Genomic DNA, 214,140 nt, shown 5'->3' with positions numbered 1-214,140 from the left:
ATACAGGATTGGTTAACTAGATCTTCACTTCCATTTAAAGTGAGAGTGCTTATAAATTTCACCACGCATGCTCAAAGGGAGTGTTTTGTTAGCAGGGGTCCCTCTAGCCTATGGGTGGGTATTTTTGTATGCCAATAGTATACTAGGATGCTGATAATATGTTAATACAGAAAGTCTAATTACTTTTCAGTGTAGTGCTTAAACATATAGCTATTCTTGCACCAAGATAAGTTGTGAGGGTTACTCCTTCCCATTCCGTTCACCTGTCTTGCAGGCCTGTTTCTCAAACACGGATTGTTGACTGCTAGGGATGTGTTTTTCTCTAATTCTTCCTGTCTCAGTGTTATGCAAGCTCTAGATGTTATTCTGCATGTTTCTTTGTTCTCTCTTATGTGATTTTCCTCAAAAATTTACTCATTTCAATAAATAACTGCCATCAAAAGTACCTAAAATATTTCCTGATGTCAATCACACGTAGGGGCCTAGAGGGGCCTGTCAGGTGTGCACGCTGTGTTCGCGTACCCTACCCATGCAGACACACAAGGAGAGATTTTGGGGGGAAATGAGCTGTATTTGACAGCAGCACTGGGAGGAGCTCGGGAGGGCGGGAACGTCATGGTGAGCAGAGCCTCGTCCTGCGGGTGCAAGGGAGGGAGGTACAGGCCGTGATCAGCAGGTAACTGCTGAAGGGGTCTGGTGGGCCGGCTGTGTGGTGAGCTGCGCTTTGCCCTGGGCTTGAGAGGAGCGAATGGTGGGGTGGGAGGCTCACACCCTTGAGGACTGTGGGCAGCCTCAGCCAGAGTGGGGTCGTGGTCTCCCTCAGAATGGGGGATGAAGATGGCAGGTGTGAGGGCGGCTTTGCAGAGGGAGTCTGTGTGGAGTTTGGTGTTGCTGGTAGCCTTGGGAGTGTGGATTTGGTGGCATGGGGAGTGGGAGAGGCTCACCTTAAAGCTGCTGATGTCTGACCTAGTCTCTAATTTGCTCTGAGTGCTTCATGCACATCAGGTGCAAAAGAGCCTGTAGAAGTGCCCTTGGGATTTGGAACCTTATTTTGGAGAACAGACTGCTGTGCTGTGTTTCTGTTTGGTGTGCCAGGCAGGTTAGGCCTGAAAACATAAAGACTTCATCAGCCTCGGTACAAGGGGCTCTCAGAGCTAGGGACCTGCCAGGGTGCAGCTATGGCCACGTTCTCATCCTGAAGCAGTAGATACCTTTGCTATGCTTCCATTTGCTGAGAGAGCAAAAGTACTCATGAGCCAAGTAAGAGGTTGTTCTCTTTTGTAGTCTGGTGAGAAGAGACTGTTTGAGGCAGGGAGAGCTTGGCCCTGAAGTGATGAGCTTCCAAGAGCTGTGAGGCCAGTGTGGATGACTGGAGCTTGTGGTGGCAACTGTGCTCATGAATGAAGTGTGAGGTCAGGTGAGAGGTGGGACTTATCATAGAGTTGTAGCCTGGAGAGATGGGGCTGTGTTGGTGAAGGGGCTGTGAGAGCTGCACCTCAGACTGTTTTTTGCCTTTGCTGAGCCTTAGTATGAAGGCTACATATGAGATAGTAGTGTGTGGTGGTGCTTATGAGCTGTCTTGAGCATCTGAAGCTGGTGCTCAAGCAGACGCTTACTCTAAGGAGAAGGCACGTGGTAGTATTCCTAGGGCTGTGCTGAGGATGGTGCCAGCAAAGACTTGAAAACTCTACAGTGTTGTTGTGTCATGGGGTGAAAATGAGCAACCACAGAACAAAACTATATAAGGCATATTGGTCATTAAGACTAATTGATGAGAGGTTGTGAGTCAAGAAGTAAGAGATGAGGCAATTGGTCACCAGTGCAGAAGAAACATCTTCACAACACACAAGAGAAGGCCAGAAGAATAGTTGAAGGGTTTTTTGGTAGAGAGTTATTGTTCGAGAGGAGGTAGGGAGTTGTGATATGGGCCAGCCAGTGAGGTGGCCTCATTCATACCAAAGTTACTGATCCCAGCTGAAAGATAGCGTGGTGACTTGTGAGTGCTTAGGATTCTCGCGATCAGCAGATCTAGTATTGACTGCAGTTGTGCACAATGGTGCTGTGTTTCCAACAACCATGTTAAGCTAGCATGGCTTATAAGATGAGCCTAGAAGTTGTCCCTGTGGTGGTGTTCTCCCCTACACTCCAGATGTAGATGTGCCTCTTTTCCTGCCAAGACTCAGATTTGTCTTGTCCTCTTCTATGCTGCTTTGTTCTTGAAAGTAAAAGCTTGTCATCAAGATGCCATGATGTGCAGCAATATCAGTGAATGCAATAGAGTGGCAGTGGACAGAAGTAGTTGTGAAAGGCATAGTGCATGGGTCACATAGTGAGACTACTACAAAAAATGGGGCTGTGGAAAAAATGAAATTATTTCTGAAAAGGCTTTGTTGAGCATGCTTGTAGCTAGAGTTGATAACTGAAAGCTGATACTTAACTGACTCATTAAAAATTCTCATTGCACATACTAAAAAAACCCAAACAAAAGATTTTTACAGATCATTGAGAGAATATGTGAATGAAAATAGAACGAGTGAGGCTGAAGAGAATGCTTTTACCCATATTCCTCAAACTGATGTTAAAATAAATTTTATAGTTTATAAAATTATATATCTAAACAGAATCATTACAGTAAATCTTATGTATAGTCTGAAATAAGTCCAAACTGTGAAAAATGTCTTAGATGCTACTTTAAAATAAAATCCATAAATTTGTTAGTAAGTATATGTGTGGTAAAAAAGATCAAGAAAGAGGAGTGATATTGTAGAAATTAAAGTATCTGAAACAAGATACAGCCTTCATTTTGACCAGGACAAGGGATTAGTGTCATACTTGAACTGGATAGTGTACATACCAACAGGGAGCAGGTGCACCTTCTCGCTTGACTGAGCTGCTCTTCTCGCCACTTGATAATACTTCAAGTTTCAAGGGGGCTGAAAGCATGTGTGCTGATGGCAATGCCGTATTTTAAAATTCTCTGATGAACTCTACCTTTTGTGTGTGTGTGTTTGTGTGTTAGTAGAGAAGGCAGTGGAACGGGGGCTAGCAGTGCTTGACAGAATATATAATGGTCTTATGCTTGAAGGTTTACTTATTCTCTGTTATGTGGCTTAGAATCCAGTAAAACCTCTAAGCCTCATGGCACAGAACACAGTGAACCTGGCACTGTGCAAGTACACAAAATTGAGCACTGGAAATAAAAACTTATTTGTTTTTATTGTTTGTTTTTTAAGTCCTTCAACTTGTGTGACGTTACTTCACTGTAGCTTCTTCAAATTCCTTCTGTTTGATTTAATGCTGTAGTTCATTTACCATTACTACAAACCAAAATAGGTTTCTGAGTCTGTTTTTTTTATATTGTATTATATCAATGCAGGCATCTTTTCTTCCATCAGTGTACTTTTGTGTTTACTTGGCCTTATTTAACCGGCAGCACAGCTTTGGTTTCTTAAATGCTATTAAGAGTTAATTTTCATTCTGTGAATAAGACTTTCCACTGTGTCATACGTAGCCAAAAAACAAGAACGAATTTGGAACCTGTTAGTCTGCATGATAGCTAACAAATATTTTAAAAGGAGTTCACCAAATTGGTTTGGACATTATTTATCGTTAGTTTAATAGGGAACATCATCATGTGTCCTTTATGTCTTTGCTCCTTGTACTGTTTCCTTATCCTAAAATGTTATTTTGTGTTAAGCTCTTCAGTCATGCTGATCTCTGCAGAGAGCTTGGCTTTAGTGCTGCATGTCATTCCTTTTCACTGAGAGAAACATAATTTTCCCTTTAAACCTTATTCAGTATCAATACTTCATGCTGTTGTATCAGTTGCTCAACACTTACATGAAAAATAGGGGCAAGGCATAGTTTTATGAACCTCATAAAAATTTCAGTTTGAGTTTAACTTGGTTTAAGTCAGCTCAGTTCTAACTTTGGGTCAGCGTAGGGCAGAGAATAGTTTTCAGGACTGCTAAATAAAAACAAATAGAGATAGAAATACAGAATTAATCTATAGAAGTATTTAGAGTGGTTGTTCTTTTAAAATATTTCCAACAACTGCTTAATAATGTTTATGGAGATTCTTTTCTATTCTGTTCCTCACTTTGTTTTCTTCAGTAACACCAGAATTTTAAAAATGGGGTCTTAGGGCAGAAGAAGTGATTAATTTATCTGAAATACAGAGAGTGTAGGTCAGTAACATCTTCTTTTATGAGGGCTCTAAAAATGATTAGGACCCTTCAAGGTCAATTTATTTCTAAAACTTTTTTTTTTTTTAATAAAAACACCACACAGTAATTAAAAGCTGTTATGTATGCAAATTATGGTTCTGTATGAGCTGATAAGAATGAAAACAATGTAAACTTACACAATAGACATGTGTGAACATTTCCACAACAAAAATGAGTGCAAACTGCTTTATTCTCCTGAAAGTTTATTCCTGATGGTTTTGATCAGAGTAAAAAGAGGTTTCCCCAGTATATACGAGTCAAATAATGAACTGACTGCCTGATCATGTTAGAACATCCAAACTACTGTTTTCTGCCTATTTTTCCTAAATTATTAGAGATACTTCTAGTCTTCTTTACATGGAAAAACTGCAACCAAGGCATAAACTTGAAAGGAACAGGTTTAGAGATTTTTCCAGGATGGACTGAGGAAACTAGATGGAGAGAAAACAAAACTTTTTATTAAATTCTGACACCCTGAATATAATGGCAAAGCTGCTGGTAGGTTTGGCATTTGAAAAATTAATGTTCAGAGATAGTAAAAAAGGCAAATGACAGTAGTAATAGGAAGGAGAGACAACCAAGCCATCATGACACTTGATGAACAGTGGGCTGTTTTGGTGTTCATATTATAGAATGGTATGGGTTGGAAGGGACCTTAAAGATCATCTAGATCCAACCCCACTGCATGGGCAGGGACACCTCCTACTGGATGGTCAAAGGCCCATCCAACCTGGCCTGGAATACTTCTGAGAAGGAGGCATCCACAGCTTCCCTGGGCAACCTGTTCCAGTCTCTCACCACCCTCCCACTAAAGAATTTCAGAAATTGATATAGTGTAGAAGTTTGAACAGGAACAAAGTAAGGAAAAGTGTCTGTGCACAGAAAAATGTGAATATTTTGGTATCTAGGAGAATATGCTAATCAAGGAAAAATTATAGAAATATTTAAAGTTCTGACTGGCATGAGGAACAGTGAATAGATAACAGTTGAGCTTATCTCAAGAAAATTGGGTGCAGAATAGATTATCAAGCAGGAGACTTAGAAAGGGACTGCTTCATACAATGTAAAAACTAGATATCCTTACTTTAGGATTATTTGAATGCCAAGAGTATGCCTATGTTAAAAATTAATAGAGATTCATGGATGAGAGGTCTGTCAAGCGGTATTAACCACTCTGATAGAGAAAAAACCTCTAGCTCAGAAGGTCCCTAAGCAGGAGAGTGCCAGGATTTGCAAGGAAACCTGCCTCAGCTTTCCCTGTTTTCCAAAGGGTTTGCTGTTGGCACAGAAAGATCAATATAGGAAGCGTCAGTCTTTCAATCATTCTTGTTATTATCCTTCAGTTAGTCCAGCTCAGTATACCTGTTCTTATGAGTTCAATGAAGACTAGGTTTTTGATCATTTGATACAGTTAGAGGGTAATATTAATGGTAAAGGTGAATCTCTTCTGGCTCAGAAGACTGATTCAAAGCCATTTACATTATTTAAACCTAGCATATGGACTGCATAAAGAATCCTGAATGTTAAGGGCTGTCTAGAAGCACAGGAGAGGTGATTTTTTATTATAGTGAATGATTGAGCCTCATCTCTAACCAAGAAAACAGCCCTTAAAGCCATACCAGGGAGTACAGAATTTCCCTTTTGTTTCCAAGTGAGAAAAAAAAGACTTGTTTCTTCCATGTGAAACGAAAGAGTTGACTAATGTAATTTCCTCCATTCAGGAAGTGCACTGATAAACTGGAGTGAGTTCAGGGAAGGCTCACCAGGATGGCTTGATCTGAAACACTTTCCTTGTAAGGAAATGTCATGACCTGGATAGGGCAACCCAGGGAGATTCAGATTGGACCCCCGGTGCTTTCTAAACTCCTTCTCGGAGAGGAGCCTGGGTGCTGCTGGATCCACCTTAAGTCTCAGACCTGGCCCTCCTAGGGAGAGTGACTAAAATGTTATGGTCTGAGGAAATGCTTGACCATCATATACCCCTTGATTGGATTATGGTGAAACAACACTCAAGGTCTGTATTTGAGCATTAGCTTTAATTAAAACTGCAGAAGGAATAACTCATAAAAGCTGTTACTTCTCAGGCTGCACAATCACAAAACTCACAAACATGGATGTTGAATATCTACAACCTGAGAAAAATTGCAATAAGCCTTGAGTTACTTAATGATTTTAGTAAGGAAGAGAGAATAGGAGAAAAAAAATTAGAGAGATAGATAACAGAAAATCACCAATCTTGGATTCAGCGTTGGGCCAGCCAACAGAGGAGGGTTGGTGTCAGTGAAGCTCCCAAAGCCCACTATCACAGCTCCTAGTTGTTTTGCAGGCCTGTTTTGCTTAGACAATTGTTTCACAAGGATGAGTAAGTGCTTGAGACATATCACTATTGAGCAAAAGGAGTGGACCTCCCCTGCCTCGCTCCTGCATCCTCATCTCTCTTGTCGTTATCTCTATCATTGTCTCCATACACAGACTGGAGGCCATATGCAGGCCATTACTTCCATATGTCAGGCAGTCCTTTTGCTTTGTTCAAGGGGCTTACAATGGTGTCAACATCACTTCTCACAATAGGTCCTGAGAGCAGGTACCTCACAGAAGAGGTGAGGGAGCTGGACTTGTTCAGACTGGGGAAGAGCTTTGGAAGTCCTAACAGCAGGCTGGCAGGAAAGCTATCTAGACAGTGGGAGTCAGTGCCGGTTAGTGGTAGGAGAGACAGCAGACATAAATTGAAATAGGAGGATCTAACTGGATATATGGAAGAAAAAAGCTATAAGGATGATTAAGTAGTGGAGCAGATGGCTCACAAAGGCTTTGATAACCTTGAGCAACCTGCTCTGGATTCAGTGTGACCCTACTTTGAGTAGGAGGTTGGACAAGAAAGGCACCAAGAGTCGCATCCATCCGGAGTCAGTGATTAGTGCCCCTCACAAGGCAACTGTGTTTAGGTAGAAGAAAACATTTTGGAGAATGCAGAAGCAGTCATTATTGTCAGCAGTTGCTCCAGGGGCAGTACTAGTAGGGCAGTAACACTAAGCAGTGTCACAGAGAAGATGAATGGCATGAAATTATGGCTGCTGACTTGGAAGTTTTATCACTCAGGCCTTTTCGGTCAGTAGTGGCATAGCAGCAGTTACAGCTGTAGTTTTGGCTTCACTGAGGAGCAAATTTTACTTTGTTCTATTTCTATCCTTTCTTAATTGTATGATCTCTAACTATGTGGATCATGTATCATTTGGTTGTCAGTCAATATGGATACAACCAGATACTCTCTTTCCCTGTATCTTGAGACAGAAAAATTTAAACGTTTAGTCAAAAGACACTGAGTACATGCAAACTATGCAGAGCCAGACCAGTGCATGTACACAATGAGGAGCAATCTCAGAGTCTTTATTTAGCATTGAAAGTTTTGGTGTGTTTTAGAAGACCCAGGGAAATGCTAGGGATTCAAGCTACTACTAAGACTTAATTTTCCCTGTCCCTGGTGATTGAGACAGCAGAAATGGATACATGGTATAGTAAGTAACACTTTTTCTTCTGTGTCATTGACAAGGATTTAGTTTAACATATTCTTCTCGTTTCATTTGTTTTCTGCAAGTGAGATGCTTTTCTCTTTGGTTTATAGCAGAATAATCATTGCAGGAGTTCGGGGAAAAACAGAGAGGGTGATTATAAAAGAAATAGTGATGCTGAAACTCACCATTTTTTAATAGGCAATTCAAATATATACAGAAATTTATTAAAAAATTAATAATTACAGAACGCTGCAATCCTAGATGTAAAAATCCAGTTTAAATGGCATTACTCTTTCTTGGCAATTGGCTTTTCGTGGGCGTTTTCCCCTGTCACCCACCAGAGGGCTCTCATTGCGTAGCTCTCCAAAATCGTTTCCAGGTCTGATGCCGTCAACTGGAGGTTTGCCAGAGATCTCAGTAGAAGCCAAATCTTCAAGTCCTTACTTGGAGAAATTTCTTATCTCCAAAAAAGTTTTAGCGTAGCAAGAACTTCAGGAGTTGGTTTGTAATACATGAGTGATTTTTGTAGTTAACTATCTATCAACTTTAAAGTAAATCCAGTTTTTCTAAATTAAAATGGGTTGTTCCAAATCTTCATCTTTTTCTGTCAAGCTCTGTCACTATGGGTGCCATCACTGCTTTCCAAGGCTTTCAAACCTGTTACTCATGGCCATCATAAAAAATTTCATTTCTGTAGATATGCACAACTAACACCTAAATTTTGCTATTTCTTGAATATTATATATTCAATAATTAGTCATTTTATATTATTGCATGACTAATTAAAACATTTTTTTTCTGTATTTGCAACCATAGCATCTCCATTCTGAACTCTGAACTTTGTAATTCAAAAATAAGTCGAAAATCATAGTAAATGTAGTCAAGTTGATCTTTTCACCATCATCTTCCAGTCTCTGTTGGTTTCTTATTTGTGGCATGGCAACAAGTAGGAAGAGTTTATATAACCCTGTCTCTCTTATGTGCTGACAAACCTCGGTGTCTGTTCTGATTTGTTTATTGCAGCAATCATTTTGTTTTATGATTGCAGTGCTCAGTTAATTTGCTAGATTCTGCCCCCTTTTAGACACAGCCTATTAAAATATGTAATATCCATCATAAACCAGTCTACAGAGCCTTCTTTCATGTCTTAAAATATCTTTTACAACTAATTTGTTGCTTAATACCTAAAGTGCCATATGACCAGTTAATGGTCATGAAAATTATTATTTCTGAATTTTCTACATCTTATTTATATTTCCCTTTTATAGGAACAGTTATTGCATATTTGTATCAGTGTCATTCTCATTTATCTTCTTACTTCATGTATTTCACATTGTGTTTTCATGGGATTAAAAAGTCTTATATAGTGAAACTGGGGGTTCTTGCTGCTCAGCACACAAGTAATACAGTACATGCTAGTAATTTAATGTTTTATCTAATAAGAAAATGCAAAACAAGTTCTACTGCTTTGGATTATTAAATCTTGAGATCATTTCTAACATTGGCTAAAAAGTGATGCAGATGGTATTTTTTGGTGCAAAATACTAGAAATGTTCAGATTTTGTGTAAAACGGTGCAAGGTAGGTATTCACTTAATTATGTACTTGTGTTTATTTTGTGTGTACATTTACTTTTATATTAAAAATAAACTTTTCCAATCCTGTTTCTTCACTGTGTGATCATTTGCTCTCAGTTCTCAGTTGCTAAAGAAAGAAGGCTCATGGAAAATTCTGCTCTATTTAAGGTCTTTGCTATAATGCACTCATTGTCTCCAAATTTTGACTGGAGGAAAGAGGCAGTGCTCAAACAAATTGGGTCATACCTGTTTGTAGAGGTGAAGAACATCAAGACATTTCACTATTCACATTTTCAGTCACCCAGAAGAAAAGTTCCTCACTGTGAGGACAGTCAAGCAGTGGAGCAGGTTGCCTTCAGAGGTTACAGCCTCCCTCCTTTGAGGCATTCAAGACTAGACTTGCTACAGCTACACAAGTATTTTGGTAGCATACCATACCAGTAAGTACTCTTAAGCTAAAGTCTTTCAGTTGCAGATGTTGCTAAAATTGGCCCCTCCCTTACCTAGTTTCTTTAGGGCTTTTTCACAGTTTGTTTGTGATACTATGTATCAGTTCAACTTCACCGTGTTTGGGCATAGTCTCCCCTGTGTGGTCTCTATAATACTACTGGTCAACTACCAAGCATGTAGCTTTTACTTTTTCTACATTAACTTACACTTGTTAATCTTTCAGAAATCAGTTTTATTTTTACCATGCTTTTAAATAGCATTTTTTTCCTAGCATTTTATAGATTAAAAAAACCAAACAAACAAACAAACAAAAAACCACCAAAAAACATTTTGCAATATATGACCCATTTGTATTATGATTGTTGTTACATGTACCATTATCTTTGCTCAGGCACACTTTCACACTGATCATCTTTGAAGCCTTAGCTATTGCAGTTTATATTAAGCAGGTTTTCTTCCATTTGGGTTTTAGTTTTGCTGACTTGACATTATTTAAACACAGAACACATTATGCCAATATGTTGACAATATGAGCACTTTCTTTAAATGCACCTGATATCCATAGGATAGACTTTAAAATAAATCTAAAGCATTAATATTGTTGTTACTAGTTATTTTCTCCTTTACAAGGGCTGGATATACATATATACACACACTGGTTTTAGAGAGTCTCCATGTGACTGCTGTTGAAATTGGGCTTGTTTCTATATATAAAGCAGGTCTGCTAGCATGGCCTTGGTACACCCTCTAGTATGAGAGAGAGCAGGTCTGAATGATACGAATGACTGATAAACAGGTTTTGAAATATAAGCAGTTACAAGTTAGGCGAGGAATTGCTAAGCAACTTCAAAACTTGTTTCAGTCCTACTTCTTCCATTCTAGTTTTTAATTTTCAGAAAAATTAGTGTTTTTACAAGTACTTAGAACACTGCCTTAACACGGGGAGATTGCTCAGCTGGCTTGCTGCAAAACTGTTACATGACCTCTGGGTAAACATCATTAAATAGTAGTTGCAGCTTGGCTTTACTCAGCTACGAAACGTTGTGAACAGTTTGCTGTTGACTTGAAAATGATTGAAGGAAATAATTATATGTCCATTTTTCTAGGGTGATTTAGATTGTCCAGGAAAAAGGTGATATGGTGAAATCAAACATAATCTTACACTTGCAGGAACAAATACTGCAGGGTTAAGGCTACCAAGTGGTATACAGTGTTTTCAAAAACTCTGTGAGAGAGGTAATGATAGGGTCATGCACAGGGCTTAAAAAAGATGGAGCTCAACAGAAAGAAATACAAAATAGCAATAGTGTAGCTGTGTTACTACTTTATATGGTATTGATGGTATAACTATGCCATTATGTTAGCTTCTAGCATCCAAGCATTCTACTAATTGATGTCAGTGAGCAGGAATGGCTCCAGAAAAAAAACCCTCAAGACAAGCAAAAAACCCACCCCACTGCCAAACCACATTACTTTCTAGTGAAAAAAAAAAAAAATTAAAGTGAAAGCTTTTCGATCCATCTTTGTTATTCAGGAGAACAGTTGAGGATAGAGCTACCTTTCTACACAGAAATGAGACTTCTGATATGATAAGGGTATTTAACAGATAAAAACATATTGTAATCAAAGACTGAAGCCTGAAGCCTGACAAATTGAGAAAAACAAGGCACATGGAAAAAAAATAATGTAAATACAGTTACATATGCAACTGTTAGTCTAGGTATGTGGTAGAATTTTTATAATTTCATATATTTCAGTCTAGATCATTATTTTTTTTTCAAAAAAAAGAGGTACAAGTCTCTAATAAATAAGGAGTTTGTCAGAAATGACTGAATGTCATTTTGCGGTCTAGATTGTGAAAGAAGTCAAGCAAAACAGTTGTGACAGGCTTTCTAACATCAGGAAGGGAAGAAGCTTCCAAGACATGACCCTCAGCTCTCCCTTGAAGGAGAACAGAATCTTCTCTGGAAGTAGTTTAGTGTGCTCAGATGGAAAATGTCTCCTCTCAGACCAGAAGATGTCCAGAGATGTCTTCCAACTTCAACCATTCTATGAGAAGCCTCAAGAAGGTGAGGATTAGTCTGAAGAAGAGGAGGCTGAGAGGAGTCCTTATCACTCTCTACAGCTACCTGAAAGGAGGTTGTAGTTAGGCAGGTTTTGGCCTCTTCTCCTAAGTTATCTGCAACAGGATGAGAGGAAATGGGCTCAAGTTTTGCCAGAGGAGGTTCAGATTGGATATTAGGAAATATTTTCTTTACTGAAGAGTGGTCAAGCATTGGAAAAGGCTACCCAGGGAAGCAGTGGCGTTGCCATCCCTGGAGGAGTTAAAAAAATGTGTCGATGTGGCACTTCAGGACATGGTTTTGTTGCCATGGTGGTGCTGGGTTAACAGTGGGACTTGATCTTAGAGGTCTTCTCCAACTATAATGATTCTATGATTCAACGTTATCAGGCTGGAACAGGGAGAGAAAAGCAAATGAGAAGCATGAAGCTACAGTAAAGGTAAGCTTCTTGCACCAAAAATAAGATCCTAGCCCAAGTCTTAGTGATAACAATTAAGAAAAGACTTTTTGAGAAACCTGGTGGACTCTGAAACATATGTAACAACTAAAAGCTGGGAGATTTTCAGGAGAATAGGATGGAAAGACTTACCTGCAAAGGTACAGTAGACAGTGAGTAGATATGTTTTCAAACCTTTTAATTTAAACTGTTTCACCTAATAGAGCTGAGCTACTTCTATTTAAAGAGTTACTATGTTAAAGCTTCTATAAAGTCTACTTTTAGATATGAGAAATCTTAATTTTCAAAATTCCGGGATAACATACAGGTAGCTTCACTTCAAGTACTTGGCCATCATGCAGTCAGGAGCAGAGATCATGGCCTTGAAAACACTATGGCAATAATAAAGCCTCATAAAAAATGTGCTAAAAAAAAAGGAGGGCAAGTATTTCCTCTTGTCAGCTGATTTTTTTCATTTAATTTAACTATCTTTACCATTGGAAAAAGGTGTAATTGAATGTGTAGGTAGCTGACTTAATCACTAGTGGTCTGTCCAGCAACCACTGCAGGAGAAGAAACTAAGGAATCTACACACAATGAGAGCTAGAAAGGGAAAAGAAAGCAAAACAAGGAAGAACCTCAACCATATTTAAAAAAAAAAAAAAAAAAGTACTACATAACTGCAGCATAAAATACCATTGTGGACTCTCTTATAATCCAGATGAGAAGGTAGTGAAATCTCAGCTTCTCAATGACTTTTCCAGTCTCTGTGTCACAAAGTTTTGTCATCTTTGTTATTGTTCAAGTTACACTTTAACACTAAATACAGTACAGCCTAGGATCCACAAAGGCCTTTCCGGCAAGCTCTGTTATTCTGATATATTTATTTCTTGATCATCTGTTCCCTGAGGATGACAGGAAGTGTTGGTAGTATTTTCTGTTTAGAGTGAAATCCTGGCTTGATAGAAGTCTAATACTCCTAGCTCACAGCAGCTACAGAGTTGCTGTAGAAGCCATGTGTAAAATTTTGGCCCAGCTGAAGTTTATAGCAAGGGATACACTGACCTCAGCAAAGTCAAAGTTTCACTCTAAATAAAATAACTTACCAACACTTCTTGTGACAGAAGCATTTTACTTGCACTATCTAGTTCACTTTTGCTCATTCTTTCCGTTGGGAGTCTAGAGTGAAGTTACATAGTAGTGATCTTCCATATGCAACAGGAGAGAGAAGGACACTGTGCTAAGAAACCAAATTTGAAAGCAGAGGCCAAGGTAATTATTGGAACTACTATCAGTCCTGTAGGAAAAAGTTTGTTTGGGGAAAAGGAGTAAGAAAATAAATTTTAAAAATTCATTTCTTGATAAGGGTCATTGAAGATGATTTAGTTTTGATTAGTTAATGATAATTATTTAGTTAATTATTTCAGGTTTTAAGTTAACAACATTGACTTTGTTTAGAGGGTTAGTTAACTAGAAATTAAATCGGTGAAACTATTTTTTGAGAGGTATTTGTTGTAGTAAACTTTATTCTATTTTCGTTTTTCCCATGCTGCGGTGTCCTTGTTCTTAATATAAATAAATATAAATAAATATAAATAAATATAAATAAATATAAATATAGGTTTTCAGTAAATCATTGCTGAAGACACTTCTCAACTGTCCCAAAGCTATGAAGACATTTTAAAAAATATGTTAACTTCAGAGCAAAGAAGGTAAATACTACTGAAAAATGGAAGGTGGAATTATGGCTTGATTATATATTTCTTGGGCATCAAAAGGTTACCTCTTGGCTACATCAGAAAGCTAAGCTCAAATTCTTACTTCTCTCTGAGATACAGAGTCTTTGTTTAATGTCCATGCTCACTTCCTCCTGTGGAATTAACCATATAACGATATTTAACTGTTATCTCAATTTATTGTTAAATGGAAAAATTTACAGGACTCTAAAATTTATGACTGTCTAAAAAAGAACTGCCTTGCATGGTCATATTTGCAAAAAGAGATTAAGTGCATCTGATTTCATCAAGTTTGGCTTGTCATTTTTAAACAATGAGACGAAAAGGAAACCAGACCAATCCATTTGGCAAATCTATATCAAAGGATACCATAGTATCTTAATTTTATCTTCTATTTCTTTCATTGTATCTTATTTCCTGGCTGTCTTACCAATAAAAAGTTAAAACAGAGTAGAAATGAATCACTAAATTCTTTTGATGTTTTATTTTTTATACATTTTAGCTCTATATTAGATACTATATGATATTTAAATAACCTGGATTAAAAAAAATAATAATAATAAACTGTGGAAGTAATAAAAAAAAATTAAGAACAAAGTGCACATAGGTGAGCAGTGTTGGCCTTCCATGGACTAAATATCAAAGGATCTTTCCTGTCTCCTTCCCCTTTTCCTTGTCTGGGTTTCCTTGCCTTTATAACTTCTTGCTAAGATACAAACAGTCCCTATGCAAAAACGTTAAGGATTGGTGAGTTGGGTGGGACAGTGTGTTTAACTCAAGAGAATGACAATGGCATGGACTGAGAAATGTTTAAAACTTCAGAACCAACTCATTACATGAAGAAATATATAGGAAGGCAGGGATATGAGCAGTTACAAATACCTGTCTGTACTCCCTCAGGCCATATAGAATATAAGTGGATAACTCTTTTCTACAAATTTGAAAAATTAATCTTTATTATTCTGATAAAATCACAGACATGGAAGTCATCCACTAGAAATACTACCTAAAATTTTATAATCTGAGAGTGCTAGTTAAGCATTATGTTTAAAAAGGATATGCACAACTTTATTGTAGGTCAAGGTAAGTTTGTATTAATAAAAGTTGAGGACAGTTGTTCTGAATGTAAATTAAAGGGGTTTACATGGATGTAACTGAAAATTCTTATTGAATCACATCTGCTATAGGCAGTGCTTGTGGAATATTTATTTCAGTCCTCTGTACATAGAATTCCACTAATTAATTCAAAATTCAAACTCATGTTGATTTAAGCCAGTCCAGTTTACTTTGTGAACAATTTACATAATTTTTAAAATGCATTATAGAAGTGCAGGTCATTTTCATAATTAATTTTCAACCATAAGAAGAATATACATATTTCTAGGTACATAAGGTTGCCTTATCTATATGTAAAAGCCATACTGGTCCTACTAAACAAGTTTGAAATACTTGTGTTGGATGTCCCCAGATTCTATAAAACCTTTAATCAAGCACAGTTTCAGTACAAAATCTTAGCTGTCAAGTCAAAGTTAGGAGTGTCCTCACTCTAAAATTAGGGAAGAGAGACAGTTGCAGAGAACAGTTAATCCCAAAACTGGATTTCCCAATGAATATTACACCTTTAATTTAGATATCTCAGGTGCTCCATGCGATATGACTTGCATTCAGCTTTCACCAAACTTGCTGTTTGATTTCATCTGCAGACAGGAACATAACTCAGTTCCAGGATTACCTTGACCTAAACTAACCAATACTGCTTCAAGCTGGATTTAAACTCATGTTTAATTGCTTTTGATTTATTAACTCTGTGGTCTTTGCCCTGCAGAAACACACCAGATGAAGTGACTATGTGAAATCCTTTGTTTCCCCATAACTGCCAAAGTGTGCTTGGACATAGCTTCTTCCTCAGTGCACTGGGAACATTCCTCCAGCAGTATCACAGGCAGCCATGGGACACACTCAGATGTCCCACTAATTTCTGTAGCAAAGCTCAGTACCAGGGAGGACTCTGAAGAATGCTTGCCAGCTTTGTTGTTTGGAAGTAGGTTAGTCTAATTTAGTCCTGGCTGCAAGAAAAGTGTCTTCCCCCTCATGCACAAGCAGGACCTAAGTTTGTATTCTGCTCTGAATACAGCGTGATAACATCTGAGCTATGCAGTTACCTTCAGTAAAATTTCTATTTTTAACCTAAGGTCATCTTCCTACCATAAGTTTTATGATGAAGTACATTCTTTGCTTTCTATCTGTCTATGTCAGATAGCGCTGCTCTAATAGATATAGAGTGTATCTGTTGATGTAGACATTAACTCTAAATGCATTTGAATAATTTTGCATGTGAAAATACAGTCTCACTAAATAGTTGCAGGATGCCACTTGAAGTTGTTAGAATGTTGTTGGTTCCAGCACAATTAGTGAATAACTAATTGGCACCATTGAGTACTCAGTTAAAATGACCAACAGGATATATCTGGATTTGACTTACCAGGAAAGGGGAGAAACCAGAGCAGTTCCTAGTTACTCCAGGTTTCATCAAAATGGCACGTTTGTGCTAAACCATTTGGCCTTGCTCCAAAATTAAATTCATCCATCATGTCCAAACCAATGTTACTCTTGATACAGAGCTAAATTTGTCTTAAGAACCTTGTATTTATTTAAATGCTGGCCTTCCTAGAAGTTAGTGTTTGATTTTGCATTTCGAGTAAACAGGAAATTTTATTTGAATTGCAGTGCGTAAAGATACAAATAGTCATGCAAGCACAGTCTGATAGACTGTGCCTTTCAACTGTCATTTTTCATTAGTCCACAAATTCCTCAGCTCCCAAAAATACATATATACACAGGATGATGTAGGATGTTGACCTCAATAAGCATAGGTCAGTAGGCTGTTTTAGAGGGCATGTTAGAAGATACTTTTTGCATGTACTTCTGTCTCACTTCTAGCTGCAGTCTTTCAATGCTATAGAATTTAGAATTCTTTTACATCTGACTTCATGACTAGATAGCTCCAGGCAGACACTAAGCTTACATAAATCTGTGAAATCACTGATTTAAAAGGATAACTTTGGTTAAATCCTGAGAATATTTATTCCTAGATGTGGATTCAGAGATACAGATTAAATATGCACTTAATTTGGCTTCCCAGATTATTGTGCTTATTTATTCAGCAATAAATATGAATAAAATACTTGTTATTTTATTATTTCATTTTTTTATGTTACTTGACAGGATTGAAATTGAGCATTAAAATAACATAACGGTAAAGAGCTCTGCATGAACTCAGCATCCTGGATGTGTTAATGTAATTGCAGCTACTATGTTGATAGAACTGATGGTTGTATATATCAGTTAGTCTTGCACAAGCAAATTTATAGCAGTTGCTTTCTAAAAATTTGAAACTTGACCTAAAAGTGAATTATTTATCATTATAGTACTCTGTTTATAAATAAAATATGGGTAAACTAGCTGGATAGAAAGGACACGAGCAGGAGACACTGGCTAACACTAAGACTTGTAAATTCTTAGATGTATTTGTTACAATTGAAAATGGATTCTTAACTGATATTTATTGGACTATTTATGCTTTAAACCCAAGCATTGCATATTCAGCCTTTTGATCTAGAATAAAGTAGGCTGTTTAGCCTGAAGGGTTTATACAGCCTGGTCTATTTGTAGGATCTTTGACTTTTCTCATTACTTTCCTTTGCTCTTTGCTATTCTTTTCCTAATATTTGCATTATGTAAATTTTAACATATTTCACGGTTTTATAGATGTTTTAGACTACATATAGAATTTTGGCATAGTCATACAGAAGTATTGGGCAAACTGCCTAAAACCTAGCTTTCATCTTTTCATTATGTGTAATGACTTCTAAAGACATATTGGTACTTCAGTCTAAATCAAGACAGACATAGTTTGACTTGGTTTTCTCGTCCCTAATCAGCTGTTTGACCATATACTTTTTTCTTGTATACTACAAAAGCCACCAAACAACAACACATATTTCCTGTGTGACAGGTAGGATGGATTCCATATGAAAGAAAGAAAGAACAAAGAAAAATAGTGGTAAATGTTCAGAATTTTTTCATCGTGTCTTTTTTATGTGGTTCATGAAACAATAGAGGCAAGTTGTTTGTAGTATAGCAATACAGTTATGCACGTGCATTTATCTAACCCTAAGAAGACAATGTAAGGTATGCCTTATAATACATTTAGGAACGTGTACATTTTTACACCATTAATCTTAGCATTGTTTCTCTAAGCCTGGCCTGGACCGATATTTTACTTAGTTCTAGAAATCCAGCACTATTTCAGGTTTCAGTAACTTAACTGGAGTGTTGTACCAACACTTTAATGATTAGTATATGCAGAGAAATGTGTTTTTCTGGGATGGTAATCAATTCTATACAAATCATATCATACAGCTGTTGGCATGTTTGCAACTGGTAAATAGAAGCAATATATCAAGACATTGATTTATTTACTTTGAAATGTACATATTTTGGATTAAATTACATTATTCAAAATATGGAACATGTTAGGACCAGAGAGCACTAAACATTGCAAGTGATACAACTTCACATTGTTTTTTTGAAGTTGGGATTATCAGTCACATTGGAAATGAAGGTAAAGTGCTGACTTGTTTTTGTTGTTGCTGTACCATTATATTTATTAATGTTTGGTTATTTTAGGTCATATTATAAAGTGTCAAAGAGTGGAGAAAACGCCTGAGCCAAGACAACTAGTACCACAGATTCATCGCAGTAAGTATTCTTTCTGCATCTTTTTGACAGTTATTTTTGGCCACTTTGCTGAAAAACTGAGTGCTTCCTAAGTATCCAGAAAAAGAAGTAGCAGCTGGGTTTTTTTTCCTCTTTTTCTCTCCTATAGAAGAAATGAAGTGATATCCTGCTTTTCTGTTGGTTTTGCTACTTAGGAGTGCTTAGTGTGAGTGCACATGCATATAAATAATTCCTCTTCGATGTAATTTTTGCCAGAGTTCCCTCGTTTTAGTGACATTTTTTCCCCACTTACATCAATGTTAAAATTTCCATTAACTTCCCCTAAGCTGACGTTCAATCTGTTTTGTCTAAGTTCATTATAGTTCAGCTTAATGTATGTAAAAGCATTTGTATTTTAATTGCTTCAGTGGAATGCAGTTGTCATGACCAGCAAATCTTGCAAAGGGCAGAAAGGATCATCTGGCAAGGAACAATCCAATGTAATGGCTTATACAACGAAACAGAAATGCTGAGCTCTACATTCAGTGAAAAATCACACGGTAAGGGGGGTTTCAAAGTTATCTCCTTTTAAAAAAATGTTTTCAAGTAGAATATTGCAGCTTTTAAGGAGTTTTGTCAAAGTTTGCAGCTTCATTCCAGTTTATGCGTTGACATGAGCAACACAAGTATTAAAAACGCGGGTCTAACAAAGTGGAGACAAATCTGTTAGTGCCACACAGAGTGAATTATGCTACTTGGCTGGTCTAGATATCTAATTGTGCCCTCCCATTCCTCCCCCCCCCCTTCCACCCCCCTCCCTGGGCCAAAAAAAAAAAAAAGGTTGAAAGTGAGAAGAATATTCTGGAAAATAAGTCTTCCCCTTTGTACCCCAAGTCCCCTGCAGCTTGCCTGCATCTTCAGTTGTAGTAAAACGTGTTCAGTGGAGCAGCTCACCCTTGGCACAAGTGATGGAACATGCTCTGAGCATCTGTGCTAAGTATGGTTTCAAACTTAGATTTCTCTTTTCTGCTTCTTGGTGTATTTGCCTTGGCTCTCTCCTGGATCAAGGTCTATTTCTGTCTTCTGTGTGTCGGTAAGAGTTTTAGCTAACCTCTGAGATAGCTGGAAACCTGTATTAATTCAAAGATAGCACAGGTTATCACCCATTTGCTGTGGGTACTTCAGCTCATATCATCAGTTTATCCAGTACTTCCTGGATACAGCAGAGATGGGATGATGTACAGACAATGTTTTCTCTGGAGGGCAGCAGTAACTGCAGGATGAAGAAGAGTGCAGGTGGTTGGAATTTCTAAGCTCCTTATGATAACAGAGATGTTTTGCCATTTGTGGCTTTGTTTCTTATATTGTAGGAGGCAGAGTGAAAAGCCATTTTTTTGGCTCATGATAGAAGTTTGTAAACAGCAGGTTTTCTTTGTTCCAAATTTTCATGTCACTAGACATTCAAGAATGTATTTGTTAATGTGAACAGTTTTGTCCATAAATATATATGGTGGCAGTCTCTAATGCTGAGGTCCTCAACTACTATAAATAGGTGTAAATCCTTTGATTTATGTGAACTGGCGTAATCCTGTTAAGTTAAAGATCTGGTCCAAAATACAGGAAGCGTATTTGTTAGTCAGGGAAAGCTGTAGTATTCTCTACTTAACGCTTTCACATGGGTGTGGAGAGTTTTGAAGTTGACATGGTTCAAATAAAGCTGTTTTGATTTTCTATTTGGAGTGTCACTATCTCAAACAACATCCTTTGTTTAGGGGTTATGTTTCATTATTAACTTAGTGGGAAACGAAGACCCAGTTTGCATTTGAATTTTTGAGCAATGCAGAAACTTATCTAAAGGTTGAACTGATTGTATGAGCAAAGTGTTATGCAATTAAAATGTTTAGCTATGTTATATTCACTGACATTAATAAGATCATGTATATTCATGTAACACAGTCAAATCCAGATATTCAGGGCATGTAAGTACAACAAAAAGATTTTTAAAATTTTGCAGCTTGAGAGAGCAATGAGAAATGTGGTTCTTTTCAAATAAAAAATGATATTGCCTTTCTCTAGCAGCAGAGCTTTTACAAAGGGTCTTTCAGCTGACGATCTCACATCTCTGCTTGAAACACTCAACAAGGGCTCAACACTGAAGCCTTTATCAAATGAACAGTCTGAAGGGAAAGGGAGCACTCTGATAATTTGTCAGTTGCAGGACTGAGCTCTTGCGCCTCGCCCTGCCAGGCAGGGCAGCTTTCCTTTCTATAATTTACAGAATGAGCAAGCAATAAGTGTGACTTGCTTAAAGTTACACCACAAGTCTGAGGCAGAGTTGTGGAATAAGCCAACCTAGCAGACACGTACATAAGCTGCAATTTCATCTTTCTCTCATGATTCTAAGTTGAGAAGAGTAACAACTGTTTTGAAATTTAAACCAGAAAGGTAATCATGTCTTTCCATGTGAGTTATTGGTTACCCTGGCTAGTTATCTTGGTTGAAATAAGGGAAACACTTTTTGAAATCTGTTGGGGGAGGGGATGTGGCAGGAAATCAAAAATGCTAACACTTTTATTTTCTAACCTGAAGACCAGCTGAGCTAAATAGAAGTTAAGCTAATAAATATGCATATAACAGTCACCACCTTTCTTTTTATCCCTGTCAGAATGATTCTACTAAAGAAAGATAAAATATGTCTTGAATATATATAAATGAGACATGTTTGATTAAAGCCCTACTCTCTCTGTCATCTGTGTATCTATTTCTAGTCATTTGACTTTTCTCCATCCTTCTATCTGGTTTACATTTTTAAAATGCTATACAGAAAACTGCCTCAAGCACACTTGGAGAACCTGAGAAAAGTGCAGTTTCGCACTTTCAGCTGAGAGGCAGTGGCAGTGCTCAATCTCACCACTTCATCACAGACAGATAATATTGCAGTGCAAGAACATTCAGGTTTGTAAATTATAGATTTTAAAAGGCAAAACAAATGTCAGTTATCTGCTGTGCTTTGCAGCATCTGTGCCATAAATAGGCACATTCTCTTGGTTACTTGGTAGCTGATTTTTACATTTATGATAAAGTATATAAAATTAATGATGTGTTCTTACACTTGAGTGATAAAAGCCACTGTGCTAATGTACATAATTGGATCTTTACAACTAGAAACCAGATACTCTTTAATTCATGCATTCATGCTCTGGCAGTTTAATTTATGGAACTGCGTTTGGGTTTTTTTGGGGGGGGGAGATGGGTAGGGAGAGAAAAAAAAAGTTCTTACATTGTTACTGGACCCAGGATGTAAAAGTATGATTATGTAAAATCTGTGTCTGGGTGGCTGTTTGTCCTTTCTTGCAGAGTATTCTGTGCTGAGTGGGAGGGTCACACTGTGTAAGACTAATAAGGACAGAGCTGCATCCCCCTCTACCACTCTTTGGAGACTCACTCCAGCAACTCCTCGGCACTACAGCAGCTCTGTGCAGGCGTTTTCAGTGCTTCTGGGTGACATACTTTAAAAAAAAAATAATTAAAGGTAAGCAACTCATTATTTGTAGTCAAAACATGTCACATGTGCAGACACACTACAATGTTCTTGGTTTATGGTGGTTTTGTGTTGTTTTTTTTTTCAAAATTGCCAGCTAAGTTTATTACTGATTTTGCCAATATTTACGATGTCCTATGTAAACATGATGTACACAGTGAGCTTTTAATGTACTATAACCAGTCTATGCTATAGCATTCTGTTAATGATTGTGTAAATACATTGTGTTTGTTTGTGGGTGACTACACGTATATGTTGGTATGCTCATAGAAACAGTCCTAGTCATTTCCAGTAATTTACAAAACTGATTAAACTATTGCAAATTGCCACAACGCTGTGCAAGCTTATGAATTGCCTGGATCTATTGACATCTAAAAATCTGTTGGTGTCGTTCATTCTCGTTAGCTGGTGTATCGAGTGGCCTACATCCAGTGAGTAGAAACATTCTTGTGAGCAGCGGCACGGGTGGGACGCGCAGTGAAGGCTCCCCAGGACGGGGGAACCCGCGGGGTTCAGCAGCCCCCGGGCAAACCCGGGGATGCCGAGCCGGAGCCGCACGTCCCCGCCGGGCCCCCGCCAGCACTGCCCTTGCTGTCCCGAAGCCCACCACGCTTCTCCCGGCCCCCTCACCTGCCGGCCCCCGGCAGCGCCCGGCGGCAGAGGGCTCCCGCCCTGAGGGCTCCCTCTCTCCGCCCTCCCCTCCCTCGCTCCGCGGCCGCGGCTCCAGAGCCGGCTCCCGGCCCCGCTCCGCCCCGGGGCTGCGGATGAAGTGGCGGCGGGCGCCTGCCCCTGCCTCGGCTCGATTCGCCTGGGCCAGCCGCTCCCCGCAGGCAGGTTCCGGAGAGGCTGGGCGGCGGGGAGAGGGGCGACGGGGGGGAGCTCGGGAGCTGGGGGTCCGGGGCCGAGCCGCGGGGAGAGCGGGGCTCGGGCGGCGCGGCTGGGGGGCTGCCCGCGCCAGCACCTCGCTGCTCCCCGCCCAGCCCCACCGACCGAGCTGCCCGCTCGCCCTACCCCCTGCTAACCCGCCTGGTGTTTTGAACCCTCCCTCCAGCAAACCCCAACTCAATCCAAGAGAAATCAAACTCCCAGTACTGCCGTGTTACAGCCCGAGCTGCTGGGGGCTCGGGGCGCTCCCGCCCCGCAGGCTCTGCTGGTGCGAGGGAGCGGAGCTTCCCGACACAGGCGTCGGGAGAGGAGCCGAGCCCGGAGGTGCGGTGGCAGCGAGAGGGGTGGGGGGTGCTAGGGATTTAATTGGCAAGAGCCCTTCAGAAAATGAGACCTCTGGAGCGACAGCTCTAGTGATTTACTGGTGCCTGCTTGTAAAGCAGGTGCAGGAAATTAAATGATAATGTTATTTGAACGTGAATTTATTTTGCTGCTGTTGGGGAGGCTGGAAAAGTTAATGATGGTGTAGTTGCTGTCAGTATATGTGACTGACAGAATAGCACTGATGATGAATAAGGTGCCTTGTGAAAATAATTATAAAAATTGTATCTAAGGTATGTGATTACTTTTTCTTACAGAAAATGTGGTAAGAAAAATATTTGTCATTTTCTGTGTTCCATTAAATTCATGTGTATCTCTATGTTGCATCAGCTTAGAGGAAAAGCTCATACTGTTTTTTAGAGGATGAAAGATATGTTGTTGAAACCAGGCTGCATTTTTGTGAGATTTAAACTGTAAATACAGGCTGCTCTAGGCACTTGCATATTTTGCAAGGTACAGAAATACTATATTTTGGTTTCTTTTGCACTTCAACAATTGCATCTTGTCCTTGTTTGATTTGAAGACTACTTCAGCAGTCACTGGCTGTGTTGTGACACCAGTTTAGCTAAGGTATTTAAAATTGAGAACTTAGGAAAAAAATAAAAGAAAAATAGTAATTAGTAATGGAATTAGTATTTAGTGTTCTTACAGCTAATATCTCTACTTTAGTATTTCTGAGGTATTTCTTCTGAGTTTAATGCAGAACTAAAGGAGTGTATTTGTCATTTATTTCTAAATTTACGTAAGTCTCTGTAACTCATAACAGATAAATGATGCACTTTGTGTGTGACAAGAGACTTCCTCATTTCTTTACAGTTAAGAAATTCTTGTTTGTGGTTTTTGATGAGGTGACTGGAAAAGAATAAGAAAAGATTGTTCTGAATATGATTATTTTCTGTTTCAGATTTGTAGCTGATTGTTCACATGTGTCCAGGGGGAGATGAAGTACATTGGATCCTGCATAGCTTGGCTTTGTATGGCAGTCTTCCTCCTTCTTCCTGTTTCTTCTTCTGTGGCTGTCAGTGACCAGACAGGTACTCCCATTTTTCTTGCCAATTTCACACCAAAGTGAATATTGATTTGTATTGAATAAATTTGGACTAATAATGACAGTACATGGAAAATAAGCAGTATGAGCAGATAACAATACTTTTTTTTTTAAATAACTTTTTTTTTTAAAAAAGGCTAAAGTTGAAACAATTCCAAAGCATCCTTACTGTTTCCTCTGCTTGGAAGATTCATGTTTGTGAGCAGTTGAAGTTCATAGAAGTTTTGTTTTGTTTTTTTTCAACTTACTGCACAAAACAAGATTCTAAATCAGAACCTGCAAAAGTTTTGTGAACAAAATAATGTGACTTTATTAGAACAGATCTGTGATCACATTGACCTAAACAACCTAAGATCCATATTAATCTAAACCAAATGCCTAGACCATATACATTTCACACTTGCAGAGTCAAACAAAACGTTGTGCCTAAGAAGACAGGGGAAAGGAATATAATTATATTGTTTAGCTTAAGAGCTGTTAGCTTGTCTTCTGAAAAGCTTCTCATAGTTCTGTTTTCTTCTCTCTTTTATTGTCCATGTGTTACCTACCTCTCTCACTTAAACTCTACATTGACTCTCCAGGGAGATAAATTCTGTCTTAGAGGCTATCGAGTGTGCTTGTAGAATAAGGAATTGCAAGTTTTCTAGAATTACTCAGCCTCAGCACATACCTCAACTTTCTAGAATTTTCCTACAGTGATTAGCAAGGAGATAATGCTTGCTGTTATTTAAATAAGTATAAAAAGAGGATTTTTTCATTATATTTTATAGAAAATGAAACTTATTTTTAGTAATGCTCTTTTTCTGGAAACCTGATGAAAGATACTAGAAGCTCTACATATACAACAACTCTGAATCTCTGTAACACATTTTAAAGTTGGGCCCAAGAAACTTAAAAGTCAATTACTAGGATAATAATCCTTTTACTACTCCTGGAAACAATAAATAGCAATATTTAATAAATAGTTAAGTGTAATAAGTGGACTCTAACGTAAGAATAATGTGTTGTGAAGAATCTGAATTGAAGTCAAAGACTCTTTTGCCCTATTTTTAGGTCAACAAGGCTAAGTGCTCTACTGATGAATTATTCTTAACCCCTGTGAGAGAGTAAGCCTTCATCACAGCTGTGCAGTCATTATCTACAGCTGTCTGAAAAAAGCAAAATAAGTCATCTTCACTGTCATTGCTAGCTCATGGATTGTAGAAGGGAAGTTTTAAAAGTTCTAAGAGGGTGTGAATGCAGCAGATTCCCTAATAATATAAATGAATAAATGTAAGTTTGATAAATTTTAAACAACATGCCAGGAAGCATTGTCTACTTTTTTTTTTTTTCCCCTTAATGAAAAAAGTCTTAGTAAAAGGTGAACCAGTCATAGAAGATTATGGATACACTGAACTGCTAATAAACAGTGTATCTGAACTGTATATTGTGGTAGAGATTTGTGGCTAGTCAGCCAGCAGGGAAGTTACAGTTTTCCTTAGCCCAGTTGCCACAAATGGATCAAATACGTGTTAAATTGACCCACTGGGAGGAAGAGTAAAGATTGAACCTCTCCAGAGACTAAGTGACGGTGTGCAATTGGGAGAGGCTTCTGCAGTTTGAGGTGATACAGGCAGATGGTGAGGAATAACAAGTAGATATCTGCCAGTTTGAGCAGCTCTGCCAACAGCAGGGAATAGGCTCAGAGTGAAGCCTCAAGTTGATAACAGGAAAGAGACCCTTCTAGATACTGAAAGAATGGTAACTGTCCAAAAAAGAAATACAAATTTTAGATCAGAAAGCAGGAACTGAGAAAGAATGGACCCTGTGATAGTGCAGTGGTAAGAGATGCAGGTGTATTTACAAGCCTGTTGTTAAGCTGCCCCACTCAGCTGAACCAAGAACTCTGTTTAATTTGTCTCATTCTAGTTTGATAACTTGTATGCAGATGACCTGTTACAAATCAGAAATGTGCTTGCTTAAAAAAGAGATGAGTATTTAACAGTTTGTTTGGTTTGGTGTGTGTTGTCCCTCTCCCCCCCTTTCATTAACTGGTTCTTTCCTGGGCCTTTTTTCTCTTCCATGAACCAGTTCTGTTTGGATCAGCATCAGTCCTTCAGGATCTGCCTAGGCAATTCTTTTGGTTTTCTTCCTTCAACAACATATGCTTAGCATTTATTTCTCATTGTGCTAATATGAAAGCTCTCCCAAAAATGCTCATTTAGATAGGATCTTGGATTATTGCACTTAGATCCTGAAACTTCTCACCTGATCTGGGTCTAAAAGAATGGCCTTCAAATGCAGACAAAAGTGAAAATTTAAGTGTGCAAGGGAGAAAATACACTTGTATGCATGTGTATGTGGAGAGCTTTCTGAGCTGGCATTCTGAATATACTTTGGGACTTATTCATTGTGTTCATAGCGTAATAAATCATTACCAGTATTGGAAAAAAAAAATGTCAAAGGCTGACAGAGTGTGCTGGATCTTCTTAGGGCAGTCCTCCTTTGGCTCTGTATGTGCACCAGACTCACATCAAGTATTTATTTCAGTTCTTACTTGTATAGAAGTTTTGACGTGCTACTCATTCCTCAGAAGGAAGCACTCACTTCTAATGACAGAACATAGCAAATCTGAGGGAGAAGGTTCAGGAGTTCTCTGCAATCATGTTTTTGATCTGACTTCAATAATATTTTTTTCATGTGGTCAACTTACATTTTTTCCTTCTTGGGAACATTTGGGTTTGGAACGTGAACTTGAGCTCTTTCTGTAGTGACACATTAAGTTCTAATTTGGTCATTTCTGAATGCTTCATATTAAGAATATTAGTACTTCATCTCTTTCCCAGATCATTGCTGCTTATTCAGCTTTCTTTTACAGTTACTGTTTTTTAAAGTCACTTGCTAACCCATGAAAAATGTCATATAAACAAAGTCCTAGGGCTGTCAGTCATGGTGAATTTCCTTTGCCTTTTGACATGGAATGTGTTGTGAAAAGTAGTGGCTTTAGATCACAATTTTAGATAGGCAGTTTAAACCAAATACAGTGAGGGGTTTCAAGTATTTAGATCAGTTCAGCTCTTTGGTATTTATGTTTTAGTACAGCTTGATGCTTCTCAAAATCAAGATAATGGGTCTATAATAACTCTCATATACAATTTATTAATATTTTTAATTCTGAATATTTAAGATTGGATCCACAAGTTATTGTTAGCATTGCGGTGTTTAAGCAACCATGCCACCCTTGAATTCCTTGTCTTGTAGTTGAATACTGTCTTGAGCAGTGAATTAAGGAGCTTTAGGTACCTATAAAAATGTGATTCATGAAAGCCTGCATACTGTGGAAAGCCACCAGCTAGTAAGTAAGTAGTACATAACAGAGGCCTCAGCAAAAGAGAATGCTCTCAGCTTTACATGTTTTAGTAGTGTGAAGCCTGTAAACTACATCAGCCCGTTTTTAACTGAAACGTAGAGAAAGGAAAAAGTATCAGCTTCTGTGGCCGAGATACTCACCTGTGATATGAAGTCATGTTTTCACTACGTACTCTTCTTTACAGGAGAATCCAGTTCTCCAGGGTCTAGCATGAGCATCCTAGCACGTAAGCTCTGTTGCTATCTATTTCTTATTCCAGCCTGCCGCAACTGTCTTATTTTTAAACCATCTCAATAGTCACCAGACTTGGAGTTGATTTCTTTCCTATATCAACAAAATTGTAGATTCAGTCTCCTTCATTCCTCTTCCCACCCTTGTCTTAATGAACATGTATATGGTAATGTAATATGATCTGGCTTACTGAGTGAAAAACGAAAAAAAAAATTAATCACATCGGATTTTCTGGTACCTCTATACACGAGACTACAGGTATGTAGGAAATCTGAATTTGTGACTGTGTTTGAAAGCAGTCCGGCAGGGCCTGCTTTTCTTCAGTACAAATAACCTTGACTCATTGGAGGTAATTGCTGACACGTTGCACATGTCACACGCTCTGAAGAGGTTCCCTATGCTGATGTATTTATGAAGCCTGATCCAGTAAGAGCATGAGACAAATCCTAGCTAATACGTGTTTCTGCCTGAAGCTGGAGTCCGACATAGGATGTGGGTATATGTTAGGTGGGACTTTTCTGGTTGGCCTTGTTCATTTGGCCAGTCATGCTTACTGGTGGTCTTCCAACATGCATGTCGGTGATGTTAGATGACAACCAAAAACTTCACGTGAACATAAAGTTTAATTATAAAGTAGCAGATAGGTACTTGTGAAGTGAATCTAGTCATTACAAGTCATGCTTGATCTGGAGGAGCGAACAGCGCTTACTGAAAGCTACAGTTCCCAGTCAGGAAGTGCACACAACAGATATCTGTAAGAGTAAGACTGAAGCATGCACCAGAATCCTGTCTGTCCTCGTTTGCACGGAAAGGAAAACTGGGCATGGGGCCTAGATGGAAGCTGCAGTGTGCTTCAACAGGTGTCCTGATCGTTCCAGGAATTCAAAACATGTCATTGCTTGTTGCAGCATTTAAGTCTAGACGCTATGCCTTTATTTATTTATTTATTTATTTCCCATAGTGCTATTAGAAAACAAAAAAACCTCTTACTAGCATCTTGTTGAAGAGATAGAATATCAGTGATCTGTGATATAACTGCTTGTTTTTTGAAATAATTATGTTGCTTTTGTAGTAATAAGCTCCCGTGCAGAGCTCATTCATGGCTAAAGATTAAGGCCTGTGGTCTGTCCTATGGATAGGTGATGTCATTAATTTATAGATATGTTAACTTCAACTTTCACATCACCCATTTGACATAAATTGTGGACTTCAAACCAAACAGACCCAGTTTTATCACTTGCAGCACAATCAAGTGTATGAATATAAGCTGGTTCTTTTTCCTGCTTCCTTAGTTTTATAGTAATGTACTTTAACAGGGCGTGTGGGTGCATGGTTTCCATGCCTGAATTAGCAGTAAGGGTTTATTGTCTTCTTTTTCTTTGCTGAATTTCTTCATGTAGATCTAATTCAACTACCTGCAGGCTGAAAGGAAATGTAAAGATCTGACAGTGGTACTAAAAATTTTGGAAGAGGCTAACTTTTTTGACTGTAAAAACTGTAACTGTAAAAATAATTTTCATTGATCTATAGCAATGGAAGTTGACAGTCTTGGTATGGAGAAGTTTCTGTTTTAATCTTTAAGAGTTTTCCCCTAACTCAGGTAACATCGGGCTAAAGACGTGCATTAGCAACATGAGATAGAACAAAATTGATAGTAACCCTTTCAGTTCTTCCAGGGGTATGGAATACCTTCAAGTAAGTAACATGTATATGGCCTGTCTATGCTGTGACTGTTATGCCACTGATAAAAATAGGTCCAGAGTCCAGTCTGTGGCATGTGAAGAATCATTGCTATAATATGGATAACACAGAAATTAAGGCTCAAGACTTTATTTGGTCTTGTAAAAAAGTGGCTGGGGGAATAAGCTGAAACTCACTATTTTTTTGCTACTCATCCCTCATATAAGTTAATGCTGAAAAAAAACCAAACAAGCCCCAGTTGTTTCCCAGGTTCTCTAAAGATTACTACAGCAGTTCAAGGTAAAACCAGCAGTAAGTGATAAGCAGCAATAAGGCTGCTCTTTTAGTAAGTACTGTAAAGTAATTAAATAAAAAAAGGGGAATCTGCCCCATAGACTTCATGTGTATGTTAAAAAAACCTTGGTTAGAAAACATGTAGATTTAAGAAAAACAATTTGTTAACACAGCTTTAGCCATAGCAGGCTTCCTTTATGGCAACATACTTCTTACAGCTATACTTGTGTAAACCTACCATAACCACATTCCTTGTTCTAGAGTGGCTATAGATAAAAGTCTATTGTTTAGTAATCTCTATAAGTGATTAAAGCTTGACATTTGTAGGGCATCTAAGGTGGGCCTGTTTCTGTCCCATAGTTTGTGTGTGTATATCAAACAGTGTATTGAAATTGCTTTGTTAGTATGTGATTACAGTGAATGCTTTTCACACTACATAAACATCCCTGCAAACCAAAAATGATGAAAGATTTCATTTCAGTTTCTGAGACTTTAACATGAATATTCTGCACAGTTGTCTTTTCTGGGGAAAGGGTATTTACAGTGGGTGTTGCTCTTGTTTTTAATGCATATTTTTCATCTCATTTGTCATGAAACTTTATTTGTCTAGGTAAATGCATGTTTCTGTATATATATGATGGAAAGAGTACGTTCTCAAAGAGCTTTACAAATAAATTGAGTGATGTTACTTGTAGTTGCAGATTGCAACTTAGACATAAAGGGCATACAGCTTGGAAAAAAAAAAAAATAGTCTTCCACCAAGCCTGTGCTTTAAACAATTGACATATCTTTCATTAACTGGGTTGTCAGGAGGTGTCTTTATATCTGCATTAGATAACTTAGTTTCACTTTTCTGGCTATATCCAATTAGCAGTTCTTAATCCAGATCAAATACTGTAACATATTTAGTAGAATTTAAGACTTTTGAAGGATAATCTTTCTGCATTACTGGAGGATGAATGATGAATTTCACATGCTTTAAGATTACAAATATAGCTATTTGTCTAAATATAGATGAGTTCCAGGTAGGATGTTCCTCCTTATGTTTTTTGTTGAACTGACACTTGAGAAAACCCCTCAACTTCACTGTTCAGCAGCTTCACACATAATTTGGCCATCTTTTTACTTTTTAATCATGTCAGCTCACCATGGAGCTCTGTCCTTGATAAACACATGGACCAAATCCTGCACCTTCCATCTGATAGTTTTATTAGGGCTTAGTAGGGCTATTTGCAAATTCTGTTAAAGAAAGAGCCCTGTTGTTGACCCATGCACGAAAGTGACATTTCTCAATTTCTCTGTTACTTCTGAGCTTCCTCAAGTGTGTATTACTCTGGATGTGAAAGAAAAAAAAAAAAAAGAAAAAAAAAAAAGAAAAAAAAAAAAAGAGAAAGGACTAAAGGACTTAATGGAAGTAAGATACTACATATTTATCATACAGTGTTTGATCTTAGTGTTGTTCGATTTAACCTTAGAATTTACCATGTTCCAGATTTTAGAACATTCTGCTTGTTTACTTGAATGCTTTGGTATTAAGTATTTGGTATTAAGCAGCTCCTGTAAAGCTGCTTAATTTTTATTAATATTCATTAATGGTGGAAAAGATTTTTCCAATAATATAGCCAAAAATAAATTTTAAAAGCCACCTTAGAACAAATATTATTGCTTTATAAAGTATTCTAGATTGAAAGACGTTGGAAAGAATTTTCTATTTTTCCTCTGTTTGTATTGCTGTATAGTTCATGTAAGCTTTGATCATGAACAGCCAAATTAAAATGTGATAAAATTTGTGCAGTATGAAATATCATTGCTGTTATTTAAATTCTGTGATTTGCTTTATTGCTGCATTTCATATCCTGAAGAAACAAATAAATATTCCTGTTAATATTACTATTACTGTCCCTGTCATGGTGGCTTGTTCTGATTCAGTTTTGTTTGATGAAGTTTTATGATAGATATTAAATTCTATTCTCTTGAAGGTGCCGTTTGTCCTTTAATGAAAACAGTTGTCCATCACCACAAGCAAATTGACAGAGACAGTCTTGGTGTTTCAGGTAAATGACTGCTTTAATATGGATATCTAAATTAATTGGCTGGTAGTGGACTTAATCATATTCTGATTGCAGCTGGCTTTAAGACTGAAAGGACAGTGCAGAATGCCACCCCTATGCTCCAGATGCTGTTCTTATTAGGAAGATGATGTTAAAATCAGAATGTGTGTTGTTCTTGGAAAAGTATTGGTTCAAGTTCTTCAGCCATGCTCGTTTCTGTTGTTTTTCCCAAACATCCTTCGTTCTTATCAGTTCAGATGATAAAAGGAAATAACAAATGCATTTTTCAGATTGTAAAGTCATCTGCTGAGTGAGTTTTTCACTGATCGTTTCCCTGTCAGCAAAATGAATCTTGGAAGTTTCTTTGACTTAAAGTGCTGGTTTTCAAAATACCTTGTATGTCTGTACTCTAGAAAGTCACCAAGCATGCTAGAAGTCAGTATTTACCTCCCTTTGTAAAATGCCATTAAATAAACTTAATTATTGTATCATATTTCACAGGGTTTGATCTGGCAGAAAGATTTTCTTTGAGGCAATCATCTTGTGGAGGGGAAAAAATCTGTTTTAAACTGGGAAGTGCACCTCTGGTCAGAGACACGAAGTAAGTAAGATATTATTTTCATCCTAAATCTTTAAAAGATGGAGCTCAGACCAAATGCTACTAATGAACTGAAACACTGAGCAGAGTTTCCAAAGACAGCCACAGAAAGCCAAATATGAATGTTTTCAGGCATTTTCATCTATAACATTTTGTTGTTTTTTTTCCATTAAGTATTTTGATTCAGGTGGTTTTTTTTAATTCTGGAATCTGGACAGATTTAGGTAGAAAGTTAACTGTGACTATATTTTTCCCAAATCATTATTCTAATACTGAGAACTCTACTGGGGATATATACACACATATATATATATAAATATTTCTAAAACAAAGGAAACAAAGCTTTCATAGTATGACAAGAAGTGTTGTACTAATCTTCCTTCAGCAAAACTGGTTCTCCTGTGTCTTGTTACTGCTGGCAGGATTAAAAAGAGAGACAGATTCAGCATTTCCTTAAGCACTATATTTTCATGATGTTTGTGGGTTTTTTTTCCAGTGTAATTTGCATCTTGCTGTTCAGCAGCAACAGAATGATGTGTATTCAGCATAGAGGTGAAATTAGGCATCATCCTATTCTGACACAGAGTAGGAGGAAAGGCAGAGATGGCATGAAAAATCAGAAGGAAGGTGAAAGAGACTGAGGCACAATGGGATTGGATATATTGAAGTTTGCATGGGGACAAGGAAGTGGGAAGACACAGTCAGGAATGTAGTTTCAAGTTCCCCATGCTCAGGAGAGAGAGAGAATCATCTCAGGGCTTCTTGGTTTAGATGTTCTCAGAGTCATGGGACTGTGTTTTCTGTACATCACGTTCCTGTGATGACAAGGGAAGCAACTGTATTCCCATGTCTTCAGGTTGAGTATTTTCTGTTGCAAGAGGTCTGCAAGGGCCTTCAGATTTGCCCTTTGGTCCTGGGCAGGGCAAAGAGGGGCTGTGGGTAGTGTGAGGCCAGGAGAGATGGAGAAGAGAGGTGTTGGAGGCACCCAGGCAGTAAACGAAGTGATCTGTAAGGAGAGGAGAATGGTTAAAGAATGAGGACCTAAATATTCTGTATTACCAGATAGAATTTAAGTGTTTCTGAGGTATAATACAGCAAATGCTAAAGTTTTAGGCTTGTGTAATTCTGCAAAGTTAAAGAAAGTAATAACTCTTGGTTTGAAATACCTTGAACATTTGCTATTGAAGGAATAATTACTAGAAAAATTACTTGACGCAGAGAGGGCTCTTTTTATTACAGCCTTCCCTCTGGTATCATGATTGTCATTAGAAGAGGAATACGTAAATTTAGGTACCAGCCATACATATCTTTAGTAAAAATATTTTCAGAGTTTGACAGAAAGTTGCTTGTTGTTTTTTTAAAAAAAAAAATTACTGGGTTTACAGATTTTTCTTTTTTTTTTTTTTTTCAATGGATGGGATTATGAGGGACATGTGAGATTATAGAAGAGTAGTGCAATAACAAAAAATGGGGGGGGGGGGAAATTTTCCTTTGGAATAAGAAGCTAGGTAGTGCTTTGCATGCAGTGAAATGCATATTACAAACTTACTTAATTTATTCTGGAAATGTAAGAAAATTAATGGCAAAATGGAGTGGAGGAACTAGAAATTGGAAAGAGGTGAATTATTTGAAATTCATGTTACTTGGAGGGAAAATTAATGATTCAAAAAGGTTGATTTCTAAGAATTTGGTAGTTTTGAAAGGAGTCTGACAGGTGAGTATGAGGTTGAAAAATTTCAAGCTTTTTTCCTAGCTTTTATTATTAGGCCTGAATACTAATGTCTGTGCTTTATTTTCTCCTTTTACAAGCAGCTTATTAGTGAAGGCAGTGAAAATGGCAAATTCATGTCGTGTCTGATAGCTGTGGCTTACCAAAGCCTTAACTCTTAGTGGTTAAAAGGAAAATAGAAACACAGAACACTTTTTAAAAAAATTATTTTACTTCTTTCTGCAGTGGCAGAGAAACCTGACAGATTTTTTTTCTCCATCTTTTATCTGTTCAGAGTTTTGGAGGGAGGATGATTCTGAGACTAAAATTCCTATTTTTTTTTTTTCTTCATTTTCAGCTTAACTTAGGTAGGGAATAAAGAATTTTAGGAAAGGATAAACCCAGAAGGCAAGTGGTTTGGCTTAAATGGTCTCTTGCTTTGCACGTTCCTCTCCCTTGCCGTTGTTTTCTGTGTATCCTCGTTAAAGTAAAGAGAAAAATCTTTCCAGTTGCCCCGAAAAATAAGCATTATCTAATGGATGAAAACTTTAGCTGGATGAAGCAATTGAGATTACTTTTTACATTAGAGTTTTAATATATTAGTAAAGTTAGACTAAAAATTAATATTATGTCATTGATGTTAACGTACAAGACAAACTTTTTTGTCAAATTGCTGTGGAAGATAAATAGTACCTCATACTATCTCCCTAAACAAAAGAAGGGTTAAAAGTATTTTCAAGAACATTCAAGCACGGCAGATTTTTCATTAAAACCTATTTGTTCATGGCAGTAGCCTTGCTCCTGCTTTTTTAACCTTCTTGTCAGAGAAATGCATGTCATAATTAAACAAAAAAAAAAAGTTTAGTCAATATGTTGAATATATAATAGCTTTCTGGTTTTGAGATAACACTTCAGACAAGATTTTTTAAAAAGTTATTTGTTTGAAGTACTTCTGATAGTGTTCTGAACTTCTGAGTTGTTTTTTGAAAATAAGGGCAGAGGGCAGTCAGGAGCATAAAGTCAAGTTTTGACATGGTAGGGTTTCAATGAAGCATGGTCAGGAACTCAGATCTCTGTCATCATAACCTTATAATATAGTTTATCTCAGTTATCCATGTATGATATCTTGTAACATTATTTAAATCTCCTTCTCTTACATTATGTCAGATTGTGTGGTTCCAGACCTTTTGCACTGTGAGATGCACAGAGGTTTTTAGGATCATTCTGCCTCAGAAATGTTAGTAGACGTGGTGTGCAAGAAGCAGCAGAACAGTGTTTGTTATCCATCCTGCAGGAAACTTGGAGTATCTGATTAAGCTGACTAGCAAGTATCAAGTAACTTGGCACATCTCCTCATGCATTTCATTCATTTGGTCGTAGTGTGGGTAATAGAAAGCTATGCTGTGCCATTTTTCTTGCGTGATGCCATTTTGGTTTCTTTCAATGGACCTGGAGTAGTGTTGCACCTATTTATATGTTGTAAATAATTTACAATGCAGTGTCAGGTTTGGAAATCGATTAGATCTATTTATGTTGGATTTTAGTTATGTGTCTATCTCTTTTTGTGAGGGAGTTTTGTACATATTTTGTCTTGTGATAGGAGATGGATAGCTTTTCTTATGCTCCATGTAAATTACTTACAAATATTAATTTAGTTCTAATAATATCATCAGGATTAAGCAGTGATTTTTAATTTAAAATATGGCAAATTGCTCATTACAACTTTTATATGGTCAATAATAGAAATTATTCCTGAGTAAAGTAGAGCCATTGAATCCTAAGGAAATTCACAGTATAATACTGTTATGCACACAATTTAATTATATAGTCATAATAATAGTAATTGTGTAATGTGTTAATTTTATTTCAATAAATACATTATGGAGTCACACTTTAACACATACTTCCTATGCAGTGTATTCCAGTTTGGCATAGAGCTTGCTGACAAAAGCAGCATATGGCTCTGCACTGATAGCAACTCTTCTACATCTGGCAGCACTGTTCAGAACTTCTGGACATGAGACTAATCTTTAGTTGCCTTAGAGCAAATAGCAGTATGCTGAAATAATTTCACTGTCCATCTCTAAAGATGCCTCAATGTCAGTTGTTTCTCATTCTCACTTTTCTGGCTTGCTGGATGGCTGCTTTTCTTCTCCGTTGAAAGTGACAATAAAGGAAATTCTAAGTTGATGTCTGCTGAATTTCAGAATATTTTGAAATGGATGTTTGTGATTATCAAATCTGAATGGCACTGTCATGGCTTTCTTATTCTGCAGTTTGTTTGGCTTGACAAACCTTATTAATTTACTGAATAGATTATCATAACTGGTTGTTAAATGATCTCACAGTTACATCAGTTGGAATTACTCTCACGACTTTTTTAGGAGTTCTTCCCCTTTCCATGATAAAGATACTGCAAAAGAGCTTGGATTTTGACTGTATTTGGACTACTGAGCTCCATCTGCAATGCTGTCACACACTACTGCCAGAGAGCTGTGGCTGTGGCTTGGGCCATATTTCAGAGAAAGTGTTTCACCTCCTTGTGATGTCTAGTTACTGGATGCAGAAATACTGTTCCCACTTCTGTTGGTATATTCCAAGCTTGAGGATTCTTTCTGCTGAGAACAGAAACTGATAATTAAAGAATACTTCTGTGGGGGTTTGTTTGTTTTTAATGCTAAACTTTTTAATAGTAAAAAATGCATAAGGAATTGCATTTCTGAGAGCACAGCTGGCATCAAGGAAGGCAGTTTCTGTGCTCAGCCTTTTTATAGCTAGCACTTTGCCCTCCAAAGAGTGATCTTTGCAACCGTTTACTTTACTGTATGTTCTCTGGTTGTATCTGCTGAGACTTCTTTCTTCATCGAAATAATAGATACCAGGATTCTTGCATATGACTTCAGCTGTCAGTGGATGTCCACATGTGCATGACTTCTATAAGCTTTGCACGTGGCATGTGTTTTGGGCAGCAGAGCCAGGTTCAGCAGTCTTCTTGAAAAATACTATTGAGATATGTATCAAGAAGTCATATACCTATTTCTTAAATAAAATGCAGAATGGATAAATATGAACTTCACCAGTTTCCCAAAGATTTAATAAAAAAAATTTTAAACACCTGCTGAAAATGGCAATGAGGTGTCACTCCTCTTTGGTGGCAGTAGTTAGAGTTACACTAACCAGCTTTTATCTGTGCTTACACAAAGTCCTGCTAGCCTTTGGTCTATTAAAATATTAGTTATGTAATAAACCACCTCTCCCTTCCTACATTGCGTATTTATTTGAGGTCATTTGAGCTGTTGGAGCCAACAGCGCTAAGACTGAAATGTCTGGTATTTTGGTTACAGGGTATTTTCAAGAAAAGGGCCTTGTCTCTGGAATTTGCTTCCTGAGTGTGGGAGCCTGAGTTTAGTACAAATCCTGATGCTTTCTTCAGGTCTTTTAAAGTAGTGGATCAGAAGCTGCAGTGATACAGTCTTCCTTTTTCTGATCCTTGTTGAAAGGTAATGGAATTGTGTAGTCGTTGTTTATTTCCAGACACTTGAAAATTTACTGCATTGTATAAATAAAAAAATGAGGATAATGCAGAAAATACTGTTAAAAGAACAAACTGGACCTATACCTACCATGTAAATATACATTATTTAATTTCGTAACTAAGAAGAAAACCAGGGCCTCTTACAATGAAAAATGATAGGATAGTGTTTCTTTTAAAGAATGAAAACATTTTAATGTCTTCTTCTGCATATTTGGTCTTGTTTCTACCTCACAATTTACAAGAAATACACCAAGATCTTTTTCTAAAATTTTAAATTAAGACATTAATTTTAATTGCTATATTGAGCTTGAATTATCCTATAGGTTAACATACAGTTGACTATGCAGGAAGAATGTGAAAGCAAAAGTAATACATTTAGGTGGCAGAGAGGAAGAGTATATATAAAACTGTATAGTACTTACATTGTAAGCCAACTGTGGGAGAGCAGAAAAAGCGTTTTAATTATGCCATTGACTGTAGCAAATCAGAATTCTTTAATCTCTGGTGTGTTCCCCAGACAGCAGAGCACGTGTGGCATCATCACACTAGCTGAACTGGTAAGACAATATTGGATGACGCAGACTGTTTCTTTTCCTTTTTCACCAGCAGTGTTGCTGTTGTCGTTGAGCACTCGTGGAAGCAGAGAAGGAGCTTCTGGGAGATGTGTGTTTTAAGGACACCTGCAGGGAGTGCTGGACTAGATGGTCCCTTCCAAGCCCATACATTCTATGGTTCTTCTGTGGTTCTAGAACAGTGGTCCACAACGAGTGTGTTGTAGGAGACCAGCAGTGTTTGTGTGGACACTCCGTGTGCCTCACTTTTCAGAGCAAAATTTCAGACAGGCAATAAGCAAATCACAGAACTGGGTGAAGAGATAGTAAAGACAGTTTACTTTCCTTACTTAAAAAGCTCTCCTTAATTTGAAAAGATTGTTTTTCAGTTCAGAGTAATGTTCTTTCTCCTGCTGCCATTGTTTAAAGGATAAATCTGTCCTGCCAAGATTATTATTTGGAAGAAAATAAGATCAGGAGTTAACTTTCACAGCACTTCTCTCCAGCTTTCAGCCTCATCTTGCTTCTTTCACATTGGCATCAGCCTCTCCAGTCAGCAAGGCTGGCAGCTGATCCCTGTAGGTTTGTGATCTCCAGCAATCACAGCAGGGAAGGAGCAAGAACATGCTTCTGGAGCAGGGAGCAACCTGCTGTTAGGTTAGGCAAACCCTGAAATTGCACCTCAGTTTAATGGTTTAACCAGCCTTGTGGAAAACAGTTCTGTTGTTCTGATTAAAACAATAGCATCAGCAGTAGCCAGTCAATTTCACTTTTGCTATATACACCTATATAGAATTCCTTTATCTTTTCATCTGAGCATCACCAAAACAATTTTTCCATTTTCTTATTGGATAAGATAGCAAAACTTAGAACATACACCATCACAGATGGTGCAATTGCTAGACAAATTTATTGTGTTATTAGATTTTTAAATTCAGCACAAGTGATTTACCTGGATGCTTTCCTATGGCCCTTTTTAAAAAAAACAGGGCACAGATTCTACAATAGGTTGTTCAATTTACTGGTATGTTAGCTAAAGAGAGCTTTAAGTGATGTTGGACTGTGGGGAATTTTCACAAGGCTTGTCACGTCTTTTACTCCATGCCAAACATGCTGACTTTTAAAATCTTTGTAATGTTGTCTTGGTTTTTCTTGGCTGTCTTTTCTGAAGGGAAAAGTTTCCCAAAAGTGAGTACAATATAGTACCATAAATCAACAAGGAGGCTGCAAATGTAAGTCTGTAACAAAACCCGTGTTTGATAAGAACACTAATCAGAATAGTCTTAGAACAAAAATAGAATTGCAAAATTATACAGATTAACTTTCTAAGAAATCCAAAGTAAATATGGGTACATACAGCAAATGCTGTATGCAGCCACACAGAATTCAATTAAGTGTACTGGATATAATGCATGCAGCTGGGGAAGAACTGTAGCCCCATATGTGATAGTATAAAATTAGGGATTGAAAGATCTTTTATCAGTTTTAATGACTGGGCTGGGAGTACTCAAGTATCTTTGTAAAATGCATATACTTTTTCAAACTGAAATGGTGGTCCCATGTGCTTCAGAAGTCATTTGTCATCAGAATGAAAAAAAAAACCAAAACACAACAAAAAAACCCACAACCAAAACCAACAACAAATAAATAACTGTAATCATTGAGTGTTGGTTTTTTTTTCCTGGCTTTTTATGATTTAATATTTTGTGAAATGTACTGTGCATTAGCTATGCTGTCAGGCATTCCTTCTCTTATCTTTTTGTAGGTACAGCTTTAGTTGTTTGTGCCAATACATCTGTGTCTACACTGAGGCTTTCTTATTTAAAGCTGTCATAGAGATATCACTCTCTTCCCCGACCTAGTTTTTAGTTTTTCTATCTAAAAATAGTCCATGGGCTCTCTTACATTGAAACAGCCTGGTGCTTTTTTCATTACACTGATTTTCATTTATTTTCAGCTACTTGTGAAAGATTTTCAGCCTCTAGCAATGTTAATGTTGAAGACCTTGATAAACATAATTTTATCTCTTTTACTCAGTTTTCTCTGTGAACTCTACTGAAAATTTATTAAGAAATGTGTCTGTGTTCATAATCTGTGGTGAGCAATGCTGATTACTCAAATACTGTTAAATATGTATCTCATATATAAGCAGTGGCTATTTTATGGCTAAGGAATGTGAGGTTTGCTTTAGACCACTCCTGAGGAGTAACAACACAGCATGATCAGCGTGCTGTGACTCCACACACCTTCTTTTTTTACCTTGCTAGATCTGTCTCTGAGCAGTTCAGAATGCTGTGTGACTGCCAGTTTAATCTATAAAACGAAACAAAAAATATATTAGTATTCACCAGGATTCCATGCAATAACAGGAACTCTGCCCAGACCTGGGGGAAGTGCACTTCCAGATCCAGTTCTTTAGCTCAGGACCTTCCTTGCTGAATGTGCTTACTTATAAGTACAGCACATGCAATTGCAGCATAAAATTATTGCTGTTGCTCAGGATTGACATCCAGCAGCTGACTTGTACAGGATTCGTGGGTAATGCTCACTCAGTTTTTAGGTAAAGATGTAATTTGGAAACAAAGTATTTGGGGAGGGGAGACTTCTAGTGCAGTAGGTTGCTGTGTTTTTTTTCTAAAAATATCTCCTGTGATGTTAAGTCACTGAGAACTGACAATGTTTAACATAGGATATTTCTTATATGAACTATGGACAATATGTGATAAAGACAGTAACTCCTAAGAATAATCATACAGACAGAGACATTGGAAGACAATGTACCACAACAGGACCAAACATAGAACGTAAGTTGCAGCAGTAGTTCAGCAAATGATGATTTGAATGTCCGAATGAAACATGTCAGAAATGCCATCAGAGGTTTGTGTTTACTCAAAAAGAAACATAGACTTTGAAACAATTTCTTTATTTTTTTAGATTACTTTCCTTTTTTCAGGACTTCCTTTAAATTTAGGAAGTGATAAATGATTGTATTACTGTTAGTATGTGGAGACAGATATGCTATGCTACCAGGAAATTACATAAACTTAAGATTGGTTTGTTGTGGAAGTGTTGGGAGCACTGAAAAAACACTTCGTGATTCAAGAATAGCTGATATGATTTCATTGAAAGGAAAGTCATGACTCATTAATTGGTTAGAGTTCTTGGAAGATTGAAGAGTCGTAACACAGCCTTGCTTCATTGCTCTTAAGGACCAGTTAGCACTACTACTATGAATCCATATTATGCCCAAGATTACATTTTTTACAGCATTCTAAAATTTGTTATCACAAGTAAATGTAATCTCTTTAAACAGTTTACAATGGATTGATTCTGTTCTCACACACAAGTAAAAGTGTTCTCCTATCTAACTGGCTCTAGGTGGTCCTGCCTGAGCAGGGAGAGTTGGACCAGATGATCTCCTGAAGTCCCTTTCAACCTCAGTCATTCTGTGATTCTGAGATATTATAGACTACACTGTTAATGGATTTTCTTATTTAAGAATATAGATTCCCATAATATGGGTACTTAATGGTATAGACAACCAAGTAATTTATTGTATAAGAGTGAATTCATCAAAATGCTGATTTTGTCAGAGGACAGTGAGGGGAAAAAAGGATTTACTTTTTAAAACTTCCAAATTATTCCTTGTTTCTCCTTGCATGCTTAAATGTTACCATTTTATACAATGCAAAATATTCTTTAATATCATAAACCTTCCACACTTCATCTACTAGCTTGAGGTTTGCAGTAGGTAATATGGTGCTCTTGGATTTTTCATTACCAGTTCAGATTTCAATCTCAGCCTTACTGTTGAAAAATGAAATACTTTTTCAATCTAGTTCTGTTACTTTTGCATAGAAGTAACACAGATTTTTCAACCTCAAATTAAGTTATAGTTGATGCCTTCTTTTCATGCTAAGGTTTTGTACTGCATTTATACTCTCTGGAGCATTTGCTGGTTTGAGTAAAGTTTGTAAATAATCAACATATCAAGCTTCCATGTTTGGAAATAAGGCATTTGGCCAGCTTCCTCAGCCTGAGGACTCCCAATAATGTCCAGTGTTCTTTCACTGGGTTTGGTGGGTTCTTTAGGTGTGAAGCTTGGGAAAAATCTAAATAAAATGTTCATTGACTTATCCAAAGTTACCACTGCTGGAAGTCTCCTTTCAACACCTCTGTCTTGGGCCTAACGCAAGACCCTCATGTCTCTTTACATGCTTTCTTTTTTTTTGCCCATTTGCCTGCTGCATCAGATAGTAGCAGGGTTAGCCAGTTGAAGGTCCTTGGCCCATCCTGTTAAACATAGTTATGACTCAGCAGATAGCGATGGAATGTTCATTTTTTTTGAGCTTAATATATTTTAACCACATTTGTACCATAATTTACAAAAAAAATCTTGTTACAGAAAGTGTGAGAGATGCTAGCTAAGCTCAATGTACTCTTTTCTTTTTTTAACTTGACTTTAATTAGAAAACTCATTTCTAAATCCTGAGACTTCAGAGAAGTGATAATCTCCAGTTTCTGAAAATGCTATTAAGTCTATGTGATGCAATTTTTTAAAATGATTTATTTTCCATGTTCATTCAGTTAGAATCCATGAATGTTAGCAGTTTTTACAAACTATAAAAGAGCACATTATTTATCTAATTATCCTTCAAATTTTAAGCAGAGCATCAGGCTTAAATATTCATATACTAGTCATGCTGTGTGTAGGGGGTGTTAAAGCAAAAGCATGTTCTGTCTTTGTAGCTTTACTCTTGCAGCTGGCAGAACTGCTTATTTAAGGTCAGACCCTGATATCATTAACCTTCTTTCCTACTCCAGTCTCTTCTGTTAGTAACAGAATCTTCACCATTTTATACCTTCTTTTTTTGATGGAGATCAGCTGGATCCAAGATGAGTAGATATATCCATCTATAACAGTGTTGTAGGCTCTAGTACCTCTGGTGTTGCCTGTACTTTTTATTTTTTTCAACCACTTCTTAGCATGGCCTGCATGTGACTTCAGCCTAGAGTGACTTTGTTTGTAGGCAGTCCTGCATGCTGAGGAGCAGGAAGCTAGTTATCCAGGCAATTATTTGAGGACGTTAGGAAAAAAGCATCCCTTATTTTGGTTCAGCTGCGTGCCATACAGCAGCCCTTCTAGCTCTCCCTTTCCATTGCCAGTCATGATATTATGTTCACTAGGGCCACTCAGCATTTTCCTAAGGATGCTGGCCTGTGAGATGATTTGCCTTTTACCATCAGCCAAGGCTCTCTAGAACCTGGCAGAATGAACCAGGGAAGGAAGGGAGGAGCCTGTTCCAAGTGTAATCAACAGTTCACTTTGCTAGCATTTGTTCCATTGATTCCTTGTAAAAAGCTACCAAGAGTTTGGGATGGGGTTAGGGGAGACTAAACAGGAAGAAATGGAAGGTTCTAAGGAAACAACACACTTGGGCTGAGTAGCACAATGTCACGCAGAAATACACAAGGCAGCTCTTACAAGACCAGCGTGAGAAGTAGGAGGTTGCAAGTCTCTCAGTCTGCAGCTCTGCTGTAGCTGACTAGCCCTCCAGTGTACCAAGCTAAGAGAAACATTGTTTCTGGAATCAACTAGCATCTGTACATACCTGTACAAATGTCTGTACAGTGCTGGGAAATGTGCTGTGAAAATCTCCAAGGAGACATGGATGCTTAGATTTCTTCATCCCCCAGAGAAGATTGTATGGGTATATAGGCCAAGAAAAAAGAAACATCATTCTTGATTTCCTCCCTCCTTTCCAAAATATGAAGTTCATTGTCTGTCTTCAGAATGAATGATCATGACCTTCAATAGACAAGTCCTCTACTGTACTCTGCATTTTCTTTGCTTTTCTGGACAACAAAAACCAGTGAGTTCTGCAAATAATTAACACCGTACCATAGGTATTGCTTCTCTTTAGGAAGCATGTAAAAATGCATGCAGAGTGATTTTTGCTACCCATTGAAGTTTCAGAGGTTACAGTAACTATTTTTTTCTTTCTTCAGAGGATTTCTTGATCAGCTGAATAACTGTGTTCCACTGTAGATAGTCATATTTAGCACAAGAATTTAATATCTCATTGACTTCAGAGACTGTCAACTAACAGAGTTCTCTAATAACTAAACCCATTGTTTTTGGCCTGCTTCTGGGAGCCAGCAACATTAGGAAGTCTCTACATGTTTCTCAGTCAGTAAGGGATGCCAACACATGGAAAAGCAACCTGGTTTGAGCAGCATGAGGCAAAGGGACACCAGAAAGTGTCATGCAATTGCATGATCAAGAGAAAGCAGAAGCAGAGGGAATGTTTTTCCTCTTTGAGAACAAACTAAGAGTTCCACATTTTTCTCTTCTGTGTTCCCCAACTCTCAGACACAGAGGGCAGTGTGTTGGCTTGTTTGGTCATCTTCTCCTAAGTAAAAAAACACAACAGTTTGAATGCAAGACCTGTATTTAGTGTAAGACTGGAGTGAATCATGTAGAATTACTTCAGTCTTTCTGAATCACAGGTAACCATCCACTAGGTATTGAGCTCAAAAGTGTCTGGAGGAACATCTCAGTACTTGCATACTGCAAAAGCCACCCAAATCTTTCTAGCACCCTATACATTTCCTTTATCTGCTTTGTACATAAAAAAGCAGCTTACAGAAGTATATCCATTGCCTGGATCCACGCCATTGTTTTGTATTTTCTTGGGTCTATACTAGTGCAGGTGTGGGAGAATCCTTTGGAGAGTGAGATTACTTTGATTCAAGTTTTAGCTACATGAAGAAGTCATGCTCTGGCTTTCTTCTCTTCCCTAACCCATCTTCCTTCACAATGTTCTCTGGTGGTGTGGCTCTACAAGGAAAGATGCTATTGACTGATTAGAGCAGCTTAATTTACTGTGCAGTATTACAGGTAAGGTGTGATATTTTGGAAGGGGAAGCATGCTGTTTGAGCATAGTATTCTATAATGTGATACTCTTGCTAGTTTCTGAACCTGTTTTGTCATCTTTTTACATTTAAAAATATATTCATTATTAAAAAGGGGAGAGAAAGAGTGAACGACTGTGTGCCTAAATCACACATCTTGCTTTTGGTAGCCTTTGGTCTTTGCTAGGGTTATTCTTGTTTTCAGAATTCACTGGTTGCTCCGAGACCTATTTGGTTTGTAAAACAAATGCCTGAGTTGAGTAAGACAAGTGTATAACTGTATCAGAAGTGCTGAAAGTTGCCTTCCACAGGAAAAGAATCCAAAAGCGTAAATGTTGACCTCAGTTTTCTCAAAACTTTATCAGGCTGCAGAATTCTGTTTAGGAAATTGAGAAGAAAAACTGTGGCATTTCCCATGTCTGTTATAATATGTTATTACTTCTAAGTCTATTGTTCTTATTGCTGCTGACTGAGTTTTTTTTCAGAAAAGTTAAAATGCATATAAATTGGCCAAACTTCCGAAGGAGATATAGGGTTTTTTTAGCCTAACCTCTCTAATATCAATGGAAGACTGGCCTTTGACTTCATTAGAGCTAGGACTTCACCAGTAATTCTTGTAAATAAGAATACAGAATACTGCTGGAAACCGTAGCGGAGAAGTGCTCTGCAGGTGTAACAGTTTTGGTCTTTCTATTTCTCTTTAAAAACAATCTTTTTAAACTGCCCTTTAAAATTTTGATAGCGATAACACTGACTTTCACCATAAAAAAAATTCTCAACCACCTCTATATTAAAAGTAACAGTTAATCTATACCTGTTCAGTAAATGAAAGCAGAGACATCCTGCCGTATATGAAATATTAGGTAAATCCCTTTTCTCAGTGTTAAAATAATTTGCAGCTTTGCTTTCAGCAGTACATTTTCTGAGTGGTTTGAGCTCTCCCTAAGTAATTAATAACTCTTAAGCTGTCTGAATAGTTTCCCTTGAGTTGCATCATATAATGTGTCATATGAAAACAACTTGAGGCCTAATGTAACATGAAACTGTAATAGTGCATCTTTATGTGATTTGAGGAAGATGGATGGGAAGGAAATTATTTCTTATTCTGAGTATCAAACAGCTGTTCTTAACTTTTATTTGAAAAGAATTTAAAATACCCTTTCTAGGCAGAGATTGGTAAATTATTCTAGTTAGTTATTTACCCTTCTCACATTGTACCAGCCAAGTCAGGCAAAAACTGAGAATCAAAAAGAAAGTAATCTGATGTAGAAATACTGAAAATAATGTGAAGATTTTTTGTATTTGGTCACCTGAGCTTTACTTTTTTATTGACAATGGACCTCCATTTAAATCCCTTGCTAAACATGAAAAGGTTAAGATTTCAGTGTCTCACACAACATAGTACTAAATAAACCATTACCCACTATAGCAAAGTTGTTTAACTTAGCTTCTTGAGCTCTGGTCACCAAATTATTGTAACATTGTCATGTTACATGTGACATATACCAGGTAATGGTATATGTCAGCTGGAAAAGATATGTCTTGCCATAAACTCTAAACATCTCTCACTTCACCCTCAGGAAATGCAAGTTGGCTCATCTTTCTCTTCTTGGAAGATATTCAGCAAGCTGGAGGCTTCATTGATACTTGTAAATACGGAAGTTTATAATATACTGTAGTGTATTCTCATTCGATATGGAACAATTAGAGTTCATAAGATTTAAAAATAGATGCTGCTTTTCCATTAGTGCTTTTTTTAAAAATAAAAGCAAAAGGTAAATAAAGGATTGCCTTACTAAATTTGATATGGGTAACTCAATGCTGATTTATAAAGATAGAACTTAAACTGTTTATAGGACAGTGAATGCACAGTTAATTAATTCATAATTACTTCTTTTAGCATGGTAGCACTAGGAGAACCAGCTGGTATCTGCATTTCAGAATTTTTCAGAACTTCTGCAGAACAAATGAATAAGCAAAAAATTTGCCAAAAATCAGTCTATACTTGATCATTACGAACAGTCTAAGTTATGCACAAATATAGTTGTAAAGCTCATGCAAAAATTTCTGTAACTGCTCTTCTAGTAACCTCATAATGTAAAGTCTGTGCTGTGCTTGCGCCACAGCACCTGCTTTTAGGAAAAATTATGGCTACATTTAATTCATTAAAATGAGAAGGATGCAACAGAAGCCTTTGCAAGTCTGAGTATAGATATGCTTTGATAGAGTGGCACATAGTTGTTGCAGGAACGTCAGTGTGTATTATGAATGTTGTGGGTGCATCTGCTTGATGCTTCGACCTGTGGACCATTAAGAGATGCCTGGATGCCTGAATTTTTACTGTATATATGTACACACTAAAACCTTGGATTGGTAGGGATTTTCCTGCTTGTTATCTTTGGTCTTCCCAATCTGCCAGCTGAGTCCTCTGAAACTTAAAGCACACCTCCCAGTCCAGCAGGCTAGGGTGGTGTAAAATCAAGCATCTGTATCCAGTTCATGTGCTTCAATTCCTGCTATTGTTTTCAGGAGTTTCCACCAAGGATGTGCTTTACTTTGCAAACACCGTGCTCCATTCATTAACTTTCAGTTTTTATTGTGTACTACTGACAATATGGACAGAAGGAGAAAAACTGCCTAAATTTCACAAGATACAGTTTAGTCAGACTTTGGGTGCCTGAGTCTCACAGAATGATTCATTGCCTAGCCTCAAGCACCACCTAATCCTTGGTGGCACCTAAAGTGAATCATTTTGGATAACAGATTTCCTCTGGCATCTGGGCAAAGTTCCTGGGAAGCTTAGAAGCACCATGGCTTAAGCAGCCAGGCATGTGACTCCCACTCAAGTTTCATTGTGACTCTAAGCTGTGTGTAGGGGTGCCTGAATGCTGCCTATGTCTCTTGAGGTGCCCAAGCCATTGACTGTGCCTGAATCACACGTAATAAGTTCAGAAAGCATTGAATGCAACACAAACAGCAGCAGTCTTGAGACATCCAGAACTTTTCTGGGCAACCTGTTCCAATGTCTCATCACCCTCACAGTAAAGAATTTCTTCCTAATGTCTAATCTAAAGCTGTCCTCTTTCAGTTTAATACCATTACCCTTCACCCTATCACTACATGGCCTTCTAAAAAGTCCCTCTCCAGCATTCCCATAGGCCCCCTTATACTGGGAGAGGAAAACCTTAGATTCATGGTTTTTGCTTCCAAGTCTGTGTATTTTGGTTAAGACACTTTTGTCAAAAAAAAACCCCACATAAGCATCCTGTGGTTCAGAGACCAAATGCCAAGGATGTCCTCATTAGCTTGTCTGTTTAAACTTTTATGTTCTTTATTGTTGTCTTTAGGCATGAATTTAGACATGTAGCAATTGCTACCCATTTCTCTAGGGATTTTTAAGACCTGTCATCTCTCTTACTGCTTTTGGCTTAAACACCATGATGCACTACCACAAGTTAATGTTCTCTGTATTTGTCCTTTACATCTGTAGACTTTGAAGTGAGCCTGGTACACATTTTCTTCCCATTTATTCTCTCTCATTTTCCTATTGTTCTTTCCCTGTGCAACATGGAAAGGCTGGCAAAGTACTTGTTGAGTTGCAGACACGTGGAACAACTTGCTTTTGTATTTCTCATTAATATTTACTGCTGCTTCTTTACTGTTTTCACCCTTTACACGATGTTGCATTAGTTTGCCAGTTAGTTTTTAAACGCTGGTAGATGCAATCAGGCAAAATGATTTATTAAACATTCAACAAACCTTTTAATTTCAAATTCAGTATTCTGCAAAATCTGAGGGTTTATGTTCCTGTACCTGTTCCACCTTTTTTTTCCCCTCACCAAATGTCATTATTTATTTATTGTTTAAAACTGTTTCTGATGAGTTTTTATCCAAGTTTTACAGAGTAGAAGGGACCATGGTAGTAATACTTGAATTTTACTTTAGTATTTTACTCATTGTCTATACCTAAGTCACTTCAGTGCTAGATGCATACTTTTCATTCTATTATTTCCACTTGAAGCCAACCAAGGAGCATGAGTGTAGGGAAAATCCTAGTTTTCTGAGTATTTTATGCTTTCAATTTTTCCATTTTAGCATTCATCATCTGGCTGGAAGGGTTGAGTCTTAAGTGTTGACTTTAAAGCATCTGTTAATGTCTTGTTGGTCACCAAGGAATGTTCATATAGTTACACAATAAAAACTTCTATCAGAATAAAGATTCTGCTTCTGTTACGTCTTTGCTGTACAGTAATTGTATACCAAATTTGTGCTGTTTGTTGGCCAGACACTGAAACAAGTTTCCCAGAGGATTGTGGGATAATTTCAATTCTTGGAGACTCAAAACTCAGCTGGACAGGGCTTACAGTAACCTGATGTAATTTTTCGGGTGGCCCTGCTCTGAGCAAGGGGTTAGATTCATGGGCTTCCAGAGGTACCTGCCTACCTAAATTATTTTGTAAATCTTAAATGAGTTTATCCTTGGTCCAATTCTAGTTAGATTTTACCTCTTTGATTAACTTCATTGAAATCAGTGCAGTGCCCTTAGGAATTAATTTGTCTTTGTCTGCTTTTCTCAGTCCTCCCAATGCAGTTTTCTCTGTCATTTCAAAGGTAAGAGAAGCTAGAATGAACTCCTACCCTTTTTCTTAATGCTGCCCCATGCCTTAACTCTTGCCCTGTTTCCCACATGGTTTGCTAAACAGTTAAGGAAGATAATTTTATATCATCTGCATTCACACACAACCTATTTTTTGGGAAGAAAATTCTGAAATAAACACTTTAAAATTTAGAATATTAATATTGTAATTTGTTTAGGAAGTTCTTAGACTATCAAGGAGTTTTACAGTAAAATGCAATGATGGGGAGGGGGAAGGTGGGTAGAAGTGTTCCATATTTACTAGAATACCTACCTGTTTGTTTTGCAGACTTACCATACCAATCATGGTTTCCCATCCTTTCAGTTGGTGAAGGTTTCTGACAATTTTCCTTCCACAGTTGTCTGCCCTTTGTCCATTAATGTAAACTCCCATGTCTCCCCATATGGAATGTAGCTGGGAAAGTTAATTGATTTTGGAGAGGTAATGAGATGCTCCCACAGCCAGATAAACTCTCTAGTTTATATCTGTAAACCTGAGATGCCATCTCCTTAGCATGTTGAGATAGTTTACAGTTCTGAAGGGACACACTCATGTATTATTGATGTCTAATGAAGGTATTTTTTTTATAAATCATAAGCATTATTTATGCTATATTTAAAATACAGAGTAGTATGAAATGTAGATTGAAGTCCTGCAAAGCCTGTTTCCTTTTCCCGTGCCTTTTGACATTGAAACATCTATAGCTGTACAACAGACCATATGGGTCCACTAACAACGTGGGACAGCAGCCAATTTGGTCCTGGGATAAAACAGGAATCAGCTGTGGGAAATAAGCCAAAGAAGTGTGATTCCCACACAAGGGACTTAAATAGGTGTACATCCATAAATAAGCTCTCTGGCAGGATTTAGAACAGGCTTCTCTACACAGAAGGCATTTTTCTTGAGATCCTAAGTTAACTGAAGTGCACAGATTTCCAGGAATGTTGTGGGATTATTTTTTAATCAGCGGATGTTTTCCTCCCCACCCCACACTTTGTTTTGGTTTTAGTACATTACTGTGTAATTACATTCCCATTTGTTCTTTTTTGGAACTAAACCATTTACTTCATGTGATGGTGGGAAGAAAAAAAAGAGGAATTTTTTCACCTGCATAAGGCCTGCAGGTTTCCTCTGCTCCGATCCAGAGGTGGCTTTTTGCAATGTGGTTACTTGGGCGATCCTGACAGTTTTCAGGAAGCAGCAATATTAACAATTTAGCCACTTGTGTGTTGTGTAGTGTTTGCATCTGTGGTTTTCATTTGTGTCACCTCTGTCTTAGAAATAATTGGAAATGCAGAGGCTTCAGAAGAAAAATCTGATTGCACTATCCTAATTTGCTTAGTGCAGAATTTGTGTATATTTGATGATAACCAAAGTCTGTAGAGTCGAGTTACAGACTCGTTTTTTTCTGAAATACAAACTTTTAAATTATAAATGGTGTTATACTGCATCCTGTGATATAAGTAGCAAGTCAGACTTCTTTTTAGAGGTGTCAACATAGTTTAGGTAAGAAGGGAATATCAAAATCAAACAACAGCAAATCATTAATTCAGAAATGCCTTATTTATTTTTGTTCAAGCCTGCTAAAGTCCAGCTGTTCCGATACTCAAGATGTTTGAGTCATTGCTAGTGGAGGTCACTGGATCAAACTTCCTGATAAAAGCAGGACCAACTTGAAAGTTTGCTCAGGTTATTATGAGCCCTGTCCAGCTCTGTTTTTGGAAGTCTTAAGGATGCAGATTATTCTACAAATCCTCTGGGAAATTTATTCCAGTATCCCAAACAAAAAACTGGAAAAATAAATGTTTTAAAATATGTTCATAAGGGGCATTCATTTTGCAGAGTTAAGTACCCTATTTATAGTAATCACAGATTTTGAAAAAGAACAAAAAATTCATTAGCAAAATCTTCAGCCATTTACTCTTATAAATAGACTGAATTGTACTTTTGAGAAGAGGCATTTCTGAACATTGAAGCCCATGAATTTGTATGAGTGAGCATTTGGTTCCTTGTTTTCAAAAGATATTGGTTTTGCTCAGTCCTTTTAAGCAGTGTTTGTGTGTATAAGAATAACAAGAAATCTTTTTTCCTTTTTTCCTCCCTCCTAAGGCAAGTATTTCCAAATGGGCTTCCTGAAGAATACTCTTTAGTTGCTACGTTCCGTGTACGGCGAAATACCAAGAAAGAGCGTTGGTATATATGGCAAGTTTTAAATCAGTATGACACACCTGAGGTTAGAGTCATCTTTGATTTGTTTTTTTTTTTAATGAGGTTTCTTTTTTTTGCCCATTTAATATGGCTGATCAAACTTAGCAGATGTCTCACTGCTGGATTTAGCTGCAGTTGATAAGGAATAGACAGAGCGCTCTGAAATAATTGCTGATTTATTATAGGAATTAAAGAAATTTATGAAAATATATTAAGACTGCAAACTAGGATAAGAAGGCATGTTATGATTTATTCCTGATACGTATTTACAAAGTTACATGGAAGAATGCTTTGTAACAATTATTTCCCAATCTGTGTAGTCGAAGTATTTTTATTATGTATAGTTTATATGTATTTAATTCTTATATTTCTAAATAACCACTTATTTTAAATAACTACTTCTTTTATTTTTCCTTGCTTTCAGATCTCTGTCCTTCTGGATGGTACAAAGAAGGCTGTGGAATATATGACCAAATCTGCTCAGGGAAACATACTGCACTACACTTTTAAGAGTCGAGAAATTTATCCATTGTTTGATCGGCAGTGGCATAAGCTTGGTATTAGCGTGCAGTCGGGGGTCATTTCCCTCTATGTGGATTGTAATTTAATTGAAAGAAAACAGACTGATGAAAAATTCACCATTGACTTGCAGGGAAGGACTCTGATTGCTTCTCGTGCTGCAGATGATAAGCCTGTAGATGTGAGTAGTATGAAAGGAAAACCATATAATTTGAAATAGTGTTTTAGCCATGTTTTGCTGACACCATCCTAGAGATTTGTACAGATGAAGGGTTCAAAACTGGTTATTAATTTTAAGTGTGTATTCTTAATTTGAAGTCTTTAAGTATTTTTTTTCTGAACACTATTCTTGCAGTAGCATCTGCTAAGGCAAACCTTCTGTTGCCAAAGTAGCTACGAAAGTCTCAGTCCTGGTGTCAGTAGTCTGTTTTTCTGTACTTGCTTTGGAGTAAGAGCCACCTAGTTACTGTAGACATTTTGTTACCACATTTAGATAGAAACTCCAGAGGTAATTTTTTTCTTTAACTCTTTTTTTTATATTCATTTATAAGTTGGTATCAGACATCAGTCACAGTTTGTGCCTCTTTGATAAAGGGGAGACACAAAAGAAAAAGAAAAAAAAAAAAAGGATTACCTCTCCGCCAAGATTGTATCATATTCCAGGATGATTCAGCTATGCAGAAATAGGGGCACATCGTTCACAGTTGTTGCTCCCTCTTCCAAATGGAAGGGATTAGGAAGTGGCTGGAGATGTGCTTCCTGCAGTCTTTGGTGCAAGAATGACCCAAGGCAATTCTATAATATTCTGGGCTGTATTCTGTCCCCGAGGTGCTCTCCTCTGTTTCCTTGTGCAGAAGGCTCACAGCAAGTAACGTGAAAGCTTCAGTTTGTTTTAAGTATGTTGGCATGCAGTTAACCAAATTTAAAACACCTGATTTGGCGTTTATAGTGACCATATGAAAGTTTCAGCTATATTATGTACAGTCTATAGTTTCAGATGAAAATAGGAGATTGTAACTGCAAGCTAGCATTGTGGGAGAAATCAGTCCTGTGAGGCGCTAAACACTTTGGCCTGGATGCAGAGGTCTTTTTTTATAGGGGCCAAGCTTGTGCTTCATTTTGTTTTCTAAGACTGGGTTTTATGTGAAATGTGCTTTAGAGTATGTACCATCTCATCATTTCCAAGTAGCACACAGGAGAAAGGAGCAGATTCTTTTTTATCTTGTGTTGGTTGTATGGCACAGGCTGGATAATTCTGAGCAGAAGGTGTCCATCAGGATATCTGTGTTTGCAGGAAAACATTATGGGCAGAATGTTGATCAAGGCAGCAGAGCGGATCCTGTACCAAGAGTCACTCTTCTCAATATCAAGTGCAAGGGAGAGAATAAGAGGATACAAAATAGATGCTGGAAGAGGGCAAGGGCAAGGTTAGCTAATTAAGATTAGACACTGTTCATTTCACCAGTCCACCCAAAATCTCTGAAACAGGAGCTTTATGTACAGAATTTATGATTTTTGCTCTTCAGGCGATTTAGTGGCAAGGTCTGGGCAAAGATCTGCCCAAAGTGATAGAAGATGTATGTGAAAGAGCTTATCTAACCTTTACTGTAGTTCACTGCAGGAGAAAATTGCATTTCTGAAAAGGTCTACAGAGGATGTCTAGAGAGCTAAAATGCCTATGTTGCATAGCAAGAGCAGTACAGAGGCATGCAACTTACATGAAGAAAAGTTAAATTGAAAATGTGACTTATATCAAAGTAATAGTCAGTATAATTTATTCCTTAAGTGAGTAGCTCTGTAGTTGTTTTGAATTTTTCTCTTTTTCTAGCATTTCAGAAACATGCAGTCCTTCAGAAAAAAAGTTGATTATGCCAAGATAAGAAAAGTAATGCAATAATACATGGTGTTTTACATCTTATATTAATCTCTTTTGTATTTCTTGATAGATTGAACTTCACCGCATAGCAGTTTTTTGTAATCCAAAACTTGCAATGGAAGATACGTGTTGTGAAGTATCTGCAGACCTGGTAAGTTATTTGTTAAAATGCAAATGTTAATACAAAAGAAATTGCTTTATTTTTTCTTACTAAAGAGTTGTAAAGACATTTCAATAGAAATGATAGATTAATTACCTCTTCAAAATTAATCCTGTATCTGGAGTCATGGTATGTTGTTTCTTGTTGCCTATCCAAATGGCACAGTTGTACTTCAGAAAAAGACACTAGGTGCTGCTGGTGTTTTTTAAATGCATTTCTTAGCATTGATTAATATCTAATTAACAACTGAGGAAGGCTCAGAGAGTAGGAAAAAAATCACTGCGATGACCTCATGAGGACTCAAATAACAGAGGCCATTTCAGTAACAGTTGCACCTAGTGAAGCATTACAGATCATAAACAAAGCCTGTGAAAGAGTCTGTGTGACAGTAGAAGGGAAGAAAAATAGGAAAGTGTTGAGGGTGGTTCCCTTATTTCAATAGGCTAGCATGGAGGAGTGGGTGTTTCATAATTGGTAAACACTTTTTTCTTTATTAGGCACATGTTGAGATGTATGTCGTCGTGGTTTGGGCCTAACAGGACAACAAAGAACCAGCCCCGTGGCCACACACACACGCGCGCGCGCGCGCGCACTTTGGGATGAGGATAAAAGCTCCTGGGTTGAGACAAAGGACAAGGAGGGTTCTTCACTGATTAAGGTCCCAGGCGAAACAGACTCAACTTGGGGAAAAAATAATAATTTAATTTCACACTAATCAAACACACACAGGACACAAATAACACAAAGAGCAGGGCTTGCATATGTTACCCCACCCCTCCCTTCTTCCCAGGCCCAAATCACTTAGTTCCCAGTTTCTCTCCCTCCTTCCCCCCAGCGGCACAGGGGGACAGGGGATGGGGTTTAGAGTCAGTTCTCAGGCTGGTGGTTCCTGCTGCTCCTTCCTCCTCAGGAAGAAGGATTCCTTACAGTCCTTTCCTGCTTCCCCACGGGGTCCCTCCCATGAGAGAGAGTCCTCCACAAACCTCTCCTTCATGAGTCCTTCCCAGGAGGTCCGGAGCTGCTCCAGCCAGGGTCTTCCAAAGCTGCACAATCGAAGTCCACTGGCAGCAAATCCTCTGGCCACAAAATCCAAGTCCACTGGCCAAGTTCACCCTTCCTGGCACCTTCAGGGAATGTTCCACCACATTCCTCCAGGAGTGCAAGGGGACAGCTGCCATCTCGCCATGGGTTGCAGGGAAACTTCTGCTAGGGCACCTTCTTCCCCTTCCTCCTCACCAACCACCAGCACCGCTCTGATTCTCCAGCACCGCTCTTTCTTTATGAACTGGTCGCTCTGCTCAGGTCTCATTTCAGTTCTTTCGTATGTTAATCGCTGAGGTACATCTATTGTCCCTCTAATGGCTCCTTAGGTGATTCGGGAGCAGAGGGAGCTTCTCAGCTTCTTACAGAGGCCACTTCTGGGGCTCTTACCCCACTACCAAAAAATGCTGTCAAACCAAACCAGCCCATATGTCAATTGTTTAACACAAGGGAAAATGTTGTTTTAGTTCAGAGGGTGCACTTTTCCCTTTTTTTCGATAGACAGAAAGAGTGTAAAGTTGAAGATGCTAGAACTATAGAAATGCTTAAGTTGTGGATGTGTTTGTTTTGCTGAATCAAGTCCATTTGGAGAAAAAAAACCAAACAACAAAAGCAAACAGACAAAAAAAATAACTCTGAAAGAAATATATGTTAAAATATTGGTCTGCTAGTCATGAATAGTCTGTAGAGCACGCTCCTCTGAGATAGCAGGCAATACCATCACCGCCCAGCCTGCAGTCAGCAAAAAAACAAACAAACAACAGCATGCAGGACTAGTTGATTACATTTACGAAGAGATGGGGGGAATGGAGGGATAAAGCTACTCAAGAACAGAAGAACCAAAGACTTTGTGGGAAGTGACAACTGATAGGTAGTCAGAAGAATGGAAGATGCAGAATTTAAAATATCAAGGGAAATCTTAATTTTAAATAATAGTTTATTGTTCAAATTTATTTTAAAATCTATTCCTGACAATACTGCAGGCTTCCTCTTCAATGTGTAAGCTCATCAATAAGTAAAATGAATGCATTTTTTTCCTGTAAATTCCACTTTGTGCATAAAAAACCAGTTTATTTAGCAGTTATGACACAGTAGCAATTAATTAAAAACAAATCAAACCCTAAGTATATATGAACACAAAACCATCAAGGTTAGGATTTATTAATAACATCTTAAGCATTCATTCAGGTATATACCTATCACACCATCAGTTCATTTATGTCTTATGTTGAAGATGTAAAAAATGGTGGACTACTTGTTAATGACTTTCATATTGAAACTAACATTACATTTTGCTGATTTACTTTTTCATACTTCCTTACCATTTTTAAGGGCTACATTTTCAGTAATTTAAGGGAAGGGATTTATCCTTGGATACAAATTTCTAAACTAAGCTTTAAATCCTGTGGGAATTTCTTTGACAGAAGGGTCACAGGAGACCTGATTACATCTTAATGAGAGCTTTTGAAATTTATCACGTTCTGTTGATTGTTCTGCAGCACATCTTCGGGTTGGCTCAGCTCTTATGAGTCACAGACAGGTGAATATCGACTTCAGGGCTTTTGGTTTGTTTCCAAACTCTGCATGCACAAAGTATTTAATTACAAAAAAAAGATAGAATTTTTCCTCACACTGACATTTTGCATTTCAGGGCAGGGGATGGAATACTGGATGAGAATGAGAAATACCCTTTCCCATGAGCATTTTCTGCTCCTCTGCTTCAAATTTCATTATATTTTATTCCTCTGTTTGGTTTCTTTTGGAAGAAAAAAGTTTGACAGATCAGTTTTAACTGACATTGATTTTAGTACAGGATCACAATGTTTAGACTTCATTTTACTACAGCTTTTTCCTCTGTTTGGGAATTGTTGTGGCTTGTCTGTAATATGGTCTGTACAGGAGTACTAAAACAGAAAACAACTTAAAAATAGTGCTTGGATGGTAATTATCTATTAACTGAAGAGAACTAAAGATCAGAAAATCTTCTTTTTAATTTTAGTGCTCACATGAGGAAAGGTTACTTGCTACAACTTCATCACCGGTGACTGTTCATAACAGCAAAATATATACGCTTCCAGGAACGCAGCAGGAATCTAGAGAGAGATGCTACTGCTTTCCAAATAAAGTATGAGGTTTTCCTATTGCTTTTTAGTGCATCAAGCTGTTCAATCTTGCTAGGTACTAAAAAAAAAAATTAAAAAAAAAAATAAAAATTGGTTGGTTGATTTTTTTTGAGTTTTGAAAAATATCTTACTGGTTTTTAGTCTTGTAATGTACTTACATTGTATTTCACAGTAAAGAAACAGTACTTTTTAGATTTATTTTAAAGGTAGAGTTGCAGAGGTCCGTAAGATTTAGTTGTTTGAATACACACCAGAAAAAAAAAGATCCATGGTAAAAATGAGAATTATATATAGGCATTATATTTAGTGTAAATATTTTTACTTGCAAATTAATTATTTTCTATGTAAGAGTTTTGTTTTGGTTTTTTTTAAATCCTTCTCTTGGGTGTTCTGAGTCAATTGCTATGTTAGGATTTTGGTGATATAGACAAGGAAACCAAATCAAATACATATTTTAGATCTGCTTCTTTGTTGATTTTTTTATTTCTTTTAAACTCAGGGAGAAGCAGGATTACCAGGAGTAGCTGGTTTGCCAGGCCAAAAAGGCAATAAAGGTGAAAAGGTAAAATACCAGTTGAATTCTGTCTTCCAAATCTTTATGTTGGCTTATCTTTCTTAAATAGAAACATTATTAATTTTGTTTTTCCTTAAAGGAATCTCCCTGTACACAGCTTAAATCCTTTATCCTTCAGTCTCTGGTTCTGCACATGGGCCTCCTACCAGGCAGCATACAGCTCTCTCACTTCTGGATCCCCTCATCAACTCCCCGGAGAACAGCCTGTCTGCTTGGGAGCAGAGTTCTGAGAGAGTTTATATACACATTTGGTTGAAATTAAGTGAATTCCTTGCGAGTGTCTTTGCTTTGCAACTCCTTCCTTGAAATATATATTTCAATTCTGATACTAGCTTTATCATTTTCGTAGGTGGAGAAAGAAGTTTAAGCATGTTTGTTTCTATAGCCCAGCTGAACCTAGAGGGATTACTGGAAATTTCCAAATGTATTAATGATTTTTTGCTAATCCTTGATCTGAGTATATAGAATAATTATTTGTGTAAGAGTTAGCCTAAGTTACCAACACAGGGAGTTTCTTAGCGTTTATTTGGGAAGCTGCTTTTGTGGTCCTGACTTGACCCATTTATACTCTTAGTGCTACTAAGATGAGAAAGGAGACTCAGAAGTCTTATTTTCTTACCATTCCATCTCACAGCCAATCAGCAATATTTCGCATGTTAAACGTAGTACCTCTGAGTAAAGCATGTGGGTGCCCTTTATCACCTCTAGTTCTGTTCTGTTCATTCTACAAAAAGACCTTCATTGCATTGATTAAAAATACATCCAACAGTCAATGGACTGCTCCAGCTTTGGTACATCACTGACAGCAATTTGCATGAGGCCATGTCTGACAAGGTTGCTAATGACAGAAGTCCAAAATGTTTGTTTTAGAGAGCATCTTCTGTGATGTCAAACTGAAAATTTTTAAGCTTGAGATTAATGAAAAAATAAATCTTACAAGATCTATACAAATACATTATTTTTTTTTAGTGGCCTACTCCCTCTAAGTGCAAATTTGATCATTCATCATCAGCCACTGTGATACTTCACTGAATACTTAGAGTCTGAGAAGAATTATGTGCATCCAGCAGTTATGCCTAATGATTTTTATTTTTTTTTAATTGACATTTGTGATTAAATATAATTCACCAGTACTTCCTACTTCCTAGCTTTGGGGGTTTTGAAAGAGATTTTTGTGTTTGTTTGTGGGTAGAGGGCACGTAACTCCTGTGATTAAAGGATAGTCTCACTGTTGATCATCGGGAGCAAACAAATACTGCCTTTAGTAGTGCCTACCATGATGGACTTGAACTTCATGTTCTCTGAGGCTTTGGTAACATTTTTTGTTTGCCTCTGCATTTGTGCAAGTTTTCAGTAACACTGAATGATGGCCTTGCCATCAGAGATGGAGAGGCAGCAAGATCCCAAACCATTCCAGACAAGCAGGATACGTGATTTATTTCCAGATTATGTAAAGGAGAGTAACTTTGCTGGCCAATCACAAAACAAAGGGTATTTCTCTACATTGTCTGATGCTTCATTCTTCTGCTTATGTTTCCCACTTTGCTTGTGCTCAGCTCCTTATTATTTTGCTTTTAAATCTTACTATTAGCATCCAACTAACTATATGTAAACATTCTTGCCATGGCAGCAAACAAATGAAAATAAATTAGTTATGTTTTTTGCCTCTTTCCTAGGAAATTCCTGTACTTGTTAATGTCATCCCTTATTCAGCACAGCATTGCTTGTCCTTTTATTTTACATTGTGTCATTCCAAGTTACCGTCCACCATAATTAAATGTATGACTGAATTTTCATGTTGTTTTTTTGCTACGAGACTGGTAAGAAAGTCTCTACAGACACAAGTTGGTGTTAGGCTATATTTGAGCCCCCCAAATTGCACTTCAGTCTAACATGCTTGTTTCCTAAGATCAGACTCTGTTTTGCCTGTTCAGGAATATCTAAGCTATCAAAAGTACAAAGCATTATACCTGATATATGATACTGTTTTTAGGCATTTTGAATTGAATTAACATCTTTCCAACTTCATTCCTGTACACTTCACACTACTCTTGGCAGTCCTGTACTCTTGGCTCATCTTAGTAACTCTGAATAGGTCCAGAGTGTATTGTGGACCCAAGTTACTGAAGTGCCATATTTTCTCTGGAACAAGCATTCATGCAAATATTGATGCATCTCTGGCAAGCTGTCCATCTGAATGTACAGGAGCATCATTGATCAAAATTATTCCATTTGTGTGAATGACCTTCCTATTTGTATTCCTGGCCTTCCATTATGGGTTTGTGACAAAGCATTATAAAGACAAGTCTTATTCAACAATAGAAGTATTATCTCGGTTGGCTTTGTGGAGGTGCTATTGGGGCAGAGAAGCTGCTCAATTTCAGGTCTCTCTCCCCTTCTGAATAACCAGATTGTTCAGTTTGATACCATCTACCCCTTACTGTGTAGAAGAAACTGTCTCAAGTGTAGTAGTCCCTGTTCCATTTGTTTCCTGTGCAAGTCTGGATCAGGGATGCTTGCTTTCCAGGATTTAATTCACTGAGTGATCCAGCTTCTGCAGTGGAGGCTAGCCTCCTGTTCTGTAATGTCTGAATAATTAAGACTCAGAAAGTCACCAGGACCAAATTTGTTTGCTGCTCGGTGACCTCTGCCCTGGCAACAAACTTTTTAGGCTACCTGATAGCTTTTTCCTGTTGAATGAAAACTGAGAGGCAGTAGCAGTCAGGTGTATAATTTAGATTATGCCTGAATAATATCCTCGGTTGCTTTCATGATATCTTGATTCTCAGCACAGTATATTTCACATGTTTCAAGTGGTCACAAGTCAGGTGGAACTCTCCTGTGATTTAACATGTTTTTATATACATTCTATAGAGCTAGGTTTCCTCTTCTGCTGGGCTGTGTGAGATATTAACCATATTTTCTGTTTCAGAAGCAGTTTCTACTGCTTGAGCTTTATATAGACCTACTCAGACTCTTACAAACATGTTCGCTGGTAGCATGTCTTTTGATCACATTATGAAGGTCCTGTTTTGTCCTTAATACATAGAAATTCTTCAGAAAGAATATGGATCTTAGTAATTGAAATGGTTATGAATATACTGAATATATAAAAAAAAAATTATCAGAGTGTCACTGTTTGACTTGGGCAGGACAAAGAGGCTAAAAAAAAAAGTAATTTTATGATATCTTTCTTATTTTCATATATTTTAAGTAAACTTAGTTCCCGTAAAAGATTTTAAATTGAAATCCAAAAATAATTAATTCTTTTGGTATATTAATAACCCATTCCAAGCTGTGTTAATAGGTCATTGTTTAATGCTGTAAGTATAGTGGGGAGCAAAAAGCCAGAGGCAGAGTGCTTTCAAACATCAAAGTGGCTGTTGATGCACACCATGGAGAAATGTTTTGCTATTCAAGTGAACTTCATTAATTTCAATTTTACTTAAGGAATAAGACTTTTAAGAGCCAATTTCAGGATTGCTAGAAATAGCTTCACAATGTATATTGTTACACTAGGAAATATTTGTAATAGAATGATAAGAAATAAGAGCTCATGGAGAACAAATGAGGTATCTGTCTGCTCTTCTTTCTGCCTATTTTCCTCGCTGGTCTTCCTTTCCTCCTCTGTTATTTCTCTTATAACCCAGGTAGACTTGATTCCACCTAAGGCATATCTATTGAGCTATGCAGCCTTGAGACTGGTTCTCTTGAAGTCCGATTTTTGTTGCAGATTATTATAGGCTCAGATAGGGGCCTAGAAGCTGGAATGCATGGAAAAAAAAGAAAAAAAGAAAAAATCCTGGGCGAAATACTGGTGACTGTTAGTGATTACATAGTCAGGAGTTGCCAGTGTACTTAGTAGACTAAAATTTTATAATGAGCAGAAGAGGACACTCCACTTCTCAGCAACACCCAGCTCAGGCTTTGTCTAAGCCCCTGCACTGCAGCAGTGTGAAGGCTTCCATTGGAAATAACAGGGATAAGACTTCCTGGGCTGTGTACTCCTTGCTTTTTCCCCAGTCCCAGTGAAACCCTGGAGTTATGCTGCCTTTGAGATAAGTTTTCTTTCTGACCCTTAGCAGATTCTCTGGATTTGAATTTATTGTATTGATCAAGTAGCAGTTGTTAATGAGTTGTTTGGGCTTTTTTCCCCAGGTCTAAATGCTTCTGTCACCATTTTAGAATAATGATAACGGTTTACCTGTCTGTATGTCTAATTTCTAAATTTTAGCTTACATAATTTTTGTACCTGGGCTGCCTGTGACATTAATCATACATATGACAGGTCTAATATGAAGGATGCATTCTGTACATTTAATCTTTCACTTTCCACTTTATCACTTTTGGAAACCCTGTCAGTATCTTGTCTGCTGGGAACAACTCAGTTCAGAATGTGCTGGTATTTATTGTTGATAATAATGCACATTTCTCTTACCTGGACATTTCTGATGCTATTGACACACATAATTACACAGAGATTGAAATGGAGAAAGCTAATTTATTTAATCATATCCTGAAAAAACAAAGCTGATTTTGATTAAGGAATATTTTGACAGCTTACTCATTTTGTCTGAAGTAATATTTCCCCGTTCTAGACAAGAGCAATGTTGGAATGTAGAACTCTAGCAGTGTTTGCTCTAGGAAATGTTAATGTCAGTCTTTTTATTTGTTGAGTGCATTTGCTTTATTTTAGTATTAAAATCATCAGTTGTACCTGGTTAGTACAGAATCCTGCAGAGAACATTTTCTTTCTATAAAAATTCCTTGTAGACTTTGGTTTTTTAGATTAAATATTAATGTATCAAGTTAAACCCACTCCATGTCACAATGTAAAGATATTTTAAATAAATATGCAATTTAAGAGACAAGATAATGTGTTTAAATAAAAATCCTAAAAGAAAGTTTTTCAGGGATATATGAGAACGGGCTGTAATTTGTTAAATTAAATTTAATCACCACATTTAGTTTTAGGCTATCTGTGCTCTATACAAGTCTTCAATAGTAATGTGTGGTATAGGAATCAAGCTACTGTGTTTTGTGTCTGCTACTAGCAGATCATTTCTAGTTCTGCAACAGGTGTATCAAATAAAGGCAGCATGGCTCAAAGAGGTAAAGGTCAAGTGCTTTTGCAACTCTCTGAATCATTAATGGAAAAAAAATACAAGTGTAGTACTGCAGGTGGTCTCAGATGTACAAAACTGTTTCCACTTCAGAAAGAAGGTTCATTGCTATCATTGGAAAGAGGCATGTTTACTGTCTGCCATCTCTCTTTATTTCTATAGAAAGTTGACAGAAGCATTTTTATTTTTAATTTTAATTTCAGCCTGCTGAATTTCCACCCTGTGTGCTTAGAAGTTTTGCATTGTGAAGCGTTGTGGAAAATACAGTGGCCTTCCTATTGTTTGCAAGAGATCATCTTCTGAAAAAAGTGCTATGGCTTAAATATTTTTTTCAATAAGTATATTGTGCTCAGTTATAAAGTATTTTCACTGATACCCTTAGTAGAAAATCCAAACAGCAGACTTGAGGCTCACAGTACTTACTACCTTGGAATCTTGTTACACTGAATATACCTAGTAAACTATAAATGCCAGCATTCTGCAGCTTATGCGATTGTTCTTCTAGCAGCATATATTTCTGTTTGCATTGGTAGCTCTAAGAAAATGTTGATCTTTATTCTAATTCTTACTAATTTAGTTACATAAACTTAAAAAGCTAAATTGCAGTGTGTGTTGGAAGTTAGAATACTCTTGATAAGGTGTAAAAGAGATGAGGTAGATGTAGACTTGATGGCCAGGAATCCTGTTTTTTCTTCTCATGGTATACTTTTGCCATCTGCTACGTAAGAAAGAGAAGAGAATGCTTGTTTGCTTTTAGAAAGAACTTTGAGTTCTGCAGAAGCAAAGGAAAATGCCAGTTATGCAAAAAATATTGAAAATAGGCAAAACCCCTTTTAAAAATGCATGTGCCCATTTTTTTTTCTTTTTTATTATGTTATGATGCCTGTGTGAATAATATTATAGGTTGTACAACACACAGTATCTAATTATTAAAGTCACTGAATAAAAGCATGGAAAAGTAGAATCTTTCACGCTGTGGTTATTAAAATCACAATTACAAGATAGAAGCATGACTTCATAATCTAATTTGTAGTAGAAAATAACTGTCTTCAAGGTGGGAAGTCTGTCTGGGGTTAGTGGAGCAGAAGTGTAAACATACCTTGGTTAAATGGCTGGGAAGCTGTGTATGCTAAAGGCTTCCTGGCATGTAGCAGGCTGTGTAATTTTAGACTATGCAGTATATAAAAATACACTGCTGAATGTGGTTCTGGTTTATTAAAATACTGGCAGATGGCATAAGGGAACAGAGCGTGAATAGATAAGAGAGTCACTCGGTGGGTGATTAGATAAGGTAACCAGAGGCTAGTCCTCCTTCTTCTTCTCTCTTAATGCCAGTGGGTTCATACTATTCACATGCCTAGGATTTTAGTCTACTTTTGGGATGGAGCTAACTGAGGACCATTCTATTATCTGGATGAAAAAGACATAGGAAATGGCTCATACGCTCCTCCAGAACATCATTGCTTCTGAGCAGTGATTTAAACTTATGGCTGGAATGGTGCTCTGCACCCACAAGTTACTAATTTTGATTGACTTGTTTTGCTCACCTGTTATTAACAAAGGAGTTTTGAGCAAGGCTGCACACAGGCAGTTATTTTATTATGATTTCTGTGAATAGTTGTGAAAAAAATTTAATGGAGGATAAGGTTTCCCTGAGGGGGTAAAACAGAGAGGGCGAGAGAAACTGAGTTTTAATAATGTATTTTTAAAATATTGTGGGCACATGAATTTTAGACCAAAGAAACTTATGTTACATGTTGAGCTTTCTCAGTGTAGAACACAACACGGTAAAAGTTGATACACTTGGCTTCATTCTGCTGTTGCAGTGAATTCCCTTAAAATCAGGAGAGCTGCTTTCTATGGACATGTCCATGTCTTTGTCAGATGAGGGTCTTAGTTCACATTAAAGGTGGTTTAAAATGTATTTATTTTGTTATATGTAAAACATCCTCTTCCACAGTGGTTACATTACTAAGCATTACAAAAACAGGGTAGAATATGTTTTTTTGGTTGAATCAGATACAACCTGAGTAGCTGTTAGCCTGAGAAGTCTTTAAAACTTCTAACAGAATAATTTGTTTTGTAGGGTGAAATGGGTGCAAAAGGACATGATGGTGTTGCTGGTCTTCCTGGCGAAAAGGTATGTTCCTGTTTATTGACACGTAATTCAACTCCTGGGAAGTGCTCATTATGTCAGTGGCTTGTCTGTAGTTATGTACAATTATTGGGAGGATAGAACAAACACATGAACTTCTCTTTATGTGCACTGCCAAGTTTTTGTAACACTGAAAAAGCCTCTTAGGGCAGTAGTATTCTCTGCAGTTGCACTTGTTTGCATTTGTTTTTTTCTAGAAGGGTGGCTGCGCAGAGCCAAAGGAAGCCACTTGTTCCTCTGAGCAGCTTGTGGGCTGCAAGCCTAGGCAAGAGCTGTTATGGTCTTAACAGGCCACTTGATAAAGCTTTGAGATGAACACCACTGACCTCTAACCGAAGACTTGGAAATAAATAGCTGTGGCTAAGAAAGCCTGTCAGCCTGCTTGGGTATTCAACAGGATAAGTTTCACTTCATTTTGGGATTTTAGTGTGTGAATTAAGGCAGTTGTACAGGTTTACAGAGTTAAGAGCAAGTTACCTGTATTAGAGAAAGTCCACTAGTCTAAAATCCAGTATATTCAATATAGAAGACAGCCCTCTCATAACACTGAGGAAAACAGCGTGTTGCTGGACTTTCTAATCATTTGCAGCTTTCTTTTGTTCCACAGTACCAGTTGAAAGAAATGGTGGAATTTCTGCATATACATGGAAGGCAGTTAATATACAAATTAATTAAAATCCCCAGATATATGTGTTAGTGCACTGAACTGTTTTTTTTGTTTGTTTTTTTTTTCTTTCACTGGTGTCTTTAGCATTATGATTTGAGTAATTTAGATCCTTTTTCATCATGTACTTCAAGTTTCTGTTCTTTCAGTACCATAAACAAATATGCCTTTTAAAAGCAGCTGTTGCTGCTTTTCAAATATCAAGAATTTCACTGCTGTGATTTATTGGTTGGCATGCTGCTTTCACATGTATGCAACATTTTAGTAATGGCAGGGGGTTTGCTTTATTCAGCAATTGTCAAGATACTTAAACACTGAAATAACTATATTTTCACTCCACTGTCAGGGTTAAGATCTAATTAACAGGATATAGAATCACAGAACTTATCTTTCATTTTTCTTAACTGTTTCTGTCTGAAATTGTGATTCTGTTAATAATGGGAGGTAGAAGTATCTCACCAAAGAGATGAGTTAAAATAATAATATTTGCTGCTGATGCTAAGTTATATATGATAGAAAAATGGAGAGCAGACTGCAAAGATGTTCGAAGGCTTTTGCAGTATTGAGGGACTGTATCATAAAGTGTCGTGTAAAACTCTGACAAAGTCATAGAAAAGAGATGCAGATGAAGACGAAAATTAAACCAAACCATGTGTTTCATGTAAGACTAGCTACTAGTGTTCATTAAAGTGATCCTGGCATTACACATCAATTAAAACATCCATTTACTGTTAAGTACTAGTCAAATAAAGAAATGACATTTAGGAATATTTAGGAAGACAACAGTGTATGAAGCAAAAGCATCTTAAATTCACTTATTAATGAAACTATTATGTGCTGGATCTTGTAATGCTGTATACATTTTTAGTTCCCACATCTCAAAATATATCTAAGATTAATGGATAATGTTCAGAAGAGGTGTTAAGAGTGATCGAGAACATTTGGTATCTTCCAATTGAGGTGTGACAATGTAGAGTTCCATTTGAAAAAAGACACAACTGAGAGGAATATGTCATATTCTGTGCTCTGTAAAATCATGAGTGAACCAGAAAAAAAAAATAATAGGGGCTTATTTACTTATTTAGCTATTTGTTTCAGTGTGAGAACTAGAGCATCAAACCTATCTGGTAGCAAGTTCAAAAGGGATAGAAACAGGTCATTATTCGTACTCTATGATTAAAGATGGAAAGCTCTACCACAGGATTTAAATGATCTGGAAAATGCTTAGAAAGTTGATGGATTAAAAATCCATGGAGGTGTCAGGCATAGACACTGCTGCTTTTCTCTGAGTTCTTGAGGTCCAAGACACTGAAGTCTGGGAAACCCACTGGAGAAGTCCCTATGGTTGCCCTTTTTACTTGTCTGTAGGCATCTGTTGCTGCCACAGTTGTAGTCATATACTTGACTAGAGAAACATTTTACTTGATCCAGCTAGACAGTTTTTACTTTACTGTGCTCCCAGATGTGAATTAATGGAAAGAGCTATTGTAAAATGTTGTAAATTGAATGAGATTGATCTCGAATGAAGCTGTGTTTTCCCTTGGCTCTTTCTGTAGCTCCTTCTCTGATGTTATCTTTATTTAAAACTACCCTACATTGCTTTTCCAGTACAAGTTATTATTACAGTTTCCATGGTTAACACTGTTTGGGTTTTTTTTGCTTAGCGCCTTGCAGATTCTCTCTCAAGCCAAATCCCAAAGCTCCTGTTAGTTTATGTAAGGCTCAACAGTGAGATCGTATTTAAGATCAAGACCCTGCTTTTCCTCAACATTATAATTCTTCTAATTCAGACTACATAAAAACCATGCTGTTGTTGTATATCAAAATTAACTACCACAGAATCTGAAACTAGCAAAACCAAAAGCTGTTTTAAAAGAAGAAAAAGCAAACAAAGTATTCTGAACATGAATAGATAGATGAAAAAACTGACATCCAGCCACCAAGCTTCTGCTAGCCTGAGTTTTCATGTCTGTGCGTAGTACAGTGCTTTGTGAAGTTATTAGGTCCTTCCTGGAGGTTGAATCACTGTGTTTTCTTCATGTTTTGAATGGTGTTACCATGCTCTGTCTCTCAGTTGATACATCAAGAACTCAAAAATATAAGAGGAGAGTGTTCTGTGCTAGTGTTAGTTTGTAGCTCTAAAAAAGAAGAGGGCAATTGTCCTCCCTTAGAAGAAAAGTTGTGTCATTTGTAGAGTATCAGAATTCAGGGGAAGTTCAGAGTGCACATTAGGAAAAGATTCTTCACTGAAAGGATAATTGATCACTGGAACAAGGTTACCAGCAAGGTGGTCAGAGTTCAAGGAGCATCTGGATGACACTCTTAGTTGTATGGTTCAGTTTTAGGTAGTCCTGTGAGGAGCAGGGAGTGGGACTCAATGATTATTACGGGTCCCTTCCAACTCGAGGTATTCTATGATTCCATGATATGGAATACATTGCCATGATCCCTTTCCTGCAGTCAGGGTTTATTTGTAGCTCAGCCTTCTGGGGAAAATTATCCAAGGTATCTATCAAATCAAGATACAGGAAGAACTGGAATGTTGTGGTAAAGCAAACGCACTGTTACTCCTCTGAGGCCTTATGCCTACGCTGGCTTAAGGGTGTTCAACAAAGTCTGAGGACAGCAGAAACACATGTTAAAGAAAGCAGTGTATTAGCCTACTTTGGTGATTAACAAGTGAATTTTTCTCTGGATACTCTTCTGAAGCCATTCAATATAACTGGATTGTGGCCAGAGTGCTGGCTGTATGGTCTGAGAATAAGCATGCTGAAATTAAATCTGTCCCTGAAGTGGCAGTCTGAGGTGACTAGAGTTCCCTAAGGTGTAGGATGACAGTCACCTATCTGCTGCAAATCAGGCTTCACAAGTTCAACAACCCTGATGTGGCAGTTAGACTGACCTCATTATGACAAAAACTGATTGCTCTGCCACGAAGAATGGTCTTCATTCATCACTGCCATGTGCAGGGTCACACCACTGGTGTGATGTGAACAATGTTGATACATTACTGGAAAGTATTCCTGCAGAACAAGTTTAAGTATTTTCCTAGTGTTCCTGTCATACTGAAGTGCTGAGAGGACTCTCTTGTTGGTGAGACTGTTGGTGAGACCCTTAGGCTTCTTCTTCACTGTGGTTAGAGTGTCTTATTGCTTGCATAAAGGTTGTATTTGCGCATTTCCTTTGCATAGCATCTACTAGGGAATTGATACAGATAAGGATGGTCAACTTCACTGCTATGCATTTTGTGTCAGGAGAGACTCTTCCGGCCCAGGAAACAATTAGACTTCGCACTAACTAGGTCACGTGTTGAGTCCTCCTTTTGTAGTATACTTCTAAATAATCAGAATAATCTGACTATTTAAGGAGGTATAGACTTTGCACCATGACCAGAAGATCAAATATTCCAGCCTCAAAATGTGTTCTTGGTGAGGCGGGGGGGGAACCAAACCAAACCAGAAAACAAATCAAACCAACCAAAACAAACAAACAAAAACAAACCAAACAAAAAAGCCCCAATCAAAAAAACCCACAACCAACAAAAAAAACCCAGACAAAACACCAAAAAACCCCCAACAAATCAAACAACAACAACAAACCAACCCACAAGCCACCAGCTCTTTTTCTTTCATTTACAAGAAGTTCTTTCTGTTCCTTTCCTTTCCTGAGCTTTTTAAACTCAAAAAGAGGGAGGGTTTGATTTGCCACTATACTGTTGAGGTTTTTCTCTTTCCTGCCCTTCATGTGTCTCTCATCCATATAACTTCTTTCCTCCTCCTTGCTTCTGGGTCTATAATACCATCAGGATGAAGCTCCATATTTAAAGTTTTTTTTGATGTCTTATACTCCTGATATCCCAATGTACTCCTGTGTTCACAGGGAGGAAGTATTTCTGGTCCGTGATGTCTTGACAATCAGGATGAACTTCTCAACTGTCTTGGCATATTACGTTTTAGGGTATAGACAGTCTCTGGTACTCAAAGTTTAGCATGAGTGTTCCTACACCTGAAGGAAAGGTTGCTACCATGGCATATACTTTGATACAACATAATAAGCCTCTTGGGGACTATGTGTGTATTATTGGTTCTAGTGAGTAATTGGCTCAGTTCTTGGCTATTCCCTATTTGTCTTTTTTCTTTTTTGTATAGCAAAAATACTTTTTTCTTCCTCCTTCGTCACTGCATTCTTAAAAATAAAATAAATCTAGTCAGAATTTAGAAGGATCAGAAGACTTACTAATCTAAATTTTGTTTTCGCCTGTTCTTCTTTATCAATACTTTCATAATAGTTACTTTCTTATGGTCAGTGATACACAATACGTAGTGGCGGTGAAGATACATCTATGTTTCTGAAACTACACTTTGCCAAATACTCATGAAACCATTATATTTCAATATTTGACTTTCAAATGGTTTAGCTTTACTGTTGTAGTTTTTTGTACTATTTTTTGCAGTCCAAATTAAGACATCCTAAAATATTAAATATATTGAGTAAGCTTTTTAAAATAGGTGGGTTTGCACAGTAATCCTGAAGAAGTAGTGAAATATCCAATATGCTGTGCGTTTGCTACTGCACATGGGTGCTCCGTTGTGTATTAGTAAAATAAACAGTTTAGACAGAGTGAAAGGAGAAATAAATGCTTATGTGAATAAAAATAATGTTTGTCACTACACAACTTAGATTTACATTCAGACTAGAGAAAAAAATTGAATGTACATTTCAAGAGCTCTACCAGCTGCACAAGTGCTGTTTGTACTTCAAGAGTCATGAAAGTGAGATTGGGTTTACATGAGGCTTTGCAGAAGGTATCTGTAAAAAGATTGGTCATTTTTTGTTCAGTTGTGACAATGGCCCAACAAAGTGTATATGTGAAGTCATAAATTTTGTGAGATATAAGATAACAGGACTAGAATATATAATGCTTTTTGTGGTGGTATTTTTCTCATGTAACTGTATGAGATGGCTAACCAAAACTTAAGTGTTCTCAAGTCCATTATCAGTGTGCTGCCTTCAGTTTTAACTGTCTCTGAAGCCAACACTGATTATTTTATTTTTGCTAAATTCAATTACCCTTTTGAAATAGAGTTCTCCTTATATTTGGTAAAGGTAAGGAAATGATTGGTAAAAGGATTCCCAAACTGTGATATTGATATCAGTTGTGGTATGCATGCTGCATTAAAATGGCACGTTAACACTTCCTGAACAGCTTTCTTTGCATTTCCTGGTGGGAAGTGCTACCCTTTTCCTTAGTAGTACCTGAGAAAATGCATTTGAAAACTGCTGCATTATAAGATTTTATTTTTAAGAAGAAATTTAATTCAAAAGCTCAATATAAAACATGGCTTAGGAATACCCAGTGCTTTGTTTTTTTGTTTTCATATATATATATATATATATATATATATATATATATATATATATATATATATATATATAAAAATGTAAAACTTTTGAAAAAAAATTAACAACTAGATGCTGGTATAGCATGTGACTTCAAAATACTTTCAGAGATGCCTTTAATACCCATCTCCATACTGAGTTAATCCAGGGTCAGGTCTTCAGGTCTTTATGTCATAAAACCCACAACTGGAAACTTGTTAAATGGACATCCAGATCAAATCTTGTCATCATGAAGATCCTTGTGACTATTGACCTGGTTTCCCCATTGCTCCAGCTAAACCATGGAAACTGTCTAGAACTTTCCAAGGCATATTTGATTTTGTAGAAGAGCCATAGTTATATGGCCTGTTATACCTGCTCCTGGAGCATCAATCACTCATGCAAATGAACAAATCTGAGGAGACATTGGTGTTGAGCTTACAGTAATGCAGTCCTTTCCTTGCAGCTGTCTTGAAAGATCTCTGGACACAGTGCCTTCCACATTTCATGTGCTGTACAAATCCTTGACAGGGGTCAGGGTATTTCTGAAGCAACTCATCAGCATCTCTGAGAAAGCTTCAAAAAATGCATGTGGAGCACTGGATAGGTACTACTCAAAGCCATCTTACGCAGCTTTCCTGTCTTTCATTCAGTGCCACCCAATTTCTCAGCTGCTGTCATTGTTAATAAATTGTATTTTGACACTTTTAGATTGGGTATGGACATAAATTGTACAAGTAATGCAGCTTTTGAAAAATCCTTTTACTGCTTAGCTCTAGAGTCTCCAACAGAGATTAAAAATGTATAATATAGGAAAAATCATTCAGCATCAGAAAGCTTTTCAATGTAAGAGAATCGTGAGCTATAGTAACATAAAGCTGAAACAACATTTCAGTAGGAAATACAGTGCAGAAAACAAGGTTTTATGTATGAGTAAAGAAGTAAATAGATCACCCTCAAAAAAGAAAGACAGTGATTTTACAGTTGGAAACTTTATCACCACTGTGTTAAAGCCTTAAGTTTGGGAATTGCTGGTGATTGGAAATGCAGCAGTTGGGCACCTCTACTACAGCAACAAATTTGATGCAGCTTTCTTAAATTCTTTTTGTGTTTTCAGTGGTATATCTGTGTGTCATTAGCACACATCTGATATTTAAGAGATTAAAAAATGTGAAAAGAGTAGCTCCCTATAGCTTTCTAATGCATGAATATGCTTTCCAAAAAATCTTACTGGGCCAATACACCTTAGACCTATATGTTTTTTATCACTTGTTTCATTGTTTCAGCATGTATAGTTCTTGCTTTCTTGTTCTCGCTCTCTCCTTAGAGTTACAAGGAAGTGTTTTTAATAGCCTTTGATCATAAATTTGATTCCAGAGAGCTGTCTGCTGCACTGACTTATTTTTGCCTTATTAGGTGATTTTTGCAGTTCACAACTCCAGGAACTGTTGAGCTCCCTTTTTTTTTTTTTCAATTCCTAAAGCTAAACGACAGCAGTTCAGTTCAGCTCTCGATAGAAAGCTCTGGGGAACTGAATTACCTTGCATGCAGTGACACTGCTTGGGTATTCCACTCTGGAGGGAATGGTGCTAGTGAACACTGTAGGTTGTGTACTGTTGGTTAGCAGAGACTTGGTTTGTAATTAAAGAATCATAGTTTTTTTTAAGAAAAGAAAGAAATTTGTGCTTTCTTCTGTCAGCTAACCCGTCAAAGGGAAACTGTGGCACTGCCTTCTGTCCTCTTGCAGTTTCCCTCAAAATCAGATTAGTATGTCTCAGTAGAACAAAAGTGCAAAAGAGCTAGATGTTTGTATTGCTGAGCATCAAAGCCACAGACAGTGACACTGGTGAGATAAGAGTAGGGGTGGAAGGGAATACCCTCTGGTGTTTGCAACAAAACTGTAATAACCCACAGAATGTGGCCAGCCACAGGGCCTGGCGTGCAGCGCCTGCCATTGTGATGTGAGGTGTGGCCAAAGAATCCAGAGGTCACCATCCATTTCATAGAGGTCTGGGCTGCTGGGAGCAAAATTGAGAGTGGCATGCTGCCATGCAGGACAGGCTTTTGTTAGCATGTTATGTAATGTGGAAGTAAAAAATAATGCAGTTGTTAAATAATGCAGTCGTTAAATGCAGCTCTTTGTTCCTTAATCAGATTCATGAATACTCAAGCTGTGAGCCTGGCTGGCTCTGGGGTTCTTAGCTACATTTGAAAAGCCTCGGTCAGGACCTTACGACTTGGAAAGGGTGGGGGGAGGCTTGAGGATTTTTCGTCAATTGTTCCTAAATTATATTTATTGTTGTTTTTCTTCTGGGAGGTTTCTGTAGCACATAGATTTCTTTCTTTCTTTCTTTCTTTCTTTCTTTCTTTCTTTCTTTCTTTCTTTCTTTCTTTCTTTCTTTCTTTCTTTCTTTCTTTCTTTCTTTCTTTCTTCCTTCCTTCCTTCCTTCCTTCCTTCCTTCCTTCCTTCCTTCCTTCCTTCCTTCCTTCCTTCCTTCCTTCCTTCCTTCCTTCCTTCCTTCCTTCCTTCCTTCCTTCCTTCCTTCCTTCCTTCCTTCCTTCCTTCCTTCCTTCCTTCCTTCCTTCCTTCCTTCCTTCCTTCCTTCCTTCCTTCCTTCCTTCCTTCCTTCCTTCCTTCCTTCCTTCCTTCCTTCCTTCCTTCCTTCCTTCCTTCCTTCCTTCCTTCCTTCCTTCCTTCCTTCCTTCCTTCCTTCCTTCCTTTCTTCTCTTTCAGTTGTGAGGGCTGTAGATTTTGAAACTAATATTTCGAGTGCTTCACATCTCATCAGAAAGTAGGTCTTTTAGAAAAATACCCATTATTGCAAGACTTGATGTTGTAAATGCTGGCAGCAGTGTGTTGCAGGAGATGGAATAATCAGGGAGGAAGGAACTTTTTCACTGTAGTGCAGTATTGTACAGCTTGTCTGACACATTTTGCTTAGTTTTGTTTGTTTTCTTTTGAGGAATTAGATATTGAACTTCAACAAATAAAGATTTAGGACCTGGGGAATTATCAATTCGTATTAGATTAATTTAAAAAAGAGTTAAGTTGTGTTTCTGTTACTTATTTAATTTATATCCAGCAGTATTTTTCCCTAAGAACTTCTTATACAAGTAGTGCATGAGATTTAAAAAATATATATTAGCCTCATGCAATGGATAATTTATATGTAGTACACTTTGTACAGAGGTTATAGATAATGCTGTTTGCCACTGTGACTTGAGACCTATTAACTATTTAGACTTCTTTGTCCCTTTTTTTCAGTGGGTGAGCTGTATCAGTCATATAATAATTTAAATAAATCCACCACTGATGTGAATTTTTAATATCAACGAATATACTTCTGAAAAATCCCTTAGATGATGTGAGTTTTATATTCCAGATTCTGTGTGTATTGCTATTTTTTCATTCATAGGTGCCAAGTTGTTGGACATAAAACCTGTTTTTTTTATTCATACAGTAAAATCATTCATAGGTACTGAAAAAAAGAATGGGCTTTTTTTGAATTCCCACCTCTAGACAGTATTTATCAACACCTAAGATTCATATTGCATGTTTCAAGTCTGGATCGATTAAACCAACATGACACACTGAGGTTGGGCCAAGTCTTGTCTAATCAGCAGTCAGCGCTGTTGCTCTGGCATGAGGCTCCCAAAAATAGAAACACAAGAAGTCAAACAAGTAAGTGGAAGGGCACTAAAAGAAAAAGTGCTGCTAATTCCATTGTTGACTTTCTGTCTAATGGATTCTTGTTCCCAGGCCACGCTAAGTAAAGCAACTGGCGTGGGTGTGTTTCTGCAGATGGCTCAGCAGTGACACACACAGCCCAGCTGGCTGACAGGTGTTTTATTTGTATTTAACAAGTACCTCACACAAGCCAGATTTGTATTTTTTTTGTACAGATACTGAGAAGTTAGTCAGCTAATGCTTTTTCTTCAGAATTGACACCCCTCTTACTAATTTCTTTTTGTTGTGAAGGGCAGTTCTGTTTTTCCCTTACAAATGAAGATATTACTTTAGTTTCTAATAAGGCACTAAATGGGATAAATTAATCCATAGTTAATTTAATAGGTCTACACTGTTACCTCTACCTGTGGAAGATGCACATTTTATTTATAGCTATTGACATTAAGATCTCAAGAAAAGTTTATTTAGCTGTCCACTTCTTAGAATGAAAATGCCCATAAAGACTGTGCATGGAAGGAGAATGTCAGCCTTTTGGGATACAGCTGTTACATTTTCTGTTCATGTGTCTTCCCATAACGTGAGAAGGTCTTGGGACTTCCTTGGACAGTGTAGTGCAAGCAGTTCCCTGCCCAGAGGAGCATGCAATATTGATAGGGATGCAAGGGAAGAGCAAAGGTGGGAAAAAACAACAGGCAAGAATAAATTGTGTACAATGCTATTCCCTTTTTATTTCATTGTAAGCTACATAACAGCACACTGCATATATTGGAGATAAATTGTTTCAATGATTGTTTATTTAATTACACTTAGTTTTGTATTTTATTTTTTTTAATAACTGTGGGTGGAACAAATTATGATCTTTGTGGCATTTTTTAGTCACTGCTGGCAAAATCAGCAATGGAAATAGAGTCTCAGGATGCCCTTACAAATAATCTTTAATTAGTGTGAACTCTCAGAGCTTCAGCCAGTTGGATGTATCAGGGACTATGACCAGTTTTCCTTCCCCCACCCCTTCCTGTTTCTTCATACTTTAAGTCTGAGCATTTTTCTTTTCTGGTACCAAATACATGAGGTGGAATACACTGAGACTTCAGGAACTGTTAACAAAAATGCATGGCTCTTTGCAGTGACAGGGTTATAATGCCAGTGTTGTGAAATTGCCAGAAGAAATACCACCCTTTAGAATACAGTGTACTGGCAGTACTTCTGCTGAACCTTGGAAGAATGAGAAAGGAAGGTAGCTGGAGAAACGTCTGTCAGAGTAGTGTTGATTCTCCAAATAAACATTGGGTTATGTGGTAGGAAGATTAAAAATTCATGCAAAGAGCCTGCGTCCCTTGTTCCTTTCTGTCAGGCATGCCACATCTGGGATGCGGAGAAGGCTAATAAGCCTAAAAGAGGTTAAGAAAAGGACCTGAAAGGAAAAGTTACAACCCTGCTGGGCTGAGATATCACTGTTCCCCATAAAGCTGCTTAGAATTCATAGTCATGGAGTACACCTGGAGATTTACTTTTAGGAAGCAGTTCCCAGGGCTCCTATGCTGATAGTGGATCCACTGATCCCAGATTCACAGATGGGGAGCTGTCTGTTGGAATCCTAGATATGTGATACATATATCCTCTTCATCCAAATGCTAGCCTGTCTCCAAAATACATAAAATATTAAAAGGCATTGTTTTTTTTTAAGTGAAGAGATATATTTCTTGGGCAAATTTAAACTTCCGAGTGTAAATGCAGACACGGAAACTGCATCTTGAACTGCTTTATTCATCAACAGTTGATAGAAAGCTTGCAGCTACACATGATATTTCAGAAAAAGTACTCATCCGGTTAGTTCCTAAATCAGAAATTCCAGTTTATATGCAGTCTAATGTCTTTTTATTCACTTTAAATCCCTAGTTTTGCTACTGCTTCTTTTGCATTTCATATTTGTGTGGTTGGACATCAGACTTAATAGAGTTTAATGATCTGTGGGACAGATCGTTGCTAGTGTAAACTGGCATTTGTACCAGCTGAGAACTGTACTCCTTAGTCTTCAAGTTATGGAAATGGATGATGGTGATGACATTTCCTGCAGTAAAAAACAGCTTCTGACATCTAAGAGGCTGACCAGTGCTGTTTACCTTCCTAATATAAATTTGAGGGTCAAATTGTTATGGTGAATGTAGCAGTCATATTTTATTACTTTGAAAGGACCTCAGCAGTTCATTAATATTGGATAATGCTTTTTAACTTGTATTTGACATTATTGCATTTCAAATATTATTTTAGCAAAGCAAATTAGATTAATTTTTAGTTCTGTTGACATTTTAATAGGATTTAGATTTACTTTAACACCATGTTATAGCTGGCTTTACAATAAATCAATAGATGTTGTGTAAATCAAGGAATTTTTGACAGATCTGCTGTAAGGGAAAATCTAGAAAAATCTATCAGTTGAGTATAAGGTCACTTCAATTTTTTTTCTACCATGTTTTTTCAGATTATAGAAATATCCAACTGGCTAGACTTAATTTTCTAAACTTTTAATCCATAAGACATGAATTTTTGAGAACCTTTGCAGCCACAAGGCTATTTGTTCATTCCCAGTACTCTACAGGAAGTGTTCTCGTGGAGTATGTTTGCAGATAAAGGTTGTAGGTCAACTGAACTGGATTGTTTTCAAGCCCATGTTCAGTTCATGTGTCCATTACATTTTTAAACACTTCTTTGTGCTAAAGTAAAGTGCATTTCTCACCTAAGGAATGTACCTGGTTGATGAGACATTAGAAAAGCTGTTACCTGAGTCATTTGTCAGTCCAAAAAATATAGGAAAAAATTGTAAAGGCTTGAAAGGCCTGAAGATGAAAAATGAAGAGAAACAGTCCTGTTCCACTGCTCTTCCACATTGTCTAGAATTTTCTTCTTCCTTGTAAATTCTGTCATTACAGTCTGTGAGGGCTCCAAAGAGGCTAATATGTTTCTTCTCATAACTGAGGAACTAAACCCAAATTATCTGAGGTTATGTGCTGATAATAGGTGCTGCCTTAATTTTCTTCTGTTTGCTGTTTAATTACTTGCCGTCCAGTTCTGTGCTGTTTGAAATCAGTGACATTTAAGAGTAGTGACTGGAAATGTGTTTTCTGGACTGAGCTGTCACTTGTTGGTGAAGGTCAAGAAGTTAGCAGTTGTCATTTCTTCAAGGGCATGTAGTTGCAGTGAATGCCACTTGTATTTGCCAAATGCAGAAAGAACACCTACTGATAGCAGAGGCTCTGCTTGTGCTGATACTTTTTTGATGGTATAAAAACTCCCCCTTGACACCTGTCCTAGAGGCTTCAGACAACTGTTATCAGTTTTTTGCAAGAAAGAAAGAAAAAAAAAGGCAATATGCTAGACTGTAGTTATGTATGAAAATAAATGTAGCGATAATTTCATCTCACGTTTTACAGAACAACTTCTCTGAATTATCATGCGTGAGAGAAATTTCTGGAAGCAAAATACAGGAACAAACTTGACTTAGGGACTTTGAAATGTGTGCTTTATGTATTTGAATATAGAAATCGTGCGAGTTCCGTGCTTTTTAAGACAAGCTAATAGCAAAAAAGGCAACAATGCCAACAAAAGAGAGTGAATTCTGGAGTGAGGAGCTCTGTGGACATATTCTCTGAAGCTCTGAGCTGCCTCTGGCCACTGATTCACTGGCTTGCATGCAAAGCATCAAAACCTGAATTTTCAAGTGTTGTTTAATTTGGAATGTATGAATGTCTAGGTGCCTGAAAGGACAGGCAAGTTAGTCTTGTTCCAAAGAAGGTACCAGGAAGGGTTGAGAATGAAGAAAAAATTGTCTCCTGAACTCAGATTATGTTATGAGGTGTGAATGTGAATGCTATGGCTATTCTCATTTGCCTTTCTCTTGAGCAGCTACATAAAAATCCAACAGCAAGTGTGGAGTACTGGTAGTTCAGCAGTAACTACGTGGCAACAAATGGATCAGTAGGTGAAGTGAAACCAAAAAGTCGTGATATTTTGCAGAAATTTCCTGACATAACCAATACAAGAGATTCGCAAAGCAAGTTTTAGAGAATATCAAGTGAATATATTTTTATGTGATTAATATTCTACCAGGTGATTTAAATATAAACAGGAGGCTGTTTGAAGAAAGAAGGAAATATTAAAGTAGGCTAAGGAAGGTGTCATATAATGGAGTATAATTGATGTGGGTTTTTTATCCAGTAAGGTGAAGCTCTTTTCCCCCTGGTGGCTAGGGACTGGCTCCCTACGTGCTCCACGGGGTAGAAGGCTGCTCCAGCCCCCAGACAGTACATTGTTGAACATTCCACTCCATTTCTGCAATGCTAAAAATAGTTGTTCTCATTTTAAAACACCAAGCTATTAGATTATTCCAAGGGTCTGGCATACTCAGGGTAATGGAAGGCACTTATCCATAAATTATCAAAACAGTAAGTAGCATTTGACAGTGCTGATTTTACTTCTATTAAGATAAGTTTCCTTGCTAGTAATCCTGGACTACCAAGCCTGTTCTGTAAATCAAGCTCCTGGCTGTGCCCCAGTAAGTTTAAAAATAAAAGGAAAAAAAGTTTGCTTTTTGTATTGAGGATGGAGGAGCATTTGCCTGCTTCTTAGTGTTTTGGTTTGTTTTTTAAATAATGATTTGCAGAATCATAGCTGCAAAATACTGGAAGTATTTTACAGTAATTGTTTAACTTTCCCAGCCTTGAAGAGAGTCTTACAAAGTTTCAGCACGTTTGCTGTTATAAATCATGTTCATGCATAAAAGGTTCCAAATAGCAAAACGCATTCCAAGTGGTTGATACAAGTTTCTCTCAACTCTTCTTGTTTTGGGTTTTATTTTAATGACTAGATAATGTGATGCCTAATTGATTTTTGGCACCATGTTGTTTGGCAGTACAAGTAACCAATGCACAAGTTCACATACTTGTATGTTAAGAAGGCCTCTCCTTTTATTATTTTTTTTTACATCTTTTAAAATATAAAATATCTCTTCTTTAGGGGCAAAATAGCTAAATGTGGAAGTTGAGCTATAAAAATAAATGCAATTGCACTCTAAGAAAGTTGGTAAGTGCACAAATACAAAACATCTTATTCTGTCTTGAAAAGCTTTAGGTATAAACTGAAACCCTAATTTTTTTAAGGTGCAATTACAGACTGCAAAATCAATATATTAAAAACCACGATTATAAATACTCTGCACATTTATGAAATAGTTAAACCAACCTAAACATTCGTAATTGTAGATTTAATAAGAATCAGCATTGATGCAGGAGGTTATTCTTGCATTGCTGTTTTGAAGGGATAAGAATTTCTAGAAAACTGATTAAACAGTGCAAGGCAAAGCATCTATGTGTTGTCTACACACACCAAAAAAAAATAAAAAATAATAAAAAAAAAATCTGGTTTACTGTTATCCAGTAGGGATAGCAGGGAAGATGAAATACTTTTATTATCCAGTAACTATTACACTATGAATAATTTTTCAGAATTCACACGGTAAATCTGGAGAAAATGAAGGACTAAGGATTACTTGTAATGATTAATTAGAATTTTTCCTCAGCATGCTAGCATCTATTTTTACAGAGGGGAGCTGGAAGAAAGATTTTGGAACGTGCTGTGAGTGGAGTTAGAAAACTGCCATTTTAGCAAACTATTTTAAGCTCTGTTTTAATTGTTGGATATCATGAGTGCTTTGTATTTATTTCCTTAATTACTTGTATCATTTTGATGTGCAATTGTTCTTTTATTGGCTCTTTCTGTTGTTAAGAGAGATTGGAGTTTTTCTTTTGTCTCTCCTCTTTCTTGTTTCTTTTTTTGTGTGTGTGTGAGTGTGTTTCTGTGAGGCATTTGTCTTCTGCTTGGCTTGGAATCAAACGAGTGAACTTCCAGAACTTTCTTTTGTTGCTGAATTCTGGCTTGGCTAGAAAACAGAATTGGATAGTGTGCAAGTTACTAAGGCAAATTTCTGTCAAGGAATTAAGACCCATGAAAGGAATGGAGAAATAATTTTACTTTAGTTGCCTTTAATAAGTTTTCTAAGCTCCCATTTGAAGTCGTATGAGGATGGATGAATTCTTAGCTTGGTAACTTTAGATTTATTGAGACCAAAATTAATGTACTTCACAGTGGCACAGTTAATAAATCAGCAAATGGAGAGTGGTTCTTAGCTTTGAGCAATGCCTGGTTCTCACTAGGTATATAATTGTTTAACAAGCTTTGCTAAGAAGCAGTAGCAAAAGAAACTGCTGCAATATTTTATATTTTATATTTTCATTGTAAATGAGATATTACTAGGTTTTAACTATACACTTTGTTTGGAAAGCCCTATATTAAATGCAGAATTGAATGGTCAGTAGCTTTCAACTCAGAGCTATTGTTTTTCTTTTATTCTACTAGTCCTTTTTAAGATATTAAGATGAAGTTTACGATGTTACTCAGCTTGGGTAGTTACATTTTACTCTTTTAAACAAGGGGCAGAGGAGGCAGTAATTTGACAACATATACAGAACATTCACTTAGGAAGCAGGAGAACCAGATTTTTGTCTGTCTGGTTGCAGAATATCAAGATTTGCATTTCCTCCTGCTGAATAGGTCGGGTGCTGCCCTAGAGATGGGGTAAAGATCTGAACCTCCCATCTGACCAGAGCATAGAAGCAGATTGATGGTTTCTAGGTTCTGCATATTTAGATAAAATGTAATTGCCTGGTATTATCCAAGTGAAATGTATTTTAACAAGATAAAAGTCAACAGACATGAAGAACTCCAGAAATCAATTCAACTGTTCTGCAGAAAAGGAATGAGAAGCAATCCATGTACAGATGTTTTTTTTTCTCTTGACTTAGCTCAGTCATGAGTTAGATCTGTAAAATGATGGCTGTGTACATTTTGTTTCAGGGCGAAGCTGGCTTAGTAGGTGCTCCTGGCATACCTGGTCTTACTGGTTCCAAGGTAAAAAAAATAAAAATAGACTAATAAAGCAGCCTAATTTTATGTATTTTCACTCTCAACATCCTTTTTGCCAGCTGCCCAGTATCTAGATTGGATTTTAATTACATACTCAGTTTCTGAGTTGTATAAGGTAACAGAGGAACTTCACTTTCAGCTTCTCTTTCAAAAGATGAAAGATGTGACATGCAGTAGCACAAACCTGACAGTATTGTTTTGCACCAGGAGCAGTCATCCAGGTCTCAGAACTGTGCTGGTTTTTCCAGGCAGAAGGTAGCAGATTAAAAAAAATAACATTTGAGTCTCATGATCTCAGCAAAATGAGATGAGGGACAGCACTGCTTCCTCTGCTCTTCCATTTTAATCCTTTGCTCTTATCCAGGGGTGGAATATTGTAGGAAGGCCAGAACTTGCAAAAAGACATCTGTGTTATAGACTTTGCTGATAATATTTGTTAAAGTTGCTTGACTCTCCTAATGATCAGATTTTGTTTCTGTTGATTGCAGCTGTGTTTAAGCGTAAGTACTTGGAATGAAACCTTAGTGTCATATGTGTCTGTCCACCTAATACCTTTTAGAAAATTGCAGGCGAAATAGTTCTGCTGATCCAAAAATGAAGTGGCTACACACAAAAACACCAAACATTATTTTGTTCGTATGAAAATATCAACTAAGCATTCTGCACATGACCTTGATGCGGAGGGCTGATTTGTGTGTCTTTTGGGCAGATACTTCCCGCAATGTAGCGTGAAGAGAAGGAAGGAACTTATTTTTTGCAGATGAGGTAGCCAGCTCTGAGTTCTATAACACGATTACTCAAGTCATATATTCAAAGCCAGGATGTCATTGATTTGTACTTTAGATATATTTAAAATCATATCAGCAATCCTGCAGTGAGTATTAAAATTAGTGATTGTCCATTAAGAGAATTGTGTGAAATGTTTTGTCTAACATGAGAATTCTGACACAGAAGGGAAAATATAAGTCAGTCATAAACGGTCTTAAAGGCCTTTTCCAACCAAAACAATTCTGTGATTCTGTGATGTGTTATTTTTCAACTTCCATGTTTTTATTTTGGCATCATGAAAATTCTTTGAAGTAATGTCAGGGTTTGACTCAGGATCAGCAATTAAACCAGCAACAATAATGCTCTTGATACCCTCCCCTTCCCACCCAGGTAGGGAAAGCAGAGAGAGAATGAAGGAGAGAGACTTTCTGGATTGAAAACTAAACTAGACAGCTTTAAATACTAATGATACAATTCATATGTACAATTACCTACAAATATGTTCAGGAAGTGCAAAACCATATTGCCTCCCCCCACCTGCAGCAACTCCCCTGGCATCTCCTGAGCTGTGAGCAGTTCTGAAATGTCCTGGAGCTTCCAGAGAGAACAGCAGAGGAGACAGGAGCTGAAGGGAGAGGGATGAGGGTCAGGAACGCATGGGCCTGGGATCAGTGGTGATGGATGGACGGAGTCCTCCCCGGATGCTGGTCATGCATGGAAGAGAAGGGCAGAAGAAGCAGGAAGGGGAATGACTTCCATGATCCCTGACCTTATACTGAGCTTAAGTAGATATATGGAATGGAATGTTTTGGCCAATTTTGCTGTTTGTCTAGTCCACTTCTCCCTATGGGAGGGCTGCAGATACAGCTCTTCTGCTCCTTTAGCATCTGAAGCCGCAGAGCAGAGTCCTTGATGTCTCAGAAACAACATAAACATTCCAGCATTATCAGTCCACTAGCTGGAAAACTTGCTGCTAGTTAAAAGAAAGTTCACTGAATTTAAAAAAAAAAAAAAAAAAAAAATCAATGAAAGAAAAAAATTACTTCATTCTGGCTCAAACCAGGACAAGTAACTTGCCAGTGGCTTATATTGTTATATTTTTAATGCTGTCAAATAGATGTTACCTAAACTTATTTCTCTACACTTTCTTATTTTCACTAACTGGAAATAATGTGTTGGTTTTTTTAATTCAAAATTTGCAAAAAATCAGGATATCTAGGCTGTATTTCTGAACAACAAAGAATTAGTTCATCACCCTATACATTGGTACAGGCAAAGAACTGACTACTTGAGCAGCAGCATTGCTGAAAAGAACCTGGGGGTTGACCTGAGTCTGGATATAAGCTAACAGTGTTCTCCTGTTGGGAATAAAATGGACCATGTATTGGACCACATTTGTAAAACTGCATCTGGCAGATCAGGGAAGGTATTTTCTCCCTTTGCTTGGTGGTGCTGCATCTGGTGTGCTGTGTCATGTTTGGGGGATCTTCCACCCTCACTTCTTCAAGAGATGTGGAGAAACCAGAGAGGGTCCAGCAGGGAGCCAGTGTATGTTTAGGAGCCTAGGAAACAAGACCTTTGAGGAGAGTTTCAAGAAACTAAGTTTGTTGAGTCTAGCAAAGAGGAAGCCAAGGACTGATTGAGACTGTCCCACAGGCCTAAGAAACCCAGATGATTGATCTGCAAGGGTGGCTTCCTAAAAGCCCAAGAATAGTCCATTCTGATGATGTGCAGGGAGTTGAGTGAGTATGGCAGAAGGCCAGAATGGATGAACAGGTAGTTCCTGACTGAGCTCAGACACAAAAAGAAGTTAAACAGTGGAAGCAGGGGTCAGCTACCCAGTACGAATATAATAGAAACATTGCCAGGGCATGACGTGGTGGAGTTAGGAAACCAAAATCCCATCTAGAATTGAAACAGAGGGATTTGAAGGGCAGCATGAAGGGCTTCTGTAAAGTGCATCCAAGACTGAAAAGAAGTTTGATCCAATGCTTAAAGGGGTGTGGGACATGGAAAAGTCTGAGAGTACCTGTTGCCCTTCTTACCTTGGTTTTCACTAATCAAGTTCGCCCTCAGGCCTCCCAGGTCACTTAAGCCTCCTTGCAGTGTCTGAGAACGAACCATTGCCTGCTGAAGGGGAAGAGAGTGTTAAGAAGCACTTAAGCTAATTGAGTATTTGCAAGATACTAAACAGTGTGCATCCTGGGGTGGTCAGGGAGCTGGCTGATGTCACTACAAGGCTGTTCTCTAAAATTATCAAAAGTCATGATGATTAAGGGAAGTCTCTGATGACTGGAAACAGGCAGACATCACATTCATCTTCAGGAGGAATCCAGGGAACAACAAGCCAGTCAGTCTCATGTCTGTCCCTGAAAAATTATATAGCAAATCCTGGAAGACATTTCTAAACACGTAGAAGGTGACTTGGAACAGCCCATATGAATTCACTGAGGACAGATCATGTCTGACCAACCTGATTTCCTGCTCTGATAAAATGACTGCCTGTGTGGATTAGGAGGGAGTAGTAGATGATGTATACCCTGACTTTAGCCAGGCGTTTGGCACAGTCTCAAGTCTTATTATCATAGTCAAATCTGTGAGGTATAGACTAGGTGAATGGACAATAAGGTAGTTGGAAAATTGGTTGGATTGTTTGGTTCAGAGCTGGAATAACTGCTATGTAGTCCAACTGCTGCCTAGTAACTAGTGTCCTCCCCCATGGATGACAGTATTATTTAGTGTCTTTATTAAGAACCTGGATTGTTGGATTCTCAGCAAGTTAATGGATGTTATCAGATGGGGGGAAGTAATCAGGACACTGGAAGGTAGAGCAAGAATGATGTTCAGTGGGACCTCAACATGCTAGAGAAATGAGCTAATATAGAACTCATGAAGTTAGGCAAAGCCAAGCATGTGTCACTCATGTGTCATGCTTTGACACTGGGCTGGCAATTAAATGACTGACAGAAGCTCTCTGCTAACCGCTTTTCCTTCCTAGAAAGGAAAGGGAGAGAGAATAAGGAAGAGAGAATTATGGATTGGAAAGTAAACCATAGAGCTTTAATTAAACAGTAGTCATTAAAAGGAAAATAATTAAATATATAGAAAATAATATCACACTCCACCCCAGTAACACTCATGTCACCATCAAAGCTGAAGGGCAGGCTCTGGGAGAGTCTTGGACTTGACTCCTAGAGTCAGTGAGAGACAGGAGCTAGATGCAGGAATGCACAGATCCAGGGACAAACGGATTGGGATCTAAGGTAAAAGAACAGGTGAAATCCTTCCAAGATGCCAGTCATGGATGGAGAGAGCTTGACCCTTGGGGTGCCTCATATTTATCCTCAGAGTATGATACATATGGGCTGGAATACTTTGCTTGGTTAATTTTGGTCCCCTGCTTGGTCTGCTACTCCCCATAGGAGGGTCACAGGTATGACCTCTTTACTCCCTTTTGTTTCCAGAGCATAAGAAGTTTAACAGAACCAAGCAGTGGCCTTGGTTCTACATACCGTTCTCTAGCAGTAACTATAAACATCAGGCATTATCAGTTCTAGAAGCAGACACAGGCTGAAAAATACGCTGTTACTTTCAGCAAGTGCAGCTACTTAGAAGAAACGTAACTGAAAAGTGACATTACTAGAAATAAAATTCGTTCTATCCTGTCTCAAACCAAGACAATGAGGTTCTGTCTCTGAGAAGGAATAGCCTCATGTTACAGTACAGATTAGGTGCCAAATTGGTAGAACACAGCTCTACAGAAGAGGAATTGGGTGTCCTGCTGGATGCCTTTGTCATGGAGAAGGCCAACTGCATCTTGGGCTGCCTTAGCAAAAGTACCTGGAGTACTGTGTCTAGTTCTGGAGCTCCCAACATAAGAAGGTCATGGAGCTCTTGGAGAAAGTCCAAAGAAGGGCCATGAGGATGATCAGAGGGCTGGAGCACCCCTCCTATGAAGACAGTCTGAGAGAACTGGGGATGTTCAGTCTGGAGAAGAGACCAGCCTTCCAATACCTGAAGGGGCCTACAGGGAAGCTGGGGAAGGACTTTTTAAAAGGGCTTGTAGCGAGAGGACAAGAGGTAAGGGATCAAAACTGGAGGAGGGGAGATTTCGTTTGGACATTAGGAAGAAATTTTTTAGTCTGAGGGTGGTGAGGCACTGGAACAGGTTGCCCAGGGAAGTTGTGGAAGTCCCATCCCTGGAAGTGTTCAAGGCCAGGTTGGATGGAGCTCTGAGCAACCTGATCTAGTGGGAGGTGTCCTTGCCCATGCACGGGATTTGGGGCTAGATGATCTTTAAGGTCCCTTCCAACTCAAACCATTCTATCATTCTATCACATATGGAAAGTTGTTTCACTTGATCCCATTCTGCATGCTTGGTCTTTGACATGCATCTGAAATTGATCCCTAAGCTGTTGATTGCATGAGCCACCCCAGAAACAAACAAAAAGCAGCCACTCTAGGTGGTTGATGAAAAGTCCAGATCTATTTTAAAATCTATACATTTGCACATCTTCAAAGCCTTTAATTTAATTCCCAAATGTGTAGTATATGATGCTCTATCAGTTGAAATATTTGACCGAATGCTGCTAGAAATTTTGTATGTTGTAACCTGTAGTTAACCTTGAGTAAACCTTAGACTTCTATATAAGGAAGTTACACTGAAGGGTGAAAGAATCTTTAGCCTTTGCTCATTGTAACTTCTTGAAAGTAATTTAGAAAATACTATATGCTTTACTTTGGAAATTTTCCAGCCTTTTCTTTTTCAGACCTATAAAAATCATATGCATTGTACTGAAGCAGTGAGTCTAAATTCTAGAGACTGACATAGCCATGCAAACCATCTTCTGCTAGATGATTTGAAGGAAAAAAAAAAGAACATGGGATTGGGGGAGGATGGGTTACTTGGTAGTTTTTGTGTTACAAGTATATATTTTGGCTGTATGTCTCACAAAATATACAATTATATATCACTATGCTATAAACCAGGATTTTTTCTTATTATAAAAAAGCCAGGCTGCAGACTGTTTGGTGAATACATTGAATAGGAAGATTGAACACCAGGATCTTTTTCTGAGCTAGAATTTATCAAATTGGAACTGGAAGAGCATTGTAACAGGTCTCTTTATTGAAAAATAGTCAAATAAATAATTCAATCTGCTTAAATAAGATGAGATTGAATTAATATGTTAAAACTCATCCCTTCTGTTGTTGCTTTTTTGTTGTTTTTTTCTTCATATTTGGGTAATTAAATATCATTTTAAAAGTGAAAGAAATAGGGTTTTCTCAGTAAATTGTATATGTATATTTTTCTCAATTGTTCTGGGTTTTGGATGCCTTCACAGCTGACTTTATCATATTTAAAATATTAATAGGAATCAATGTAATAAAACTGATTCTGCAAAAGAATAACAGGAGTGCAATGAGCAGGTTTGCATTGATGAATAGTTCAGAATTTTTCAAGCCAAGAAGATCCTTTAGGCTGAATGGAAGAATGATTGACTACTGTTAATTGACAAAACTGGAAAGCCATTTAATTTTTTTACAGAAGTTTTGCACCTTTTTGAATGAAACACAGTCAGTATCCAAGTGATTTCTTATGTTTTAGTCACATTCTATAAATCAGTGCAATAAAAGTATTTTAAGGAATGCAATTATTTTAAGAATATTTATGTTTGAGATTTTTTTAATCATTTTATGTTCCAGGGTGAACATGGCTTTGCGGGTAGTAAAGGTGAAGAAGGTGAAAAGGTAAATTATTCTGTCCATGTCATTTATTTTTTGGTTTAACAATTTGATATATGGCCAACCAAGTAGATCTTTGTTCTGAAGGTTTTCCTTAACTCTTTCATTTATAAAATTCTTATTTTTTTTACTACAGAAATGATTGCTGAAACACTTAAGAACAAAGAGGCTTTTTTGCATGTTATTCAGTGTCATCAGTGCTTCTTTCAGAAACACTTATTTTTTCAGAAAAGACTTAATAATGAAATCTAACAGAATCATAACCACTGATCTCCAGAGTGTTTACTGCTGTCTTATTGCTATGGTAACTAATAAATGTTTACTTATACAGTATGAAATGTATGATCATAACTTTTGTTTTACACACTTTTTTCCTAATACTGTAAGTTTACTGCAAAAGCAAAAGTTAACAATGGCTACAGCATAACTCACCACAAATTTTAAAAAGTTAGTTTTCATAGATACATTTCTGTGTGCCAACACAATAGTTAGCATGAATTTTGTCTCCTGCACACCTCTGACTACAAGTGAACTGACTTGACTGCCAGTGGCCAAGCTGAATGCAGGTGCATTTACCTCTTCCTCAGACTGGAAGTTCACCCTCTTTGTGTCGTGATTGCTGTGTTGCCCCAAGGACATTCTTAGTCTCCTGACAGCCGTAAAACATTTCTGAGTGTAAATTCCAGGAGAAGCCTTTCCTTGTTCTTCATCAGTGGGTATTGGAAATGGAGCTCAAAACAGTTTGTCCTGACCCCAGGTGCTCTGCAGTGGCCAGAAATAGTTCAAACCTTGTACATAAAAATGGGAACTAAAGTGGCCCTGTGGAAGGCTGTCTTGGCTGATGGAATCTCATCCTGGGTGGCTCTAGATGACGAAACCTAATCTTCTTGTGTGACTTCAGGCAAATAAGTCTTCACAGGTCATCAAAGGCAAGTCTGCTTTGGGGGAGTGGAAGGAAGAGCCTCTTCTTAGCTTGCCTAATAGGAATTGAAGTAACAATGGTGATAGTTTATGGTTGAAACTTCTGCTCCTACCTGCTTTTTTACTAGTTTTGGCTGATTAGGGTTAGGCAACCAGAATTAAGAATCTTTTCTTGAGTTGTAGGTAGTTTATCTGTGCTTCAGCTCACTGTTTGAAAAAGGTGCAGAAAAGCATTTCTGCTGAATTTATATATCGTAAGGATGAAGAATGACAGATACTGCTATTCTGGCAATATTCAGACTGGAGAAAATGGAGAGTAGGTGGTAGCTTCTGAATTTAAAAAGTGCAATATATTTGTGAGTTCTGCTGCTTTGGACATGGGTGTGTTCACTCACTTAACATACCTCTTCAAAAGAGTCAGACAGCTTTCCAATGCTCATATTTAAAGAAAGCATAGTATGGATTAACAGAATTTAAGCGCATTTAAAATTGTGGAGGATATTTTTCTAGGAAGAAGTATTCCAGTAATCAGGAAGGAAGAAATAACAGAAGTGAAAACCAGCATCCATAGCAACTAACACTTATAATATGAAGATTCATTCTCTAAAAAAAAGCACTTGTTAAGCTTGAGTGTTTCTAACTCCATTGACAGATCTTATTTCCTTGGTGACATCATTATTCATCAGTTCTGAAGGGCTTGTCTATTTTTTCTCTTTTTTTTTTTTCCTCTTTTTTTTTCTTTCATAATAACTCTGCAGCTGTGCTGTGCTTTCCTCAAGTTTTACAATTAATTTCTGCTTGGACACAGACACATGTTTCCAGCTGTTGCTGCCACTCTCTTTGCTTGATTTTCCTTATTTTAAGGCAGAGATAAAATATCCCAACCACTGATGGTTACATTTTTCTTATCTGGAAGCTGAGTCAGCACATTTAGACCTTTTTGTTGCTGTTGTTGTTTTTTGTAACTTCAGAAGTCAGTTAAAAGATCACATTTAAAAGTATTTCCAGAGTGCCAGGAGACCTGCATGGATGAGCAGAGACCTCTTAGATGAGAAAAGGATGTCTTCAGAGAGTGTAAGCAGGGCCAGGTAGACTGGGAGAAATACAAAGAAGTTGTCCAAGAAGCCAGGGGCCAGGTTAGGAAAGCTAAAGCCCAGAGTTAAACCTGCCCAGGGGCATCAAGGGTATTAAGAAGGGTTTCTACAGATACATCAGTAATTAAAGGCAGAAGAGGGGAAATGTGGGGCCCCTCCAGAAGGAAACAGGAGACCTCATCACTCAGGATATTGAGAAGGTTGAGGTACTGAATTATTTTTTTGCCTCAGTCTTCATTGATAAGAGGTTTGGCCACACCGTCCAAGTCACAAAATGCAAAGACAGAGACTGGGAAAAAGAAGATCTGCCCACTGTAGGAGTGTGTAGTGGTTGCACAAGGAGTAATGGTTTTAAACTGGAAGAGAGTAGATTTAGGTTAAACATCAGGAAGAAATTCTTTCCTGTGAGGGTGGTAAGACACTGGAACAGGTTGCCCAGGGACGTTGTGGATGCCCCATCCCTGGAGGTGTTCAATGCCAGGTTGGATGGGGCTTTGAGCAACCTGATCTAGTGGAAGTTGTCCCTGCCCATACAGGGGGCTTAGAACTAGATGACCTTTAAAGTCCCTTTCAACCAAAACCATTCTGTGAAAAGGGGAATAAATCTGTGTATCTGTGTATCTACACAAAAATTAATATCTGAGGCTTATTTAAATCAGAAACTGAACACAGGTAAATGAACTCAGGCAGCTGCAACTGAAAGGCTTACTAAGATGCTTTAAAGTAGAATGTTGTCTCTGACGCTAATCAAATACTCCTGTGCAATTTGGTATTGGTAAAGTTTGAACTTAAAGGATGTTGAAAGGAGAGCACTGAAAATCCCTGGTTCTCAGGAACACAGAAGCTTTGAGGAAGGATTGCATGAGTGAAGGTTGCTTAGTCTAGAATCAGCTGAAAAGAAATACGTAAACAGTCTTCAAATACATAACACTGCTGCAAAGAGGAAGGAAATGGTATGTTTCATGTGTCTGTAGAAGATGACATGCAAAGCAAAGGGTTGAAAGTGTAGCAAGGAAGAAAAGGAGTTTTAATTTTAATGCTGTTGTTTATTATGGAAGTAATTTCCTCTTCCAGTGGACTGCGCTTTTTATCCTGGTTACAGAAGAGATAATAAACGAAGGAAGGGCCTGCTTCATGAAAATACAGGAGATAAGTTTATTTTAAATTATTTTCCCATTTTCTGTTAATAGCATCAAAATTATGTCCGTTATCACAATGATTTATAATTACATAAGAACAGAGGAAAGTTAAATGTTTCTTTTTCAATGCATAGTCTTGGGGTTTTTTTAGTATCCAGTCAACCCTTTTCTGTCATAGGAGAGTTTGCTGAGGTAAGATGTTGAAGAGCTTCAGTTCAGATGGATGAGTACATACAATATTTTGAGCTTTGAAGCTGCTGTGAGTTTAGTCAAGAAATCAATTCTTAAGCTAGGTCTGAGGTCTTGAAACCTACAGAGATTAAAATATTATTTTTTATTATTTGTTTTGATACTTGAAATATATACATTGTTTGGGAGTTGGGACTGGCCCAAAGCCTGTTAGTTAATCAGATAAATAACCTCTAAGATGTCTTTTTTCCTTTATTTAATCTGTGATTAATTCTATTTTATCTACTGGCTCTTACTTCCTTTGGTCACGTCAGCTAGTACTCTTTACCAAGATCCCTGATTTCTCTGTCGTCTTGTCTGCCTTGTTGGTTAGAATATGTATTTGCTGTAGTATACTTCACAGATATGGTTCTTTCTGTAATTGAGCTGGAACACTGAGAATTCAGTTTTGTGGGACCCATGGAACCTGAACACCATACAAATTTCATAATAATTTGGCAGCATGTATTGAACAAATCTGTATTTTATTTGGAATAGGGGTGATAGAAAAGCCAATGCAATTACATGTAATTATAGCTGAGCAAACAAGCCTGGATTATCACTAATAGATAATACTGATTTCACAGAGTTGGGAAACAAATTCCTTGGCTCACTTTGCCACTACAAAATACTGGTATAAAATCCTTTTTTCTGTTTTCACTGAGAGAAGCAAGTAAGGTATTCTGTTACATAGACTAAATCACAGTACTAGCTGGGATCTTGGAAGACTCAAAAGTTTTGAGTGACAGAGCAGGAAGATGGCTGTACTCTGGAGAGAGACTTTTCAATTGCATTTTTCCTTGATTTGTTGCCTTCTTTTGTAAAGCATATTACCCTTCCATCTCACATGATGAACAAAGGATTTTAAAACTGGATGTCTTCTGGAGCTGAGCTATGTAGCAGTGTATGTGCAGAGATATGCACCTGGTAAAGTTATTATTTTATTGCAACTCTTTGATATTTCTCAGTAAAATGATATAAAAAAGTTAGATGTATTTGACTAAGACAGACTTTGAGTAAAACCATAATGATATTCATTATTTCCAAAGTTTCATCCTTTTGTATGACTTCTTGTATGTTTTGATTGTGTATACATATGAGAAGAAAGAGTCTGTGGCTTGTCCAGCCTAAATGTAGAAAAAATTGTCATCTGCTTAATTTTTTTTCTAAATGCAGGATGTTCTTTGTATATATTTACTGTTTTTTGAAGTACAATTTGAGTTATCCCAGGAAATAGGGCTTCCTCTATTTCCTTTAGAAGAAAATTCCTAATAGATCTTAGTGTCAAGATGATTTCCTGGAGGTTCAACATCTACTTCATCCTATCACACCTAATAAATACTCCTCTGTGTATTTTCCTTCTATTCAGAATACTCGAGGCTATAAACTTCCTATGTGTCCCCAGGTGTAATCTTTTATTTCACAGTCTTCAATGTTTTTCTTAAATAAGCATAAGTAAACAAAGAAGGAATCACCTTTATTTTCTTAGATCCTAGTTAATGTTAGTAATTATTTAGTCTTTCTAATATTTTGATGTCTGTACCATAAATCTCAGTGCTGAAACCAGCCCACATAAGACAGCTCAAGTACTGGGGAAGCTTCCAATCTACTTGACAAATAGAAGCTATTACTCACAGACAGAAAGAAGACAATCATTGAACCTCAAAGCTCTGTAATTAAAAATACTACAAATTACAAGTAAAGCACTTAGTAACCCTTCCACGTATTTAATACAGTACTTCTGTTTGTAAGCTGTAAACTCTGCTAGAAATGCTTCACTGAAAAAAAAAAGATTAAAAGGATTTATTTGATAAGCAGCAAATCTTGAAGTAACGATGGCCACTGTTAGTGTGAATCGTTTATTCTAGGTAATGGAGAAAGGTGCATTTTTCATTATAAAATAAGGGTCCCTATTTTGTTTGGATGGTGAAAGAGTCAGTGCCACTGAGCTGAAAGTGTGGTTCATTACCTTTGCTGACCATCAATACAGATACTTCATTGGGTCAGGGAGGAAGATTTTATGAAGTCTTTTAAATCCTATTTCATGCGGTCAAGACTGGGTGCTTTGCCAGCTGGATGTAAATGTGAATGGAGTTTTTTCATACTTGTCTCCTAATGCTATATAGGAACCTGTCAGAGTTTTATCTTTCTAATCTTGTAACTATTTAGTCAACTATTTGCACCCTTTAATCTTTGGGGTTGAGTTAAGCGTTTTGCTTTGCTTTGCTTGTAGTATTGCTGTGCTCAGACATTGTGGGTAGCATTCTAGAATTTCTTTCATGAAGTCATATGGGGTTAAATGTTGCTTGCAAGACAGTGAGTGGGTATGAAAGTGGTTTGATTTGACTGAACTTTTTTATTACCAACCAGATGGTATATGATCACAGAGACACCTGAACACATATATTCTAGGGGAAAAGGAAAAGCATATTTTTAATTCTACAGGAAGTGTCTACCTCTAATAAAAGCTGTCACACTGGCATTTATCCTAGTAAGCTAAACATCACCAGGTTTATCCTGTAGTTCTAAGGTATTTGGTTTAGTCTGTCCATCTTCATACTATTTAACTCTCTTGCCATTTAAACAGTCTTAATCAAAAATGCCTGTTGGGAATAGTCCTTAGCCAGTACTAACTTTTGAGCTGTGCCTCGGAATTATATGGGAAAATGCTAATTAGACTCATTGAAATGTCTGCAAGAGACCTTCACAGCTGGAGTCTATCATTTAATGATATAGATGACCAGGTTCCAGGTTCCAAACTATATCACTGTTTAATTTACTTACCCATACCCACTGGGTCAAATTAAAGGCTCATCAGGCTGAGCATCCTGCTTCTAATGGTAGTCAGAAGTGGTGCCCAAGGAAAAGCAGAACAACAAAGTAAGCAACTACAGTGCTTCTCCCCATGTACTTGTTCCAAGCCTCCAATTATTTGAGACTGCAATCTCAGCCAGATGCATTTTCAGTGAATTTAGTAGCATTCGATGGACTTCTCTTCCATTAGTGACCGCACTTTTCCCTTGGATTCGTATAAACTGTGAGCATCTGCAATATCCTGTGGTGAGGAATTATGTCATTTGTATTTGAAGAATCACTTCCTTTTATTTAGAACTTGCTTCCTCTTAATTTAATTTGGTATGCCCTACTTCTTCTGTTGGAAGATTTCTGTTCTCCTTTTCATTATCAGTCAAGAATCAATAAGCATCTATCATGCATTCCTGAGCTATCTTTTCCAAACTGAAAAATACCAGCTTACTTAGTATTTCCTACTATGAAAAATGTTCTGTATTTGATCATCCTTACTAGCTGCCTTTGGATGTTTTTGAGTTATACTGCAGTATTTAAAGATGGTAGAGACAAGACCTTCAATGTATAGAATACGACAGTGAAATTCCTTTGTTTCTTTCTCTGTGCCTTCCTAATATCTCCTCACATAGAACCTCCTTTTTTACCTTCTCTTTAGCTTTTGGTGGGACTTCAAGATCTCACTCTTGGTTGTTTTCAAATGACAATTAGAAGTCATGGCATTTAGGAAGCTGTGATTGTGCGCACAGATGTTATGGCTACGTACAGGACATAAGGATTTTTTCTGCTTCATTTTAAATGTACCTGCACTGAACTTAATTTGTCCTTCTTTTACCATGTCATTTCATCTCATCATGCCTGTTTCGAGTTTGTCATAGTTAATCCTCCTCTGTTTTATCCTGTATAAAAAGGTGTCATCACCAGATTTAGTCATTTACCTCAAAATGTTTTTCTTTGAGGTTTGTGTGTAAACAATTCATGTCTTACTGAGGACAAGATTAGTAAAGAAGTGATTGCCAATATCTAAATGCTGAGGTGAACTCTCCAACTTTTTCTGCCTTGGGTTAGAAATATAAGCATAGAATCATAGAATGGTTTGGGTTGGAAGAGACCTTAAAGATCATCTAGATCCAAGCTCCCTGCATGGGCAGGGACACCTTCCACTAGACCAGGTTGCTCAAAGTCTCATCCTATCTGCCCTTGAACACTTCTAGGGAGGGGGCATCCACAGATTCTCTGGGCAACCTGTTCCTGTGTCTCACCAGCCTTACAGTGAATAATTTCTTCCTAATATCTAACCTGAATCTCCCCTCTCTCAGTTTAAAACCATTGCCCCTTGTCCTATCACTATCTTCTTTGATGAAAAGCCCTTCTCCAGATTTCCTGTAGGCCCCTTTCAGGTACTGGAAGGCCACTCTAAGGTGTCCCTGGAGCTTTTTATTCTCCCAGGCTGAACAATCTCGACTCTCTCTTCCTGTCTTCATAGTGGAGGTGCTCCATCCCTCTGATCATGTTTGTGGCCCTTCTCTGGACTAGCTCCAACAGCTCTATGTCCTTCTTATGTTAAGGACCTCAGAGCTGGATACAGTACTCCAGGTGGGGTCTCACAAGAGTGGAGTAAAAGGAGAGAATTACCTTCTTCAACCTGCTGGTCACACTCCTTTTGATGCAGCCCAGGATATGGTTGATTTTCGGGGCTGCAAGCACTCGTTGCTGTCCCATGTCAAGATTTTAATCAACCACAGCCCCAGGTCCTTCTCCTCAGGGCTGTTCTCAGTCCATTCTGCACTCAGCCTATGTCCTACACCAACCCAAGTGTAGGACCTTGCACTTGGCCTTGTTGAACTTCATGAAGTTGGCATTGACACACCTCTCCAGCCTGTCAAGGTCCCTCTGGATGCCATTCCTTCACTCCAGCATGTTGACAGCACCACACAGCTTGGTGTTGTCAGCAGACTTGCTGAGGATGCACTCGAGACCACTGTCAAGTGATAAAGTGTCAAGTTCAAGTGATAAAGCATATTGCTGTGACTTAAAATAGTCTCTTCACAAGGGATCTTTGATGAAAGGCCTTATACTTCATTATGACAGATCTTTTGTGTTGTTTACCATTTATTAATCTGAACAGACTGAATTTTAAAAAGATGATTGCTGAGTCAAAAGGTAAGAAATGCCAGAATGAATTTGCAAACTAAATATGACCTCAAATACCTGGAAACAGCCCATCATATGAGTGTTCCCACAAGATTGTCTCAGAAATAGGTCTGACTGAAGTTCAACATCATATTTTTTCAAACTTATTTTTTATCGCCATTTCTGGATTATTATTTGTTTTGGTCTGCTTGCTGGTTTTGTTACTTGTTCTTGGTGATCTGTGCCTTCTCTATTCCCCTTTTCTGGCTCATAACTTACCTTTTCTGTTGTGCAGCCATCCACCCATGCACGTATTTGTCCATTCTCTTTCCTATTTTGCTTTTCCAAAAGCTGTTTACATTTCACTAATACTTTCGCATAATATCTTTGAGGAGAGTGTTGTCTTTAGCTGGAAGTGCAGTGAGAAGCATCATAGGTACAGTGTACCATAACACGAGTACTTCAGCTCCTTACAGATCTCATGGGTTTTGGATAACATCAGTTGTTATTATTGAGTTGCTCTTACAGTTACCCAGGGCTGAAAGTAAGACTAGTTTCCTATGGCTGTCATTCTCAGTATTTTCTGATACTGTAGTCTAGGTATGATAATTTTGCTTGATCCCAGATCTTGTGATAGGTTTAACTTGTAGTGAGTGTATTTCCTTGATTTCCAGTTGAAAATGCATATTTACACTAATGTGCTTGTACGTTTTACACAGATACTTATGTGTGTACTAGAATAAGTCAGCCCGTTACACAATCACAAAATATATTAGTCACAAATATAATCACAAAATTATTTAATAATATACCAAGTAATATATTTATAAATTAAATAACTTCTGACTTAATTATTTTGTTTTACTGCAGTGCAGTTATTAAAGGAAAGCTTTCTTTACCAAGACCGTTAAGCCAAAATGTTGGCTCTGGAGGAAGAAGGCATTACAGCAACAGAGAGTAAGCACTACTGAAGCCTTGCTGGCAGGTGCAGTGTATTACTTTAATACAGAGAACTGAATAGAAACACGTGAGTCTCCTTTCTCTCTAGCAGGAGGCAGTTCTTGGGAGTTGCTGAGCAAAGATATGCTCTAAGACTGAGCTGGCAGGGCTCCACAGCAACGAAGCCATCAGATCACTGCAGCTGCTACTATCAGTGAGATGTTGTATGCACTGTTGCAGAGGATTATTCTTTATGAAAAAGAGAGTACTGACAGGTATCTAATGAGAAAAGGTAATAGGATAACCTAATAAAACATTATTAATGTTGCAATATTAGAAAGCATCATTTAGCATAGATTGCATGTATGCTTATGCAGCCTTGTAGTTTTTATAGTTCAGTCTCACATTGCGACGCCCTTTAAAAAATTCTTCTACATGATATTTCTAAAACAGGCATGAATGCTAAGAAGTAAATGTACGGATTTATTTAAGTTAATGTGCTCCCTAAATGGACTCCTGCAATTTTGAGTGAGTAAATATCCGATTATAGAGTTGTTTTACAATTAGGATAAAGATCAGAATTCATTAACAGAGAGTGATGAAAGATGAAACAAAACACGGCTACTCACATTGGTCACTGTAGAAAAGGAGATGACAGAACTTTTATTTGCAAACATATAAAAAATAAAACTTGGTGGGTGTGCGTGAGCAGGGAAAGATTTCCACAGTCTGCCAAGACAGATGTGGATGAACACTACTGAAAAGTCAGCAGCATACATGTTTAAGTGCATTTAAGTCTTCAAAGCACTTTTTTTTTGTCTTCTTAGCAGTAGCTGATGTTTGTTAAGGTAATACTGTTAAACGATAAAAAGTCTTCCTCCTCCCATCTTTCCTTTCCAGCTGCTTCTTTCTATCCCTAGTTTCCCTGTGCACTGCTGTTGCAACCATTTGTGTGATGCCTACTAAAGTAAACAAATCAGGGAAGTGTTTCGACCGATTGTTCTAGACCCATTGATTTTTCATACCTAGCTATTTTCATGGATAATACCTTATGAGCTGGTTGCATGGACAGTTGCCAGGGAAGTGGAAGCTGTGGATTTTGATCCTCTCAAAAAGAGAGAAAATTTCCTATAATGACTAAGTTTTATGCAAAAGCCACCCATTTCCTATTTTTCTAGCTGTGTTTTGAACTGACCTTAGTGAAGTCTGAGGAAGGTGTGTCTGTTCTGAACACAGATCAACAGATAAACATCTGTCTGAAAACTGAGCACTTTTAGATTGTACCAGGATCCATGAGAGCTTTATTGAAACCCCAGTTTCCTGGTATAAGTATGCATTTCTATGACCTTAATAAACTACTTAATGTAGTCTAAGAAAATAGAGGTAACCAATACTGCTCTCTGTACGGGCCTGATGGAGACGGTCCATAGTCATATCTACAGAAAATGCTATTATTTTCGTTGTCACGTGGTAGAAAGTAGACCTAGAGGTGCAATATTTGCAGAAAAGACATAGCAGTCCATCAGTTTGCACAAACACTTGACATTACTTTAACTATCTGCAGGGCATCTTTTAGAATCTAAATAACAATAGCAATACCCTGCCAAACCCATGAAAGCACGGGTGACTAAAGAATACTACACTGTGAAAACAATACTATTTGTCAACTGCTGACAAGAACAGATTGGTTTTAGGTTGCCTTAGGAGACCAGCTTGGAAAAGAAATTAGTTTATTCCTCCTATGGAAAAATCTTCATTCAACACTAATGCTAAGCCAGTATAAACAGAAGCCTCCCCACTAAAAGGCAGATAGAATTTTAAACAATTGTAGCTGAAAGTCAAATCCATTTGTAGTATTTACTTAAGAAAGGGAAAAATAATGTGCTCATTAAACAAGACAGTGTTTTGGGTTTAGTTTTTAATCTGTCAATAAATACACAAGATACTAGAATTCAAATTTATTGTAGAATTCAGTGCTGGAAACTTGAAGCCCAACTCTACTATTCTGTTGGTGCGAGAGCAAAATTCAGTAACATCTCTGATATTTATGCAAGTCAAACCATGTATTACGATTCCCTTGTGTTAGGCACAATATATAGCAGACCATTTACCTCATCCCCAAAATAATTATAATTAAAATATAAGATGTAAGACAGAAAATAGATACCTACTAAACAACCAGATTTGGCTGATAAAGAGCAAAGTATTAAAGATGATGTTTCATCTATTGTGCAGATTTTGCAATCATCACATCTGAGAAGAACTGGACTGGAGGCAGATGTTATTTAAAGAGGCATAATGGAATCACTTTGTGTAACCTTGCAATGCCAAGTTGTGCACTTTGTCTCTGAGTTTAGAACTTAGGTTTCCTGGTATTTAAGTATGTGTGCATGAGAAGCAGCAAAGGAGAAGATGAATGATGAACAGAGTTTTAGCACTGGCATTCAGAATGGGTGGGTGAAAGAAGGAAGGAACATTTATGAAGAGTGGAGAAAAAAAGATCGAGTCTGAATGAAAGTGGTAGCTCCGTGATAGCTGATAAAGGTCATGTCTATTGTCTGGATGTGGTTTGGATCTCTGAGACTCACTTCAAGATGAGTCCCAGTTCTTGGGGACTAGTAGAATCAGTGCTTTTTCAGTTCCAAAGAGGAAGCTTTCTCAAGGAAAAAAAATGTTGGAAGAAACATTTCAAAGTAATTTGAATGGTTAGATATCAACAACAAGATACTGGAAAATTACGATATTTGCTTGGACAGGAGGCAAGTCTAGACAAGTGTAAATGATGGCTCATAGAAATGGTTGTTGATTTTACATTTGCAGATGAGATTAACCAGAGAGACTGCAGCAAGAGAGGAAAACTGGACAATGAAAGTACCCTGTATATCCTCTTTATAGAAAGTTGTGTGTGAGTTGTCTGACTGAATTCATCAGTCTTTGTAGTTGGGAAAGCTTTTTTGCTTTGGGGTTTTAAGGAAATATAGCACAATGAATTATGTACAATACACCAATTTTTAAATTGAAGTGATATTCCATGTATAAAATGTATTGTAGAACTCAGCCAGATGGAATGAGTGAAGTATAGAATATTTATTCCTATTAATGGTGAGGTTTTTAGAGTCTTTAAAATGTTTTCAATTACTTCTTTCTGTATATGAAATGTAAATGAAAATTCTTGAAATAAACACCAAACTGATTTTCTGGGCAAGATGTGAGTTATTACAGAAAGCTATTCATATTCAGTAAAGTCTTTGGCCATAAATACAAAGTAACATTTGCAAATGAAGATCCTCCTGAAAAAAGAAATAGTGACTTTTCCTTACAAACACATTTTACCTGACTGATTGTGCTTTCTCTGAAGAAAGCATCAATGTATTTGAGTATAAGAATACATTTTATCTAGGAGACTGAAGCTCATGCTTTAGGCTGTATTATTTTTCTTATTTTTATGCATAAAAATTTTAGGTTAAGAATTTTTTTTCTAAATCTAGGAATATATGATCAAATAATTACCAAAAAGAGCAAAGTTTTGGATGATGATTTTTTTGTTTTGTTTTGTTATTTCTCCTGGACATTGAAAGGTTTGAAGGAGGAAAAAAACTCAAATAATAAAATGGTGATGGCAGAGTGAGCCATGGCAGGATAGAATAACGAACAAAGTTTGCAAACCACAGCATCTAAATTTCATGTGGCAAAAATCAAAACCAGTTTGAGCATCTTAAACCTGAGCACATTTGTTTGCAGCATTTATTATTAAATAATAAAGGTAAATGTTAGATTGTGATCAGGCTTGTATAAATTTTAGGAAGTCAGAGTCAGGCAAAATCTCAGTAATTTTTCCTCTTGTGCTGGCTAACATCTATCACCTGAAAGGATGAAATTGTGTTTTTATGTTTCTTTTATTCTAACAAGTCTCTTAGGTGAAAATGTATGTTACATACTATTCTATATAGATTATTTTTTCCACTTCTCCCAGTATTACTTAATGTCTTTTAGTATTTCCTTAATGATCTCAACTACTGGCTCTCATCACCATCAGGGAGTGTCAGACAGTCTTTTTTATTTCCACATCATAGGGTTACACTGAAGATAAGGATCAAGTTGAGATTCAGAGATCTGTAAGGAACCCATTAAGAGATCAAAGAACTGTTTTTTTGTGTTTTCAGTAAGGCGTTATTGGTAGCCTTTCTGTGACATTTTCTAGATATGAAAAAAAAGAATTTGAGTTTTCTGGAGATTCAGTTCTCAAGTATATCATAGTTTTGTAGGCTAGGTAAGAAAATATTTCAGTAAAGCAATGACTGAGGCCACTTCATTGCCTGCCAGGATGCCATTGAATTGACAGACTGTTTTGGAAATTGATGTTTGCAGATATTGCAATGTGAGAGTTTACTTTTCATTAAAAAAGTAAACATATGCCTAAACTACATGGTTTGGTCCTTCAATCTAAAGAGAATGCATTCATCTGTTCACTCCTGTGACCTCCGTGTTGTTTGGTTTGATTTTTATTTTGCTGTTCTTTATCTCTAAACTGATGCTATTCAATTACTGTGCTTGGTGATAATGGCATAGTGATAGTGCAAGCAGCTCAATCATATTCTTATCCTGTATATTTATGGCATTTGAATCAATGTTGCCTGTCTTTCCATGCCTTCATGAAAAAAGAGTTTATTTATTAAATTATATCATTTTGACTCCTTAAGACATTTGCCTCTTGCAGACACTCTAATCATTACTCAGCAAGGACATCATCCTAAGAAAAGCTCAAACTGTTTTATAATGTGACTGTCACAAATCCTAAGAGATAGCAATCATATCAGAACCAATGTTACCCTGGAGGAAATCTTACCCTGGAAGAGGTACAAGGTTAAATCTGCCTCAACCCCATGAAAACACACCTACAGTGAGGTATCATCAAATCTATCTAGAGCATTCTCAAGCAAAACCTGCAGTTAAGGCAGTTTTCACTCTATTTTTAGGTCAGTACAGTACTATTCTGCCTTCGTAACCCCAACTCCTCCTCCTGACATCCCCTATCCCTCCAAAGCGAAAACATTTTGGCTCCAAACGAACCCCATTTTTTAGTGAAAAACTTTTTGTCCTGTCTATAGCATTCTTTCATATATTTGAAATTAATCACTATGTCCTATGTTCACTTTTTTTTCTCCTCTTATTTTTCCAAACTTTCTGTCATTCTAGTTTGGAGAAGAGCAGAGAACTGAAAGTTGACAAAGTTCAATGAAAAATACGATTCCCTGAACTTGATATTGGTTTTCACTGTTCTTGTCTGTGGCAAGTAAACTGGAATAATTGTGGGTTTTTTCAAGTTGTGACTGGCAAAGAGAGCCTTTTAAAAATAGCTTTGTGTTACAGACTCTCTCCCACTATGAGATACATGATAATCCCCAGATCCTTTTCTGCAGTAGTGTGCCACAGAGATTATTCTTTACCTACTCTTTGTGCACATGATTTCTTTGTTTGGAGAGGACTACACTATAGCATTTACTGGACTTGATTTTTTTTTTTTTCAGTCACTGATCTGAATAATTGAAGCAACTTTGCAATTTAAGGTTTTTCTACAAAGAATGAGAAGGGGTGTCTGCCTCAGTCCTTCTGACAGAAAGAGGCAATTCATCAACGTACTTTTGAAGCCATGGGTTGGCCTGGTTTCAAATAGTTCTGTGCCTACGATGTTGAATTCAGTTGAAGTGGTACTTTGCATTTATGCACTGTCTCTGGCTTAGAAATGCTTAAAGCTTGCTTAGAAATGTGATGCATGACACTAAGCAGTCGTTAGCTGGTATGAACTTCGTCAGTATTGTTCAGTCTATGTAAGTGAAGCAGGAAGGAAAACTCTTTCTTCAGGTATGGTATCCGGCTTGGTCAGGCAGGACACCGGTTGTTTCAGGCTCTTTCACAAGATGGTGATGGCACACCGTCTTGGAATCAGAAAGTTTTTGGTCACAGTTTCTTTGTAATTGTATCTGCTGAGGTCTCTGAATTGCTAATGCCTGTGAAGCTTTGTCATCACCTGCATTCTTTCCGTGTCTTGAGTATCCTAAATACGTGAATCTGGGAGGACACAGGTCTCACAGTAACATCCTTCCAGGTCATCACCATTGATTTTAGTTTATTAGAAATAGAAGTGTATTTCTGCAGTATTTTGTGCTGCCTCTTTCTAACCCTGCTTAGGTAGTAGTTTTATGTGATACAGGGTTGCAGTTTGTTTATTAATAAGCTTCATGTGTCCATCTTTGATTTCCTTCCGTAGTCCCTCTCAGTCTGAAATGAGGCAGGATCTTTAGTCTGCTTTGAGTTCTTCTACTCCTTTTAGATCTGATAGTGTCTCAGCGGTCCTGAAGTGCTTCCTCTTGAGTGTCGCCACTTTCCTTAAGTATACTATGCCACTTTCTGCAGAAATGTAACAGGTCAGTCAATAACAACGTTACTGGGATGGACCCCTTCACAACCCCAGCTCTCTGAACATCTATTAGCAAAAACTATAGGGGTTTTTCTTAACTGAAGATACTGATTTTTTAAATTCATAACTGTTTTAGGAAAAATCAGTAACTATTACTACGAGCTCGGTTCAGTTTTTAAGAAGGTATAGAGAAATTATCACAAGAAAAGAAAGTGTACGTAGAGAATTCTGCTGAGATAGAGCTGTAGCAAAACACAGAAAATATTGAAAAACAAACAAACAAAAACCCAGCAACTAACCCATAACTATATCATAAAGATATGTAGGGTAAAAACATAGAATCATAGAATGAAAGGACCTCAAAGATCATCTAGTTCCAACCCCCCTGCGTGAGCAGGGACACCTCCCACTAGACCAAGTTGCTCAAAGTCCCATCCAGCCTGGCCTTGAACACTTTGGGGTGGGGCAGCCACAGCTTTGCTGGGCAACCTGGGCCAGTGTCTCACCACCCTTGTAGTAAAACCTTTCTTTCTAAGGTCTAGCCTAAATCTACCATCTTCCCCTTTAAATCTCAGAGTTTCAGAGGTTAAAATCTGTAAGATATCTGCACTGAGTTAGTGATACTGTATACTTTGGAGAGTAATTCAGCTATTGTTAACAATGGTACTTTAAAATGCTTGGGAAAAAGGATATCAGGAATTCCTGATTAGTATCATTAACAGAGCAGCACTGCAAAATAAACTTTACCTTTTTTGGTAAATTTTTAGGTATTTTATTTCCAAATGCATTTATTTGCCTTTATAATAAGGAGGAAATAGTATGCAAGTAAAATGAGGCAAGCTTGTTGACAAGTGGGTTGAATATTGGTACTCTAGTCTTAGAGAAGCCATGCTTGAACCCCTGTCTCTAATTAAAGAATGTTACCACTGAATTCAGTGTTTCCACTTTTACACATGGCAGGCGGAATCCCTCCCAATGCTTATACTGAGGCAACCCCATCAACTTGTTCCATTTGGGTAGTTGAAAGCAGAATGCACCCAAAGAAATACTAATAATTCAGTTATATTGGACTAGATTTAGTTAACTAATGAGCAAGGCATAGCACCTCAAGTTTTGTCATCCTCTTTTTGCAATAAATTGTCTTTAATTGTCCCATCTGAATACAGCATAAACAGGCAGGAACATTAAATATAAAATGGCAATAACACATTTTTCACTCCTTTTTGTTAATATATGAGGTAAGCCACAATGTTGATTACTAACAGCCGCCTCTACACTGCAGAGTGGCTTCAGCCATTCTGCAAATAGGCTAGATTTGAAGCTGTTAATTATGCAGTATATTGCACTCCATAAAGGCAGAAATGAGCATTACTTGGCTCAGTTCTCATGAGAATAAATTGTAAAAATTGGATCTCTGATTTGAATTTTGGCTCCACAGAGGACACGGACATTCGACACAATGGGCTTGGTGACAAAAAAAAAATCATTTACTCAATTAAAAAATCAGAATAGGTTCACAGTAAATTGTATACCTGGCAGAAAGCCTGTGGTTCTGGGGACTCTACAGAGGTCCAGGCTCATTAACAGGAGGTGCTTTTAATAATTTTGTCTAAGAAACTGATAAACATCTTAAATCCAAATATCTTGTAAATTCATTAAAAAGGGACTTTTTCTTTCTTCCCTGTGTTCACTAACCACACTTTTACGTGTGTAGAACTACCCACTATAATTTTAAAGGTACTGTGCCTGCTGTAGAAGAAAAAGACAGTCTCAAATACTTGCTGCTCATCTAGCATCAAGGCATATAAGCAAGGGCAAGGGGAGGGTCTTATTTTGGCTCAGGCTCTCTGATTAGGTTTTTATGTAATATAGATGCTGGATAACAAATTATGACAAGATATTTCTACCTGAGGTTTCCACCTGTGCATCAAGGAGTTTACAGGATGCTACTACATGTGAAGGAAAAACTGCACATATTTATGTCATTTACTCTTCACGTATGAAAGCAGATAAACAAATCATAGAAGAAAAAAAAGCACTCCATAAATTATAATGATTTTTAAATCTCCTAGGAATATATTCAGATAAGGAGATATTATGGTAAATAAATTACTGTACCTTCGTAGTTCTTGCAAGGCTGTAGCATGTTAAAAGATCCTGAAGGCAGTTCTAAATGTCATTTTCCAGTTATTTTCTGAAATTTTTAATTGAACTATTAAAAAAAAAAAAAAAAGAAGTAAATTTGGGACTTAAGCTGTTACTGTTTAAACTGGCAGCAAGACAATTTATCTCTCAAGCAATGCCATAATCCATAGAACAAAGAGGTCTTTATAGAATAAATAACTAAAATAACCAGTGTTGAATTCCTATAACTCTTTAGTGTCATTTGTCTTGCTTTGGTTTGTTTTTTTTACAAGCAATAAAGACAATACTTGAGGAAAAACCTCAAACAGTACAATTCAGGCTAATGCATAGCATTTGGTTTGTTATCATCAAGATGTATTCAAATGGAAACAATGAACTAGCAAAGCCATCTTGTGCATGGGATTATTAAATTCACAGTTTGCTGTTGCTAATTTGTTAGTAGGCTTCAGTTGTTTGATAAAGCTCATACAAACTCATTTAGTAGAACTGATTATTAGATGAAATGCCCTCTGTCATTGCCACTGGAGGAATAGCTCTGAATCCAGGACTATGTCACAAATGGAGTTAGCTGAATGACCTCAGTTCAATAACATTTACTTAACAGAATTATGAAGATGATACTGACATAATGAATAGGTTCTGCTCAGACAAATGTAGTCCCCTGGTGATAAGTGAAATTCAGTTCAGGCTTATTCCCTTTCTTTGACTGGTATGAAGAGCTTGGGCTCTAGTAAAGTCAGTCCTCATGCTTTTGTTGGTATTATGTTACCTTTATGATTTGACAAAGTTCAGCCTAGTGACAGAATTATAGAGCTGTTAAATTTGTTGGTTCTGTAAGACATTCTCCCTTAAATTATGCTTCTTAAGTACTTGTGTTTTGTTCACTTCGATTTAATACGTTAACTAGAATAGCATGGTATTAGGGATAATACAGAACTGAACCATCTCATGTATTCTGCAAAGGATATTGTTTTTTTGTAATTAGTGTTTCATGAGCAAACACAGGAACCAGCCTGTGTAGTCAAATCTGAAGCATCCTTCCCACCATTTTTTTCTGTTGATTCGTAATGTTGTTCTTATTCCATACTTGTGATAAAATTGCCAGAAGAAAAATTGTTTCCATTTTTCATATGCAATCAGTGAACCCTATACCAGTATGAGTCAAAGACAGATTATAATATTGAGGACAGTTCTGCTATCAAATATTTATTACAAGAACTGTTTATTTAAGAACAGTCTCAGAATGAAAGCAATTAATTTAATTTCAATGTTATGATTTTCAAAAAGAAAACTGTTCCCCAGCCTAAATTTCTGTTTCAGCACCATGTCCTTGTAGTGCTGTGAGAACCAAGAGTGTTTTTCTTTGATGAGTCTTTATGGATGTTCCATGGCACTGTGAAGTAGAGAGAGCTGCAGCTCTCTGAGTATTAGGCATTTTTCAGAGGCATTTATTTGGAAAGAATTTCTGTTGGAATGTAGGAAATAATTTTGCTTTTGCAGCCTGCAGTGTATATGTGTAATTTTATGTAGAACAGACAAAAATCTTAAAATACTCTTTCTGTTAAAAAGTGTCACGGGTTAGGTTTTGTTTTGTAAAAATAATAAAATAAATATTCATTCTTCTAGGGTGAAAAAGGAGATAAAGGAGAACCAGGACCAGAAGGCATTCATGGAAGAGAGGTAAACTGAATGATAATGAAACAGTCCAGTTACAACTTTTGGAGGAATGGTTAAGCAATGAAATTCAGAATTTATATAAAGAGATTGATGAAAGATCTGTCTGCCTGGAGATTTAACATCTGCAAGATGATGGGGCAGGAAAAAGAGATGCAATCAGCTGAGAAATAAGTTCTTAGGGCTTCAGAGAAGAGCTGTGGATAAGGTTATGGTAAGTTCCATGATACTTCTGCTAAGGGCTCATGAGATAAAATGAAGCAAGCACGGGGGTTAAAGCAACACAGTATAGATGAGAATAATTCCTGGTGAGGTAAGCTGCTGAAAAAGAGGGCATTTCTGGAAGCAGGGTAAAGCTATGCCTGCAGCTTTGAGTTCTGAAAAGCAAAATGCACAGGCTGTTAGCCATTCCTAGGTGAGAGCCATGGGCCGCTCACTGTGCCATGTGACTCATGTGATAGAAAATTTAGTTAAAATTTCACTTTTTTTCTCTGCCAGATTTCACTTAGTTAATTGGTGTGCTGCATAAATGAGGTAGAGCATGAATCTGTGTTTAAAAATATTTGATAATTCTGGTCATTGAGTTCACAGCCAAGCTTTAGCCCAAGCTAACACTATAGGCATGCCCAGTAATAAACCTTACTTTTGCTTAATTTGTTTTTAAATATAAATTTATTTTTGTGTATATGAAACAAAGATAAGAGGGCAGAAAATCAGCATTTTTTTCAGTGCAGTACTAAAATGGCCAACCAGAATGGTTTGCACGGCAAGATATAAATAAATCAAGCCAGCAGATTTCTTTATCCCCCTCTTCCCCTCCTGTCTTCCCCTTGACCTAGCTAGAGGTCAACCTTGGTTTAGGTTTTAATGCAGGATACTGTTGGCTCTCCAGTTGCAAAGCGTCACAGCTGAAGACAGAGAGCATCTCACAGAGGGATCTGAACCTGATTGCCAAAATTTGGTGGAGAATGACTGGCATTAGGACTGAAATCCAGATACAGGATTTAGAAAAAACATTCAGCAAAGTTTTTCTAAGCATCTTTACCAAAAGAGTAAAAGGGTCAGCATTTGACACAAAAATGTTATGACAGTCTATCTGGGTCTGCTGAAAATGCAATAAAACAGACTATGTAATTATGACGCTTTTAATGTCATCTGGCTTTCTATGCACGCTGTAACCATGAACATATTTTTCCTATTTTTGGTTATTATAATTTAACGCTAGATAGATCAGGCTATTTTTGACTAATAGTGGATGTCCTCCCTATGAAAACTTATACTATGTATTGAGCTGAAACTACATTTAGGTATTCAAAGAGTTATTCTCTTGTAGCCTGCCTGTCTGTAAAGGTGAACCGTATACTTCTGTCATGGATACATATATGCTGACAGCATGGAAAAAACACATCTGTGTTTCTTTCCATAGCTCTGAGGACATGTCTGTGTTGGTCTTACACGATCTCCTTTACTACATGGGATCTTGTTCCATAAGTCTCTTAGGAAGAGTAAGGTATACCAAGTATCTGGTGAACTCAAGAACATATTTGACATAGCAGCACTGTCAAAGTGTAAAATAGCGAACCTTATAGTTTGAAGTATTTACTGAACTATTGTAATGTGTCAAGAAATTATAGATTATCATCATGAGAACTGTCATTCTAGTATTTTAGAAGTGAAATTGCACAAGGCAATACATCATATTGTTTGAAAGCACACACAGTTCCCTTTTAAAAACACTTATATAAAATGTTGTGGATTCAGTTATCACAATGAATGGACATGATAGTCATTAAGTTGAAATTTAAAGGACTGTGTATCATTGACTTTTTGTTCCTATCAGTGTCTCTCAAACTGATTCCACATACAGACATGTAACATCTGATATTTCTGAAATAATCAAGTTAATCTGCTTTCATGGGTGTAATCTGCAGTGCTGTATAAAGAAAGCCTAAAAACACTTAAAACTCGTCTTATTGGCTGCTGGCAGCTGTTGTCTCTCTGGCTGGGGGAGTGAGGCTTTCTGTAGCCACAAGTGAAGAACATGCAAATGATGACTGAACGTATTTATTTGCATGAATGTTAGAAATTTATTCAAATTTATTTGAATCAAAATCCAGAAAGTATGTGTCACAGAAAGAAATTTCCGTTTGCTTGCTGTTACTAGTGCTTTCTTAGCTGTACAAAAAGTTCTTGCTAGGATGAAGTAGCATGACAGAGGGGAAAATAGAATTGACTTGGAGACTAGGCTTTATTTAATGACTAAGAGATACCTAAAAAGTTTAATTCCCCCATCCTTCACTGGTTTTGCTAACTGGGTCAGTTAATTGCATTCAGAACCAGGTTTGGATGCAAGAACTGTGAACACATTTAACTGCTCTGCACATCTCCCAGTTTATCACTCCAAGAATCTGAGCCAAATATCTACAGTGCCATGGCCCAGTCTGGGACATTATTCAAAATCTTTTTGAGAACACTTACTATAAATACTGGTAATGTGGTTGCCATTGTTTTTAGCTTCTTAAGGAGTAGTCATAAATAACTTCATTTATGACTAATGTAGTCCTTCTGTGGCATGTGTTCACATTGCATCTGTAACCAGGTTATTTGTTTGTATGATGTGAACAGCCAGTTTCCTTGGGTAGTATCTCTGAGTTTTGTTCCTTGAGACTTTTATAGCCACTTGACTTTAATAATGCTATCATTTGTATCACGATAACAAGTGGAGATTCATAGACACACTGTCTGTAAGAAATCCTGATAAATACAGTTTCTTATCCATTATGCTGTTATTCCATGTGGAATAAGGACAAATTTGCAATACAAATGGCCATGAAACTACCTATGGAGTGAGATCTATGTGATATTCATATGCTTCTCAGTTGAACTGAAATGGAAAAAAAAAAATCCTTCATCATTAAAACTTTCAGAATCCTTTTGTAGTCATGTAATTTTCTTGATCAGCAGTCAGGTATGAAGTGAATCCCCTGGGATGCTTCTAATTAGTATTTTGATTACATAAATCCTTCAGCAAAAGTAAGTGAAAACAGAAAGTTTTATCCTATCAGCATGTGTTAGGCATACCTAGGTGAAGAATACAGTCTTTCTTATAAATTGAAAAGAAAGGAGAAAAAAGTATTAAAAAAAAATCAGAAATGAAAATCTGGCATATAATCTTCACAGCATTAAGCCAACTGATTCAGGAGTTGTTTTTTTATTTAATCCTGCTGGGAAATATGATAGCCTAACTGACTTTTTAAAAAATTTTCCTAAATAAAATGTTGTTATTCTTTACATACCTGATGTCAAAGAATGGACCTGTGAAATTCAGAGAGCAATGAAAATATCACAGGTTTTCAATGGAAGGATGGAAAACATATTGGACTTTTTTATGCATGTGGAAAAAGGTGAACAGAAATAGGAACATTTTTAAACGTATCCAGTGTCTTGAAATCAGTAGTTTACCTTCATGGCCTGTCTCTGTAATCTTGAACTCTCTTAGTATTAGCATTGTAAGGAAATATTTGGATAGGGAGGGAAGAAGCCTGTTGCTTGAAAATGTGAATTTAGTAATGAGATTTAATTATATCTGGAGTTTGAAGTTCCTGTTAGGAACAAAAGTGTAAGGAGATAGTAGGAGTTGCACAGGATCCAGAAAATTCTAGTAGTGCAGCGATTTGAAGTTTCTAAATGACATTAATAAGAAAAGAGCAATGGCAATATTTATGAGTACATGAGACATAAACTGAAAAATACTGTGTTGTCTGGATCTTTGAAAATACTTCTCTAAATTAGAAGTTATCCCAACATAAACAGCTTGGTGTTGTACAGCTGACTCTGAAGCTGTGGTTTTAATTTTGAATGTAAGGCTGTTCTGTGGAGCACGTGTAGTTCTGTTGTCCTACTTGTCAGAGTATTTCCAAGATTTATTACTTAGTAGAGATTTTGATCTGTAATAATTTGCTTGCACATTGTTGGTTAACTTGTTGGATTGCCTACTGTATTTCTAGTACTTTAGATAAGAAGTGTCCTAAGAGATTTTAGCCTGAAATGAGATTGAATCTCATTACTCTAATGCAGGCCAGATAACTGTAAATACTGAATGATGTTGTTCCAAACCTGTTTTCAAAAGCTTATGCCAAGCTTAGAGCATTTTTCTTTGCCACAAGCATGCAGTGTAGTGAATTTGCACAAACAGGTGCATGTCCAGTGGGTGAGACTTGGCTGCTGCAGCAGTTGCTGGAGACCTCTGGTTGGGATCCAGCTGATTTCTGCTTATTTTCATTGGGAAGAGCACCTGTATTCAGCTGATGGTACATTTTACCTGTTTCATCTCTTTTCTGTGATACTGTATAAGCAATGGCTGCTGCTCTCTCTGAGAAAATTTTTCTGTCATAGAATCATAGAATTGTTTAGGTTGGAAAAGACCTTTAAGATCACCAAGTCCAATCATTAACCTAACTCTACCAAGTCCACTGCTAAAACATGTCCCTGAACACCATATCTACACAACTTTTAAACACATCCAGTCCTTGGTGAACATTCATGTTCTATCAGAATTCATCGAGTAGACCATTAGGGCACAAAAATGTGTTTTACTTGGAATAAACACGTAACAATTTTTCTCAGGTTCCTGAAGTCTAGAAAGAGTTTTCTTATTGATAACTTCATGCAAAGCTAACAATTTAGTTATTTACATACTCTCTTTCAAACTCCTCTGTCCAAATTCATGTAAAATTTTTAGTAAATGTTTTGTCTCAGGGTGAGCAGCTAATGCACTTCTCAAATATTTCCCAGTTGTGGATAAGTAACTGATAGCAGCTGAAAAGAGGTTCTGGGCCCTAACTTCTAACACTACCTGTGAAGTTTGTTTTGAGGCTGGTACTGTTTCTTCATCTTGGTAGTTTATCTTCTAGATACTAAACAGGATCCTGGCTCTTGATACTCTTGCTTCCTCTGGTCTCCAGTCCATATGGAAACCCTTCAATCCAGTTGTCTGTTGCCAGGCCTTAAAAACTCTGGCAGCTCTGTAAGAATTTCCCAGTAAGCTCCCTCTCCACACCTTTGTTTTCTTGAGGCTTCTGCATTTGCTTCCAGATCAGCTTGTTTTCAGTCTGCTGCTAAAAGACTTCCTCAAACCTCAATTGTCTGTCATTCAAATCCCCTCCTTTGGGCTGTAGAGTTTTTATCATAAGTATTGCCAACTTCTTGGTTTCAGCTGCAGACACTTCTGCTTACTAAACCCTTCTAAATCCCTTGTGTGGCTTCTAAACCCAGCTCAACATCAGTGTGTCAAGATGAAAAGTGACAGACAAGTCAGCAAGAAAATCTAATTTACAGAAGCAGACTCCTTTAAATGACAGGATGCTTCCCCCATCCTGTGTGAGCACAAACACATTTCCCTTTTAATATAACCCCTGTATGTTATATGGGAGTACTCACAGAAAGTATGTACTTGGGTGCAAGTTGTTGCTGTCATTTGATGGGCAGGTTAGATGATACTCCTATGGGCTAGGATTCCTTCGTAGGGTAGTTCCTCAGACGCTACAAGCATATAGGGTGTGATTTCCCAGCACAAGTAGCAAGCTATCAATCCTCTGTTCTCTTCATCTTCTGACAGTTTTGCTGCTGGTGGTAGCCATACCAGTTTGCAAATCATCACATTGACCCAAAAGAATTGACTTACGGGGAAAATGTTGTTTAGTTCCCCTTCCTTGCAAAATCTTTGACTGTTCTGATCTTGTTCAAATGACTGAAACCATAAGAAGTGAAAAATGGTTTAGTTCTGGTTCTAAGTTATACCTGGCACTTCTTTTGAATAAATAAAATGTTCTCAGACTTATCATGTCACTAAGTTAAGTTTTCCAAACTCTGGAACTCCAGAGCACAGCAAACATGAGATTGTTGCTGGTTTAAAAGGAAAATTCAAGTAGAAAAGCTGTTGCCTTTATTCCAGTGCCGTTGGGACACCATGAATAAAACCTTGTCCTTTGACGAATTTGTAGTCATGGTTCTTTTTAGAGTTTTCATGAACAGCTAGTGATTTTTCATTGTTTTCTTCTCCTAGTCCAATTGGTTTTCTAGGATGGCTAAGACTCCAGTAAACTAATATCAGAGAAATGACTGGTTAAAGATGTATCAAAAAAAGTGTCAACCAGTATGGTAACTTCTCTTTTAAATTCCTTCCACCAGAAAAAATACCACTGTCATCCCCTTCCAAACAAAAAACCTACTTCTAGTTTAATCTTTCCCCTCTTAGCCCGAATGAATTTTGCTGACTTTCCACCCCTATTGGTATTTGTTATTTATTTGTTCTAGTAATTTCTGTCTTGGTCAGCAATTATGTTACAGTAATACCTGTTGTTATATATTTAACATTTCTCATTCCTGCTATTTTTCATGTTGCTATCTTGTTAATGCTGAGTTGGCCTTTTGCTTGTGTATCCTAATGCTTGCTTTATGTTTTGGCATCCATAGAAGAACCTCAGTGTAACTTTATTCTGACCTGTAAAAAGGCCAAGCTGTAGCCCTTAGAGTAGAAAAAGGTACCAGTTCAAGATTGTGTGTGAACTCACAAATGCGTATTATTATATTTCTCAAAAAATTCTGGAATGAAATTAAGTTATAATTAAATAGTTCATTCATTCTCTGTTATGAGAGATGTAAATTTTACTTGTTTTGTGAATTTCTGCCAAATCTGATAACAGATTCCTTACATGAGTAGAAATTAACTTGTTGTTTTCAAAACTGACCTCATTCTCCTAAAATGTTTCAGAAAATGGGCTTTTCTAATTCAGGCAGAATCTGAAATCAACCCAATTACATCTGTTTAGATAGCCACATCTGTTTTACTGAAGCATCCTGTTCTGGTCTCTGCCAGAGAGAGGATACTGTACTGTGCTACAGGGGTCTGTAGCAGATTTGGCCTAGCATAGGAATTCTTACTTCTTGTGTCATTTCAGAGTTAGTCAGCAGCAGCTAAACCCCTCAGCAGCTTTAAAGGGGTGGCTAGAGGGAACACCAGTTATGATGCAGTATCAGATGTGTTTTTGCAAGCATTCACTATGACAGAAACTTATTATTTTTTAAAAAAAGATATATAATGTGTAGAAGAACAAGCAATACTTCTAATATGATAATCTTTTATGCACATTTTTTAATGCTGCTTTTCTTTCTTGGGGTTATAAATTTCAAACGAAAGCTAATTCAATTATTTAAAAATAGGTATTTTATAGAAAAAATCTTCCTAGGTACTCAGAACTGCTCTAAATACTGTAAGACTTGTTGCCAAATACATAGTGTCCCCTTGTCCTTTTATGTGAGGTCAACCTCTGTGGTAATCATCTCTGCAGTAGCTGTCAAACTGCCTACCTCACCAAGGTGCACTGCAGGAACACTACTAATAGCTTTTAGCACACCAATTAGATAAAAATTGGGTTCATAGTTTGACAGTGAATGGCTTGGGCTCAGTATCTTTCATCTGCAGTTGTCTTTTCTATTTAGTAGAGACACAGATATACTACCTTCTGTGAGATGCAGATTTTTTTAGTATTTTCTCTTCTGTAAATAAACAGCACAAGAGCTAATTCTCAAACTCAAACCTATTGTTCCACTGCTGATTTGCTAATATTGATTTTGAACCAGATCCATATAGTTTGTATACCTGAAAAATCCCTAAAATGGCTTTTTAGAATATGGAGTTGTCGTGTTTTATGCAGTCTTTCAGAAGGAGGTGAAAAGTAAAATGTAGTGAAACTATGTCATAAATATGCAGATTGTAAAAAGAAAACCATTTTTTGGCTTGGTTTTTGAATCCATCTGCCGATTACATTTTTTAAGTTCAAACAGCAAAACTACTTCTGATTTAACTATTACATATTTGGCAAGCTTAATAAAGGACAAATCAAAGCTAAATCAGGGGTATTTACAACAACCACAAATTTAATCCAAAGTGGGTACTTAAATGCTCATATAATTCTAAATTATGTTCCTTCCAGATGGTGGATTAATGTAATTTTAGCAGGAAGTGAAGTTGCACAAATACACAGTATTTAGAACACTCACTGATTTAATGTTTCTGTACCCACCAAGGCACAGATGTTGCTTATCATCTTTGTGCCAGTTGTCTCTAGCTTTCCAGTTATTGCAAACTGAGGAAGAGAGTTTGCAAGGGCAAAAACAGGGCTGGGAATAACTTAAATTAGTAAACCTTAATTCAAATGTAGATGAATCTTTTTCTATCCTCAACCTATTTAACCTCCACAATAACAACAATGGTGGCCTGTTTGTGGAATATCTCATTATGATTTGCTCCTGTATTGCCTCTGTCACCATAATTTGGTTTCTAACTAAAATCATTTAATCTGTAGAGCTGTCTCTGACTGACAATGTACATGGCCTCTTGTTGCATGCCTCTAAAGCAGTGATCAGAGGGAAGGCACAAGACAAATATCTTGGCTTAAAAAAAAAGGAGTTCCTGGAAAGTTGATCCAGCATCAGAATTGATTCCGTACTGCAGAACAGCTTGGATTTGTTGGGCATATTTCAAAACCTCTTGCTTTTCCATGTCTTTTACTGCAAGGAGAAGACAACAAATATTGTGTGCTGGGTGACAAAGATTTTTTCGGTGTGCTTCTGATGGGACATGTATTGAGCTGTATTGTAGAAACTGTAGAGGGTAGATTCAGACTAGCTAGGAGGAAGACATTTTTAAAAATGATGGTGGTGAAAGACTGGAACAGGTTGTACAGAGAGGTGGTGGATGCCCCATCCCTGGAAGCATCCAAGTTGCGTGGGACTCTGAGCAACCCGATCTACTTGAAGATATCTCTGCTTATTGCAAGGGGGTTAGACTAGGTGACCTTTAAAGGTCCCTTCCAACCCAAACTATTCTATAGCTTGGCAAAACAAGCCCAGGCAACACTTCAGGCTTGGGGAAGAGTGCCTGGAAGGTTGCCTGGCAGAAAAGGACACAGGAGTGCTGGTTGACAGCTGGATGAACATGAGATAGCAGTGTGCCCAGGTGGCCAAGAAAGCCAATGGCATCCTGGCCTGCATCAGAAATATTGTGGCCAGCAGGACAGAGAAGCGATAGTTCCCTTATACTCGGCACTGGTGAGGCCATACGAGATACACATAGACACTACTTGCCATAATGAGGCAGGATCAAGAAGATTGGCTTTGTATGTTTAATTATGTGTTGAAGACTCATGCAGTCTCCAAGAGATGTTTCTCTGTTCACAAAATAATAAAAATAGAGAATTATGAGATAGTAGTATTAAGAATGTTATATTCAAGTTTTAGTTGGTTAGTATATACTAATATACTGCACAGCACTACAGAATTTTGTCCAATGCTTTCCACAGATAACAGATTTACACTTTTCTTCTTTGCCTAGGGACTAAAAGGTGACCCTGGTAGTCCTGGTGTGGCTGGTCCTAAAGGAGAAAAGGTACTTTTTTATCTGTAAAGTTGTATGTATATGTGATTGTGCATTATATTTCTTCAGTATTCAATACTTTACCTTAACTACATGGAACAAGCACCCCCTGTTGCCATTTGTGTAGCTTAAGCATTGAAGAATATGAATACAGACTAACTGTAAATATGGACAACAGGTACTCTATCAAAACAAATTTTGAAAGGAATTCAGAGCAGGAGCCTAAATCCATGGTTCTGAATTGCTCTCTGGGTGCTCTGATTTGCTTCCATGAACTGAAACTTGAAATCCTCACAGCACAATTCATACCTCACTGACGTAATTCTGTGAACATTTTACACAGTCAAATGTCTTTACATATCTGAGCTGTCACACTGACCACAGTGGCCACCTTGTGCATGTAACTTGCAGCTTGTATTTCAACATATGCAAATGTGTTTTAAGGATTGCTTTTTTTAAGCTGTGATCCATTTATGCAGAGATCTGTCTTCTTATTATTTTATTTTATTTTTCTTTTCTTCATTTACCCTGTGGTGAACTATGTACTTCTACACCATTACTGAAGAAGAATATTGCTTTTCTTATATGTTTTCATAATGTTTTCAGAGCATATTTGATGATTATACTGAATTTACTTCTGCAGTGGTGCATGTCCTCTAAAATGCCTAAAGGTCAAAAATGTATAACCAAAGAAACTGCTAGATTATTTACTCTCCTGTTTTAACTAGGGAGAAGTAGGACCACCAGGACCACCTGCCTTGAGTGTAAGTATGCATTAAAAAAAAACAGATGAAAGAAAGTCACTAAGAAATGTTGCAGGGTTTAGCTTATTTGCAATGTAAATACTTTTTTGAAATTAAATTGAAGAGCCAGGTCCCACTCTTTGGAACACCTCTACATTTTCTGCATTAATTGTGAAGCAGGAAAAAGGGAATTTTATAAATATAAAGAAAATATGCATATTTAGAAGGATGTTCCTGCATCAGTACATCCACTGATGGTCTTCTTCACACTTTTTAAAAGGAAACATTTACATTTTAGGAAAGTAAACATGAGTCTTCAGAGGGATTTTACTAACAAATGCACTGAACATATATTTTTTTGCTATCTGCTAACTGAGAGAAGAGACAAGAGTGAGTGTGAATTGGTTTAGCAGCTTGAAGACAGATTACAAGGCTGTGAGAATATATAGCTCAGCAGGAAGGCTTTCTCTCTCCACCACTGTAAATAGTCATGCATTTCTGTTGGCAAGAGCTAGAAGATGAGGAATGACATGAATGGTGGTGACTCAGGGAAAATCCAGTCTTCAGAGTTGTTTTGATTTTGTGACTTCTGTGTGGCCATGACTTGTATGATGTACAATCATGGGAGAAAGATGTTCTGTATTCCTGTGAATAAGTAGTAGGTCAGATATTATCTACATTTATGTGACACTGAATGAGAACTTTCTGTGTCAGGACCATTCATGTTGCTACAGCCAAAATGTGACATAAGTGTTTCAGTTGTGAAGTGTTAGAGAGAGTTTTAAAATGTTCCTTTAATTTGGGATTCATGCATAATGTCATAAATATATCCTCTACTTACAATCATTTTTAGTTTTTCCTAATGTGAAAATAATTTATTTCTTTTAGCTAAAATGGAAAATGAATTGCTATTCTGTGAGACGGAGAGGGAAGAGCAGTGAAAATAAACACATTGTTAAAGCTTAATTCCAAAATGCTTTTGAGCAGTGAGGGACTGAGTAATCAAGGGGACTTGTTTTTGCTGGGTCATAGACCTTCTGCCCCAGTGCAATTCAATACTGAGACAGGTGGGAAATGACAGCACTACAGAGCTGTGCTGCCCTGTGGGGTTCTTCCATTCCTATGTACTGCCATAGGAATCATACACCAGCGGATTAAACTGGAGAAGGTCTACCAGATGGGCTCGTCTCAGTATGAGCTAGAGCATGTGCAGGGCCAGAGCATTCTCTCCACCCACAGACCTGCACCATGGTCATGTCCTCAGCACAGGGAGCCTGAAGGAGGCAAAAGATGGAGACTGCTTCCCTGCAGTTATTCCCAAACAGCTGGCCGGTGGTCCTTCGGTCCATGAGGATTTGTCTGTAGGTGATCTACAGAACCATATGACAACAAGTAGTAGGAACTCTTTTTTTTTCATGTGTCTGTTCTTTTGCTACCTGTGAGAATATGAAGGGTGTCAGGAACCCTGTGTCTAAAAGGTTTCAGTCATCCCTGAGATGCAGTAAACCCCCCTACTGCTCAGAAGCACAGTCATTGTGTTTTGCCCTTCAACCTGAAAAAAACACAGAAAATAGAAGTTGTTTTACTTGGAGGAAAAGCTGTATTTTTAGAAGGGCTTAACAAACAGGTGTAGTCTCTCTAAGGAATGAGGGATACTCAGAGGCAGTATGTATGGCAGAATTCATAAATACCCAACCTCTGTAGCAACCTATCGGGTGAATGAGCATATCCCAAACTGCAAAACAGAGGAAACAATATGGAGGCTTTTCAAGGTGCAAAAATAATTTACCAGTTTGAAATAGGAATTTCATATAATAGAAAATGCACTGGTCTGGGGAAAAAAAAAAAAAAAGCTCACAATACTTCTGTTTGATTTTCCTTAAGAGAAAATCTCTACTAAAATCCTAAGTCATTCACACTTAACAATGCTTCTCACTTGCAGCACTAGCAGAGAATTAAAAAATAAATTAATTGTGTGCCTGGCTATATATTTCTGCAGTTAATAAAGGTAGGATTAGAAGTGCAGCCCGTGTTTTTCTGTACATCTCTTTAAGGCAGGTAAGGAAAGTATTTTTAATACAATTTCATGATTCTTGCATGCTGAATTAGAGAAAAAAAAAGAAACAGTATTGTAGTGAAAACCATGCTACGCTGAAAAAAAAACAAGATGAATTTACAGGCTCTACATAGAATCCTACTGAAATTGCTAATTTCAGGAGCTCCAAGTATATTTATTTGGTTCTTTTGTTATTCATACACATACATTTTAGTGGCTCATATCACTAACTCTGACATATATGGGCATATCTATGCACTTTTAGTAAGGGTTTAGTTTTTTTCTGTTTCCATGGAGTCAGTTAACACTAACAAAAGTCAAGATACATGTATTTATTTTGTCTCCTCAGTTATGAGGTGCTAGTTATATGGGAGTAGTCCAAACTCATGCTTGATTCTCATCCTTTCTTTCTGCTCTCTCTAATTCCTCTGGTATGTTAACTTTCTGAATTGCTCTACAGGTACTAGATACCTCTTTAGTACTTTTCAGCTCTTAGAATCCATGCTGGGAATGTATTATGGATTTTTCTCTCTATTTATGCCAACTTCTGGCAGGCATATTTTGAAAAGTTTAAGATCTCCGATAAGTTTCCCGTGGCCAAGGACCCTTCAGAGAATAGACAGGAGGGATTATACTGCTCTGTTGTGTGGTTTTGTCAAAATGTGAAATTTAGTGGCAGAAGCTGGGGACTGTTTTCTGCAGGGTCACAGCTGGCTCCACAGCTCGGCCACTCTGGTATCCCTAGCTTAAGCCTGTACATGCCGTGTCAGAGGAGTGACAGGTGAGGGAAGGTAGCACAGCCATCTCTTGTAAAATGTATGAAAACTATTCCTCCTGACACTCGATATGCTGCTTTTAGTTCCTGAGGAAAACAAGCGTCCGTCCGTACGTTCCTGCAAACCTATCCCTTTCAGGAGTTATAAAATACTCATCCAGATGGCACCAAGTGTTTATGCAGAAGCTGAGGCTTAAGTCAGTCACAGACAGAAGTCCCCAAGACTTGCTTACTAAACAGATAGTTGGAATGTTGGCTTCTAGTTCTGGTTAAATTGAGCCGAAGGAAGCAGGCGCACAGCTGTGGCGTGAAGGCAGCGGCGGGAGGAAACCACAGACTCAGGCCCGGGCAGGCTCCCCCGTCACTGCTGGCTCTGCCCTCCCCAGCAAACATCAGCAACAGATTACACAGCTTTCCCCTTGGAGCTTCAGCAGTTACTTACGTAAAGCACAAGTTCACTTTTGGCAATGATGCCTGGGAATTTCACACATTAATTTGATACTGTACTTCAGTTTATACTATAATTATTTGACATTCATACAGAATTTTGAAGAGAAGAAGTTTGGTATCCTGGCATTCTTGCTGTTATGGTGGGCAGCAGTATATCAGTGATTCTTTCTGAAAAATCATGTGCCACTTTTGCTTACTTGTGTCCTCCACATGATGCTTTTCTTTTCTCACACTGAAAAAATAAGTTATCTGAATATATATAGTCATTTAATATTACTATTATTACTTAATAGTATTACTGAAGAAGGGGGAACATACCCCCATTAGTGAGCATCTCAACTAATATTGTCCTCTCTTTCTTTTCATATGATATAAAGGAGAGCGATTCTAATTAACTCAAGAAAGAAGAGAGAGAAAATTGTATTTTTGTTCTAATTCTCTTGATCTCTTCACATGCATTCATATATATTGAATTTTCTCTACCTGAACTTTTTAATGGAGCTGTACTTGCATCAGATATAGAGATCTTTACCTCATCCTCCTTAAAAAATGCTTTTTAAGTATGGAAGCAAATCCTGTTAAGATTCCCCTCTTAGTGTAATAGAAAATGATTTAGCAGTTTCAGTCTTTTTTAAATCTTCTTTATGCAGCAATACTGATGCTGAATGCACAAGTGAAGACTGATGTCTTAGCCTCAAAAAAAAATTTGTTTTTCAAAAATTGCAGTTGGCTAAGTTGGCCTGAAAGTGATTTATATGTGCTTCATTAGAGGAACAGTTTGAGAATGGTCCCATATGCAGTAGACATCAATGTAAAGAATAATTTCAAATTATTTCTCAGGATTTTAAATTACACTTTATTTGCTTACAATATAAACCCATGTCTATTAAAAGTACTAAGTTAATGAAATGTGAACTTCTGTGAAATTATTCTTGCAATTTCCCTTTGAAATTATTTCTTCTGAAGAAAAGTAGTTGTCAAGTTACCGGAGAAAGATGCAGAATGACCAAACCTAAAGCATAATGAGATCAGTGAGGAGCATATTTTCTGTTTTTTTCAGTAATAAATTATCCTGAAGAAGTAACTGATCATGTTTTCTGACAGACTGAAATATTTCTGCTAAATGCCATCTTCCTTCCCAGAGAATTAAGTGGCTTGACAGCAGTTTTAAAAGCAAAATCATAGCATATTCTACTTTGTCCTCTCACAGTATTGTGTGTCTGCGTGCTCTCTGGGTTCCTGTGTGGGTGGTGATAAGCAGTCTTGTGGACAAGGACATGAAGCCATTATAGTTTATATTTTCAGATCTCTTTCTTCCTAACTCTCCTGTTTGGGCCTCTAGGCAGAGCAGCAGGACAAACACAGCAAGTAAAAAGCCTTGAAGATATCTGGGAAACCAACGCTGTAGCCATCTTGACTGCAGAGAAAGTATTTCTATTTCACCTCCTTTGATTGCTGAGGGTAATCACCAGTCTTTCATGAGAGGAAGCTACTCATTTCCCCACAATACAGTGGAAACAGGTCAAAGAGGAAAATCTCAAAATGGTTGGAAGGATGACAGTGGCAGTCATGACCTGCACAGCATAACTTGTCATCTGGTAACATTTCCAGAAAAGTAGATGAATTTAAGACTTAATTGAACTGCATCTTAATGCATCCTGTCTGGAATGCTGAGGCATTCTTGCATGGGTGCAACTACAGCAGTACTGACTGTCCTATGAGCTGCATATTTGGGTGTCTGGGGAATGCTCTTTGAGTCAGTCAGGCCGCACCTCTTTAATGGGATTACATGTTGGGTTATGTCAGGAATCTGAAAATTAGTGGGTGATTTTTACCTGACTGCTTCATCGTGTGATTCTGCACTGCCCTATTTGTGGGCTTTACAGAGGGATCTTTAAATATGTAATTCATCAATGTGATGACTATTTTTATCCTGGTGAGAACTGTTTGTTGAAGAACTAGGTCAAGCCCCTGCTGTGGAATTTGCCCACCAATTCATAGGATTTCTTTGGATGGAAAAGGCCTTTAAGATCAAGTCCAATCATTAACCTAGTGCTGACAAGTTCACCATTCACTTGTAAAAAAAATATCTACTGTTGATTTTGTTTCAGTAGAGCTTTCATTTCAGTTTATAAACATGGACATGATTTTAGCCCTTCTGTAATAAGCAATTTCTGATAGTTATGTGCTAGCTAATACACTTTCAACTGGTAGCTTCTGAAACTTAAAACAGCTTAACTGGCTGAATTGTTAACAGATTTTTCTGTCACTTCCAAACACCTCAAGCTTTCATCCTGTTACTTTCAAAAAATATTAACTGTTAAGTATTAAAATGTTAGTTCCTACAGATATTTTCAATGAGATGCAAGATCTTTTAAAATCTTTGTTGCTTTGCTGTAACATTTTTTAAATCTGTTGGTTTTCCTCTATTCCCTAGAATAAGGGAGTAAGTTTTGGTGATCTTTTTGTTTAAATATTTGTGAGCTTGTGTTTCATAGCATGCTTGCTTCTTCTTTATCTAGCCTCACAACCAGCATCTTTTTCCTTGCCAACACTTCCCTTTACAGTTTAACTCTTATAAAGGTATTCACAAGTTTCTGTTCTTCACTGAATTTTTGAGAATTCTTTTTTTTACAACCCTCTTCTGCCTGCCTGTGCATCACATTTTATCTTTTTTTATAGCCATCCTCATTCATCATAATAGATTTTCTAAGTTTCAGATGCACTTGAGCTCATCTCAAGCTTACTGACTCTTTTGCTTCCCCAACATACATGGTAAAGTTTGAGATGTTTCCACTTCATGCTCCTTGAGCTCCTTCAGGTGCATAACTCCATGGGATTTGCCTGTTCCATAATAGATACAAGCCCTAAAGACTGCATATGTTACTTCAGTTTGCTTCTTCATGAAGTAGTTAGAATGCCACCACCTTCCAACCTCAAAGGTGATCTGACAGAGTCAGGAAAATCCTGTGCATGTTAGGCCACCTGTAAGGATGCATTATGTTTTTCTGGCAGTCTGATGTCACTGAAAAAGTACTTATATCTCACTTTGCTTTGTGTTATCCCTGTACCTCCTTTTACTCATTGCCACACCAATCCTCTTACTGCTGCAGGGCTATCACAGTGAAAATCATAAAATCATAGACTCATTAAGGTTGGAAAGGGACCTTAAAGATCACCAAGTTCCAACCCCCCTGCCATGAGCAGGGAACCCTACCACTAGATCAGGTTGCACAAAACCTCATCCAACCTGGCCTTAAAAACCTCCGGGGATGGAGCATCAACAACCTCCCTGGGCAACCCATTCCAGGTCCTCACCACCCTTATAGTGAAGAATTTCTTCCTGATGTTTAACCTAAATCTCCCCTCTCTCAGTTTAAAACCATTACCCCTTGTCCTATCACTATCTTCTCTGATGAAAAAGCTCCCTGGGCTCCAGCACACACTGGCGGCTCATGTCAAGCTTCTCATCAACTACCACCCCCAAGTCCTTCTCCTCAGGACTGCTCTCCAGCCATTCTCCCCTCAGCCTGTGTTTGTGCCTGGGGTTGCCCCAACCCCGGTGCAGGACCCTGCACTTGGCCTTGTTGAGCTTCATGAGGTTGGCACTGGCCCACCTCTCCAGCCTGTCAAGGTCCCTCTCGATGGCATCCCTTCCCTCTTGGGTGTCAACCACACCACACAGCTTGGTATCATCAGCAAATCTGCTGAGGATACACTCAATCCCACTGTCCACATCTCCAACAAAGATGTTAAATAGCACTGGTCCCAATACTGACCCCTGAGGGACACCACTCGTCACCTGCCTCCATTTGGACATTGAGCCATTGACCACAACTCTCTGGGTGGGGCCATCCAGCCAATCTCTTATCCACCAAGTGGTCCATCTGTCAAATCCATGCCTTGTCAGTTTGGAGTGGAGGATGTCATGTGGGACAGTGTCAAACACCTTGCACAAATCCATCAGTTGCTCTGCCACCATCCACCATCTCTGTAGCCTTGTTGTAGAAGGCCACCAGATTGGTCAGGCATGACCTGCCCTTAGTGAAGCCATGTTGGCTGTCACCAATCACCTCTTTATTTTCTATGTGCCTTAGCAGATTTTCCAGGAGGATCTGCTACATGACCTTGCCAGGCACAGAGGTACTGAACAGCCTTTAGCTCCCTGGGTCTTCCTTTTTCCCATTTTTAAAGATGGGGGCTATTTTCTCTTTTTTCCAATCAGTGGGAACCTCAGCAAACTGCCATGACCTCTCAAATATGATGGACAGAGGCTTAGCAATTGTATCCACCAGCTCCTTCAGGATCTGTGGGTGAATCCCATCAGGTCCCATAGATTTATGCACCTTCAGGTTCTTTTGATCGTCATGAACCTGCTCTACACCTACAGTGGGGGGTGATTCACTCTCCCAGTCATTGCTTTCACCTTCTGTGGCCTTTGTGCTGAGGTTGGAGTACTTGCCAGAGAAGACTGAAGCAAAGAAGTCATTGAGGACCTCAGCCTTCTCAATATCCTGTGTTGCTACCTCACCCTTTCCCTTCAGGAGAGGGCCTACACTCTCCTTGGATTTCCTTTTCTCCCCAGCATACCTAAAGAAGCTTTTCTTATGGTTCTTAACATCCCTGACAAGATTTAAATCTAGCAGGGATTTGGCTTTCCTAACCTGATCCCTAGCTGCTTGGACAACCTGTCTGTAGTCCTCCCAGGATACCTGCCCTAGCTGCCACCCCCTGTGTGCTCCTTCAGTGCATAATGAATCCTTTTATTTGCTTTAGATGTTGTTAACTGATGGAGACAGTACATGTAAAATAGGTTGCCTTCTGACACAAGCATTTTGTTTCTCTGTCTCTTTCTCTGTCTGCAGTGGTGGGGTTTTTTGGTGTGGGTTGTCTGCCTGCTGTGTCTTATATGTTTTGAGGGATCTTTGGAGAGATCTCTCTAAAGAGAAATCTCCAGAAGTTAAATAGGGATAAGACCAAAGTAGATACTTCAATCTGCTTTCCTACAAATATGTCCTTCTTTTCTGTGCTAAACTGTTACTCATTGCCAAGTTTTATAGAGTCTAACAGGGGATGTTTTATTTATCCCTTTGGAGAGATTTCACTATTGAGCAGCTTTCTTTTTTATTCCTCCTGCAAACTTTTTCTTCAGGTTTGTTTTTTTCAGGATCTCCTTCAGTGAATGCTGAATAGGGACAGCATTGCAAAGTCATTACAGTTGCCAAGTTATTGCAGTTAGTTAACATGGCCCATGATCCCACCGAAGTTAGTGTGAACTTTTACCTTGGCTTCAATGTCAGGATGTGGCTCCTTGTACAGGGTAGTCCTCTCTGCCTAGTTACCAATTGTAAGCTGCTCTCCTCCCTTTCCTTGAAGATAAACCTCCTTATCTGGTTCCTTTTTCTTGATAATAATATTGTAGAGAGAAGAAAAAGACTAAAAGTAGGTCTAGGACAAAAATGTTGGCTATTAATTATCATTATTGTGCAGTTACATTCTTATGTATTTCTTGTCTCCTTGGAGCCTTATTGTACAGATATGTGAGGCTAAGTATTTCTTCCTCCATAAAACAGATGTTACAGGTTTTCACCTCATTCCCCTGCAAAAGCTGAGATTAGAAATGAAATATAAACAAAACAAAACTCCACCCATTCTTGAATTCCCAGAATTTCTCCACAAAGGTAGACTATTGCTAACAGGAGGATAGACAGAATTATCTGCAAATGCTACACTACCTCGAGGAAAAAGGAGAGAAGGTTTAAAGAGTTCATACTCAGATACTGCTTTATGGGTTTCTGCATATACAAGATCCATAACTCCACTGTAATCAACTTTCTGTGATTTATTTGCTGGACACAACATTGACATGCATCTTTTAGGTCCATAAACTTGTAGAAAATGATGGAAATGGTGTGCATCACTTGTGTAAAAGATCCTAGACCTCATCTTGTCTACATTATAAACTGAAGTGAAAGGAGAAATAACCTATAGTTAACAATGTCTGATGTACTCTTCTAGCTTCAGTGATTGAAAATAAAGAAGCAATAAGAATAGAAAAACTCTTGAAATTACTACTTTTATTTAAAATTTAGGTCAAATCTCAGTCTGATTGACTTAAAACATCACTTGAAGATATATGACCTGGCAGCTTTGGCAAGCCCACTTTCTAAAGTTTATCTTGGGAGTCGGATCATAAATGAACTTCTAAAATTAATTTCTGGAATCTGGACGTTTTTTTAAAACATGACTCTTAGAGGGCCTCAGTTTACCCTTACTGGGTCAATAAATATGCATAGTTGATTCTATATAAGGTGTTCTTAATTTGACCAGATACGACTCAAGCAGAACCAATACCTGAGTCTGAGTAATTTAAATGGTTAAAAAATTAATATTTTAATATTTCAAACTCTTAAATAAACTAAATGTAGCTCTTTAATTTTGTGCTACCTTGTAAGAATATGCAAGATTGCATTCAAGACTTTTTTATTATATAAAGTAAACTTGTTCAGTGTTCTTTGCTGATTACATTGAAACTCATTTCACATTTCTGGTTACTAGAATGGAAATTGGATCGCTTCCTTGAAGTTATAGTTTTTTAAAAAAAATGTGGTCCAAGGTGACTCATAAAGTAAAAGGGTGGGAGCACTGTTCTAAGTTCAGAGCTGTTATTTGAAGCCTTTATGATTATATCATACATTAATCAGATATAAAATTCAAGCCTAAAAACCTCAGAAATGGTCTGTGATACTGTGACTGCAAAGGCAGATCCTTGCATTGAGTTCAGGAGAAAGACCCAGAAATCAAGGGTATGTTCAAAACATTCAAAGCTTCTGTGCAAGCTCATGGGAGAGGGTGAGAGAAAAGTGGCTCTGAAGGGTTTTGAAAAGCTGAACCAGGCACACAGAGGAAATTGCACAGGACTGCTCCTCACAATACAGTGAGTGTAAGGCTTTCTGCTATATTTAGTCCCCTTTCCCACCACTCCCTTCCCTTCCACCCCCCCCACCCCCCCCCCTTTAGTTCCTATATTTGAATTTGTGTTGTAGATCAAGTTGTCATTCATTTAATATAACTTTTATGTTATTTTTTTCTTATGGCATCTTAATGAGACAAACCACTTTTCATATAAAACTGTAGTTAAATATAACTGCTAAAGTAGTGCTGACTTTCCTCTTCTTTTCCAAATGATTTAATCCTTTATAGGGAGGAATGTGATTAATAATTATTGTTTGTGTTTTTTCTCACACCTAAATATAACCTTATCCTGAAAGAAGTTATTATACCTAACCTATTATATACCTAACCTATTTTTATTGTTAGAAACAAGTGCTTTCTCTTGACATCTGGCTCTTTGAGTTAGTCTTACTTCTATAGAATAAAGCAGGATGGGAATAACAGTGAATGTTTTACGTGTTTAATGTTTGTATTTTCAGGGTTTGCCAGGGCTGGAGGGTCCCCAGGGTCCACCTGGCAAAGAAGGTCAAAGGGTGAGTAAACTTGGTGAACAACTGGTGAGTGTGCTGACTGACCCTGATATTTGACTTCTCTCTAAGCACTAATAAAAAATGGAAAGCTAGCAGCTGAGTATGAAGCATGCTGACTAGAAAATGAGCTTTGGCATTTGAGGTTTCTCTTCACTTGAAGGAGATTTAACAATTTCAACCATCTAAAGTGTTTTTAATAACTGGCAGCACAGATGTAGGCCTCAAAGATTTGTTTTCTATTGTTTTGGAGTTACAAAAATAGTACTAAATTTCACGTAAGTTGAACATGAAAATTCAAAAGCTGAGGTTATTTAAATTTCACAGTAAGGACTGAGAACCCATTCAGAAAAAGTCAACATAGGAAGGCAGAATCAAAAGTTGTGGTGAATATGCTATTAAAGCAATTAAATATCCAGGATACTGAAAAGCTGTGGATACCTGGCTTTAGCATATTTTAGTGTGTTTTTCTGTGGACTATTAAATTTGCAGAAACACACAGTTTGTTAATTCTTCTTCAGGAGCAGTTATGACTGTTTTAGAGTCATCACTCTTTGATCAACTTAGCTTTTTGAGCCAAAGATTCAGAGATAGCACACTATGTTATAAAAAATGGTGGATAGATGAATTTAAAAACACTTTTTTTTTTCTTTTTTTAATTCCCCAACCATTGTGCAGTGGTAATGAGGGGGTTGATACATTTATCATGGCCATGTCCTATTCATGCATAAAACTGAACTGCTGTCTCACTCCAATATCTATAAAAACAGGGGTGCTGGCTGTTTTATAAACTCGGCCATGCATGCAGTTGCCTTCAGCTGAACAACAGCAACAGCAGACTCGAAAGCTTCAACATCTGTCTTTATCTTTTACCAGTGAGATGCTCACAATATTCATTCTGCTGGCTACCCCCTCCCAAGCATTAATAATATAGTTTGCAGTCTTAATTCAATTTCCATGTGCATTTGCATTTCCAATACATTTAATTACACAATAACTTACTGTTTGTAACAAGATCTCTGCTCTGGTTGATGACAACCAGGACAGTGTACATCTAATGGCTATTAAATATTCCTTTTTATTTAATTATAGATGTCATGTTCCTCTATTATACTTCTAGCAGGACCTCCAAATCTTTCACATTAAATTAAGTTATTTGTTTTCTCATGGATTGTCTTGTGAAGATTGAGCATAATATTGACTGTGTAACCAACTGATTATTTTCTTTCCACATATTGTTCATATCTAAAGGTGATATTGCACTCATTTTACAGACAGAAACTGTAACATATTAGCAAAAAAAAAAACTACTCCAAAACATTTAAAAGTATCTATTTCATTTTGATGTCAAACTTTGAGAACCTGATATATTTATTTTTTTAGGATCTCAGTTTGCATCATACTTGTAATTTTCCAAGTTTTAATTCCCACTTACCTCAGCATTTTTGAAACCTAGGCTTAGAATAACAAGGAGCTGAGAGGAGAATTATTGTGTAAGATAGAGTTCTCTGAACACATATTCAAACAAAATCTAAGGAACTGAGGAAAAGTAACAGTATTAATACTGGTGTTGTCAAAACTCCGAGAACGCCTAAAAGGCTCAAGTTAGAGCTGGTGACTTAGGTAAGCAACACTATACTATGAGATAGAAGGGAAGAATAAAAGCCATGCAGTGGATTTTTCCCTTTTTGAACTGGCCTAAGATCTGCATTTGCATGTTCAGCATCTTGTAAGCGGGATTTTGCTGTATCATCCAATATCTGAGTTTAATATGAGAACTCCTAAGAAATACTAAAAGTGGCAACCTGTCCTAGAGTGGGTACTCATCTCCCTATGTTGACTGTAGAGGGAACCTAGGACAAATGTATCTCTATCCCATTTTAAGAAGAAATATTCTGGATAGTAGTATTTCTTTCATCTCACAGGACTAATCTGCATCATAAAATACATGCTAATATATATATATATACATATATATATATGTATTAAAGAAAAAGAATAAATATATATACTAGTATAATTATAATAAAGATTAACTTAATTTAGATTTTTAGTTCAAAGTTATGCCAACCTTAAAATTCCTATTGACATATATGTGAAACTGGCTTACACGCATAAATATATGTGATCACTGAATTCTACAATGACTGTGTGTTATTTATTTAAGGCGCAAAGGGGGATTTCAAATGAACTGGTAGCATTTTTTGTCCAATGAGTTCATTATACAGTTTCATGGTATCACTTGAGCTAACACATGATTATTTTAATATGTCACTTTCTGTGGCTTGGTGATCTGTTGTATTACAATAATATAATCATGCTGGTCTCTGATCTTGCTCTCACCTCAACAAGGAGTTTAGGTTCTCACACATTTCAGTGATGGTATGTAAATAAGTTAGCCATGGAACTTTATGACAGAAGTGTTGGATGTGTCTTCTCTTCAAGTTGATCTCCTGAATGCTCTCCAGATATCCCAAAGGATGCAGGACTTTTCAGAAAACAACTTATACTAGTGTAATGCTTTTACAGAAATGTAGTGTAGGGAGATCATTCAGAAGGATAGAGATGAAGCCCTGAAAGCTCTTGACTAGATCTGTGCAGTGTAAAGGAACCCGTATCAGGATGCATGTACCATTTTTGGCTTTGCTTAAGACCAACTTCAAAACTCATTAAAAATCGGAAGTAGTACAGTTATGGAGAACTAGTGCACTGCTACATAAAAATTGGATTATTATGCATATTGCTTCTTTCAGACGTCTGTGCTAGCAAAATGCATAAATATTTTTTTCTGAATAAACAAACACATTAATAGTTCAGCATTTAAGAAGTGTGTTGGTTTTCTTTTTAAGAGTAACTGCATTAGTTCCCATTCTTTCACCATTTGTTGTGACACATTTTCTTTTCATCTCCTTTGTTGTATCTTCTCATTCAGCACAAGGCTGGCTTAGCAGGAGAAGAGAGCAATCTTTATGAGCAATGAGTTGTACTAATTATGATCTTCAGACTTAAATAGCTTATTTCCTTTGCAGAACAATAGAGGAGGAGGAGTAGAGTTGTGACCTGAAGTGAAGCAACTAGGGTTTTGTTTACTACCATGCTTCTGTATCTATGCAAAAGAAACTACCTAGCATTTACTATAGCTCTATCATAAAAAAAGATTCAGTGATTTATCATACCTAGTGCATCCATATTTAGGATGTTACTTAGAAGAGGAAAATAATGGTTATGGCAGAAGAAATAGTGGCTACATGGTAATCTGGCCATAACCAGAGACCATGCTGTGAACTCATTTCTGATTCTTCAACCAACCCAAGACACATGTAATGCTCATTTAAAGGTCCTTTAAGTTGTGATAATGTTTTGAGTGAACTTAGTTAAATTTTGTATGTTGATGTACAGCCCTTGTTTCTCCTCTTGCCATGGTATCCACTTCCGTTCACATGTGCTAGCCAGCATTGTTTTCCTGTGGTGCCAACCTTCGCTGTTCTTAAAAAAAAGAAAAAAAAAAGAAAAAGAAAAAAAGACCAGGGTTCCTCCTTGCTCTGACACTGGTGACTAACATCATTGTTTAGGTTTGTTATCTTTTGTGAAGTGGTGTATGTTAGACATGAGTCCTTACTAAGTAAGAGCCTTTGGTTTTAATGCTCGTCACTGAGAGAAGTGGGCTGGTAGACAACAGCTCATTCCCTCTTCTTCATTCCTATATGAGAGACACTAGACCATTCTGTGGGAATTACCTTCATACATAATTTTTCAGTGTCCCTCTTGTTGGCTTCAGGCATTCAGAGCAGCACATTACTGCTGCAGTAACATGACACTATTGCATCAGTGCTAGAATGACATCAGGAGCTTTGGAAGGTAATGAGATCTAACTCAGAGAAGTCCCTGGTCCAATATTACTGATCAGCAAAAACCAGAAATATATGCTAAACTAGCATTGTGTGGAATTTAAACCAACTATGCCATCTTTCTGGCTCCCTGCTTTTTGCAGGACTTTATGATTTCTCTCAAAATTCCTGCATTTTAGCCAAGTGTACGTTTCACAAAAATAGTTTCCACCTGAAAGACATCAACAACAGAAAATTAACATGTCTCATTATTTATTATTTTTTTGTGCCATTGTTTGTTGTCAATCCCACATTTCAAAACATGCTTTTTCTTTCACACTTCAGCATGTAGTTTCAGCCTCTAACAACTGTTTGGGTTTTTTTTTATGTCTGCTTTACATTAAAGAATTATGTAAAGGGGTTTTTTATCTGTAAGCAATTCACCATCCCATTGAGAAAGTTCAACTAGGATCTTTCACCTTCCCATGTAAGGAATTTTCTTCAATCTTCAAATAATTTTGTCATGTTGTGGTACTTTTTTCAAAGTGTCTAGTAAATTCAGACTACATGGAGTTTTCCAGACTCTACCTTCACTATCTTAAATGTCATAAAGTTAATTTATATTTCCAAAAAATATAATTCCAAAGCTTTGGGAAATTATTTTTTTGTTTAGGTTTGATATCTTAGTAGCAGGAATATTCCTTGAACTTGATGCATTTTTTATAAATACTACTTCTTTTCATAAATCCAAATTCCAAAAATTCTCCTAACATGAAGCATCAAAGCAATTTTGTTAGACACCCATCCTGTGAAATCTAGAAATGCTTATTTTTCACTCAGGCCTAGCATGCATCTGACACAACAGTTTCTGCAGCAGTTTCTTCTTCTGTGAGTTATTGGTGCCCTGTTGAGCTTCTGAGCACTTTTTCTGGGATTTGGGAACTTCTGGAATCCTCTTAGGAGACAGAGGTTTCCTGCTGCTGCCAGGTAGGGCTAAGGTAAGGGTAGCTCTAGCAGCTCCTAAAAAAATCCATCAGCTGTCCTTTAGCAAAGGGTTGCTGCAGCTTTTGTTCTAGCTGACCCCTGATTAGGGAGGGTTGAATGCCCTTTTAGCCCATGCCAGGAAACAGGCTGTGTAGCAGCCAGCAGTTTGTGCAGCAATAACAAAAGCAGCTAATAGGTGTGCATCAGTTTGCACAGCAATTCATGCAGAAGGGTACAAAGAAGAGGCCATCAAATCTCTGTCCAGCATACGCATCCTTAAAGATGTCACAAGACACAGGACCCAGGTGCTTCTGAAGTAACTGTTTGCTGTCAGACTCTTGCACCCTGGGCAATCTCAAATGGAAGACACAGACAGCTCTGTAAGTCACAGAGCCTGACAGGTTCCATCCACAAGTGCAGGGGGAGCTGGCTGATGTCATTGCAAGGCCACTCTTGATTAGCTTTGAATGGTCACAGTGACTAGGATAGATTCCTGAAGACTGGAAGAGAGGAAATATGACTTCTGTCTTCAAGAAGGAAGATCCAGGGAACTACAGCTGGTTACCCTCACCTCAATCCTTGGGAATGTGATAGGGGAAATCATCCTGGAAAACATTTCTCAACACATGAAGATCAAGAAAGTGATCAGGATAGTCTGCATGGATTTATGAAGAGGAAATTATGCTTGACAGACTTCAGTGACTTCTACAATGAGGTGACTTGCTTGGTGGATGAGAGGTCAGCAGTAGATACTGTTGACTGCAACCTTAGCAAAGCCTTTTATACCATCTCCCATAATTTCATCTCAGCAACTTCTTAGGCAAGCTGGCAAGGTACAGGTTAGATAAGTGGACAGTGAGATGGATAGAAAACCAGCTGAACAAATGGGCTCAGAGGGTTGTGAACAGTGGCCCAAAGTCCTCTTGGAGACAAGTTGCTAGTGGTGTACCCCAGGACTCAGTACTGCAGCCAGTACTGTCCAGCATCTTCATTAACAATTTGAACAATGGGGCAGAACATAGCAGAGAACTGGAGCAAGAGGAATCATGTAAAGATCAACAAGGGGAAATGCAAAATCTTGCATCGGGGGAGGAATAACCCCAGGTATCAGGATACACTGCAAGCAAATTATCTGGGAAGAAGCTTTGTGAAGAAGAAGCTGCTGGACAATGAGATGACCATGAGCCAACAATGCATCCTTGTGGCAAAAAAAGGCCAACAATATGCTGAGATGCACTTGGAAGAGCCTTTCCAGAAGGTATGGGGAGATACCCTTCCCCTTTGCTCAGCACTGGTGGGACTGACTCAAGAAAGACTTGTGGACTTAGTGAAGTGCATCTAGCACAGGGCCACAAAGCAGATTAAAGGAACTGGAGCACCTTTCATATAGAAAGGGACTGAGCGAGTTGGGACTGTTCAGCCTGGAAAAGAGAAGGCTCAAGGGGAATCTAATCAGTGTATATAAACACCTGATATGAGGGAATGAAGAAGAGGGAGCCAGATTATCCTCAGTAGTACACAGAGACAGGTCAAGAGGCAACAGGCACAAATTAACAAACAGGAAATTCCATCTGAACAGAAGAAAACACTTTTTTATTATTATTTATTTTATTGTGAGTGTGGTCAAATACTGATACAGGTTGCCCAGAGAGCTTGTGTAGTCCCTCTCTATGGCGATATTCAAAAGCTGACTACACACAGTACTGGACAATTGATCTTCGCTTGAGCAGGAGAATTGTACTAGATAATCTCAAGAGGTCCCTTTAGCCACAATTCTGTGGTTATTATCTAACTGGCTCAGTTTATTCTCAGCACAGCTGCCAACAACTTCATTTTTATAGCTTAGTCATATTTTTAAAAATGTTTTGTGTATATATACACAGACTGATTCTCCACCGTGATGGTTTCCCTGGCTCCAGTGATGAATTCAGTTCAAACATTTCCAAATCTTTCTACAATATCACAGCCTTATTCTGGACTCTGTATTCCTTAGGAAGTTTCAGGTGTCTTGAAGTAAACATTTTTTAAACAACTTCCTTATTTCCAAATGCTGTGTTTATGATACCGAATACTTCATTTAAGAGGTTACTTTAGCATTATCTTAGTAATTAATTAAACACCTCATAAAACTGAGAGTCCTTTGGGTTGTCATATCTAGAATTTCACCACTGATTTCAGTAAAATTATATGTTGGAGTGACCCAGTGAAATTGCAGTACTTGCATCAGTTTATTCTCTGAGTTTTCAAACTTTTCTAATCAAGCATGAATAAAATTATTATAACACAGTGGAAAATCTTCCTAAGTAAATAAATGGGTGAGGAGATTTTCATAACAGAATTATTTAGAGTGACATCAAAATTAATTTAAATTCAGATTGCATTTATCTGGTTTATAGAACTTAAATATTTCTTTGACATAATTTGTTTTCTAGCTCAGTGAGTAAACATTGTACTCAACCAATTGTAAAAAACAAGCTTTACAGAGCAATAATTATTGCAGAGTAGGTCAGACTCCTGGCACAGAGCAAACAGTATTTTTCACAGCTACAGCTCTGGAGTTTTAGAATCCTTTAAACCTCTCAGTCCTTCCTGACTTTAATGTCAGTTGTTTTTAATTATGTAAAAATCTAGTCTGATTTTTATCTTTATGGTGGAGCACTGTAAGTTCCTTTGCTCAGGTATTTAACAGTCTAAAAATGGTTAATGTAGAAGAGAGAGATAATACTCAGTTTTTCTACCAGAATGTCTCTACCCTAAAAACAAAGTAAATAATCAGTAAGGTAGGATACAGCTTAAAAAAAAAACAACAAACCAAACAAAAACAAACAAACAAAACAAAACACCTTTGCCATATAAAAATGGGATTGATCACTTTCTAATTTCTTTACCGTTTTCCATTGAAGTAATTAAATCTAGTTTTCAATGGGATAGCATAAATTATTCTACTTCTAAGATCTCAGAATTTTCAGACTCCCAAATACTTTATTATCAATGTTTCTTTTAATGTCTCCGAGCAAAAGGGTTAGCAATGTGAGATAATAGGAAAGTATTTCTTATTATTAAAACTTAAGGTGTTCATTATAAAAATATCTAAACATAGCTGAAAGTATTTCTACAAGTGATTTTAATTAAAAATACATTTTGTGAATACACTTGAAAAATCGTGGTGGATTTTTTTTAGGGATTTATTGGCAAAATAGATTATGGTATTTCACTGCTTGGCACAGCTAGGCCTGTTTAAGGACTGACTGATGTTTTTCAAAATGCATATTAATAATATTATATAGTATAGGTAGGCACTCTCTTTTAGCACTTTATTAATACCAAAATTAATCATAGAACACCAGGTTGGAAGGGAGCTCAAAGATCATCTGGTCCAAACTTTCTTGGCAAAAACACCATCTAGACAAGATGGCCCAATATCCTGTCCAGCTGAATCTTGAAGTGTCCAATGTTGAGGATGAAACTAGAGCTTATTTAAAATAATTCCTACAATTAAAAAGCCAAGGTTCAGTGCAGGAATTCTTCTGCATTAGCAAGGAGCTCTCTAGTGATTTCTCTTCTGAAATGGGGGATTAGGATGTGTGCTCCGTTCTTATGTGAGCCACGTTTCTGCAAAAGGCTTTAGTGTGATATGAGGGGCAGACTTTCACTTATTTTCTACAAAGGGCTTAGTGTCTTGCCTTCTAGCATTATTTCCTTTGAGTTCATTCAGGTTTAACATTTAGTACAGAGGTTAATTTGCAATACACTGGTTACCATAGTTCATCCTCAAGGCCAAGGTTAATAGGATTGAAGAAGGAATTGTGTATTCAAGTCCTAATGCTCTAGTTAAATTACTGTAGCTAAAAAGGTTTCATTGACCCCAACAGAGATTGCCAATTTAGGAAAGAGGATATCCAAACTGTAAGATTTCTAAGGATTAAAAGAAAAAAACAACTTGTGCAATTGTGACATTACCAAAGTTAATGACAAAACTCCTACTGACAGCAGTTGTGCAGTCAGGTGGTTAAATGTCAGAACCCTCTTTGAATATTCCCAAATTTTTGGAATGCACAATGGAAAAATAATGACTGCATTTGACTGTGTGTTTGTTGCAGATTTCTAATTTTTACTTTGTGAACTATCAAATAGTGGATTGGGATCCTGGAGAAGCTTCTTTTGTCCCACAACTGGTCATTAACTGGGTTTGATGGGTGATTGCTCTGACTGTTGTGATTAATCCTAATCTTCTGTTTCCAATTAGCTTTTGAAGTGGCTTCCTTACTGATACTATCATGCGAGGTCTGCCTTCATTCCCCTAAATGACAGTATGGGAAGCTTTTTCTGATATACCATGGAACAGAGGACTTCCTCCAGTTTTGGGCTAGGTTTCCCCCGTGCTAGAGTTGGTTGGAGCTCTGCAAGCTCCAGGTGAGCTGCCAGGAGCACCAGGTTGTGGCTAGAGACAGAGAGGGGAAACTGTCAAGTTTCTATGGACTCAGCATATCAGCTTAGAGGACTGAAACCAAGGAAAGCCTCTTTGCTCTGCTCTGAATTAGCATAGGGACTGGGGCTTGTCTCACTGCTTGGTCACAACTTTGGGCACGTGGACAAAAAGTCTATTAACTGCCCAGAGCTCCACTCACATGGCTGTGCTTAGGCGCCCAAGGGGCTGGCAGGGTGTCTCTGCTCTAAGACAGGGGTCTTTGCTTCCCACTTGCCTCCTGCTTCAGGTATATCTGTTCCTTTGTCAGTCTGGTTTTGAGGATTATTCAAGAGAATCTTAGTTTAGCTTGGCAGATGAGTTACATAAGCTTCATCAATCTTGCATGATAAGTGCAGTAGTTAAAACTTGAAAGCCCAGCTTCCTGCTTCCTCTAGAACTAGTTCCTGTTTTGAAATGTGATGAGGTGTTTCAGGAACCACTAATTAGCAATTCCCTTGAAAATTCACATGGCACATTCTAAGAACTTTTCCCTTCGTACTCAAATGTGGGTCCTTTAAATTATAAATTCCATAAATCATGTCAGCATTCCTACATAACTCTGCTTGATTTTATCCTAAATAATCCACAGATTACTTTTAGACATTAATAGTAGTGATGTTACTCTTCAGTTGTTGGAGATATGCAAATAAATGGATGCAACATGATAATAGATTTTTAATTCTTGCACTGTGTTTTGGATCTGCAGCAATGCCCAGGGGCACCAGTATGAATCAGAGCACAAGCTTATGAAAGGTTGCACAGAGCCTCTCTTCTGAACAGCTTTCTGTCTACTGTAAGGCAAAGCTCATCATGTCATTTTGAATAACAGAAAGAGTGAAGGAACAGAGGAGTAAATTGTGCAGTTGACCACATATTTCAGCTTGACACCCAGCTGCTGTTTGCTGAAGCATAGAATTTCTTCTTTTTTTTTCTTTTTTTTTTTTTTAATATTTTATCTTTACTATCCCTCACTAAGCAGTTATGTGAATTACTTGTGTGTATTGTAGCTGAAACTTGTCTGGTGGAAAGAGGGAAGTAGCCAACTGTCCAAATCGGTTGAGGGCAAGCATAGGCATTTGGTGAGTCAAGGGAGCAGGATACAGTATCAGTAACACTTAGACAACTTGCCACCTGGATTGCCAACAAAAATACATGCAGCACAATAGAAATAACCAGTAACTTTTTTTGTAATTTATTTTCTTTAGGTGTTATTCGAAGCAGCATTAGACAATTAGTTGACACCACTTGTCTTTTTTAAGTTAGAGCAAGTGGTATTGCATTTTTTATTTAGGTAAACGAAGTATGTGGTGCCTAGAACATGTATTTATATTTTGAATGGTTTTATAACCTCAACATTTGCTCATTGAACTCAACTAAATAAAGGTAATGTGCCTCCTGTGCTGGCTGCCTGCCCCATGCCCAGTGGTATGGCAGAGAGTACAGCTCCCACAGGGCTGCCAAGACCCGCTTCTGAGCAGGAGATGGGAACTGTGACTCTCAGCTAAAATCACTCTACAAACCAGAGAGGCCACTGACATGATTTTCTCTTCTTTTCTGACAGAAGGAAGTCTCAGACTCCAACTGTAAATAGTCACAGTCTGGCTCATGGTCTGCTCAAAGCAAGGCCCTAGTAGCTTATCAAAAACATTCTTCTAATTGTTTTAATTATCCTAAATAAAAACATAAACTACTTTACTTACACAGGTATTATACTGTATATTTATTTATTTTATTTTTTCCATACTGATGCTGGGAAGTCATAGAGAAGCAGGAGTGCTGATGAGTAGGTGAAGTTGTGTTTGTCCCTAATATTTTAATCTCTGTACCTAAAAGACACTACTGAAAGGTAGTCACCTCATACTTCTTTCTGTTAAAATTATAATTTCAGACAGTTTGGAAGGGTGCTTGTAGGAAAAAAAAAAAAAAATCCTCTAGAAAAAGGTGATGCTTCTTACTGGTCTGTGTGATTTTTCTACAGGTTTTTGTACACATGGCACATAGTATACTATCTAATAATATAATTATTGAATAAAAGGTAGGGAAATTGTTTATTCTATGTTTCACTGGATAGCTGTTCAGGTAATTACTAAATGACAGTGAAAAAATACCCCCAATTTTATTTTCTTCTTTTTTTTTTTTTAATAATTTGAAAGTTTGTCAGGTTTTAACTTTGTGATATGTCATAAATCATATTTTACCTCATCTTGTAAATAGAGATAAAATTGCCTTCCCAACATATTCCATGTTTTCCTGTGTAATTAACACCTTGCTCACAGTTGTGTCTGCCAGTCAAAGCCTTGCCTTCTTCCTTCTGACACTTCCTTGATACTTTGTTTAGACTGCTGTGATTTTAAGTGTCAGCCTCAGGATACTTTAAATAAGTCCAAACAGGAAAAGGAAGGTGCTTCAAGAAGTCAAGGATATAGATCATTATAACTCAGAGAGACTATTTTAAAAGTACGAAGCAATTTATGTTTGTTTATTACTTGCGCCATTACCTCTCAATTTGTTTTTCATACTTTCAAAGGAAAGTTTACTTCTTTTTATAGAAGTCAGGAAATGTTAGTTTCCATCTGTATTACTGAAGAAGAAACCAGTCCAAAACTCTAGTTCTAGCTAACAACAGCCTCTTTTTTTCTCGTGCATGTATGCCTTTCCCAGGACTGTGCCTTCTGTCAGGCCAGGCAAGCAACTCTGTGGCCCAGTGAACTGAAACAATGAACTGAACAAAGTTAGAAACAGCTCCACTTTTTTTGTGGGCTGTCCTTAGCCTTCATGAGTTCCCAGCTCTGGGTCATCACAGGGCTGCCTGGTCAACGAAAGCGTGACGTGCTGGGGGTGCGTGATGAGAGGCAGGATAGCCTTGAGTCCAGTATAGGCACCTAGTACCATGTTTTGGTTCTGAAAATTCACCCTGAGCTGCCTGAGTTAAGGCCCTGCACGTGCAAGTACCAGAGGGATTAAGCAGCTCAGCACACAACATATGTCTCAGCTAGTTAATACCCAGGAATTTGGCACTCCAAATATGCTGAGGTGGTGTGATTTCTTTCCTGCTGCCCTTAAAACACACCAATTGACTGAGGAGCTTCATAAAACCATGGTGGCAGCATACACATTACGTGGCATAGCCCAGTGGATGGCACATGTCCCCACAACCCTTGTTCAGTTCTTTCTTCAATTTTAAGGTCTCCAGATCCCTACCTCCTGCTTTTCAGGGGAGTCCCTGGCATCTAGGCAAGAGGTTACCCTGGTGAGTTGCAGGGTATGAAGAGGAGGGATGTTCCACCCTTACTGTCATCAGCTTTTTTCCCCTCAGCATAATCAAGATTAACGAGAAGCAGAGCATGAGAGTGGTTTCCTACAGATCAAGGCTCTCACCTGTAAAGAGTTAAGCTGAGATGTCACTCTCTGTTCTTTACATTAGTTCTGCAGTTTGTGTGAGATCACCACTTAATAAAACGCAGAAGCAGGCTTAAAAGCAGGGAACATAGCTTGCAGAAATACCCTCATGTGTTAATTGTGAGCTGTCAGCAAGCATTTTAATTTTTTCACCAGGACATCTCCCTAATACTTTTTGTTAATTTACATTTGCCATGTGCAAGGGAAAAGTTTAGTCTTCATGAACATTTTTTTCTTTACTATCACACCTAGATGTTTGTTGTTCTTAGATGTTGTTTCTAAAAAATGGGCATCAGATTTCAGCTTGGCAACAAAGATGTAAATAACTGTGAATTACCTCTATTTTTATTTTGGTCTTTCTAAAAAAAAATGTGTGAAAACAGCAGTTGTTCAGTAGAGTTCTGTACTAAAAAGCTGTAATAATTACATGTGCATGGTTTATAAACTACAAATGGAAAGTCTCACATTAACTTGAGTAGACTTTTAGGGAGCTTAAGCTTTAATGTAAATTATGTTGCATGTGCACTATATACACAAATGGTAGTAATTGCATGAGGAAGGTGAAATGTTTTGCAAATAAATCTCTGAGTTTTCTGCTTATTCTTACATCCTAGAGAAGAAGGGTATGGGTGTTTATTAATTAGGTTATATTGCACCTATGTACTTACTGTGCAAGTCAGGGTGACAAGTGCAGCACAGTTTAACATCCCAAGCTCTGCTATATTCAGATAAAATACAATTTCTTTACATCTTATCAAGATGCTCTTTTTATAGCCCTATCAATGTGCACTCACATTTGAGGCATAGTTCTAAAATGTGACAGTAAATGTTACAGTGATGGAAATACAATTATTTAATACAATCCTAAAATTACTAGACATGAATAGCAGTTCTGTGACTGATACAGTAATTCTTTTGGATAGTTTTTGAACTTTTTTATAATAAGCAAGGCAATAAATCTTAAACAAAATTTATTCCAAATCAGTTACTAGCTGTAACATTTACTATTCTGTTTTTGTTTTCAGGGAAGAAGAGGCAAGCCAGGCCTTCCAGGAAAACCAGGGCCACCAGGACCTCCTGTGAGTAATGAAGGGGAATAGGAAGTTTTCACTCTGTCTTGGAATAGTGAACTTTGTTAGCATTTTTATAGCAGTTTACCTGATCATAATTATGGTTGAAAACAATTGATTTGCATTTACTCTGCTGCATCTGACAGCTACTTCCCCAGCCTTTTGATACAGCAATGATAAAAGGATGGGGTCCACAAACATGAGAGACTGCACAGGAGGGAAAGTACAAAATGCAAACTTCAGCAAAGGCAGCAGAAATTGTCTGGCATTTCAAAGAAAGACTGGCCATGTATGCAAAATGTGAATACTGTGCATTCATTCACTTTGAAAAATGCGTGATGCTCTGTAGAAGATGGGATAATTTCTGTCTCAGAGGGGTAATTTGAAAGATGAAGGACTGTGTGAAGCATGTGCCAACTGTCTGAATGGTGGGAAGGATTATATTCAGCACTGACATGAGCACTCAGCTGTAGTTCAAATGAGTTTACTGAAGAATTAAAAAGATTAAGAAATACATGACTCTGTGGAAGGATTTGTGATACAAAGCACCAAAGGGTTTAGCTGAGATCTAAGAGGTTTGGGATTTTTTTTCTAGAGATACATGATTTCAAATTAGAAGTCAGGCATGGGCCTATTTTAGGCTAGAATGAACACAGCCTTCCTTTGGTAGAGAAAGACTTGATATATTTGTAACATTCCCTATATATCATATTGTAAAAATGCTGTCATGCACAAATACAAAACAGCTATTTGTTTGTGGATTAAGTAAACTTCTGCTGCTTTTACATTCTTGGTATCAAACAAGGATTCAACAATTCCTTTTTCTGTTTACTTGAAGTAGGTAAAGGCCAGCAGTTTATGCATCAGAGTGTGTGATTCACCTACTTCAACCTCACTGTCAGGGAAAACTAGTCTTATTTGTAGATAAGATAATAATGGACTGCTGCATGAAATCTATTAATAAAATGAAACAGTTGTAACTTTAAATCATCTAAAAATGAAATTGCATAAATTTTATAATCCACTCCCTTCCTTGTAAAATGTGTTCAGAAAGAGGAGTTGATGGAGTTAATTTATCCTGCATAAAAGTAAGTAGTTAAAAATATCTCCCTCTGTGAATCTTTGCTTATTTGAGTCTTTTGTACAATTTGGTCTTCCAAATCCTGAAACAGTAATTCAGGCTGTGGGAGTAGAAATAGAGGAAAGGAGTGATGCAGAATCTTATTAATACAAATGCCAAAAAATTCCTAAAAAAACCAAACAAAACACAACACCAAAACAGAATAAAAAACCCAAACCAAAACAAAAAAAACAACACCCAAAACATCGCAGAGGTCAATATTAGACCTAATCTACTTAACTTCTTGTGAACCAATGAAAACTGTTTCTCCATTATAGATTTCTACCACCAGAGATTTACTGGCAGGTCAGGCTTGTTAAGATGTATGATCCTTGACAGAGATACCAGAAACCTTGAGTGGAAGCTAAACTGCGCTTTTATTACTGAGACTTTGTCAGCATTCCTCTACAAGGAGCTCTGAATGGGGGCTGTGGCCTAGCACTATGTAACAGGAAAGCATTCCTCAAGCCATCATGGCCTAGATATTGGTTAGGTATTTGTTTCCAGTGTAACTGTTCTTGATGCAGCCCTTACTTTGAGTACAGCTCCGCCAGCATCTTGTGTTCCTCTCCCAAGACTGAGAATGTAATGCAGAGAAACAAACATGCTCTAAAAGCAGTAATGCCTTTTAATGTGCATTGGCAGCATCCCCATATTTAAAGGGCTACAGCTTGTACAAGGGGAAAAGACTTTAACATGACCCATTGTTCCTTCTTTCTTTTTCAAGGCTCAAATGATATTAATTTTTGGTATATTGTTATCCCTTCTCTTCTAATAATAAGTAGTGACAGAGATATATATTATTTGCCTTATATTGGCCTTATATTGGCCTTTCTAAAGTGCAAGAAAACCCTTGCAGCTGCAGGGTGGTTGCTCTCTTAAGTTTGGCAGGTGCAGGATACAAAATGCTTAACAGATCAACCAAACATGTAAGAATTAGACTGCCCAGAAAAAGTGAGCTTGGTGTTTGGTTGATGTTTCAGAAGAATATGATATTTGTATTTGAGAAAAAGGAGATTTAGTCATTAATTGTTAGGGTAGCTACAGTACACACTGCATGTTTAAAATTAATAAATTTACCTCAGTTGTTTATCAGTTTATGCCATGATATTAAGTACCTGTACTTAAGTACTTGTAGCCAGGTGTTTAGGAATGACAAAAAACCTGTGAGAAGGAAAGTTCTGCCTCCCTGAGGAAGAAGTTGTTGAACAGGATACAATACTCAGGGAATTTGATATAAAAAAAAGTGTGTGCAGGAAGGAATTATAAGATCATATTCTAAACAGTCAAAAGGGCTTTAAATTGGATACTACTAAGGGGTGTGAGTTTTGATTAAAGAAAATACTAAATTTTTACCTCCTTTTCATGTGCCAGCTTTTAATATTTTCTTGATACTTGCATCTGCCTCTAATCCAACTTTTCTAACCCTTCATCAATACCTCCTTTTTTTTTTTTTCCCTAACCTAGTTTCTGGAAATTTATTTATTTTTCAGTAAGACTGATGATTGTAGTGAGTTTATAGTCCCTCAACATCATCTGCAAGTCTTTGGTTAAAAACCAGTGTCAGTGTCAGAAATGTAGAAACATTAACAGTTGGTGATGAAACTACTCAGTTAAACTTGGACTCTATGCAACTTCTTCCAGGTATCCTTTATTTCTGTCTTTTTCCCCTTATTCTTTCTTTTATGTATTTTTTTTCCCCTTTGGAGAAAATCCTCTGGCCAGAAGAGGCAAGGATTCAGTGAGAATTTTTATTGATGGGTTGTAAAAAATATTTCTGTAAGCTTACCCAGATGATGATCCTCCTTTGAGTATTTTTTAAGGCTTATTAAGTATTATAGACATCTAAAGTGTTCTGTTATTTTGTTCTGGTTCAGAATTCATGGGTTGCATCCTTGCTGTCTGATGTTGTTTTTGAGTTCTGTTCTGTTATTTCAATACTGGAGAGCTGAGATGTGTTCTTACACGTCTCACTCCAGCGGTTAAAAATTTATGCTGAAAACAAGGAATCCAAACGAGTTAAGTAGAACAGCAGCTCCCTCTAGTGCTTTTTGTTCTCTTTCCTTGAAGAGTCTAAAGAGCAGTTTAAAGCTTCTGTTAAATACACTATTCATTTAACTCACAGAGGCATTCTGAACATTGCAATTGTGAAATCAAAATCTCTGCACCCATCAAACGTATTTCATACATTTTCTTGCTTGCTTTTATATCTAAAGTCTTCTGAAAGAGACAACATCTCTCTCACATGCTTCACTCAAATGGAAATGCTGATTTCATGAAACAAAAAGAAATACTATCACAGTAGGATGCTGTGAGGCTGTAAGTACAGCATCCTGACCTGACTGCAGAACTGAGCCGATAGCTTTGTTCTGCTGTAGCTGCTAACAAAAATATCTGCAGGCCTTAGCAATGCAGGAGGGGTTACCAGCAGAACATAACTTGTTTTGCATAGGTACAATGCACTTGTTTTCTTGTTCCCACACTATTTTTTTTTTTCGGTACTAGAAACAAATGTCTGGAAGTGTCTGAAGTTGTTATTTATATGCTGTTAGCTTAAGGATATACAGGCCAGTTTGGTAGTCTTCACTGAGGCAAAATGCTTTTCTGGTCTTGGGTTGTAGAATCACTACCTGCCTGTTTTTGTGTAGAGTTCTGTTGAGATGTCATAATTTATTTTTCTATTTGTCCTGCTTAGAAAATGACTGCACAATGTCTGGCACTGTTTTACATATTATAGTAGTTTGTGGGAGATTTTGGGGTTGGGGTTTCTGTTGTTTTGTTTTTATTTTTACTTTTACAGGAATCAGCAGTCACATATTTCTATTTACATAGGCTAGAGGACAGAAAAAGGAGTTCTACTGGTTTCACCATTAAGGGTTAATTTTATATTTTCCTGTCCCAGTTTTATGACTTTACTGGAACTGTTATCACTGGAGGAATTCCATTCCTCCATAGTCCCCCTTTTTAGTAGGAAATCAGGTTGTTTTAAAATAAAGAGTACCAAGCTGGGATCGTGCTACAGACTTCCACCTGTGTACCAGTGTTCTTTGGGTGAACCTGAATATGATTTCTGGCCAGTGTTGCTGTTTGGCAGAAGGGAAGAGCTGTCAGCGCTGGTTTTTAAATGTAGGAATAACAAGGACTACCTGATCTGACCAAGTGCCATCTTGTCCAAGAAGCTGTCTGTGGCAATGCAAGTAAATAAACTTTGGGTCTCCTCAATCACAGGTTAATGAACTGCAATCACATTTTTCATCCTCTTAAACCTGCTGTTTTCCACCAACCTGTCCAAAGTTATTGTTTGCAATGAGAATAGTTATTTCACAGTTGCTATAGCCCTTGAAGCTCATCATTCAGTTCCTCAGTTACCTTTGCAAGGGGCTGAACTTCAAATCTTTTATGTTCACAACTATTCTTGCTTAGAAGATTAGCTTTATGTTTCTCCTTACAGTCTTAAATTAGAAGAAAAAAAAAGGAGGGGAGGGGGCGCTTCATTTTGGTTCCTGTTGCATGTGAGGCAGTAGAGAAGTTCACAGACTACTTGAATTACTTCATTTAATTCCATAACAGTGTTGCTCTCTTGTTATTCAGTATGTATGTCAATGTCACAAAACTAGTTATCTTAAGTAGCCAGCAGTTTGCCTTGGAAATCTCATTTCCTCTGCCTCAGGAAATACTGTCATTCCTCTGCCGATATGTTTAAAGTGAATAAATGTTATCAGTTAATTACAATAAACAGAAAATTAAAGCAATGATAACTGAAAATCGTCAGTATCACTTTTGGTATTCCTGGACATTCAGAGGCTTTTTAGAAGAACACTGGAAATGCTTACGTGGTAGGTTGAGAATGGCTGGCAAAGGTTGGTCACATTGCTTGTTTCTATGCATTTAAGTTTTTAAGATCCATATCAAAATGTGGTTTATTTAATGTATTCTATTATGGCAGACGTCATGCCTTCATCATTCTTTCCATTTCCTCTTTGGAATAGTTATACAATACTGCAGGTCTGCACTCATGAGTTTCATGGTTTTTTGCATTATAGTAATCAGAAAAAAAAATAAAATTCAATGGGCAGGCACAGATCTGAAATACACAGATAAAGTTTTTACACTGAGTCACTTGCAATGTGGTGCTCTCCAAAATGCCCTGTTCTTGAGGTGCAACCAGTGTAGTTTACTTGCTACACATTTTAATACATGAACTGTGAGACTAGGTAGACTTTTTTAGAAGTCTTATCTTTCCAGAAATGCAGAGGAACTATAAAAGCTAAGGGAGAAAAATATATTATAAACCCCAGTAATTTCATAGTTGGGAGCTACTTCTTTTAAGGCACTTGTATTTCTTCTATTCCTGCCTTGTCCATAGAAATGACATCTGAAACCGGTTTGTTATTTTGGAAAACAATCAGGACACATTTTCTCTTCTTTTCTTATTCATACAACTGCACTCTCTGGGTGCTTCAGTTGTCTCCATTACCCAACTTGATATTAAAAAAGAAAAGGAAACCCCACTCAAGTGAGCTTTTCACTGGCATTTGGGAAGCAGCAAGTCTGAAAAACATCCAAAGTGGCAGATGTGCAAAATTCTCATTCAAAAGCTAGAAACTGCATGTAGAATAATCCTTTAACTGTTAATTTTATTGCTTCTCCACTTGCAAACCAATACAACTGGTTCTTTTTTTGTCTGTAGAGACTTCAGAATTTATTATAGAGCTATACTAGTGGAAAGAAACAGTGGGGAAGGGAAGAAGGAGGCTAGCATTTAGGAAGACACTCTTGAATACAAATATTTTCCATTGTATGCTCATTTTATTAGTTTTATTTTAGTATGATGGAAAGATAGAAATTTTAAATTTATGTAGATTTTTGAAAATTGAAAGACTAAACCAGAGATTTTTGTGCTACCTCTGGTAGCACAAAGGCTGTGGCATAGTTAAGAATGCAACACAAATGTTGCCCATCACTGCATTAGTCATGCAACAGTTAGGGGTGTTTTTGAATTTATGTTTGTTTTTTAAAACTGTGACATGTACAAAGGCTTTTCATTCTGTCAAAAATTATTTATTTGATATATTAATAATATCTAAAAGATCATAAGCAGTGGTAGATACAGCATTCAGTCCTTCCTGGGTTGTGGGTTTCAGTAGTTTCATTTGTAGAAAAACAGTAAGAGAAACAACATGGTGGCGAATGAGAAGGGAGAATAAATTCTTATCTTTGACTGCCTGCAAGATTACAAAATCCTGAAAGGGTCCTGGATTCAAGGAATTGTCACTGCAAGATTACCATGTTGAAGTAGAGACATTTAATTAGTAGGCAGTGTCATCACAAGTCAGTCCCAATTCTCAATTGATATCTTTAATATAGATACCAAAGTAAAAATTCCACCATTTACTTTTGAAATCAGAATTGAATTAACAACTCATTCAAAGCATCATAACTGTATTTATCTTATATTTCAACACAATTTTAAAGTGACAATTCACTTCCAAAATAATAGGAATAGAAAAATGTATGGTCTTGTATCTCTTCCGATGTTGAGGGGAACGAAGAGGGAAGGAGACACCTGTGATGTTTCACATGGCTTCAAAATCTTCCTAATGTTCCCAATATTTAAGTGCCACTATCTTTCTGTAACAGTGTAATCACAGTAAAATAGATAGGATCATATTTCATATCTTAGTGGTGATGTCTCAGAACACACCTGTCTTGTATACTGCAATAATGTTCTGCCAGGATCTACTGACTAATCCATCAGTCTTCATAACTTTTGTCTATTTGACTTCAACTTGGCTTTACTGTATTCTTAGGTTTTTATAAGTTCAGACACTATAGGAACTTTGTGAGTACCTGTCTTTCATTAGTTACTTCCCATCAGATTGAAGTTTGTTTTGTTTTGTTTGTTCTCCAGGGAAGCAGCAGTTTGTTAGGTTAATCAAAATCGTGGTTCTGTTTCTCATCATTTTAAATTTCAGTACCTGAAGGGAAGTACCTTTACTGGTAAGGAGAGCCATGAGGATTTTTCAGAATGATCTTCTACGTGTGGGAAAACTTTATGTGCTTCCCATTCTGTGCACTCCCTAGAGCAGATGTATCTTGCCAGGGTAGGCTTTGCTGTCAGAATGCAAATCATGACCTACCTCACTTTAAATTCTTTGTCAGAACACTTAAAAATATGATTACACAGGAGCCAAATTATACCACTTTCAGGATGCACATTCTCAAAGTAAATACTACACAATCGATATCACCAAACTGGCATCTTAATTTTTATGCAAGTCCTTGGTAATTTTCTAGCTTTTAACAATTGTTCCTCGTCATGGCCTGCCACTGGGACTTAGTAACCAGCATTGTGACCCATTATTGCCAGCTAGAGATGCAGGAATTGTACATGTTGAAAAAAGTGAACTTCCTAAAGAGTGAGCCTCCTGGGAGAGAACAAGCTACAAGTTTCTAGTTTTGAAATTGTCTTCAGTCTCTCCTGCCCCCTCAAATGATGCTAAGAGAAATTATGCAGAATAGTTGCATTAGTGAAAGAAGACCTTTTTCAGTCTTTAAGAGAAATTGCTGTGAGGCTCCATGTTCTTTACCATATTCTGGTGATGGGACAAGAGCATTCGTTCTGCGCCGTGACTTTCCTTCTTTTTAGTAATTGGCCACCCAAAAACGCATTAAGCTTCTGTGACAATTATATCTGTGAAGACCTAAAATCATTTTCATAAAGCTGGTTATTTGTAAATCAACACTAGTCTGTATTACCACAAGAATGGTGCTTTTCTGAAAACAGAAATGCTTTTTGTTTTAAGCTTTCTAACAGTATCAATTGACCTTCCAGCCATAGTCAGAGTTCCCTTACTCATGAGAGAGATTATTTTCTAAAAGTAAAACTGCAATGCTTCTGGAAATCTATTTACTACCTCATAGCAGTCCTTACAACTGTTACTGTGATGCAAAGGTATAAAATATCAAGGATTGTCTGCATATTAAGTTCACAAGCAGCATCTTCCACACACATGATATTATCAGATGTGAGGAATGCTACCTCTTACAAAATCATTGCTGCCTCTCTCATCATGTTTTCTCCTAAATTGCCTGGTTATTTATTCAGCAGAAACTCTGACATAGTAAACAGTTGAGATAATCCTTAGAAAAATATACTGACTGGCTATTTAACTTATAGTGACCCACAATGCATAGTATTTCAGTGATTTTTGACCCCTGACTTCCTGTAATAGTTTTACAGATCCTTTAGCACAAAAATGGGAGAATTTTTCAGTAGATTCTTACTCTGAAAAAGTAGAAAGCTGTTTTCTTGTTACAATGGATAACACCAGAATATTTCAGTCATGATGTATGTACAATAACAGTACACATAAAACAACTAAGATCTTATACAAAATTAAAATGTGCAATAGAAACTCTGACTAATCTCTGACATAACCTCTCTGACTGATAAACAAGTTCCATTTTCTTGAGGAACAACCCTTTTTATAACTAATGGGAATTCAGTTTCCTATAGCATACATGGCAACTACATTTTCCCCACTGGCACAAAAGCTGTGGAGACTAGATGGTCTGTGATTATGAAAAGCCCCGAAGGAGGAAAGTTGCCTTTGTGCCCTCTCTCTGTTAAATTACCTGCATTCAGACCAGATGACTTAACTGAATATGTTGTTATCTTAGTAATGTAGTCAAATGTTTCTTACAGCTGTCATGAATGGCTGTAGTTCATATTGCATGATGAATGTTTCAGCTTAGAGAGATCCTATGCCAATTTGCAAATTTACCCAAGTTTTAGTTCAACCTTTTGTGTTCTACCCTGATTTATTACAACACTTGGAAATCTTGAGGGCCTCATTTGTAGCAGAAGATATCTTAATATGTTTTATTTTTCCCAAGCACAAGTTTTTTTAATCTCTCCATCCTAAGCCAGCATTTGAGTAGGAAGTTCCTTCTCCACTGCTGAAATTCTTTGTGAATGGTGTTTGTATAAACTTACAATGCTAATAGAGCTAGGAAGTTGGTCTTTTGGAGAATTTCCTCAATTTAACTTTCTGTACTCCTAAGTCCAGAAAAACATCTAGCTCTTCACTCACACTAGGAGCTGCCTCTACATCCAAACTTGTGCTTTGAGTCAGTGGAAAGGGTTTTAAAATGCTGCAGGTGTTGCTCATACCAGAAGGGATTAGTAATAAAATTGATACAAATGTCACCTCTGCCTTCTCTGGCAAACCAATTCACTCCAAAAGTAGTTGTCAGTTTTTAAAACTCAAGGATTTACAAACTGACTCTGCTTATCCTCTGTGCCTGAAATAAGATATAAGACATTTTAAGAAATAGTTGACTGTATAATCAAATAAAAATCTAAACCCTTTTTCATTACTACTGTTCTTTGAATACAGGTGCATTAAAAATAAATAAATTAAAACTACCTTCTGATGCATGTTTTTCTATATAGGGTCCTTCTGGACTGAAGGAAATTTTGGATTCATTGGACAAGCATTATAATGAGGTATGGAGATTTGATGTAGTGTCTGTAAGTGTGTGTTTATGACTAAGAAGTATATATCTAAGGTAGAAATTGCCACAGTTTTCATCCCTGTGAACCACATTCCAAATTCATCCAAAAGGTAGATCTTCCCATGTTCCGTTTCTCCACCCCTGCATAGGCTCAGTCTGCTCTCCAGTCAGATACCTGCTGTGTCATCTATCATGCTTCTGTGTGTCTTACTTCCCATCCATCTTCTACTCACTTTTTTTTCCTGGTGTAACTCCAAAAGGTGGACCACTTAGCTGTTAGCATAAAGCACCAGCTCCCCATTTCTAACCCAAACTGCTGTAAACCGTGGTTGACATTTCTTCTTTCTTCACCTGCTCTCATGATCCTTAGAGTAGAGGAGAAAGACAAGGAGGCATAGTTTTAAAAGCAATCCACAAGAATTGTCGTTACACTATAGACTATTAAAAATATTGTCTCACTTATAGAACATCCTACAGCTACAAGGCCTTCATAGAAAAAAAATTTAAATCACATAGAACAGTGTTCCATGTATAAATTCTTACGACAGATTTTTCAAATCATTGAAGCCTCATTGGTACCTGTCATTGTAAGGCATTGTGATACCAAGGTCATGCAAGTTTTCTTAATTGATGCCAAACTGAGCATGTAACTGATCTGAATAGAAAATATATGTCATTCAAAGGCTGCTGTGTGATTCATGCCTTAAGTCATACAGGTCAAACCTGGAAGACAGCCATCTCTTAATATGGAAATGTGTAACTATAACATATATATATAACAGGTGAATTCCAGATATTTTTTTAATGTAGCATACCCTGATGAGTTTTTTTGGGTTTTGTTTGTTGTTTTGTTTTTTTTTTTAAATAGGGATTCTGGAGTGATATTCAGTGATTTGTCTGATATTTTTGATATTTAATCCATTCCAAATCAGTGTATCACCTTAGAACATGCGTTAGGAATTAAACATAGTTTTATATTCTGTCTTGGACAAGGACATTTTCATACCTGGAGAACTTAGTTTCTGGTTTTGATCTGCCATTTCATATGTATGGTTTGAAGTTACCTAGATTTTGCTTTTACACCTTTTGTTTTCTCACCAGTTTATTTTTTCTGCCAAAGACAGCTTTCAGTGATACCAACCCTATCAATATCATATTTATTGTAACTCAGTCCCTGCCTCTGGACTATTAATCTCTTTTACTCTTCTGGTCCCTTTAAGGTTAATTATGCAGGAGGAAATACAGTGGTGATCTTCAGGAATTGGCGTCTGTCTCCAAAGATTACATTTCTTATCACTATAAGGCTCTAAGAGTTCTTAAGGTGTCTTTTATTTCCTAATTAACAATATTCTGGAAAAAAAATGTAAACCAGCTGCTCTGTGTCTATACATTAATCATCTTTTAAATGTTGTACAGATTAACAACTTTCTTCCTCCCTCAGCTGTCTAGTTTGAAGATTTTAATGACTGTCATGAGCTATTAACTGTGCAACAAGGAAATGCTGTTTGGGTTTAGATGAGAGAGGAGATGGCTTTCTGATTGAACAAGCAGGTTTTAAGTATGCAGACTTTCTGTAACTACGTGTTCAGATCTTCCTAGAGTCAATTTAAGTCTCCAACAGGTACAGCAAACACATTAGTTTCTATGCATTTTATGATGGGAATGATATATTTCCCATCAAGGACAAGAAAAAGATATCAAAGACTGACAGCGTGTCTGTTTTGCCATTGACTATTTATTTAGGGACCAGTAACTTTCTTGTTCCCCCCACGTCATTATTATACATTATGATGAGTGCTGATTTTGTTCAATGAGTCTTCGAGGTACCAAATAATCTTTAACATTCCAGTATATAATTTGCAACATGCCTTAATTATTTGCATTTATAAGATGCTATTTCAGTGGTATTCTGAGGTTTCTGAGATTACTTACACTAGAGTAAACGGTGCTGTTGTTTTCCAACAATGAAATGTATCTTCTCGAGTATCTCACAAGGTTTTCTTTCAGTTGTTTTTTTTTAAAGTATTTTCATTGTGACCACATTTTTGTTGCTATAGAGATTTTAGTTTGCTTGTTGTTTTTTTTCCCTGAAGATACTGGTGTGGATTCTTTGCATTGGTGTTTCTAGGAAACACGAAAAATTGCTATCAAGAAATATGGGGGATCAGTGAGAGAGATCTTAAGACCCATCATAATTAATATTTCCTTTTTTTCCTGTAATTTCACTGTTTCATATGAGATTATTTGCATTTTTTCCAATGTCTGGATGATATCAATGAGTAGTTGCAATTGCACAATGTATTTATATAATTTATTGCAACCAAGCTTTTTCTGGCTCAATATCAATCACCTTACCATGTAAGGCGGCTGGAATACAAGTCTTTAAAAGCATAATTTACTTGATCCATGTAATATAGTGAAACAGAGCACTATAAATACAATTGCTGATTGCAGCAGCAAATTATGCTGAACAGCAAACCAAGATCAGCAGTCTTACTTTAGTGAAGGTGAGGGGAACCTGCTGAAGATAAGTAGTAGCATTGATCCTTAATGGGGTCAGAAACTGCTGGAGCATTTCTTCCCTCGTTGCTCTTTCTTTGTGCCTGTTCTTGCAAATCATATTAATATTTTTATATTCCTTATTATATGTCTTCTGCACTTGCAGCATAAATTAGAAACTTTGTGTGTGTCCAATACATGCATTTTTTTCTCTTTGTTATGCCAAGAAACTGGTCCTGCTCTGCTCTGTAGGTTGCGTTCCTTCAGTGACTGGTAAATGATGCCTTGTGTTTTGTGTTTATACACTCTTAGGCCTCTTCCTTTGGGTTATCTTCCCTTGCCTGGCCTTTCAAGACCTCTACTTGTCATCTTTTTTACTTATCTGTTTTCTGTACATAGATATAAGGTCACTTCAGTCAAACTTGCTTCTAAACATCTTTGGAAAGGGAATGCAGAGAAGTTTAGTCTAAAAATAAAAATAAAACCACAACACAAAGCAATTGAAACTACATCACAATCTGCTTAGGAAATGTCTCAAAATCTTTATAATTCATAATAATTTTAGATTATTATTGAATAATGTATTATTTCTTTTCTAAGACTATTTTCTTCAGCATATTTTACTTACCTTTTGTTGTAAAGAGCAAATGACCTATAAATATGGAAAAAGCATAAAAGTAGTTATTTGGTCTAATACCTTTTTTCCTCCATGTGTGCGAAACAAATGCACAACTCAGATTTAATCATAACTCACAGTATACTCATAATAACAGACACCTAAATTGTTCTCAATCAAGCAGTAGTCAACTGCTTCTCAGCAATACTTCCATTCTCTTCTTTAGTTATCTGACTGCTATCTGTTATCTGGAGCTCATTTTGATAATTAGGGTGGTAACTGTGTTATGAACCCTACACACTGAAGAAGATCCTTTGGGACATTAACATTTATAGAAGAATTATTAATTTTATTCAGGTTATGTTCAGTTACGAACTTCTGCAAATATTAACAGAGTCTAAATATCACTTCTATTCATCAAGTTCTATCCCATTATAGAGATATGGAAACTGGATCATGGCAAGGAGAGCTGGCTTGCTCAGGCTTCCCAATCAGCCCAGTGGCAGATGTTCTAGAACTTCAATTCCTTGAGTCTCGTGTCATTTTTCAGGGGCATAGGTGTTGTTGCTTTTTCCATTGTCATTAAAAAAAAAAAACCCACATGTTGTCCTTAGATAATCTGAGCCTGGCTTTGTTAAGAGGAAAATGTTTGCTTTCTTTTTTATGGTGTCTCTACCTTGTACAGAAGAGTAAATAGATGCAGTGCCATAATACATGATCAGGTATCCAACCTGAACCCCTGGTCCTTATATCTGCCTGTTTTCTTTGAGGAGCAGTGTGAGAAGTCTGTTGACCATATTCATTCCATCTCCTGCCTCACTGCAGTAGTAGACTTTAATTAGTTCTGGTTTACATATCCTGCTGCTCGAATGTAAAAAGCTTGTGGGGTTTGCCATATATTTTTCTTGTTCTAACACACTAGAGAAATCTACTGTAATAATGAGCACAAAAATATGTTCTTTACATTGAGATAAGAAAAAATAATAACAGATTTGCATATCAATATTCAACACAGACACTTCATTTTATGCTTTTGTTCATCTGCTCATCTGATTGGAGTATGAATGCATGACAAAAGATGTGTTCCTGCAATACTTTACTTAGATGTGCTGCATAGGCATTTAGTATCCCTTTCTAGTAGCAAATTAGGACTTCTGAATTTACATACTGTTAAATTACATGAAATTATGATGGTAAATAAATTATTACTGTAAATAAATGGTGGCATGTTCTGTTCTCTGATCTTTGTGGGGAAATTTCTTCACAGAGTGATACAAAACTACTAGGATTACTTGGGACCCCTGGACCTAAAGGCCAGAAGGGAGACACTGTAAGTGTTTTGGATTAAATCTGGAGAAATTTCAAAGCTCCTATCTAACCTGTCTCTGCCACTCTTAACACAGTATCTTTTATTTGTTTTATAACAATCATCTTTGAAGCTATAGATTGTCTATATGACTGGCTCTTTCATCTGTGTAGTCCAGTACTCACCATGCCATCCTTTAGGTGCAGCACATGAGCCTTTCTACTCTAATCTATGATAACTAGAAAGGAAAAATGCAGAAAGAATTATGTATTGTTTCTCTAACACTTTCTGAGAAGTCAAATGAGTTGCCCTCCTGGTTAGGGGGAAAAAAATATAATATTTTTAGTAGTAAATCATGAACCTTTACATCAGATTCTCTGTAGCAAAGGGACTTGCTGTACCAAAAGTACTTATAGTCAGCCTATAAAAGTTATGTGAAGGTCAGATTCTGAATCCACAATATATGACAATAAATTGTTTATAGGCATCTGTGCTGTTTAAACAGTGGAATGAATTTTTGACAATTGGATGCCTATTAAACTTCAAAGAAAATAAACAAAAGCTCTGGGTATGTCAGAGGATTGACTTTTTTTTCATTGAGAAACCTGCAGATTGCTAAATACAGCAGTGATTTATATTAATTTGAAGATTATTAATTTGCCCACAGAACAAAGTATAGTTATAGGAGAGATAGAGTTTATTTGCATTTTTTAGAATATATATATTTATTTATTTATTAATATAATTTATTTATTCAAAGGGTCAAAAAGGAGAGTTGGGAAGCACCGGTGCAAAAGGAGAAAAGGTAAATCCTTATTCTGTGCTTATGTGTGATACTAGAATATGGCTGAGCTTACTGATTATGAATCAAATCTTGAAAAGCATACTCAGAATCAAGAAAGATGTAGGAAAAGCTGTCAGTCTGTGAATATCCTTGAGAGAGTATTTACATATGCAAGTAAATTTCCCTCTTCCAACAGCTCACGAAGTCCTAAACTATAAACACGTTCAGACTTCTATTGAATGCCAGTTTAAAATTATGTTTATATGAGCTAATGACCCATGAAAGCCTCATAAATTAAGTGCCGTTCATACTTTTTCAACTTAGAAATGCAATATTCAATATTTATATGAATAATCAGGAGTCTTAAAATTATAACATTTATAAATAATCTTCCTAATTTAATATCTTTCAGTTTAAGCTTAAATTTTCCAGAAAGATTTAAGATGGGAGAATGTACTGGGTAATAGCTGTTTATTGTGTTTTTCCAGAAACATGTGATGGACCCAATTCCTCATCCACTGAATAACTGGCATTATGCTATTCAGCTGTTAGGCTCCCAGTTGGCATCTTTTGTCATATACTTGGGAATGAACAGATTTCATACAGGCAGAAACTTTTTTGCTCTATCCATACGAGAGATTCATGATTTTGTCTGTTATAAAGCAGTTGTGTTGGAGAAGTCAGATTTGTACACTGCTCCAATGCATCATCACTGTCTTTTTAGTTAATGTTCCTGACCCTCCTTTGTGCTCCTGCTTGATGTTTTTTCCCTTTGTAGTCATGTCTTCTCATTAAATCAGTATCATCTCTCAAGCAAACTTATGTGGCCCATATATTCATATTTGATATAGATTAGAAAAAAACCAAAACTCCAAAACTTTCTCAAGGGTCAGGCATATAAAAGCCAGGCATATAAACTATTTACCATTTGAAATAAATTTATGTTCACCTCTTCCCTGTGTTTCCATAGGGAGAACCTTCTGAAAAAGGGGACAAGGGAGATCCAGTAAGTAAAGCTACATGCTGACCTGATGTGAAGAATTTCCATTTGATATGATTTTCATATTGTATTCCTGCTGTAATTCTTTAGTTTGTACACTTTTATTATATTCAGTGATTATGTGGCTATGATAGCATGCTTAATTTCTCCTTCTTACATGTGCATCAAGTTCACACAGGTTATACATAAAAAACAGATTTGCTCTGTTTTTAACCATTTCTGCAGTTGGGTACAGCCCATCAACTGAGTTTAAAGGGCATGGGTTTTTTTTGTTCTCTGAAGGTTCTTTCTTCCTTTCAGTTATTTCACAGAATTATATGTGGTCTGAACTGTATTATTTTTATTGTTTTACCAGTTTTCAGTGTGGTTTTTAACATCTGGCAGTTTTCTTATAACCATATTATGTGTCTGTAATTTTTTGTTATTTTGGGGGATATTTTCAGAACACTAATTTTTTGAGTCTGTTCACATGCATTACTTATTTTTAATTAACTATTGTCTTCTTTTGTGACATTTGACAAAAGCTAGTTAAGTTGTTTAATATACAACTGAAGGTTGCTCAGTTACTTGTGATTAACAAACATAGTGTAATAACCAAAATAAGGCATACTATAATAATATGTGGTTTTGGAGATGAATAGTATGTCACCAGTAGTGATTTAGTTGTGACAAAAAGGCTTTAGACTGGGGAAGCTCTTAATGAAATATCATGTTTTCAAATGATTTTTCTTTAAAATGCTATGGAAACCAGCAAAGCTAATTAGTTTCAAAGAGGAAAGCTTTTTTCTTTCACGCTTTCTCAGTATTTGTTCAGTTTGCAAGCTATATCATAGTATTTTAAGATAGCAAATTAAACTCTTAGTTGATCCTAGTTAAAGTTTTAACTGCTTATGGTTGTACCTGCTGTTTTCAGGGAGAAATTGGAATGGAGGGATCAAAAGGAAATAAGGTATTTTTTTACTTGTACACATTGCATACATCACTGGTGTACATAGCTGGTACTGGGAGAGATAACAGTAAATTTGGATTATTTTTTTTCTCATACCATATCAATAGGGTGAAACAGGAGACCCTGGACCACCTGGTCTTATGGGAAATCCAGGATCAAAGGTACGTGAAAAGTATTATTGTGATATTAGCAGCCATTACATTATATGCTATTATGCAAGAGAACTCTGAATGTTATCAACCCTTTAGCTAGTATGAATGAAAAGAGGGTGCAAATAATTTCTATCAAAAGGTTTTTTGCATGGATCTTGGCTATTTGACTTTTAGTTCATAAAATTCTTGTTGATCTCTGTTTCACTCAGCAAGGAATATTCATGCAAGGCATACATGTTATTTGGTTACTCAAGAATATGAACACCCATTTTGCAGGTATAAATCCCCTAACAACTGGGTGTATGCTCTTTATCCATCTTTTATCCATCAATGAGATAAGGAATAACCCTGCCAGTACATTATCAGTTCCCATGTTTAATCCCATGAGACTGCATGTAATGTTAAAGTAGTCATTGCCTTGCTTTGAAGAAAGTAACTGAAGCACCATTTGTTCTTGTGTATCTCTCATGATGCCCTGATTAAGAGAGGGAAAGCAAACTCTCTACATCTTACTCCATGTAGAAGAAAATTATTAATGCCTGGTATTTAAATTTATTTATATATAAGAATGCTTTACACTGAGTTTAAAACAGGTTTATTGTCTTTTACCTCAAGCGTGTGCTATATATCATTTCACAGGGACTACAAGGACCTCCAGGACCTGTTGGACCCAGAGGACCACCAGGAGAAGTTGTATGTATTGTGTGATTTCAACAAGCTGTAAGTGTGGTGTGGGAACCAGTTAGCCAGTGAAGCAGTACCACCAAAGTTATAGGTGCTCCTTCTCTGGGTGGTACTACAGCAATAAGCCACCGAAGCACAGTAGTATGGGATGCCTCAAGATAGAGTTCTGCTGTTTGCTTTTGTTCTTTTTGTCCTTATATTACAATCTGTACAAGTAATAAGGATGATAATATGAATTTGCACAGATACTTAATGCTACAATAATCATTTATCTCATGAAAATAAGTGAAATTTGAAAGAATCTCTAGCAAAGTTTTAATAATGTTGTATTGTGAGCTGGAAAGAACCGTGTGTATGAGCAAAATGTGAAGAAACAGAAAATAAGAGTATCCCAAGGATTTAAACACGTCCTTCCTTATTTCTGTCTGTGGTTTTAGAACCATAGAATCATAGAATGGTTAAGGTTGGAAGGGACCTTAAAGATCATCAGGTTCCAACCTCCCTGCTATGAGCAGAGAACCCTACCACTAGACCAGGATGCACAAAGCTTCATCCAGCCTGGCCTGAAAAACTTCCAGGGAGGGGGCTTCCACAACCTCCCAGGTAACCCATTCCAGTGCATTACCACCCTCATCTTTCTGATGTCTAACCTAAATCTCCCCTCTTTCAGTTTAAAACCATTACCCCTTGTCCTATCATTACACTCTCTGGTGAAAAGCCCCTCCCCAGCTTTCCTGTAGGCCCCTTCAGGTACTGGAAGGTGCTATAAGGTCTCCCTGGAGCCTTCTCTTTTCCAGGCTGAACAGCCCCAACTCTCTCAGCCTGTCTTCATAGCAGAGTTGCTCCAGGCCTTTGATCTCTTGGTGGCCCTTCTCTGCAGCTGCACCTACCAGCTCCCTCAAGACTCATGGATAGACCCCATCAGGTCCCATAGACTTGTGCACAGTCAGGTTCTTTAGACAGCCACAAACCAGTTGGGGGTGCTTCGTTCTCCCAGTCCTTGCATTCTCTTCAGAGCTGTTTTACTTCCTGTTAAAGGGGTAAAGATCGAGAAGTTGAACAGAATAAACAATTGTGTATTATGTTAGCATTTAGGTCAGATTTATGAGTAAAAGTCATATTCAGAGGAAGACATAATTCTGTTAAAACTAGGGACAATATTAACATCTTTAGCTAGAATAGAAGTATTGGTTGGAAAGTATTTAAAAGAAATCCCTTGTTTAAATTATTGTTCAATAGATTAAATTACTGAAAATGTTCTGCAGAAACTAGAATGAGAGATTAGTCTTATGATTGCCAGTTCATTTTCCAGTGTAATTGTGCAGTGGATTACTGACTGTCATAAAGTGTCTAAAGCCATTACATGGCTGCTGTAGGTGAAAAATAGCTTGATTTTTGAACACTGACAGGAGGCAAATGATAGGTCTGTGTTTGTGTTTTCCATGTGAGAATTTCAAAACCTGAACTGTAAACTCTCAAGCAGAAACCTGCTGCTTGTTAGATGCAACTGCAAGGACTGCTTTTCAATTTTGATAGTACCTGGCCTAAACAGAAGTGGCATATCCCAGGGTCTCCAGTTAATAAAGAGACATGAGACAGGCTCACCGGTTTGGAAGCTGATCACTTGTTTTGCTTCTGCACATAGACTATTTGGATGGCAAGAACTGAGGGGTGCAGGTACCCAGAAGAAAGGTTCCTGAAAGGAAAGAGATGTTGTCTCAAGAAAGAAGGGCAAGATCTGGGCTGGAGAAAAAGTCCTGGAAGTGGGGGAAAGTTGTGGAGATCAGGGATATGCGTAGAAAAAAATTTCTAGGGACCTTGACCACTAATACCTGGGACTGGTAACTGTGAACAGCTGCACAACACAAAACAAGATAACTTGCTGCCCAATCATCTCGGACGAACAACAATCTCCCTGCTGGAAAGAGAAGTCAGAATTATGTTCATTGGAGCAATGCTAACAGGGGAACAAGTGCAATAATCAAGATGGATAAAAGCTCTTATCTCACTGATTCTTGAATAAACCCCAGTATCCAGATCCACTACAGGCTCTTAGATGCTGTCTAAAGCAGGACACAGAAGATTTATTGAACCTTGAGATCATGGGCTGCTGAGGGAGGCCCTCCAGGATGTCAGGGTGATGGGACACCTCACCAGAAATGCCTGTAACCTTTATGCCTGTGGGCGCAAAACTGATGGCTCTAGATTGTCGAGATAGTGGAGCAGTTTCAGCAGAGTTTTGATGTTCCAGTAGTTCTTAGGTTTCGGGTTCCCCACATTCAGCTCTGCCAGGTGGTTAGGGTTTCTCAAGGTGATGGAACCTCCTTCATGGGGGTTTTAGTGTGCCTTCAGTAAACCTTGTGCTGCTGGGTCTGCTGGCCTGTCAGGATCTATCAAACTGGTTGAAGCCTCCCCTGAGATCCAGCATGTCTGTAACTCTTGTGCCTCTGGACAGAAAGAGCTTGGGTGAAACTTCGATCCAGGCTGAATACCAAAGGAAACATACTAAATTATTAGACAATGTTATATTACACTAGAAAGTTCCCTGGGCTTTTGGGTTGACACCTTAACATAGCAGAAGAGGTGGCTGGCTGTCTTCCTTCCAAATTATGGCGCAATCCTTTTTTAGAGTTCCAGGCTACTATATTCTGCCTAATCCCCCATGTAAACGAAAATTAGGTTTTGGTCCACAACAAGGGTGCTGTCACATAACAAGTAGCACCTATCCCATCTCCCTGGTTCTCCTCCCTCCCTTTATAAACCATATAAGGTTTTTTATGTCCTATTTTGGAGGTTTGAGAGTTTATATCTAAGAAGTGGACCAAGAAAAGCTGACAATGGAGAGCTTGGCTTTAGCCTATTAATTAAGCTATTCACCTGAAAAGAAGTGGGATTTTGATCTTTGCTCTGTGATTTGTTTTGGTTTTTATCTTATTTCTACAAAAAGAAGCATCTGGGAGCTGGTGTTGCTGTCTTGGGCCTTTAGCTCTGTGACTACTTTGTGGAAGTGAACTCTGAATTTGAATAGACTTTTAAGTAATATACTTTGATAATATTAAAATACAATTCTCAGTGGTGCACAGCTGTCAGACTTTTTATTGTTGACCTGTTAAAAGTCTCAGGGATATAAACAAAGTGACACCTGGAGTACAACGTTTTCAACTCCTGGCAGGGAAAAAAAGACTCGTATTAAAAGCTGTGTGTAGTAATTTTGTACTGTGTTACTTATTGACCATTTCTTTATACCTTACTTTCCTACTCAGCTCAGGCACACATTTTACCTCTCTTCTGTAGCAATAGTTTGTAATCCTTTTCTGCTGTGCTTCTCGTTATATACAGATCCTTTGAAAGATCACAAAACACTGCATTTCTGTTTTGCTTGTGTCATCATCCTGCCTGAGTTCATCATTGCTGCTTTTAAAAATGCTGCTCTGCTGGGTCTTTGATCAAGTAACAGATAAATGCAATATATAATACATATAGATCCTAGATATAGATGAACTTGAAGACTCATATTTGTACATACAATTCTAGTATATAAAAAAAACAACAAACATATTCTAGACAACTGTATATAGCTGCAGGTTTGTTGTTTTTTTTATCTTCTATAGCTGAAACATTATGGATTGACAATTGTAATAAATCATATTATGCAGCCTTATGAAAATGATGAAATATTAAAAATGGTTTTACTGTCACTTAAGTGATTGAAAACTTCTACAGCAAGTAAGACTTGTTTATCTCCTTTTCAAAGGAAATTTTTCTTAGTTTCATAGAAACTTAGTTTCCATTCCAGAGTAAGTATCATGCTTATATGTTACTATTCAGTTTAGAAGATGTTATCATTTAGTGTGGAAATTACTGGTGTTCTTAATGAAGGGCTTGATACTACATTTGGTTGAATAGCATGGAAGGGTTATGGGAAAAGTTTTTTGTTTGTTACAGCGTAGTAAGAGAGCACAATTTAACCTTCCCTGTTATTTAAATAAGCTTCTGTTTAGATTTTATTCTGTTTCTGTGCATATATAGCAAATTCTTAATGAAAAGGGCAAGGAAAAATGCTGAAGTTAGTATTAAAGTGTGAGAGATGAGAAGATTTAGGCAAAAGAAAAGATAGCATTTATTTGTTCTGCTGAAAATATTTGCTGTCCATTAAGTATCTAAAACATTCTAAAGAAATTGGGTGGATTAAGTAGTGTGCAGAAATGCATTGAGGCTTTTATGATGCAAAAATGAGACACTAACTAGTGTAGGAAATCATGCAACCCTTCATAGGCACAAAAGATGAAACACTTATTTAAAACTCAATTTTGTACCTGCTACTGCTGCCTTCCTTGAAAAATGATTGATTTTCCAGACTTGGAATTATTTTGAAGTGGAAGAAATAAATGTGTCAGTCTGCCATTCTGCCATGCTAGGATCCAGAAAATAACCATGATAATTGCATTTCAACTTAAAGAAAAAATATTCATATATTTGATTAAAGGAGCATTCATTAACTTCTAGTCTTTAACATTTTGGATCAACAGTAATGTGTAAACTAATTTTAATCTGTAATTTTAGAGAATTTTTAAGGGAATAACTATAAAAATTTACAGTTGTATTTTTATTAATTCCAGGGTTTACCAGGAGAGCATGGGGTACCAGGATACCCAGGAATTAAAGGAGATAAGGTAAATTTTAAGTGCTTTAATTAAGCTTGGTATATTAAAGCATATTAGACTGTCAATTCTGAATAAACCTTTTATCCTTCTGTAATGCATCTGTGTGGCTGTTTTTTGAACTGATTTTAAAATGTACAAGCAGCAAGCCCTGTCTGCTCCTCAGAGATGCTGCAGGCCACTATGGCAATCCAATTACTCTTTAGATTTATAATGTAAGTAATATTTCAAGGAGGTTGCATTGGGCTGTTACATTAAAACTGTGCAGTGCAGAAATGTCAGTTAAGGTCCTGACCAGAGAACCGCCTTTTCAGTACAGTGTTCTACTCAGATTAATGTGCAAAATCCTTCACAGTCAGGCATATTCATCTTGGTAGTGCACTGGAGCAGCTGTACCATCTCAAATGTGAACCAAGGCTGGGATCACAGAGTCATAGCATCATAGAAGGGTTTGTGTTGGAAGGGCCCTCAAAGATCATCTAGTTCCAACCCCCCTCCATGGGCAGGGACACCTCTCACTGAACCAGGTTGCTCAAAGCCCCATCCAAGCAGCCCTTGAACACTTCCAGGGAGGGGGCAGCCACAGCTTCTCTGGGAAACTTGTTCCAGTGTCTCACCACCCTCAAAGTTAAGAATGTCATCCTAATGTCTAATGTAAATCTACCCTCTTCCAGTTTTAAGCCATTACCCCTTGTCCTATTGCCATATGCCCTTATAAATGTCCCTACCCAGCTTTCCTGCAGGCCCCAAGGGATCTCTTTATGGCATTGTATTTTGCTGTGTAGAAAACCCTTAGTTAGAATTCAGCTACATCAGCAAGAGTTAAAAATGGTATGTGTTTATATATTGAATGTAAAGAAAGGGAGAAAGCATATACTGTAAGATATGTGATGTGTCATAGTATTTATAGATTGTGGAGTAGAAGGGAAACTGATAAAATCCATTAGTAGTTTGAAGAAGTGACATGATTAAAAGGCAGGAGAAGAAAATAACCATGGAACAATAACAGTAAGATACTTGTCTTTTTTTTCCTCTATTCCTTATCAAACTCCTGGCACTTTCTAGGACAATCTTGATAATGTTTAGGGTTTTTTTTCATAAGAGAAAATTCTCACATTTCAATTAATAATTCAGATTTATCTTTTAGGGGGATCCAGGTGGGATTATAGGACCACCCGGACATCCAGGTCCAAAAGGTGACACTGGGCCCCCTGGACCAAGTCTGCCTGGAACACCAGTAAGCCCATAAATCTGAAAAGGCTTTTATTATTTTATTTCTTGTGGTGAACTGTGCAATTGTTCAGTTAAAGACATCAGTAGAAGTATTTTTCAGACGTAATTTCAAAGTTCAAATATACGTCATAGTGGTATTATAAGTGCATTAAAATATGGTCTAGAATTCTGTATTGTTAGTGCAGAGCTCACAAATAATCATAGTGACAGTGCTATTAAAAAGAAAGACATTTATAAATCTGTCGCTAATTTTGGAAATGAAGTTCAGTTATTTGCTTTGATTTCAAAACATAATTTGTTTTTTGGGGGGGTTTGTTTGTTTTTTAGGGTCCCACTGGTATTCCAGGAAACCCAGGTCCACGGGGACCAAAGGTATATAAAAAATACTGGTTTTTAAAAGAAAAAAAGCAACACAAAAAACAGGATAATAGGCTAGTTTATATTTTCAGACATGTTGTAACTGAAAACTTTGTATTCTTCTCAGGGAGAAAGAGGAGTACCCGGTGTACAAGGAGCACCTGGGGAGATGGGCCCCCCTGGAATAGGCATTCAGGGATCACCAGTAAGTATAGTGACACTAAGAATTTGAGCTTCTCATTCTGCATCACTGAGAAACTGTAACAAATAGACAAAGGATAGTAAAAAGTCATTACATGAACTTCCTTCTGACTTGACTCACAACTCAACATCTTTTCCCTTTATCCAGACCCCCAAAAATGTAGTGATAAGTAAGAAAATGGAAGCCTTGGAGAACTGAGAGGGTCAATGGCTACTGTACAGATGTGCTTCCTAGTAATGATGTTGAGACATCTTCATACTGTGTCTGTTTATAAGCAACAATTGTTTGCACTTGTCAGCAAAATTCAGCCTGAGTGCTGGTGCAAGAGAAGAAGCATATTCAACACTGTAGATTATGACATTTTGAAATTTATACTGGTACTGGAAAAGGCAGAGACACATGGAAGAGAAGTGGAAGGCTTTGCATCAGCTCCCAGATTTTGAATTTGTGATGTCTGTAATTGCAAGCTTAAGTCTACTGCCTGTAAAAAAGAACTTTACAGTGCCAGGAACTATGCCAGAGAACAGTAACATTCTGATTTTGAACAGCTTTCCTCATGCATCTCTGTGCAGTTTAAATTCAACATGAAGCACATTGATGCAGCGCATCTAGAGCTTTCATACTAAAAAGATGTTGCATTTAAGTGCTTCTGCTATTCCACTTGTTTCCCAGGTTTCTTCCTTTCTATTGCCCTTACAGAAATCCATCTGCAGTGTCTTCAGGCTATTCAGTAAAAAAATGATGGTATTGATGGTACATGTTATTTACATGAGCTCTGTTGTGGTGAGCAGGGCAATCTCTCTGCAGCCCAGACCAGTACAGCTGGCTGATACATTTCAGCTTATCAACACTACTCAGAGAGAAAATGTTTGAGACAGGTTACTAGAGACTCACATTGAGATCTTAATGTAAGATAACAATCCTTAAAAATAATTTCTTCAGTTAAAATATTTTCAAATCTGAAATCTATTGCTATTTAAATAATCTTTTTGCTTTTATTCAACTGAATATCAGCTTTCTTATGAATCTGCTAGTTAAATAGCAAGTTTCATCACAGAGCACTATTCTTTGGAATTCCTTGCACTTAAAAATTAGTCTCAGCAAATTCTTGAATTCTTTAATTTTGGCAAAATTAGATTTGGATTTAAAGCCAAACCATAGAGCAAGTATTTCTTGCAAGGCAAACTGCACCAATATCCCACATTCAGTGTTTTTTGTGTTTAGCTCCCTTATCCCAAAAAGTATAACTACTGATGATTCAGAATTTTCTTGCAGGGTCCTATAGGTCCAACTGGATCAACAGGTGTGCAGGTAGGATATAAGTTTTCTGTTTATTTTAAAATACATTAATTTAGTTTTACAAAGTTTACAGTAAAAGAAAATATTCTTAAGTGACCTTTCCTGCTCTTAGGGCCCTAGGGGACCCCCAGGATTGCCAGGAACTCCAGGTGCCCCTGGTATTAATGTAAGTGACAGTTCTCTACACATGCAACAAAATGTAATGTGTCCCTTGTCAATGATTTAAGGCCACCAAATTTTACATCTGTTTCTAGGGCACTCCAGGAAGAGATGGAAAGCCAGGACTACCAGGCCCTCCAGGTGATCCTGTACGTAAACGTAGAAAACTTGTATATTTGCTTTGGTTCAAATATTTTAAATTTAAAGGAGATGAGATAAGCTAGCAAGCCTAGAAGGTCCAGATGATTCAATTAATTTGACTTCTCAATTATTATATCCTTTGCTGGGTTTTTGTGTTATTGTTTTTGGTTGGTTGGTTTTGGGTTTTTTTAAAACTTGATTATATTGCAGTACAAATTAAGTTTATGTTAACAGGTACAGGATAAAAACCCTGTTTTCAGGTGTTACAATTTTTATACTAGAGTTTCTGCCAGGCTATAACTTGGCATAGTGTTCCTCAGTCTCAGAAGCAGTCCCGTATAATTGAAATTTTCAGGAGCATACTTTGATTGTTCCTGTTAAAAGTTCAAAAAAAAAGTCTGGGGATTCCAAAGCTAATTTTACTATGCCAGAGAAAGAAGACATTCTTTTTAAATGAAATTCTGAGAACTGTTAGTCTCTAACGTGATGAATTCCCTATAGCAGTAACGAAAAGTACCTGGGTTTGAAAAGCTCTAAATAAATTCCAATCCATCACCACACTCTAGGCGTTACCACCTCCTCTTGGGTTTACAGCAATGTTTTGTATTTAACAGTGCTAGAGCTTTACAGATTTTGTGAAGTCCAGCACGGCAAGATCAAAAAAACCTGCATGTGCCTCAGACCAAACTGCACCCTTAAAGATAACTGAGTATTTTACATGGGAGTCAGGTGAGCCCAATGTGCATATCTGCAAATTTTGCAGAAAGGCAAAACTTCAGTTGTTACTCCTGCTTCTGTCTGGAGTCCCAGTGACTACCTCAGAACTTTTTAAAAAACAAATTTATCTTCAGAAAAAAATGCTAAGAGAGACTTTTATGACAGCACATGAAGCTTTCTGAATTTCCTGAGCAATTGTTAGAAAGTATGTAATCATGTTGGAAGAGACAAACAAAAACAAACGAACAAAAAATTGTTAAGCTCACCTGTGATATTGGTGGTTTAAGAGAATTTTGTATTCCCAAGGGATTTTATTTAAAGGCAGTTTTAAAAATAAGTGAGATACAGTTATTGTAGTGTTTATTTAAGACACATCAAAACAAAGGAAATACAAATTACAAAACCCAACATTTTATCTGTGTTCTGTCCTTTAGCAAAATCTCTGCTCCTTGTCAAGGCATGAATTTGGCCTTTTTTTCTGAGTGAGTATCTCAGTGGTCTCAGTCTGTTCATCTCTTAAACTAGCAATTCTTCACATACCTGACCATCCTAGAGACTTCTCAGATCCAGAGATTTCCTTTATGTCTTACTACTGAGTTCCATCTCAGTGTCCAGCAATGCAAATCTAAGACAGAGCTTCCCAACCTAGTCTGCAGACTGCTGGTAGCCTGTGAAGAGAGAGGAAATGCTCCAGACCTGCTGCAGGAATGTGTTAGGCAGTAAAACATATCATGCTTTCAGTTGTATTAGGCAGTAAAATACATCATGTTTTCAATTAAACATTTGGCGTTACAGGTGCTCGGCAGTCTGAGCCTGAGGATTGAAAGCAAGGAGCTTATCAAGGGAAGAACAACTCCCACAATCCCACAAAGACTTAAGCTCAGAGGGAATTGTCAACTTTCTCCAGAGATGAGCCTGGGAATCAGCTAGCACATGCATGCTAGAATTTCAGAATGATGGTTCTGATCAGTTTGTTTCCAGTTTCCTGCATTAGCAAACTGGTCTAGTGCTTTAAGAGACACAAGTATCAGTAGCTTCTGAAAAGCCTAAAATCAGTGTGTAGAAAGCAGGTCTATCACTGGCATTGAGTATGAAGGTAGAACTCACATCAGAAGGACTGAGATATTACATTAGTTTCAGTAATAATGGATATAAAAACAAGGAAAAGACACTGTGAATACAATCATTTGAAAGACTTGTAAAGTTTATTTAATAATCAAGAGAGAAAGCTGAATAATTCAGTGGGTTATCACTGTCCACTGTAAAAAATTGCTTTTCAGAGAATATATAAAATGAATTTTTATTATCTTAATAGAAAAAAAGAATTAGTTTTAAGAGGCTTTAGACAAAATGAGGAGGTTTGGTGTAATTAGCCCAGAGAATGAGCCAAAACAGTCTAAATGTTAACAGTTACCTCTCAGTACCTAGAAAAAGGTGAGACTTTTGAGCAAGGACGAGATGCTAACAGATAACATATCTTCATAACAGATGAACAGAAGAGGAATCAGGGTATAATAGGTCACTTAAAAAAAAAAAAAATATTGAGTGCAAGAAAGATAGCAAATATATTTTTTTTTAATTATTTCTAAGTACCAAAGATATGAATGCAAAAGTGGAACCACAAGATACATTATTTTGTTAAGAACCAGTCATGGAATAAATCAGATTTCCAGCTTTGAAAGATAGACTTTGATGGGAAAGGCAGGGAAGCAGTCATATTATGTATATTTGGCTTCAGTAAAACTTTGAGATTGTCCTCGTGAGTTTATATAGGCACACAAAGAGTGCTCTTGAAATAATTGCCATATAATTAATGCTTATCAGAAACTATGGATTCGAGTGTCTATCAGCAGATTATTCTTAAACTTGGTCTCTCCCATGCCTAATTCTGTCAGTGATTTAATTTGATTAGCATAAGTAGTTACAAACTGCAACTGGACTGGGAAAGCTTTTTGAAGATACAATCAAAAACTAAAATTTGGAGACAGTCGGAAGTCAACAAGATTAAACTCAAGGCAGATGAACATCAAGCGCTTAAAAAGAAAAATAAAGTCCGTAAGTGTGACAGGTCTGGAAGGCACAGTGCACTTTAAACTGAATATAAATAAAAAATCAGATGCCACCATTAAGCAGACAAGTCTGAGTGGTAAAGTTTACTAATAGGTGAATTAAGGTATTTTGCTCTCTTGAAATACTCGTTCTTTGGAGAGAACCTTTTTAAAGGAACATGCAGCGAGCAAGGGTGAGTGTGGAGAGTTAGGGCCATTTTAACATTTTCAAAAGCCCAGCATCTATCATACACTTACACAGAGTTCAGCATATGTAACTGTGGCTCTGCAGTACATGCACAGTTAGGCTGAACATTCTGTAGGTGCAGAACACTGTGTGCCACAAATGCAGTAGGCTTGCTCTCATATGTGATGTGTCCTTGCAGCTGGGTTTTAGGACCCTTTCACACTGAGGGTTTGGGGGCCTGAACCATAAAATGATATTGCAACTAAAATCTGAACATGAGAGGAGATATTGAGGAGATTACACTTGTGTAGTCCAGCAGAGGGACCAACATATGACATGGTAATGGCCTGGCTATCTTTAAAATGTTGTCATGAAAAGTCAGGCCATCTAGGAATGTGGTTGTTTCTAAGGTTTGTTACAGGTTTTTAAGAGCACTGTCTAAGTACAGTTTACCTCCGGGCAGAGGATGGACTTTGTAGGTTACATAGTTTTGTCCTTAAGTTGTGTTTGGTGACTATGTCTCACCCTAGAAAACTTTTCAGTCTGCTTTCAGAAGTGGCGAGGCTACACTGTAAATGATGTCCTCCCAATTACACTTGCAGTTAGTTGTTCTCTTGAGATGGTATTTGACACCCATTGCTACCAACTATCAGTTTTTCTAATATGCTATGAAAGTGCTTACATTTTATTTTCCTTCTTAAAGATGGAAATGATTGAAACAGACTGAAAAAAACTAACAAATTTTTGAGTGTGTCTGATTTTATAGCAGGCCCTGGGCTATTTATGCTACAGAAATTGCAAGAAATAAGCATTAGTAATTGAAGAGTCTATTTGTGAGTGAAGCTGATGATAACCCCTTCAATCAGGTTTTACAGGGAGTCTTTAAGTATAAGTTTAATAACAGCACTTGGAAAACCTATCTATATTGCTGTGTAGTGTAAACATATTGATTGAGCTTTAAATGGGTTTCCTTTAGTATTGGTAACAATTTAGCAGTGGTACCACAGAGTTTTGCACTAATTCTTAATGTTTAAAGGGAGGACAAAATACAGTATATGTTGTTTATTTTGTTCTAGCTGGAGTATTTCCAGTATCTGAGCTAGTTCATTGAAGTTAGCTTTGGCATCTCCACAATTTGTGCTACAGTTCACAGTAGAGTCAAAGCCTAGGAGAAACCAGAAGGAAAACAATTGAAGATAATCAGGTGAGAATAGTTTGTGAGGATTCCCAGTAGAAACAAGTTGTTGCAGGTATGCTACAAAACCAACCATATATTATTATTATTTTAAATTGAACTGTACTGTGTTCTGGAGCTCTGCAGTTTTTGTGGTTTAAGGAACTTCTTTGAAACTGTAATAAATAATGACATTGTTTGGTTGGAGAGACAGCAATATTTAACTATATTTGAAACCCTGATTTTTCTTTTCAGTTTTCATTTAAAAAATAGCTTCAACCAATATATATGTAATCAGCCATGTGTTTAACGATGTAAACTTTAGAAGCAAAGCAAGCCCATCAGAATCAGTAGCGATATGTAAAACATGAACTAACTGCAGCTGCGTTTTTCAATTTCAGATTGCACTGCCACTGGTGGGAGACATGGGGGCTATACTGAAGGTAAACATTTTTAAAGATTAAATATCATTATTGCTATAAGCAGGCTTTTTAAACCAAACCATGCACTTGAAAGTTTCTGTAGGTTCAATTCTGGCCTCCTTGGTTAGCGCAAAACAATTTTGAGATTCTTGTTGATTTTTGGTTGAGGGGCGTAAATGCTCAAGAAATGTATTTTACAGGAATTTTGCAAAGCAGTGTTTGAACAGAATGTAGGTAGGCAGCGAGTGCGTGTTCAGTGCATCCAGTCCACAGTATGAATTGTTGGAAGTATACTGCACTCTTCACTTTACTTGGTAGCATCAATATTGGCAATACCCCAAAAGGAGGAAATAATCTAGAATTTTAAGGTAGTATTTTGAAAAATAATAAAATCTGCCATATTCCAAAATGAAAAGTATACTCAAGAGGATTTCTATTTCATCTTTTCTGAGGATAGAGATTATCCTATTCTACTGTTCTTTCTTAATACATGCACTTAAGGTTTATTGACTTTCTCATTCTCAAATCTGATTTCTTTTAAGTCTGTGGGCTTTTCCCTGCCTCTTTCTATTTGTAGTTGTATTTTCTTTCTTCTGTACATGGTCTTCTACCTCTTTCTCAGTTTTCTCTGGTTCTCCCTGATTCTTTATGCTTCATTCTTCATTTTTCTGCATTTTGTGGTTAGCACCTCTATAAGATTGTAATTTAGCTGAAAAATGCTTCTCTCAAAAAAGCAGGAATCATTAAATGTAGATTTGAAGCTGGTGAGAATAACAAGTAGCCTCCATCTCTGCCTCATCCTTAAAAGGAAGTTGGTTCGCTCAAACCTAAACATGGGTGTGTCTGAGACTAACCAAAATGAGGGCATTTATGAGTCCTCTCAAAATTAAGATAAAAAATTTGTTAGCATGGTTTGAGTAGACTGTGTGAAAGACAGGAAGGGAAATGAGGAAGGCTCTCTGAACAAATATTTTGTGTAGAAGAAAGGACTACAGAGAAGGCTTTGGGGTAAAATGAAGGAATGGTTACAAAGGCAAGAAGGAAGTCGTCTACATGGATCAGACCTTCTCCCTGTGCCACAAAGTGGTTATTTATCACTTTACTTTGTGTCTGTTCCTCAGGGTGATCCGGGCATAAGAGGTCCTCCAGGAATCCCTGGTAGAGAAGGGCCAAAGGTAAGTTTTGAAGAGAGTAGTTGACATTGCTTTCTTGCTTGTTAAAACTAAAAGGCCAGACTCTTATCTCTGACAGTCTGGACTTTTTTGTCTGATCCCCAACCCTGTAGCATCTGTTTAAAGCTTCAAACAATTTTTATGGCTCAGCCCTCTTCCTGTGTCAGTTTGCCTTTCCTCTCAGGAAAATGAGCAAAATAGCCCGAGCTGAGTCCCAAGCCAGGATAGTTCTTACGTGTCTCACATCCATTAAAGCTAGCTCAGATTTGACTGTCTAGGAATGCATTGCCATCTTTGGCCTCCTTGCTGTGAGTCAGTCACCCAAGAATCCTGTGGTGAGGGAGGAAACTTCCCTGATCTCCCTCAACTAGACAGCAGTTGGACTGCCCTGTACCTCTGCATCCTGTTCCCGTGGGAGTAATGCAGCCGTTTCTCTGAGACATGAAGTTTCACGGCTGGCCATCAAACTTCTCCTTCACTGTAACTGGATCAAATGCCACATGGTTTGGCATACAGATATCCGCTATAGTTGAGTATAATTCCAGGAAAGTATACTTTCTCCATTTGGACAAGGATTTAAGCTGGTTGGTATTAATAACGTCTCCATCAGGCCTATTGGCTAGTTAGCCTGCTAGGTAAAAGCCGCTCGTTTCCTTTCCCCTTGACTAGAGGCACATTTTAAAGCCTTCAGGTAGCATTGAGACCTTTTTTTTTTTTTTCAGGCACTACTGCTGTAAGAGCTTCATGTTAGCATATGTTAGATGTGGGTCATAAAGTGCCCTACAGAGCATGGAATTCATTGTTCTCTAATAGAAAGTATTTGTTTGAATGTTACATTTTCATAGGGAAGCAAAGGTGAACGTGGATTTCCTGGACTGACTGGAGAGAAAGGTGATGAGGTAAAATTACTTCATTTCTATAGCAGTTGTTTTCTTATCTGAACCTCAAAAATCTAGATTGAGAATTAAATGCACAGAATGTTATTCAGTTCTTTAAAACTGCTGAGATAATAATGTATTGCTGTAAATAGCCCTCAATTCTGAATTTTCAACAAGATTAAATGATTTTACTCAATTAAATAACATCTATTTAATTTTTGCCTGAGAATTTTTGCTCATTTGTATATTTTAAAGCCTCACATACATTTAAATACTAATTTTTGAGAGTATATGATAGAACAGTAAATAGGCAAATGCCAAATATTTTCAGAAAACGCTTCATGTTTTATGAAGTATTTGCTTTCATTGTGTTCCAGTTTAGAACTAACTTTCAGAAACATTCCACTAGGCAAATACTCTGATGGGAACAGTCATAGCAGCAATTACTATGAAGTGGAAACTGGAAAATGTTTGAAGAGACTAAATTTAAAATGTTTACAGCATTTTGCATCAAATACTGCATTCTTAGAGTTATTTTTATGTCATTGTGAAGAAGTAAAAAGAGCCATGTGACTTGTGGTTCTGAATCAAAAATAGTCATTACAGCTTTAGTTCTAAATTTAATTTTTAAATTTTTGCAATTAACAGCTCAAGAGCAATCTCTGTCAGAAGAAACAAAAAATCACCAAAGCAGAAGCTATTAAACCAATGAATCTGAGTAAACAGACAAATTTCCTAGTGACCTTAGCCACCTGAAGGAGTTAAAATAAATAGTCTGTTGCAAAATATTTGGTGAACACTTCAAAATTCCAAAATACTTCACCTGGGAAATGTGACAGGATTTTAGATCTTATTGATTGAGGGGTTTATAGTTCATTATGAACGTTTTGCATTTCTTTGGTGCTAAGGCCATAACATAGTACAAATTTATAACAACAGTAAAATGAGAATAATTTTCAAAATAATCTGTGTTCATCAGGATCTTTGCCTTCCAAAAGTAAACAGTTACATGAAGAAAAAAATAAAACCAGCAAATGCATTAGATATGTATTCCTGTTTTGTCCCAGAATTTAACAGATTGTCGGACTTAACTATCATCCTTATTTTTCCTGTTTTTACACAGATCATCTGTGGAGCTCATTATGTCTTTACTTCTTAAAAGCAAGTGCCTCCTGTGGTTGGATTTAGAACATCTATGATTCAACCCTAGCAGTCTCAGGCATTAGCAAAACAGTTTCAACAATTCATAAACTATTTAACTGCTGAAAATCAAGTGAGATATTAGAGACAATTAGGAAGTTAGTAAGGGATAGGCAAGATTATAACTGACAGTTACATTTTTTTTTAAGGACTCCAGAGTAAACCAATTCTAATTTTTTTTAATTGATTCAATAGGGTTCTGTGCTGTGTTAGTAAGTTAGTTATTCACGTACTTCTTCACTGTGTGATACCTGGTTAGCTGCCTTAGCTCTGATATATTCAGTGTTTAGCATAATTTTTATTACTTGGTTGGCATGGGGATGGGAAGAGATATTAAGAAGCCCACCTGAAGCTCTTTGAAATAGGCTCATTAACTTCCATGTGCTTTCAAATAGCCCTTTAATCTTTGTTGAAGCTTAGCTCTTCCTTTTTAAAACATTAATTTTGTTCAGGAAAGGGTTTTTCTAACATCAGTAATAAGAATTACAGAAAATGTTCCTTTGACTTCACTTTAATTTTCAAGGTGACTGTACCATCAGAGTAAAGTAATCCACAATGAGCAGAGAGCACATTAGCAGTTGGATTTGACACTGAGAAGCTGCAGAGGTGGATCAATGTCCTCTGTGTGCAACAGCAAGAAAGGGAAATCAATGTGTCTTCATCTCCACATCTTTCCTGATTTATTCCTGTCTGAAGTTTTTCCTACTTCAGGGCTCTTGACCTCTGTGGTTTTCTGGACTCCCCCCTTAGCCACGCTTGTTTAAACACTGCATTTAACATGAGAAATACACCTTTTCTCAGATGATTCCTCCTGTGAGAGGACAGGCACCCTGTGCAGATAAAATGGATCACTGCAGTGAGGGACTTATTTCTGTTTGTGGATTATAGGTGGAGCTGAGAGCAATTAGCTCTCATTAGTACATGGTTTTTACATGTGTAAAATTGTGCCTAAGCCTGGTGTGGCAGAGGAAAGACTTCAGCGAGGTGCAGTCTTTTCTCAAATCCTGCCTGTGTCCACTGTAGTAAGTTGCACACCTGGATGTTTACTAAGTGAATACCAGAATCCATCCATTTCCAGGTAACCAAATAGAATAAGAGATGGAAAGTAGGTCATTAAATACTATGAAAAATGTCATATTGTGTTATCAGAAAAGCAATATCTATAAATCAGACCACACCATTGCATTTAGATAGCATCAGGTAACATTGAGAAGATGTCTTCTCACCAGCAAAAAAAAACAACAACTCTTAGTGATAGAAAATAGAAAATTAATCCCTAAGGAAAAGCCAGGTGTCCTGCTCTTATCTGCACAGCTCAAGACACAAGGATATGCAGGACGTAAGTTAACAATGTGAAAGTCTGAAGGACAGGTGTTGTTTATCAGTCAAGCAAGTATCAAGTCAAGCCTCTAACCTTGTTCAATGATAAACCCTTAACTGCATAGTGAGGGTTTTTTTTCATTCCTAAAAATAATGTCAACTTTTCAGATGAAAATGCACTTTTATATAGTTGTAATACTGCTGGACATGTCAAATATAAGTTATTTTTGATGTGTCATTTCCAGGGCCTACAAGGTGCTCCTGGACTGCCTGGTGTACCAGGACCCAGTGGACCATCTGTAAGTGTGTGGTATCACTTGTGATCTGATCTATCTCTGCAGAGGTTGCTGTAACTATCTAGTAAAATTCCACGTTCTTAGTTTCTTGTCCCTTCTTTTGACTTTTTAGGAGAGTAATAATAAAATCTTACCCATACTGGCTCTAATAAAATAAACTGTGTTGTGAGTTGATGTTACTGAAAATACTGTCATTGTCTGGGCTCAAAGTTTATGCAACTTGAGTTTGGAGACTCTGTGAGGTTACATGTCTTACAATGTGCAAACCTGCAGTTAATTATGCATTTGTACTGAAGTTACTGTAATAATCTAAAAATAATTCCAACTAGGCATTCTGAAAACATTTAACACTGAAACCAAGTAATCACAGTTTAAGAAGTATGAAACTAAACTGACAATATTTAAAGTCACTGAAAAATACCATTTTAAATACTAGTATTTCTGGGAAAATTCCTCTTGGAATTTTTTTGTATTTTATTTTCTAAATAATGGATGAGATCCTAGTAATTAGTCTTATCATTATTCATTCCTAGGTTGCTGACCGTACTAATGTTTCCCATCTTTTAAAAACTGTTACACATTTAGGGCATTTAATCTGGAATATGTAAATTGGCATTTTAGCAGTAAAGCATGTTTTTTAGCAGTGTCAAGAGGTGCAAGTTAAGGTCAGTGCATTTAGTCTGCCAAGGTGAAAATGCAACCACAAACAAAGTTTTTGCCCTTCAAAGGGCTTATCAGTAGGACACAGCTGTTGTATCAAACAGAATAGAAATATTTAAACCAGGAGGTAAAAAAGAATTAGTTTTAAATGACCTTCTAAACAGCGTAAGTTTTAAAAACTAAGTTGCAGTGCAAAATACTGTGTTTCCTTGTGTCTTAACTAATGTAAACCCGTACTGTGTTGTGCAGGGAGTCACAGGAAGACCTGGGCATCCTGGTCCAGCAGGGTCAAAAGGCGAAAAGGTATTCCTTCTTTTTAGTCCTGATAATGACCTGTGAAGTTTTTCCAATCCCATTACACTCCTGTGCTTTGGAAGTTTTTATAACACAGAGTGAAAACAGTAACTCGATGTACATTTTCAAATGAATTTTTCTTTATGTCTTAATACAAGTACTTTTCCTAAACAGCAAGACACATCTGGACTTACATTTTGAAACACAGTCCTTATGGTGTATGTAAATTGCAAGGAATGTTCCCTAAGTATGACATGAAATTTAGGAAAGTGAAAATACATTTGTGAAATAGAATATGACAAGGTAATACTTGGTCTGCTTCTCATTCTTTTACCAGTATGTTAGTCAAAAGAAATTGCATACTTTAAAAGTGCTTCATAAGTACTGAAAGTTATTTACTATAAGTTATTCTGCAAATATAGGTAAGCTTACTTTAATTTACAGTGCTTTAAAACTCCTTTTAATCAATATTGTATGTGCTTTTTATCAGGCACTCAACATTATCCATTGTAACTAAGAGATAAAGTGCATTTATTGGGCACGTCAGATCAGGGCAATGCAGCAAACAAAAACTCAGTTTGCTGCAAAATAGTTTCTGGGACAAGCTCTACATTTTGTATATGAATACACATTTTTGAAGGCTTTTTTCAGCTTTATCCTGGAGTTTTCCAGCCATAGCATTAGTCATCAATGTATGTGATCCTACTGATACTCTGCAGAACCTTGGCTCCAGTATGCATAAGAAAGAAAATTTTGTTTTGTAAAGCTCTGAAATTATTTCAGTATAAAAACTGATTGAGAGCTGTCTCCTTGTAGACCCTAATAGCAAAAAATTTCCTTTTAACATAACCAAATTCAAAACACAAGTCTCTGTTAGTCCTGTGCTAACAGTTCACACTGGGGTGGGAATGAGAAGCCACTGCTTTACAACTGGTGTCTCATCAATCAAAAGGCAAAAGTCAGATGGCTGGAGAGTGATGAAGTAAACTGAAATACAGGAAGAGTAATTCCCTCCTCCTCCTTCCTTCACCTGGGAAAGAACCAATGGATATTATATGGTCACTTCTCAAACCAATCTCATGTTTGAGAAGTGATCATATAATACGCTTTTTAAAGCATAGTATTTTGTGTCCCCATGAAGAGCTACAAACCACTATTTAGAGGCTGACAGTTTCTATCAACCAGCAGTACCATTTGGAAATTATGCTACCATAGCTGCAATCAAATGTTTGTATATATCTGATGGGCTAATTTTTGCTCTTCAAATCTTATCTTGACTTTTTCCACCTCAATAATTTTAAATATTCAGCCTAGTGTCTCATTTACATAAGTTTAATAAGATCTGAGTCAGTGAAAAAATCTGAAAAATACTTGTTCCAAATTATGCAGTATTTTAACTGAATCATAGTGATGAGGTTTTGAAAAGATCTTCTTTGGGAAATTTGATGCTGAAACCCTTAACTCTACACTGTTCAGAGACCCAACCATTCTGCTGAGGCAAAAACTCAAGAAGCTTTTTGGTTTTTTAGTATAAGCACATCAGCAGAACAGACTGCAGATACAGGTAACCACAGGTGAATATTTTACAGTAAAAATCAGAAAAAATATTCATTATATCTCTTTATAATAATCTTTATTTTTATTCAATGTATGTGTAAATAAACTAAATGAACTTCTGAAACTGTAGCTCTGGTATATTGAGCTGTGAATGATCACCTGAGGACTGGTTTTTGCAATATAGTATAAAAAGCATGAAATTAATATTAACTTTTATATGCCAGTTGCTTAGAAATTTATAATAATTTATTTTTTTCTTCCTCTCCTGGTATATATGAAGTGTTTTACAACCCAGGTTACCACTAATATTTTGCCACAAGGTAGTTACTGCACATAAAGCATCAAATAACTAACAAAATTAAAAAATAGTATAAAATCATTATTAATAATTTCCCTAAAGCCTAAGCAGGAGCTGGGCAGGATAATTTATTCTTAATGTTACCTGCTCATATTTACTCTATCTCGTGTTTATTATCATTATGGTCATCGTAGCTTGGGTATGAAATAGATCTGGACATCAGTTACAGTAAATGAGTTACATGAATCTCTTGCTGTACCTAGGGTAGTGAAGGTTCTCCTGGGAAACCTGGACCACCTGGGCCTCCGGTGAGACATTTCATTTTATATTTTCAATGTTACATTAGGAACAATATACCTATCAGTAAAATGTAATGTAATATGAAGAACTGACTGTCAGTCTAGTATGTCTTAATATTGCAAGAAGAAAACATCTTCACAGAAGGTTTCTGTGTTCCTTTTTCTTCTTGTAATTCATCACTGAGTAAGTTCAGGTCACCAAAACCATCCTAGAAACTTGGTCAAATGAGTTAGTCTACTTAGACTCTAAGGTTAATTTAGGCAGCTTGGATGCCTGAGATCAGGCAACTCAGAGAACCTGAGGGAAGTCCATGGAGCTGATAATATTAACTGGATGATAAATAGACGATAAATTAACTGGAATAGTACCTAACAAAATTAATTCTGTAGAATTTTAATAATAATAAATATCGAAAAATACATCTGGCTTCATCAAAAATTCCCAAGCTGCATTAGGATGGATCCTAGGTTCTTACTGAAATGTCTGGAATCTTTGAAAAAAAAAAAAAAGGAAAATTTATCCAGAACAAAAATGATACCACAGCTCTGCTTCGCTACAGGGCTTGAACAGGGCAAGAGTTCTGACATTTACTTGGGTTTTGTTTTAAAGGGCACACCTTACAATGAACGGAATGGAATGAGCAGCTTATATAAACTCCAGGTAGTTCCCTTTGACCTTTTGTTGTTCTTGTTGTTTGGTTTGGGTTTGTTGTTTTCTTTCAGTCAACACCTAATTTGAGCCAAAATCAACTTTTAAACTTGCTGTTACAGGGAGGTGTGAGCGTTGCTAGTTATCCAGGTCCACCAGGACCTCCAGTAAGTATTAACAGAAAGGTAATGTCAGATAGATCATTAACATAGTAACAGAGGGATTGGCTAGTTGCATGCAGGTTTTGTAAGTGGCTGGACTTAATACTGATTTTAAATGTATTATCAATGTATGCTCATAATGCAGTAATCCAAAAGAATATGATGTTATTGTGGAATTATTTTCTTTTTAAAATGTGTTTCCACTTCTTCATTCTTTGCAGGGTCCAAAAGGAGATCCTGGCACAGTGGTATGTATGTATGTTTTGGAGATGACAGAGAATTCCCCAAGTAGTTCAACACATGATCCTAGTCACAAGGGGAGGAGAGTCCATTACATTCTTTAGCACTAGTTTACCACCTGCAGAATCAGTACATCTGAAAAAGCCTTTTTAATTGCCAGTTTTGCAATTTCTGCTAAATAATTCTAAGTGATAATATAATTAATTACTGTACATAGTAGTAACTGCTTGTGAATTCATCTCGGCTGAGCTGACCCTGTTTATATTTGAGGATAGAGAATGTGTACTGCAGGAGGTAAAGCCCTTACTTGGTACAGGCTTATAAGAAATAAGGGTAGAAAATACCTTAAGAGCTATTACATTGTTCTCAATATTACGTTTGAAACTGTGCAGGGAGAAGGAACAGTGTGCTACCTTATGCCAGCTGGTAACAGCTAGAAGTTGATGTTTCCTTTGGAAATGGCATGACAGGGAGTTACTTGTATGATCCAGTTGCTTCTGTGAGCAAGATGATGATCGTGGGAGCCACTTACACCTTTCAACTCTACAGTTTAACATTCAAAAGCAGATCTATTTAACTTTTTGGTATTTTTGCCTTTAAGCATTGTGTTCTGTCCTTTTCACTTCATCTTTCTTTCAAGTTTATGAGGAGGCAAGACAACTAGTGGAAAAATCTTGAGCAGTTGCATGGGCTAGCATAGTGCTAGCCCCCAGCAGAATGTATACCCAAATCCTTACTGGGAATACTTTTTCCCCCAAAGTCCCTGACACATGGTGTCTCTTGCTTTTATGAGAAAGAAACTATGTTTGTGATCAGCTTGCAATTTGTCACTACAGTTCCTATCCTAGAAGATCGCAAAGTTGAAACTTAGAGGTATTGCATCTTGACAACTGGATGAAAAATACCCAGAGGATAATGGTAAAATTTCACAACTGATGGTTTAGCCCAAAGAAGTATGATTGTGTCAAATGTCATTTTAAATTGATGTTGTTTTTAAAATTGAATTCACACTTTCACATCAGTTAAAATTTCATTGCATTTGTGTACTTCAAGTCTAAGGAATATCACATAACTACATTGTGACATTTACAGCACTAGAATGCTGCAAAACAGCAAAACAGTTACTTCTTCAAGGTCAGTGTGGTAGAACTGTGTCCTCTGTTGAACTTCAGGCAGTAAGACTGAATCAGGCTGAGTACCATGTGTCAGCTAATGGAAATTGGTGAGAAGAATAAAAGTGGTAGAAGCTGAGCTAGTTAGAAAAGAAAGTTGTTCCCATTTGGACTGCATTCCCCATGATCTACTGGTGAATTGTCTGCTTGATGAATATCGGGAGACCCTGAAATATATTGAAGAGATCACTTTTAGAAACAAAGTCACAACCCTTCCAGTAAACAAAGAACAGCTATGTCTGATACTAATGAACCAAACCACTACTTCAGAGAAGCGCTTGCAGAGTTCCTCAACACATTCAAGAATTCATTCAACCACCAGGAAGCTGACACTTGACCTCTCCACTTGCTCTTCTGTCCTGAAATTGTTAGTCTGGGGCAAAATAAATAAGGAGATTGTTCAGGCAGTATCTTGGATGCCTGGTAGTAAAGAATCAGGTCAGAGCATGACACGTAGAATGTTTAAACGTCACCACAAACTGCCCTGGTCTGAACACATCAGGCCACAGTATTTAGAAGATGATGATGAATCTCTTTTCCTGTGGAAGGGTTCTTGTCTTCTGATTTGAGTCCATATCATTGAGTCTTTCTCTTCAGTACCAGTCCAAGACTACTGAGAAATGTCTCTTCTCAGGAAAGCAGCATGTCTTCCTGTACCACCGTCTACTTCCTGCTCCAGAAGCACAATCTCCCAAACAGAGTTCAGGTGTTTAAAGTGAGATCTGCCAGAGACATAAAATCCCAACGAGAATTTGCTATGGCTTTTGATTTAACTGGGAATTGCTGAAATACTGGAATTGTTGGCTATCGCTAAAATCTCTGTGGTAAATTATCTATCAACTTTCTTTAAAAACAAAACAAACAAAACACAAACAAAAAAACCCAACAAACAACAACAAAAAGAAAAGAAAAACAAACAACGATTAAAAGGGCCTCCCCACTCTTCACACTGAATTGATTTCTCCAGTGGAGCAGTGTTTTCTGGTTTTCTTTCAAAACTTGAAGACCTACACTGGGACCCAGTCTGCCTGTCCCTTGCTGCAGAGTGCTGTTAGGAAACAGAGCTCTCTCAAAACAAGGATGTGTCTGCAAAACTGCACAGAATTGCTTGGAGGTTGGTTCTCTGGTTGACAACATATGTTCACAACCCAGGGCTCCAGCACCTGGAATTGCTTTATAGTTGACCTTGGCTTGCAAGAACACTTGATGGGAGTCTTCTTAATTACATTTTTCATCAAAATCAAGAGCATTAATCCAAATGTTTACACAGTGCCTCTGGAAAAAGCTCAACTTGCAGATCACTAAAACACGGCATAGAAAATCTGTTCAACTGGTAACTGGCTAGCTATTTTACTAATCTCAAGTTAAAAAACCGCTGTTGCTTGCTGTTCAACATTTCTCATGTAAAGTACAGAAATTCTAATCTATGCAATCCTTTTTAATTTTAAAAAATAATATCAGGGAGACCCAGGACCAATGGGATTACCAGGACTGGAAGGACTCCCAGGAGAGAAGGTAGGACTCTTAGAAAAGAATTTCAAGCTTTTGATATTCATTTCTAAATATGACAAAGCACAAAAAGTTCAGCAGAGAAATGAAAAAAATCTGAAAAGATGCTGCAAATGGAAACACCGATTTTGCCCAAATCTTTGAGAATAATGAGTATTCTTTTTTGCAAAGTTGAATATTTATTCAGCTTTTTTGAATTACAGATTATTCAATTAGTTCACACAAAAAATAGTTTAGTGAAACATTTTTTTAATCAAAAAAGCAAGGTAAATGAATTTTTTTTCTCTCAGTATCACCATACATTACTCTTATTTGTGCATAGAGTGGGGAGTGACATGATATAAGGTAGGTGTCTACAACAGATATTTGAATTACATGAATCCTCCTCTGGAAAACTATAATTTATAAAGAATTTAGGACTAGCCTAATTTCAAAAGGAAAAAACACAGGGAGATTTTATGTGTCAAAATCAAACAAAGTGGGGACAAGAATTAAATGAAGGAAATAAAAAATGGAGTTGATTGTATATACAAGCTGAGTGCTTAGCCCTTTCCCAAATAAAAATATCCTTTCCCTAACTAAATTTGGTCAAAATTTCACACTTCTGGTGCAAAAAATTGAACAGAATCCTGGAGTCAGCCTTCCTGTCCCAACAGTATAGTGCATGCTTGTTTTTAAGTTATTAGGTACATCTGTGTAGCAGAATATCATCTTCCACAGACAATGTTGGCTGTAATTTTATGGTAACTTAATTAACTGGCTTAAGAACTTTGTGTACTCAGGGTGAAATGTACCTTCCCTAAGCTGTGCTGATGCAGTGGTTTGTGCAGCCATGCTGCGAATGACATGGCTGAAAGGGCTAGAATAGCCCTCAAAAGAAAAAAGGTGCAAGAGAAGTGCTGGGAATTTCTAGCTGCACTATCATAGCTGATAAACATCACAATACAAATTCTGGAGGCAGAATAACAGCAGGGACAGAGTGCAGTGCTCCAGTCAACATGCCCTGCTACAAATCCTCAGTGCTTGAGTGTTCCTGCGGAGCACATCATGTTCCCCACTGAGGGGTGAACTTGCACTGACTTCATTTAGCCTCCAGAGCAAGGGAGGTTGAAGTGTGGCCTGTAAGCAAGCTTCTCCCTCTGGACAAAAGGTCAGACATTTAACTTTTCATCTGTCTAGGCTTTGTATAGTAGAGTTAAGTATTTGCCATTACCAGTGTTATCATTACACTACCTGAACAAGATGTTGAGAACAAAAAAAATCAGCATTAGTTATAAGAACAGAAAGCAGAAATCCCAACATCTCCTGGGGCTTTTATGCACAACAGAATGTATCTGTAGCTGTGTTGGCAGAGCTTTTGCAAAACAGTCCCGAAGTAACATAAACTCGTCTCACAAAAATATTCTCCTGTTATGGCTTTAACTGTGCCAGGGCTTTCCTGACATGGTTATAGTAACTAGAATCCTGATATTTTTCTTACACTTTTAACCAACAGTACACTAGCAGACTGCAGTGTTACAGACTAAACCAGCAGTGGGTTAGGGCAAATCTCACTGTGCAGTTTTGCCACTGGTGAGCTCCATCCAACTCCTTTAGCATACAGCCCTCATAGGAGACAAAGATGAGTTTGTGCACACACCTCATCAGGTCTGGCACAAAAGTCATTGTCTCAGCTTAAAGTGTAGATGAAGGTGGCCATGTGCTAAAGGGAGCAGCTTTGCCCTGAAAAGACCATGGCACAAGCAAATTGAGGATGCTGGCTTTGCAGCAAGTAGATCACAAGGTAGTAGGAAGGTGGAAACTCCTTTGAAAGGTGCATCTTAAACATGGGGATGTAGATATTATAATAAATTACCCTGTGTGAATTTTGGTAATTGTCATGGCCACAAATTATAATTATTTGGAAAACTACAGAGAAGTCCAAGATATTCCATCCCTTTTCAAGGAAGGCCTCAAGCAGGGTATAAGGAACAGCATGGAAATTATGACATTATACAAGAGAACCCAAGCAAAGGATTTAAGTTATTTGCTCAAGTCCGTAAAATGAGTCAGTGGCAGAACTAAATATTTGCATTTAGCAGAGCTTGGCTTCTATCCTCATTTTCAGTTCAGTGAATAATCCTTCCTCAGATTTTACTGGGAATCCACAAACAAACTCCTGGTTTGAGTGTTAACATTAAGCATAAATTTCTTTCCTTCAGGGTGACCGTGGACCAGCTGGCACACCAGGAGTAGCAGGGACGCCGGTACGTATGTTCTTTAAAGAAAACTCAGTTTGTTAGAAGAACTGAAAAAGAGGTCAAACAAAGTGCTGAGCTGTAATCTCAGCCACTGTCTGTGGGACACCAGTGCCTGGCTAATGCTTTATAAGCAAGTATGGAAGTGATGTGTTTTTCCTAAAGAGATTAGAGTTTTAATACCACTGAGGGTTCATATTTTTATTAAAATAATGGGAGAGAATGGTGTGAATACATGATAAAGCTGGAGTTCAAAGCTGCATATGCTTAGTTAAGTAATTTAATCTAGATAAAGACATTTTCTGTGTTCCTGGGCATGCACAAATTCCTGAGCATCTTTCTATCACAACGAGAAATGAACATTAGTTATTGCAATCCATGAGGATCTGCATATCAAGTCAATCAAATATTTGCTTTAGAGGAATGCTTTGTCAGCTGTTTACATGTGGTATTCAGAGAAATTTCTGAAAGTCATCCAGAAACTTTGTTGTAGATGAAAGTAAATCTAACTAATGATAAATTGAAATTATAATAATTCATTTGTGTTCCTAAAGGAAATGAAAGCAACTTTTCTTTAGATTGCATTCACAGTTTAATAAAAAAGTGCATCCATATTTCAGGAGGCAATATGGAGTTATTTATATGCAAATACATTTATTATTAAATTTGGGCAGCTACCAATTCATTCAGGAGCTGTTTTGATATTATAAATATGTGTTTCATTAAATAAAGAGAAGTTGTGTCTATGCATTCCCATTGCCATTAGGCACTGATTTAGTCTATTTACTGTAAGTTCCAAGAGAGAACATCAGCTTAAATAGCTTAATTTAGTTAAGTTCTCCTAAAACAAGGTAAAATTGCACATTTAAGAGAAAAAGTGTTTCTGTGAATTTTATAACCTATGCAAGAGTTTCAAAGTTTGTTGCTCTAAAGTATATTTCACACTGTGAATCAATAATGCAGTAGCCAGTTAGGATGACCACCAATTGTTCATTCCCTATGTGTTTCCCACAGGATATGTTATTCCTGTTGCTCTCTATTCTAGCTGGATACAAAATATTTAAGGAGTCCCCTTCATTACTGATGGAGATCCATTCTGCTGATTACATTTAATTCTAATAAAATGCACTGAAATAAATTATTTGCTGTAACATTTTATGCCAAGCAGTTTTAATAAACAAATTAATAGAGAAGAGTTTTTAAACTATATCCACATATCTCACTGGAAGAGAATTTGTCCTCCTTGGCTGGCATTATTCCCTAGGTCGACTAGCGGACCATTTTTCCCCATTCAGAGATATTAACATCTCATCTTAGCTTTGGCTTTTTGCTGAGTGGGATTGTCAGGGAAGCTTGGACTGAGATTCTGCAAGAATTGCCAGCAATGCCTGTTTCCTCAGCTCAAATCGACAGTCCTTTTGTTCCTGAAGTTGTCACTGGCATTGATGTGTTAGATCCCTCACTTGTACAAGTTATTTGAGGATCTGGCCAAAGGGTATTTCCAAGGAATGTAGGTTCAGGGTTATAGATTCTTGTCTGAGGCTGAATCAGATAATTTGCTAAAAGCAAGGCATCATTTAAAAAAATACAGACAATTAAAATCACCATCTAAATAATGAGATGAGAAAGGATTGTGAATTCTGACAATAAACATGGCCAAAAAAAACAATATACAAGCCCCCCCCCAAAAAAAAAAAAAAGAGGAAAATTTGCAAAAGGTGTTGAGTCAGTAATAAACTCACTTAAAAAAAAAAAGAAAAAAAAAAGAAAGAAACAAACAAACAAAAAAACAGGACTAGGAGGTACCTGGAGGAATAATTCTTGATTTCACATATACAGTGATAAACTTTGACTGTGACTTCTCAAAAAGAAAATAATAGTTTTGTAAAAGAGAATCTCATTAAGACATTATCTCAGCATTCAGAAAGAATGAAAAAGACCAAGTGATTGAGTTACGTTGTACACAAGAGCCAGATTAACATGGCACAAATATTTTTAAATTCTGGTAAAATATTTATTTTTTCTCTCTTAAAGCATTTAATGAGTAGTAACATGAATATTCCACTCAAATATATATATCATCTCTTATTTTTTACCTAAAATAAGTTAAGTTTTGCTTCCTTGTAATTTGAATTTTTAATGGTCTCTTTTTGCAGGGAAAGCCAGGATCTCCTGGATCCCCAGGGATGCCAGGGGAACCAGTGAGTACAGATTTGAGTTCTGAGCTCTATGATAATACACAAGTATTTCAAACACTGAATGTGAGATTCTACATGCAGATTTATATATGCATTTTCTTCTTTCTAAGGGTGAAAGAGGACCTACAGGAGATATAGGCTTCCCCGGGCCAGAAGGGCCACAAGGAAAACCAGTAAGCATTTTTGTTCTGAATATATATGTTCATTAGAAAATTATGTCTTAGTTTATCAGAAGTCACAAAAGAAATGAGATTACAACTTGCTTTGTGTTAGGCTAGGTAACATCTGAAGAAAACTTAGAGCTACAGGGCTCAATATTAACTATGCAGTCAAGAATTCCTGGTATTGTGATGTTTTAATAGTTCATTTTTACTGAGATATTTCCTGTAGAGGTCTTACTATGGTCCTTTGGATCCTGTTGATTTAAAGGCCCTCTCATATTTTTTCAGGAGAATATTAACCCAGACATTCAAAACAGTCTATAAATGATGGGGTGACAAATAGATTATCAGTTTCAGTGGGATCAAGAAGCATGTGCTTCATGACTCTGAATAAACTTAATAACTCTACTGTGTACAGGTGATAAAATGCTGCGGCTGAAGCATTTACTGTTTACTTAGGATATGCCTACTCTGACCTCTTTCTTTAGTAAAAGTGTGACAGCTGTGTAGTCAGCACTGTCTGATGAGCTGGTTTATATTCTAGAAATGGTTCGGCTAGGATAGTGCAGAATTCATTATCTCCCCCAAACCTTGGTGTTCTGGGGACAAGCATGAGAATCAGACCATTTCTGTTTGTCAGCATGTCTCCACATTACACTTCTGTCTTGAAAGGAGACACAATTCCTGTAACCTCAGCAGCAAACTGGCCTGAGGTGCCTGAACTGTGCAAAACTCCACGTTACAGTATGAGAGGGAAGGAAATATTCCTGACACATTTGCTCATGCAAGTCCTTTCTTACTCAGTGAAACAGCAGTGAGTTTGCTGCACATGCAAATCTACATGTATCCTAGCAAATTAAACAGTGGCAGAACATGTATCTTGCAATTATCTGGCATTGTGCAATTATTAACATACTCTCTGATGTTATTTTGGCCCATGCCAACTAGGACTCTTGAATAATGCCACATTCCAGTTTGGGGGATAATATGGGCCTGTGACTGTTTCCAGCAGGTGGTATGAATGAGACCACCCTCTTTTGTGAAGGAAATATGCTTAACCCAGGAGATGAAGCTGTGACATGTCACAAGTTCTAACCACCAAAGAGTGGATCTGGCCACTTACTATGAAGTTCAGCAGAAGGATAATAAGGCATCAGGGCTAATACATAGAATATCAGAAATCTTTTCTGTGGTCGTATAATGACTAGCTGGGAATGGAAAAGTGCATGTACAGGTTCATATTCCACATTTGCAGAATTTCCATATATCTTGTCATTTAAAGTTGTGTAATCATTAAAGATGATGCACATCTTGATGCTGGAAGACTTGTTTTGCTCTGCTCTCAGCTGATTTTTAACGTGCTTGCAGTTCAGTATTGTCCTGAGCTCTGTTTTTGCTCATCTCAAGATTATTTGCATTTCTATATTGTAGCCACACAAACTGCTGCCTCTGCAGCTTCATAACATGTACTGATACCAGCACTAAAGGTTGAGCTTTACCTTTTGCAATTTTAAAATGCATATACGTAAGCATATTTATTAATTTGTTTTTAATATTTTTTTAATAGGGAATCAATGGAAAAGATGGTTTGCCAGGCCCTCCGGTAAGAAAATGTGCTTTTGCATACTAGTTTATTCTTCACAGATACCATAGCTGTTAATCCTAGGCAGTTGCTTTCAGTTCTGCTAACAGATTAATATACAACAAAGCCTTTAAGTGTTGTGTTCATCTTTTTTCAAAAACTATTTTTCAGGGTGCTGTGGGGAGACCAGGAGACAGAGGACCCAAAGGAGAACGTGTAAGTCCCTTGCTTTAATAACCTTTTTTCTTTTTACTGAGCACCTGAGCACCTCATCAGTGCATATTTTATAGGTGAAACCAAGACATTAATTCTCTGTGAACTTCAAGAAGTTACTTAGACAGCTAAGAGTTCTAGTCCAAGACACCACTTCAAGGAATTAGAATTGAATTGGCTTATGCATTTAGAAGAAAACCACTTTGTAACGCAGTTGGCCTCAGTAGGTTGAAAAGCAGAAAATAGCTAATCCTGTTGCGATGCTGCCAGACTTCACAAAAGCTATAAAGATTGTCCTGTCACCCCTGGGATCTCTGTGTGTCACAAACACAAATCACGTTTTATATAAAAATCACGTTTTATATAAAATAAGGCAGCAGGAGTGCCAGTGCAATACCTAACTGTTTCACAAAATGTTTAGACAGATCTGTTCATGGTAACAGGATCATGGTGGACAGGAATCATTATAGGAGTTGAGGGATTATCTTTATTTTGCTAGAGCAAAGAAAATTCTAGCACATGCCATTCTATGATTCCAGGTATAATGTTGCTAAAGGCCTGATGTTGTAATCCAATTGATAACACATTAATTTGATTAATAAGAAAAGCACCTCTCTGTGTAATCTGGAAAAGGAAATGCTACTTTAGACACTGAGGAGACATGAGGTTTTAACTATTATTACAAGAATTGTCCCTTTAAAAAAGCACGTTCTGTTTCTGCCTCTGAGAACACAATTAAAATGTAAGAACCTTCTTATTGTGCCACCTACTGTGTACTGCATTACACTGCTCCAGTGTCAACCTGTCCAAGTGCCCTGCAAATAGTGCTGCACACATACAGGCAGAGGAGGAGGCTGGAGGTCAAGTGCATGACCTAGAAACATACTGACAGGGAGAAGGATGCTAAAAAAGTCTGTGAGAGACAGAGACACAGCCTTAGCTTGCTTCATCACAGTGAAACTTGGGAAGCTTCAGGGTAGGAGGAGAGAGTGTATTTATTCCAGTCTCATTGGTGACAGCATACGTACACACGTGTGTATGTAGCCATAGATATAATTATGGACATATATTTGCTCTCAGAGAGGTCACAGGTGCCTGAATCTTCTCTCACTTCTGGGCTCACTGGCAAACATGTCACTGTGTAGCTCTCTGTACAGAGTAAAAAAATAAATGTGTATATATAAGTACATATATATATATATATATATAAAAGAAATATATAGATACCTGTTAAAAAATAAATAATTTTCAGAAGTATTTTTGTCTAACGTGATAATCAAAATCTCTCACAGTGATTTAAAACAAGAAAGTTATAAATATGCCCAACGCAGTATCTGAATACAGTTTTCAGAAAGCTGTCAGTTGTTCCTTACAATTCTGCAGGAAAAGAAAAGGTTTGTTGATAACAGTGAGAGCTCTGCCCAAGAAATAGCTATGAAATACAGAGCAGAGTCTGCATCTCAGATAAGAGATTAGTGGGGGAATTGTAGTTGATACATTTTTTCCTCTTGATCAGATATTGCAGCCCCGAATCTGTGAGAGAGATTGCAGTGATTACAGAAAATAACACAAAGCCAGGCTTTCCTTGCAGCCATTATTATTAGTGCTGTACAGCACACTCCTTCAGTCTGAGACCAGCTGGTGCAATTAGAGAAAAGAGAAGCATCAAAATTGGAAGGGCAGAACAAAACTTGAGGTTTTCTTCTCTGGTATATCCTTGTAGAAACCATTTTAAGAAGGAAGAGGTCATCTGGGCTGAAATAATCTTATACATGACTAAACACTACTGTTGCTGCTTTATAAATTGAGTGACAAACTAGTTGAAGACATGGCTTATACCAATCAGAAATACACCTTTAAAGTAATTTCAACAATAGTTTGAAGTACCAGTGGCTGGCTCATTGCTGCTATTTGCACACTTTAATCACAGACTGGGAGTCTGCTCGACTAGAGCATATGGAAGCACAGTCAAAACAATTGTTTCTTCTGCACATAATTTAGTACATCATTAAATGCAAGAAAAGGAGGACTGAATAAATCAGCATAGTAGGCAGAGATCACAAAACATAAATATCCTACTCTGTTTTTTGTAGAATTCATAGTGAAGGAGCATTTAAAGAGGAATATCTGGAGCAAGATATGACCTATTTTTATTATTTTTTACAAGGAGCTTCTTCCAAACACAAAGAAAACACTGGAGGCAGTTAGAAATTGCTTGTTTGAAAAGTGGCTGTAGTATTTATCTGCCTCCTACACATTAGCAGCTTGTAAAATGGGAACAATTTAGAAGAAAAACATTTCCACAATCAGCTTCACACTGCCATAGCACTGTGGTTTTAGAAAAACCTGTGGTTTTCTTCGTTTTGAGTACAATAGTTATCCATACCTACTCTACAGGGTCATATACCTGAGAAATTATATATGTATATTTATGCTTAGATACATTTTTAATTAAGGCTTCTTGTAACTATAGTAATCTTCAGACAGCTTTTTTTCTATATTTGGGTGCACAATGTGTGCACGGTCTCATTTGAAAGCAGAATCAGACAAAATGTGTGTTCATTGGCTCCCTGTAATGGACTTTAATCTCCAAAATATGAGTAAACTAAAAATTATATTAAAGGCTGAACCTCTTTCAAGTTTTGCAATAGCATAGAATCATAGCATCATAGAATGGTTTGGGTTGGAAGGGACCTTAAAGATCATCTAGTTCCAGTCACCTGCATGGGCAGGGACAACTTCCACTAGACCAGGCTGCTCAAAGCCTCATCCAACCTGGCCTTGAGCACTTCCAGGGAGGGGGCATCGACAGCCTCCCTGGGCAACACATTCCAGTGTCTCACCACCCACACAGTAATGAATTTCTTCCTGATGTCTAACCTAAATCTATCCTCTCGCAGCTTAAAACCATTACTTCTGGTCCCGTAACTACACACCCTTGTAAAAAGCGCCTTCCCAGCTTTCTTGTAGGCCCCCTTCAGGTACTATAGGGTCTCCCCAGAGCCTTCTCTTCTCTAGGCTGAATAGCCCAAACTCTCTCAGCCTGTCTTCATAGCAGAGGTGCTCCAGCCCTCTGATCATCTTCACGGTCCTCCTCTGGACTCACTCCAAGAGCTCTATGTCCTTCCTGTGATGAGGGCTCCAGAACTGGACACAGTACTCCAGGTGGGGTCTCATGAGAGCAGAGTAGAAGGGGAGAATCACCTCCCCTGACCTGCTAGCCATGCTTCTTTTGATGCAGCTCAGGACACAATGTGCAAGCACACATTGCTGGCCCATGTTGAGTTTTTCATCAGCCAGCACCCTCAGGCCCTTCTCCTCAAGGCTGTTTTCAATCCATTCTCAACATGTTCAATAGCTGTGAGAGAGGAGTGAGAAAATATGAGAGAAGCTACTCAGCAGGCACCAAGGTCATTGAGGAAGAAGGGGGAGGAAGTATGGAAGGCACCAGAGCAGATTCTCCTGCAGCACATGGACGACCATGGTGCAGTGGATATCCACCCTACAGCCCATGGAGAACTCTGTGCTGGAGCTGGTGGATGTGCCTGGAAGGAAGCTGCAGCCTGTGGAGAGCAGGCTTCTGACAGGACCTATGTCCTCTGGGAGACCCTCACTGGAGCAGTCCATTCCTAAAGAACTGCAGCCTGTCAGAAGGACCCACTGTAGTACAAGCAGAATGTGAGAAGGAAGGAACAGCAGAGAGTGTTATGGTCTTGACTGCAGCCTCCATTCCTAACCCTCCTGCAACACTCAGGGGGGAGACAAGAGAGTCAGGAGTGAAGCTGAGCCTGGGAACAAGGGAGTGGTTTGGGGGAAAGGCCTCACTACCCTTATCTGTTATTAATTGGCAATAAATTAAATTAATCTCCCCCAAGTCAAGTCTGCTACACCCTGATGGTAACTGGTGAGTGATCTCCCTCTCCTTATCTTGACTCACAAGCTCTTCACCTCATTTTCTCCAGCTGTCTTGCTGTGGAGGGGAAGGGTGAGAGCAGCTGGGAGCCAGCCAAGGCCAACCCAGCACACAGGAAAATTATAGATGTGGGAGGATGAAGGCTCAGATAGTGACACTTTTTTTTTTTCTTGTGGTAGACTTTCCAGAGTTCAGTGCCTCTGTTTAAGAGTAGAATTTCAGCTCTAACTGGGAATGCATTATGGTTTCAGTTAATGCAATAAAACATCACAAGTAACAGTGGTCTTTGTAGTCAAGCTTAGTTATAGTCAGTAATAAACTCTAGCTCACTGGAAGTCATACCCATTGGATGACAGATAGGTCCTATTTGTATCTGTACCTTTCACAGTTTCTTTTTCAATCTTTAAATGTCATGTAAATATGACTTAAGAATGTAACTACATTTTTATTGGTTTATCAGCTAATGATGTTTCAGATCTGAATGCACTTTACTAGCGCTGTAGATCAAGAATGCAATTATTCCATTCATTCACCACTCATAAATGTAGATTCTGGATTTATCCAGTAATAATGTAGTCAATTCTTGGTGCATTTTGCTTCTTATGGTGGAGCCTAACATTAGCTTAAGTGATGCAGCAAGGACAGTCAGAAACCCTCAAGAACTGGCAGCTCTTCATTAACAATCTGAACCTTGACTTGCAGTAATCTGTCCCGTGGCAGCAGTTCAGGGCACTAATAGCTAATACATTAATACATTAAGTCACTCTAAAAGATTTAATTCCTCCCAAATAAAACTAATTTAAATGCCATCTCAGCCATAATGGAAGCTGTTGCTGGCCAGAACATTGACCTTAAATTATTTTATTTGCAAGGAATTCACTCATTATAAATTGATTTCTGTCGTTGTTGTTTCTTTGATTAACTGAATTTTTGTGTACATGGAGAAATAAAGTATTTGTCTTCTAGGGAAAGTTATAGAAAAAAGCCTGATGCCTTGTACCTGGGGGAATTTGAGCACTTAAATTCTACCTGTGCCGTGTATGACGTTCCTAGATCCTTAAATGAGGGTTATAAACTTCTGCACTCAGGTGTGTTACACAGTCAAGCTATGTTTTTTGTCATTGACTTCAACAATAAAAATGTAAGAGAACAAAATGCTACTTGCTGTGTTTTCAGAGACAAGGGTTGGCCTGTAAAAATCAGCTTCCCTCCATGACTCACAAAATCTATTCTGAACAGGGAGGAATTATTTTTTTTCAGCATGCTTGAGTGGTTTGTTCTTCTGTATGTGATGGTTTTCTCTCTGCTTTTATTTTACACAGGGAGATCAGGGTATTCCAGGGGACAGAGGTCCACAAGGTGAAAGAGGGAAACCTGGCCCATCAGGAGAAAAGGGAGATGTGGGTCCTATTGGACCACCAGGAGACAGAGGCTATCCAGGATCACCAGGTCATCAAGGTCCCCCAGGTTTACCAGGACCCCCAGGGTTTCCAGTAAGTAAATATGTTTACTTTGGTTGCTTGTGAATTCAGAGCTCCTGGAGGCAGCATGTGCTGAGTAATGGAAATTCAATCGAGCAATACCACAGTAGCAGAAATAAGATATCTCTGAGATAATCCCAATGTTCAGTAAAGAGGTGAAAAAAAATATACCCAGGTGATTGAGCAGCTATTTTTTCTTATTTTTTAAAAAACATTATTTCTTTAGCTCCTGACAAATTGATATCACTACTCAATACTGTTAATTTTAAAGTTTTTCTTAAGCTTGAGAGCTAAAATGTAAGTCTTTGCAGCTGAGAAAGAAAAGGAGGCAGACAAAAATTATTCCAAATAGAAGGTAAATCAGCATTTAAAAAGACAGTAAAGTGCTGTCTGTCAGTCATAGATATCTTGGTTTGTCTCCCTGTGCACACAGGCACATTCTGTGATCCTTGTTAAGGATTCTTTTTCCCTCAATCAGATAGGGAAAAGCTCTAAAAACCTTTGCCAGTGAAGTTATTGGTCCCGTGATGCAGTTTTCATTAGTCAGTTGCACATGGGACCTGTTAGTCCATACTGGGGATGGGAAGTTGGCAAATGCTGTGCAAAAGGCAAGTAAAGCCAAGCGGTGTCACTAGACATCCTCACTGTCTTACACAAATTAATTTCCATAAATTAAGCACAATTTCCATGCACATAACATACTGACCATCTTGACAGTTTGGAGTGCCTCTTCCACCTCATGGGTTTAGTGGTCTTTATAATATTATGATGTATTTGTAATTAAGTGGCCTTTGAAGGAAATAACACTAATATTGGATATCTGTTGAATGCTTTACATTTTTAATGCTAATTTCAGGGTTTTTAAAAACTTTTGTAGCATGATAAAGTGCCTTCTCTATGTTTCTCCTGATACATATCACCTTTCTTTTTTCCTCATCAGGCTGATACAGTTACACTTGAAGAAATAAAAAAATATATCAAACAAGAGGTTCTTAAGGTTTTTGAAGGTAAGACAATGAAGTGCTATGCAGCTAAACTGAATCTTAAATTCTGTTCTAAATGCTTTACATCCCTACAGCATTTATATACATTCCTCTTTATGTCACTTAACTTACATTGGACTTAGCAGCTGCCTTATTGCTGTAGCTGTTTAAGTGTTGTTTAAGTCTACCTAATATAAATATGTTCCAAAAAATATAAATTGTAGTGTCTGTTAACCAGAGTATTTTCTCATGTAAAAGATTAGCATTAAAAGGTAGTTTTCTCCAAATCATTAAAGCAAGCATGTATATATCATTGTAGATATGTAAATGTATCACTTATTACTGCAGATACATATGTATTTACAGAGTAGATAGTCTACAGTGTAGAAGAGTGTGGCCAGTAGGTCAAGAGAGGTCGTTCTCCTCCTCTGCTCTGCCCTGGTGAGGCCACATCTAGATCTGCATCCAGTTCTGGGCTCACCAGTTCAAGAGACAGGGAACTACTAGACAGAGTGGAGGGCAACAAAGATGACTGGGGGATGGAGCATCTCCCTTATGAGGAAAGGCTGAGAGAGCTGGGACTCTCTAGCCTGGAGAAGAGAAAGCTGAGGGTAGAGCTTAGTAATGCCTGCAAGTATCTAAAGGGTGGGTGCAGGGAGGAGAGCCAGACTCTTTTCAGTAGTGCCCAGTGACAGGACAAGGAGCAATGGGCACAAGCTGGAACACAGGAAGTTCCACTTAAATATGAGGAAAAACTTCTTTATGGTGAGGGTGACAGAGCATATAAGGGGTGGTAAATATTAATTCTTCTGTGTTCATGTGTTTTAAGTACTTCCATGAACAGGAATCAGAAGTAATTTGAAATATTGGAATACATTAGTAAAAGAGAGTAATAGAAACTTCAAATTAATTCAGATTATTTCACAGGACAAAGACTCAGACATGAGTCTGAGTTGGAACTGAAAGCCTTAGTACTTATAGGAGCATTTAATACCTTGACATTTAGAAGGATTAAACACTTCCAGAAACGTACTTTAGCTGGGGCTTTGGGATTTATTTATTTTCCTGTATTTTGCTGGCAGATTTCTTACCCACTTTTTCTTGTGTCCTTTGTTAATGAAGAAAGGATGGCTCAGTTTGTATCCCAGCTGAAGCTGCCTGCTGCAATGCTTGCCTCCCAAGCTCATGGAAAACCAGGGCCCCCAGGAAAAGATGGGTTACCAGGGCCACCAGGAAAGGACGGTTTGCCAGGGCCACCAGGAGAACGTGGAATTCAAGGTAGGAATTAAAAAAAATGTTCCCATGAATTGTATCTTGACATCTTTATACCATTGCTAATGATTATTAAATAAGCCAGGATTACCTACCTAGCTTCCTAATGATTAACTTTTAAAACTGTACTTATGTTTTTTCCAGACTAGTTCTAAATATTAACCCCTAGTAAACGTGTGGATTTTACTGATTAAAAACTCCTAATCAGTGCATTTTATTCTAATAAATGGTAAAGTTAATTACTGACAGATACCTAAAACTGACAGATATCTAGACTACTGTAGCAGGTGGGTTTTTTTCTCCAAAATACTGTAAGAAGAAAAACTATGCCAGCACTCTATTTAGATCATGTTCCATATTGAGAGACCATCTTATTTAAGAAACCAAATTTGATCTCTAAGTCTGAATGCTCTCAGCTCTGATCCTGAGAGGAAAAACTGAAGGCAAATATTATTCTTTAAAAAGCAGTGAAAACTGCAACATTGACACATGATTTTTTCTTACAGTGAGGCAATCTATTTTCACAAATCAGTTTCAGAGCAATCAGCTTTTCACTACACCGCAAGTGGTAATTTATACATTGCGATGCATTTGGACAGGTTAGAACTCTGGTTTCACTGAACTGTCTTTGCAAAATTAGCTTCAAGGGATGCAGCCTCATTATTACTGTGCTCTACTGTAGAGTCAGCCTCTCAGAGATTAAAAGGAAGAGGAGAACAGAATAAAAAGGAAAAAAGAATGTATCAATAATTCATTGTGGGTGGGTATGATGTAATTTTCAGTTTATCTGTAGGTAGTTCTTTATTATCTTTTGTTAGTTTGGTCTGCTCTGGAGTCAGAGCAAGTCAGACTGGAACGAAGAACATGAGAGCAAAGCTGAAGATGTGTGGATCCTAAAGCTATGAGAAGAATAAAGACTTAGTAACACTGATAAACACAGACCCCTGACAGAAGCTTGAAAAATGTGATGAGCTCAGAATGAGAAGAACAAGAATAAAGAATCAAGGAAAACAATAAAAGGCTTAGAATCTTATAACACTGACTTCATCATTACCTAAATATTTAGATCACTGTGAGCAGTCAACTTCAATGTCAGTGTCAAATTGTTCAATGATGATGTATGTGGTGGACAGTCTCAGATGCTTCTGAGAAGTGGAACGTTGCACTAGGTTTCATTTCCAGCAAGTGAGCATTGAGCATGAAGGTGATAGCTGTGCTTGGAAAAAAAAAAATAAAGCTGCTTTTTCATGTCTTATGCTTAATTAAAAGTAGTGCCCCATGTATGCAGGATTTCCATTTATTTTACTGATAAGCTCAATACTCTTTTTTTTGAGTAGCAAAAGGTAACCTAAGTGAGAAGCATTTAGTTCTCTGATACATCAAACAGATATACAAAGTTATACTTCCAAGGAAAGAAAACCAGGAATATGTCTTGTCTCCTTCTTGTACTTTGAATAAGATAGAGTCCTGTGAGAGAAGCACACTTGCAAATAGCCTTCATACCTTTCCCAGTTGTGCCTGTTACTGTTTTGTGCCTAAAGTAAAAAGAAATTCAAATCTCTGAGCAGATTAAAAATCATCCTTCCATATCCCATCTTACTTTCAGCCATAAGAGACATAGCAGACAAGGCTTCTTGGAGAAGCATGTGACATACATGTGTGACTGAGACCATTGAGGCACATGCAGTGGGCACATATGTCCAAGTCACAGTTATGCATTTGGTGTTGATTGTCAGGTATTTAGTATTGTATTTATCCCTTGAGTGTAGGCCAGACTGCCGACTCCAGGCAGTTCTGTGCAGAAATACACATCTGGGCTAGCAGAGTGCAGCAATCATTTGTCCCATACAGCCAGTGGCAAGAAGTACTTTTGGAGAGCAATTAACAGGCCCTCCACGAGCACCTACAGAGCCTGTCAGTGGTGCTGCACCCTGAGCAGAGAGCCTGCTGGAGCCAGGCAGCGGGGTGGGCACAGGTTGCTGGGTGTCCAAGGAGGTGTTTAACTTGCAGCTTTGCAGGGGTCCTCCTCTACACCTTGAGCATGGTGCCAGCTCCCCCAGGAAATTGGTGTGACCTGGCTGGATTCCACCAGAGCCTCCTTCTGCACAGCAAACCAATATGCAGGAGTTAGTGCCGGAAGCAGAAAGCATAGATACTAACTTCTGGAAGCATAGGCATCATCTTCAAAAGGTGTATTTAAGGAATCATTAGACTCTTGGCCCTAGAGTCCATAATTTCTAATGAAGTACAGAATTGTTACTTGCTGGCCTTCAGCAAGGCTGCTCATAGTGTACCTCAGGTACTCCCAGTGGTTCAGGTACAAATAATTTTGAGTTTTTATGATGGTCTCAATAAAAATAGATCATGCTAACAGAAAGCAACAAAGAATTACAGCTTAAATTATGAAACATGTAATTGGGATTTAAACAGACATTACATAATAGTGATTTGAAGATTTATATATATATATATATATACACATATAATTTTTTCTTCATTTAAAAAAATAACCTATGGCATATGCATCAGCAAGCTGCTGCTGCGAGGCACTGTTACCAGTGAAATTTATAGCATCTGCTTGAAGGGGAGCAGAGTAACTTGTTAACTCTGTGTGCATTTTAAAGGATGCCGATGAAAGGATGCTGATGTCTCATAGAGAAATGGGAATTTATTTCAAGACTTTATAGACAAGCTATAACAATGTCGTGCATTTGCAAACAGTTTGCCATGTGTTAAAGGCTCTAGGTCAATTAACTCCACTGACTTCACTGGATTTTTAACACTATAATAGTAAGAGAATTTTTGTTCATTAGATCAAATGCACCTTGTGATAATTTTGCAATTCAAAGATCCTTTATGTTAGCATGACTATTGTTTTTTTTCCCTACTGAGAAAAGAAGATTTTATCTTAGTTAAACTTCTCTGTTTCTATCAAATTAAGTAAACAAGAGTTTTTTATTGGTCTTCATAACTTATGGTAACCTCAAGAAATCAGACAATTCAACTCAGGAAAGAAAAATACCATGGGATGAACAGTGAAAGTTCTTTATTTTTATTGCTAATCTCTGTTGTAAAATTTGTGTCTCTTATTATAATTATTAATTTCTATGGTGGGAGCATGTAGGAACCTTGCCTTAACATCATTGTAGTGGATGTTGTCCAGACACAGACAATCTTCTGGAATAGCTGCCCTGGTTTCAAGTGTTACCTCCTGTCAACTGCTTTTTGCTGTGAATGGTGAAGTTAACCTGGTTTACTTTGATTTAAAACTCAGTTGATACCTCTCAGCTGAGAGGGCTATAGCACACAGAAGGAATTCAGAATGTGCACTCGTGGCTGGATAAGAGGGGCTGCTCTTAGCACCCTTCCTGTTGCTTTGCAGTTGTTTGATTTTAAGAACGCAGAATATTTGCACAGTAAAACACAGGGGGGTATTCGGTGTCATTGTTCCCTGTTGTGGTGATGTGTTTGCCTCACATAGGTATTAAAGAACCTCAGAATTCCCTAGATACTGACATGTTAGTTTCAGGTGCTGGTTTATCCGTAAGGATGGAAGAGGGTCTCCATGGTATAGGTGGAATACCTTTTGGAGCTGTTTAAACAAGAGAAAGTTTTTCCTCTGATTTCATAGACATGAGTGTGTGTCATTTCCAAGTAGAGCAGAAGGTGTTACAGAAGCCCTGCTTCTGGCCATGATTTTTGTGGAGAGCACTAAACCAAGAGCTGTATTTTAGCATGAGCAGAAGAGTGAAGAGGGCTTATCCATTTGAATACATACTTGCTACCTATCGCTACCAAGTGTTTACCATGCTACCCACCATGGGTATGTGTTTACAACTTTTGGGTTGCAGAAATCACAACATAACTTCTGGAACCTGAATGAAAGGCTTTGCTAAAGCAGTCGCCTTTTAATCATACAGGTACCTCTTACTGGAATTGTAATTCTACCAGTAAAAATAGACAGTATCTTCTATGTGCTTTTACATGAAAAACAATAAATCAATATCTGATTTAAGTGTATGGTAATATTTTCCTTTGACTGTGTGTGAGTTTGTCACTTTAAGCTCAGAGAGAAGGTAATATCCTCTAGAAGTGTAATCATGGCCCTACTCCTGAGCAAAACATACCTCATGAAAAATCAAGTGTTTTCCTTGCCAGAATGACACATTACATGGTTTGGATTGTTTACACATAGGCCTGTTTACTAGTACGCTTACACCCTGTGAAATAAAGCCTTATTTTTAGAAAAGATACCTGAAAATTCTTGTCTTACACTTCAGTGTCAACAGAACTTACCTGCCACTGTGTACAAACTGCACCTTTGCATGTGTATTCAGAAACAACCAGTAATGGTTTATATTATCTGAATCATAGATTTGCATTGGCAGGCTGCTCTCTTTGTCCTTTTGTTGGTTTTTCTTTTCCTTATTGTCTTGAATTCCAATGATGTTTACAGAATCTTTCGGTCTATCTCAGTCTTTTTCCAACTATGATGTCTCAGATACCTACAGTAATGGTTATCATGGAGCCTGTAAATGTGATATATGATAAATGTGATTTCTCTCCTTTCACCACAACTAAAGAAATGCAAAATAAATTATTAGTGGCAGCACTGCTTTGTAAAATTACAATTAACTGGGTTTGTAGTGAGAAATGTACTGTAACTATCTATTGTAAATTAAGAAACATAGATATATATATAATAAATAGGAAATGTAATTGATCCTGTTGTTGTGTGATTGAGCTTCTCAAACAGTAGCAGCTACCTACGCATTACACAAGATTTTCAGAGCCACCCAACTTGGTGTAGTTATAACTACTACTGTGGTCATAAAAGAGCAAAATCAAGGTTCACAACTGAATACAAGCACCTGCATCTTCCCTTTTCTGAGTGTTTATAGCTTGTGTGCCTATATGCCTTGTACAATTCTGCTTAACACAGCTCAGTGACCAGAATGCATGATTGAGTTTGTTCATCCATGGGTGTTTAAGCAGCTGCTTTCTTTTTGCTGCATTAAGCATGTCACTCTGCATGCATTTTCTAATGGTTTTACCCCACCGTGATTTCCTTGTTGGAGTGCTGAGAGAAGAGTAAGATAATTGATGCTCTGTTTTGAAACCCAGAATGATTGCAACAGATACTAGATTTTCTACCAAAGTGTATAACGAGCTCATATTTAGTGGAAAACTTGACTACTCTGTGTACCATTCCTACTGCTTTGTGTCTGTTGCCACAACCCTGAATTTGTACCTGCAGCACTTGCAATAGTTTTCTCTGGATTGTCCTGTGAAGTACAAGTGTTGCCATAGACCACAGTGCGCTGACAGAACAACCTTTGCCATCCCTTTGCCAGTGCCCATTAACCTTCATGAGACATCAGGTAGATTGATACTACCATGCTGACTGGTCAGCCATGACTCTTCTAATTTAAATTAAGTTACAGCTCTTCCTCTTGAGAATTTTATTGTCTGGCATACACAACACTGGAAGTGGTCACTGAAGCAGAACAAATCTGATTCCAAATGTGACCAGAAGCTGACAAATTAATCTTCAACACACATCACCTTACATGCCAATGCCTGAGGTGTTGGAGAGGGAATACAGGTTCCTTTTAAAATACAGACTTGGGGAAGGTGTCACATTTGCTCCTTTAAAAAAGCCTTCATCCCCTGTCCTACATAAATTATATTTTCTAAACAGAGAAGCTACATTTTTAGATTTATTTATAACTTGAAATATTAAGTAGATTATCCTCATATCCACAAGTCCTCTGCTCTAAAGCAGCCAGAGTGTTTCCAACTCATAAAAAATTTTACGAAGAGTTTAAGGAAAAAGAAACAGGGGTTGGGCATGAGCTGCAGCATTTTAGAAGAGAGAAGTTATTTAGGTAAATACAAAGCTATGGCTTGTGAAGAAAGCAGATACAAATTTTCAAAGTATAATTAGTAATCACCCCTTGTTAACAATTTGCAGGCACATGGGTCACAGTAGGCTTTGCATGGTAGAACCCAAAATCTGCACAAGCTCTGAAGATGCCTCATTCCACATGAGGGCAGCTGTGTGATGCTGCAGAAGCAGTGGGTCTTTTCTTGCAAACAGAGGAATACCTAAGCCTACAGCTGCCAGCTTACAGTCTAAAAAGAGGAGCAGACAGAAAGATTTATGTAGAGTGAGGAGGGCAGTCTCACTCAGTTTGGGGGCTATCAGAGAAGGGCTGGTTAGACTCCAGGTGGCCTTGGCATTGTTGCATTTATTTTTTTTATTAGAGGAACTTCAAGAAGATGACTTAAAATCTTGGGGGAAGGTCTGGCTAGCGAACACAGTGACAGTCGTCTGGGAGAGGGGGCAACAGTTACTTCTAGGAATTCCAGAAGGAACATGGGAACACAAGAGCTGCCTCAGAAACTGAAGTGGGCATGTGTTTTCCCAGTTATGTTTGTCTTTATAAGTTTGTATCAGTGAAACACATGGAAGAACACTTTTTATAATAAGAGGATGCTCTTATTTTCATATCATTATTCTGTGTAGGTTATAGAGGCCAGAAGGGGGAAAGAGGAGAGCCTGGAATTGGACTGCCCGGTGACCCTGGACCACCCGGCCCTGCAGGTACAAGTCTTCAGATTTATTCCCATTGTTGTTATTTATGAACTAACAGGCCTTTATCCTGGTTCTCACGCTGGTTTTACACCAGTATCCTCCCACGATTGGTTGTAGCATGAGGCCAGACCCCCAGTGCCTTTTTACAGATGAGCTGCTGTGCAGCTGTCGGTGATGAAACATGGGGCCCTGCTTGTGCTCTGGCAAGGACTCTGCTAATTCTAACTTTGTTTTACCAGCTACTGGCCTGCCAGGACCACCGGGAACACCAGGCTCACCTGGACTGCAGGGGCCACCTGGACCCAACGGGAGATGCAATCCAGCAGATTGTTATTACCACATATCACAGACTCGGTCACGCACCAGCGGGAAATAAAACCCTTCTCCCCTAGACACTTGGGTTCACAGTCACTTTTCACTCCTCTCAATAAGTTAATTTAACCTTTGACATATTTGGTGCATTATTTTTTTGCTCGACACTGCACGGTATAGAAATGATTTATAAGGCACAGAATTGAGCCTTGTTCTATGTGATTTGCAGTGTCGTAATTGTGAATTGATGACATATATTTTCCAGAGTGCATTCCATGTGTTATGTTTCTTGTATTTATTTTGCATAGAGGAGAAAATAGGCCCAAATAATTTTCATAGGCTTCTTTCTTCAAACAAAAAATACTTTATTATAACTGTATGCCTCAGTATGTAAACTGGCTTTATTTTTCTTGCTGGTGGTGATGTTTAAGTGGAGAAAATGCATTTCTGAAGTTTTAAAGCATACCTATTTGCAGTGAATGCAGGACCTGAGCTGCAGCACTGGGAACTGCGTTTAGACTAAACATTCATGTCTACCGAGGAGGCTCCAGCACACCTTCTGAACTGGGTCTTTGCTGTGCACCCTGAATGCTACCCACCATTTCAGACACTTCCTAGATGTTGAAGAAGGAAACAAAGATGTGCTTATGATCTCTCTAATCCCATCCAATGGTTTGCTTCTGACTGACTGAAATTCACCAGGTGTAGCCCCAAGAAGCGTCTCTCCTGACTGGATGTTGTCCCATCTGAGGGTTTGTACATTCATTTAGTACATGGTTACATATAGTCCAGGTAATAAACCTGGTAGGGGCTGGTGTGGATGTAGAGGGTGGTGGGGACACAGTGAGACAGTCAAAGGAGGAGCTTCACAAGCTTCTAATCTTACTGGCTGCAAGGTTTTCCTCTTCCTTTTGCAATAATGAAGTGTCAAAATAAGCTTGAGAAGAATGTGGAAACAACAGAATGTAAATCTCACAGGTCCTAATAACTGGTATCAAAAAATTATTCAAATTCAAGAGAAATTCAGAAAAAAATGCAAAACCCTCCTCGGAAAGGTGAGCAGGACTGAATGGAGTTTGCGGGCATTGGGTAAATCCTACAGGACCAGACATTATAAATGCAGAACAAAACAGAACAAAGTACTAAATCCTATAGAGCTCAAAAGGCTGAGCAAAAGAAAAAGTGGAGGAAACTGATCACACAGGGGCTGATTCTGAAAAGCTGGGAGGGGGATTGGCCAAAGCTTCACTCCTAGTTATTAGGAAACAGATGATCCTAGATTAGTCCTATGGAATTTGCTATAGTGCAATAGAAATTGAAGGTGCTATGGAGATAACATGGACAACTATAACCCACAAACTCAAAAAAGATCCCTGGTACAAAAGCAGTACTGAGGGCTCTTCCCCCACCATTAGGAAGTCAGTCATTCTGTCCCACATCAGGCAGGGAAGTGGTTTTGGTGACTTCATGCTTGAGCAGTACTGAGGTGCCAGGGAAGTGTTCCCAAATTGGAAGTGCTGGGTTCCAGAGAAACTGCTGTGGGACACGAATCTGGCTGACTTCTGGTTTCTCCTTAAAAATGGTATTGAATGACTGGTGGGAGTATTAAAAAAGCAAAACACATCACGTTTGTTGTGAACGAGTGAGGTTCCTAGCAGTTGCACCCAGACCAGAGGAGCAAAATGAGTGCAGGAGGTGATGGGGTTACCCCAGGCAGTGGGGAGAGCAGACAAGCCTTCAGGCACACCTCTGGGAAGGAAAGGATACCTGCCTGACTTGTCAGTCCATTGGATGGTTTGAGGAAAGAAAGTGCTTGCCGCAAGAAAGATGCTTATGTGAACACCTGAGATGGGAGAGGGGCAGCAGGAAGGAGGATGGCAGAAAACTGTGGTGTACCATGAAACCATCTCTGGAAGATCTGCAACCTGTGATACACCCTGCAGCTGGGTCAGGGAGCTTTATCTGTCCGTGAGGCTGGGGATGGACAGGTCAAAGCCAGCAGGCAAACCACAGTCCTCACACCTCCTTTTCCGCTCATGCCTTGGTGGCAATAACTGCCTCTTCTCTAGACCAGCAATTTCCTTGCTCTGTGGGTGGTGGGTCCTCATCCCACTGGGATGAAGCTGCATTTGGAACCAGTGGTCCTGCCTGTGCTTAGCTTTAAAGGTGTTCCTCCCATTCTAGACCTTGTGTGCCCATGGAGCATATCTTGGTTTACTCTGCCATGTCAGCCACCTTTCCAGATCTGGTCCTCAGAGCTCTGTAGTTGTCCAAATATGGAAACTGGCAAGCAGTGTGAAACCAAGCGCTTGTTCCTTCTGAGGCATCTGCTGCTGCCCCAGCCACAGGTCTGCCAGCCCAGCAAGGACAGCCAGGGCCTCACACCTATGTATAGGTCAGTGTAGATACACCAGCAGAGGAACAGGCTCCACATACTGTTTTCCTTTCAGTCAGATGGACTGCTGGTCAGGTATTTTGCATGAACGTTTTTTCATTGATTTCTTTTTATTTCTCTAGTAATTCCAATATGTGTAAAAATCTAATTATTTTTTTACTTCATAAGTTAATGTAAAACTTCATTTTCTGTGATAATATCAAAAAGGGTGCTGTCTTGTAAAGAAGGTCTGCGTGACTGAGAGGTTTCCAAGCAGCCCCTGTCCTGGAAGGCTGTACATATGCACCGTGTTAGTGGTATGTGTATATTTTTGAGCTTTTAGGTAGATGAAACCAAGCATCTGGTATTTTCCAGATGCAATTGCTGTATGTTAATTTACTTGAACTTACCAGAATGCAGAACACTTTTTATATTTGAAGAAGTTTTATTTTTTCATCTATGTTTCCTACAGATGCCTTTTTCTTTTTATAGGCTCAAATCTAAAGGTCATTTTAAAATGTGTTTCAACACTTTCAGTGGCTTTGCAGGTAACTTTGGTAATTATTTTATTGCATTAAGTTGTGGCTGCCCCTTCCCTGGCAGTGTTCAAGGCCAGGCTGGATGGGGCTCAGAGCAACCTGGTGTAGTGGGAGTTGTCCCTGCCCATGGCAGGGGGGTTGGATCTGGGTGATCTTTTAGGTCCCTTCCAACACAAACCATTCTGATTCTGTGATTCTTTTATTGCTTTATTTTGCTAAAAGCCCACTTAGTTTTCTCATGTGAGAAAATTGATATTTTTTTATATGGGCTATCTCGATATCTTTTTTTAAGATGCCATGTTCTTCACTGGGGTACAACAGAGTTAATCCCAGCTTAGCTTTGCTTCATGCTGGCTTGCTCCTACTCTGTATTTTTATAATTCAAAGCAGAATGTAGCTGGAAACCTGCTTCTGCATGGTTCTCTGATTTGGCCCCTGAAATTTCTTTTCAGTTTCAGACTGATGATCTCTTAGTTTTTTGGAAGGGGTTAGGGAGGGCATGGGGGTGCTAATCTAGTTTGTGTTTTGCTTTATCAATTTCTTATCTGTTTTGAGCAGGCTGTGCTGCAGTAAGCAGCACAAGAAACTAAACATGGAGGATTATTTTTTCGAATGGCATAAGGTCCTTTTCTGATTTTTACATACAACAGGACTTTGAACTGAAGTACCTTTAACAAAACATTTTCAACTTTTCTTAAAGGCTCTTTAAGCTTTGTTCTAGTTCAGGGCCAAACTATCATATTTTATGTCAAATTGCTTTATCCCCTACTAAGAATGTGTTGGGATTTTCTTCAAACAGCTACGTACAGAGCTACTCAGCTTGCCTAAGGAAGTAATAAACTTGGTAAGAGGGAAACTTTTCTGAGGCTGCACATAGTGGAGTTCAAATGCCTTTCCAGTACAAAGGGTAAAGCCTGGGCTGAACTCATTGTGTTTCTGATTTTGTTCTTGAGCCTGACTTTTTTTTTTTCCCTAACATCCATTTAGTTTTGCATAGTAGTATTTGCAGAAATACTGCCTTTCTGGGGTAATTGTTTTCAGGTGGTATTCCTAGAATATGTTCGTGTTCTGTATATACACATTATGGAAGAACATGCAGTAGCAGGACATCCTGCTTTCAGGCATAATTTCTGTCCACTGTAATGATGTGTGTCTCTTGGGGAGCAGGGAGCCTGCTGAGGTTAATACAACATTGTAGAACATTGTTGTTAATTACAACATTGTACTTCATAGGACTGAGGAACAGTGCTGCCCGCTTCATAATGCTTTAGGAAACCAAGATTTTTGTCTTAAACTGGATTCGGTTTCTATGCTAACAAAGCACTGTGATCCAGAAACAGGAGTGATTGTATCATCCATCCTCCCTTTATGTTTTATGACTGTGGATTAGGACAGATGTTAGATAGGCACAGCTTCGTTCAATAAGCGTGTTTTTTAAATGAATGGATAATCACACAAAAGATTTTGGCACTTCTTCACAAGGTTGAAACACTCTTTTTCAAGTCAGCGTACACTCAGTTTTTGTCTTCTTTTTCTGTAATGTTTACATAAAATACTTTTAATAATCCCACAGGCTAAATTAGTGGTTTATAAACTTGTTTCTTCAAATATACTATGTAAAGCTACCCCTAACCTTGCATTTTACCAATGCGGTAAAACTGCTGCTCTAACGTGACATGTTAGAACATGAGAATTATCTCAGGAATCAAAACTATGCTGGTTTGGGGTTTTGTTTTTAATCATGTTTTTGTTAGATTCTGGATGTAATGAGTCACATATGTTTTTCTTGAAATCTGCTGTGTCCACTACAGCTAGATTGTATGTGATGGATGTTTAAATCCATCTGCATACATGCAGGTGTAGGCCATGGAGAACAAGTTTAACCATGACCTTGACTTGGCTGGTGTTTTAAGTGGAAAACTCAAGCTTTATGATACATGAAGGAAATGTGGTCTTTCAAATATTAATTGCTAACAAATGTTACAGGTTCTAGACCAAAATAAGTTTGTAGCTTGAAAGAATGCAGTGTACATGGCTTTTAGCAGTTTTCTCTCAGAGTCTGCTGTTCTACAAACATGAATGCATATGATTATTTACTGAAGTTTCAGTGTAAATATTTTCTGTCTCCAGTCAATATATTTGAAGGCTTTTCAATGACAGACTTTATTTTATAATTTTTCTTCATTTCTGAATGATAGGCAGCTGTCATTGAAGGAATCTCAGTACGTGCTGATTGGTTGCTTCTTCATTATATTTTGGTTTGCAACATTTAAGGTTCAGTTCAATGGAAATATATTAAGTGGATAGAAAATTGATTTGCACAGTATTATGTGGCTGTTTACATCCAAATAGGATTCCGGGTGGAAGCTGAAATGTTTCACATACTTCTTGCATGTGATTCTGTCAGAAATGATGCCCTTTTCTTCCCTGTCAAATCACAAGCAAGAGGATGTAACTACAAAGGAGAGAAAGGAGAGGCTCAGAGCCCCGGGGAGCATTTGGCACTGGGACTGCCACCCTGGGCCAGCTGAATTGGGGGGGGAAGGGGGAAGGGAGTAGCTTTTGACTACACCAGGGTCAGGCTTGTGCTTCCTACATGTTGGTGAAACTTAGAGCTCCACAGGAAAAAAATAGAAGCAGCAAAGTTACCAATACTTATTAGCAGCCAAGTGGGGAATTGCTGACAACATTTTAAAATGCCAGATTGGATTGTGAAGAACTGGTTACCATTTTGAGGACAGTTGTTAAATGTTTCTCTCTTAGTTCCTGTCTACCTTTAAGTCAAGTAACTGGGGAGCAAAAAAAAATGTATTTATCGTGGTGCACTTAAACCCCTGGAATCAGGAGTGGCAGCAGAGATCCTAATGGGTAAAAGTGATTTTAATTACTGTTTTGTTTAAGAAATCTCATATCATTTTGTGATATTTATCCAGAAAGAGTTGAGAACAACATTTACTCAAGATTTCATAGGCATTCCAGGAGTACCTGTTTAGAATGGGCAGCACAATCTCTTTGTGCCTTCTAAATATATCTATTTAAACTAGCACTTTTTTTTCTGTGTCACCACAGTTGATACACCTTTCTTTTAAATTTGTAATTCTGTCTTTGTTTTCCAAATCTTTATTTACTTACATGCATTGTACACAAATTTCAGGTTTTTTGTGCACGGTCTACTACTCTTTGGTTACAATTTTTCCACTCTTGCACAAAATATGGAATTAATAAATACTTAGGTTAACCAATATGTCCCCTAATGACTTACAACAGTCTTAAGGATTTATTCTTCATTTCTGTATTTAAAGTTAAAGCTCACGAGGCAGCTTGAAGGCAGAAAATCTGTCACAATCTTAAGCTATCCACTTACATAGATTCTACATTGAATTGACCCTCATTTGTTTGATTGTACTAGTTCTGATTTGGTTTTTACACATGAATGTTTTCTCTCCTACATGAGTTTCTTTCCACTGTGGAATTTTGTGCATTTTTTTTTAAACTATATTTTATAAAACACTTCACATTTGTATTTAAATGTTGGGGGTTTTTGCTTCTTTTGATTCCTTACATTTATGCATTACATATGGAAAATGATATTTTCATTCTGTTATCAGTTGGTTTGGTTTGTTGGGTTTTTTTAAACAATTTTACACACTTTATAGTCAAAATAAAATTTTGCTGGTGAAACTGAAGTTTGTCATTACCACTAAAGGTTTACTTGTTGCACCTCTGTAAGGAGTACTTTTGAGGACCATGCCCTAAATCAGTTAAAAAAAAAAATAAAAATTAACTAATTCTGAATTGTTATGGAACACCCACAGGTGTGAACAAGCTAATCATCTTTTGTGCAGTTGTCTGGATTTGCTTCTTAGGAATGGAATTCTTTGCACTCGTGTATTCTGAGACTTCTTGTAGTATTACAGTAGGAGATGTGGGTTGTGAGAGTTTGGACAACCTGGAGGTGCAGGAAAACCATTCTGCCTCAGGCTTTGCAGAACGTCCTGGGAAAGATAACGTAATTCTTTATGCATGTTTTCTTTCCCCATCTTTTCCCTGAAATCTCACCCAGTGCTGCTTCCATGGCACTAAACAGACAGCAATTGGCACTTGGAGTTAAGACTTGTAAAGATTCAAACTCTTTTATGTTTTATCATTTAAAATACTGGGCTGTGCAAGGGACATAAGGTGATTATAAAAATTAATTCCATTTAACTTGGTCTCAAAAGTCTCTAATAAATATGCAAATATATTTTCCTTTAGTAGTCATCTGTATCAGATGTTCTTCTCCTACGTGATCTCTATGTAGGTCTTTTTGGTCAACACATGAGGTACAAGAGAAGCAGCTCTTAGCTGCAGGTAGGGACAGGTTTGTTTTGGGGAAGGCTTCCCTTATTTTTTTTTTATTAATTCCTTTTAAATTACTTATTATACCAGTACTTTTCTCTTTACTGTTGTCTTACACATTACATGCAAGTCAACTATTTTGAACACAGACAGAAAATTAAGGGCTGGGGAATAAAACAATGCTTAGAGCAAGTGTGTCAAAGTTTGTATTTGAAAATGTGGGTGACTAACAGTGAAATGAAAGGAAACATCATAGGATGGTTTCACTGTTGTCTTTGAGAGAGAGAATACACTTCAGAACCACAAAAAAATACAAATAGTTTAATTTATACAGAGAAACAAAATATCCACATTGCACATTTTCCTCTAAAAACTGAGTTCATCTAAAAAAGGCAACTTGGGATATCTAATGGCAGTCTACTAGCTGTTCTGTTTATTGGTATTGGGTGTACTCATACATTGAAAAAAATGAGGGTTAAAACATTATTTATTTGGGGTTTGTACAACCACAGATGTTATTTCCAAATCTGTAGTCTTTTCTATAAAACTTTTCTATTTCTGGGACCTAAAATTCCCTTAACAGGGGTTTCTAGCCTTTTATTTTAATTTTCCATAGAGGGAGACAAGCTGGAACAGGCTTCATACAAAATAATGAATGCAATACAAATTGGAGTGGAAAATGAAGAGGTTATTCT

The 214,140-nt window shown here is 37.5% G+C and overlaps 1 protein-coding gene across 3 annotated transcripts; it reads left to right on the top strand.

Annotated features, from left to right (window-relative positions):
* Positions 1-24,425: 24,425 nt before the first annotated feature.
* On the top strand, positions 24,426-206,465 carry COL19A1 (collagen type XIX alpha 1 chain). 3 transcript variants are annotated; one of them, XM_051615561.1, is made up of 50 exons: positions 24,426-24,559; positions 32,107-32,181; positions 32,680-32,779; positions 52,233-52,356; positions 52,756-53,031; positions 54,797-54,877; positions 57,927-58,052; positions 58,550-58,612; positions 65,834-65,887; positions 82,543-82,596; positions 89,086-89,130; positions 108,573-108,626; positions 118,015-118,068; positions 118,785-118,820; positions 129,514-129,567; positions 143,265-143,318; positions 152,888-152,941; positions 157,332-157,394; positions 158,131-158,175; positions 159,125-159,160; positions 160,068-160,103; positions 160,211-160,264; positions 160,895-160,948; positions 165,559-165,612; positions 166,748-166,837; positions 167,161-167,205; positions 167,318-167,395; positions 168,668-168,703; positions 168,804-168,857; positions 168,946-168,999; positions 173,519-173,560; positions 174,661-174,714; positions 175,557-175,610; positions 178,355-178,408; positions 179,315-179,368; positions 181,478-181,522; positions 182,124-182,174; positions 182,285-182,329; positions 182,545-182,571; positions 185,197-185,250; positions 187,446-187,490; positions 189,638-189,682; positions 189,790-189,852; positions 191,408-191,443; positions 191,594-191,638; positions 196,871-197,041; positions 197,970-198,036; positions 199,135-199,290; positions 205,814-205,891; positions 206,122-206,465. In XM_051615561.1, the coding sequence occupies exons 1-50, from the start codon at positions 24,466-24,468 to the stop codon at positions 206,256-206,258; spliced, it is 3,420 nt and encodes a 1,139-aa protein (XP_051471521.1). In that variant the 5' UTR covers positions 24,426-24,465; the 3' UTR covers positions 206,259-206,465. The 3 variants fall into 3 exon arrangements, with proteins under 3 accessions (XP_051471521.1, XP_051471522.1, XP_051471523.1); XM_051615562.1 differs by lacking the exon at positions 82,543-82,596 and having other exon boundaries at positions 24,443-24,559; XM_051615563.1 differs by lacking the exons at positions 205,814-205,891; positions 206,122-206,465 and adding an exon at positions 200,103-200,909 and having other exon boundaries at positions 24,443-24,559.
* The last annotated feature ends 7,675 nt before the right edge of the window (positions 206,466-214,140 follow it).

The sequence above is a fragment of the Apus apus genome, chromosome 3 (assembly GCF_020740795.1).
Source record: "Apus apus isolate bApuApu2 chromosome 3, bApuApu2.pri.cur, whole genome shotgun sequence".
Classification (NCBI taxonomy): Eukaryota; Metazoa; Chordata; class Aves; order Apodiformes; family Apodidae; genus Apus; species Apus apus.
This window is presented reverse-complemented; position numbering and strand designations above follow the sequence as displayed.

Bases quoted from the DNA above. Each gene is read 5' to 3' on its own strand.
- COL19A1 (XM_051615561.1), top strand. From the start codon at position 24,466: ATGAAGTACATTGGATCCTGCATAGCTTGGCTTTGTATGGCAGTCTTC. The intron at 118,821-129,513 runs GTAAGTATGCAT...TTGTATTTTCAG, and splicing joins CAGGACCACCTGCCTTGAGT to GGTTTGCCAGGGCTGGAGGG. The intron at 159,161-160,067 runs GTAAGTAAAGCT...TGCTGTTTTCAG, and splicing joins AAGGGGACAAGGGAGATCCA to GGAGAAATTGGAATGGAGGG.